The sequence below is a fragment of the Topomyia yanbarensis genome, chromosome 3 (genome assembly GCF_030247195.1).
Source record: "Topomyia yanbarensis strain Yona2022 chromosome 3, ASM3024719v1, whole genome shotgun sequence".
NCBI lineage: Eukaryota > Metazoa > Arthropoda > Insecta > Diptera > Culicidae > Topomyia > Topomyia yanbarensis.
Window position 1 is genome coordinate 24,977,651 of NC_080672.1, and position 263,246 is coordinate 25,240,896.

General features: G+C 39.3%; 7 protein-coding genes across 16 annotated transcripts; 4 read left to right on the forward strand and 3 right to left on the reverse strand.

Moving 5' to 3' along the window:
- The first annotated feature begins 716 nt into the window (after positions 1-716).
- Positions 717-32,050, forward strand: LOC131686910 (uncharacterized). Its single transcript, XM_058970921.1, has 9 exons — positions 717-1,568; positions 1,723-1,888; positions 1,950-2,093; positions 2,273-2,894; positions 15,681-16,075; positions 16,149-16,329; positions 16,391-16,739; positions 16,801-16,948; positions 17,007-32,050. The coding sequence occupies exons 1-9, from the start codon at positions 977-979 to the stop codon at positions 17,671-17,673; spliced, it is 3,264 nt and encodes a 1,087-aa protein (XP_058826904.1). The 5' UTR covers positions 717-976; the 3' UTR covers positions 17,674-32,050.
- Positions 32,051-46,697: 14,647 nt separating this feature from the next.
- LOC131693990 (peroxidase) lies at positions 46,698-158,210 on the reverse strand. 2 transcript variants are annotated; one of them, XM_058982309.1, is made up of 6 exons: positions 158,026-158,210; positions 49,523-49,695; positions 49,098-49,459; positions 48,288-49,038; positions 47,899-48,226; positions 46,698-47,830 (listed from the first exon to the last, which is right to left on the reverse strand). In XM_058982309.1, exons 2-6 carry the CDS (start codon positions 49,693-49,695, stop codon positions 47,411-47,413), a joined length of 2,034 nt encoding a protein of 677 aa, XP_058838292.1. In that variant the 5' UTR covers positions 158,026-158,210; the 3' UTR covers positions 46,698-47,410. The 2 variants fall into 2 exon arrangements, with proteins under 2 accessions (XP_058838292.1, XP_058838293.1); XM_058982310.1 differs by lacking the exon at positions 158,026-158,210 and adding an exon at positions 49,789-50,069.
- On the forward strand, positions 106,073-107,771 carry LOC131693997 (uncharacterized). Its single transcript, XM_058982323.1, has 2 exons — positions 106,073-107,123; positions 107,184-107,771. The coding sequence occupies exons 1-2, from the start codon at positions 106,185-106,187 to the stop codon at positions 107,697-107,699; spliced, it is 1,455 nt and encodes a 484-aa protein (XP_058838306.1). The 5' UTR covers positions 106,073-106,184; the 3' UTR covers positions 107,700-107,771.
- A 42,426-nt stretch (positions 158,211-200,636) lies between the features above and the next one.
- Positions 200,637-203,790, forward strand: LOC131693994 (vanin-like protein 1). Of its 2 annotated transcripts, XM_058982321.1 has the most exons (6): positions 200,637-201,029; positions 201,085-201,875; positions 201,935-202,181; positions 202,239-202,540; positions 202,604-202,729; positions 203,447-203,790. In XM_058982321.1, exons 1-6 carry the CDS (start codon positions 200,973-200,975, stop codon positions 203,469-203,471), a joined length of 1,548 nt encoding a protein of 515 aa, XP_058838304.1. In that variant the 5' UTR covers positions 200,637-200,972; the 3' UTR covers positions 203,472-203,790. The 2 variants fall into 2 exon arrangements, with proteins under 2 accessions (XP_058838304.1, XP_058838303.1); XM_058982320.1 differs by lacking the exon at positions 203,447-203,790 and having other exon boundaries at positions 202,604-202,948.
- A 5,329-nt stretch (positions 203,791-209,119) lies between these two features.
- Positions 209,120-226,158, reverse strand: LOC131693995 (vanin-like protein 1). The gene is made up of 5 exons (XM_058982322.1): positions 225,764-226,158; positions 210,201-210,991; positions 209,896-210,142; positions 209,537-209,838; positions 209,120-209,469 (listed from the first exon to the last, which is right to left on the reverse strand). Exons 1-5 carry the CDS (start codon positions 225,866-225,868, stop codon positions 209,448-209,450), a joined length of 1,467 nt encoding a protein of 488 aa, XP_058838305.1. The 5' UTR covers positions 225,869-226,158; the 3' UTR covers positions 209,120-209,447.
- Positions 226,159-230,179: 4,021 nt separating this feature from the next.
- Positions 230,180-255,205, forward strand: LOC131693992 (vanin-like protein 2). Of its 8 annotated transcripts, XM_058982312.1 has the most exons (8): positions 230,573-230,666; positions 230,768-230,846; positions 230,997-231,138; positions 252,379-252,910; positions 252,989-253,174; positions 253,239-253,885; positions 254,018-254,557; positions 254,625-255,205. In XM_058982312.1, exons 4-8 carry the CDS (start codon positions 252,842-252,844, stop codon positions 254,887-254,889), a joined length of 1,707 nt encoding a protein of 568 aa, XP_058838295.1. In that variant the 5' UTR covers positions 230,573-230,666; positions 230,768-230,846; positions 230,997-231,138; positions 252,379-252,841; the 3' UTR covers positions 254,890-255,205. The 8 variants fall into 8 exon arrangements, with proteins under 8 accessions (XP_058838296.1, XP_058838297.1, XP_058838294.1 ...); XM_058982316.1 differs by lacking the exon at positions 230,997-231,138 and having other exon boundaries at positions 230,575-230,666; positions 230,768-230,828; XM_058982313.1 differs by lacking the exons at positions 230,573-230,666; positions 230,768-230,846; positions 230,997-231,138 and adding an exon at positions 230,180-230,317.
- LOC131693993 (uncharacterized) lies at positions 241,430-243,761 on the reverse strand. Its single transcript, XM_058982319.1, has one exon. The coding sequence runs from the start codon at positions 243,683-243,685 to the stop codon at positions 242,102-242,104; it is 1,584 nt and encodes a 527-aa protein (XP_058838302.1). The 5' UTR covers positions 243,686-243,761; the 3' UTR covers positions 241,430-242,101.
- Positions 255,206-263,246: the final 8,041 nt, after the last annotated feature.

A 263,246-nucleotide genomic window follows, 5' to 3' on the forward strand; every position in this document is an offset into this window, starting at 1 on the left:
TTATACCAGGTAGGAATTGCCAAGATCTTTGCACAGTTTATGTCCGAGTTATGCCAGGGTTTTGCTCGGTTCCTATCAAAATTTGCAAGAAAACGCGAGCGAAACCGAGTTGAGTTCGCCCTAGCTCAACTAACCCGACAGGATACGCGTAGAAATCTGACAGGGCTGCCAAACCAAGACTTACAGAAATCTAGCAGAGCGGTCTCTGCCAGAAAATTTGCTCACTGGGAGGTAACTGATTTTGAAATTTCGTAGCGCTGCCGACGGCACGTGCAATTTTAATATTCTGCTCAACAGTTATGGCTAATGTTGTTTTTCACAGTTCAGACAAACGATAACAAAATTCTTGTCATGTTTGTGCTCTATTATTTTCGGCACAATTCAGTACCTCATCGGCAGAAATCTATGCCGCATCGGCACAACACTATCTTTGGCATTTGCTTGAAATAATTTAGCAAGCGGATTTTTCCCTGCAAAATAACGTCAATATCGGGAGAGAAAAAGAAGACCGTCTTGTCCCAGATTTTGACGCATGCTGGGACCTTGTTAACCTTGACTTTGCCTCTCGACAAATTATTAAAAATTCGCCTTCTACTAGTAGTTTCCTACTCGCCACCTGGGCAGCGCTGTTGTGACAAAAGGGTGCAATTTAGGGAAACCTACTTTTCGTTCAGTGCTTCAATAATTCGCCATGCGCGTTCTGACAGCTACGGGCTGACTCGTCGTGCTTAAACAGAAAACAATCATCGGAGTGAGCAGCAATTTTCAAGCGTTTTTTCGAATTGATTAGCTTGCTTTGTGTCCAAAACGTGCTATCGGGATCTTTTTTCCACCGAAAAGTTCTGGGTAAATCACGAAAACCATTATCAGGCAGTTTACAGTAATGAGAAGCTAGTATAAAACGAAAAATCGCATACACCTAGGATAGTGACTCACGACTCCGCCTTTTGGAAGGGTAGTGCGAACCGCATTCAAGATGGAGAATCTTAACTTCCCACCGGTAGAATTCAATCGGCCCGATTGTTCCGACAGCAGCAAAACCGTCTTCCAGGAGTTTGCGATCGTGCTCCACAATTTTCACCACTTCGAGTCTATACCGACGGACAAATGGCTGTCGTTGCTGCAGGAGAAGGCTCTCGTTAGGCGGAAGACCAACACCAGAGAGGCGGATCGACTCCACAACCTGTCGGTGCAGCTAGCCGAGAATGATGAGCTGGATAAGGCAATGGTTCACATAACCCAAGCGCTTTATCGCTGTCCGCCGGACAGCATCCTCGCGAAAGCTATCCTCTGCCAGAAGGGTGAACTGCTGCGTCGGAAAGAACGAATACAGGATGCGATACGGCACCTGGAGAACTGTCTGCAGATCGAGGGTGAACGGTTTTCCTTTGGGACGTATCTGTGCTTGCTGCGCTGCTATAAGGCGATGGGAAACGCAATGAAGGTACGAACGACGCTGGGCCGCTGTGCGACTTTCTTCAATCGGTGGAAGGACGAATTTCAGCGGTACGATTCGCAGCTGAAAAACGAACCGGATGTTCACATGGAGGAAATGAAGAAGGAGTTCGGTAAGAGCGAGCGTATGATTGATTGTTTTGTATTGAAGTAGCTTTTTTGCGAAGGGGAGGGGGAGCTGTGACTCATTTTTATCAGGGCTTCGATCAGTTTTGTTGCGATGCAGATAAGACGACACATTTTCTGATTGTTCTTTGTTTGTTTAAGATCTTCACGCGAACTGCATCCCCATCGAAATAATGAACGACAAAAGTTTCCGGAATGAACCGGCAGTACAGGACGATTACGAGGAAGATATCGACTTGGAACCGTTCATGGGATTCTCTGCCGATCGTAAAATCTGCGGTGCCTCCAGTGCGTGCAGTTTAGATCTGTAAGGCAAGATGATGTTAACTGTATGTCACGGATTATGGTTGTTTGTTTTTTACTCGTAGGACCGAAAGAGCACCCAAGCTGGTGGCTAATTCGTTCATACCGGAAGGATCTATCGTGCTGATTGAGCGACCCTTAGCGTCTCATTTGGAATTTTCCAAAGTTCAGTGCTACACTTGCCATGTCGTTCACCCGCATCTTATTCCGTAAGTTGTTATAATTATATCCGAGAAAATCGCTTCCGAGTGACTGCTATATGTTTTGGAATCGTGCTGCTTGTTGCTTGTTGGTCAATTATCAGCTCTTTCAAGTGATTTAATTTTGACGCGATGTTCTTTATGATATGTTAAACACATTTAACAGTAACAGACTATCTTTTTTCCAGCTGCTTCAACTGCCAAGGTGTGTTCTATTGTTCCTATGAGTGCCAACAGAAGGACGCCGGTTATCACAAATTCGAGTGCCGTGGTTACCAGCTGCTGTTTTTTCCTCTAGTCAATGGGAACTTGGAGCTGCGAATGCTTATACGCACTCTGAATACTCTCAAGCGAGTGTTGGCCGTAAAACCGGTATCGGTCCACAAAAACCCCAGAACAGCGGAGGAACTGTACAAACTGCTCCTGGAGGGACGCGAACCTTTCGCGGATCTTTTCAATGCTCTACTCGTCAAGCCGGACTATTCCCGCTTTCGAGCGGAGGACTTTGATGCGCTTATGATTAAGACGGAAAAATTGCTCAGCTATATTAAGCTAGATGGACAGCTCAAGCGGCTATACTTTGCTCAGTGGAAGCACTTTGACGACTTTCAGTTCGATATCTTCGTCAGTGGACTGTTGCTGCACTTCTGTACCTTAACCATGACCAAAGTGAGTCGACTATCGTTCGAGATTCCGGCTACGGAAGATTTTGTTGGTCGCATACCGGATTCTGCCACAGTTAGCGGTAATTACGAGCAGGAACCACTCAAGAAAACTGTACTGGATACGTTGGAGCTGTACGGAAAAGAGGTAAGAATGTGTCTAGGATGCAGGGCCGCCTTAATGCGCGGATACTCTGCACGATGGGCCAGAAATATTTACGCTCCAATATGTTGTTTTAGATTTATTGTGTCCTTGGTGAAGATTTTTCGTGTTTGTGGTGGATCTTTGTCAATTTTGTGTGTGTCAAAGAACATGTTCCCTTTTCGGAAGAACGGTTCTCAAAAAATGTAGACGTAGACGTGAAAGACGATAAACTTAAAATACTTAAAATTCGTACAAGGAAATAATCAGTTTTTGCTAAGTAGTTTTTTTGACTTTTAGTGTTGAATGTAAATTTATATGGAGCGAATTTCGAAAGACGGATGAAGTTAATTTTTCTTATTTAATTCGTTTATCTGACGCGGTCCAATGCGTTTGCTAAATGGACCCGTGGATCGCTTTATTTGGTTTCGTTTGATGTTGGAACGAATCAACGATTTTATCGAACTTCGAATTCTTGTCCTCATTCTCACCAAACGCAATTTGAAGTGGATTTTTATACCATGTGGAACAGCAATAAGCACACCGCCACCTGACGTCTTATCGCTGTGCATTGTGGTCGATGACGTAATCGCGAGCAAATAGCTGTTTACTGATGAATTTAGGCCATCCACGTTCTGATAGTAAACATCAATGCTGTGAGAGGACGGCTCAGGCCAGGCTGAATTGTCGTCGACTGTAGTAGTAACAAAGCGCATAACAATGCTGTCGCTTGGAGCGTGTGGGGCGGTCCTTCCCACGAACAAAGCTGGGATGGCTGACGATAGCTGCTTTGATTATGGCGCTGCTTTGTGCCCAAAAACATGTCGGTCGTTGTCGACCAGATAAAGGGTATTGCATCAGGTTGACATCTGTAAATTGGTAGGTACTGAAGCAGGTTGACATTTGCAAATTACGACTAACATCATTATCACATGTCACGAGTGTTTCCAACATAAATGAATTAGCCGAGAACTTCCTACCTTACCCCAACAATTTCCATCTCGGAACTAACCTCGTTCGGACAGCCTCCTTCTCTACCAGCTACTATGTACTTCTTTTAGAAGGCAATAATGCCTCTTCCACTACTCTGCAATCAACTCCAATATGTTGATGTCGTCCGCGAAGCCACGAAACATGATGAGATCTCTGTGCCTTCCTACATCTGATCTACGCATCTTCTACGAGCGGTAGGTTGAACAATAGATAAGAGAGTACATAAACCTGCTTCAATCCATCTAACATCACAAACGAGTCCAATCAACTTAATCCGTTTTGTCGGAAAACCACGTTCAAGCATTATCTGCCACAATTCGATTCGTTTTGCCGCCTCTAAGTCCACAAGTAGATGGTGAGCCCTCAAGCTGTATTCCCGGAAGTTATCCAACATTTGTGGTCCGTCGTTGATCTTCCTTCTCGAAAGCTGCTTTGATATTCCCGACAAGGTTTTCACCCAACGGGCGCAATCTGTGAAACAGAACCTTGCTGGCGGCATTGAGAATCGTTGTCCTTCGGTAGTTAGCACGTTTGCGGACCTTCTTAAAGATGGGGCTTATGAGGGCATCCTACCAATGTGAAGGCATTTCTTCCACTCAGATTATCCTGATCACGCAGCGCACTCCCGACTTTTAGATGTTCGGCCGGCATTTCGTCCTTCCCAACTACCCTTTGCCTCAGCGAGCAACATTACGTTGTGTCCAAGATTCTTACGCCGATGAAGTTTTTTGTCGTCCCTACCCTTAGCTTACTATATCGTTTCTTGTTCTGATGTGTAGCCGCTGCAAGCATTGGGCTTCTGGCCTAGTTTTTCTCGTCCGTCGCTCTTTGACACTTAGCTTCGAACCAGCCGTTCCGCTGGTTTACCCGTGTGGTACCCAACACTTCTGTGATCGTTATAGTAACCGCCTCATAGATCTATTGCTACGTTGCGTTCAGGTTATCTCTTGATTCGTTCATAGAGCTTTCGAGCATAATCCTCGACAACGACCTCAGCCGATAGTCGCTGTATGTCTATTCGACGAGCACGTCGTTTGGCATAAGTTCATTTGGCATAATTTGAAAAATATATTGCTCGATTGGCTCCGGCATGTGACATGTTCAATTGGCTCCGCCTAACTATGAATATAGTAACTATAGTTTATTCGCATGGCTCTTCCACGCCTGGATCCGGTTATACTGGACAGTCCTGCGCGAATTGTACACAGCGTCAAATAATGGTAAGAGTCAATGTTAGGGCCTCCTAAGGCCGTGCCTTCAATGACATCGGAGAAATTTCCATCGAAACATGGTGGATTTACGAGCAAGTTTGGCTATTCTGGTGTCTCCAGGTATGAATATTCTTCTGTCGTTGGTGGTAAGGTGGAAGCTTTCCATGTCAATAACTGGTCGAAAGTTCTTCCCTCCCGAGCTGTGCATTTGTGTTCTCGATGACGTCTTTGTCACGGAATGCGGATAAGCGGACTGCATATGAGAGATTGCAAAGAACTTGAACCGATAACCGGAGCCCGAAAACAGTTACACCGGAGGAGTTTGTAATAAACCGCAAGAACAAATAAAAACGACCGCGTTGAAAAAAACGTCAAAAACGGAGATAGCGCTTTAATCAGCGCACTGTTGACAATTCTTCGAAGGTTAGTTTCGCGTTTCCAACAACCGGACGAAGCAACCCCTTGCCGCTCTTAACGGTCGCTTCCCAGACACCCTGGTGAGGGCTAAACTGGGGAATGAACTTCCAAAGAATCCCTAAATTTTCCAAATATCGTTCTGCTTCTTTGCTGTGAGATTTATTGTTGAAAAAAGCTCCTGTATCTGTCGATCGGCACCAACCAGGTATCCTCGATGAACAACCATCCTTTTCAGTACTCCCAAAAACGTATCAATTGAAAGATCTCCGGCCACCTCCAAATGCACGGCCTTGCTCGAGAGGCAGACGAACACGACTATGTATCCCTTTATCGAGCGTTCACCTCGAGTGTTACTGCAGCGCACAAAGATTGGACCAGCATAGGCCACTCCAACGTGAGCAAACGGACGAGACGCTGTAACACGAGCCGCTGGGAGACTCTCTGCTTCGCTGTTTTAGCCCTTTGACGACAACATTTCACACAGCTGTTTCTCACTTGCTGGACGACGCCTTGGCATCCCTTGCTCCAGTAACGTCAGCTGCGACGACCCGGTATGTCAATTCTGCAGATGCAATTCTTCCACCAACAACCTTGTTAACCGGTGAGCCTTAGGCAGTATCAACGGGGGTTTGACTTCGAACGAATATGATGACTGTTCACCATCACCATCTAGAAACGGGCATAATTCGGCGATTTGCGACTTCGGGAAAACTTCGCTGTGCTGCAGCAAGTAGTCGATTTCCTTCTGGTAAAATGAATCGTTTGATATACGCCAACTGCCGACAAACTGCACGCAATACCGATCGCTGATCAAGTGTCTGCTTCTCTATCCCGTAGTTGGTGCATGTGCGACGAATCGAAACGTTAAGAGATTGAAACCGCTTACGAATCTCAAGTGTATTGTAGTCAAATGCTTCGTCCGGTACTTCTCGTTTCCATTTACCAGAATTGTCAGCCAACCAGGTGGGTCCGGACCACCACAGTGAGTGGTTGACAAGTTCCAATGGTGTTATTCCGCGAGATGCGCAATCTGCGCAGTTTTGCAGCGAGGGCACGTGACCCCATTGTCGTCGTGGTAAGATTTCCAAAATCGATTAGACTCGATTCGCTATGTAGGTGCTCCATTTACGAGGGTGGTTGCTGAGCCATTGCAAGACTATGGTCGAGTCTGTCCAGGCGTCTTTCTCGATCTGGAATCGACTGAGCGGTTCTGCTATCTGCTTCATAAGCTTCTCCAGAAGCTCACCTGCGTTGAGTTCAAGTTATGAGATGGAGGGAGATATGTCGCACTGGAGCGAACCTTGTTTTCGCTGCAACTAGCGTAACGTGCACACCATTGATGTCACTGACCGATCGAAGGTATACAACAGCTGCGTATGCTTCTTCAGATGTATCTGAGAGACCACACGGAGCTCAATAAGACCGTGATAGTTGGCTGTCCATATGGGAATTCTTATTTGTTCGAGTTGCGATAGATTTTGCTTCATCTCGACCCATAATTCTTCAACGCACAGCGGTAACGGGTCGTGCCAATTCAAGTCATACAGCCAACACTGCTGGTATAGGATTTTCAATCCGAACGGATAGAACAGTCTCGCCGAGTCTGACAGCATCTGATGTTTCGTATTTGGTGTGTCCTGTAGATTCACCTTGAAAATGAACACATCTTCATGCGGTAACCATCGAGTTCCTAGTGCATTGTTTGAATTTCGTTCGTCAGGAAACTGGATAGGAATAGCATCTTAATTGATATCTGTAAGTGAATTGAGAACTACTGCTGAGTTAGATCTTCACTTACGCAGCGTAAACCCAGCGCTATGTAGAATCTCGTTGATTGGCTGGGTCAGTTGTATGGCTTCCTCCTCCGACTCCGCTCCGGATGTCAGATCATCGACGTAGGTGTGATACTTGATCCGCTCCGTAGCAGCTGGATACTGCTGTTCTGCTGCTATCTTCAGCGCTGACATTGTGAGGAATCCAGAATTCTTCAAGCCGCAGGTCATCGTGAGTAAACGAAAGTGTTAAATCAATTTATCTGATGAATACGCTGATAATCTGTGCCCTCAGAAAGCACCAAAACTTGGCGGTACATTTTTTCACCATCCGTTGCAAATACCACTGGATATGACAACCTCATTAGTGTTTCGAATAGGTCTGCATGCAGTACTATGTCGTTGAGCGCTACTCCGGAAGTCGTGACACAAAAACCATCAAAAACCATCACAAAAACGACTCGGAGCTTGGTCGTAAGGTTATCCTCTTTCACGATCCCGTGATGTGGCAAGTAACAAGACTGGGTACAGTCAGTATCCGTTTCCGTTTCTGGTATTAATTCCATGTGACACATTCTTTCCTTGAAGTAATCTGACGATGAAGCGACTCTGCTTCGAACGTGTGACAGTCGAATTGAAATGTTCAATGACCCCTTTCTCTTTTTCTGTCCAATGCTTTGAATTTTGAAGTTCTTGATCTTCTCAGAATTTCCGCAGAGTGCGATCGATGTCAACATCCTGACGCAGATTGATGACCTTGTGGTGAGCGTGTGTACACTATTGCTTCGAAATTCTTCCTGCAACCATCCAACCAAAAAGAGAACGCTGTGCTACACGAATACCGTTGAGATCCTTGACCTGTCCCGCTTGCAGTATGGACAGGGAGACATCTGCTCCCAGTATGACGTCTACTGAGCTTGGTTTGTTGAATTGCGGATCAGCTAGTTTTAGACGCGCCAAATACGGCATGTTCGATGCGCTTAATTGTTGGCACGGTAGGGTTGCTGCCAACCTCCCCATAACGTACGCTTGAGTTGCGAGCTTTGCTTGATACCTGTGATTTCCACAGTAGCATTCATACGGTCAAGTCCAAGGCGCTTGATACAGGCCTCGGTGATAAGTGATGCTTGAGATTCGGAATCGATTAGAATTCTTACCTCATGCAACTTCCCATTATTTCCCTTTATATTTGCTACCACCGGGGGTAGCAGTGCGAAGACAAACGGTTCATTGTTGACAATCGACGGCGCTGCATTTGATGAAATCGGCGCGATTTTTGCTTCTTGGGTCTCTTGTTTACTTGTCTGGTTCTCGGGAGTGGGCTAATTTGCATAAAGTCATTGGGCGTAAAGTCATTTGGTATAATAGACATTTGGAATAATGGACATTTGGCATAATTCTGAGAATTGATCATACTGAAGGTCATTTGGCATAACGGTCATTTGGCATAATTTTGAGAATTGATAACACTGAAGGTCATTTGGCATAATGGTTATTTGGCAAAACGGTCATTTGGCATAATTTTGAAAATTGATCACATTGATTTGGCATAACAGACATTTGGCATAACGTTCATTTGGTATAACGGAAATTTGGCATAATGGACATTTGGCATAACAGACATGTGGCATAACGGACATTTGGCATAGTTTTGCTAAGTGATCTCACTGAAAGTCATTTGGCATAACATACGAATGTGTAGTTTATCAGGTGAATGACCCATAAGGTTAAAGCTGTACTAAGCAATAATTATAATAATGTGTTATCTATTACCTAATATTAATTATATTTAGAGTGACTTTTTAACATTTTATAACTGATTTTGCCTTCTTTTAAATATGACCAGTTCTTTTGAGTTTCATTTTTGAAATTTTTGTGCTTGTTCATTCTTGCAATTATGACATACGTTTTAGTAAAGTATAGTGTAGAACTGCGATGTTTGGCTATTATTATTATTATTATGATCACCAATGAGTTTTGGTTTTCCATACAATAATTAAAATTATCCTTATTATCTTTCTTTATATCATGAGCTGTTTTTTCGAATTATTTACTTTATCATTTAGGATTTCGTCATATTTTTCAAACGATGATTTATTGAATGAACTTACATATATTCAACAGTCGGTGGCGTAGCCACATTAGTCGTAAATGTTGTTTTATTAATTGCTAAAGAATAATAATCTAATTAATTTTGGTTCAAGTTCAATTTGTGCTATTGGTAAACCAGTTAAAGTCATTTGAATATTTAGGTAGTTGCCGTTTTGCTCAAACATGTGATCAATATGTCAGCTGCTTACAACTGCATAACTAACTTTCCGTCGAAGGATGAACGTTATTGTCAACATACAATCAAAATACATAATACATACAAGAATGGATATACTCAAAAAACATCCTGGTAATCAATAACATTATCACTACATATACCTATGCTAAACGACCGTAATGCTAAATTACTGTTTTCCTTAACATAAAAATATTTGTACGAAAAGACCTTCAGCAGTAGCACGGCTTAAAATTATGCCGAATTACCTGCCTTCTCGAACAGTTTTAAATTATGTGTTTCCCCCGTAGTTGAAAAAATGGCAAATGACCTCCAGTGTTATCACTTCTCAAAATTATGCCAAATGTCCGATATGCCAAATGTGCGTTATGCCAAATGACCTGCAGTGTGATCAATTCTCAAAATTATGCTAAATGACCATTATGCCAAATGGCCGTTATGTCAAATGTCCGTTACGCCAAATGATGTAATCAATTAATTCTCAAAATTATGCCAAATGACCATTATGCCAAGTAACCGTTATGCCAAATGTCCGTTTTGCCAAATGGCCTTATGACAAATGACTATGCCAATTGACCCAGACCCCTGGCTCTCGATAGGCTTCTTTTCCGGTTGCTTGCTATCCTTTCGATACAGCTTGGTGTGATGTTGTATTGTATTGTGTTGTCTTCGATTTAAAAAAGTTACATCGTACAGACTTAGACTAAACACTAACTTAAACCTATTTTTAGTTTAAACTATTCTTTACTAATATTAAAACCAAACAAATGATAGACATTGTTGAAGAGTTGACAGCAAACATCCAAAGGATTATTCTGGCCGTACTGCGTGCGATTTGTTGAGCGACGGAAAAAATCAATTCTCCGGAAAGTTCTTCCCGGAACGTTGAGATTGAGTTTTACTAGCAGCGCAGGAGAGTCTATGTTGTCTGTCAGAAGGTCGAACATGGAAAGTCGTTGCAGAAAAATCCGTCTGTTTCGCAGCGTAGGGAGATTGATGAGGATACAGCGATCTTCATATGGAGGAAGCTAGAAACGGTTTTACCAGGGTAACCGACGAAGTGCAAACCTGATAAAGTTCTTCTGTACCCGTTCGATACGATTAATGTGTATGGTGTGATACGGAGCCCAAATAGTAACGCCATATTCTAGAATACTGCGTACCAGTGTAATGTATAGTGTTTTTAGACAATACTCATCGTTGAAATCACAAGTGTTGCGTTTGATGAGTCCAAGTACAGCGTAGGCTTTAGCTATAACGGAAGAGTAATGTGCGGTAAAGCGTAGCTTACAGGCGAGAATGACATCAAGGTCCTTGACGGATACGACTCGTTCTACGGGAGCAGAACACATTGAGTATTCGAATTTAATTGGAGTATGTACTCGTGTAAAAGTGATTGTACTGCATTTTTGAATATTCACTCTCATTCCGTTTCTGTCACTCCAGTCAGTGATCCTATCGACGTCCATTTGCAATGCACTACAGTTGATAAATTTTCAGATCATCAGCATACATGACTAGAAGACGATAATTCACTACAGATGTCGTTCACAAAGAGCACAAATAGAAGAGGTCCGAGATGACTCCCTTGAGGAACGCCTGATGAAATGTGGAAAGGATCCGAAAGTGTAGTTCCAAGTCGCACCGAGGCGCTACGGTACGCAAGATAAGAGGAGATCCAATTAGTCAGCCAGTCCGGCAGTCCAGTTCGCCTTAGCTTTTCCACAGCAAGCTGATGGGGAACACGGTCAAAAGCTTTCGAGAAGTCGATGTACACCGTATCGATTTGTTGTCGTTTTTACAATTTATCAATTAGCGTCGACACGTAGCTCATCAGATTTGTAGTTGTCGAGCGCTTTTTTACAAAACCATGCTAGTCCAAAGTGATGATGTGTTTTAACGCGGGGTAGATAACATCTAACAACATACTCTCGAAGATTGACAGCTTAAGATTGAAATTCCTCTATAATTGGTGACATCATGTACGTTGCCTGTTTTGTGGATTGGAGTTATCAAAGCTTCCTTCCACTTCGTGGGGAAAACATTTTCAGCAAGAGAGCGATTGAATAATAGAGATGCTGGTAGTGCCAGAGATGAAGAGCAGTTCTTGATGAACGCTGGTTGTAGCCCGTCAGACCCCGGGCCCTTGGAACTGTCAATCCCCCGAAGATTAAGATGTACCTGATGTTCGGTGAATGATGTTGAAGTCAAATTCAGAGTGAACATTGGCAATCTACTCAAGTACGATTCAGACAAAGGTGGTGAGTTATTACTTAGCACGTTTTAAAAGAATGACGAGAATAGATTTGCTGACTCCGCTGGTGACGTTGATGTCCTGTCTCGATAGTTGACGCTTTCCGGGATTCCACCAGAGCACGTTTTGTTCCGCAGGTAAGACCAAAACTGCTTTGGGTTGTCCTTCATGCAGCATTCAATTCGGGAGACATATGAGCGAAAGTATGTTGCATTCAGGAGCTCGAATTGGGGTTCTAATTCCCGCACGGACATTTTGTCGGTTTCGCCTCTTGTTCTAAAAAATCGTTTTCGAGCCTTCCTGAGACGATTTCGAAGATTTCGTAACTCAGCATTCCACCAAGGTCGTTTGTTATCCGAGCGGCGCGTGCTTTTCCTCCTAAGCACAAGTTGTTGAAATATTGATTCAAGTTCGTGATTAAATCTATTCACAGATTCATCCAGAGTACCCAGCGTTAATATCTCAACCCAATTTATTCGTGAAATTTCAGTGTTTAATTCATCATAATCGCATTGATTGAAATCGTAGAATAAGTCAACATCGTCATTCATAGACACGGGAAACACAGCGTCAACTTTCAACACAAACGGATTGTGGTGACGATCAAATTTCATTAACGGTACAGGTGCCTCCAATACTTCGCATCCGCCAGTGTTACTAACAAACGCTAAATCAAGCAACCTGCCATTCTCGTTCGTCAAATAGTTCACTTGTTGTAGGCCAGAAGCAATCATGGTTTCGAGTAACAAAATTGCCCGTTCCGAGGAGGTATTTATTGGAATAAAACATCCAACTTCGTCATCGAAACTCCAACGGAGCTGAGGTAAATTATAGTCGCCTAAAACCACCACCCTATCGTTGGTACCAATTTGATCGTACAGTCGATTGACACAGGCAGCATGCTGTTCATACAAAGCGAGATCAGAATTCGGTGGTAGGTAAATCGCACATACAACGAGAGACACTGCCCCGTAATATATACGAACTGCTTGCTACTAGTTCTAGTCGGGCGGCTCCATCGACGGTCACAATATTTCTTCGATTTCCCTTTTTGATGCCTATCAATACACCACCACTACGAAGGGCACGGCTGGTAGATCAATTTCGACCGCATCTATATATTTCATACTCATCGTTAAGCCATGTTTCTGTTAATACTACTACGTCATAGTCAGAAACAGATAAGGCTCTAAAGATCTTCTGAGTCTTCGTACGTAATCCGCGGACATTCTGATAACAAATCGTGAGTGAGCGCTTAGTATAATTAATCACATTATCGGTAGTCGGGTCGGATTCGGAGCTCTGTGATTTCAATTGCGAGTGTACCGTCTGATTAGTGTTAGCGATTGGCGAGTGAGCGGGGTAGTGCTGATTGTTGTTGTTATTTCATATCTGCTGCTGTGATTGAAACCGAAACGTAGATCGCGTGTGAAAATCAAACTCACGGAAGATTATTCCCTTCTGCCAGGAGGATTTTAACAGGGAGACCGTTTTCAGCTGTAATCCAACTCCGACTTTGAACGACACCAAGGAAAGTTCTTCAAGATTTTTGCCCTTGGGAACTAACTTACGGACGTCAACAGTCTCGCTGGTGTTGAGGTTTTGCTGCACTAAATTTTGTATATCTTCCTCTGTAGCCTTCCAAAACCAGACAGGTAAAGCCAAATCAATTCTTCGCCTGATTTTTTTACTACCATGTTTCTGCTGACTGATTTCGACGTACATCGCTTCGCTGTATGAGACAATCGTAAACAGTTGAAACACAGTTTCGAAGCTACCACAAACTCACGACGTGCAGACAAATTCATCGCCTTAAAATCTTCACACTGGTACGTATAGGATGATCCTTGCAACACTTCGTACATGTTGAAGTTGGTGTTCCGGACTGAAATACATGAATCTTTTTCTCGTACTGAACGGACTTCACTTCCTTCTTCACAGTGTCGCTGATTTGTTTCTTCCCGAAAGCTGAACATGTTTTCAATGCATCACATCGTTTCTGCAGGAACTCCAAAAAATCTGTAAATTGTGGGTTTTAAATGTCGATTATTTTTTGTGCCCACAGTGAGCCCACTTTCTCCAGCAAGAAATGAATCAGACATGGATCCCGTGTCTAGTACTTCTTTCCCAGCGCTTTGAGCTGGTGAATGACGTCATCGGCAACAGCCACCAGTTTCTTCAACCCGGTTGCATTAGTGACCGATGGTTGATCAACAAATTCCCGAATGAGGGCAAAAACCGTGCATTTGTTTTTGTCGTAATAGCCAACGAATGCATCCCAGGTTTCACGGTAATTGACATCACTGATTGAGAAAGAATTTACCATCCAAATACGAGAACAAGTATTGCATTTTCACCGAATCTTTGAGATCCCGTCTGTTATGAATCATACTTTCGAATAGATTCTTGAAGGAGCGCCAACATTTCCTTTCTCCCCCAAATACTGGAATATTCAGCAACGGCAGCTTCACATTTAGTTGTGGCTTCTGCTGATCTGCTTGATCTAAGACTGCTGGCTTATTCTGTCGGCAAAGTACCGCTACTTGTGTTTCCAATAGTGCTCGAATTGCGACTCGCAGATCGTTATTCGGTGCATCCGATTTGCAGCTGGAAACCGATGCATTTTCCTGTTTGCTGTAAATACCCTTTATTTGGAAATACACCTCATCGAATTGGAGACGATAATTGAAAACCGACGCTATGTCTTCCAAATGTCCTGTGTGCTCCTCAATCGCAGTTTGAAATTTCCGGCAAGTTCTGTGAGCTTTTGTCGCCTTTCATGTACTTCCCCGACCGAAGGTTTTCGCATTTGCATATCACGCGCGACGAATAACTCCCATTCAACTTTTGCGAACATAACATAACATAACATCAAGTCAATCCGTCCAATAGTTTTTAGGTTATCGTAATTTGAAAAATGCGGTTTCGAGAAAAACGCTATTAAAAAAAACCGATAGAGTAAAATCTGCGTGTGTTACAGCAAATACGCGCGAGGAATGCATGACTGTTTAAAACAAGAAGTTCTGCGTGGCCACCGAGATGGCGGGAGACTTTTCTAGAGGTTTAATACTAACAATTAAGCGAATAAAAAAGAAATCGCCCCGTTTAATACAGATTCAAAAACGCTCGAATCAACCACTATGTTCGAATATACCGGGCAGACGAGAAGTTCACAAATTAACTTGCAAGATTTATTTGCATACAAATTCAAAGAACTGCTCATGTTTGAAAGAAGGAATCAACCACTATGTTTGAGTAAACCGGGCATACGCGAAAATCACAGGTTTGTTTACAAGGGGCTACCGTTTCCGACGAATTATTTTCAGCAGCTTTACATCATTTCAGTTCTTTAAATAATGCGCAAAGCTTTGCCTTTACCACATGATTTTACTTACTTTCATCTTAAAATCCGTCAACAAGTGCTACGAACAACACGGTTTCATTGTATTCTATCCCAGCAAGAGAAGGGTGGTCGGTTCCTTCTTCAACGATTGTTGCCAAATCAACTTCCCCGCTTTCAAACATATGCTGCTCTTCTATCCAAAGGGAAGCTTCTGAGACAAGATAATTGAATCAATTTTCAATGTCTATAAGTATTTCTCAGACATCTGCTACAAGATTTTTTGCGACTTTTTTTATCTTTTCGCTCCAAAATTATAATTACCTTCTCAATGTTTTTTTTTCTAATTAATGTATACTGAGCTACGGTAAACAAATGGTAAATGGGTTTTAGATTTCATAAGTAACTGAGAGTCTCCGCCACACCTGTGATTTGAGTTATTTTAAGCCAATAAATTACAAGATTTCTTTCCAGGCTAAGCCTAAAACTAAATCGAATATGCTTTGCTTTTTTGCCAGTACTCAAAACGAACCACAATCGACACGACTACGCTTCGGGAGGGCGTTTGGTGCCATCTCGAGATGCTTCGTTCGGAGTACGAAAACAGTAAAAAGTTGGAGGAATCGGATGCGAACTTGTGCCATCAGGTGTGGACACGGGCCAATGTGAAACGGCTGTGGCAGCGGTGCTTGGATGGTGCACAGCTAGACGCGGATCGCCGCCAGCAACGCCAGAAACCGTCCGACGAGGATATAGTCTCGAAAGCGCTGCTACGCTTCTTCGATGCGTACCATGACCACTTCGGCGAAATTCCGATGTGCAGCAGGACTCGAACCTTTCCGAATGTGATGCGGGCCTTTTACTCGACCGGGATGAAGCTGAAACATTCGTGTGGACCGAATCTGTTTTCTGCGTAAGTGAACTAAGTTTTTTATCCATACGATTACTTTAAAAAGACAATAACCTATTTATCTTAAATATTCTAGAATGATTTCCAATGGTCTCTTTGTGGTCCGGGCCCGGCGCGACATTAGTAAAGGTGAAGAACTTACACTGAACCATGGTCCACACTACAAGGAAGCGTCCCGCGATAAGCGGCGAAACTACCTGCGGAAAATCTACATAAATTGTGATTGCACTCAGTGCGGCGTGCTTGACGATCATTGGGTAATTTAGAAGTTTTTGTTTAGTTAAATAGTTGTATCATTTATCACTCGATTACCAACAGCTTCGTTACCAGCGTGTCAAGTGCGAATTGTGTCTGTTCAACCAGCATGCTTCCAGCAGTTGTTTCGACTGTAGACACGCCAAAGAGATGTCCAAGGAAATGGAAATTCTCATCCAGCAGCTGCAGGATCTGGAATTGAAGCTGTCGAAAAATCCGCTACCACAGTTGCTGCCGCTTACGGCGTTGGGACGTGCGGCCGGGGGCCTACAAACGGCAACCGCCTCCGGCAAGCGAAAAGTCGAACTACTCATGTTCTTCGAACGCGTCTGGAAGATGGTGTACGTCGATGAGCACAACATTCCGCTGTACAATAACTTGAAGGAGCAGTTGTCTTGTTTTGCGGAGGAAGGTAAAATCTAAATTATTGATTTTGTTTGGTGGTTAATGCTGATTTTGTTTGTCCACTTCAGTGATTCGCGACGCAATCGACGAAATTTATGTACTACTGAAGCGCTGTAAGGACGTGATCGATACGTTGTTCCCGTATATGAGTGTACAAGTGGCTAACGAGTACGAGCTGGTAGTTCGTCGAGCAGTCAAGTATATGCTGCCGGCAACGTAAGTATCTAGTATAGCAAGTATTGATCACTATTTATCGTATTCTTTTCTTATCCAGCTTTCTTGGCGTAGACCGTAGTCAGGTCTATCGTACCTTCGATCTGGCATACGCGATGATCAAGCATGCGTTCACTATTTTGGAGTCACGGTTTCTATACGACGACGAAAGCTATCGGAAGTTGACGGTGGTGGAATACTCGTTACGGTCATTTGAAGAGAATGTGCGCGTTACAGGCGCTAAGGAAGATGCCGAACTGTTCCTCGCTTTGCTAAAGCCGGTGAAAAAGAAGGAAACTTCAAGTCAGAAACAGCAGAGGCGTGAGCATAATAAAATGGTGAACAGCAAATCCTCCAAAGATGCGAAACAATCTGGTGACATTCTGGACGAAACCAATACCGCTCTCCTGAAGGATGGAAGGCTACCAAACGGTATTAGTACAAAAAGTAATAAAGGCGGTGCTAGCAGTTGTAATACAAGCAGTAGTAGTAGCTGCAGCAGTAGCAGCAGTAGTAGCAACAGCAGCAGCAGCAATAGCAGTGGCACTGGAGACAGTGTGAAAACGGTGCTGGTGATCAATGAAGACACAGAGACTTCGGACGGTGCGACGGCAGTTGTTGCAGCACAGGACCCTCCAAAGCAAAAGTCGGGGAAAATTTCAAAGCGTAAAGAGACAGGGGCGATTCCAAAACCATCCCGAACAACGAAACATCATCGTAAGGTTTGAAAGGAGAAGGCGGAGTCTTTCTGTCGGTAAGCTTCGATTGATAGTTTTGTTGTTGATTTGCCGAGACGAGTTCTTTTATGTTTGGCATAAGCCCCGAAGGATACGATTTTCTTCGATATCATTCCGTTTTAACTTCAAGTCGCACTCGTGTTTTAAAGTTTTTTTTTGTTTTTGTTTAAATTATTATTTAACTCGATAGAACAGTTTAAACATCTATCAATGAAAGAATTACCACTGTATCGTACAAATACTTATCAAACAAACAGTCGTAGTCACGCTTACATAGGTATAGTAAAATGAAAGAGGCCCAGCAATATCATACACGCTATAAATTCTCCTCAGCTAATAACTAAAATAATCCAGTCATCGTATGTTCGAACCCTTGTCATGAAATAGTTTTAGAATGATTTCGAACGTTGCACTAGTCTTGCAATTGTCCTGTACACTAAGAATGAATTCTTTTCGACCGTTAAAAACAGTAACAGTGCTGTTACTGAAACTCGAAGGTATACTGTACTTAATTCAAATCATACCTAGCAAACATCGATACGTTCTAAGATAGCACAATAAATGACAAACTGAAAGTATATCATGTAGCAGATTGATTATGAAATTATTTGTTTCAAATTATTGCTTGCACATAAGCAGCCACTACCTTCAGGAACGGAGCTAGGCGTCGACAAGTAGTGATGCATTTCATGAGAAGTTTTCGATCCGATAGATTTGTCTATCGCCTCTCCTGGTAGTAACTGGGTGGCCATTTTAGTTTCACATTTTCAATTGTCTTGAAATCACACGTCGGCTGTGCCGTATCGGTTTTGATGTCAAGATCTTGCGTTAAGTTTGATATTTAATCGACAGAAAAGGTACGACGCATCTGTGTGATTTTCCATCTGTCGGAGCATCAAGTCGTGCGGAGAATGCATAGAAAAGTAACAAAAATATGTAAACATGTGACTTTTATGAAAATCTTAACATATTTTTACTTGCTCATCTAATTGTTATTTTTCTCCAATCGAAATGAAAGCGTTCAACAGTTGTAATTAATGTCTTTTTGCTACGCAAAGCTTGCTTAAATAGTTTAAAAGCAACTTTTAATACACGTCAACAAAAATACTAGAACCTATAAATATTTATGATAGTTTTGCTCATGGCACTTACAGAAAGCACCTGTCTGATTCGTGTGACGTTTGGACTCATATAATTTGCGTGTGCTGCTTTCCTTCTGCTTTAAGTTTGCCAGAATTGAAAAGAAGCCTGTGCTTTCTGTTGATGGGGTGCGTGCGAAAGAGTGAAGAATCATCGTTACTACTGATTATTAGCAGAAAATTGCTATGCCATTTTGGTCATGAAAGAATCCAATCAGGCCAATATAGTTAATATTTTCGAGTCCATCAATTTGGCCATCGTGCAGCCCAGCCGCTCAATCATTTTCTATTCCTTTTCAAATTCATTAGCGATGTGAATAATGCTTCAGTGACTTAGTTTATGTTGCAAAAATACCCTAAATTAAGCATACTTCACAGTGGCTGCAGGAAATGGCATCAAGTGAAGCCTACCTCTCAAGGCATATATGAACTATGCGACTGCACAGCACTCGGTAGAATCAGAATAAGCTGAGCCATTTTTAGATAAGGATTCCTAGGTCCTGAGAAGATCAGAGAAAGCTTTTTAACGAAAGATATCAATGTTTCTTAGGAACCTTAACTGAATGGTTGATTAAACATTGTCCATCTAGGAGATTCATCTCGAGAACTACTACATTTTAGAAAATTTTTGTTTATAGTTAATTAATATCAACAGACACAGTGTGGTCCTAATGATAATTTCTTAATCTATTTAAAAAGTTAAATTGTAATCTGTTATGTGGAATGTGAAGATCGAACTCGGATGAAACTCTGTTGAAGGTCCGCTGCAAACCAATGATGGCACCGTTTACTCCATACTTAGTCCGGCGAAGAGGTAATCGGTGGAATAAATTATTGCGAAGGGCGCGAGGGCGAACGTTCATGTTTATCGCACTGAGAAGCTCGGGGCAGTCAATTCGATCTTGCAAAATATCCGAAATCGTCATAGCACGGAATAGATCCCGTCGCACTTGCAATGTATCGAGTCCAATAAGCAAACCCCGGCTTTCATAACTTGGCAGCTGGTCAGGGTTGCTCCAAGGCAATCGACGAAGGGCAAACTGAACAAATCTGCGCTGTACTGTCTCAATTCGATGGACACCGTTGAGATAATGAGGGTTCCACACAAATGAACAATATTCCAGAGTTGATCCAATGAGTGAGCAGTAGAGAGATTTCAAGCAGTAAATATCTGAAAAGTGCTTAGATATTCTCATTATGAACCCCAAACAGCGTGATGCCTTTGCGACAATATAGCTGATATGCTGTTTAAACGTCAGTTGTTCATCGAGAAAAACTCCGAGATCTTTGACGCAATTCGCTCTGTCAATTGTGGATTCAGCTAGACAGTAATCGAATCGAATTGGCGTTTTTTCCTCGAGAACGTAATGACCGTACATTTCTTGGGGTTTGGGGTCATTCGGTTGATCTCGCCCCTTTCCGCAAAGGTTTCCAGTTGGCGTTGAAGGAAAGCTGCATCATCAGTATTCCGGATTCTGTGGTATAACTTGAGGTCGTCGGCGAAAGACAACCGTGGTCCTTCTAAACAAAAGTTAACGTCGTTGAAATACAGAAGAAAAATCAATGGACCGAGATGGCTGCCTTGCGGAATACCAGATGAAGCAAAGAACTCTTCGGATACACAATCACCTATCTTGACTGCTAGACGACGATCACTGAGATACGATTCCATCCAACGGAGAATATTAGTACCAAAGCCAAGTCTATCCAACTTTGCCACTGCAATAGCGTGATTTATCTTGTCAAAAGCAGCTGAAAGGTCCGTGTAGATAACGTCAGTTTGAAGGCCGTCCGACATAGCATCTGTAACATATGTTGTGAACGACAGAAGATTCGTAGATGTTGAACGTTTCGGCATAAATCCATGCTGAGTCTCGGAGATATACTGTTTGCAGTGGCTGGAGATGGGTTCCAACACAGCCATTTCAAACAGTTTAGGAACTGCGCTTAGTGTTGTAATACCACGGTAGTTGTCAACTACCTTTTTATCACCTTTTTCGTGAACTGGAAACATGAAGGAGGATTTCCAGAGTTCGGGAAATACTCCGGTTGTTAGCGACAATTGAAACGGAACGAAGAGGTTCAATTAGACCGGCAGAGCATTTTTTTTAGAACAATAGTTGGTATACCATTTAGGCCTGCCGAGGTTGAAGCCTTCATTTTGCTAATCGCCAGTTGTACCATATTATTGTCGATATTGATAGAGTTCAAAGACTGGTATGATTGAGGTACGCGCGTGAAGCCTGGGTCGGTGTCAGTTTCTCGTTGGAGAAAACACTCGCGAACTTTTCAGAGAATAGTTGGCAGATCTCCTGTAAACTAGAGCTCATACGTCCTCCATAGCTCATCGTTGAAGGCAACCCGGATTACTTTCTTTGCTCGTTTACATGCTTCCAGAATGTTTTAGGTTCGGACTTCAACTTACGTTGCATGTTTCGCAAGTAATCGGCATGGCAACGCTTCGATGTCTTTTTATAGACTTGGTTAACATGAACGCAGTGTTGTCGCAGCATGTAGCCCCCACACTTGGAGTACTTCTTCAGAGCGGCTCTTTTAGTCGCTTTTAACCGTCTCAGCTCGGCAGTGTGCCACGCTGGGTGCTTAGATTGAAGGCCACTTCTTTTGGGTACATAGCGATCGATAGCATAGCTCATAACATTGGAGAAGGTCTGCACTGCAACGTTGACATCATCATTGTCGAGAATTTCAGTCCAGTGGATATTCGACAGGAAGTCAATAATGCTATTATAGTTGGCTTTTCTAAAATTATAGCTGACGGTGTCAGAAGCATTGCAGTTATGCTTCACTCGAATCGCTTCAAGCAATATATGCAGGGGAGGGTGGTGTCTAACAGACTTTACCAGGGGAAACGGTGCTGCGGTAACTTTTGGCGCGTAGTCAGATTTCCTCGAAAAACAGAGATCAAGAATTCTGTTGTTCTCGTTCACCACATTATTCGTTTGGCGCAGCAGATTTAGACTGTAGCAGTCAAGCAAACTGGTGATACCAGCATGAAAAGATGACAGTTCGGGATCAGCGAACATAAATCCGTCAGAAGCAGAGCGCCATTTTAATCCGGAGAAATTGAAATCACCAACAATCAGGATCTCATCAACCGGGCTTGCTTGAGCGGAAATCCGTTCCAGTGACTCAGTATGTGAATCAATCAATGTCGAATCGCGAGTGCAGTCCGGTGGTAGATAAACCACGCAAAGAAAAAGTGCGTAGCCAGCCAGTTTGATTCGCACCCACACCTGCTCGACACAGACCCCCAAAGTATCGTCAATCAGTTGCGCTTTCAATCGACGATGGATAGCCACAAGTATCCCGCCGCCGGTAGCCTTGAGACTGTTGCGTGAGCTGCGATCAGTTCGGAAAACATCGTAGTTGGCACCAAATGCTTGCACTGACAGAGTGCTATCGCTAAGCCACGTCTCTGTGAGGGCGATTATGTCGAAGCATTCATCCGAACTTGCTACCAAATAATCTTCGATTACTGAATTCATACCACTGGCATTCTGGTAATATATTTGCAGGTTTGAATGCCGCGATTGACTACCGTTGGTATCGATTTGAAAGACCCCTTCACCACTCCTGCACACAGGACCGGGACGGCTGGCTGCAATGGCTCGACTGTGGCAGGGGGATTAAGGGCTTCCATAGTGCTAGCTGCAGTGCGTCCCAGGGTGCGATGAGTCATACCAGCATAGCATAGAGTGCTTAGTCCTTCTGTGATCGTTGTAGAGCCGAATGTGCTTTGAAGAGACGAGCTCGTTACGATGGGATCCAAATTTTGTTTTTGACATTGAAGATTCACAGCGGCGGTAGAGTTGTGTTCATCAGCAGACTGTAAGTGAAATTTACATTGAGGGCGTGCAGTATCTTGTATTGTCGGAAGCACATATAGATAATAGATCTATTAAAAAACGATATGATTTTTTCATCCGATATAGATATCCGTCTGACATAGTAATTTTTCGGCGGGCAGACATTTGCTGATTTCGTTTTTAGATCATAGTCTCTCTAGGTTCGCTCGAAACTGACTTATTTCTATAGCTTTTGTAAGCATTGGATTGAATCCAGAGCCACTCTAAATCAAAACCGAAATAGGCAGTTGTGTGCAAGTGCTAGAAACTAATATTCGTTGTATCTACACCAAAAGACCTCTTCCTTGCAATGGTGGTTACTTAGACTTGTTTTATTATAGCCAAAAACTTAAATTTAACCGCATTTCTCGTCAAGTGGAAGTCAAATGCTGTGGTACATTTACTGAAAACTCACTGAATTCCGATAACAGCGCGGTTATGACCGTAATTGGTTCTCCTGAAAGGTAGTTGCAGAAGAGAGTTATTACGTAGTGTTCGAATGCGTGTTTGCAGTTCCAGGCGTTCTAGAATTGTGGAGCAATGCACTCTGGCCACCTCGCCACCAGAGATGTCGAAGAGCAAAGCGTATGAACCGCCATTGAACAGCCTCGATTCTGGCAAGCCCAGTCTGGTAGTACGAATTCCAAACAAAAGAACAATATGCTAGTGTTGACCGGAACCAACGCCAAATAGAGCGATTTTAGATAGTATACGTCTCTAAAGTTTTTCGCTATTCGGTTTAAACGTTACTGCAGAATCCAGGGTGACCCCAAGATCCTTGACTCCAGAGTGTCTTGGAATACTTGATTCGAGCAAACGGTAGTTGATCTGGATCGGATCACGTTTCCGCGCAAACGCGACGATTGAGCATTTGCTCGGGTTTAGAACAATCCTGTTCAGATCACACCACGTACTGAAGCTGTCCAGTTCACTTCGAAGAAATTCGGCATCGATTGAATCCCACATCTGTCGCAATTTTCGTTGCAGTCGGCGAAGGAGAGGCGGGATCTTTGTAGTTTAATATTGACGTCATTAAAATAGAGGAAAAATATTATTTGGCCGAGGTAGCTTCCTTGCGAGTTGTCGGAATCTTGCGAGTTGAGAAATCGTGAGTTGCCTTCCATCGAGATAGGAAGGAAACCAGTGACGCAGTTGACCGTGAATATCGAGTTCATCTAGCTTGGCTATTGCGATGTCATGGTTTATTTTATTGAAGGCCGTGGACAAATTCAAATAAATACCATCGGTTTGCAGTCCGTCAGTGTTGTGAATAAGAGTTGGTTGGTCATTGTCCATCGCTTAGACATAAAACCATGTCAGTCGATATAGTGCTTACAGTGATAGAAAATAGGGTCTAAAACAACCAGCTCGAATAGTTTGGATAGCGCATTTAAACACGAAATTCTTCGACAATTGTCGATGTTCGATTTGTTCCATGTTTATGCATCGAAAACATGTGGGCAGCTTTCCTACGGGTAGGGAATATTGCAGTAGCGAGAGGTAGCTCGTAGACTCGTCGGAGTGGTTTAAGAAGCCCACTGATACATTTTTTGACAAAAATCGAGGCTACGCTATCTGGACACGGGGAACTAGATGTCTTTAGCTTGAAGTTTCTACAAGAATAGTAGCATTATCAACGCGAATTCGGCTGATAGGTCTACCTAAAGAAGATGAGAGATTCGCGGCAGCGACGACTTGTAAGGTGCTCGTTGAAAAAAAAAGCACTTCAAAATTTGTCGGAGAACATTTGGCACATTTCCTTAGTGTCGTTGCCCAAAAACTCCGTTTCTGAAAAAACATGTGAAAAGGGCATATTGCAAATGAGAGCCTCTCTGTGTTTGCTTTCTCTTCCGTCAATAACTAGGCCGCTTTTACATTTTCTCCTTAACTCTGAGCATAATATGCTAGACAACATCTTAGTCTTTCGATGTTTTTTGAAACAATGTTGGAAAGTTTTTATAATGACGTCGTAATAATTGAAAGCCCTTTTCACATGTTTGTCCAGATTTATTGACATTCAAGATGGTAATCCGGATTCTTTTCACTACTCATTCACATACTTCCAGAACGACAGCTTTAGATTTCAGTTGACGCTCGTCGTTTCGCTTGTGTCGCTTGTGAAAAAGGCGCGCCTGCTTTGCTGTTTATATTCGTGGTTAGTTGAAAGTAGTGGTTTCGTAAGGCATGCTCCGAAAAAAAAATTTAAAAGCTGCTCGTTTGCCAATTTTTAGTCGTCTAAGGATAGCGTTGATTGGTGCTAATTGTGCCTTTTGGCGCATGACTCGATTTGGTAGTTAACCCTTAAATGCATACTGTTGCCATTTGGCAACCTACCGGATACCATGATATAAAGCCTTAACAAGAGGTATAGATTGTATCCAACCAGAAAGATGAGTACCAAGGAAAAATGAATTCCATGTATTTAAGGGTTAAGAATATTAGAAATCGTAATCGCTGCATAGTTCGCGCTTTCATTGTTAATATTCTCGTCCCAGTTTATATACTAAGCCTGCTAACGATGCTGTCATAGACAGCGTTTTTAAAATCGTAGACGATAAAGTCTGTGACGTCTTTAAAGTTCACTCCTAGTTTACTAGCGAGTACAAGATGTTGTGGGGATGATGAAGCACATGCTGGCCTAAAGGAGCTGGAGCAATGGAGTAATTAGGTTTGTTCCAGTACCAGGAGAAACTGGAAGTACTCCGGAGCAAACAGGGAGAAAATCGTTCCAGTACTATCTTCTTCTCTTATTTCTTCTTCTGGTGGCAAACCGGAGTGAAAAGGAGCAAGAATTTTTTGCTCCGGAGCAACAGGGAGTAACTTCCATGTACTGGAACAAACCTATTAAGAGCGCTTACAAAGCAGAGATTCAATGCATGTCCATTTTCTTTGATGGCATTATTTATTTGCCGAAGAGTGGCGCCACTATAGCTATCCAATATACTGGAGCTGACGATAAGCGCAGATTGGACACCATGTCAACCCAACAAACAATTTAGCTTAAACAGTTCTTGTTCAGTCTATTCTCTCGGATCAAAGGCTTGTTCAGCTTTCGTTATTTGTTGGGAAGTCAGGCAAATTGAAGTTGCCCAGAATAACGATATCATTATTCGGGACGGCAATCACTTACATACAACCACACTTGTTCGGAGCTCTTCGACTGGTCATCGTTGATCAATCACACTTTTATGCCATGACGAACAGCGATAAGCACACCACCGCCCGGCGTCTTATGGTTGTTGACGGCGTTGCGGTCACAGTGGTAGACATCAAATGCCGAACCACAATTTGGCGAGAAAGAGTACTGTTATCAAGCCAAGTCTCTGCGATGATGTCAGCTTAGGAATTTAGACCACCGACGTTCTGATAGTGAAACTCGATGATGTTGGAGGACGGATTCGGTTTGTCTCGAGTGGCACCGACTGTGCTTGTAGAAGAGAGCGCAGCAATGTTGCATTTTAGAGCGGGTTGGGAGGTTCTTATATCACTACTACAAACGGAATAGGAACGAACTGACGATCGCTGTCTCGACTGTGGCGGGCAAATCGAGGCATCCCATATCAGCGACGTTGTGTACCGACGGAGGTAGCTTGCGACGAGAACTAGAACGAGAACTATGATCTGAAATCGTGAAACGCATCAGCCGTTGTGAAGTTGCAATCTAAATAGGAATGCCAGGAATGTCGGCGTGAAAGCCCTTCTCCACTCAAGTGCTCAGGACCGGATCGACTGTCGAAAGCTCGACTGTGGCTTTACGCTCCTTCCCAACGGCGGTGTAGCTTGATATAGGGACATTGCTAATTTGGATGCGGAGTTTTCGACAGGGTCGTAAATGGACCGGATTGAATCAGTGGATTGCATGCTTCTGGAGGCGGAGAGAAATCGATCGGCGGGCACCATGGATTCTGGGTACGACTATCCTCGAATTCCAAGATGTTATCGGCAGCTAGAGGTTATCGGCATAGACGAAAACGTAGATTTCCCTCGGCAAGATCGTGAATAAAGAGTTCGTGGCCACCATGAGCAGTGTGATTGCAAGGACAGATCCCTGGGAGACCCCGTTGACCCTCGAAAGGCGTCGGACTGGCCACCCCGATTGCCACCCGAAAGGAACGATTGGTTAGGTAACCGCTCAGGAAGCGGTTGTCGAGTGATTTCTCAATTGGCCAGTTGTTGCAGTACTGCGTGACGCCTTACGGTATTATACGCCTTTGCCACGTCGAGTATAGTGATATCGGCATGCAGGCCGTAATACATAATCACTTGTTCAAAATTGGCGACTGGTAACTGGTATCGGTTCTTGCCCCACATTGGAATGCGTACTGTCGTTGGTCCAGGAGTTTCCGCGTTTCATGTTGGTCCCTCAGCGGGCTGTTTATCATTCACTTCATCGTTTTTTTTTTTTCATTTTATTCGTTTATTTGACACGGCTTAAGGCGTTAGCTTCACGGAGCCGTGGGTCTTTTATATATTTACAATATGTAAAATATAATCAAAAATATAATATAATCAAAAACTAATAATAATTTGAGTCTGTTCGATCCCTTACGCGCGGCTTACCATTCCGCGCGAAGATCTTTTTACGCGTCGGGGAAATGTTCGCATCCACGCCAACTGTATCGTGAGGGTAATTCATATCTTTCTTTCGTTCGCCATCAGATGTTCTCTTTTGAGTCGCAAGCGGGAACCCTTCGTCATTGATGCTAGCTTCCCCACTGAGATTGGGTGGTGGTATTTATTTCAGTAGACAAGCTTCCCTCAGTAGTTTCTGGGCAGAGTTATCCGTAATGTGCCATTTTTTCACAGAACTGGTACGTATTACTTTGTCCCTGATATGTACAAAGAGTTCGCTACGTAATGGAACTACCCCCTTCTATTTTGTACTGTAGGGTAAGGTAGGAGGGAATCAATTGATCTTTCCGCATACTCATCACAAAATACCATTTAAAATATCTGGAAACTAGTTCCTCCATGTGTCCTCCGTAATGAATTCCACTTCTCCGAAATAGGAAATGCATCTTAAAATTACCATTTTTCAAGTGAATGTTGCCAGATCATGTAATTTGACTTCGATGCTCCATATATACAGGGATCTTAATGTTTGCGTTGTCATAAACAAGAACGTGTTTAAAATTGTTCTGCGAAATGAACCTTTTCGACTGGGCCAATTTGTTGAACGTTATCTGCACCACGTGCCTGACATGCTCGAGCTGGATGTAGGTGACTTTCGAAAACCGAAGCTGCATTTTCACCTTCAGCGAATATTCCACATTACAAGTACTTGGTCTTATGCGAAAAGACCCGAAGTCAATGGCCACTGTGTTGGGCCGAATAATCACGCTTTGTTGATGAGACAAGAGAGGTAAGCAAGATCAGACCATCGAACCGTGGCTAGAGCGGAGAAGCTTCACGTTCGTCATTCACTTATTCTCTCACATTATAAAACTCACTGAAGGGGTAAGCACATGATTGCGACTTGGAGCGTGATTAGTTCTAGCCAGTTCGCACACAACGGCGTTTCGAGAAAGTTATCGCCACACGTAACGGACCATCGTTGGTCATTGCCATCCGGTTCGCAGATACGGCAATTAAAGAAAAGGTAGAAAATTGTCTTGTCCGCTTTGTAGATTTTTCGGCAGCCAAGTCACCCAAGGCAAGGTAAGCCAAACCACATCGCATTTATGCCGTACCAAATTCAACTTCGATAGCTTAGGGAAAGGTGCAGCCTAGAGCGTGGACGCTAGCGCCGCCATCTTGTAAGGAAGCCCGGCGCAGAGGAAAATTTCATCCCTCTCATAGGGCAACTAACCATAGCTGAACAGTGGCCACCAACCAAGTAAGGGCGCCGTGCGATTCAACAGACCGTAATATACATTTTTCGGAACAAATCTCGTGGCGGATTGCTTATACTAAGGAAAAAAGTTTACAGTATATTTTTATCGCTGCCAGTTTTTCGAAAATTGGAAAAAATGGCGTCACCCGAAAAGCAACGTCGCGAATTAATTTCGCGCATGCACCTGGAAAAATTTTAACTCTCATCGGAACATTGGAAAACAACTCGGAATCGTGCAGTCAACGGTAACAAACTCTGAGCATCGAACGGCAGGAGATATGCGGTCAGAATGGATGTTCTATTAGTTATCAGGTTCACAAGTGTGTAGTGACTCACTAGTGAGAACGTTTAAGCGGAATCCCAATGCTTCGGTCAAGGATGTGGTCAATAAGTTGAATCTGTCCAAGTCTTTCGTTCAGAGATCCAAAAATCGGGAGGAACTGCATACGTAGAAAGTACAGTAGGCTCCAAATTGTGACGAGCGGCAAAATACGGTGGGAAAGTCACGGGCCCGGAAATTGTAGATGCAGATGTTGAAGAAGCTTCATTGTATCATCATGGATGATGAGACTCACGTTAAGGCGAAACTCCGGCAGCTGCAGAGGCTACTGTTCTTCACTGTCCAGCACAAGTTTGATATTCCGGATGAAGTAAGGAAGAAGAAACTTTAAAAGTTTGCCAATAAATATATGATTTGGCAAGCGATCTACACATGTGGCAAACTGAGAGCGCCGTTCGTGACTACCGGGGCTGTAAACCAGGAGATCTATCTCAAGGAGTGTCTACAGAAGCGTCTGCTTCCTCGAGCTTCGTGCCACTATTCAAATGTTGTCCTGGAGTGGTACTTTTGTACCCAAGGACATGAGCCCGACAACGCACCGGAACTAAGGGTCGTCGAAAAATATTGGGCAATTATGAAGGCACTATGGAAGCATCCCAAGGTGGGTTTTTGTACAGAAGAAGCTGCAGCCAGATGAGCGGAACCTAATGAGTGGGGTATGGTGCCAGCGTACGGGTATGGTATTGAATCTGAATCTGAATTATTGTATGAAAGTTTGTAAAGGATCGGTCCACTACGTAATTTTCTACAGCGTTTTATCCGTGATGCAATTTCATGTTGGACTCCCGGATGCAGTTAGTCGTTATGTGCTTGTTTCCATGTGCTCTTTACTATCCTTCGTGCTGAAAAGTCACTGATACCACGCTTCTTTGCCATTTTCTTCAAGGAACACACATAATTAATCCAACTTTTCCGTTTGAGAGAGCTGAGCTTGAGACGATATCTGGATACATTCGCGAATGGCGATTTAAATGTTTTTTTTCACGTCATTTGAGCGTTGGATCAATAAGGCCGATGACAAGCTGAAGCGGAAAGCGAAGCGTTTGCGGACGCGTCATAGTGTTTTGCCGCGTTCGCCCCGCTTTTACTATGACAGTATTACGCGTTCTACATGCACACATCAAAGAGATAGGTCAAACGCATTCGCTTCGCTTACCGCTACCGCATCGCAAATCGCGTAAGCATGTCATCGGCCTAACGCATACGCTGCCATTTCGTCATGATGTAACTGTCGAACTAAAAAAATCAATTTCTTTTATTCACAATCTTCACAGTTATAATTATATGTGAAAAGTCAGTACCTTTTTCTCCTTACGGGTTGTAGAAAACATTCGATTACGGCAACGCTAGCTAAATTCGCAATTGGAAACTGGAATGTTACCGGCGTCTTGTTGTCGTAATCGTCAGTTCACTAATTTACTCTAATTATTTAGGTTGAATTGCCTTTTTTTGTCAAATTTTGAAATATTTCCGTTGAAATTTTTACTTTTTTTTGTTCTCTTCCGTTTGTCTCGGTGAAAAATTACACTGTACTCAATACATTCTTTTCAATGACGATGGTGATACTATCAGAGAGGGTATGACCCACTTGCAACGCAACAAATACCAAAGAAACTTTGTAAGGTGACCCATCGATCATCGACGTTGGATAATTAATAGTATTCATTTCGCCCCAAAACTGACTCCAACCTTGGAATGTCTCTTCAATAATTTGCCAAACACTAACGCTATTAAAACTATAACTTGTCTATTTAGCTTCGTATTTGTTGCATACTAGCAGATAAGAATCAACCATCGCGTAGCTTGAGTGATCGATCCTATGATTATTAAATTAAATCTGCGAAATAAATTTGGAAAAAATCCTTGTTAAATTTCTATCACCATACGTTGCCGAAAACAAACAATCCTCATAGTTGACTGAGTGCATCACTTTTATTATATTGTCATGTGATAAGATTTAAATTTTCACAGACCCGAACCAGGTTACTGGATTAAATTGCTCTTAACAAATTAGCGATCAAGTGCTCGAATCACTCTCACTGATTTAACGAATATGAAACTATTTATAAAAAACCATACATCTGCAGTATGTATAAAACATTGTCGAAAGTGGCATACGCGGATATGTATTTCATTCTAGATTCATACGATAAAAATCCTTTTCATTCTATAAGGCTACTTATATACTAAATAGGGCTTACGAAGGCAACCACCCAACCAAGCAACCAACCAAAAAAAACAATGACGGGCGTGAAAACTTTCATATCAAAGTTCACTGGCAGTGAACAGATACACACACACACACACCAGTATTATAGAACTCGATAGTCATGAAATCGGAGCAGTCCGGTACTGAAGGGAGTTTACATGTTCACCAAAATATTTATTTCCTTGCTAGATTAGCTAGATTACCCGCATGTATAATACACTGTTGATATGCATCATCCGTCAAGCTGAACAAAAAAAAACGAAATACCAATAGAACCGTTCCACACTTTCGCACCACTATTCTAATAAAGCGAACAATCGATGTCGCTGAATTGTCGCTTGGTCAGCCCGTCTCGGAAAGCTGACTAAGCGGAGTTATTCAGCTTCGGTTGCTGGAAGATGTGTTAAATCGTACGCACAGCCATAACCAACCATCAGTACACTATAAGTATAGATATAACAATAACGTTAACATAAAAGTGATTCTAATCATGCAATGTATAGAAAAAGACAATTTCCAACGTTACGACTAGAAATATTTAACTAAACACCAATATAAGGTGCGTATTTTGTCCCAACCCGTCAGACGTTCACCTCTTCTTTTTTCTTTGTAAAAGTTCCTTCGGTGAGCTAGAAGAATTTTTCGCCGAGTAAAATGCCTGACAGTTATCATTAGCGTGTTTCTTGTTGGGGATTTTTCTCTGCGGAATAATTCGCAGGAAGAGTAAATTTTTTGCACGGTTTTTCTAGCTTCAAAGTAGTTTATCGAACAAAATAGCACGTGTGGAGGAAGTGTACAATGTAATGGCTTTTACGGAACCAAACGCGATTTGTTTTGTATATATGTTAGCTAGGCATAATTTTCTGTTGGTTTTAATTGTAGGGTAAATAATTTATTTAAATAATTAATATAACGAAGTGAGAATGATGAGCTAGACGCGTTGCAAAGAAAAATATAAATAAAATAATGTTGGTACCGTGACTTGCGATCTATTTTACTGTATCATATCCGAAACGTTGTATCATGTTTACCCTGATAACTCAACTGAGCAATGGATAGTATTATTCTGGTTCAAAGAAAACAAAAAAGGAACATATTAAATGTTTCTCGGCATTTTACTCAGCTATCAAACAAGACCCCGCTGGTTGCGCGTTGTTATTTGTACCCTTAAGCATGCAAACGCAATTGCTTGCGATAGTCGTTTTACGAAAAAGATCAGTGTCTATATCCCGGCTCGTGAAGTGAAGATACATGTCGTAGTTCTCGAATGCGAGCTATTGCATTCAGCCGTTATAACGGACGACTAAAAGGACTACGTTAAGCTAGACTTGTTTCGCGTAACCTTCGCTATGTCATCTCTCTCTAGCCACGTCATGATTGGAATGCTTCGTCTAGTTATTTGCTTGTTTGTACCGCGTGTGATGAATTGGCTGCGAACAACTGCACCATACGGTCAGCAACTTTAGCAATAAATCAACGTGCGGCAAATTTGGAGACGAACGTGAGCATTATTCTTGCAGAAAAAATACTGAAAAGTAATAACTATGGGGAGAGTCTTCATGAAATCACATCATGTTACTTTGCATTGTGACGATGATTTTGGCGAATTGCACACTGACTTCATCATATTTCACTGCTGATTATCCAATAATAGGAGCTTAGGAAATGGTAAATAGGACCCATATTAAAATCCCAACAGTTTTATGGCTACCATTGCCAGCTACTTCCATCTGAATTGTTCACGGGGAAGGATAAACAATAGGGTAGGCGGGAAGTGTTGATGCTTCACCTACTTAAGGGTGACGACGATTTGTTTTTGAGTTTTTTTTTTAAATTCTGGGCAGTTGGCTACCGAGAGTAACCTACATTTTCTAAACAAACACAATTTGAGCTCCAAACGTGGGAAAATCGCCTAGAAAAGCTACTTAGATAGATATCTTTATTTCAACTTTACGATGTATTTATTGGGTGGGATGTACACCACGACAAATTGTTAGATTTAATGAATTCAATAAATCCTTTTAAAAATTGATAACGAATGCGCCTCACCCAATTTTTTCCCATGATACCTTTGATAGCGGGGATTTATATCTCCTATTTTACCTAGCGATGGGACAAGTCACACCCGATCGATATGTCCTGTTTCAGAGTAACGTATGCGGAATAAAATTTGAACAAAATTCAAAAGGCAATTTTTTTTGTAGAAAACCATTTATTCAATGTTCTCTCTGTATGAAAACATTTGTCAGCTTATTAACTTAATGTAGAAAAAAATTGAGCCCATTCGAGAAGCTTTACGATAGTTTACAGGAACTGCCATTTCGTTCACATGGTATCTCCTAGCGGGTCGAAATTAACACTGGATGTTTAAAATAAGTGTGCCTAGAGTATGACGTTTAGTATGATGCCTTGCAACCGGTTGCATTTTTGTTTTAATGCTGGATGCGTTGTCCAAATTTCATTCCGCATACGTTAATAAAGTTTTTTGCTATAAGTGATCCAGTGTGATATTTTCAAAAACCGCCGTAAATACACCGTCGCTACCAAATTCACATTCAGTTATGATAGCATGAAATGCTATAGATCCTTCATATCGGATGGTTAGTAGAGTAGAATGGGGTAAAATAGGTATGGGGGTACAACAGGTATAGGGCATTGCTATGTCATTGCAGAGGTCGCTCGTGTTGTGTGAATTAGATACACGGTAGAGAACATCGGTAAAGACTGACATTTTGGCTGTTACCGTGGATCGGCTGTAGTAGCTACGGCGTCGTTTAATTGTTCGCGTGTTGACGCTGAATACAAGTATTGTGTTGGTTTTTCGATATTTTTGTTTAAAAAAAATACGGGCTTCAACATAAAACATACGCTTGGGGCACGATAGGTCATCCGTTTAGGGGTACTGTAAGTCAAGCAATTAATTTCAATTGACTTTCAGCCATTTCCCAAAGTTCCACTGCGCAAACCATTGAATCGAGGTCGAAAGCGACGTAAAGTTGCACTTCTCACTGATTCAGTGATGCTGGAGTCTTTACGAGCTGAGCAAGTAGCTACAGCTAAAAAAACAATCGCCGGCGCTAGAAAAAAATGTCCGCTGAAAAAAAAAGAAAAAGTAGACGCAGCAAAACGGCCGAAACAAATGGAACAAGAACGAAAATTGATCAAAAAAGAGAAGAAAGAAGAATAAAAAAAACTTATGAAACGCATGATCGTCCTAAGCACGTGAGCCGGAATGCACAACTTCTATTCCACACTCTGGCGACGACGAGGACACCGAAGAAGTCATTAGCAAGTACAAACGCAACTATTGAAAATACACGTTGTTTTAATATTTCCCTACATGGTTTCATGATTTTTCACATCATATGCCACCTCCTCAATTTCTTACCTGATTTATTGATGTAATCAATAAATACCACTTATTATTTGTGTTATTAATTTTTAAAATATCTGCAGTATTCATACTTGTCAAATAAAAGTAGAAATGCTGATTTTCTAGGCTTGTACATCGTTTTTTTAACCTCGAATAAAGTGACCTATCGTATCGTAATCGATCTCTAATTTTAAAAACGGCGTAAAAAATACCTTCGTCTTAATACATGTAGCTTGAAAAATATTTAGCCAAATATAAAATCATTATTTCCAAAATGTTGCCAGATGTATAACCTTTCCAACATCGCGCGAGTTTGCCAAAGAAAACTGACCTACTTGACCCCACCTTTCTCTATATAAGATTATATGAGCGATAATACGGACCATCGAAGGGCATTTCAAGTTATCGATAATCTATTGCATTGCATTGCATGTTATCATTTACGGAACTTCAAATTAGATCAATTTTCGGTACGTATTGACTCGGTGAACATCGACACTAATCAGATTAAAGTCGTATTGGGACTGATTTCTGATAAACTGAAAATAAAACAAAAGGAACAACGGAAGCTTGTCATTTAAGCAGAGTGGCTAAGAAACGCTATGGGTAGCTGCTGAGAGACGGCCACGAACTCGCTGAAGCACTAGAGTTGACCAAAATCGCAATAGGGAAGGCACCAGCCAGGGAACAGCGTTCGACGGACACCAAGTCGCCGAAAAATAGTGGGTGCAGGAAGGAACCCACACTCCAAAAATTATCAAGGGGTAGGATCCTAGGCTGCCTCAAAAACGTAAAGACTCAACGAAATGGTAAAGTCGAACTCGATGGTCATCATTCCGGTTAGGTCGATGTTTCATGCATCAAAAACATAAATTGGGATCAAAAATACAAATTCGATTTTGAAATTTTCAGTTGCTGCTTCTATGGACTCAGAAATCGTCGTAGGTGGCCAATGTTGTCAAAGCGACTTTGGTTCGTATTTAGTGATCTAGACTGGTGAATCCAAGTAATGTTGCGTGCATCTTAAAAAGTTTTGCATTATTTTAATATCATAGTGGTACCAATATATGGAAAGTTACTGTGTGACCGTACTCTTAAACTCATAGCTGCGGAACAAGAATTCCGATCGACACAAAATTCAATAGCAGCCGATGGGAGCAGCGAAGAAAGCTCCCGGACCGGAGGATTGTACCTTTCATTTGAGACTAATGACGTTTTCGTTTTAACCCGGTGCTACACCGGTGTAGTGCAAAAAAGAGATTGCACCCAAGTTTGAATGAGTGTAGCACCGACTACACCGGTGTAGTGCACAGTCAAAAACGAAAACGCCATAAGTTTGTGCAAATCGGTCCATCGGTAGTGGTCTCTTGAAGATTCCCCCTCGAGTTTGAGCTTGAGCTTGTGCGACCGTTATCGATCTGGACTAGCTGAAGTTGCACAGGGAATCAATAGATAGTTATGCTTGGGAGTAGCGAAACATTTTTCAATGTGTAACTCCTGGTAATGCTAAAGTGTTTATTGATCAATACCGGCGCCGGCCAGGCCCTATCGTATATCGCGGAAGGAAAGGGAAGGAATGTTAGTACGATACTTGGTTTTGCTAGAGACCGTGTTTACTACTGCACCCTCCACAAGTATCACAGGAGGAGGATATTTGTTAGTAAGTACAGAAGCTGGATTCTACTTCTTCATGATCGACGCCAGAGAGGTGACTCCACTATCTGAACTAGATATCGATCTATCAACTAATGGACCGGGGACCAACGGCTTTACTTCCCTTCCGAAGAAAGACGTGACCACAGAAACCAAATCTCAACGACCTCGGCTGGGATTGAACCCAGGCCCAAGGATGCAAAATGCCTACCTTTTCTGCGGCTGTAATTTTTCTGCCTACATTCTCATTTCTCTCTCGATGCTGCTGTCAATCGCTAGTGCAGGACGCCCAGCGCTGTACGGCTGCCTGTGTGCAAAGCAGTAACATGACAAAAAACTACTGTCCCCGGTACAGCCACCAGACGCGAGCGGTACAGCTTCTCTTTCCTTATTTTACATTTTTAATATTTTCAATCTTTTTAATATTTTTATTCAAAAATTACGACAATGAATGCGGCTTATTTACGCCACGGCCGGCATCAACGCTTTCGTGTGCGGGACTCTCCCTTTGACTATGCAGAGAAAAATGTACAAAGCGAGAGAACAAACTTTACTACGCCACACTCTCACGGAGCAGTCGGAGTACAGCAGCAAAACAAAAATGTATTCTACTGCTGTACGGGAAAATGTACTCGGTTTGGCTACCGTTCTGACAAGAGCTGTAGTGATGTGTCGTTGTAGCGGGCTGTACGGCTTGTACAAATGTAAATATACCGAAAAAAATGTAGTTTATCGGTACCGTTGGCATCCCTGCCCAGGCCAACTGGAATGAGTAGCGATCACGCTTACCACTCAACCACCGTCGCCGTAAGAGCTCAAGCTACACAGGATCCAAGTTTACGAAGTACACATACAAACAAAGGTACCTCGAAATCACCTATGCAAACAAAGATACAGCCAATTGGCTGTAGGATGCCACAGCTACGGCCAAACCCCTGGGAAAGTTCTTCATTGGAAGCCTTTGAAGCGTCGCAGATTCCAAAACAGGTACTGCACATCGAGTAGTTTCCCGACCGCATCGATAACTCCGATGAAAAACCGATTTAATCCACCTAGCAGTGCGATGAGACATTTCTTACACATTTCACTATTGGATTAGGTTGCAGAACTCACGAGAAGTAGGCACCCAATTAGAGGTGGGATGAAAACAGTTTCTAGTCTTGCACGAATAAAATCTCGAATAAACTGAATAAATTATAGAAATCAACAAAACGACCGAAATAAAAAAGTAAAGCAAAAAATGGAACAATAGGTTTTTAAATTCATAAAATGAGTAGAAAAATTAATGGAAATCATTATAATTTTGATCCAAATACACGAATCAAATTAGATTAGGTTATTACATAAAAATTAAGATTATATTTAGAAATAGTTATAAGATTAATAGAATAAATTGACTCATACTAACAAATTGAATGAAATAAAACGAATGACTGAACATGAAATGCATAAAATTAAAGATATGAATAAAATGAATCAGATAAATCAGATAAATCAAATGAATCAAATGAATCAAATGAATCAAATGAATCAAATGAATCAAATGAATCAAATGAATCAAATGAACCAAATGAACCAAATGAATCAAATGAATCAAATGAATCAAATGAATCAAATGAATCAAATGAATCAAATGAATCAAATGAATCAAATGAATCAAATGAATCAAATGAATCAAATGAATCAAATGAATCAAATGAATCAAATGAATCAAATGAATCAAATGAATCAAATGAATCAAATGAATCAAATGAATTAAATCAATAAAAAGAATCAAATGAGTCAAATGATTCAATTGATTCAAATGAATCAAATGAATCAAATGAATCAAATGAATCAAATGAATCAAATGAATCAAATGAATCAAATGAATCAAATGAATCAAATGAATCAAATGAATCAAATGAATCAAATGAATCAAATGAATCAAATGAATCAAATGAATCAAATGAATCAAATGAATTAAATCAATAAAAAGAATCAAATGAGTCAAATGATTCAAATGATTCAAATGAATCAAATGAATCAAATGAATCAAATGAATCAAATGAATCAAATGAATCAAATGAATCAAATGAATCAAATGAATCAAATGAATCAAATGAATCAAATGAACCAAATGAATCAAATGAATCAAATGAATCAAATGAATCAAATGAATCAAATGAATCAAATGAATCAAATGAATCAAATGAATCAAATGAATCAAATGAATCAAATGAATCAAATGAATCAAATGAATCAAATGAATCGAATGAATCGAATGAATCAAATGAATCAAATGAATGAAATGGATCAAATGAATAAAAAGAATGGATGAACAAAATGACTAAAGTAAAAAATAAATGAAATGCATAAATAAAACAAACGAATCAAATAAACAAAATGAGCTGAAGTGATAAAATGAATAAAGAGAAGAAAATGAGCAGAATTAAATGCATTGATTAAAATGAAAAATTGAACAACAGTAAAAGGCTATAAAGGTTATATTAAATTATATTATATTAAATTATATTAAATAAAGAAATAAATTGAATCAAATAAATTATTTGGATGAAATGATTAAAACTGAAAAAGTAGTAAGATTATTAAAATGAAGTAACTGAACAAAATGAATAAACTGGGAAAAATTAATAAAATGCATACAATGAAAACAATGAATGATATGAGTAAAATGCACAAAAAGAATAAACTGATCAGAGTGAATCCAAAGAATGAAACGAATAAAATAAGTAAAATGAACGCAGATGAACAAAACTACTTAAAAGATGCGGAATGAAATAATTAATTAAAATGAAATGGTCATATATTTGAAGCCAAACACATTTTTGAATAAAGAAAATGAATAAACCGGATTGTACGAAGTTGAAAACCATTGCATCAGAAAGTTTTGAAATGTTTTTGAAAATCCCATCTTCTGAGAAAAGGCTAATAAATATGCAATGGACTTTCTAGGGCTTCCATCTTTTTTTGGTTTTATTCTTTTTGTTTTCATGCTTCTTTACTTGACGAATTCAAAGTTTACTTTTTGGTCACATATTCCCGAAAAAAAATTATGTGCAGAACAGAATTTACTGGTCCAGTATTTTAACGCGCAATTGAATATAGTAAAGTGAGATAAGGTCACATGTGCTTTCAAGCCCCTTGAACAGAGAACGACAGAGGGAGAATGCGATTCGTGAGTGAGACAGGTAGATATTTCAAAGTTTTTATTTGCATTGAAGTAAATAGTGTGAAATGTCTAGGCTATGTCGATTGCATAAAAGCCGTGTTTGTATTGTTTCGTTCGGAATTCTCGTGCAGGAAATATGGATAAATAAGTCCTATACAGACCAATATTGTGAAAAGGAAATGGTTCAAACTAGTCAGTATATCCAAATATGGACGACGATAAGTTAGAAGACATATTATAGTTGCATCCCCCATCGAGAGTGGGTACTTTGGGGACTTCTTTTCCTGGATCTAATTTGTGGATATTTTTGGTTTTTGATCCGTTATTTTTCATGAAAGTTCGTACCAATACAACGAATGTGCAGCTGATACAACTCATGGTTCATTCGCCTGCGCAACGTTCCGTCTTCCATCTGCACGCCACCATAGATGGTACGCAACACTTTTCGTTCGAAAACTACAAGGGCGCGTTGGTCCTCCACGAGCATAGTTCAGGTCTCGTGGCCGTAGAGGACCACCGATCTAATCAGCGTCTTGAAGATAATCAACTTCGTGCGGCGGCGAATTTTGTTCGACCGGAGCGTCCTCTGGAGTCCAAAGTAGGCACGATTTCCCGCTATGATCCGTCTCTGAATTTCTCAGCTGTTATCATTGTCGTCGGTTACCAGTGAGCCCAAATACATGAATTCGTCGACCATCTCGATGTCGTCACCGTCAATCCGAACTCGGGTGGGAGGTTCACATTGTCGTCTCTAGAACCTCTTCCTCTCATGTATTTTGTCTTCGAAATCCTGGCTTCAGCTTTCAGTCTTTGAGTATATATTTCATTCAAAATTCAATAGAGATACGAATAGTTTAAATATCGCACGTGGAATGTCTCTTTTAAAAATTTCCATCGTTAAACTTTCATATAACCCAGTTAAGCCAAATATTTTTCTGATATAGCCATGAATTTCCTTAATTATAGTGTAGATACAGGCATTGAATACAATTGAATTAAAGTTGAGTTGATGTAGCAGCAGACAAAAAATAGTTTTGTTTTCTCAAACCTTCGCAATTACAATTAATAAATATTTCAGATTGGCAGAAGATCTTATCACACAACTTAGAAATGGATACAGAAATAGCTAGATAGATGCGATAGAAGAGAGACAGAGAGAGAAAGAGAGAGAGAGAGAGAGAGAGAGAGATGAGGGGGGGGGCGTGTGAGGAATGGCAAATGATGGTTAATGCAGTGACATTATTTGTATAGGTATATTATTATGATATATTGATTCTTACATTCTTATCATAAATAATGTAAGTAGTACTTTTTGCGCCATAACCAGTATAACCTAAATCTTGCAAAAGAGCTAAATTTTCGCTAGATTTTTGGGTTTCAAACATACAGTTGCTTTCGGTGACGCCACAAGTATAATTATATTAGAAATCTTTTATCTCACTACTAGGTGAATTACTTGTTGATCTGTGTATTGATATACCATCCAACATTTACCTCATGATTGAACGCAATGCCTAATCCAAGGAATCAATACTAGAACTCACTGTTTCTTTATCAACGCATTATTTTGTCTTTAAAGTGAACTTATATATTGATTTTTGAGAAATAGTTCATTTATTATAAAGGTAATTCACAAAATGTTGTCAACATCGAATTCCTTGAATCACGTAGATGTGTTTTCATACCCAGATATTCAAAATCGGTTTAGTTTTGCCCCTAAAACACCAGTAAAGCAATACTCTGTATGAAACAATCTCATTTTTAGTTAGTGGAAATTGGTAAGCGAGGACTAAAAATACAAAATGTCTAATATCTCCGCCGCTCGTGTACGGATTTAGACAGTCTATAGCTTGTTAGAAAGGTATTTTTACAAGCTTTCTATTTATGTGCAGTTTGTGGGACAATATTGTATTGTTTGAAAGTTATTTGCAAAAAACCTGCTGTGTTTTGACAAAATCGCCCATATCTCAGAAAGTAAACAACATATCGAAAATCAAATAGTGTCAAATGGCAACGTTAGACCTTTCATTTGAAACTAATGTCATTAAGATCGGCTCAGCCATTGCTGAGATAATTACATGACATTTTGTACATACATACATACACACATACACACACACACACACACATACAGACATTGTCTCAATTTGTCGAGCTGAGTCGATTGGTATATGAGACTCGGCCCTCCGGGCCTCGGAAAAAGTTGTCAAAGTTTGAGCGAATCCTATACATTTCTTTTGTAAGAAATGTAAAAATGTTCCGACTAGTGCAGAATCAGAACGACAATTTCTGCACAGAACGCAGGAAAGTACTTGAAAAGAAGCATGGTCTTCGAAATGGTTGAGCTCCTGTTGGCGGTCGATGAGGCTTCAGTGAAACTGACAACTTTCCAACACAACCAACAACTCTGCCATCTCTGAGAAAAATGAGTGACATTTTTGACACTTACACATACATACCCCCTCCGCGAAGTATCACTCAACGGTGGTCCCGGGAGGAAGAGGATACGGAGATACAGGAGGTTGACGTTTGGTCGGTAAGCTTGCTGGAGAAAGTGCTGCAGTAAGAATCTGAGAGAACCTCGGTCAAGTTAAGAGCGGTCTCTTAAAGATTCCCTCTAGACAAACAAAATACATACACACATACAGACTTGGGGGTCGGCATGGACAGGAGTTCAGGAGTTTATCGACCCGGCCCCCCAGACCTACTGCGAGTTGGGAAGTCTTGCTAGGATGTGGTGGGGTAGTGGCAGCAATGGGCTCTGTCAAACCTCAAAAAAGACCATAATTCCGAATGCAGCTGCGACGAAGCAAGTCTGTGCTGCTTCTGCTAAGATCCTTAGAATTTATAAATCAAAGATCTTAGCACTAAAAGCACTCAAGCCCAACCGGACTGTCAACAGACGCCAGTGACATGCTGGTCATTCCTGGTTATTTCGAATGTCAACGGATAGGACACGGATCACGAATTAGACGGCGACTATGGCTGACATGCGTGCTGTTCTGCTTCCTGAGTAAGGAAGGATGACACCAATTTGGAATGGCTAGTGAGCTAACAGCACGTCCTGTTAAAACCCTGGTAGTTCTCCGTGTACGTTCCAAAGTCGTCATTATTTAGTTGGTGGTACTAGGTTTGCGTTGACCATTCCCGATTTTACGCCGATCTTACTTTGAACAATATTCAATGTCAACCCTAGCAGCCTCGTTGCTTGCATAGATATTTATGGAAAAACGAGAGGCGACTATGTATAACGAGTGGAGATAGCTGCCCGGAGATGGGACCCACCAGCATGGAGACATTCAAAAAAAAAACGAATGAGATTGGAGAGGCAAGCGGAGAAATGGAGGACGCCATTGCGTTTGCAAAGAGCGGTAAGTTGCAGAGATCAGCAGTTACGCCACCGGTAGCCACAGCGAATACCAGCAGCAGCTTGGCACCGAGTGAGCCACGAGGAAACTAATTAATCAAGCAGCGACACAACCCGGAATGATTCACATCTTGGGAAGTGGTACTGGACGGAGCTGAGGAAAGAGATCGACGAGTTCTTTGAGTTCGTGAAGGACAAACACAATGTGCACATCAAGGTGAAGCAGCTAGGGACGAGTAATTAATCGGCCGTAACGCGAGCAGAAGGCGCTCTTGATGAGTGCTGAATCAGCCGTAAAAACTTTGATGGAAACCGCAGAACATTTGACGGCAGAAACTGAGATGACACCGGGGAGTCATCATAATACTTGCCAGGTGAAAAGAGTGGGGAATACGCCGGGGGTCAAGCCGTGGCTGGTGCATCGTGCAGGTGAAGCAGAAGGAACGGAAACAAAAGGAAGAGAATAAAGAGAAACGCAAGCCTCCTCGAAAGAGGTACAAGGGTGATGCACTGATCATCAAAGCGATAGATAAGCCGTCCTACGGCGCGCCAATAAAGTGAAAGAGGACCCAGAGCTGAAGGAGTTGAAAAAGCATGTAGCTAAAACGAGGCGCACACAGAAACAGCTTCACCTAACGCGAGCTCGTTGCTAAATTCTTGGGCAGCGAGGCGGATGTGACATCCCTGTCGCAGGAAGCCGTAGTCGAGTGCAAGGTTCTAGACGAGATAACGACCGTAGAAGAACTGAGGGGTGCACTGATCGACCAGTGCAAGCTATATATACCGGCGACTCCGGATTTACAAATCGTATGGAGGCACTCCTAGCTAGAGACTGTACGAAGCAACCAAAGTGCACGATCTGCAAACTGGAGGACGGAAACGACCACAGGATGGGCGGCTTCAAATGCTCTGCATAAAAATTGCGAAGGGAAGCCAACAATGATGGAGATAACCCAGCTTAACCTCAATCATTCCGACATTGCACAACAACTGTTGTGGGAGCCAACAACATAAACGAAGTGCGACGTTGCAATTAGTGCAGAGCCGTATCGTGTTTCTCCCGATCGCGGGAACCGGGTGGTGGATGTTGCCGGCAGTCCAAGGGATAGCACATACGAAGGCTTCGTGATCGCCAGGATCAACGGCGTATTCGTCTACATCTGTTATGCCCCCTACGAGGGACACCAGAGCAGTACAATCGGATGTTCGACGCACTAACCGACTCGTTAGTCGGACGCCCGTTTGTTATAGGAGGAGACTGTGGAGTAGAGTGGGGTAGCAGGCTGACCAACGCAACGAACGTTTCGTTAGTACATTCCTTGAAGACGGTCTGGCATCCATCATCGAAATAACATGTTGCAGTCTTTCGCTGATGGATAACATGAATTGGCGTGCTAGTGAACAGTAACGGGTGTTCAATAAAAAATGAGAATGATTTCAATACCTTTCTGTAATAAAAAAGAGCGTACATTTTTTTTCTCCAAGAGAATTGCTCTCTAGACTCCCTATAAATGGGTGGCATATTGTCAGTTCAATCGAAGATAGCAAGCGCTCCGCGAGCGTGTTTTACGGTTTTACGAAACGCATGGTCATCGTGGAAAAAAGTTTACGGTAGAGCACTTTCGAGACGAAAACGTGCCCGTGAGTACAGTTTACTGGATCCTGGCATGCCTGAGCGTGGAGCGAAAGGCCGGTAGCAGCCGTCCGTTGAAGATAATGACGAAGAAAAACAAGGAAGCGTTGTTGTTCGACAACAAGGACGGAACGAATTTGCGTGATGCCGGCCGAAAATATCATTGCTCCCATACCTTGATTCACCGAACACTCAAGATGGAGGACATTATCTGTCGGAAGAAGACTCGGTCCCCCGAGTACATTGAGGAGCAGATAGCGATCGTAAAATCGCAGTGCCGGTACCGCGGGACGTCATTCGTGCTAGACGACCAAAGCTACTTTCCGCTCTCGAAGACCCACATTCAACGAAATGACAGCTACTATTCCAGCGGCCAGTCGGCCGCATCCCGAAGTAAAATATAAGTTTAAGCATAAATTTGGAAAAAAAAGTTATGCTGTACAGTGCCATATCGGACAGAGGGTTTTCAAAGCCGTGGGTCAAGCCGAGCGGTCTGACCATCAATCAACAAGTGTCTTAAAAACATTCTTCTACCATGCGGACATCATGCGGATGGGAAGTACGTCTTCTGGCCGGACAAGGCGTTTTTCCATTACGTCAAGAAGACGCTGGAGTATCTTGAGGAGAAAAAGACACCGTACGTGCCGAAAGAAAGGAACCCGACCAACTTGCCCCAGTGCCGTCCCATTGTGGATTTTTCGGCTCCCTCAGTACTCTAGCGTACAAAAATAATCGGCGGGCCAAGGATACGAAGCAGATGACCACCAGGATCCGAAACTGTATCCGGCTCTTGTGAGACCATCGCGACTAAGTTGCGTCGTACGGCTGACCAGGGCCCCTTCTCCAATATTTATTGACGTTTTTTTTCTGAAGAATAAACAATATGTTTTTAATAAAAAAAACTGAATTCGTTGAATTTTTTGTTTTGTTTTTTAACTACATGACTGAAAAATTCTCATTTTTTTGAACACCCGTTACACATATAGCGAACACCAAGCGATGGTCGGTGGAATTGTATTGTAACGAACTGGTGAGTGGAAGTGGAAAGCAAGGGCTTCCGCATCTTCTGCCTAAAAGCCAGAAGACGCGTTCAGAGTGCAAGATCTGAGGCAGTCAGAGAAGAGTGTAAGGCAACATTCAGGGCAGCCAGGGTGTGGGTGGGTTCAAACGCCATACAACGTCATAAAGATACCATGAATATGGTCCGCGCCAAATTTCACAACCATCAAAACGCTATAAAATGGTCTAGAAAAGCCATAAATACACCAGAATATGGTTTTTATACGGGAACTTTCGGACCATGGTGATGCAGTTTTCATGGGTTGAATCCATTTCAAACTTAAAAACACCAAACATTGGGGTGAATTAGGATCATGAGCATGGGGGAATTCTGGGATTTTCGTTTGCTCGGGTATACACCGTACGTCGATGCAGACGGTGGAAATGCTGGTGACCGCGATGGAGAAAGTATCGAAGCAGAAGAGAAGACGTTCAACAGTACTAGATGGGTACCAAGGTTCTGAAAAATTTCTTTCTGAACCGAATACTGGTCTACGAAACGAACATTGGACAGATGTCGATTAGAGTCACGGCAGCCTCAGGGCTTCATAGTTGTCCCAACGCTCTGGATCATAATGTACGACGAAGTGTTAATACACGGAAAAAAATTGTTTCCAAAAACGTGAATAAAGTGCCATTAATTCAGGAACAATCAGGCTTTTTCGTTACGAAAACAGGACCATGAACAAAACTCATGTATTTTAGAGATATGTTCCATTTTCATAATCAGTAACGCCTAAATAACGCTTTTATTTGTGAAGATATTTGTTTTTATTTTGTGAACTTCAGTCACGGTTTCCGTCATACCATCACTAAATCGATTTTCTGTACGTGAACTGAAACTCCTTTCAATCATCGTGAACTAGTTCATGATTGCAAATATAATAGTCACGATTCAATATCCGTGCTGAAATAGTTCACAAAATCACACAATGTTTTCATGTATACGTCAACTGATTCCTGATTTCTAGCGAATTTGTCACAACTGATCATTCATGATCATGAATTAGTTCATAAAACTATGAAATATTTTTTATATATTCGTGAAATAGTTCACGATTCCTAGTATAATAGTCACGACTTACCATTCGAGCTCGTGCAATAATTCACAAAATCGAAAAATACTATTCATTTATACGTGAACTGATTCATGATTCCTAGCGACTGACCTTTCGTGCTCTTGAAATATTTCACAATACCATGAAATCTTATTCATAGAAACGTGAACTGATTCAAAATTCCTAATACAATACTAGGCACACCTGGCCATGTGTGGCCGTGAACTAGTTCACAAAATCAAAAAATATCGTAAATGTGTTCGTGAAAGCCGCCGTGAAACCACAAATGGGTCACAAAAGAAAACAATCCCAATTTCTTAAATTACTCTTTATTCACAACAAAACATACGTTACATTTCAACATGTACACTTTTACTATATATAAAATAAATCTAAACAAAACATAGCTCTACTATTAACTAGTGTAAAGGTAAATGTTACTATGTATTATACAGGGGCTTTGTTGCTCATTTCGTTTTCGGTTGTTCGATCGAATTCCGCGCACCAATTCGTAACGATTGGGCGTTCTTCGCTCCGACTTTTGATGCATTTTGAAGGTAACTTTCAGTTTCCACTCAGAATGTTTTGTTTGATATTTTTTTCTTTACAATTGCACTCACAGCATTATGGCAAACGATAATCTAACGTGCGGGTAACTTTCTGTTCAGTAGATGTTTTTTGTTCGTTAAATTTTAGTGGTTTTTTGGAATAGTATACATGGTTGAGCTTGATATTTCGCAAAATATATTTCACACAGGGTTATTGAAAAAAATATGATAGCACAATTTCAAAAAGAGAGTACCGTCATGTAGGACTTTTTTTGAGAGGAAAATTGTATTTTTTGGAATGAAAAAATTCTACATTTATTCAGCCTCAAAAAAACAAGCATCCAAAAAAACCTTTCAAAGCGGCACGGAGATAATTTTGAAATAGGAGCAGACAATAATTATTAAAAAATCTGGCAGGAATAAACTAGATAAAGGCAGTTTTGAAGCTCACACACACACACGCTTTTCAGTACAAAGCTTATTTCTTAAAGTTGTGGAAGTAGTGGAACGAGTGCAAGCTGTTATCGTACGACAGGTCTTTCCACATGCTCAGATCGATCTCCGGGATCTGCGAGCATGACACGACCTGGTTGTGAGACGACGGTCTCAAGAAGGCTTTCGGTTGCATTGAAGTCACGTGATTAGCATTGTCACAGAACAGACGAGCGATGCTGGCCTTACGCAGTTCCGCCAACTGTTCCCGGGTGAAGGCGGCATCCTTGTCTCCACGCTCGAAGAAGTACCGATCGGCAACACGGGTACGGTAGAACTGTTCCGTTAGGATGCACAGGAAGGTCGGGCCAGCGAGTGCACCGTTTACGTGAGCTTCCAGCGAACCTCCCACGGTAAGGTCCACATCGTCAATGCTGGTGTACATAGACTGCAGTTTGGAGACGTCCTGTTTCGGGGGGAATAGAATATTTAGCTATTGATCACCGTTGATATGTGTTAAGAAGATCAGATTACCTGAGCAGAGATTAGATCTAGGAAATCTTCCCAAGAGTGAGCACGCTTGAAGCCGCAGAATTCGCGGTAATCGTTGTAACCGGCCAAACCGTGATCACGGTTACGCTGAATATCGAAGGCACGAAGATCGGATCCGAATGGACGACCGCGACGGAACAGGAAATGTTTGATTTCGGCATCGAAGTTGGCATCGGTTAGTTCCTCGGGCTGTGTAGCAAGACCACGGGTCAGGAAATCGTAGTTATCGCCGGCTTCGATGATCGATGGCCGGTTGAACCAGTCACTCAAACGAAGCGATCCCGTTGGCTTGCGAACTTCGGAAACGAGGCTAGAAAAGGATTTGTTTTGTTATTTTTTGATCTTTGAAAGCAGGCAATTTTTTTGCTTACTCAAGACGTCCTTCGATTTGGGTGTGGAAGTAACGGAAGGCGGCAGTAGCGTGAGAGTTCAGTACTGAAGGATCCTGCGATGGGTCGTAATCATTGATATAGTCTCCTCCCTTGACGTTGTAGATGAGACGGTTCTTGAGCATGTTTTCTCTGCCGAGGAAGATTGGAAGCCATTCGTAGTAGTTGATGTGCTGATACTGAGCAATGTTGATACGACGAGATTCCTGGAACAGCAGTTCGTCATCCCAGTGGGGATTGTACTTCTGAAGTTGGTCGGCGATACGGTTGTGTTCACGCAGTAACATGATCTGCAGAATAGTCAATCCTGGGTTCTGATTAACACGAGCATCACCGGCTAGATAGCAGACCTCATTACGAGAAGCCATGTCGCAATCGGTGGTTGCGTTCGGGGTGTTCGGAGGCCATTCATATCCGTCACGGACAACAGTGGCCATACGTCCTCCGGTGAAGGATCGAATACCTGCGTTCTGCTGGTCGGAGTTTCCGTACACGAGAGACAGATCCAACCAGGATGTGACCGTTGTGAGCTGTTCAGCTGGTTGCGAAGGATGAGACGGAGAGCATGGATCGTTGCGGTTGGTCAGCGTACGAACGAAGTTGATACATTCAGTTCCTGTTTGAGAGTGGGCTGGATCATGATCTGGGACGATGATCGGGTAGCATGTGGCTGGTGCCGTGGACTTTCCAATCAATTTACCATCATCGGTACAACATCTTGTGGCGTGTTTTTCTGGAGGACAAAACAGAGCAATTTAGTAACCGTAGATATTCTCGGGAATGAATACTTACTGGATTGGGTTCCACCAGCCTGCAAGCTCATGTCATGCGTCATGATCTGTCCCCATTGCATGTTGCCCAGGGTGAACTGTGGATCTGGGATATCTTGCTCACCGAATACGACCAACGAGACGAGACGAGAGTTGGGTAGTTCCTGACCGGTAACCGAGGTGGTTGGAGTTGAGATGCCATCACCGTACTTTGGAGTTAGCAGACGACCGTACGGGCGGTTTGGCGTACCCCAGGTTGGGTTTTGTAGATTATTGCAGCTACCATCCAGAGTGCGATAACGGGAGTGGGTGCAAACTGGAGGGGCTGGGCATTGGGTGGCCTGGTTGTATGCGCTCAGGAAAGGGATTTTTCCGATCAAAGGTCTGTGAAAATGTAAATCAGATTAGTACGGATGGGGGACGAAAATTGGTCAACTTGAAACCTACGCATAGTGTGCAGAGGAGTGTACGTATTGCGCCGAAGGAGCGTACAGGGAGGGTTTGGTTAGGACACGATCCTGTGGTTGCTCATGATGGATGACACTGTACGATGTGGCTACGTTGATGGCTTCTGTTTGGGTGAGCGCAAGCAGCGCCGATACTGCAACGAACAGCATCATCTGTAATGAGATGGTAAAGAAACGTGAAATTTGTAATAGCCGGTACGAACTTGAGGAAACATTGTTTACATAATAAGTGACATTGAAACGTACGGCATCTCGTTGTTATATATTTTTCATGCTGCTTGCTTCGCAGAAAATGTTGTTACTTCGGCACATGACGGCAAACCGAGTTAGGCAATGCACCCGGCGCGGGTCGGAATTGGTATTTTTTGTTGTTAATTGTTCACAGTATGACAGTGAAGCCAATATGTATTTTCAAATCGATGTTGTCAACGATTATTTGCAATGAGAAAAGCACCTCTGCAACCACAAGATCACCGTGGCGCGGCGAACAGTAAAACAATGTCTTATAACTAACAATGTGACTAAGCTGGGCACCTCTCGTGGCACCTTCTGAGCTGCTGATGAATTTAAATTGAAAAGTTGCAACTGCAACTGAAGCTGATTCTACTGCAATCTTATGAGATTGGAACTTGTGGAAGAGGGCGGGGGAAACGAGCGGAATGCACATTGTAGATCACCAAAGCCAAAGACGTCGGTGAGGTAATTGAGTAGGGGATTCCATGTATCATTAGTAACTGCACTACCCATAGCACCTACAGAATCGTTTTTTTTTGTCTGCGGCAAAGGCCGTTCGCGATCGTGGCGGTGCACGCGGCTGCACAGTCGGTGAGCGTCCACCGGTTGATCGCACGTTCTACTCTATGCACTTCGCAGATTCCAGTACCTTTTCAGTCTGATTTATGCACTTTCGGCGCTTTAACTTTTCGTTGTTTGTTGACTAATCATGAGGAAGGGGTGGGGGAGAGGGCTGGCCTGTGGGTTTTGTTTCTATTCATAATTCATTCTAAGCCGACACATATACTCGAGTGGTCTTAGCGCCTTCAACCGATTCTACGCGAGTTCATTGAGGTTGGCTGGTTTGGCGTAGAACTACATACAATTGAGTTTAGTACATCGGAGGAATCGTGTTACTTGCGATAAGTATGAATAGGATGCAATGTAAATAAAGGTTTATATCTATTGATAGGTTTTATATGGTTCAGAATCGTTAAAATTTCAGGTTAATGGGCCTTCGATTGTATGTTGAATTTGTTTAATTTGGATAGCTCTTAGCTCGGATTTCCATTCATGTGCCATTCAAAAGTTTGTGCCAAATAAACTTATCTGGCGCTCAATGTGTTTTATATTCAAAGCGTATTATTGTAAGGAAATTACGTGTAACATTTTAATATAGGGGTCACGTTTCATAATTTCCGACAGGACTGTTCCAGTCGAAAATTTTAGAATATTATACGCAATCTCCTTCGTAAAATAAGCATGAATAAATGTCCGAACTTTTGAGCGTGAATAACGGCAAAAGAATAGTATATGCGGAGCTGGAGGGACATTCAACGAAATATGGATATATGCACCAGATTCCATTCCAGCTGGAGCATCTGCCACGAAGAGTGCTTTCAAGAGATCACGCACCAATGCACAGTACAGGGATTTTAATCGATATTCGTCAGTGAAGGTTCTAGCTGTACGTGTGATGAGCCCCAGCATTTGTGATGCTTTACCGACGATAAACGAGACCAGGGCCGTCGAGAGCCGTGTCGGGCTCCCAGCCTGGTATTCCAGTTTGTTCCTCAAAGTATCGAAGACACGATAACAGATAGAAACACGCCGAACACAATATTTCCATCTATATCGAAGATAGTGCAATAGAAGTTCAAATGCATGACCTGTTCAACACAATGAAGTATTTCCGTAAGTCCGGAAGTCCGTAAATTCGATTCTTTTCAAATTTTCTGAAAATGAAGTACTATTGTATAATTATGTTTCGACAACTTTGCTTTATTGCTCCCCTAACCCATAATGCCTGCACCATTGCCTATTATAAGGTCTAGGGTAATGGTGGGGCCGACTCAAATAACCTTGAATTACATTTTTGGGTTTTCACAAATGTGCGTAAGCCCCAAAGATGTTATTGTCGCGATGGTCCAAAACCCCATGATAATGGTTTAATATTTACACATTTGAGACACAGTAGCTGGATGCCATTTTTTTTTTCAAAAACTGAGGCTTCACGAGTTATTAAATCATTTGTCAGTTGATGGTCTCAGGTACAATTAAGGATTGACTCAGAGACTAATTGACACCACCAACTCCCGAAGAAACTCTTAAAATTATTATTGTTATTATTTATCAAGGCTTTAACCTCGAGGGTCATTCGCCTTTTTGAAAATAATGTACATTTCTAAAAAAAATATTTTTAAAGCTCAAAAATCTATTCAAAATAGATAAAAAATATATAAACCATCAAATCTTATTTCTGCCGACTATCCTGGACGCACCGTTTTCCGCTTCTTGTGTTTATTTTCTTTTTTGGTGGTGAGCGATACTTGCTGATCATTCTGTCTGCCTTCCCCCTCGCTCGTATTTGTGTCCATATCGTCATCGCTAGATTGGCTCTGGTTGTCGTTGTTAGATTTTTGGTGCTTTTTGTGTTTTCGAGTTACTTTGATATAGCCGTCTTCGTTCTTGTTTATTTCTTCCCTGCGTACGTTAACTGATGGCTTTGAGATGCCGTGGAATATTGTTTGTCTGGCATTCATTTTTTGGCCGGCTGTCTGTTGTGTATCAGAAGATGTTGAAGGCTGTTTGGTAGTGGTGGTTGTAGATGAATGTTCTTCAGTTGTTTTGGCGCATGGCTTACCGTAGTGTGCCGTCTGATTACAGAACTGGCACGTGAGCGTCTGCCCAGGGTATGTGCATGTGGTTTTTTGTATGTAGGTAACATCTTGGGATGATCTGCCCTCGAAAGTCAAGTAAGACGGTATAGGTTGGTACAGCCGCATTCGCGCTACCCGAACACCGTTGAGTATTCCAGGGAAAAAGCTTCTCCAAGTATCGTTTGTGACGGATTCCACTTCTTCATACTTTGACATGAATCTTTTAATATAATTCGTACTAGTACGAGGAGCCAAATCATGGAGGCGTATTTCAGTTAGATCGAGGTCCATATACACGGGGATCTTGGTTTTGACATATTCAACGTCATGTTGCATATTGTTCTTTGCTACGAAGCTTTCTGCCTCGGCTAAGGAGTTGAACGTTATAAGAACTACTTGCCTCGTGTGGTGAAGTTGGACGTGTGAAACCTCTGTAAGATCAAGTTTCATTTTCACCTTGACCAACTGTTCCACCTCGCGCACTGAAGGTCTAAGACGAGTCTGCGACAAATCAATCGCGATTGTGTTCTCCCGTAATGGGCGAAATTTATTTCACTCACAATTAGATGCAACGGAACTTTCCTCTGTCTATATGCTACACGTACACGTTAGAGCGGCGCGGCGCGGTTAGTATTTTTGTTTGTATGCTGTTCGCAAGCGGTGCGCTTTTTTGGCTTCTGATCGTTACGAGATGAGGAAACAGACTGACTCAAAATATTATGGTAAGTTGCTTGAAACCACCGTGTTTCGAATGATGTCGCCACCATAGAACGCCGTCCACTAATTGCAATACTGTAAATTTCTATGCGAGAAAATAATTCCGTGACGTCTTTTACGACCTTGTTTTCTTTATTTACATTCGGAAGAGGTAATCATGATGATCATTTCAAAACAGCGTAATAATTTAATATAAATACAAACAAGTTAATTCGTCATTTTGGAGTTTCATAAAAGGATTACAAATTGTGCCGAATGTAAAAAGTAAAGTGCATGATTTGATTTGAGTGTGCTTCTAGTGTGAACGCATATGACAATTCTCGAAAATTTGTCGTTAATCCTTAAATACGTTTAGCTTTTTGATTATCATTTTTCACTTCGCATTTAACAAAGGCGAAATCGATTGTTTAATTCTGACAGCATAGCATCTAACTGATAGGTGCTGCGACATTTACGGTGCAAAAGTTTCCATGAAATTCAGAAGTGATGACCGCTCATTTTTTATCGGAGAGGGAGAAAAACAGTTTTTCACTGTGAACAAGTTTACGCTTTTTTAGAAATTGCTCTTGAATAAAGATTGATCCGCCATTTTATACCCACAGACCTAAAAAACGGTTTCAACGATTTTTATAGGAGCTGTCAAGTTGTTCCCTCTGGAGTGAACAGTCCCTTCAGTTCTGCCAATCTTGACAAACCAATTGCCTTTCTTTCGAGCTCGTAAAGTTGGTAATAGTTATGCGGAATGAAATTTGGACAACCCTTCCAGCATTGAAACAAAAATGCAACCCTGCGTAAGGCACTAAACGTCATGCTCTAGGCACATTCAGCTCAGTGTTGACTTCGACCCGCTAGGAGATATCATGTAAACAAAAGGCATACCTTTTATGCAAAAAGTTGATAACCCTCCAAATGTACCACAATTGCGTCCAAATGAGGATTTCGGGGCTAATTTGAAGCGGAAAGTATTTGCCAATAATTTTCGACCTAAAACTATCAAACATCTGATAATCAAAATTAAGAAAGAAGTCAATAAAATGCCAACATCAATTTTTTCGACTGCTTTGCAAAAAGTTCCTGCAAACTGTCGTAAAGTTTCTCGAATAGGCTCAGATTTTTTTCTACATTACGCTGACAAATGTTTCCATATAGAGAGAACATTGATTAAAGATTTTTCTACAAAAAAAATACCTTTTGATTTTTTTTCCAAATTATATTCCGCAATTCCGCATACGTTTCTGGGCTCGTAACTGCATGCTTTTGTTATTGTTTCGACATCTCTTGCAGTTTTCACCTAAGTACGGCTCCACCGTCTAGTAAAATGGTTCGAAGATGTGTGAAGTGAATTAGAATTTAGAATAGCCATTTCTGGTGGTTCTAAGAATTTTATTCTGAGTTATCTTTTGAGATGATAATATCTCAGAACACAAAAACGCATAAAACACATGCTAAGCAGTTGGTATGCACTATTTCAACCGAAACTATGAGTGCTTCATTCCCCATAAATTCCGATTTTCTTCAATTTTTTTCCAATTGATCGTAATTAATTTTTCTCGTACCTTAACAGTTCCTTTTTTGTTCATAAATTTTTGTTTTGCAGATGGAAATTTTTTCATGCAAGTTTTAGAGCTCAAAACAGCGATTTTTTAGGAAGAACGTTCTCGAATGCAGGAAAAAAATTATTCAGGAATTATTTATTCAAATAATCGTTAAGGTGCGAGTAATATCCATATACTAAAATTTTTTTAGAGCTTTACGACTTTATTGGCTTTAATCGTGATCACCGCAAACCTCTTAAATAAAAAACGGTTTCGTGGAAAAAGCCATAACTCCGCCAGTTATCAATTAATTTTTATAAACTTATGCTTGTATATTTTACTGAAAAATGTACTACCAAAATACTATAAGTTTGATGTAATGAAATCATTGTATTATGCCTTTACGTAAATTCAAACTTTCTTGGCATTTTTCGGTATGTAACTCCTTAACCAAGCACCGTCATTTGTTTCCGGAACAACATGCAACACACATCCTCGTGTATATACAGACAACGGCTGTAGAGAGGTGCGCTTACATGATTTATATCCGCGCGCATCATAACTGGATAGGGTTCGCAGTACCGGCCCATTTTGGCGAGAACCGGTACTGCGGTACTGAAACTCCCAGTACCGGTAAAGTACCGGTACTCGAATATTTTTTTAAAAGGTTCGAGAAACGCTTCAAAGTAAAATTGAATGCTCAAACTGATGTTTCATTGCAGCAGAAGGTATTTTTCGAATGCGGCACCTTCTTTTATTTCCAGATCTAGGCCACTTTGATTTCAATAACAGCTAAGCGGTGCGACTTTTGTCGACTGCAACATATGGTAAATGTAAGAAACCCTATTATCAACAGTAAATCGAAATGAGATTGTAAATCCGTGTACGTTCGTCGCATTTCCTCTCGGCATTATCGCTTTGCTGTAAATTGCTCCTGACTTTTATGCAAAATAAGGCTCCTAATTTCCTGCTAACTATGGATGTTATTTGCGTATCGCGATAACAAGAAAGACTGTAGAAATAATTTCCGAATCCGTAGCGACCTTTATTCGTGCGAAGTTTTGTCGCTTTAAAATCCTGCATGTTCATATAAATTTAGATATAATGCATGTTTAGGTTAGGTTATGTAAATTTAGATTCTTACGTTTAGTGCATATACGTGTCTTTCGCTCGTTCCGGCACTTGGTGAACTCTTCTTGTTCACTAAATCCTAATCACATAGTAACTTGCATGAAAATTATTATTATTTTAAGATAGAATAATTTCTCACCTTGTGTAGTCCAACCGTACTAATGAATGTTCACCCTTTCCGTACTTATAGGTTTAGATCGTGTACAAATAGTATCTAAACTGAATTCATGATTAATTTTAAGCAAACTAGTTTTAAGTTTTATATATACTACCTTAGATTTAAATGCTTGGAAATTCTATTAATCATACTAAATCCGTGAGAAATTTTAGAAATATATATATATATATATATATATATATATATATATATATATATATATATATATATATATATATATATATATATATATATATATATATATATATATATATATATATATATATATATATATATATATATATATATATATATATATATATATATATATATATATATATATATATATATATATATATATATATATATATATATATATATATATATATATATATATATATATATATATATATATATAAATTGTTAAGCACGTTTTTCTACTCGCCATCCAGCTTTAATTTCAACTCGCTATTGTAAGGTAAATGTATTGGTTGCCCCTTACTATGGTTCGCTGTCCTATATCGATCGACCGTTTATCGACTCAGAGTGTAGCTGTTAGTGAGATGCGATTGATGCCGAGGGGCTTCGACGACAATGGAGTTTTGCTGACTTTTCCGATCACCAAAAATTACGAATCGCAATATTCGAAGCAGTTCACCAACTCTCAAATTATTAGCTACTAAATCGCTGTTCGTTCTTTTATAGACAAATATTTCAGCGCAAACCAAATGCAGACATGACTTAGATCACAGTCTTATTACGCGTCACCCAGTGAATAATTGGAACCAATCAGAATGTCGCTAATAAAAAAATCAACACATCAAAAATCGAAACATCTCTTATATGAATACTTTGAAATTTAGTACAAGCAAGTTGAAGTTTTATTTCGACCAAATAGTGTAGAAATCTAAACATGTCGATCAGTACAACGGAAGTTAGTAATGTTTAACTTCTAGAATTATTATGATGATGGCCCCACCTCATTTCCACACAAAGGCGTAAGCTGAGCGATTTATATAGAAGATAATTCAATATAATTAAAAGCCACCTTGCAGACCGATATTTGGAAACGGGTCCACCAATAGGGTCTACATATATTTCATATAAAATTTTGCATGGTACCGAAAATACCGGTACTGGCTTTTGCTCAGTATCGGTATTACGGTACCAAAAATGGGTCGGTATTCCCGGGATTCATTCTGAAAATTTTGCACGATTGTCTTCGCATCAAAACCCAAGTAACTATGAGACAACATGAATATTATTATCATTAATTTAAAAATAACATCCTAACGGATGTTTAGTGAAAATCGGATTTTTGACTTCAAGTGAAAACTAAAAATCGAGAAAATAAGAAAAAAGACTCGAAGTTACCCGGGGAGCTATGTGAACAAATACGGTACAAGTGATTTAGAAAACCATCATGACAAATTTGTCTTTGTTAAGTCTCTGCGATGGATGTTTTGAGGTATTTAGAATTGAGATGTAGGTGTTGGTGGTGCATTTGCAGCGCTGCCAGCAAACATAATTTCTGCTATTAATTTCACCCTTCCATCTGAAAACAGTTAATATTTTTAGCAAAAAAAAACAAATTTAGAAAGTTACAGTATTCGAAAAAATTGTAATCCACTTTCTGGACAAACGTTTTATTGAATTTGGTTTTTAGCTTGAATGAAGCGATCTGAAGGTGTGGAGATGCAATCATGTAGTGACTAATTTCCATACAATCATTAAACGCAAAGCAGGAGGGAGCAATCAATGGGCCCCAAAATTCAAACGGTCATTTGGGACCACAGAGGAAAGTGCTGTGCTGGAAAACCCACTCTCGTGTTCATTCCAGTGAAGTATGACTGATAACAAAGTTTTATTATGTCGACAAGTGGATACCGGTACGAAAAATAAGATCATATATTTTTGCCACTTTGCCCGTAGTTTGTAATCATATTCGCGCTTACCAACCAGTGACTTGAGTAAAGCTTAACCATCTGGTAGATTAATCCTATCTCGCATTAATTGACACGATTGCATTTCGCATCCGGCGATGATGACGACTCACCTGAAAAATAGCTATTAACCGCCATTTAGTAAGTAGATAATTTATTAGGTTACGAAATGCCTTCATTTAGAGGGGTGCTCCAACTAAGCAACCAACCGACCGACCAAAAACCCATGCTTAGATTTCGCTAATGGTTATTAAGCTGAAGATAGAGGTACATTAATTGCAAACTGAAAGGTGCTAAACGAACCGCAAAGTGAACGCGTGCCGGGCATGTTTCAGCCAAGTCTGGATCACAGCGGCGCGTCGTCGCACCGATTGCGATCTATGTCACGCGGGACGAAAAACGAAAGGTATTTGGGACCATCAATCAGCCGTTTATACGGTCCTTCGACCGCAGGCTACCTACAAGTGTGCAACCTTAACACTTTAGATGTTGTTTGATGTTGCAATCGTGCACTCTTTGACCTCCGTGCCGAATCCGAAACACGACATCGATGTTTGATGACGAAGTGCAAGTTGCTAAACACTAAACTGTTCACTTGTAGATATTATGGTTAACTCATATCGAGCAATCAAGTTATTGAACTTCGAATTGATGGGCGAAAAGGGGATATTAAAACACGGCAGCAGAAAACTATTTCCAGCGGAAACCGGTCGAGTTTTCCGTATGAAAATAAATTAGTACAAAATAAGGCAACAAAACCAGCCCAACAACCAGCCGGCCTAGCGCCGGCTTGTGACTAGACATGCACTAGGTATGTTCAGGCAACGTTGCACATGTACTATATCTGCGCTTTGTGTGTGCCGATAAGCATATACATTCATCGAAAGGGCTACTCTGGTAACCGCAGCTGATTTGATGTTGTTTTATGTATATACATCACATTGATTGGTGGTATCAAGCACATATTTTCATGATTTTTTCGCATGCGCCGGCCCCGTAGCGCAATGTTTTGTGGATTGTGGTTGATATCGCGGTTTGGCGTGCGATTCAACTGATTGTGTGTTCTGATCGCGGGCGACCATAATGATATGCTTGGCAATAATCATTAGCGTTGCTGATAATTACCGGCACGAACCGATATCTGATTAGTTTTACTTGAAGACGTTTTGTTCTAACATAAACGGTTACTATACGAGCAGTTAATTGATGTTACTACCACAAAAGAAAATGCACAACCAGCAAATGTTGTACATTTCGCATTCGTCTTCATCAGTTTGAGCTTGGGACCAAAATGATTCCAATTTCAAATGTATGAATTTTGGAGTTGTAAAATACAGAGTAAAAGTAATGCTATAGTACATCGACGAATGATTGATTTCGAATTTGATTTTTATTATTAATTTTCAACTAGTGCTGATAGTGCTCGAAAATGCAAAGTATTCTGACTATACGTTTACAAGGTGTAGAAGGCGCTAAATTGGAAGGAGTAGAAAAATATTATCAAAAAACACGTCTCACGAACCTTTACACGCATTTGCTAATCAAATCGTGTTCCACCGTGATGGAGGACGAAACTTATGTCAAGGTTATCTTCCTCCATGGATAGGAACATATCATTGTGAAATTCAAGTTCACAATTACAGAGAATGTTCGTGGAATGTCGAAAATTGCTTTGAATATTCTGATCAGGCAGGCGATTTGTAGATGCGGACAAACTCAAATTTTCATGAAATTTATACTTTTTATATCATTGGACTTACGGATTAAAAATATCGCCGACTGATTTTTCTTGTTCAGAAGATGGCAAAAACCAGACCCGTAATATTCATTGACAAAATATAAAGCGTGTGAAAAAACTACTAATTTCTCTACAAAGCAAGAATAAGAACTATAGCTCTATCGACTTTCAGCAATTTTGCAAAACCGTCGGGATTTGATAAGATTGTCTAGATTAGCCAAATATTATAGTTGAGCTTATGAAAGTTATATAGGTTTTGTTTAGGAAATGGGTTTTTGGACAATGTAAAATATTTGTTTCAATGATTTAATCTACTAAAAATCAGTACAGAAATTGTTCATTAATCGAAGAAAATCTCTTTGCTCTGATTACTGATATCATCTAATTTACGTAAAAGTTATTGAATGTAACATTTATGTACTAAACTCTAAGGAGTCAGAATATATTGGCTCGATTGGCACGTTCGCCATGTTATTCGGAGATTTGTGCCTTGCCATGTGGTCTCATCATTGTCCTGATGGGAATGAAAAAAGTGAGGAAATGGATAATGACAACACAATACAATCACAACACAAAACAATAAAAAGCCTGGATTCTTAATTCCCGAAGAAATAATAAACGCTACTGCAAAAGCTCATATCTCTTTACCAAATTGAGTTAGGAACAATAGCATATCCTTGTGTTTTAGCTCTCTGTACATACGTTTATTTGTGTATGGAGAACCAACAATCCGGATGCGCAATTGCATTACTGCAGGGTAGTTACCTATCAAATGGCATGAGGATCCGTAATCGGATTCACAAAGATCACAAGAATAATACTCGCTGAATAGTATCCATGTGATTATTGAGTTTGCAATTTCCAGTCAGTGCCTTGACTAGAATACTACATTTGTGTTTGGAAAAATGCAACAAATTCTTTGGCATTTTCGGATTCGCATCCGGAAGAAAAGTTTTAGTTTGAACGTAAGTTTGCAGGCTACGCCAATGGTTGGCTCGCTCGGATGCAGCCCAAGAGCGAATTTCGTGCTTTCTCCAACTTATCGACAGCAATAGAACTGTTTCTGGACCAACGAAGCCAGTCACAGTACCCGCTCTAGCCAATTCGTCTACCCATTCGTTTCCAGTAATACTTAAATGACAGAGCACCCATAGAATGTAGATAGTTCTAAGCTCTTAAATTTGACTTCGATATGCGATTACTAATTTCAATCTAGAATCTATAGAACTAATTACCCCTAGAATATCCCAAAAAGCCCGTCTTCAAGTATGACTCAAAAAGCTTTCAAATGCGTATTCAGGTCACGTCGCTGAGTATGATGGATCAAGAGCTTCAGGAACGTATAAGCTAACAAAACTAGAGTATGACTACCCAATCTGGCAGCAGTTCTAAAGTGGGATCTATTAAGCATTCAGTATCACGATAAAGTGTTGTTATGGGTATTGTTGTGATGAGAATATAACACTCGTCTGACTAAGCGAACTCAAAAAATAGTTAATATCATAACTCACACAACGTTTTGTATATATCAAAGTCAGATTACAACGTGCCTGTATTATAAATAGATGGCACTCCTAGGAAATCCTTGCTCAGCTGCTTCTAAGATTTGTGCATTAACAACAATCGAAACTAACACACAGTTTCAACCGTCTGTTAAACAACCAAGGCACACTGAGTAAAACATTGGAAAAATGTATTAAAACACAGTAATTCCATTGCCCACTTAAGAAATTGAACCAACAATAGTGTTGCTAAATTGGCAAAAGTTAAATGTAATGAGAGCTGACTCATTTTGTGCACAATAGGGCTCATGGAAAATATAACTCTGTATAGTCATTCAGACAGGAAAATTTCTAGGGAATTCAAATTCGTTCAAATTAGGATGTTTCAAAATGTGTTTGAGAGCTCAATTGAAAGTCGAATAGTTGGAAAATTTAGAAAGGGGAATCAGTACGAAACCGATCAGGAGTTATTTTTTACAAACTAGTAGATTTTATAACTAAAATACTCCAAATTCACGACCTCTGTTCTGCTCAAGATTGTGCCCAGTACCACCCAGTACCAACAGCCAGCACCACCAGCTGAAAAGCATCCCAACAAACAAAGAAAGCTGAACAAGCCTTTATTGCGAGAAAATAAGCTGAACAATAACTGTTCTAGTCTTTTTACAAGTAAATTGTTTATTGAATACGACTAGGAAAGCGAAAGCATAATTATAAGCAGGGATACCAGGTACACAGATTAATCTGTGTTTCACAGATGCTCTGCACAGATTGTTAAAACTGCATAGATTTCTACAGTTTTCTGTTATTAGGCACAGACTAGCACAGGTTTCTCAATTTTTGACCTCAAGCAATTTTTTTTGCCTCAAGCAAAAATTAAAAAAAAGGTCGCCACTTCTGGTTTTGAGACGAATTTGTATGTTTTCCTTAGGAGCAAACAAAAACATTCGGCTAAGCTACAACGATGGTGACTCCCTGGGCTGCGCTACAACGATGACGATCCTCCAAGTTTTAATTATCAATGCGACAAATGAGTGCACGTAGATCAAATGAATCATAATGCAAAATGAAAAACCTCGCCCACCTAATACAACAAACACAATCTAATTTTCTTTCTGTTTTTTTTTCATTTTCGCAAATAGACCCACGACTCAGTTCAGCTAACGTATACAGCCGTTTAAGAAACCCATCCACAAGTAAATATATCAATATATGAAAGAGCATTTTTTCAATTGTCGTTTTATCATAGCACAATCCAGAAAGCACTTGTCTTGAGTGTAGAGAAAAGATAGAAGAGGTGCTCTTGAGTGGATTTCGATTGGTGGATTCTTTTTTTCTCTCTTTTCTCCGTGATTTCTGATCATCGCTCTCATTTTATTCCATGACGAACAAAAAAACAGAACGTGAGACTATCATATACAGATGACATGAAATCGAATCGGTAATCCCCAACTTATTGAGTCCACCAGCCACAATGTTTTAGTTGCCCTTCGTGATAGCTTATTGATGTCTGTATGTTGTATTGTGGTTTCATTTTCAGACTTACATGAGTAATAATTGTAAACCATAGAAAGCCACCAAAATTCTGCTGATTAAGTCCATCATGGGAAAATCAAGATGGCGGTTTCCTGGTACCACAAAACAGTGAAAACCATAATCAACATGGGTATTATTTGAAAGGGGGTGGTCGAGCCTATCTGATCCTCTCGTTCAGAACAGAAACTAAAGCAATCTGCTGTGATCAACAAGGCAAACAAAATTCCTACCCGTGTCTCGCTTTGTCTACTTTGCAAAGCAAAGAATCGGTCGATATCTACTGCGCAAACAATATAACAATATATTGTGATTGTGTTCAAAAAGATCAGCCAAGCTGAGTCATTCATTTCACAGAACAACATGCAGCACGCTGCCGAAGGCGGCAATGTTAAAAATAGAATCCCTGTATACCTTGAAAATGATACGATAGGAGTTCGCGTACATGATTTAGCTCCGCGTACTCCTGAGAGCGTGATTAAAAGATACATGCATCAGAGAAGTAGACTGTTACAAACGATATATGGAGGAACTTTTTCCCGGACATTCCTAACGGTGTTGTGTGGTGAGAATTCGTATGACCAAGCCAATTCCATCATACATAACCATCACACGATGATGATCCCATTAATAAGACAACACTGGTCACGCACCCAGGGCAAATTCCTACGTGCCAGTTCTGTACCAAAAAAACCATCATCAATATGAGTGTAATTTGAGCGGGGTGGTCAATAGAAGACAGAAATGGACCATTGATTCCATTTTGAAATCAAGATGGCGATTGCCGGTTAGTCATGTGCGCCGCAGCGCCTCGTCACCGCCGCCGATATTTTTTAACATTCGCCGATGATGAACGATAGGCTGACGGTATGAATTGATCCATGAACAACATTTCGAGTTTCGTGAAATCGTTCATGAGAAAACATAAAGATCGTTTGGGTTTTGTGACCTAATTTACGACCAAGATGCAATAAATCATGAGTCAGTTTCGTCGTATAGTTGAACCGTAAAAATGTATAGTCAAACTTTTGGTTTATGAATAATATTGATAAAGTTGTAGCGAAAAGCGATATGGTAATGACATAGCGGAAACCCTAAATAAAATTCACAGAAAAATCAATAATCTCATAAGGAAAAGCATTATACAATCGTTACGGAAAGAAACTGAACTCAATTATAAAGCAAATGATTTTTGTTCATGTTCTTGTTACGTAAATTTCACATTCACGAATTTGGAAACCATTTTTTTCCGTGCGGTGTGTGCAACATAAATACAACAGGAGAAAAGCAGGCAATCGGAAGCCGAGTGAACTTATATCCAAATTTTTTTTTTTTTTTTTTGTTAAAAGTAAGCATATTGGGAATATTCAAGTTCGTAAATAACCGGCATGGGAAAAAAGTTTCGGCGGCGGCATGACGCGGGGACGCACAGGTCTTATCGAAGTCGTTACCTTGGTTTTCAAAATGGGGCATCGATAGTCCACTTATGTCTTCTACTGACCACCCCCGCTTAAATAAGACCCATATTGATTGATCAATAACCAATTTTGGTCGAATACTGACCACTCCCTTTCAAATGATACCCATATTGATGATGATTTTCACGCCATCTTGGATTTCAAAATGGCGTCAATCACCAATTTCCGTCTTCTGTTAACCACTCGCTTTACAATGACACCATTATTGATGATGGTTTTCACTGTTTTGTGGTAACCGGAAGCCACCATCTTGGTTTTCAGGCAGCATCCAACAATCTACGAATGCAAGTGCATCATCCATCAACACCAACGCCAAAATCGAAGGTTGTTTTCAGAAGTATTTGGATTAACAGCCCGAAGTGTAGTCACGACATTCCGGATACGTCACAGACATTACCTACCCATATTTAAATTATATAATTAGTTTATTTGACTCGGTTGAATGCTTCAGCCAAACGGCGCTGTGGGTCTTTTATATAATTCCATTATATGAATAATGAAAATTATAAAAGGAGTGCAACGGGAAAAATTTTGGACGGGACCAAATTGTTTGTGCATAAGGGCACAAGACCTAACATGAAGTATGGTTTTTCGGATTCTCTTCGTCAGTAACTAACACCAACTTAATGCCAGTTAAATAAATTCAAACCAGTACCAAATTGGCGCCAGTTAGACCCTAAAATCCAAAAAGGCACACGTCTTGCTTGAATACTAAACAACTGGCTGGTACAGAGTGCATTCTCGATAGTAAGTACAGAAGTTCTGTTTCGCCGACGAGGAATATGAACTGAAACCGTCTTTTAGTATAAGAACCAAACGTTTGACGAGTTTTAATGGTTGTTCGGCAGATCTTGCGCAAGCGCCTAGCCATTGTACGTGGATACCAGTTTACGAGGCGGGGAAATATTGTTTGCTCACTAACGGATCGTTCATTTCTACCTCACTTCTGTACTTAATGATAGTACTGGCTGTAGATTCCGAGATACTTGACGCAGCTTTCGCCCTTGCCAATATTACCGTGAGCAGCTGCCACAAATTTGGCAATTGTTTATGTTCAGCGGTTTATGAACAGGGTAGACCGTAATGTGCCGTTTTTTCACAGAACTGGCACGTATAAGTATGTGTTTAAAATGTGCAAAGAATTCACTGTGTAATGGTACTTGTGCTGGGCCCCGAAGAACAGTAGCTCAGGAAGCTGCCGAAAGTCCGCCTTGACGTAAGTCTCATCAGCCATGATGGGACAACGAGGCTTCGTCAGCATCTGGGTGTACAGTTTCCTGGCCCGTGACTTTCCCACCGTATTTGGCCGTTCGTCACGATTTGGAGCCGTCTGCACTTTGTACGCATGGAGTCCCTCCCGGTTCTTGGCTCTCTGAACCAAAGACGTACAGATTCAACTTTTTGGCCACATCGCTGACAGAAACATTGGTATTCCGCTTAAACGCTTTCACTTCACGCTTGCGATCTTGATCACTAATAGAACATCCATTATATTTTAAACTACTTCTACTCAAATTTTCAAGTGAAAATACCCAATGGGTTATTTTCTAGAGCATTTTTTCGTAATGCAATTTGATCCTATAGGAAAATTTTGCGATTTAACGAAGAGCAAGAATCCATACTCCATCATTGGCAGTGAATTAATCTCTCCATGAAATCAGTTACCGGTCGAAAATAAATGAGTAAACAAATTCAACTACCAGAAAGCTCTTATTCTGATACCCAAACATAAACACAGTTAATAGTTGGTCCTGATCTGACCACAATCGATTTATTGTGTGCTGACCAGCTAACCTTTCAAAAGTCCTCCAGATAATCGGTTCAAATTTAGCACCTCTCGCATTGCTCAACCTTAGGTACAGCAATTCCTCAACACAATGCGAACCCATTGAATCAATGCAGGTCAGATCTGAATCACAGCCGAACGAGCAGAACGCTATCCGTAGGCATATCGGAACCCACTTCCTCAGAAGACCTTCGCGTGGACTTCTTGAGCGGCTCACTTAAATCCACAAATTACGCAACACAATCGATCAGCAAGAACCTTGCAATGCCAGAATCACCAACGATCCAGCAAATCGATGGAATTTTTGTTTACCCTCTGGGCTACCCGTGTATAGGTCACTCCACTGACAAACTGCAGAAAACGGACCACCAACCCAGCAAAATCTAAATCATGTAACATTTGGACCGTTTTTCCATCACGATTGAGATGGCTTCAGAACGATTTCAACAGGAAAACCCGGCAACATTGTTGGGTCCAGCTGACGAAACCAAACGAAATGAATCGCCCGAAGTGACGAAGACCTTGCGCTCTTTATTGCCTTGGCCATCGATTTGCTCCGTCAGTTGAGACTGCCCCGCCGGGCGGGTGCGGCACACTGTCTCGCTTGTCCCGAAATGGATATTGCAGCATTTTCTGATGGCAAGTCAAGGGAATGAAAGCGAACTTCACGCTCCGATAGCCGGTTTGGTCCTCCGTCGTGTATTTCGTTACAGTTTTATTTTGGTTTAATATTTAATTGGACAACCTCACTTTTACCACCGTTCAAGTCACTGGCGATGACGGCATAGGCGATGCAGAAAGTACAATTTTCCTGCAATGGAAAACCACACATGCGCGGTAGCAAACCTGTTCCGATACGAGCTTCGCTGTTGCTATCCGAGTGCGTTTGAAGGTTGCTGAAGGTTCGCATATCCACACGAGCGTATGCGGGAAGGCGTGATCCATTTACCGAAGGGGGTGTGATTTATGAATTCATCGTATCCTTACTGTTCTGATTCTGATACTATTGCGTTTACGGTCACGTGTGGTTAGTTCGTATGTGAACAGTTCAATGTTAATAGGTAATGAAGTGACCGGCTCAAGTGGCGCCACTGCCTGGCACAATGCTTTGATGGATTATGTTAATAACAGCTTCCGTGTCTTAGCGCCGAAAACGACTTTCAATTCATAGAACTATGTCGAGCCGAAAATTAGTCATAATCTGATCAGTAGCCGGACAGTCATATTGTTCGAAACAACTCCCACGAAAAAAATCCATATTGATCAATGCCGATCAATGGGCCCCACCTTGACTCCAATTATAGGTGGTTCACCACTATTTAAAGGCGCCTGACCAAATAGCACTCACTGCGTAGCTCGCATTAAAAAGCAATTTTCGATTAAAATCTTGATCATTTGAATCATTTTAGGTGGCACTAGACTGAGACAGTTCTTAATGGCCGCCCGACGATAGAGTAGTCCAACAGTAAGAATCAGTTCTGCGTATATTTTGCATTAATTGACCCTAATATGCTATCGGCTTAATTCGATCAACCGCGCCAACTTTTTGTGCTCAATTGCTCTCATTTTCACTGACTAATGAGGCTAAGGTTCGAGAACGGTAGCAATTGAAGATCAGATAAGCTTTACTTAGAAACAAATATTTCATCAGACAACCGGAGATTGGGTTTTGTTTTCTGATTGACAGCTGCAAATTGTCAGTTCGATTGATTTCTTGACATCCGTCAGGCTAAGAAATAGTCCGGTCACAATTCTCTTCCATACAATCTAGCGCATTTCAATGAGACAGTAGCAATGAATAAATAACCAACTGCTTTGCCTTTAACAGATGGTTCTATTCGTTTCAGTTTTGGCATTCCGAATTTCTGTTTGAGATCAAACACTCCTCGTATTATTGTTCTCCAATCACACCTTTAGAAGGCTCTGTTTTGCAATGAGCAGGTATACACTCAAGCTTCATTCGACTTCTTTGTTGGAATTTTACCCCGTTAAGGCTTTCGTGAACCTTGGCCAAATACCTACCTAGTCCCTGGTTAAGCTACAGCGACCATCTGTGGTGGTCATCAAAACAACCAAGCCTTTTTTGTCTGGACTAGTTCGAGCTTGAGATACTGTGCTCTCAAGACTGGTATTATAGGAACACCAATCGGAAATACAAGTCAATTTAATTTATTTAACGCAACACGGCTGGTAATGGCGGAATCTGCTACTGGAGAGCCGTGCTGAAATAATAGAAAGCATGGTTTTTTAGTGTTTCGGATTCTCGTAACTTAATGCTTGTTAGAACTAGCTAATCTAACAATAGTTGGATACTAAAATCCAAAAAATCAAGTGATGTTTCGATAGTAAGCACAGAGAACTGTCATTTGGTATAAGAACCGAACGCCTGGTACTATGCAAATTTCTCAAATGGGAAATATCACTCAACATAAACCAGTTGTTTAGTGTTCACGCAAGACGTGTGACTATTTGGATTTTAGTGTCTAACTAGCTCCAATTTGGTGCTGGTTTGTTGGTCTAACTAGCATTAAGTTGGCGTTAGTTTCCTATGAAGAGAATCCGAAACTTTATTTTAGGTCTTGTATCTTTATACACAAAAATTTGGTATCATCCAAAAATTTTCCCATTTGAGAAGTTTGCATGGAACGATAGGTCCTTGGTGTTGCTCATCGAGTGGGTGACCACATGTAATGCTCAGCTTCTTATACAATGGATTTTATGGTGAAGATTTCCGCATTATAGATGTGTGTGACTGTATTGATGAATTCGTTGACTGCTTTGACGTCCAATCTTCTGGCTTTGGAGTGTTTGAGACTGGGTTCAAGATGTCTCCAACATGATGTAAAAGTACCGGGCTGAATAACGTTTTGATTGCCATATTTTTGAAGCACTTTTTCATCTTATTGTATCGAAGAGTGTGCATCATGCTGGTACTTTCTGTTTCGTTGCGATTCACTGACATTTGGTAATCTCAATCGTTTAATGCTTCGACACGCTGAGATTACTGGATAAATACCCACGAATCATGTTTGATAGCACACAGCCTGTGAGAGCGGGGTTTGGTTTGATGTCGACGACTTCTTAGAGGTTATCTGCTGCACATTTTATTAGCTAATCTCTTTATCGGCATTCGGGCTACATGCCGCATATTATCAGGGATCCTCTAGGTTCATGTTCCTAAACATTATATTTTAGAACTACGATGTCTTCAGGACAAATAATCAGTATCGAATGTAGATGGTATTAGGGTGGCTCATATTGTTAGGGTATTTCGAAAATTATTTTCTGAATGTGAGGAGATAGAGTCTTCAGCAACATTGTAGAGGAACTTGTACTAAGCAACTTTGCCGTAGACGTCATAGTTGTACCTCTAAAGTTTTTATTTTATAGCTATTTTAATTGATCAATTTAGGGTGTTCCTAACAAAAACAGTTTTTTGCTGCAACTTTTTTATTTCTCATAAACGTTGTCTTCAGACAACTTCTAAAGCTCATCGAGACAAATTTATTTCATAACAGAAGAATTCCGATATCACTTTTAGAACCGAAGTTAGGTGCAATATTGAATAAAAAATAGATCCTTTTAAAATATTTATATCTAAAATTGAGGCAAACGAAAATAATTTCTTCTACTTGCATTTCAAAAAGAATACGTTTTGGCATGTTTAGAAAAAAAAATTGCGAAGGTAACATTTCTTAAAAAAAATTTTTTAATCGAGTTCAAAAATTGTGATTTTACTACTGAAAAATGCCTCATTTGGAGTCAAAATTTCTCAACTGGGCCACCCAAATTAGGTGCAATCGCAATTTCGATGGAAGATCAAATTCTTTGGTAGTATTTGGCATTGCAAAACCACTAAAACTGCTCTGAGCGCCAACAATATATAATAGAGTCACAAATCGAGTTCGTGAAACAGCTCACAAAACAAGTTGCTGCGAATCAGTTTATACTTTCATGATCCAGTTCGTATTGCCACGGTACTCCGAGGAAAAATTTGATATTAACCGAAAACTAACCTATGGCGATAAGACGAAGAGAAATTACGATTATCACGATAAAACATGCATGCAGTCACATTACTCCACGTGTCAAATTCGATAACAAATTCATAAATGGATAATTAATGAAAAGAAATTACGAAAATCTCGACTAAGCTCCTGAAATTATGAACATCGTTTAACTATCGAATCTTTATGTTGACATAGATTATACAATTCAGTGTTTACTCATATTATGAACAAGAGACTAAACATGTCCAGGGAACAACCATAATAATCCAACCAAACATTTTTTTTTGGCTACACAAGTAGTTTCACGAATACCAGGTTTATTATTCGCGATTTTCGAAAACCGTTCAGTTCACGAAATATAGATTTTTTTCAAGAATTTATTAACAAACTTTTTTCCCCTCCCCAAGGTTGAGGGGTTTGACGGTATTGCAAACATCATCAGGCATATTGCGTGCATCAGCGCTAAAGAACAACTGCTTTAAGATGGTTATTGCATTACGCCTCGATAGTGGTACATCGAGGAGACCGAGAGGGCTTATGCGCCTTTTTTATGTTCTACGTTTCTTCATACTCTACACCTGCGCATACAAACGCTCAACCACTGATCTGTGCGCGGTGATGTGGCCGACTGGCGGGTCGTCGTGCATTGACTTTTGCTGTGTGCCGTGTTTACAAATATTGTTCCACAATTTGATGGCGGTATTCGTGGACGGGGCTCACAGTGTGTGTCCATTTATCGGTCGAATTCGTCATCGTGCATATACTAATTAAATTAATTTAATAATTAAATTAATTTAATAAATACATAAGTAGAAACCTATTAGTTGTCGCTTTGTAATAATCGTAGTCTATCTAGGTATGTGTTCGTCTGAGTATTTATGACAGTTGGACCAGGGAATGGATGCAGAACTGGCGTATATGATAGAATAGTGAGTAATACTTCTGGTGACCATTTGTGCATTTGGTTCTATTCATTCGGGAAATTCGGATTGGATAAATTAGGGTACAATAAATTTACCGACGCACATGAGTCATCCATTCGCGGCCAGCATGGCATGATGAAAGTCTACCAGCATGCAATTGCGTTAATGGTAAATATACAACATTTGCTGCATTTAGACGAGTTTGATTGCATGTTACATGTGTTTTTCTATTCCACTTCATTAGTTTGTACTTTTGCACATCTATTAGTTTGCTTTTCCATTACTGATGTATACCAAAATACATACACTTCTAATCGAGCTCTTTGCATATTTTTTTCTTTATTCGGCATGTTATGATTCCTTTTATTGGTATATCTCTACTATACGCTATCTTTACTCATATAGGTACAAGCGCTCGTGGCGTTCTCGATAACACAAACCTGGCCACAAACGCGACCATGCAATTACAATAATTCACACATACTTACGCCCGCGATTTCGCCTACATGAAAAAATTCCGGTAGTTAACCTTCCGGCAGTCGCGCTAGTGCACGCTGCTCAGAAACTCTAGTCTGAGAGTAGCTGCGGGTGCTCGTTCAGTGAGTCATTTGCGACTTCCGGAGTGTTAAGTAAACGTAGCATCTTTAAACTTCCAAACGCGGTCTCAAACATTAACCCACCACTCGCGCGATCATGAAGCGGTCACGCCCGGAAGTGTTACCTCGGTCCTGGAATCAGGAATCAGAATATATTGGCTTAAATGTCACGTTCCCCGTATGTAGTCGGGGATTTGTGTCTCGGTCTTAGCAGTCTGGAATAATGTCTTAAGTTGAACCAATCGAAAAAGTGATGCTCATATTCACTAAACAACACGTTCCATGGTGACATGACCTAGAACTCTAGTGATATGGGAAACGGACTCTTCTACCATCTGTACCATACACTAAAAATTAAGCATCAGATCCACGGCTCGCGCGCGATCAGATAAGAATACACGCTACATCATTATAAAATAGAAATTATACACGCGAAGTCACATACACGTGTCGAACACGTTAATATACAACTGCTTGAGCCCTTCGCGACCATCCACGGCACCTGCACCCGCGATCTCGTAAACATGATAACATCCGGGTGATAAAGTGAATGTCTCAGCTCTTATAAATTTTCAAACGCGGTCTCAAGCGTGAACCTAAAAACTCCCGCGGACGCACGGTCATGAATCGGTCACTTCCGGATGTTTCTATCCTTGATATTAGCGGACTAGGTCCTTGCCTTCAATTGGATCAAAGCTCTCATATCCACTGGACACTACGTTACATGGCGACATGACCGAGGACTCTAGTGATATGGGGTAATTTACTCCCTGTCAGAATGTGAAACGTACACCGAAAACTATCAGAATGAAGGTCCGCGTGACCAACCGAGAACACACGCGTATATATGAATGGACACACGATTACAAAATCCAGTTTTGTACACGCGAAGTCACATGAACGCGAGCACACGTGACAAACGCGTTAACATACGAACGCTTAAGCTCTTCGCGATGAACAACGCACATCTACGTTCGCGATCGCGCAAACTTAATAACACCCCGGTAATAAGCCGAAGCAACACGTTATGTTGGTAAGCTGTTTTTACAACACCAATGTCAAACATTAATTTGTGAAAATATTACTGCAGCAAGCGTTATTCAACTGTTATGCAATTAAAAAAGCGCAAGATTTGGAGCTTATAGGCAACATGTTCATTTGTTCCGAATGATGTACCAAGAATCATAATAACAACAAAGATTGTTGCAATAATGCTAGCGATTGCTTTGAAAGCAACTTTGTGGAAATGAAATGAAACTTAATGTGTTTCATGAAATTGTTATGCAAACAAAGCATAAATATTATGTTCACATTCAAATATGACAATATCATTAATGTGGGTGAAAATTATAACCAATAAAACTGAATCGAGTAATTTTTGAAAATACTTTGTTATTTTTAAAGGGCCTTAAAACAACTTTGATATAAACTCAATAAATTTTATACTTATTTTGTGAACTATTTATCGTGCGCAAAGAACTGTGTTCAAATATGCTTTTTTCGATAGTAACTAATAACTAAGGTGTAACGTGCAGCAGCTGTGTTTCACACATGCAACAGTCACGTTTTTTTGCAATTCTGTTGTCATTGTAATGCAACATATATTTTGATGTTTTTCTAGAACATGTTGCAAGTGCTGCTTGGGAAGAGAACGTTTTAGCACTTATGAAGTTTCAAACGCTGTTTCAAACACGAACCTACAAACGTCCGTTTCCGCGCGCTCATGAATCATCACGTTCGGAAACCATTCAGTAGGACCAATAAAAAATAAAGCTCATGTCCAATAGATAACACGTTCTATGGCGACATCACCGGGAACTTTGTTGATATGGAAGATTCCATTTTCTTCTGAGCCGTACACCAAAAATAAAGTATTAGATTTACGGTCCGCGCACGATTATCCAAAGAACACACGCGAATATGCGAAAGGCACACGGTTATAAAATAGAATTTATACACGCGAAGTTACATTCACCTTAGCACACGCGACATACAAACGCACACGCGTTCGAACACGTTAACGTACAAATGCTCGAGCCCTTAGCGATGATACACGCGATCGCGAGTCCATCCGCCCACACATACCTGACCCGTACAATGATTATCACATTCAGAATCACGGCCCGCTACAATTGGCTTAAAGCAGTGTTTTAGTGGGCGCCATTGCCTGTCTCGTCTGCAAATTGTAGTATTTGATTCTGACGGAGAGCCCTACCGAGAACCTAGCTCTACAGCTCCAGTAGGACAACTCTCGAAAAAAAATATGAACAAACTTTTTTCCATGCAGCATTTAAAAGGAGCTAAAAAACCGCAAAATTTTAAATAAAAACCAATTTTAATTCGTGCAAAAAGACAAAGCAAAGAAACTTCTAAAGTTCCCAAAGATGAATGACATGACATTTTTGCTGCTTCAAAAATCTAGTGATTTGTAATATATTCAATGACGATTTTACCAAGTCCTTTCACATCGCGAACTGGAAATCACAAGCAGACTCCCACGTAGTTTGTTACAAAACAGAACATTCACAACTAGTTGAATATACAGCACTGTACAAAATAAAATCCTGTAAAGGAATTGGAGATAGATTCTAAACAAAAAGATATTGTTCGTTCCACAATACCCATTTCACCCTGATCTCCGAAGCGCGGCCTAGTACAATCACTTCTGTTACAAATTCGTTTTAGCATACCGCGATACACCGCATCAGTACAGTGTGCCACTGGCCAAATGGCCCGAAGGGGCGACCAATTTGTCTCGATATAATCTGGGGGTGCAAATCAGTATCTGCCATCACCGCATTGCCGGTGGTGGTGGTATTGGCGGCTCCTGGCGACGCTGATGGAGCAGTCGGAAATTGAATCACGCTTGATCGAAGTATTTGATCACATACAAATTTATGTCTGTGTGCCGGTGAACACAAAGCAATTTTTGATCGCTGTCAAGTCGTTCGCTATGGAAACAAAAAGAAACATGATAATCAGAAGAAAATGTGTTTGTCGCGTATCCATACTGATTTAATGACACACAGGTACCCTGACATAACCAAGCTCGTAATTTAGTGAGCTATGTAGCTCAAGCTCAGGCCTACTTTTCGAAAGTAGGAAGTAATTTACTAAAATGTATATCACTTCGTATCACGTCAGCTTTGGGTTGGTAATAGATCTGTAAGTTTGGAGTTAATCGTGGGAATTGAACCACCTCCCACTAAGCCGACGATGGGAAGCAGTTAGCTCACAGACCCTACCATATCTTGAAAATTGATTACGTACATGCACAAGAAAAACCTGCCAGGGCTTAGTCACGGTTTACGCTTTGTTTACATTGATAGCTTGAAAAACCTAACCTGAACACGCGTAGTTTTAGGTTTAACCTATAACGTTAGCTGGTCTGACACCGCTCTCGGCAGGTACCTAACCTATGTACCAAACAATCAAGTTCAAATTACTGGTTTTCATTTGTTTTATGTTTTAACACAAAACAAACACCTCCCTGCTAGATCTGATAAAGTGCGTTGCTGGTGGGGCTTATGCTTTCTCACCACAGCACAGCGAACAACAACGGTCGCATGCCTCGCTGCACTTTGGCTGCTGGAAGCTATTTATCAACAATGGATATACATAGTCTTGTTGCAATCTTCGAATCGCGCTTTTAAAGTCGTCCAACGGCAAGGGCTAGTAGTGCTTCATCGCGAGTTATGACACATGGTAATGGGTGGTTGGGCTGGCATTGTTGTTAAACGATCTGTGATATGTGGTGCATTTAATAATACTGTGAGGCCCATACCGGGCTGTTGGGTAGGTGATGGATAGAATTCACCGTGAATGAGTTTATATGTGAACAATTTGCACCACTTTTATAGCCCCTGCTGGCTGCATGCTGCAGCATCGTTCGGTGGCACGGAATTATTCTTGTGTATGTTTAATCAACAAGCGATTAATTGTGCGAGGCCGTTCCGGGTCAGAGCTTGATATTATTACTTAGTTGCCTTTGGGTGGTTTTTGCTGGCATTCCGAGTAGAGGAAATTAACTGCTTCGACGCAGGAAATGCGATGAAGTTATTTACTTCATCTTGATTTCGACTTCATTGTAGGTTTTTATTCGCGCATTGCATTATAAGATCCATTGTCACATTGGTTGAAATAATTTTTAACATCTATTTCAAAAAGCGAGGATAATTGATTCTCTTAAGAAACTTCCTACCATCGACACAATCCAGAAGTAACATGACTTAGCAGAGAAAATAATCACTAGTCTCAAGCATTAAATCACAATTCTTTCATCAACTATCAAAACATTATAAGCGGAGCAAAGAAACAAAGTGGATTCAAATAGCTTATTGACTATACATGACAGTATCAAGATCGAACGGTATTGATTAACAGCTTCCACGGTTCCATGGCTTGCAAAATCAGCAGCTGTCACTGCGCTTGTCTCTGGCTGGTAGACAACCGCAAACGCCTTGTTTAAGACTAATGACAATACAGCTGTTGGATGTGGGGGTACCAGGTACCCATAACCGAAGAAATCGCAACTTTCAGACATCTGTTGCAGGGTTCGAAGTTACAATCAAAGTGCGATCGTGATCTCATTCCGCAGAAACGACCATGTCATCCATCGAATCCCTGTACGTTCTCCCGTATTGGTCTAAACACTTGATAATGATATAGTTTGTTCTTGAAATTCCTAGGTATCTCATTGTTCAAACAAATCATAAAGCGGCAGTGACTGTGTATGGGTATCCACTCAAACTAGCCATTGTATCTATGTGTAGATCTCCGTTCCATCAGGTGCACGGCAACCGAGCGTACAATTTATGCCCTGTGAAGAGGTAAATTAATTTAAATATTAAAATAAGCATGCAATTGACCATTAATACCTAGCAGTTAAAACCGTTGCCGCATTTGAGTGGCGCAAATTTCGCGGAACCGTTCGAGAGGGTGAATGGGGCTCTGTACGTGTTATGTAGATTTATGGTCACGTAGTGGCCGGGGTTTGCGGTTCTCGTGATCCTCCAATAATAAAGCAATTTCTAGCCTAGAATATAATGGACTTCTTTTGTTTGTGCCTGCAGCGACTTATGGTGCTGTCTGTTACATAATTTCTTTGCTGACTACTAAAGGCGAAAAATATGCGATCGTGCCGTTGTTGGATCCATTCATGGAATACATAGTTCTTATGGTACATGGTCTGAAACAAACCGCAAGGGATTCCGGGAGTAGTCAGGCAGGAGCGATTTTCCTTTCCCTTCCACCAAGTAGTATGGGTTCGTGATTCTGCTGGTTTATATTTTTACAACCATACTGTAAACGAAACGTGTTCTGTCTGACTCGGTGCTATGGTTAGCATTCTTTAGCGACAGTAACGAACGAACGAGAAGGTTGAATATCCGTTCCAACTGGAGTCTCGAACCAATTTTTTTCAACGACATTCGATGACATGAGTGAGATAAATGTTGGTTTAGCGCAAATACGGCAGGCTTTTCTTATATTTGTGACCATTTATAATGCACTCCAATTTCTAAATGTCAGTGCTAAAAAGCCAAAGCAAAACAGTTCTTGAACACGTTTTATTCAATATCAATCAATTAGTACATATCCAAACCTTTATAGATACAGCAAAATCATTTTTCATGATTCTCATAAAAATCATAATATTCACCAACAGCTATAAATCCATTTAAACTGGTTTTCTGCTTAAATGAAAATAGCAGCAAGCTTCATATATCCAGCTTTATTATCGATGACCTTCACTATACGGTGGGTGGCGGAATCGAGAGCATGCTTTCGTGACTTGAAATTCTGTCGATGAGCCCTATGTGTTAGTAATTAAAATTTCATAGTGGGAAAACTGAAATGAGACAACCCACGAATAATCGGATGGAGTCTAAAAATAAAAATAAATTAATAGAAATAATTACAAGTGCCCGTCGAACTTCGAGCAGGCAACTTTCGATTGCGATGCTTTTGCGATAGGAAAATATTTGCTTAGTCGCCTACATCATTAGCGCTGGCTGTTGAAGTTGAGGTGCTGTCTTTACAATTGACGATATGGCCTGTTTTGAAGTGAATGAGTGGGCAATCGGTTGTGATGCATTCTCTTCACCATCTTCCGCACAAGATTTCCGACCCGCATCCGCAACACAACAACGCCGTTAGCTACACTCGGGAAGTTTCTCAAGTTTCTCCAGTATCATATTACGCGTCAGTCAGAAGGACCGTCACCAAACACCTAGTCTCTGGACAAGATTTATTAGTAAGGTTACACTGGAATTTCACATATAAACCGCTACAATTGTAATTCCTCAGAAGCTAAATTCTATTGCAATGATCACCAAATTACTTCGATTCGCAAGTCTGATTCCTTATCAAACATACTTTGAATATTGTCCTCTATCGACAATTCCGGAAGTCCTGGCTTCCAGGCATATCACACAATTAAAGCCACATCAGTTCTTCGGTGATCACTAAACCAATTTTCTCAAACCAAGTCTCAAATGAAAGGCATAAGATGCAGTTGGGTGTTGCATTGCCCCCTCCCCTTACTCTTACAGCTCCCCCCTTGATCACCCCTCCCTTGGACCACGCTCACACCCGCATTTCCATCATCCATCCTGCGTACCGAACACGGTGTCTCTGGTAGAAAATATTTAAACAAAAAAATCAGTATCGCTAAACTTCTCGCTAATCGAAAGCTTAGACGCTCCTCTTTCATTTAAGCATAACCTTGAAATGTTCTATCGGGGGGTCTAGAACTTTTTTTTACATTTGGACGATGATTTTTTTAGGTAATTTTTCAATTTGGATCTCAAAACAGATATCTCCCTTTTAGGAGATTTAATCAGTGAACGCACACTGTCAGAGGAACGGATTTGTAAAGTTAATGAAAACCTTCGAAGGCACCATTTAGCCAGTTTCGCGTTGATAATTAGATTTCTTGAAATTCGCAAAACAAACCTTCAATTTATTTATTTATTTTTTATATTGTAACGACATTTAGCAAGGGACTGGAAAGTGAAATATTTTTCATATATTAAGAGCCATAGTACTCAAGGAAAAGCAAGGATTTGAAGTAAGAAAGTTTAGAAAAGCGTGGAGTAGGGTTAATTAGCAACCTTAGAGTTTCCTGGCTACTTAACTCTTTGTCTTCTGCAACGCAGGAGTCAGGATCTTTTGGCATTAAATGCGAATCACCTGAGCTTCAATTTATTTTTCTTCGAAATATATTTTTGCTCGAGGTTCCTATGTAACTGATGTTACATTCAAAATTTTATCATTGTTCTATGGATTCTTCGAATAATTTTATCTCAATTAGATTTGTTTTCGTTTTTAGTTTCGTTGAAAATTACGAGTTTAATCACGATCGAAAGACTATCCTTTTAGAAACACATCAGATCAGTGGTCCACATATTAGTAAAAAATAATATTTTCCGCAAAATCATTTCATGTTCTGTTTTGTAGTCAGTAAGAAAATGTTTGGAAGCAGAAGGGTGTTATCTGTTTTTAGGAATTGTATATTTGTTCAAAGTTGCAATTCTATTATAGGAAATATGGGTAAGTTTGAAGTAGTACTTCGATATGATTAATCGACGAAACAAAGGATCTAAATACATCAAAGAATGGTATGAAAAATCCAAAAATGATATAATTTTGAATAAGAAAATGGTCGGAAAAAATCCCAGGCAAAAAAAAACTCTAATAATATAAAATATAAACAAAATAGTATTGTTTCGCGGATTTGAAGAATTTCTAAAAAGTTATGATAACAGGTTTATGACCCTAAGCTGGCCCAAAACTCATCTGTTCATGTTATTTCACAACTCGATAGATGCGAATAATTGTAACGTTTTTTATATAGTAGTATTTTCAAGGTAACATATAATAATATTTTAGTGTATTGATCGCAAATCCAAAGAGAAAGTATTCAAAATTTCAACCAATTTCGGAAGGTTAATTCACAAAGATAGATTTATGTCACTTACCATTGAAGTAGGAAGCAGATATTAGGAGGTAAGAAGTAGATACTAGGCCAATGTTCTTATAACATATGTAGTAACAAAAACTGTAATCATTCAAGTTGACATACATAAAAATGACTTCTCGATCAGAGGGATGGTCGTTTGTGAAAAAAGTTCTCTAAATTTAAATATCAAACAAAAAGTACGTAAACATAACTATGAAATTAAATTCAACGAACACAATACAAATACATCATAAACTGAAAATTTATTTTCTGATACCAATTATTCATTGTTAGTATTTTATATCGACGTACAAATGAGTAAAAGTATCCATATATGAACATAAGTATTTATTTTGCTAAAATAAAAAAGTTCTGGACCCTTTGGAAGAACGTTTCAAAATTTGTCTTTTTTTTAAAAAAAGAGTAAGTTTCCGGATAGTGAGAACATCAGTGATATTGATTTGTTTGTGGTAATATTTTTCTACCAGAGACAAAAAATATACCGGGTGAAAATATTATTCAAATTTAAAATGTGATTTCACGCGAAATTGGCTAAATGTCGGTCATTGGTGTCTTCAGAAGTATTTATTAACGTAAAAAGTGCCTCCTTCTAATACTGAATGTTTAAAGATTCATTGAAACGTTCATTGAAACGCAGTCTTCAAAAATAATCATCAAAGCATTAAAAAATTATTGTTCTAGACCCCCCGATAGAACATTTCAAATTTAGTCTCAGATGAAAGAGGAGCATCTAAGCTTTCGATTAGAGAGTACTTCAGCGATACTGATTTTTTTGTATAAATATTGTTCTACCAGAGACACCGTGCGAAATAAGATAAAAGATTTCTGACGCATCCTCCACTCTCACTCTATATTTGAAATACAATATCTTTTTAGAGTTTTACACTTAAAAGTTGGAGATTTCTTGGTGTTTTTTCGATGCTCAATAGAAATATTTTTTTGGACATATCGGAAGGGTTGTACATAAAATACAAAGGAGATGCTGGTGGGTCATACTGTTCTGAATTTCAAACCCGTGAAAAATCTTGTACCGGTAAAAATTCTATGGTGCACATATGGATAATATAAACCAAACGTCCCAACGCGGGAAAAAATTTCCATGACAATAGCGACAGATAGATAATTTTCCTTGAAAAACGCCACCAAAAACGGCCGAAACGTCGGGTAATCAAAAAATAAGTCGCTTCATATACACAAGACTGCGAAAGCCAATAACTAAACATAAATTTATCTATAACATTACAGATTATTAGAATTGAAATTTAGCTAACATGAGTCAATATTGTTAGTTGCATTATCTTTTCCCACTTAACACATTAAGGAACTCTATCGCTTTTCAATCGAACCGACACACGTATCTACTACAGGAGCGCCGCAAGCCCTCTGTACCGACAATCAATAATCAGGTATCAGGTATCAGAATATATTGGCTCAAATGGCACGTTCCCCGTATGTAGTCGGGGATTTGTGCCTTGCCGTGTCTTTTCATCATTACCTGAGCGGAAGGAAAGGAGAAGGAACAGGGAGGAAGTAGAATTGGAAGGGTGGGAAAAATAACAACACAAACATAAAAGAAAACAAACAGCAGGTAAGTTAAACTCACAAGTAGTTTAACTCGCCTGCGAGTAAGCCTAAAGCTCTTTACCACATTGGATAAGAAACTTTAGTATGTCTCTGAGTTTCAGTCGTCCAAACATGATATCTTCTATGTAAGGACGGCCGAAAACTCGAAATCGCAATTGCGCTACCGCTGGACAGTTGCATATCAGATGATATGAGGTTCCGTAGTCGGATTCACAAAGATCACATGAAAAGGACTCAGCGCGCTGAATAGTTGCCATGTGATAATTGAGTTTGCAGTGGCCGGTTAAAGCCCTGGTCAGCATGCCGCAGTGGAGCTTCGAAAAGTGTAGGAGATTTCTCGAAGTCACTGGGCACGGTTGTTCTAGAAATGCCTTTGTTTGGCGACACGTTTGTAGATTATTCCAATAATTGCGGTGCTCGGACGAAGCCCAGGACCGTATTTTTTCCCTTATCCAACTTGTCGAAATTGGCAGGGCGGGCTCAGGACCAACGAAGTCAATCGCTGAACCCGCCCTGGCCAATTCATCAGCCCATTCGTTTCCAGTTATACCGGAGTGTCCGGGCACCCAGACAAGGTAGATAGTGTTGACAATGCTTAGTTCTTCGATTTGGTTTCGGCACGCGATCACTAGCTTGGACCGTGAGTAGTTTGAGCTAAGGGCTTTGATTGCAGCTTGGCTATCGGAGCAGAAATTTATAACCTTACCGGACAATCCCTGTTGAAGGGCCGATTGTACCCCGCACATAATCGCGAAGATTTCAGCTTGGAATACAGTACAGTATCTACCTAGTGAGTGAGATTGTTGCAATCTCATTTCACGACAGTAGACACCAGCACCAGCACGTCCCTCCATCAGAGAACCGTCAGTGTAACAGGCCACTTGCGTTTGTTGTTGTCTCTCCAAATAGCCAGACAACCACTCCTCTCTGGAAGGAAACTTCACCTGGAATGTCCTAAAAGGAAAACTACATGTGAGTGTTATGTCGCTGGGAGCAAGAATGTTTTCACCCCATGCAACCATTTGTGACCACAGTCGTGTATGACTGGTAGAAAGATCAATATGGTTACTGTTCCAGAGCCCAGTAACCTGCAGCCTGTAAGCGCATGATAGTGCTTCTTGTTTAAGGTGTATGTGTAATGGTTTGATGTTTAGCAGGGCCTCAAGGGCAGCAGTTGGAGTAGTAGTGAAAGCACCGGTCAACGCCATGAGCGCCATTCTTTGCAGATGGTTTAGCTTCGGCTGGACCATCGCCACCTCTCCCTTCTGCCACCACACAAGACACCCGTATGACAGTATTGGACGTACAATTGTCGTGTAAATCCAAAAGATGTATTTAGGTTTGAGACCCCAGGTCTTTCCAAAAGTTCGTCTGCATTGCCCGAAGGCCATGCACGCTTTCTTGACTCTGAACTCAATGTGAGCTGACCAGTTCAATTTGGAATCCAATATAGCTCCAACGTACTTGACTTGATCCGCACACAGCAGCTCAGAGTCAAAAAACTGTAAGGGACGAACTCCGGTTGTTATTCGCTTCTTCGTGAAAAGAACCATTGAGGTTTTGTTTGGATTAACTGTTAATTTAACGTGTTGACACCACTGTTCGACAGCTCTTAATGCTTGTTGCATTAAGTCGAAGATTGTTCCGATGCTCAGTCCGGTAATTAATATGTGATAATCGTCAGCAAACCCGTAGGTTGGAAAACCAAGCTCATTGAGCTTTTTCAACAAGCCATCGGCAACTAGGTTCCATAGCAAGGGCGACAGAACGCCCCCCTGTGGACAGCCGCAAACACTCAACTTCCTTATCTCTGCCTGTCTCAGTGACGAGCAAAGGATGCGGTTGCTAAGCATTGCGTTTATCCAACCCGAGATACATGCGGATACCCCGTGGCCGCGCGTCGCTTCCAGAATAGTCTGGAAGGACACATTGTCAAAAGCACCCTCAATATCCAGGAATACACCCAAGCTGGATTGCTTGAGCGAGAAAGCTTTCTCAATGTTGTAAACAACATCATGAAGCAGTGTGATCGTAGATTTCCCACGCTGATATGCGTGTTGCATTTTATGCAGCGGATATTCCACCAAGCATTCATTTCTGATGTGATGATCGACTATCCGTTCCAAAGCTTTCAATAGAAAAGAGCTAAGATTGATAGGCCTAAAGCTCTTGGCCTCTTCGTAGCTCGAGCGCCCACCTTTGGGAATGAATTTAACGGTTATTTCTCGCCATGCTTTAGGGATATACCCGGTAGCAAGACTGGTAAGCATAATCTTTTTCAAGACAGATTTGAGGATATCAAACCCCTTTTGCAGCAGTACAGGGAAGATTCCATCTTTTCCAGGCGATTTGTATGGAGCAAAGCTGTCAATTGCCCACTTAACCGATTCGGTGGTAACCAGTGTGCGTGCTAGCGCCCACGAGTCCGAATCACCAGAATGGGATGCGTGTTCACTGTTCAGCTCCGGATCCATACAACCCGGGAAATGAGTGTTGAAAAGACAATCGAGGACATTTTTTTCGTTCGTCATATAAACACCATCACTGGTTTTTAAAGAGTCCATCTCAAAATCTTTCGATTTTGAGAGAATTTTATTTAATTTGCTTGCCTCACTCAGATTGGAGATATTTGTGCATAGGTTTCTCCAACCAGCCCGCTCAGCAGATCTAAGACATTTTTTATACGCTTTTCGAGCTAATTTGAAAGCTCTGGAATCATCCCGCTGGCGCCGATTCCAAGCTGTTCTCATATCCTTTTTCTTCTTATCCAGATCAGCCCTCCACCACGGGGTTCCCCTATAAGTTCTTACAGTACGCAGAGGACAAGCCTCCTCGTAGGATGTTACAATGAATGTGTTTGTTGTAATTACAGCTTCGTCTAGATCGTCGATTTGTTCTATTGTTGGGAGATAACCATGGAATTTTGTAGCTAGGTTCTCCGTGTATAGATCCCAGTTTGTAGATTTTGGGTTGCGATATGTCGCTATGTTTAAGGTGACATTCAGATGATCGAAAAAAATGAATTTATGGTCAGATAGAGAAGGTTCGGTTTCATTTAGAACCTGCCAGTTGCTTAGCTCGTGTAGAACTCTATCAGAGCAGAGTGTTATATCCAACACCTCTTCTCTTCCAGATTTTACAAAAGTTGGGCGGTTTCCTGTGTTGAGGATATGCAGATTTGAGCTGCTGATATATTCCATCAGCTCAGAGCCTCTCGGATTTATATCAGAGCTGCCCCAGATGATGTGATGGGCATTCGCATCACTGCCAATGATAAGTTGAAGACTATTATTTTCACAGTATGATACCACTTTCTTTAATTCATCCGTAGGAGATGGCTCATTGTGAGGCAAATATGCCGAGCAATAGACGTATTTCCTTACAATGGATTCCGTTGTCACTTTGACAACTATTGCACAAATGTCACGAGTTGTTAGTTCGGACAAAAGATGGGCCTCAATAGCATTATTTACCAGGATACATGCGCGTGGCATTTCCCGAGCATTATTCATTCCACTTTTGCTAAAAACCACAAAAGCGGGAGTTAATAAATTACCAACAAAAAAATTCCCTGTTTTGAAGTAAGGCTCCTGAGCCAAGGCTATGTGACCCTTGCCTTCCTGAAATAGACGAGAAAGGTTCAGTGTTGCTGTCCGTTTATGCTGAAGGTTTATCTGTGCCACCCTAAACATTTGTGAAGAGAGTTGATCACAGTGTAAACCTGCAGCAGAACGCGACACAGCAGCAAATTGAACCAGTCTGATTTTGGAAGAAACGTCTTTATTATCTGTGGAATGTGAATTGATTTACCCGCCCTACACAATTTCCTGTGAGAAAAGCAGAGTGGGGGAAGATGATATAAACTAACGATGAAACAAGAGTGGTTCAGGTATCGAGAACGTACACGGTATACTCCCCCTATGCCGCTCACCAGACCATCCGAGAGATCAATCAGCACTACTGAATCAGTAATCTGCATATGATCGATCTCAAAGAAAGACCAGCAACCGGCACGGAGAAAGAGTTCCACCCTCGTCCCCGACCACTGAACCGCCATCAATCCAGCAGAATTTAACTCACCTCTAAGGAAAACACGAGAGGGATTTTTCGGTCTCGGGGGCAATCGCAAAATTTTTGCGATGTGGTTTCTATAAACTTCGATTTTTAGAGCGGTGCGAGGTATAAACTATTGCATCCAAATGTGTGAAACACACGTTTTTATTCCGTATCTACTACAGGAGCGCCGCAAGCCCTCTGTACCGACAATCAATAATAGTATACCATTCAATGATCGTATATCACACGCCTACCTCCAATACGAAAGCGGAAAATCATAATTTGAGCAAGACACGTTCCAACGTATGTGCAATAACTCATGTTTGTTTGAATTGTGCATCGGGTAGTATGAATCTCAATTACGATAGCTAAATTATTAAATCCATTATTCAGGTCACTACCAAAATTCAGTGGTACATTTTGAAGCAACGTCTATAAACTATTAGGTCGCCTCGTTCGGTGATTGACTGACTGTTAATAATGCATGACTACTATAAACTCTCTATTAATCATGATAGAGGCTTGACAGTTTCCTCAGTATGATAAGTTTGCGATCGAGCGTGTTAAATCGCTGTTACATATATGTAAATAACGAAGTGAGACATTTTTTGAATACATTAACGATCTCACTTCCCACTACGATAAAATTGAACAACCTGTAACCTGCATCTCAAGAATCAAACAGAAACTGCCTCAATAGATTAGCTGCACTCTAACCGTAGCTAGGTTCTACCGACATAAATATTCTTACTATCCCTAGAACTGATCTATTCAGGAATTCAGATTACATATTGGTTGAAATTGGTTACCTGTTTCAACAAGCTTGCGGTTTAGTTTTGAAGGCAATCCACGATGCATTTGCATACAACTTTGAGTCTATGTCCTATTAGTTACCCCGCGGTATGGATAGAACTAAACGCAGGTCATCTGTTGACTGTTGCAAGGGGCGGGAGTGAATGAGGAATTGCTTGTTTGTGGTAACGTACAACGGTAAGAGTGATACGATTTACTGCATATGTATTGATTTTTTGAATTATTCAACAGATATTACTTGTTCTGGGCTGATCCTTGAGGGGTGGATGTAGGATGTGGTTTCAGAATATTTAGCAATTGTAGGTTGGTTTACATCACCATTTTTTCCAAACAGGCCCACCCTCTCCTTGTGAAGAATCAACGAACGAACGAACGATGGAATTTGCTGCTTCTAAATATATTAAGCTATCCTGCTCAGAACAAGAGTGAAACTGCTCGAGGCAAACTGCTCCTCGTTATTCTGTACGGGGACTAGCTCTCAGGCAATTACAGTAATGTACCCAAAAGGGGTTCACTAATCCACCATTTGGAGAACGCCGGGCACCAATATTAGCTATTACTAGCGACACCATGCACTCTAGGGCTAGAGTTCTGAACGGTTCGCAAAAGACCAAACCAAGTCCCTCAATTAATTTACGGTTTTCCGCGCGGGGTTATACGGTTGTGGTAAGCATTGCAAAGCGGAATCCAGTTAGTCTCAGATATTTTAACCGTTGCAAAAATTCTTTAATTATCCAGCATCATCGGAACGAGTCAATTCAACGATAACTTGAAACTGCATATTTGACAATATATTTCCAATTTAGAAGGTACACATTTTCGACGCCATGGTTGATGGAGCGAATATTATGCGAAGCTTATTTTGGCCGTTGGTAGAAGTAACCGTGGGATCGTTATTGGAAAGTGAAGCTAATTATGGCGTCGAATGTGGTTTTCTGCGGAGCTTGGTGGTTTTATTGTGTTAGCTTAGGGCTGAATTCTAACGCATGGAGCTAACTATGAAAACTTTCAACATTGTCGGTCCTTTTAATAGTGTTTCAATAGCATTCCTACCTACAGTGATAACACTTTTTCAGCAGCTGATCATATCTTTCGATGGTTGATTCATCAAACGTGGTCACGGATTTGATCACTGTTCTACAGTGGAATTGGCGAAGCATTATCCATCCCGACTCTTAAATTTTTTTCTAAATAATTTGATGCGTGATACATTTGCATTATGCGAAACATGGTTTGCTTCAGCAAACTTTCACGACTTTAATATTATTGGATTTAGAATCCTTTTTCGGAGGAATAATATTCTTTCGAATTAAATTCCCTGCTATACCAGACATTGAAGCTGTGGCTTGTTACGTCAGGATTAGAGGCCTACCATTGCATTATTTCCATGTACATCCCTTCTGGGGCCTCGATAGGGCCCTGAACTCTTCATGATACCTACTTGCCCCGTGGCTAGTGCTAGGAGACTTCAACTCTCACGGAATGGTATGGGGTTGTCTTCACTATGATAACCATTCCATCTTGCTATATGACTTATGACAACTTCAATATGACCATTGTGAACATGAGTGAAACAACGCGGATTCCTATTTTACAAGTGCGCCCAAGTGCCCTAGATTTGTCTCTGTGCTCAACTTAGATTGAACGTGGAGGGTAGTTCTTAATCCCTACGGTCATCATGTCTCTACCGTAATTTTAATTGCTAACGTTTCGGTTACACGAAATATTAGTTGGAAGAGCTACGCATCCACTATATCCGAAAACATCGTATCAAACCAATATATTTCGGAAGAAGAGTACAAGTTTTGGCCTGTTTGATTCCCGACACCGCGAATTAAGCTCAGACGAAATGAGGACCGGGTGCGGACATCCGTTAACGGTATTCCACAGCTAAAAAGTTATTTCATAAACGCGCGTTCCATCCGAAAGCCAAAAAACGCAGTCATTGGTACCGGTTCGTCAACAGATTAACGAGAGAAACATCGATGAGCACACTTTGGGGCACGGTCTAACGTATGTGCCACCGAAATAATGCTAACAAAATCGTGGAATATTGAAATCGCTAAATATTCGATTTTGGCAAGAAGGTTTGTCCAGATTTCGCCTCGGCACATAAGAGCTCACGATACCGCGAATGAAACACCGTTTGGGTCGAAACAAATGGCTTAGGGTCAGATAAACAATCCGCAAAGGCAACGTTTACCTGCGTTGCTCTCATCTTAAATTCCAATGGCATATGCTCGTAAAGAGCAAATGAGATGCGTTTTCTTGGACTTGGAGAACTTGTTCTCCAATCAATCAGTTTTTGTAAATGATCTTTAAAAAAAATTTCACCAGAGTTGTCTTTTACCAATTTTTAACTACTTTTTACAGAAAAACAGATGCATTTTTGGCAAGATGATTTTTAAACGATATGAAATAATTGCATGGGCTTTCTCCTGGGCTCATGTCCAAGCTCCTTCTACTCTACGTTTTTTACATGTCTTGTCAATTGTTGCACGCTAAGGAATCTTGCAAACGATGGCGTGTTATAGGATCCAAAGCTGTCGAGCTGCAAGGACCGGTACAAGCTACCTTGGGCAATTTGTTCTTTACTCTTCCTTAGTTTGTATTCTCTTCACATTGCTATATTCCGGGTGATGAGAACACTTTACCTAAGATGGACACATTAGAAGGTGATATTTATGATAGAACAATTTAACGATTTTTTGAATATTTTTCGCCAGAAGACGCTCGAAAGTAGACAAGTCGTATGAAGCAATTGACACATTCCAATATCTCAAAGATTTCGTCAATTTCTCGCCTCATGTCAAATCATTATACGTTGGATACATCTCCTCTTTGTGCTTGTGGTGACGGTTATCGCAACATGGAACATGTTGTCTGGTCGTGCAACGAGTATTATGGTTGAACCTTCAAGCTCGTAGAGGACCACCCAATGCAATGGTCCGGGATGTGCTGGCTCTTAAATTTAAAAAAAAACGATAAATATCGAAATATAGCTATCTTTTCTCCTTTTTTCTTCTTTTTGTTGATATCTTCCGAGCCCTTCTGCGAGATTGTAAATCAATGCCTACTGCTTTATTGCTTATTCACTACATAAACAGTATAGTAACGTTCTCGGCGGCGTAGTGAAATGAGAAAGGCAGTATTGCATTAAACACTGTTTGCGTCAAGATTCCCGTATATATGGATGAAGAACTCGAGGTACATTATTTGGTACATCCGGAGTTTTCAGTACCAGTACTACCGGTAGTGCAACAATAGGGAATATCCCAGAATTGAATTCACATTGCTTTTATCGGAGATTGTCTGACCGTGCATCCACATGCTTCTCATTTGACTAGCGAACGATGAATGAAGCACGAAGTACAAAAATATATGTGGGACTTACAAAACTTCCCAGTATTCGATTAGGTCGCTTGGGTCACTATATTGGCGGCTCCGCCTGAAATACATTATCAAATTTCGGATTTTACGTGACATTTTCAAAAGTTTTTGCGTTATTCATAGAAGTCTTACATACTTTGAAATTTAATACAAAATTGGTGAACAGTTTTCCAACTGATTATTGCAAATATAATGTAATTTCCTTTAGTTCCTTTAGAAAGTTATTAACGTTCAATAACCTTTCCTCTTGAAACTTCAGAAATTTTTAAAAGCAGCCTCTGTATTGAAAGGTTAGTAACCACGACATGAAAATATGAAAAACTTGGATTAGTGGCCAGAATCCAGGTCTGTAAACTGTTTGACCAGGAGCTGATGAAACTCGATGGATGTGTGTTGATTGCCGATAAAACCTCGGCGATAGCCGATTACAAACAAATTCTGTAGCTGAAAATTTTCGCGGATAAGTGGGCGAAAAAATCATGATTTGGCAAGTTATCTGTTCCTGTGGCAAGAAAACAAGTGTTTTTGTGACAGATAAGGAAGTACAAAAAGTTCCTCATTAAACAGATGTTACCCTTCATTAAGTCCCATGATGGTCCGTTACGTTACGCCAGCGGTCATTACAGCAAGAACGTGATACAATGATATGACAATGGAGTCCAGTACATCTCAAAAAAGCCGATTCCACTAAATTGTCCCCAATTCCATCCAATAGCGAAGTATTGGATGTTAATTAAGTGAAAAATGGAGAGCATAGTCTACAGCGAAATTGGTCTGATGAAGAATTGGTGGAATCAGTAGGACAAAACCGTCACTGTGACTCCGGCCACAGCTACAGATTCCCTGCCAGATCAATAACTTACTGGCAAAGTTATCCGCAAAAACAAATTTATATTTCTAGGGGAACTCTTCTTGGAAGCTGTTTAAAATTCAATTTGACACGTGTTGCATCGTCCATAAGGATGCATTCATTTGATTTGGTCAGCTTCTGATCATTCAATTTTTAAGTCCGCATTTTGGTCGTACTGTTTTGCTTTACGATCCGGCTCTAAACCCTTTCCGAATGTGTATATTTCGAACTGTACAGTACAGAGTTTGTTAAGCACAACCATATCCGATGCCTTGATTACACCTTCCGGGAAACAAACAAACGTCGTCCATGTGAACGGTGATCTTGGTTTCATTGTTGTCGTATTCGCCTCGAATAATCTATTAAACATTATCAGTACCACATTCCTTGTATGATGTAGCTGAATGCGGCACACCACATTCCTTGTATGGTGTAGTTGTATGAGGTATAATTCTGTTAATCATTTTCATATTTATGAACACCTCGCGCACCGTAGGTCGATTTGCGACTGTATTTTTCTTTCGTGGGAGCACTTCGTTTCATGATTCTCTCTCCTCGCCCACCGTAGGAGGGCAACGAGATTTTGCCGTTTCCAGCGTAACTAGGTAACCAAGCGACACAGGTAACTTTTATTCGTTTGCTTTGCTGTGAATAAACGGGTGTTTTTAGCTTTTGGTATGTGCGAGATCAGAGGGTGGACAGTAGTATTATTTGAGCTTTTGGTTGTTTGGAAAATTACTATAATTTCCGTTTTTCGTTGATCTTTCTTTCACAGTAATACAGATTTTCAACTACACCGTCCAGTGGCTCTCTTCGACGTTTCCATGCGTTCGTTTGTGCACTTCTGAAATTTCTTTGGTATATTCTCATAATAATAATCTAGCAATTTAAGTAATAAAACAGTTCGATTTTTTAATGTAGAATGCATAGCTTTCAATATAGGGGACCCGTTTCAAAATATCAGCTGCGGCAGCCGCGTCAGATTTTGAACGTTAATAACTTTCACTGTTCTTAACAGAATGATTTGACGTTTGGGCTATTTTGTTGAAAGTATGTTCAGCAATGTTATATTAAAATTTGGAGTACGTATAACATGTATTAATAACGAAAAAACTAAAAAATCTTTCGAAAACTACTCGGAAATGGTGAAAATTTTCAGCGCATCTTGGTCAAAGCCGTCAATATGGTGCACCAACCGGACACGAAAAAGATGAAGTTTTAAATGTAGGTCCGCTACAGATTTGTGTCTATTATTATTCATATTTGGCTGCTTGATACGAACAGAGTGTTCTATAATACCGAGAAGGAAATATTTGTAATCTGTACATGGCTGGTGGATGTATCAGTTTGGATCGTTACGTGCTACTTTCAGAGGCTATCATTTTCATTTCCGGTAAGTGGAAGATATCATACACACACGAACAAACCGATTTTAATTCATCTAACCGAAGCTCGTTCGTGATTGGTTCCCGCTAATTTCATGCACCGAGCAAATCTTGAACAGTTTTTGTTCGAAGCTCTTCCTTCTCGATGGAAGTGAACTAATTTCTTTCGATGGTCCAATTGTGATTTCAGTCGGTTTCAGTAAGTCTTGTCAGATGCCCGAAGACTGTATGTCAACACTAGCAGAGAAGGTTATTTTTTAAGATTCAGTCGGCTCCGTGAACTGACTGTAACAATTAGTTTATGCTAGTAATGAGGGCCAATTGGAACAAAAATCTCCCACCCAGAGAACCTTTTCATTAGAAAACTAATTAACTTTTACCAGCGCTATCAAACACTACACAAAGAATAAAATTTGAACATCATTTTCTACACCAACTATGATTTTTTTTTCCGACGGGTCGAAATTAGCATACACCTCCGGAAAACCCCGAATTTGAATCATCTGACTGAAGCCATTCCTTATTGGTTCCCGTTAATTACATGTACCGGGCAACAAATCTTGTTCAGTTTTTGTTCGAAGTTACTCCTCTTTCTCGATGCAAGTGAAATGAATCGATGGCCTGCCCATTTGGCTTCGAACTCAAACTGAAACGACCACAAACACTCTGTTGGTAAGGGATAGTGTGCGAGGGACGCAAGCGTTAATTTTCTTTCCATTCGCTAGCCACCCCCTTTGGCTTCGAACGTAAACTGAACCGAGTGAACGTAAACTGAACAAAACCGGGAGTCGTATGCGAGTGCAGCATCATTCGTGTGTTACACCCGTACTGGCAACATGCGCTCGTCTGGACGCGGTCGGTATAGGAGGAAAGGGAAGGAAAAGCACAAATTCCGCTTGGTTCGTGCCGGTCTCCAGTTTCCAGTGCATCGTTTGCTGAGAAAGGGTCACTACGCCGAGCGTGTCGGTGCCGGAGCACTCGTTTATCTGGCAGCAGTGAATATCTTGCCTTCGTATTGGAGCTAGCAGGAAATGTGAGTGTGAGAATGTACGATGTGTACAGATCAATGAGCGAAAAAATATCAGCCTTGTACGGGATTCACTCAGCCAAATTTGTGGCAGATAGACGCTTCCATACAAAGTGCTCATCGACTTTCCGAAATTCACGACACTTATGTATTCTTCATCTCATCGGTTATGTCGCAAACATTACCCACCCATACGAGCATATGGTTGAAATCTCTACAATAAAGAAAGCCCTGGGATTATTTTTGTAATTTTTGTGAATTATGCCAATCGTCCATTACGCCTAACGTATTTATGTCCACCTCTGAACGAGGCACTATTTTGCGAATGTAACATATTTTATTCGCTAGTTTTTAATTGCCTGATTTCTTCACACCGGCGAACATAAACGCGTAATATGCGTAAAGATCATATCCGTAGAGGACAGGAAACTCAAATCAGCACCATGAGCAGTTTTTGGCGTTATTTCACGTACTATAGTTCTAAAACCAACAGAAAACCTATAAAATAGTAAGTGTTTATTCAAGTGAAACCAGTACGATATGGAACAAAAAAACGCTTCCTTGATGCGGCACTTCTTGCCGTCAAACTGCGAATTATTGCCGAGCTCGTTCGAAATTGAAAGTGAAGGCAACATAACAGCCTCAGGGTTGGGAGGAAACCGATCATGTTTCTCACCCAGGTGACACCTAAATAGCTAGCCGTTGTCGTTAGCGATTATTATTAATTATAGACTAACAGGTGGCCTGGTGAGCGTGTTCACGACCCGGCCGGTTCAAGTGTCATGATGGCTGTTGTTAAAGTAAGCTGTTTTACAACTATTTATCGACTGACTAGCCTGATGGTAATTTGATCACTCAATAAGGGGCTGATTTGATCTACGAAATGGAATCTCAGCTCACAGTTAGAATCAGTACAAATTGCAATTGAAACTGGTGAAATACCATGTTCGCTCGATGGTCTACCATTCATCAGAATTTTCTGCCAATGTTTGGTGTTTCCTAATTATCTATATCTCCGGTATAGTATATCACGAATTGCACCTTTGCTCTTGAACCTGATGTACACAGTTTGATGGATTTCTCGATCGTCTTGTCTTGTTCTTAGACATTTTCGAGCAAACATTATACATTGCCATGCCTAACGAATGTTCTCTCGAGAATTTCTAAATAGTAACTGGCAAATTGACTATCTATGCCGAAAGCGCGGACCGGTAACGAGGCCGAGTCATCGGAATAGAGCATCGCCATCGATCCATAGTCATAATTATAGCGAGCGACTGAAGTCATTACTTATGTTGCAGCCCGAAAACGGATTTCATATTAGGGCTTGTTAGGTGAGGCACAGATAACAGATGTTCAACGAAAAGTTTTAAAGTGGGTGAGTAATGTAGAACTAATCGTTCTAAAATAATATTAGACAATAGCAATATTTTTGAAAAGACGGTAAGATCGGCTAAAAGATGGTCATTCGAACTTTGTTGAAAAAATGTCCTAATTTCGACGTCTATTATTTGTGGTTAAGGTAGGTTGGGTTGTAATTAGTTGAGACATTTTTACTATATCATTTGAGAGAAACTGGTTGCTCAAGCTGTATCATATACTTAGGAGTTGGATTTTAAGAACTTGTACAAATCAGTGTCAAACAACGTCAGCAATAATCTGGGCTATCGCAATATGTGAAACGACTACCATGTGACATTTTTGATGTCTAAATCACTTGACTCAATGGAGAATAGTCGTGTCGTGTTAAATTTGGGAGCAGTATTTCAGTAATGGGAAGATTCTTTAAGATGACATAATGCTCCAATAAGTCAACCAACGAAAATGTCATAATATAAATCTCTTCTGCTAGCAAAAGACACTAAGCATAATATTAGCATTCAACTGTAATTGCCGCTTTCCGCACCCGCCATTCACATGCCCGAGTAGTTGTCGATAATTGGAATGCGATTTTCTTTTGCTCGATTGTGCGCCACAGCGAACGTCTTTCGATACATAATTTCACCCGATTTCGAGAGCCCCCGATCAATTGGCCAACTACTGTCGATTGAGTTGCAAATCGCCGACGACGGCGACAGCGACGACGACAACAAGCTCGGGAAAATCTACCCAAAGGTTGAAACCACCCTCCCTCTTGAGGGGGCAAGCTCGCGAATAAATCAATTCAGTAACGCGTAAGTGGGTAACTATACTTTCATTCATTCATCATTCAGGTATCGACTTGGTACGAGCCACGAAGATCGAGAAATCTGGTCACAGAGAACAGACAGTAGAAAAAATATTTTTCTGGTAAAAATTGGAAGTATTTAAATAAAAATAACAAATTAAATTAAAATGAAAATACACATTCTTATGAAAATTCACATAATCTGTGTAATTATTTAAAAAATACTATCGCATGCAACTTTGCACGCAATTGCCTGAAAAGAGGTTACTGAGTTCAGCTAGTGACTGACCTTTCTTTTTTCAATCTGACGTATGCCTAACACACATCTAAAAACTGACTTGGAGGTACATTATCTGTGACCTGATTTATTGACGGTTGATCGACTAAGAGCTGGAATGATGCGAACTTTGTAATTGCTCTGCTTCTGCGTTTGCTGGAGGGGTCCACAATGAAGTAACTATAAGCTGTTGAAAAGCCTTGCGCAACCAACCGGTGATCGTCAACGGGGCATGATTTGAGAGCCCATCGAAATGCAATGAATTGGGTGATTGTCGGAAGGTCTAATTAAGGAATGAGTGCTTTCGTTTGGTTGATTTAAGTACCTATGCCCACCAATGGTTATACTGGTGTGGAGACGCGAGATCTCTTCAGGTGTTAAGGAGCTTCGAGACGTAGGTTTGAGTATCACCGGTAGTTAATCGTTTTATGATCGGGACGCACAAAAAATAACCTTGCTTTCAGTTGGAAAATAGCGTCACTGAAACATAAATGTCGTAAAAACAGTCTTGCCTGAATGATGTGCTAAAACAGTATGGGGAACTACAGAGCTAGGGCTGCTAGTACCGATCCTTTTTGGTGCAAACCCCCGGTACTCTGTCCCTCAGTTTCGGTTGCACCGGTAAAATACCGGTACTGACATGTTTTTGGCCATCAACAGAGCGACATAAAATGTTAAATCGTATATTTACTAATTTTGCCAAGAGCTGAAACAAAAAATACTCTGTTATAGTAATCAATAAACCAAGCAATCAATTTTTACTGTTTTGTTGTTTATCCACTGCACAAACAGTACAACATCGTTCCTCCAGCAGAGCAGTGAAACCAGAAAACCACAGATGCGAAACGTATCTCTACTACGAAAAATTACCCTTGACTTTAAACAAATTCGTATGAGACAAAATGTGCGTTCCTAAAGGTGATAACGGCGATAAATCTAACGAAAGTGGCTACATCGTAGACGTAATGCCAACGCTCATTATCATGAAGTTCATGCAACAAAATATCGAATGCAATAACGTTTGAGCCAAGGTTCCAGTGTATATGGATGGTGATGCATCGGATGGATTTGCACCGCGCACTAACTTGAAGTTTCTTAAAGGAATGATGATGATGATGATGATGATGGTCCCACCTCATACCCCCACAAAGGTGTGAGCTGAACGATTTATCTAAAAGATAATTAATATTTTGATCCATAACAAAACCAGTTAACAAAAAGAAACGGACTGGTTCAATTTGCAGACATAGCCTTTCCTTCAAAAGAACGTAACCAGATACATTTCGAATATTCCGCCAACAACCAGGGTCCATCAAGAAAATTTCCATTCCGGGAAGATACTTGATAGAATCGGGAATTGAACCCAATAGCTTCCATTTCCGATAATTCTCTGTAAGACTCCTCCCGCCTGACCAAGACATCCGTACTACCACCTGCTAAGGTGAGCAGTGACGAGCCTAGTGGCAGTGCAGAGTCCGGTCGAGTTATATCATCCACATCAGACCCCTTTATTGAAAGTTTCCTACCATTAACCCAAGGCAATTAAGGGATACTCCTATCCGAGAACATCCTTGATTGATCAGGAATTGAACCCGATATCTAGTAGTTATCAGAAGGAGTCATCAAGCCCCATACTCAACGAGCTAACTCCGTTATTACCACTATCGCAGCAATAACCGAAATTAACTCTATTGTCGAGCAAACAACTCCATCATCAAATCAGACCCTGATCACAACAAAAGTCTAAAAGCTGCGATTCAACCCGATGAGCTTTTAGTGCTGGTCACCATGTTCGATTTCAAGTTAGTCTCTATCTGCTTAGCGCGCGCGTGGCTCAGACTTTTGTAGACATCTCATTATTTTTTAATAACTTTAATAAACAAGTAACAAAAATCCATCATCATCATAGCGAATATAATAACTTAGTGTGACTAAATGCAAATAATAGAAGAGAAAAAAAATACAATCTTCGTGGTATTACATAGTTATTCAAATAACTCCAAAATATAAAAATTCAAAAAATCTGTCTACAAAGCAGATTTTACGTGTGAAATACATAGTGTTTTGAACTCCGCTAATGTTGCTGCACGTTTAATATGCCTAGGCATCGAATTGAAAAAACTTATTCCTTTGTACAACAAGGAGTTCTGTGATCTACTAAATAAAAAGTTTGGTGTTCTTGCATCCGACGCGTTTCTAGTGTTGTACCTATGCACATCACTTCCTCTTTCAATTCGATCACACAAATATCGAGGCAGCATTCCATTAATAATTTTAAAAATGAACACCATTGTTAAGTAATAAATTCTTTGCTTCACAGAGAGCCATTGTAATGCGCTTAGCATGAAACTAGAGGAAGTGTATCTGTTACATTTTAAAATTAATCGCATGATTCTATTTTGCAATCGCTGTAACCTCAATATTTGTGTTTGATTGGCAAGAAACAAAATGGATGGGCAGAAGTCAATATGTGGTGAAACAATAGATTTATATAATAAAATTTTACTACAAATTGTTAAATCATTTTTCAGACGACACAATATACCATACTTTTTAGCAATCTTTTTGATGACATTGTCGATGTGAGACTTAAAGGTTAACTTGTCATCAATGATTATTCCAAGATATTTTAATTCACTAACGCGATTAATAGTCTCACCATTTATTTCAATGTTAACGTCAGGCCTAGTATTAGCCGAAGAGATGATCATATATTTAGTTTTAGAAACATTTTACTTTAATTGTTTAAATTTTAACCAACGAGCAAGGGAATGCAAATCTTCGTTCAAATGCGCCACGGCTTCATCTATATCCTTAGCTGCAATGAACAGAACAGTGTCGTCAGCAAACAAATTTAAGTCACAAAATCGTAAAACTCGCCTCATGTCATTTATATACATAATAAATAAAATAGGACCTAAGACACTACCTTGCGGCACTCCAAGAGGATTGCCGAGAGGACTAGATACAAAATCGTTGAAACTAGTTTTCTGAGTTCTATCACATAAATAGTTTTCAAACCACTTATGCGCTATCCCTCCGATACCAAATCGCTCTAAAGTTTTCAAAAGTAATGGTCTCGAAATTGTCTCAAAAGCGCGTTTCAGATCCAAAAATACAGCAAAAATAGTCTCTTTAACCTCGATTTTCTCTTTCCATTTTGCTAACACTAGATTCAAAGCGGTTTCGCAAGAGTGTCCCTCTCGGTATCCCGATTGCTCCGGAATTAGCAAATTATTATTATTCAAATAACTCATCAGCTGGCCCTTAACAACAAGTTCTAAAATTTTCTCTAATGTGTGCAACATGTTAATGAGGCGGTACTCTTCGGCTTTATCCGTCCCAGTAACTTTGGGAATAGGAATTACAAGTGATTCCTTCCAAACTGTCGGCACGTGCCCCGTTTGTAGCGATTCATTTACAAGGTCCAGCAGATCGTGTCCGATGACATGAAAGCAATCCTGTATCACTTTTGCATTGACATTATCGATACCAGCCGATTTTCCCAAAGAAAAACAAATATCTTTCAATTGTTCAAAAGTGATTGGGTGAAATCCATCAAATCTACAGTTAATATTAATCGGCTGTGTTATTTCCGCAGGTTCACTGACCAGCTCAATACTTTGATTGATCAGTTGCACACTGTTAACGAAATAACTGTTCAATTTTTCAGCTATTATTTGCTCAGATTGTTCTTCTACCCCGTTAAAAGTTATGGACTGCGAGGAACTAGGTTTGGGTTTAATTAAATTCTTTAGGATTTTCCATAACTCTTTGCTGTTGTTTTGATGTTGATCGATCTTCCTTTGAATGTACTCACATTTGGTCTTTTTCAAAGCTCGTGAATAAATATTTCGCGCGTGTGTGTACCTATTCCAAAGACGTTCATTATTAGTTCTGCAAAATTTCTTGTACTTTTTATCCCTTTACCGTTTCAGGCGCAAAAGATCTAAAGAGTACCAGCTGTTCGAGTTATTTAAATTAACATACTTTTGAGAAACTAAACTATTTGTACACTCTTTTAACACATTAGTTAGAACAGCTGCCTTGTTATCCAAATTTCCATTCAATTCCGTAAAATCCAGGCTTCTCGAAACCAGTTGAGACATGGCTTGTTTCGAATATCTTTTCCAGCATTTAATTTTAACTTTATCCTCCTCACGGTTTGGTTCATTCTCCAGTAAAATTGAAATTGTCTCATGATCTGAAATTTTACTATCGGCCTCTACATACGAATAAACCCCATCAAAATTGGAATACACGTGATCTATCAATGTTCTACTGTGTCTGGAAATTCTTGTAAACTCACTAACCGTTTGCTTGAAATTGAAAAACTCAGCCAACTGCTTCAACTGATTCGAATTTTGATCGTTGAGCCAATCAATATTGAAATCGCCCGAAATTACATTAAGTTTGCTTAAATCAACGAAATTCTCCCACCAGTTTTCTAAAATTTCTAAAAATCGTCGATCGCTAGAACTAGGAGAATGGTATACTACTGCAAAGTTTCCCATCTGCATGCCTCTTTCAACTGATATACCCAAGAACCAATTATTATCAACTGCTTCGTTTAACCGAACGTTGAATTTAATCGATTCTTTGGCGTAAATAGCAACTCCACCGGTATGTCTGGAATGAGATAGGCAAAAAGCAACTTTATAACCCGGAATGCTATACTGATCAAATGCATCAGCATCAACAATATGTGTTTCTGATAGAAAAACCAACAATGGACGTTCTACGAATCATATCGAAGAATTGAAATCCATTAGTTAAAGAAACTTTTTCCTATATATTTCCAACAGTTTATGTTATGAAAATCCAGATAAAGAAACATATTTCTTGGATTTGGCTGCGAATCACATATCAAATATAATCAAACAACGTTGATAAACTCAGGTGAAATCCCTATGTCCTATTCGGTTCGAGGTTAGGTACTAAGTCGGCGTTCACTCTTCTATAGATTAATATTTAACAGCAAAATGTATGTAGGCATGACTTAGGCCCGAAGCTTATTAGTTCAGCATATTACGAATAATGGGAAACTACCCGAATGTTGCTAACGGGACATTCCAAAAAAAGCCAATCAATTGTTATTTCATTCGTGCTAGTTCAATATACACGAAAGATCGTTGTACTTTTTGTCGAATAAATAGTTAAAATATCCAGTTGCGTACAACGGGAGTTATGTTCGTCAATCTTTAAATGTCACCTTGCTGGCCGATGTTTGGAACAGGCTCCTATATGTGCTGAAATGTTAGGTACATTATATTGCTCATCAAAAGCTTTGCTTAGTACCGAAAATACCGGCACTTATTTTTATTCAGTACCGGAATTTTGGTACCAAAAACGGGTTGGTACTTCCGAGATTTTCAGTACTGGTAATACTTCCCCGGACATCACTCGGGAAAATTCAGTTGCTTTAGGCGTTCACATGAGTCGTGTGAACTGCTTGGGTTTTCCGTGTCTAACTAGTGCAAATGTGGATACTAATTTTGAAACATTGTCTAACTAGACTCCCAGTTGGTGCTAGTTACTGATGACATGAATTCGAAACACAAAAATCAAACTTAAACTTAAACTCAACTTAAATTAAAAGTCTAATGATTGCAACTCCATGGAATTAGGTCAGCTTCGGTCAGGCAAACGTCGATTTTTGACTGTTTCACCCAGCAGTGAGAGCCTTGGAAATAGGAATACGCCTAAAAGCGCTTTAGTTAAGAGCGAATGGTCGTCATTAGAGCGACTGTTAGAAAGCAGGAAATCCAAGGCAAGTTTGACTCAGTTTCGTTGGGCGTCAAAGAAGTATTTTACCGACCCAATGGAAAGGTAACGGTTTGATGTGACCCTCGTGAATCAGTTCTTAGATTGCTCAGTACAATGAAAGGAAATCTGTCTGAGAAATACAACACTGATGTTCAAGAAGCTCCTTAAACCCAGTATAAAGGTTGCTGGTTTTACTGACGACATCACTGCGGGTAACTTCGTGGAAAAAATAGTTCAGCTAAACATTTTTTCTGAGTCTGCCAACCCAACAGTGATACGGATTGTGCGAAACGAAAAACACAGATAATCCGATGTCTGTTATTATTGAAACTGATGCCGATGCGCTCGAAAAACTGACGCAACTACAATGTATCAACTTAAGTTGGATGCGATGCAAGATCTCTTAATGTGTAAACGTTCAACTGTCAGGAGGTAATATGCATGGACATCTTAATATCTACTATCAGAACGTTAGAGGACTACGCACAAAAATGAGCTGTTCGTCGCCGCTTCAGATGTCGATCATGATGTTATTGTTTTGACCAAAACGTGGCTGATCGATCGAATCAACTCATTCTAATTATTTGGCTCAAGGTACCAAATACCGAAACAATCGCGATCCTAACAGTACAGGGAAAAAAAACATGGTGGTGGTCATTGCAGTCTCTAATCGACTCTCATTAGAGCGCAACCTGGATTTCTTTGGAAAAGTACCCCCTCCGGGTATACTATTTCCGACCCTTCTGAATCATTCTTCACGAGGGTGAGTATTACCTTACCCGAGCAAATACTCATGGGTTCAAACACCACATAGCCCCATGAAAATACCTTAAACATGGTCCGTGCCAAAATTCACAACCATCAAGATACCATAAAATGGTCTCAATAACCCATAAATACACCAACATATGGTATTTTTGATGGGATCTACCGGACCATGGTGATTGTGTTTTCATGGGTTGAACCCATTTCAAACACCCATGTCAAACCCCGTGAGTTTTTCGTTTGCTCGGGTACCTACCTACGAGCTGCTTGTTTGTGACAAGATGGAGGATGTTGGAGAGTTCAATTTTTCAAGACTGACTTCTCTAGACTTCATAACTTATTACATAGGTAATCCACTGGAAGAATTTTTTAAATTTCACGATCGATGTGGCTGTTGCCGTTGAAAAACTTTCACCTGTGCTGAAACAGCTTTTCAGAATACATGTGCCTACACCCCGTTCACGATCGAAGCCGGCATGGTCCAACCGTCAACTATGCAAACTGAAAAGATTGCGAGCAGCTGCGCTTCGACATTACATCAGGCGACGAAAACTCCGTTACGGAAAGGAAAATCACTCTAGCTAATAACGGTTACAAAACACTCTTTCACTACTCAAGATATGTAGCACAAACCCAGTCCGGAAATCCTAAACAAATAATTCATTTTTTTGGAATTTGGCGTAAGTGCCAATACCTTATTTAAGACTAGTGAGTGAAACGAAAGCAATTATGTGAAAAAAAGAGGCAGGGATCGAACCTGCAACTCTTGGGACTTCGGCTCAAGGCACAAGGATAGCATAAGGGTTTGTGTATTGGGCTGGAGCCTCAAGCGTTGCAAGTTCGAGTCCTGCTTCTGGGGGATTTTTTTCACTTAATTGCTTTCGTTTTACTCACTATTTCGATCTGTTTCCCCATCGGATACCATCAAAAAAGCCTTAAATCCAAAACAGGTCTTTTGTAAACCGGAAAACGTCCAGAAAATGGTTTCCTTCCAATATATTTCTCAAAAATGAAACGTCTAACACTACCAGCGGCATCTGTAACATGTTCGCGAAACACTTCTCGAGTGTGAATGAGTGAAATCGAGTCGATGAATCGACTAACTGAACTCAGGTGGATTGTGGCCTCCAAGATGTCCCTCGTGATGTATTCAATTTTGGAACATTCAATTTACTGACGAAGACATTCTAGCTACCGTACGCAAGTTAAAGCTCTCTACACAGGACCGCCTTAACACCATTTGGGACCCCTGGGCAATATTCAACTAATGGGGTCCCTATAATTGAACAGGTGTAAAGTAGAGTTACTATCGATGAAGATGCCGACAAAATTAACATGTGGTAATTCAACCTTCATAGTTGCATGATGTTGTTTGAGTGTGAAGGGTGGCTTGACCAAGAATGAGGAATGATGAAGTAGGGTAAGTGGAAGTCCACTATTTGAACTTTTTCTAGACCGAAATTTATACCAGTTGAGGTCGTTGGGTTCTGAGGTGAAAAATCTCCGGTGGCGCTTTCCTTTTTAAGATAATTAAGCCGCTATTTAGGGTTCATGCACTCACTGTGGACAGAGACCGACGTACAATAAACATAAGCTAAAAAATCATTGGCCTTTTCACCTGTCGAAAGAAGTGTTCAATAGCTTCATTGATACACAAAGTGTTTCAACTTGCGTTCAAAGCGAAACATCATTTTTTCTCGAATCTATTTATATGAGCTGCAGCAGTCATTTTAGCACCAGTCAAGTAAGGCATGTGACATAGAATATACGCCAAGTCGAGCCGTGGTGCATAATTGATCTTTGCGTTCATCGTTTCTCTGTAAACAAACTTAGCATAGGTAACCTAAAATTTGAAATCCAATTGTTTTTGTTCAACGACACACTGCTTGTATTAGAGCAGACAGCCGTATTTTAAAAAAAAAATAATATGCAATGCAGGCCACCAGCAAATTACCTTAAGTACAGTTTTCCTCTATCTTTCTGGAAAAAGGTAGCTTTATGTGGTTAGGTTCTAGCTTCAGTAGTTTCGTTGATTCTCCTTTTCCAACTAAAACTCGCGAAACTTTGCTTGACTCCATTTATTAGATTTATGGTAGGATAAACTTGTTTAGAATCTGTTAATCACACTTCGCCAGATGCTTAATCTGGCAGTTGAAGGCCTTCGCGAGACCTCGCTTTGTAGGGCCCTTGCCTATGTTCCTGTTGATGGTCTCAGGTGTGATTAAGCTCTGAATCACTTTGCCCCATCCGCAAATCGCTTGCCAGACAGAGCTTCGTTGGCCGATTTTGACAGGATCAATATCATTATGCCCTTGCTGTGTTGCGTTTTTGCCGCTAGGATCATTCCACTTGGTTTTTGATGCTCTTTAAACGTCTAGAACACATGAGATACGAATCAATGTGCGATTCCGACACTGTATACAATGATCTTAACGCTGCTTTTAATCGTGTAGATCATACTCTTTTTCTAGCAATCCAACAATATTTTTAGGGTGGCTTAAATCATAGATCGTTCTCTATCTGTGAAATTATGAAGTAACGAATCATATTGCTTCATCAACCGGTCGGGTGTACCTCAAGGGAGCAATCTCGAACCGTTGCATTTTTCTTTATACTACAATGACGTTTGCTATGTTCTAGCTTTAGGGTGCAAACTTATATAAGCTGATTATCTCAAACTATTTTTCATTGGGCGGTCAATAGAGGACTGTATCGAACTTCAACGACATATAGATACTTTCTGTAACGGATGTAATCGCAACTTGTTGGCTCCCGGCTTGTCCACTTGTTCTATAATATCAGTTAACGGAGATCTTGCTGTACTCCTAGATTCGTAACCTACATTCAGAATTCATTGCTCTCACGTGATAGCACAGGCAAATAGAAATCATGGCTATATTTTTCATTTGTTCGGCTGTCTTGGAAGCTTCAGCAGTCATTTGGTGTCTTTATACGAACAGTTGGGCTAACAGAATTGAAGCAGTGTAAGCAAGATTGCACAACAATAGGTGTGGCTGTAGTCCACTAGAAGGTTAATAACAGTCTATTATCTTTCTCCGGATGAAACCAGCCTAAAGGTAGCTTGAATATCACTTTGAGAGGCAGCAAATTGATGGAATACTGAAGGAGTAAATATCTGCACATAGTTAATGTAGGAAATCGCTCAACATTTGCACTAGCTGGCAGAGAAGAGGTGTTAGATGTAACTCTCAGCTCTGACGGTATTACGCATGAGTTAGCAAACTGGCTCGAACCGTCATTATCTGATCATAACTACAACGTCTTTAATCATTTAAACGTCTCGCTAGATATCGTCACATATCGTAATCCCAAATCTACGAACTGGGACCTCTACGAAGCGGGCTTGGTGACTAGGTTTCCTGGGTATCTTCCGACGATTAAGTGTGGATAAAACAAACTCACTCACAGTAGCAGCATACCAAGAGGAATGCCCGCTTCTAGTCATGCGTGCTTATAGAGGAACACCTTGGTGGAATACTGAACTTGAAATGCCCTTCGATTCTCTGAGCGAAGTGGTTGGAAAAGTTATTAATGTTGATGTGAGATAATTGTAATCAGGTGAAAAACGTACAAAAAGATTACGGGTTTTACACGCATTCGAGATCTGCTTCTGAACTAAATTTTGAAATGGGGTTTTCACATCCAACAGCAACAGTAACATTTCATGTAGACCAACACGGGTCGGATGAAAAATGTGATTAAATAAACAATATTTGCTGTATCGATTTTGTTGGCTATTTTCGGCAAATTTGAGACTAAGAGAAACGAAAGCAATGAAATTGAAAGACGGATAGGTATTCTAGAGCGAATCAGTTATAAACTTAGAACGGAAAACTAGAACTAGGCAGGCTCATATGGGCATGATCGAAAGGAAATGTGAAGAATTTTTTGCCTTCTGCATAGTAGGAGTTGGGCGTTCCACCCAAGTCTACCGCATGGTCTATGGTAGAACATAACTCATCATCATGTTTTACCGCCGACGCCTTACTTGATAACATTGTTTGAGACGAAACCAAAGATTTTATGTACCTACAATGAAAAAAAAAACTTGTTTTAATATTGATATTGAAGAAATTATTAATAGAATTTGCGTTTTCACTTCCTCTCATCAGAACCCGACACTAACTTAGTGACAGGACTAAGTTAGCGCCGGATTGACCCTGACTCCAAAAACAAAAACGCTATTTGTGTTTTTGAGCATAATCCTAGTCCTGCCTGATGTCCCGCAAGAAAAAGAGCTAATGAGAATTAATGGAACCCAAACTTGGTTCCGACAATATACACTACGCTGTATTTCCCCTTAGTTGATACTGATGAGACCAAGTGGAAACATAAATTCTATAACTAACTTGGTGATAGATTTTTTGCTCTTCACGCGCAATGATTTTCTCCTTAATGGAGAAAAAATAATTTTTATTTAAAATTTTCTCCACTAAGTAGAAATATAGCATAGTTGATTGTATAAATGGTTTTTCTTTGGATATAGTAGGCTTGTGCGAAAATATCCATTTAGTACGGTCTTTCTGACAAAACCACAGTCCAAATTTCAATCTTCCCCAAATTTACTTTTCCAAAATTCTAAATCCTTAAATTTTCGGTCCTTCGCTCTTCCGTTTGGAAGAAACCCTTGCCCCCAAAATGTCCCCCAATCGCATCTTTCTGGTGGAAACGGTCGTCGAAGAACTGATTATATTCCCGCAAGATCCTGACCGTGATCCTTCGTCGGAAACGTTTGATTTAACCTCATCGGAAGTCCGTCACCTGGAGAAGGGAGACTGTGCGGTTTGTCCGATTCGCTGCGTTCGCTTCCAGCTGGGCAATTTGGCTCGATGTGAAGTTTGCGAAAATGATTTTGGCTCTCAGCTGGACATAGAACGCTCAAAGTTGGGCGAAAGCTGTATGTTCACACTGGACACAGCTCGCCAGATTGATGAATCGCTAAATTTCGTGATATCGGCTGTGGAAAAGTGGCCAAGTGGCCGCACAAATGTCCTTGGTAGATGGAAGCAGCCGGCGAACGAGATATTCGCGAATCTGGTCAGTAACTACGACAATATAAATGGGACGACCGGGTCGAGTACGTCGATCGGAACAGCTTTATCCGAGGGTTCGATTTCCAAGAAAAGCATTCCAGTATCGGAAACAATCAAGTCACTATATCCGCTGCACGGAAAGGCTGACATCGTTCGTGGTTACGTTATAATGACATTGCGAATTTCCTGTTTGGGCTCACGGATCATGCAGAAGGTTATGTTTGGAACAAAAACCAACGAATCAGGGTTTACCTGTTTCAAATCCGTTGACCAAGAGGACGAAGAACGATTTATGAAATGTGTGGCTTTCGATGAGGTAGCTCATCCGCATCCCGTTCTTTGCACGGATTGTGAAATCCCGAAAGAAAATCTACCGGGTCCTCCTCCGGGTTCAGTATCCAGTAAGGAGGAGATTTGTTCACCTTATGACGAGTACACGGCTGAAATGAACGGTAATGCAATTTCCATACGGGTGGAAAAAGACTGCCAACTCAAAGTAATGTTGCCGGATGAACCAGATGACAATTGTACCAAAGGCTGTTGGGTAAGTTCTTCTTTCCAGTATTGTATTAGTTGTTCTAACTCCAAAATCGCAAAAATGCAGACTTCACTAGCCCTACCGGAAGGCGTGTACGCCCTGGAGGAACGCTATGTTCAACGAGAGGAGAACGCATGTCGTCTGCCGGTGGTTCGAGGAAACCTCAAATATCCCGCCCGGCAGTGGTCCGGGGACTTTATGATGTGCAAGCAGAAACGACCGATCTGCGCCGAAGATTTCCGAGTGCGACCGGATCAAACCCGTTCCGTATGTATGCAAACACGTGATCCCGAGAAAACGGTGGAACCCTGCGGTATTGAGATATGCAGAAAGGGATGGAATGACCCGAACGTTGATGTGTTTGTGCTGAAGTTGGGCAAAAATAAAACCTCCCGGGGCGAGGCGGCTCATAATCAGGTTGAGGTGGAATTACGTACGCCGAAGGGGCCCATGGTGGAGAAGAAGGCAAAGGAAACGCGTGGTGTTCAGGTGATTGAGGAAGAATTCGAAGACTTCAAAAAGCCAGTTACGGAAGAGGCCAAAAAGTCAAAGAAAACTACTAAGAAGGGCAAAAAGAAATAGCACCGATTAAGTTAGAGAAATGTGAGAAAATATGCGTCCCGTATTGATTGTTATTACACTCGTTAAAAAATTATGTTGCAACAGCATCTGAACGATTTTGTTTTTAAAGCAGCTCACGATTTTCTCCATGGCGGCCTCTTTTGTTTTGGGGCGTCTTGTCTCATTGCATAATGGTACCTGCAGCCGATGCCGTGGCGATTATTGGCATTTAATTGGTGGCTTAATTGAGTGGGTTATTAAATGATTTGCAGCTGTTTTAATTTTTCTGTAGGGTACTGATTTTCTTTTATACTTTCGTACCGACTGGAGGGAAGCCCTCGATGGTTCAGTTTGAATTATACGCATCGAATCACGACGAATAATCGACCATTCACGAGCCCATTCAAAGTGACAATGTTTGAAAAGCAGCATTATCGCGCTTGTTTGAACGTTGCATTAGGTCCATTGTATCAGTTGTGAATTGTAAGATTGGGGGTTTAGCAAGGGGTTTAGTTAAAGCTAGCGAGGCGAGAAAAGTATGATTGGAGATGATTTTCTGTCTTCAAAATGTAAAACTGTTTTCGCAGCATTTCAAATGTCTTAAAAATGACGACATGCCTTCGCATCTGGCAGCCCTGGTGCTGTCCTCACTTTCTACGGTAAACGGCATGATATGGCAGGTGGCCTATACAACAAAGTGCAATGGGCCAAACTTAAAACGTTAAAATGCTAAAATATCATAGTCAACGCAATGAGTTATGTGAAGACACAACCTAGAGGAAATCGTTCGCGCGGCCCAGACAAGCATACAGTTTAAGCGTCTCTATTCCCGTTAAAAGAAAATGGTGCAATTGTCCACTGCAAAGACCGGTTGAGGTTAGTTATTTCATGAGGAAAAATTACCAAACTTCTTTGCATCTGAGGTTGTAAATAAGTTGTCTCAGAAGTCTTGATTTAGGCACTCCTTGAGTCATTTATGATCATCTGATTTTTTTGTTTATCTGTTCTGACATTTCTCGTTTAGGCTGGCACAAGCTTCGACAAACTCGTCTAATAGCCCCAACATCAAACAAATTGGGCCAACTAAAGACGTTATTTCCGTGCGCAAAGGGGCTAACAGCAAATACGGCGAAACAATTGGCTCTCAAACGTGAAACTTATCCGTTCGATGCGCCAGCTGGATTTCATTATTGGTACCAGTCAAATGATGACGAAAGTACAGTCGTGATTCGCTGGTTGGGCCACAGCCTTGTCCGACTAACGAATTTGATTCGCTAGTTGGACCGACTGACAAATGTCAAAACTCTCCAAAGGAGATGTTGGCAGTGTAAATTTATCTGTTCACATCTCTAAATATTGTCAGATTAATTGTCAAAGTAAATTTGACATGAGATTTTGACGTTCAGATGCTTTTTAGTTGGACAATGGTCCAACTAGCGGAGGTCCAACTAAAAAGCGGTTCAGTTAAAAAGTGTCCAACCAGCGAATCACGACTGTATTTTCTTGCATTGATAATGTAGAATGGTTTTCCAATTTTAATTATTTTTGGATAAACATTACATAGTTTTACAATAAATAATTACAGGTGATAAGAAAACACTCATTTTTTCGTTTGATAGCAAAACATCCAATCGAACTCGACATTTTATCACAGACTAACAGACAAAACACTATGAGGGAATTCCCTCAAAAACATCGATCCGACAATTTTCCCAGAACACTAGCTCCACCTTTTATTCACGGTCCCAAACACACATTTACTAGTGGGTTACCCCTCAGGTTTGGGAGCAATTTTTCACTAGTGGTCAATCCCCCGTGTGCTTGTTGATATGTCAGTGGCGCCATAATTTCAAATGTGGTCACAGTCCCAGCTACAAATATGTTTAAAATGACCGTTAAACCGGGCGAAGCTTTGTTTTTAAGTGTTATGTCTGTTAGTCTGTGATTTTATAGCGAATTAGCGAGATCCAGAATTATTTTTGCGTTTTTGAGGTTAGGTTGGTTGGTTTAGACACGGAAAATGTTTAACTAGAATTTGGATTTATCAGTGGATAACCTCGAATGTCAACACGTGTTCTCTTTAATTCAGTAATTTTCGGCCACTATCGTGTGTTCTATACAGATTTTAAACTCCCAATTCAATTTAAGTATAAAGTGAAGCTGAAAGAACGATTTCTTAGTGATGTAACAATAAATTTGCCATCTATTTAATTTTTCTGAGGTGGGAAACATATTTTCTTCATCAAAATTACTTCTCATTAGAAGAAATAATATTTAGTTATAATAGTGGTTGACTTTATAATATTCAAAACTTACTTTTCAATGCGTTGTGACGAATGAAAATAAAAAAAGTCATTGCGCTCTCGTGCCATCTGGCGGTCGACATCCAGCGTTAGATCGTGAATAGAGCAAAAAATTAGCTGTCAAACCCAACTTGTCGAACAAATGTGGAATGCCTAATTGGAACTTCGTTGACCGTAAAGACTGCGCGATTGGTAGACAAGTAGACAAAAACAAAACGATTTTAAGTTGTTGTTTTCTTATTTGACTTCAATACAGATGGGTCCTTCGCCTGGTTGGGAATTATTACCATTTATATGTATAATACAAAAAAAAACAAATGTAATGGCAATAACGATTTTTATCCACCTTATAGAAGACTAGGATTTTGAAGACATCTTTGTAGTTGATGCGGCACTTTTCAAAAGCGTATGTGTATTGGTTCTCTCTGTTCTTCTCATCTTGATGTTTTCGAGTACCATTTCATTATTTATATGTGAGCATGAACTAGCTGGAATAGCTCTTGTGTCCCTGGTCCGATTTAACAGAGTCTTCAAAACTGAAACTAGCCATCAGGCTTCTTCTGGTACCAATTTAACCCTAGAACGTTGCACTTGCGTTTTCCACCCTAGAACGTTGCACTGGGGTACAAATGTACCCCACGCGTTTGATCGCAATTTTCACAGGTAAAAATGCGAATAAAATGAATATGTAACACATCATTTTCTTCGTTTTTTAATGGCGAAAACAGCTGTGTAAGTGAAAGTACGGAATTTGTTGGATCAATGATACATAAATTGGTATGAACAAAATAAAAAGTGAAAAAATCGCGGTTTTGACTTTTTTCACAAAAAATACCATAACTTTGCAAATTTTCAACCGATTTGAAAAAAATCAAAAGATTCTAAAAGTTGAAAGAATGGTCTTGATATGGTATTAAATGGAATGTTGATATTTTTGAAAAAGTGCAATTATTTGGAAGAGTGAAAGTTTAAAAATCGGATTTTAGAAAATTTTACGAAATGGAATGGAAATTGAAATGAAAAAATATTTCTGCCAATAATACATTGGTAACACACAACGTTACTGTTACAGCAGTTATTGTGCGCAAATTATACTTGCGAGCCTTTGCTTTGAAAAACTATAAAAAATGAACAATAAAAATCAGCAAATATAAGAACGATTTTTAGTTCCGCTTCAAAATTAAATTAAATTAATTAAATAAATGATTTAAAACGGTTATATAATACTAATTATTACTTACGTAGTAAAACAACCAGTATTTAAACTGGTAATGTCACGAATCACATTTCCACTGACAGCACGATACCTGACGAAACACTAACGGCAACCGTACCCCACGCCAACTTTGACACCTGCTTCCACGAAGGTTATAAGCAAACTGACTATACCACCTTTTCTTACTCTTACTGGGAACTCTAAATTGAATTATGGTTAGGGTTCCAGGTCGGTAAATGCCGAGTTCTCGTTTTCACACGGCTCTAAAGAAGGTGTGGGGTACATTTGTACCCAGTTCAACGTTCTAGGGTTAAGCTAAAAGGGTGTTATGATCAAAAATTGGTCTACTTCAGCTTGACGCATTTTTCGTCATCGTGCATTTAAAAGACCTGTGCGCCTCTCATTTTAAGGATGTGTGTATGTAGCACCATGCCTTGATTTTAATATTTGCTTATTCAGTTATGAAAATGGCATCGAAGCAAGAGGAGCAAAGGAGTAAAATTTTGCATCGCAAAAATCCGAACTATTCGCATACTAAATTGGCGAAATTGTTGAATGTGGCCAAATCAGCTGTCCCCAATAAACATCTTATGATCTAAGAGCCTAACGACCTGTTCAGGGTATAATCCAAACAATATGTGGAATCGTTGGATTATATAAAAGTGTTCGGAAAACGTTCGTCTACAGCCAGGACGACTGGATCGGGGGAGCTCAAAAGCCGGAGGCCTACTCCTACTCGTTCAGTTTTAGCTGCTGCTTCTGTGTATACTCTCTCTCTCGCCCCTTGTTTGCATCCTTTCAATTTTATGTTAATATTTCCCTCCTTCTCTATCTCAGCTCCTACAGTGCAGAGCTGCCAGTTGATTTTGTTGAAAATCTGTATACTAGTTATAAAAAAATCTGGGTTTGTCTGTTTATTGAAGAAAAAGAATTTTGATAATTGATGCATATTTAAAAGTTTTAAGTATTGTCTACTATAAATTCAAACATTGAAAAGGCGTTTAAAATGAGTACTTTGAAGTAATATGTACATTTCCCGCTCACGAGTTTTTGATTTTTTTGAATACAAAAATGGTTATGGTTCAGTTGACAATAAATTGTTGAAGAATTGGCAACTCTTAATGAAAACGGTTGTAGGAAGTGTCCGCCAACGTTGTCAATTGAAATTTCCAAAACCTGTATTGTGTACTGAAAATCTGTATTAAATATGTATTCTGTATCAGGTCTGTATCTGCGCTTAAAAATCTGTATAATACAGATAAATCTGAATAAATTTGGTACCTCCAAATCGTGACGACAAGCACTGTGGCCACATTTGCTTGAGGCCAGATCCGTAGGCTAATTAACCTAATTTGCCTTTCTGAAAATAATATACATTTCAATTCATTTCACAATTCAAATTAGATAGGAAAAATAAACAAACGTATATCATTGCTGTCATCTATCCTAGTTTCCACTTCTTCTGTTAATTTTCTTTCTTGGTAGTGAACAATGGTCAAGTTTACCCTCTGTCGTTTGCTGATCATTGCCTCTACCTGCACATTCGGTCGTGTTTGCGTCCATGTCGTCGTCGCTAGTGTAGCTTTGATTTTAGCTGTTAGATGTTTGTTGTTTATTGTGTTTTCGAGTGACTCTGATTTAGTTGTTTTTCTTGTTCATTTCTTCCCTATGTTAATTAGTGGCTTGAGGATACCGTGGAATATTATTTTTTCCGGCGGTTCTACTTTTTTGGACGGCTGTCTGTGATCTATCAGCAGATGTCAAAGGCTATTTATTGGTGTTGGTTGTAGTAGATGAATTTTCTTTAGTTGTTTTAGCCCATTGCTTTCGGTAGTGTGCCGTCTGGTTACAGAACTGGCACACGGGCATCTGCCCAAAATATGTACATAAGGTTCTTTGTATGTAGTCAACACCTTGAGATGATCTGCCCTCGAAAGTCAAGTAAGAAGGTATAGTTTGGACCAGCCGCATTCGCGGTGACGAATCGTGTAGGCGAATTTCCTTCAGATCAATGTCCATATACACGGGGATCTTGGTTTGGACGTTTTCATATTCGACGTCGTGTTGCGTGTTCTTCGCTACGATGCTTTTTGCTTCAGTTAAGTAGTAGTATTAGTAATACTTGTCTCGTATGATGTAGTTGTATGCTTCTATAAGCACAAATTCCAGTTTCACCTTGATCAACTGTTCCTTCTCACGCACTGTGGGTAAAGGACGGGTCGGCAAAAAGTCAAACGCGATAGTGTCCTCCCATAGTGGGCGAAATTTATTTTGTGGTTTACTCATTTCACTCGCAGTTGGGGCCAACAGAGCTTTGTTGTTCTATAGTTCACACGTACACACATAGCGGGGCAGTATTGCAGGTGCGAGTAGTATTTTTTTATTTGCGTTCATTTCACAAGCGGCGCGTTTTTTGATTTCTGCTCTGTACGGGATGAGGTAAGACTGATATTCGATTGGTTTTGAAATAATTTGTACCGCCTATATATCTAGATTCGAGCCATTTTAATGTTTTGGTTTGAAAGCAATTTTAAATAAATTTTATCTAGCAAAGAAGGCATTCCATATGTTTTCTTTGGTAAAAATGACAAATAGTTGAGAATGGAATGCTATTTTTACTTTTTTTTTTTTTTTAAATGTGTATAGCTCAGTTCGTTTTATACATTTACGTATTTACATGTATTTATTTATTCACAGCAGGCTGCCTTAAACAATTGCACAAAACGACAAAAGCGGCAGGATTACAAAGAAGCGTTCTTACAGCAGGATCGAAAATAAATAAATCTTTAGGAGATCAACAGAACATCGACTTCCAGGATCGCAAAATTCGGTCATTTTTGAAGCCAATTGGAATAACCAAAAAAGAGAAAGTCGTTTTTTCCTGGAGCTCGAAATCAACTAATCATGAATAGAAAAAAGCGTGTAAATAGGACGGTTTTTGGTTTTAAGAGAAGATAGCTCCATTAACTGAATAACACTTGGTAAAAATGGATAACAAAGAATTGTTCCCAAATTTTGTCCGCATTGTATCTATCAAACAGTGCTTCAATGACAGGCTCTTAAAGTAACAATGTTCTCCCTTCTGTCAACGAGGTTTGGCATCTACAGACATAAAATAAGCCCAGAGTGAAGGAGTGCAGATGAAGATCGTGCTGCTTGAAATTTTTGAGAAATCTTGCATGAAATGATTTTGCAATGGAAAGTGACATATGGATATCAAATTGCGTATGTACTTAAAAGAAAGGCACGCAAAAATATTTCTAGCTTTATAACGTGACACTGTAGCATATTTTTCGAGTTTTATTCTACACATATTTACAACTGTTCTATTATCCTCAGTTAAACGGTGACCAGGGCCCTGAGCGGTCCTAAGACTGGGGTAGCGCCGGATCCAGAAAAAATTTCGGATGAGGTCTGGAATTTAGATTTTGGAATGAACATCGTACAATTGTAATTCGTAATAACCGCAAATAATAAAAATCAGTGAAAAATTTGGTGCGACATGATTTTAATTTTGGAACTTTTAAAATTGAAACTAATTTAAAATGTCCCGATAAGTTGAAAATTTTCGGGATGGGGGGTCAGGACTCCTAAGACCCTTCCGCTGAATTCGCCTCTGCGCCGGGCGGGAGCAGTTGTGGTGACCTGGAAAAGAGACTGGGAGATGGAAATGCGAAGAAGGGACATTGAATCGTCAGACTGGGTATAGCAGGAGGACGTATATTTTGTGGATTGAGGAGGTTAGAAAATAATACATTTAAGTAGTACTAAGTATTGAGGATTATTAGATTTGAGTTGTTTTGATTGGGACAAATAATGTGAATTACATCTTAAAGAACTAAAATAAAATTCTATCGAAAGAAAAAAGTTTACACTACTAGGAAGCCTAAAAAACGACTTGTTTCTTTATTGTATTTCGGAATTTCCCGGATATTTTTTTTGTTATTTTCTAAATCTCGGGAAGCTGACCATTATTGGGGCATGCTAACTCAGAATGTTTAACCCTTTCATGTCCAACTTTTTTTAGTGCATGCAGGGTTTCGAAACTATTTTGTCTTGAAAACGGTAGGGTCAAGAAACACGAAAATAATGTTTTCATAAAGATAGGTGCTTCCTTCGCAGTGCTAGAAACTGCTCAGTTTTTACCTTCCAATGCTCAATACAATTCTTCTAGAATATTCACAATAGTCCACTTGCTCGGAAAACGTAGTGAAAGGTACTCTAACTTGAAAAGTTTTATCAGTGTTCAATAATATTGCAACATAACGTTTTCCGTTGTCAACATAAACTGTCCCTGGTAGCACTGCTCCATCGGAATCCTATCAGACTAATTGCAATAACTTCAGTTCCATAGCTGATTATTGTAAATGTTAATACTCCGATGAAAGGCAATAGTCACATTTATAAGCCTTACTTATTTTTGTGAGCCAATCCTGCCTCAATCAAAAGTTATAGATGTTTAACCTTCCGGCAGTCGCGCTAGTGCACTGAGTGCACGCTGCTTTGAAAATCTAGCGAAATCGTCTGATGGCACCAGCGGGTGTTCGTTCGGTGAACCATTTGCACGACTTCCGGAGGATTAAAGACGTTTGTGTCCACAAACAACATGGGCATGAAGGTGTTAAAAAACAAAACAAGACGCTACACCCAAAACAAAAATCTTGCATTAATTGAAAGATACAATCGCTTGCAATTAATGTTATCATCTCTTGTATGTAGTTACTCGAGCCAACGCTCCTTCTAATTTTGCAGTTACTTAAAATTAGTTAATCTCTTGCTATGCATATGTTTTTCTTAAACAAAAATGGCAAAGTATTGCAATTACATTAACGTGCACATGCTGGTTTTAATAGCAAAGCACGGCGAGTCATTATTTCCGTCTGCTTTTTACTCATTCTTCACCAAGATTATTAAACGCAATATTGTGACTCATTCATTATACACGTCACTTTACCGAATGGAGAAGTGATCTTTACATTAATGCATATTATTCATGCCGGTTGGACATGTAGTATGAATGTCGGAAGAGATAATAATTCGTTGTGCTACATATAATACATGAATCGGCACTGATTTGCCCAATGAAAACGTCTCTTTACCAACGTATCCATAGCGACAAATAGTTGCTGAATCGAAAAATGCAACACCATAAACTTCGCATAAGTGCAATAGCTAACGAAGCTACTACAAGCTCACCGAATTATGGTGCATGTATGTGTATAATGTAATTAGCATCGCGTTCAACATGGTTGTAATCCGTGAAATGTTTTTTAACATAATTAATTTCTTGCATGTTTGGTTTGGTAGGTAGTATTTAATACATGAATTAATTTAAAACTGTCTGAATAATGATCCCTTTGAGCCCCTTTTGACTCCCGAAGGCAAATGCCACTAAGGGGCTTGTCTATTTGCAAGCACAATTACACCATTACAGTTACCAATTAGTCCAAACAAGCACTTTCCTTGCTGTAATTTATTATTTCACATCAAAAACCATCGCATCGATTGATCACCAGTAATGATCAGAATTACACAATAAGACCAACCTTCCAACAACTGAACAGTTCGCGGTCACGGCTGGGAGGAACGTTCCGAAGTGGATGAATCCTCTCTATTAGCGGCTGCTGGTGCGTTTCATTCAACTGTTGCAGACCTTTCGAAATTGTTTCGATACCTCAGAAGCTTACGTTTGGGGCGTAAAGTTTTCAATTGGAAGATGTTTATTCAACTAATTGACTAAAAGGTAATCCGCCGCCGCGTGAAAATTAAAATTGCTGGCTCGTGTATATAAATAGCTTCATTTCCTTGAAACGTTCCGCTTGCGAAATATTCAATTTCCGTGTGGAATGTATTCTGGTGTAAAGAATGATCAGCAATTCCAACGACCACTCGCTCACACCCTCCTAGAGGCGATTCTTTGCTTGATTCGCGCAGCAGTAGAACGGTTCTCACGAGTTGTTCCACAACTGTAAATGAACCTTCCAGTCCGTCCAACAATCACGCTATCAGTAACTGGTACCGCAAAACCTTACCGTATCGTGTTTAATCACTGCACCTTAGCTACTATCTATCGTTCATTGATAATCGGCGAGTTTTAGTGGAAACAGAACCTATGAGGAAAAAATTCCAGCAAAACCTTGTGTATGACCCCAGGCCGGCACAGCTAAACAAACAACCACACGTACCCTGAACTGCCGCGCCAGACGACGTCGGCGGCATCGAGAGGTACATGCTCTTGAGAAAAATGTAAAACGAAACGACCGCTGCTGCAGCCTACATCTGCAACAACGACCCTATAAGCTTTAATTACACCTACTTCTAGTTTTGCTACCGCTTTTGAGCCGCTGATCTTCGAAAGCGATTCGCGGCACTAGCGTCAGCGTCTGATTTGAAATGGTAGCAAAACCAAACGAAATGATGGGCTTCATCACGTCGCAGGTGAAGAAATCCGTGTGGGAAAAATTGCCTTCCTTCCCTTCGAACGAGAGCATGTGCCCTGCAGGTTGTGGTGCGTGACCAGCATCATACTTCCCCAACATGATGTCGATGGTGCGGCGCGCGGTGTGTGCTGCAATGCCGGAGGCAAATTACATACCTACCTGTAGCTCTTTTGCTATGCACTTTCGTTCAGCGGGGGTTACATAATTTCACTGGCGAACAAATGTTGTGGTAAATCACGAATAACTTCGAGTGCCGCTCGTTAATCATTTTTTCGCGCGAAAGATGGATGTTTGCCGTTTTATTGTGTTTTATTTGACAGTTTTTTCATTCGCGACCGATTTTTGCGCTTCAGGTGCGTAGCCAGAGGTGATGGTCTTAAAGATCATTTGGACTTTATTAGTGCAAAAAGGACTTTAGGCTAATCACTGGTTGTTATCGATCATTAATTGTTTTCCCTTGGGGGAAAACTTGATACGTTGATTCCACAAAAATCGAAACATGCTCTAAAACAATACTAAGCAAAATCTATATTCCGTTGCGGGACGTTCTGTTTCGACAAACCTGTTGGTTCTTAACGTACAGAGAAATTGCAGAAATTACTATAATCCTACTGATCACTAGAAATTTTTCCTGGTTGGAATTCGTGGATACGACAAGTGGTTTATAAGCCCAACGCCTTACCTTCTGAACCGTCAATAATTTGCTTATTATACTTGCTCTTTATAGTATGTATGTTAAGCGCTTTTACACGTTCATAATGTGTCTGTAAAATCAACTTATATTACACTAATCCTCCTGAGTCCATTAAACTAACCCATAAACATGTCGTTAACCTCATTATCGTCTCGTTAATTTTTAATATATCAAAAGCGCAGCATAATGATTCATGAGTCCTGTGATAAAAGCAAAGAACCGCCGCACAGTAGTGCAGAGATGTGGAAAGCTGGTCAAAACTCAAAAGTAATTATTTCACGAATACTTTCATTTCAGCTATTTACATTCTACCTGACGAAACTTTCGATTACTATATGATGCAACTGCACTTAACATGTATAGAACGAGTTTCTTCTCAGGGCAAACGCAAATAATTTGGTTAAAGTCCTTGGTGACTTTAACCAAGCCAACCAGGCTAAGATGGGTAGCCTCAAGGTACGGATACGCTTATCCTTGACAACTAACCCCGCCAGCCGTATGCTGCTAGACGGTTTCGCTTGTCACAGACTGATTTAGTAATCATAGCTTCCAACCCCCAGTCTCGTTTGATCTCGTCTTCGTGAATGAGATTGCTCTGTCTGTTGAAGATACTTCCAGTTTGGTCGTTCTTCTAAATAACTATAACCTCACTACAATATGAAAAGACCCTCGCTGTGGATCGTCTTAATTTTCGTAAAACTGTGTGGACGTTATAAGGGACGTACTACCGTTGACCTTTATAACCGATTACTGCCGAATTGTTTCAAGACATCCGTCCAAAATGGCAACCTTCTAATGAGCCTCCCTGGTCTACCACCACTCTTCGGAATCTAAAACGAGCCGAATTCCTGCGTGTATATACAAATCGACGATGTTCTCGTTTCAAGCGCTTCTTCCTAATAACCAGCAGTGTGTGCCGCAACCTCAATAAGCTTTTGTACAAACGGTTTGTTAACCGCATTCAACAAACCAGGAATCAGCAGCGACTGGCTCAAATGGCCAGGGTCGTGTTAAGACAACATTAACATGTGATAATCTGACCTTCATAGTTGCCTAACGTTGTTTGAGAATGAAGAGTGCTTTAGCCAAGGGGGAATGCTGAAGTATTGCGAGTTTACCGTCCACCATTTGCGCTTTGGCTTGACCAGTAAAAAAATCTTTGTATTCCGTGATGAGTTTAGGTGGGTTTCATAAACAAAGGATGAAATTTCCCATTTATTGGGTATTTTTAATAGTACGGTTTTCACATATTCAATCTGCACATTTTAACATCGAGACTATAGTTGCCAAACGTCGTACATCGCCTCTAAAATCCCGGCGCCCCTGACCCATGCCCAGTAGGCCCATGCGGAAAGACGGTACTGCAAATGGCACGTTCCCATGTTGATCGGACATTTGTGCTTTGCCAAGTTTGACTTTTCATTATTTCCCTGATGGGAGAGATTGGGGAAGTGGTAAGGTTAGGAGTAAGGAAAATAACGACACAGAAGAATTAAAACAGAGCATTCTGCACCCCTAGAAGGATGCTGAACGATCTGCAGGTGCTACAATAGCAGGAATAGAACTTCCAACCCCCGGAGGGATTTAGAATTTTTATTTAAACAGTGAGAGGATATATCAACACCACCGAAGAAATATTGTTATTCAAATACGACTTGATCTATAGCTCTTCACCACACTGGATTAGGAACAATAGCATATCCTTGACTTTCAGCTCTCTGTACGTAGGATAATCTATGTACGAAGAAGCAAACATTCGGATACGCAATAGTATTACTACAGGGCAGTTACATATCAAATGATATGGTGTTCTGTAATCGAATTCACAAAGATCACATGAATAATACTCAACATGCTGAATAGTAGCCATGTGATAAGTGAGTTTGCATTGTTCAATCAGTGCCCTAACTAGAATACTGCAATTGTGCTTGGAAAAATACAGAAATTTTTTTGACATTTTCGGACTCACATCCGGCAGAAAAGTCTTTGTTTGGGATGCAGCCCAAGAGCGAATTTTGTGCTTTATCCAACTTCTCGACAGTGGTAAAACTGATTCTGCATCAACAAAGTCAGTCGCCGTGCCAATTCTAACCCAATCCACCAATTCATTTCCAGTAATACCGTAATGACCAGTTACCCATAGAAGCGTCGTTTGATTAGATTTAGCATTTGAAATGCTATACTCATCCCTAATAATCATTTGGGACCACAGTCTTGTGTGCCTTGTTCTACGATCTATTGTGTTACTGTTTCAAAGCCCAGTAACTTTGAGACGGTATGTACAAGAAAATGCTTCTTGTTTCGGAAAAAACATGTAGTGGTTTTGTGTTCAAGAGTGCCTCTAGAGCTGCAGTACGTGTTATCGAGAACGTACCAGTCATCGCCATCAAGACCATCCTCCGAAGATGGTTTAACTTTGATTGAATTATCCCTTCTGCTACCAAACAAGGCCCCCGTACGTCAGTATTGGTCTAACGATTGTTGTGTAGATCCACTGAACGTATTTGGGTTTGAGTGCCCAAGATTTGCCGAAAGCCCGTCTACATTGGCCGAAAGACATGCACGCTTTCTTGATTCTGAAATCGATGTGAGCTGTCCAATAAAGTTTTGAGTCAAGAATTACCCCAACGTACTTAACTTGATCTGCGATAATAATTTCAGAGTCAAAGAAGTGCAATGGACACACTATTGCTGTTTTATTTGGATTAACTGATAGTCCAGCATGAAGACCACAAGGTTCAATAGAAGTGGTGACAGCACACCACCTTGAGGACATTCGCAGATACTCAGTTTCCTTATCTCTACTTGTCTTAACGATGGGCACAGATGTCGGTTGCTAAGCATTGCGTGTATCCAGTTTGTGATATATGAAGGTACTCCATGACCTCGTGCTGCTTCCAAAATGGATTCGAAAGACACACACCTAGAAAAAACAGTGTAAATTTACGTCTCCTGACCCTGACATATACGAGCATCAAAAATGACTTAGTTTTACGTTTGATTTTAATTTTGCATGACGTTTAATTTCGTAAATCATGTAATTTTATGTTATTGCGCATGTAAAGTATATGTTTCATGTAAAATTAAACGGAACACGGTAATGTTCCGTCATTTCGTAAAATACGGTTTGTTGAATTGTGTCATGTTTGCAATTACGTCAACGATAAAATTCAGATTTTTTTGGTGTGCAGGTTTTCAAAAGCACCTTCAATATCGAGAAAAACCCCTTAATTTGATTGCATTTGTGAAAAAGCTATTTCAATATTGTAGACAACGTTGTGTAACAGGGTGGTACTAGCCTTCCCCCGCTGATATGCATGTTGCATTGCATGCAGCGGATGCTTGCTCAAGCTAACACCCCGAATGTATTGGTTGACTAAACGTTCTAGAGATTTGAGAAGGATGGAGGTCAGACTGATCGGTGTAAAGCTCTTTGCCTCTTCATAAGTGAGTCTAGGGTTGTGGTACCGGTAATACCGGTACCGAAAATCCCGGGAATACCGACCCATTTTTGGTACCGTAATACCGGTACTGAACAAAAGCCAGTACCGGTATTTTCGGTACTATACAATTTTTTATGACAAATATGTTAACTCTGCAGGGGGATCTGTTTTAAAATATCGGTCTGCAAGATAACGTTTATTTATATTAATTTTTCATCTAGATAAATCGTTGAGATAACACCTTTGTGTGGGAATGATGTGGGGCCATCATCATAATAATTCTAGAAGTTAAAGTTTTATTAGCGACATTCTGATTGGTTTCCATTATTCACTGGGTGGCGCTTAATAAGACTATGGTCTAAGTCATGTCTGTATTTGGTCTGCCCTTAAACCTTTATATATAAAAGAACGAACAGCGATTTAGTAGCTAACAGTTTTAGACTTGGTGAACTGCTTCAAATGGGGCGATTTGTAATTATTGGTGATCGGAAAATTCAGCAAAACTCCATAGTTTACAGGAAAGCAAAGAGCCTGGATATGCGTTAGAGAATAGTAGGCAAACGACATAAAGGTCGAAACCAATTTTCAGAAAAGCAAGAGAGGAAATGCGATTAACCTGCTCGGATTTACTGCCATTCTCGCTTTGATTTACTGTTGTTAATAGGGTTTCATACATTTACCATCTGTTCAAGTCGACGAAAGTCTCAGTACTTAGCAGTTATTGATTTCAAAGTGGCCTAGATTTCGAAATAAAAGAAGGTGCCCCATACGAAAAATATCTGCTGTGAAATGAGTCTTGGCATTCCGAAGCAATTAAAAACAATAAACATGTTTTTGATCAGCAAAAATCAATCATCTGAGAATAAGATCATCAGTTTGAGCATTCAATTTCAGTTTGAAGCTCTTTCCGATTTTTTTAAAAAATATTCGTGTACCGGTACTTTACCGGTACTACCGGTACTGAGGGCTTCAGTACCGTAGTACCGGTTCTCGCCAAAAAGGGTCGGTACTGCGAACCCTATAAGTGACGCGGCCACTTCTGGGAATGAATTTCACAGTTATTTTCCGCCACGCTAGTGGAATGTACCCTATTGCAAGACTACAAGTAAGGACCTTTTTCAAAATATGCTTGAAGAGTTCATATTCTCTTTGTAGTAGAACTGGAATAAATCCATGTTTTTTCCGTATCATCGATTAGATTGTCAAAATTCTACGCGCGCAGGAATCACAACTGCCTGAAAAAAACCCAAGGGCAGTCGACAGTGATGGCTCCGTACAGCCAGTGTGTGTTAAAAAGACAGTTGTGTATTACATCTTTGTTAGATGAGTATTCACCATAAGCAGTTCTAATCGAACTAACATGAAAATCTTTCGATTTCGAAACCAACTTATTAATCTACTGGTCTCGTTGAGACTTGAGACAATTCTGCAGAAGCTTTTCAACTACTTCGCTCAGAGAATCGAAGGGCATTGCTGTATGCTTTGTGAGCTTCCAACTCGTCTCTGCGTCTGCGACTCCAAGCTCTTCTACATTACTTTTGAGTCGAACAAATTCGGTATTACACCAAGGTGTTCCTCTAGAAGTACGCATAACTCAAAGCGGACAAGCCTCTTGGTATGCTGGTACTACGAGTGAGTTTGTTTTATCCACGACGTCATCCAAGTCACTTGGAGATTCAATTGTCGGAAGATACCTATGAAAGCTAGTCGCCAAGCCCTCTTCGTAGAGGTCCCAGTTTGTAGTTTTGGGAATACGATATTTGACGATATTTTATAGTTAGCGAACCTATGCATAATACTGTCAGAGCAGAGAGTTACATCTAACAATCTTTCTCTGCCCGCTCGTGCTAATGTTGGGCGATTTCCTACATTAAGTATGTGCAGATTTGTACTACTTAAGTATTCCATCAATTCGGTACCTCTCAAATATAACACGAATCTAGAAATATGAGCGGCACAACCTCTTTCGACACCAGTCCTGTATGATAGAAGGAATAACAGACATACACGTCGTGTGGGTGTTGCCGAAGCTCATCTTTTGTGATTGTATGTTTAATGAGGTTTTGAAATGAACAAAAATTTCAAAGATTTTTTTTAGCAGTACAACAATGTTTTCCTTGTGTTTGGCGTGTTTTAAATGTGAATTCTTCATTAAACTTTTTAATGAAGAAGAAATTTAGTGGTCATGAAAATATTTCGTATTCATAATTATGGATCTTCTTTTTTGTAGTTTTCATGGTGCAGACAGTGAAACAGCCAAAATAATGTTATATTTATTCCAAGTGTGGGGCTCCCACAATCACTAGGCCCGTGACGCTAGCCCAGTGTTCCCATGCGTTTTTCGTGGAAAAAATCCACAATAAGTTTTTATTTTATGACTACTTGTTTGAAATTTTTCTCAAAATCGTTCAAATATTTCCGTGCAGCATGCACGGCACAGTGCATTTGTGGCAAAAACAGTAAAGGGTACAACAATGATGTGTTCTGGAAGGTTTTACGTTGAATTTTGGTGATATAATTAAAGTGACCTTGAAGTGAGATATTTGGTACACGTTTTTTAAGGTACGAAAAACAAGTTGAAGTTTTCGAAATATTCAAGTTCTAGTTTTTGCGAACATGTTTACTGGAGATCAAAAATCTTTATTTATAGTACACTTGAAGTTATAAACCGTTGTTTGTGAATGACACTTAAAAATCTTTTTTAGCATAGCTTTTTAAATTTCGTAGGGAGAGCTTCAGTATGTGCTAGTTGTTTGTCTTGTCAAAATACATATCTTTATAAGAGAGAACATTGACTTTTTTAACATGAAAGTAATTGGGTAATATTTGATAACATTAGCGAAAGTTTGCATAGTTATAGGGTAATAGGGTAGACGAGCCCTTATTCACCTCATTAGTGAAGTTGTCACACTATTTCGTTGATAACTCGGCTAACTGTCACTGGATTGCGCTTAAGTAGGTTTGAAAACGCTCATCTAGAAAGATTAATCACTAAAATCATAACAGCAAATAACAGACCTTGACGTTTATGATAAATATTTCGAAGATATTACTGTAGTGAACTCAGCCGTTTTAAAGAAAACAACCAAACACTATTTCAATCACTATTGTCTTCAAAAGTTGGGGAATAACTTCTAAATTGCACGTCAATGTTGTAATATTGATAGTTGAAAAAAAACAATCCTTTATGCGAAACATCGCGAACTTGTAAGGATGATATATAAAAGGGTATATTAAAGAATTGGCTTTTAAGGCACCAGCCACAAACAATAATGTTGACGGTATTAAATCATAAAAACTTTGTGCCTTCAGAGAAGTTGTAGGCAAAAGCATAATCTACAACTTTGCCGAAGACAGAAACCATATGAAAAGGCTTATAATGTCTAGAAATTCGTTCAAAGTCGTCATTGACCCAAATTTGAAGATTTAGGCATAATTAATGAATCGAAAGATTGCTAAAAAATCACTGTGCACAGATACTACTTGACTCGCTCGATTATAAGTTTTGGCAGTTAATTAAGATTTACTGTAGGTTAGTTTAGATTAGGTTATATAGTATATCTAACAGTTAGGACCAAACGGTCGACAACGTATAAACTTTGTATTGAATATAGTTATTTTAAATGCACTATTATATGTATATAATTGCACCTGAACTTTTTTGAATCGTTTTTAAATATTTTCTAAAATTGAAGCTATACCTTATGAAAATTTAAAGTAGAGGAAATACCGCTTGATAACATTTTAAAATTTCCGAAATTACATTTAATACACATAGTTTTTTGACAAGAGAAAGTTCTGTTTTGAAGACACCTACGCACGAAACATTTATGACCACCTTATTCCCAACTTGAGCTCACTGTGCGTCGCCTACCCTTTTATCCACATGTTCCTGATATATTTACTCCCATTGAAACGACTACTTGCAATTTCGTAACTCGCCTACTTGCGAATGGCAGTTGCCCTACTGAAAGTGAAACTGATGCAGTTAGCCAGAATAATCAACTTTTACCGATCGTTAACTGTTAATGATAGAGTTTTGTTTCTCGGACCGCCCCTTCGATTTTAACACCATCATCGCCAATTATGGGGCACCACTGGCTAATGCGTTTATTTTTTATGGCTTCTCTCCCTCTAGGTGGCAGGCCCCTTTCTGATTGCAATCTCATCATCTGTCAATCAATCACATTCAACAGGTGTCTAATCGGTGGGCACAGGCAATATTGAACTGCGGTCACAACAGCGGTCAATGAACTGAATTTGACGGCTAATTTATAGTGTAGCTAGTGGGTAGCGACAGGATGGTGATAAGACTCGTTCAATGGCGCGCCCCAGTCTCTGTCAAATCAGTGTCATGTCAAAAAATCATATTTATTTATAGAAAAGCTGTACTTAATTTTGATGTGTTGGTTAGGTTTGTTACTATTGTAAGTTTCAAGCAGTTGAAAAGGAAAGATCATGATTACTAAAAGGAAATGCATATTAACTTAAATAGGCAAATAGCACAGCAACAATGATTTTTTTCCACCGTGATGTTATCAGTTCAGGACCATTCGTAGTAGTAAATGTTGCATATGACCCCATTCAAAACATTAAATGTGGCATACAAAAATATCGATTGGGCACTAGAACATTCTACAGAGCGTATTAGTTTCTGGATTAAGTGAAGTCAGTCTGTAGTGGGATAAAAAGTGCTCAGCCCAAGCAACCAGAAGCTTGGATAATACTTAAAAAGCACACTTTGATGTTGAAAGCAAACTTTTAAGCTGCTTAAACTATACTGGAACTTGAATTCTGCTTAAGTCGCTATTAGGACATATAATGTATGTCAAAATTACTTAAAACGAGAAGCTTATACAGCAACTTTTGATTTATATGGGTAAAATACATCTGTATACAAGATTTTTCTGAAGGATGGAACACCCACTTCATGAAATAAGTGACATTAAAAAAGATAGCATATCGAATAAACAACGTCGTTATTGGATAGGCAATAATTTTAACCTTTTTAATGGAACACTGCTGATTCAAATAGTGATTGGTTCTACGAACCATTTGCAAAAAATATACATAGCTTAATACTCTCACAAGAGTTTAAAGCTTTCTTAGGATCAATTGGCAGTCCTCGGCAGTGTTGATCCTTACACCCTGCACGGATGTTTGAGAAACTTTCTTTATATGAGTGTTTGCTTAATTATTAAACTTTTGTCAATAAATCGTATATTAATTGCGAGTAATGAAAAGATTGTTTAGAAAATAATAACAAATTATTATCTTTTCACTTTTCAAATTGTTGTAGAATATTTGTATGTAAGTGTGATTTATTGCAAACATTGTTAATTGCTTTAATTGTATTTACCCCAGATTTTGAATGATAGATCGAACACTCCAATGTTTACTTCAGTTACCTGTAAAGATAAAGAAAAGGTTTTCCGTTAGTTTTTATCCTTCAAAAGTCAGATATTAATATTATAACTATGGTTGGGTATTGTGAGAACTGCTGACGAATTTTTATAATTTACTTAGTTAAACCAACTAATTGAGTTTCCTCATCAAGCCATCGGCAACCAGGTTCCATAACAAAGGTGACAGAACGCCACCCTGAGGACAACCGCAAATATTCAACTTGCATATGTCTGTCTGTCTGTCTGTCTGTCTCAGTGACGAGCAAATAATGCGGTTACTAAGCATTGCGTTAATCCAACCCGTGATACACGCAGATACCCTATGACCGTGCGTCGCTTCCAGAATAAATTGGAAGGACACATAATCAAAATCACCTTCCATATCTACGAATACATCCAAGCTAGATTGCTTGAGCTTCTCGTTTACAACATCGTGAAGCAAAGTGATCGTGGATTTTCCACACTGATATGCATGTTGCATTTTGTGCAGTGGACATTCAACTACACACCTAGAAAAAATCGTGTAAATTTACGTCTCCTAACCCTGACATATACGAACATCAAAAATGACTTAATTTTACGTTTCATTTTAATTTTACATAAAGTTGAATTTCGCAAATCATGGAATTTTACGCCAAATATGGCGTTTGTTCTAAATGGCAGTGCGTGTAATTTTATGTCATTGCGCATGTAAAGCATATCTTTCATGTAAAATTTAACGGAGCGCGGTTATTTTTCGTCATTTCGTGAATTACGGTTTACTAAATTATGTCATGCTTGCAATTACGTCAACGATAAAATTCATATTTTTTTGGTGTGTATACTAACGATCCTGATGTGATGAGCGATTATCCGTTCCAAGAAAAGAACTTAAGCTGATAGACCTAAAACTCTTGGATTCTTCATAGCTTGAGTACCTCCCTTTAGGAATAAATCTAACAGCTATTTCTTGCCATGCTCGGGATATAGCTTGGCGAGAAGTAACAAGACGGAAAGCATAATCTTTTTCAAGACATGTTTGAGAATATCAAATCTCTTTTACAGCAGCACTGGAAATATTCCATCTTTACCAGGCGATTTGTATGGAGCAAAGCTGTCAACTGCCCACTTGACCGATTGAGTGGTAACCAATGTGCGAGTGCGCCCACGAGTCTGAATCATCAGAATGAGACCTGTGAACATTGTTCAGCTCCGGATCGATTCAACATGGAAAGTTTGCGCCGAAGAGATAATCAAGAATATTTTTTTTTCTTCCATCACATATCTCTGGTTTTTCAAGGAGTTCATCTGAAAATCTTTCGATTTTGAGAGGATTTTATTTAACCTGCTAACCTCGTTCAGACTGGAGAGCTCGGTGTATAAGTTTTGCCAGCCAGCCCACTCTGCAGATCTAAAACATTTCTTATATACACTACGAGCTGATCTGAAAGATCATGCTGACGCCGGTTTCATATCCTCATATCCTTCTTCATTCTTTCAAGTTCAACGCTCCACCAAGGGACAAGCTTCTTCGTAAGATGCTACTATGAACGCGTATGTCGTAGCCACGACGTCATCCAAATCGTCTAGTTGACTAATTAAAGGAAAATATCATTGAAATTTAGTTGCCAACTTTTCAAAAAAGAGGTCCAAGTTTGTAGATTTGATATTACGATATGTTATCGCATTGGGGGTGACATCAAGATAATCGAAAAATATAAATTTAAGATCGTATAGAGACGGTTCAGTTTCATTTGGAACCTGCCAGCTCATGCGAAACTCTTTCAGAACACGGTGTTATGTGTAACACCTCCTCTCTCCCAGACCGCGCAAAAGTTTCCTACATTCAGAATATGTACATTTGTACTACTTATACACTCCATCAGTTCAGAGCCGCTCAGACTGATATCTGAGCAGCCCCAAATGATATGATGAGCATCCTGGGTATCACTACTCACAATAAACGGAAGCCCATTTCAGCTACAATATGATACAACGCTTTTGAAATTTTCAGATGGAGATAACTGGTTAGGCGACAGATTTGCCGAACAATATGTATAAATTTTGTCTATGTTACCGACAGTTATAGTAACTGTGACTGCGTAGATATTGCCAGTTCTGAGTTTCGATATGAGACACGCGTCAATGGCCTTATTTGCAAGAATGCAAGCACGAGGCATTTTATGTGGGTTAGTCGTGGGTTGCCTGTCTTGTTGTAAGCAATGAAGGCAGTGTTAAGTAACTTTCCAATATGGAAGTTTCCTTTATGAAAGTACGGTTCTTGAACCAATGGTATGGAAGCTTCACCTTCCTGCATAAGTTGAGGTAGATTCATAGTTGCTGTACATTTATACTGGAGATTGATTTGTGATCTCGAGCTTAGGGTGCTCATCTTGCCCCGTCCTACCCTAAATTACTCAACATGTATACAATATAAATGGCAAGTCACCACTCAGTCACCACCACTTTAATAAGGAGGAAAAGTTATCGCTAGATATAAATCGTATGCCTAACTAATTAGTTGGCTTGACTAAAAAATCCATAAAAAATTGTCAATAATTGTGTTACAGCCAGATCAAACAAAGCTAGACTCCATAAACGAACAACGACGCTAATCAAATGTTCGTCTTTACTTGTATTAGTCCACGTACTAATTTGTTGGTCTGTTAGAAATATGTAAATGCACCAGATATACACAGACGATATATAATAAACGTAATGCGCTATATGCTCTAAGATAGTAATCAACCATTCACCTACTTGAATGCAGAGCTTTCAATCAAGCTAGTGATTGTTGTAGCTAAAAAGCTCATGAATGGAATAAGTACCAAGCAATATCCTCCTCATTCTGCCGTGGGTTGGAGTAGTCGTCATCACTATTCCGTTAAAATATAGTATTCTAAATGCTTTTTATGTTAGGGGAAACGTTGCCACTGCGACTATTATTCAGGTTATCTTTTGGGGCTTAAATAAGAGCCTTCAGTTGATTCAAACCAAAGTCAGTCGAAAGGCTTTTTCCGCGTTTCCATCACTCTCATAGAAACCGATAGAATGACAGGTGTGACTTAGCCATGTCGCACAGATGGGGTTTATATGGTTTGCCATAAAATACAACCTACCTAGCACCGACATTTTTGTTCGAATAATTGAAATGTTTCGGTTGATTAACGGGCCATTTGATCGCCAACCGAAGCAGAAAGTCTTAAGAAATTGACAGAGCCTAACCGATTTCCAAAGTTTAATGGAAATGTGATCGGCTGACGTGTGCTATGGTATGTGCGGGAAATAACCTGCGTGTGAGCTTCGGGTGTATGTTTCAATACCTGATTTGGAAGTGTGGTACAAGTTTTGGAACGACGCGTGTTAGTGGCTTTGATAACGATCTAAAATCACGATCCGTGTCAAAAAACACATTAGAAAGATTACGTGTCAACAGGTACTAAAGAGATTTCATTGTATCGAACAAAACTTTAACACCTTGGGTTGGTAAATGCTCGTGAAAAGATTGTGAGAACAATTCCACATTGTAACATATTGTCAGGTGGGTGTATGCATGTTAATTGCACATTAATGAAACGTTGTTTTTGATGGATGTAGTCTGTGTTACACCCAGTCAAACTTCGGTGTAATAAACCTATCTCTTTTTTCACATTACACCAGTGTTGCACCAGGTGAAAATGAAAATGTTATAAGACTTTCAATCAATCGCCTTTAAAATTTCAAAGTGTTCCACTCTACAGTTCATCGTTTCTCACTTTTATCGTGCACAAACTCCAAATCATCTCGACTCACGATATTGGCATTAAAAACCATAACATCCTATGCTAAATACCTTGTCTGATCAAAACATTCTCCCGTACCAGAGAATCGTTATTAGTCAAAAGGTTTCCCCCCAGGTACACTCCAAACACTCAGCATACTTTGTTGATGTTTTTCAATTAGCGCATGTACCACACCGTAGCGTCGCGTCGTCGGCATCGCCAAAGTAGGCACTTCCACGATAGATAGGTGCGTTACCGGCTTGCAGTGGCTTGTGTTGTGAATGGCAGCGCTCGGCTCGCAGGTGCTGCTGCTGTTGCTGCAGTGGCGCTATGATTAGGGGCCATTGATGACGGACACGGGTTGAGGCCATCAATCACTTCGACTGCTGGCTGGCGGGAATGAAGAGGCGCACGCGAGAGCTATTATAGACGATGTTGATCCATTTGAAAGTGAAACATTTTGCTGTTAAATATTGTGCTGTGGCTTCACTGAACTTGAGCAAGGCTGGCAATGTTTCGCCGTTTTGTTTTTTTTTCTCTCTCTCTGTTCAAAGAGTGTGCAAACCAAGGCCAATAGGAAGTGGCTATGGGGCTTGATGCAAGTGAGTGTTGGAAATCTCGACAAGTGAGCGTAATTGGCCACCGACTTCACCACTTTAGTGCATCTTGAATCTTGGCGAGATGGAAGATAGTAACGAATGAGCTAGTTCCAGAACGGTAAGATTTCCGCGATGATGATGACACAGCGGTGAACCGGTTGGGAATGGGTTTGCCGCGAGAAAGTGTTTCCTGATGCATTTGAGTTGACCGGTTCTTTATATGATTTGGGAAATCCGACTATCTTGGGGAAGCTCCAGTCAGTGTGTATTATGCACAATCTGCAGATAAGGTATAGACATTTTTTCTGGAATTTGTTGCGTGTCTGCTGTTGGTAGTGTGTTTAAGACATGTCAAACTTAATTGGGAAAACCCGGTAGCAGGTGGCATTCAAACAGAGCGGAGAACCCAGAAAGCTATTCAAATATATTAAATCCCTAAATGTAACTGTGATGATGATTATGTGACTCGCTCGTCATTTTATAAAGGAGAGTCTCTGTTGTAATTAGAATATAGATCTTATCTAATTTCGCATTTAAATAACTTTTCATGATCAAAATTCAATTTTTCCCAAATTAGAAACTTGCTCGCAGCACAGGGACCTTTTAGCGGAAAATCTAACATAATTTTAATTAACGACGATGTCATTTTTCGCCCAATTCCCATTTTTATTGTTTCACAAAAAAATAGATCTTTCCAACCGTATGCCAGGTTCTGTTCCTTTGATAAACATACAATGCGAGTTTGAAACAATATGCAAATAACGACTATTTTGCAATTTTTTCACGAAAAATATGCAAAATTGCTCAACATTTGTGTACTGAAGTGTCTTCGTTTCAACTAAAAATCAGACAGAAAATTTAATTCCGCATCTAACGACCTGCCTATCATCAAAATTGGTTGAAAAGTGGCAAAGTTATCATTTTTTTTTCGAAATTGGAAACTTGCTTGCACGAACTTTTAAAGGGTATCATATAAAATTTTCAACATATCGATTTTTTGCCCGATTACAAATACAATGTATATAAAATTTTAAGATGAAATTGGGAAAAATAACGGAAGCAATAATTATAGAATTTCGGCAATGCTTCTCTTACTCCTTAATATATAACAACAACAACATTCGATACGTTGAAATCAAACAACTGTGATTTAAGTTTGTTTCTTCTAGCGGATTGGGTAAATAAAACAATTCTTCTCCCCACGCAGTAAGCGGGAGTAAAACCAGTCATTTGGATATGGGTGCAAGCCTAAAAAGAGTCCCATATCGATTTTTGTCGAAAATTGTATTCTGTATCATTACTGAACCACAATGCATAAATAAGGTTTGTTCAGAAAATATCGAAAAAAATTTCAAAACATGATTGTCCCATCCATAAGGCCCAATGAAAATGTAAAACTTCAACAGCTTTTTTCTCGGCTTACTGTTTTTCAATATAGGACTCTTATTTTTTTATGAGCAGTAGAACTCTAGCATCTACCAGGAAGTTTTTTTTTTCTAAAATATGATTTTCTATAATTTTTTGAAAGATTTTTTCTCGCGTCATATTAAAACAATTGAGCTGTGAGGTCACCCTATCTACTACTTAAATAAATCAAAAAACTTGCGAGGTGCAATTTTTTTCGTCAAAATGAACCTTTATCTTCAATATTGTCCATCGTAAAAGTGATTTAAACTTATTTCTATGGTGCAATTTAAGAAAAAAAAATTTGCATCTTTTATTTTGTGTTAACATATTCTTTAGATGACTTTAGATTTTTTAAGGACGAACATTTTTTCGCTAAGACAGCAACACTCTATCTTTTATTATTGAAAAGATAAAAGTTTTACTTTTAATTTCAAAAATTGATATTTTGGAATCAATAGCCCGAGAATAGGATGAACCACGTTCCAGGATAACGAAGGAAGAAGTAGCGTGTTTCAATCTAATTTTTACCACTCAAAACCTGTACATAATGCCTGGAAAACTCCTGGAAATGCCTGCATCTATCATTCTTAACGGAGGAAGCTTCTCCATATTACGATATGAATTTGCGGATGGTGGCATCGGGTATATCCGAAAACAGATCGTGTAGTCCTGCCTCGAAAATATATTTAATATACACCGGAGCCTTGGCTCTAACATTTTCGCACTGTACATGAGGTGTAAAAGTTATTAAAAGGGAGAATGAAGGTTAATCCCAAGAAAGTAGTCTTAGCTTAAACCCGAGAAAGTAACTTACACTATGTGTGAAACTGTGTATTGATAACATTTAAAAATTTGGTCCAGACAGTAAACTTCCCTGCGGACAACAACATGGAACCCGGCGTTGGATATGACAAAGTAAAAAGCAAGATGCCTGTGTCTATGGATGACAATAAAATTGAAGCACACGACTTAGTACCACGCACTAGACCAGAACCAGACCTCAGAAAAATTGACATCTTCCGTTGAGCTTGAAAGAGAAACTAAATTCAATGCATACCGCGGAATGCTTCAGTTGTTTTCCTCATCCTTCATGCATTCGGTGCAGCTTATTCATTCAGTTATTTTCTTCGTGCACGGATTCTTGAACCGATGTGATGTAGAGTGTTGCAAATTGCCGCCTAGCGCTGTCATGGAGTAGTGCGAATGAATTGTTTTAGCTCGAAAGTGTAGCTGAGGTTTCAAACTAACAATTAGGACCTTTGACGAATAAATTCTTTCACACCAACCCACCTAAAAAGGCAATTTTCTTAGGTAGGTCCGAATACCCCCGAGTTCCCCCTACACGCGAAGCTACATGCACGCTAGCACACGCGACATACGAACGCTCATGCGATCGAACACGCTAACGCACTAACGCTCGAGCACCTCGCGCTGACGCACGCGATCGTAAAGTCCTTACGCCCGCACATATTTGAACGAATCGTACAATGAATATCAGTCTCAGAATCATAGCCCACTGCAATTGGCCTTAAGCAGTGCTTTAACGTATGCGGAATAACATTTGGACAAAATTCAAAAGGCAATTTTTTGTAGAAAACTCTCTGTATGAAAACATTTGTCAGCTGTTCCAGAAATCCTCATTTGGGCGAAATTTTGGTACATTTGGAGGTTTATCAGCCTTTGGTACAAAAAGTATGTCGTAATCCTCCAATGCGCCAAAACTTTTTTTGGCATAATAGCTAGGTGCCAGATTGGGCATTCGCTGCCATTTCGTTCACATGGTATCTCCTAGCGGGTCGAAATTAACACTGGATGTTTAAAATAAGTGTGCCTAGAGTATGACGTTTAGTATGATGCCTTGCAACCGGTTGCATTTTTGTTTTAATGCTGGAAGCGTTGTCCAAATTTCATTTCGCATGCGTTAGTGGGTGACATTTCCCGTCTCGTCTGCAATTGTGTTGAGTGATTCCGACAGGGAGTTCGAGATCCTAGCTGTACAACTCCAATAGGACAACTCTTGGAAAAACAGACTTCCCAGTTTTGTATAATAAGTGATCATGGGAAGTGATCTTATAGCTCTCTTTATGACAACGGTAAAAAGAAAATATATCATTTGCTTCAACTCTTAATTGGACTCCAAAACGTAATTTGTTGCCTCCAATTGAATATATGTACTAAGAAGAATCACAATCATTTCAAAAACATCCATTAGACATAATAAATTGTGATATTTTGTGTTGTGATCATTATATCCCAAACATGTCCGTCTTATCCCCACCATATGTCCGTTTCACCCGAAGTCTGAACAAAGTGCAGAAATTTATTGATTTTCCATTTCTTAAAACAAGATGCTTAATGTTTTTTATAATTTAATTCAGCTGGACACTCAAAGTCCAATATATGGAGTATTACATGTCGATAATAACATGACTTTTCCGTATCATATTTGATTATATCTATAATGTGTCCGTCTTAACCTCAGTTCCCGATATAATTTACGATATATTTTACGAAGATTAACATTTTGGGCTTGATTGATTTGACACATTTTTGTCTCTCATATAGAAAGATTTTGCCACCACTCTGAAAATCGTCAACCTAATCCAGGCCAGGTATACTGGATTTTAACGGGGGTGTTTGGCGGGGGATGTTCCCCCCATAAACCCCCCTCAGATCCCTTCTATCACACTCCCCTCAGAATACCACCCCATCCCACCTCTTACATAACTCTCTTATTTCCATCGTTTTCACGTTCGTACGTTAGGTATAAAGGATGTTTAGCATAATATATGTTAGGCATAATGGACGTTTGGCATACTGGACGCTATGCATAAATTATCACTTATTTTTACGGTGAATGTTTGAACTTTTTTTGATGTTGTAGAATTAATCTAGAAGCTGATCAAAATCGATCAACATTTTATGCTGCTGTATTTAAAGAAATCTTTGCTCAAATAAAAGAAGCAGACCGAATGCTTGGCATGCGGAAACTCAGCTTGTGTTAATTTCTTGATGTATAACTGATATATTGCACATAACTAAAATAGTTTCAATACTCTTGTATAATCTGTTAGTAAAAAAGACGAGGTGGTATTATTCCTGCTGGGGAGAGAGTTTGAATGAAATCTAGCTTCAAGGGGCTCTATCCTGCTCAAAAAAAAAACAAATCATTACAACAAAACAATAAAATCAATTTTCTTGCGGAACATCACATAGGACTAGAGGTTCGCTCAGAAACACAAATCGTGTTTCACATTTTTTTTGGAGCTAGCGTCAACTCGGCGCTAGCTCACTGCAAGTTTCCATAGACTCCAAAACTTGATGTTTGTTCATTATTGGGCTTACTTTTTCAATACTTAGATATAATTGTGTTGGTAATACATCCAATAGTCTTGAAATGTGCTTGAATCAAAACTTTTCACTCGCTCAGCTCATCCACGGAAAAATAGAAAAAAATCTACTTTTGTAAGGAATAAATACCTCGCTTGTTGTTTTTCATTTTTCAGTCTCTTGTTAAAGTTATATGAAGGCAATTGTATACAGCAATGCGTAGTTTTTTTTCTAACCGGGCAAACGAGCGTATCGTTCTAATCTCAACAACCAAAAAAACCTTGCGATTACTTGTATATTTTTGCGAATTATGTCTATCGTTCATTATACCTATTGTACTTATGTCAAACGTATTTGTGCCTAACGTTGTGTACCCAAAATAATTTTTTTTAATTTCGATTATAGAGGTTTTAACGTTAAGGTCATTCGCCTCTTCGGGTTAGAAAAATCTCTTATGAAAAATTTCTAACCCTGTGTGCGGGATTGGGACTCGAATCCAGGTGCACTGCGAACAAGGCAATCGATTTACCAACTACGCTACGCTCACCCCACTGCTGTGGTTTGTGAGTTTTTGATGACCTGCACACACCCACTGCCGCAGGATAAAATAAGTTAGCAAGAAGACACCATTGAATTAATGCCGATTAAGCTAATTAAGAATGATATTTTTTTGTTTCAAGGATGTGCTTCAATTGCTTCAATCAATTTCGTGGAAGGCGAGCCATTGTATATAAATGAAAGTTGTTCTAAGAATATGGTAGACATCTCTGCAATTATATTGAGCATAACAAGCCATTGAATCATAGTTTGGAGAAACGAGAAATGGCTCAATTGCATCACTAGGTGGATTAAAACAGGTTTTTTAATAAAGTATGCATGGAAGAATATCATAAGCAATTAAGTGATTGTAAAAACCTATTATTAAAAATGATGCATTTTTAACATGAGCATGAGCAAAAGCATGATGAGTAGATGTTACCCCACTATTGATCAGACCAAGCGAAATTGCTCAGCGAATCGGGAGTAGCAATCCATTCTCAATGTGCACGTTTCCAGAGTTCCATTCTTTGAAATACCAATATCGACGAAGGCCACGTCCTTACGGTAATCGGGGAAGGAAAGCAATGTTAGTGCAACGAACGTTAATATGGATACCTTAAAAATGGTCCATTTTGAAGATTAAGTAGAATGCTGACAGTTACTCTATTCTTTACAGAAATAGGAAAACATTCGATGCAGTCGGATTGCTTTAGTCCTATTTTTTGTGCAACTCGAGTCTCTTCTAAGACTGCAGAGCTGTGCGAGTGTGAAACAATCGGTAATTTTCTAGAAAAACAAAAATTGGTCGAAGAAAACCAAACCATATGCAAAACGTCACGTGCTTGGATCTTTCAATTATCCCAGCGTGAAACGAAATTCAGTCAAGTTTCGTTGTCGCCTATGCAAGTATTATGCGTGCTTTGAGGGCCTTACTAACTCAGGAATAGTAAAACGGCTAGTGCACTTTGCCGAATTCCCAAATTGATTAGAATACTCTGGCCTCTGTTTTTTTTTCATATAATAGTTCGTTCTTTATATTTCAATCTCTTAGACCTCGCCAAAAATTTCAATAGTTCTCGACAAACATGTCAAATGGTCCTAAGTGTAAATGAGAGCCTCTCTTTGTTTACTTTCTCTTTCGATTATTACATCGTCAGCATAAAACTTTTCAATATTGTTTCAGGATATATCGAAAAACACTGATTTCGACTAGCATATTATGCTAAGAGTTAATGAACAAACGTATAAACGGACGAATTATTAGCGAAAGAGAAAGTAAACAAAGAGAAACTGTCATTTTCACTTAGGACCATTTGACATGTTTGGCTAGAGTTGCCTATTTGGTTGTTGTCAAAATTAGTGTTTAGCTATTCACAATCTCTGGTTGCTTCCTTTTACTTTTCATTCAACCGGGGTGTTACATCATACACGATTGTCGCTAAAATTGCTTTCGGCTGAACGCGGTTTACACACAAAGACTTGTTCGATCGTGACTTCAATCAACCTGTCTCTATGGCATGTGGAAACTATCTCAACAGAGGAAATTACGATTCATATTATTATGACCGGATTTTCATCCGCTTTGTGTTGGTCACTTCCACACATTCTCATAATACGAGCTTCGAAGCCCTGTCACTTCTTAAAGCAATGAATATCGTTAATAATTACAATTATAATAATAATACAATTATTTGTTCCAATGCAATTATTATATAAGATCATCTGAACCTCTTTTATCATCATACCTATCATTAGCTATAAATATTTTTACCAGTTACACCTGCTATTATTAAAATGGTGTAATACTACCGCTGATGTAACATTCAGATAGAAGAGTCGATCAGTCCGATGTTAGAATCATTCAACCCGATTTGCATCTCGCAACTGCAAAGGCGACCAACTGGATAAATACAATTGCAATCGCCATCTACCCACATTCGCTGAAGGAAATGTAACGTGCAATTAATAAAAATAACAAGAAATCAACATTGCGAATGTAATCGGGGCAGAATTATCGCAAACCGGTGACGACCGACGCGTCAAGTGCGAAACCGGTGGTTGGTCCATGCCGCCACCGCCGCGGCCACGGTTTTCAATGGAGGCGCACTTCACAACCTGTCACGGGTGAAGATATGTATGCCCGGTCGATTTAACAGATATCAGGTGAAGGAGAAAAAAACGTGCAAATATTCGCTCTCTACTTCAACACACACTCGCGTAACTTATGAGTCAATAAATCATAAGAAATTAATTTGTGCAATTGCTCCATTTGATATGTGTAGGGCGCTGCTGATGAAAAGCTCTGAGGTCTGATCAGGGAGTGGACAGCATCACGAACTGGCCGCTGGTTGGTTAAAACAATCTTGTCTGGCAGGATCTCACCTCTAGGTTGAGTGGTTAACATGTCAATCGGTGCCTGATTGTAGTTTCCCTTATATAACCGATAATGAATCCAGAAGGGCACCCTCAGGCGGTTGGTGGTGGGTCTGAGGTTCCACAATGTTGGCTTTTCTCACCACAAACCGTTTGGAACGTCTCGAGTGTTTATATGTGGTACACGTGTTCGAATGTTGCTTTGATTGAAGTTAAGTGTATCTACTACCAAATAGGTACTCGGTCATTGGCTGGAAAACAATCTCATTTGTCGTGTCAATCTAGATCGACCGTGCGTCGTCGGCTGTAAGAGTGCTGAACTAGAGACACTTTCACGCATATCAATTTGGAACTGAATGGTCAAAAAATTCGCGCTTGTTAGGTTTTTTCTCTCTTCTATGAACAACTACGGCGTCACAGTTACGAAACTAGGACGTGGTTCAGTGCATTAGTAGTTCCACAGTACCGTCTGTTAAAATATTGCAAGCTTATTGCGTTCCACGAGACTAATCAAAATGTTATTTTTGTCATTCTTGTTTCTCAGGTGAAAGGCCTTGGTCTAACATTGCGTCACGGCGCTTGACCTGTTATTTCGACATGCTACCAATTTTCGTAAAGGTTAAATATCTGCATCCTTCTTTAAAGGAAGTTCCTAATAATTTTTTAAGTTTCACATCTTGCATCACTACCACTAGATGAAAGCAATATAATAGTGAAAAATATTTGCTCATTTTTTGACAGTTTTGTTATTCTGAAGAAGCAAAGAAAGCCATGGTGATATTTTCGCAATTCAGCAAATTTCATGAGCTAATATCTCGGATGATTTCAAATAGCCCAATTCAAGCCTAATAAATATATCAGATTCCAAACAAAACAAAACAAAATCACCCCTATACATCTATACGGGCTGCCTCTGCCCGGAAAAGTACAATTTATCACAGTGCATTAGCATAAGTCTCGGCTGAGCCGAGCAACAACATATCATTCATACACCTCAATAAACTTGTCGGCGAAATGCCAAATCAAAAGATAAAACCAGATAATCTAAGCGGCTACCGTCAGCTACCTACAGCCGATTATTATGTTACGATCTGTAGGATCTGACAATGGTGCAGTAACTTGATCGTTTGTATACCGTGCACCTTCAACATTTTGTTGGAGTAATTGATATGAGTGTGTGTCCGTATCTGACTATGAGGAGTGGTACTGTGACTAGCTGTGAAACGGACGGATAGCTGTGTGATCGCAGAAAGAAAACGCACTTCAACTATCTGCCAACGCAGGTTTGTGATCACCAATGCAAATTAACTTTTCTGAGATCGGTAGTAAACTATGCTAAATTGATTGCCTACTTATTGCAATTAGCTTGCACTGCCCATCTTGCACGGAAAGAGGTATCTCGTTAAAGACACTTCAGTGACTTAAAAGCGTGAAATGACAAACAACAGGTTATACTGGACGTAATAAATCACTTTCTGTTGCATTCGTGAACGAGAATAGATTTTCACATATAAAGCAGAATATTCAAAGAATGTTTTAATCTTGATGAAATTGAAGCTCATTAAAGCGATTCAACCACTCGCTATTATCCCTGTAATATCAAGGAGTTATTATTTTTAAGCCTAAAGACCTTGATTTCACATAGTGCTGTGACTACAGAGATTCAGTAAAAAACAGATACGACAAAAACAGATACACAGGCGTATGTCAGTTCGACCGAAAATGTTTCTCACTTTCACAAACTCCTCTAGAACCCTCGCTCAATTGTCCAAGCACTTAGTGTCAACACCGCCAGAGCGATAAATTGAAACAATAGCTATAAAAAATGTATATTTTGTAGAGACTCGAAGTCGAGACCTTGATGGAAACGATTTCGCGTATTCACTAATGATCCTCGGCAGCGACATCGTGTATCGTGCGAACCAGCGAGCGCGTGTGAGCCAAAATACCCAAAAGCTTCCTAGATGTCGGTTGGACAACGACCGGCACAAGTGTACCTATAGTACATTGCACCACCGTCAAGGACGAATCGCGGAGCTTTCACCCAGACTGCAGTAGGGTTGAAACCGATGGGAAAGGTGTTCTTTGCGCGTTTCGTACAGATTGGTTGCGAGATTTTGATGGATCTCTAGGCGCATTGGCAGTGATTTGTCGACTCATGCTGTAGAATTGTGCAAGGTTATGTTGTTTGTTTTATGGGCTATTGGAGTTGAAGAACTAAAAAAGCTACTCATGTGACACATTCTGTGATATAGATCGAAAACAGGTTTTTCATGAACATAAAATATGAACTATCAACTTTCGAAACATTTTGTTAATTTGGCCGAAAGGTTTATTCGAAGGTGAGTGTAAGTTACGACTGTACAACAAATTAACTGTCGGAATAATACCCCTTCTCTTTTCTTCCGTGGAAGGCATTTGTTTCTGGCAGGAGCTAGCAATGATCAATGCACTTTGTGTTTAATTAAATTATCTTTCTCTAATTTAATTTTATGCTTACAATGTCATCTAGCAATGAAAAAGCATGATGGTCGGTTTTCTCCATGTAAATTGTCGAAAAACCCCGTACAAACTTCAGGCACGCTGGTCCGGTAACTAGACTTGGTTGTCGTTCATATACCACGTGGGCAGGAATATTTTTTTTTCAAGAAGAGAATCAAACAGTATAAAGTTAAACGTCTCGAATTGAGCAAGTTCTGATGCCATTACTTGGTGTCGGTGGATCCAGAAGTACAGCGAAATGCATATATTACAACCCCAGAAGACAACTCTGAGCGCTCGTTCATGCACGATTCACGACATTAGCTTGCATCTATCAACTCAAGCAACACCTAGGAATCGAAGCACATTCCGGATGGAGATGTCATTGTCATTCAGCCTAACATACATCATGATAGGATGAACATTAGACTGGTTCAATTTTTGACTTTTAGCTCCACCAGTCTTTATTGATTCCTTTTATGACCCCTAGTAATTGTGAAAAATTTGGTACCGATCGGCTGTGTCTACGGACCCTCCAAAAATTTCAAAGTTTATATGGAAATTAGTATGAAAAATCGGTTAAAATTGAAAATAAATTCTTAAAAAATCACCTCATCAATCAGTTCATGAGAACACTATATATTTCTAAAGGTATTCTTCAACTGAACATATTCGTGGAACATTTTAAGTTTGTTATTATTCGCTGAGAAAAGTTATTAACTAAAGAAGCAGCATGACTTCAAAACAAGTGGATTTTATTATTAAACATAGCAACCCTTTTCGTTAAATTTATTACTCACAATATTACGATTCTATTAGAACGTCTATTATAGAAGACATTGTGAATTTTTAACACGTTTCAAAATATCAACATGAACATTTTTGTGATTTTTAAAAATCAGTTTCCTCAAAAAGTTTTGGCAAACAATGATCAACGTTTCTTAGTCTAATATATATGTGTTACCAAATGCAGAAATACACCGGATACATATTTTGATATATTTGTGATATCTTGTTTTGAAGTTCTGACGATTAGCCGCCCGGCAGCCGTATTAAATCCCCAACCGAGCACCCGCTGATGCTCAAAGACTCAGCGAATTCGCACGACTGTCGGAAGGTTAAACATCTAATCGCACACCGCGTGACACAGGTACAAGCTAATGCTGACTTCGTTTTTGGATCGGTTTTTGGATTGGATTTGGATATGGCTGTAATAAATATTAGAACGGACCTCGGGCGACTCGGACCAAAGGAGTGACATTAACCTTCTTAGCAAAGTCACTTCCAATGTTTTATTCTAACCCCATATAAACGGAAGGTACGGTTGTCCTCTTTTCTTCCTCATTCAAGTTTCAAAACGATTCGTTGGTTGAATTGTTCATTAAATGAATAATTAAATTGCCTATAATATTGAAACATAATAAAAATTGTAACGATGCAACGGTTGAACCGATTCACGCTTCTAGCTCATCGTACGAATCTCGCCGCAAGCTGCTACCACCCCGTTCCTGCTCTCCGCATTCCGCCATCGGGTTCCAACGCATACTGGGACGCACCGCAGTTGGCACTATGGAAGCCCTCGATCCCCCCGCCACAGTCGAGCACTTGCAGCCAGCGATCATCAGTCGTCCCGGTCCTGTGTGTGGGATGAGTGAAAGGGTCTTCCAACCTGCCGCTAATGGCAAGTATACATCTGTTCCGAACACTTCAAGCGCTGATGTATTCTTCGCTTCCAGTTTTTTGCCTTTTGCTCCGACATCTTGTTATCAGATGCCAACCATTTCTCTCGACGACGACGATAGTCGTATTTTGGGGCACGACGCAGTTGATTCGGGATGCCTCGAATCCCTCACCACAGTCGACCAGGCCACCGTGAACCGTTCCGATACTGTTCGTGAGATTGACGAAAGGATCTTCCTACACGGCAACATGGCTTCGCTCTCTGCTGTACCTGATCCGTCCTCCAACAACATCGAGGTTTACTACCAGAATGTTGGTGGCCTAAATTCATCAACGGACAGCTATTTGCTCGCGACCACGGGTTGCTGTTACGACGTTATCGCCTTGACCGAGACGTGGCTCGACAACCGTACTCTGTCTCGCCAGGTCTTTGGTTCAACATTCGATGTCTACCGCTGTGACCGTAATGCCCTCAACATCCACAAGACATCAGACGGTGGTGTGCTTATCGCCGTTCGGCGTGGTATAAAAGCCCGAGTGATCAACGATGACCGGTGGGCGAGCTCCGAGCAAGTGTGGATATCAGTGAAACTTGCCGATCGCAATCTGTTCCTGTGTGTTGTGTATTTTCCACCTGACAGAATTCGTGATTCCAGCCTGATCGATGTACATCTTTCCTCCGTTTCTTTTATCGCCTCGATCGCCGCCCCGTCTGATGATATAGTTATACTGGGCGACTTCAACTTACCTGGCTTGACGTGGTGCCAAGCAAGTAATGGTTTTCTACGATTGGATATCGAAAAATCTGCGCTTATTAACAATGCCAGTTGTATTTTAGACAACTACAGCAGCGCAACTCTTCGGCAAATTAATAATGTCACCAACGAGAATGGACGTACATTGGACCTCTGCTTTGTAAGTGCCCGGGACTGCGCTCCGTACTGCTGCACTGCACCGACTCCTTTAGTCAAGCAGGTGCGTTTATATGGATCTATCTGCGGCCTTCGACAAAATCAACCATGATATCGCAATAGCGAAGCTGGACAAACTCGGCATTCATGGACAACTTCTGCGCTGGTTTCGTTCCTACCTCGATGGAAGGCAACTCCAAATCAGCATTAAGGACTGTCTATCTACACCATTCTTCGCTACATCCGGCATACCACAAGGAAGCCATCTCGGTCCAGTAATATTCCTCCTCTACTTTAATGACGTCAATTTCACATTACAAGGACCCCGCCTTTCTTTCGCCGACGACATGAAAATTTTTCAACAAATACGGGATAAAACCGATGCCGAGCTTCTTCAGAGGGATCTGGACAGCTTTAGCACGTGGTGTGATCAAAACAGAATGGTTTTAAACCCGAGCAAATGCTCAATCGTTACGTTCACGCGGAAACGCCAACCGACTCAGTTTAACTACCATTTCTTCGGCTCGAGCATTCCAAGACACTCTCACATCAAAGATCTCGGAGTCATCATGGATTCGGCATTAACATTTAAACCACATACGTCATACATCGTGGATAAGGCATCACGACAGCTTGGGTTCATCTTCCGAATAGCGAAAAACTTCAGGGACGTATATTGTCTTAAATCGCTTTACTGCGCGTTGGTCCGCTCAACGTTAGAATATTGTTCAGCTGTTTGGAATCCGTACTACCAGAACGGGATTGACAGAATCGAGGCTGTCCAACGCAGGTTCATACGCTTCGCCCTTCGTCATCTCCCATGGCGAAACAGATTTCAGCTGCCGAGCTATGAAAACCGTTGCCAGCTTATACACCTCGATACACTCAGCATTCGGAGGGACTGCTCTCGAGCCCTGTTCGTCTCGGACTTACTCTCTGCCAGAGTGGATTGCCCTACAATCCTCGGACGTCTGGATCTTCAAGCCCGCGTTCGAGCTCTACGTAATAACTCCCTTCTGCGAGTTCCGTTCAGGAGAACCAACTATGGTTGCCAGAGCGCTGTAACCGGACTCCAACGAATTTTTAACAGTGTGGCGACGGCCTTCGACTTCAACCGGACGCGGAATGCTATAAAAGCGAAAATGTTGTCAATTTTAAAATGTAATTAGTTTAAGCAACCACCATTGGGGCCAAGGGGCTTGTTGGTGAAGGTAATAAACATAAACATCATATCTTCAAACCCAACTCTGCACAGTAGGCGTGGCCGTTTTAATATTCGCGACATATTATAATATGCTTCAAATATTAATGTTGATAAGATACTAAAGAATAACTGCAGTGTTTTCCAGGATGCTTTTCAATACTGGCTGTGTAAGAGTTAGAATAGAATAGAATAGAATAGAATATACCACGCGGGCAGGAATACTTTGATTTTGACCCCCTACTCCTCCTCTACGGACAAGCGTAGGCAAGTTCTGTACCCCTATCCCCCTACCGGTTATGGCCACCTGGCCATGAGTTTTGTCCGCTAATTACATAAAAGAGCTTTAAATTTAACAAAAAAATATGATTTTTTTAATGTATTGGACTGCTTTGATGTTGATTGTAATCCTAAAAAACATATATTTCGTTTACATTTTGTCCGCAGAAACTTAATTTTTTAATGACTTTTGTAAAAATATCTCATTTTTGAACAAAATCAGTTCACAAAAAGTTTTTAAAAAATTTATGTCTAAAAGACACATTTTTGCATTCATCATAATAACGCAAAATGGAAGTCACATATGAATTCTTGAATTGGGTCGTGTAACAACTTATCAAATCCAAAAAATAATGGAAATTAATGAAATAACAGAAGCTTTTACCAAATATTTCTGAGAATAAAACTATGTGAGATCAGTTACAGAACTGTATGTACGATTTAAGTGTTTCTTACTGTTGGGAATAAAATTGGAGGGACAAAGCAAGCAATTATGCCGTTGATGGTACAAATTTGTTCAACATTCTAATAAAGGTAGAAATAATTAGGAGTCCACGTGAAAAGTTCTTATAACCCCCTCCTTCTTCCATGGTCATTTGTCCCAATTTTTGAACGTGAATATATGCTGTTGTACTGAATGCAACAATTGATTATTGCGCTATATGATTGAAAATATGTACAACAATTTTGTAACTAATTCCATGGATTGTACAATTACTGAAAATAACCAAAACAATGGGTTTCGTGAAAGCAGTTATTATCTGCACCTTTCTTACGTAATATCATAAAGCAAGTTTAAAAAATTAAATTCACAAGGAAAATATTCTTTTCAATAGGAAAAGGGAACTGTTTTCATTTGTGCCATATAATCCTTGTGTATCAAACAATATGAGTAATTTTTTGGCTCTTGGTTGTACATTGTTCTGTTCGGGAACTGAAGTCACAATATGCCTTACAAGTTAAGAAGTGTTGATACCTTTCGTGTTGTTAGACCGAATTTGTTCTTTTCAAACCTCAAGGTATCTGGAAAATGTTCCAACATGCGATTGTCAAAGATCTTGAGTGTCGAATATTTTCAGAGTTTGAACTGTATTTTAATTCAAGAAAATTCGAAGATGGTTATGCGTACGATAAGCGTCACAGCTGGAACTCAGAATAAATTCATGCCAGAAGAGGTTATAAACTCTTTTAAATTCTACATCACAAGAAAATAGATTCAAAAGAAGTGGAATATAGCAAAGCAGATCATGGGACCAAATTGGAGTTACTGAATATCTGACAACAGTTATTCTTTCTACTGGGCGAGATTGCCATGCAATTAAAATTCTGCAGATGATTACAGTTAAATTTTGTCATGAGTTTTTTTGTAATAATTCTATGCATATCGTTTTCGCTATCTTATTAACAATATGATTTTTTAATTACGATAATCATGATAAGATCTTATGTAGGGAGAGGAGGAGTTCACCAAAATCTTACGAACTCTTATCTGGGGGGGGGGGGAAGGGGGAGGTTGAAAAGCTCTAAAAAGCCTTACGTAATTAGTGTGCGGCCCCTTAGCTGAGAAAGCGTCACTACGCCGAGCATATCAGTGCCTATCTGGCAGAAATGAAAAAAAATCTTGCCGCCAAAGTATTGGAGCTGGCTGTAAACGTTGCCCATGATAACAAGTAGACCAGAATCATCCCCCGCCATCGCGAGCTGGCCATTTGAAATAACGAAGAGCTGAACAAATTGCTCTCCGGTGTGACTATTTCCCAGAGTGCTGTGATGCCAGATATCCAGGCCATTCTGCTGCCAAAGAAGACCGAAGGAATCGGGTACCACCGGAGAGAAGAAGAAAAGCGCTAGTGGTGGTGATGAGAAGGCCAAAAGCCGAAGGCTGCCGCCAAGGAACCGGCTGAGAAGTAGTCCAAAGTTGCCCCTACAAAGCGGGTAGTAGCTGCCACTAAACAAAAGGCCACCAAACTATCGAAGCTTGCAGCGGACAAGCCAAAGAAAGCCCGCCGCACCTGCCAAGAAAGCTTCCCCGAAGAAAATCAACGCCGGCAAGAAGTAAATTCACGCGTCTCCAATGCACAGTGGGGCAGGAACGAAAATTAGCAAGACAAAATCTCTAGCGCTTTGGGAATGCATTGTTTTTATTTGCTATGTTCAGCGAAGTATATTAGTTTTAACTGCACCTTATTTTGATAATGTTACTATGGTTTAATTGCCGCAAGGTTCTACTGTATCGATTTTGTTGGCTATTTTCGGCAAATTTGAGACTAAGAGAAACGAAAGCAATGAAATTGAAAGACGGATAGGTATTCTAGAGCGAATCACTTATAAACTTAGAACGGAAAACTAGAACTAGGCAGGCTCATATGGGCATGATCGAAAGGAAATGTGAAGAATTCTTTACCTTCTGCAGAGTAGGAGTTGGGCGTTGCACCCAAGTCTACCGCATTGTCTATGGTAGAACATAACTCATCATCATGTTTTACCGCCGACGCCGGCAAAAAATTCTTCACAAATCCTCGCCTAGAACGACCATGCGATCATTCTTCTCCCTTTCTGCTAGCATCAAGCCGTGACGTATGCATTCAATCGACACCGATAGCTTGGTGTCGATTGAATGCATACGTCACGGCTTGATGCTAGCAGAAAGGGAGAAGAATGATCGCATGGTCGTTCTAGGCGAGGATTTGTGAAGAATTTTTTGCCGGTGTCGCACAGTGGTCCCCCCATAGGCCAATAATACAAAAAAAATATTTCGTCAAAGGCGAGTTATTATCTTGCTATTACATCGTTCTGGATGTATATTTTATAGTTTCATGATGAATTTTGTCAAAAATAAACTGGTTTTCTCAGTATATAGAAGAATGCATAAGGTGGATCGTTATTTACCGATAATGTAAATAATATCGATAATCGATTCCTCGGAAGAAAAATGTTTTTGTCGATCTGTAATTTTTAATATTCATATTTTTTTCAAACAACACTACTATTAGCTGTGTATTGAATGATAAAATTCAGTTTTTGGAGTATAAGGAGAGCAGAAAAATGGGTTTATTTGTATATGTAACAGAAAAATTAACCTAAAAATTTCAATACGACTTTAACTAACTTTGTCCCTCGATATCCTTCCCGAACTTCTTTTCAAAATGGTCATTGGGCTGTCCAGTTTCACTTAAACTAGGATTCAGCTGCGCATCTCTGCGCCCAGACTGCCTAGAGAATCTAAGATTTTGTATATGTTCAACGGGATAATGCAAGACAAAAAACTTTATATCACATTGTCAAATTATATTACGTTAATAATTACTACTGATATGGAAACTATATAGCTTAATTATTATTTTGCTAAAATTTCTTATCGACCGAATCATTAGAACTTGAGTTATATTAATTTTTTTGACACTTCTCGTTGAAACACATGTCGCTACGGAATATTCAATGTACGAGGTTAATGTCTCACTCCACTTCGTATTACAACTACGTTCTCAAGTGCGTTAAAAAGCCCAATGTGATTAATATTTACGAATAAACTTGAAATCATAAACTATTTCTCGTTTCTCCATTTTAAAATAGCTGGTACGCTCAAGGAAGCAAAGTGCCTACCTTTTCTGTGGCTGTAAATTTTATGCCTACATTCTCATTTCTCTTTCGACGCTGCTGTTGTTCGCTAGTGCAGGACGCCCAGCGCTGTAAGGCAGTCTGTAAGCAAAGCAGTAACATGACAAAAAATACTGCCCCCTGTATAGCCACCAGACGCGAGCGTTACAGCATCTCTTTCCTTATTTTACACTTTTTAATATTTTTAGTCTATTCAATATTTTTAATCACAAACGACGACAATGAATGCGGTTCGTTAATGCCACGACCGGCATCAACGCTTTCGTGTGCGGGCCTCTCCCTTTGACTATGCAGAGCAAAGTGTACAAAGCGAGAGAACAAACTTTACTATGCCACACTCTCACCAAGCAGTCGGAGTACAACAGCAAAACAAAAATGTATTCTACTGCTGTACAGGAAAATGTACTCGGTTTAGCTACCGTTCTGGCAAGAGCTGTAGTGATGCGTCGCTGTAGCGGGCTGTACGGCTTGTGCAAATGTAAATATACCAAAAAATGTAGTTTATCGGTACCGTTGGCATCCCTGGGTACGCTAACGGAGGTTTTTTTTATCATGGGATAATTTTTATTGTAGGAAAACAAATTGCGAATTTTAGTGAAGTTTTGAGTAAAATTTTAGCAACTTTTGAGAAGAATTCAGAAGAATGGTTCGGGTAGGTTTGAAATAGCTCTTTAAACCGCATTCTACACTCCAGGGATGTTCTACAAACTGTATGGGAAATTTGCGAACTACAAGAAACTGTTTTAATCTTTCACGAAACATGATCCCGGAATTCTTTTTGATGCTACATAGAGATTAATTGAGATCCTGTAAAATGGTATTTATAATACTAATTGTGAAATATTTTTTCAAGTGATTTCATAAAAAAATGAAAATGACATTAATATTGGCACAATAAAAAAATATTAAAGACATAAAAAAATCCTATGTATGTTGCTGGAGAACTGTGAAATTTTCAAGACGACCTAAAAATATTTGCTTAAGTCACTTTTTCATCCAGTTCAAAAAAAGGTTTGAGCAAGACGTGTTTAAACTTTTGTGTACGCTCGTGGTTCATCTAAAACACGTTGCGGAAGTATTGAATTTTTTAGGTCAATAAACAAAGTTAGATTCTGCCGTGATGTTATCTTTTACGGAAGATGAAATTTTTAAGAAAGCAATCTTCATGGAAGTTTTTCTAACTTCGAGGAAATTCTGCAATGTTTTCTGTGACATGCTGTAAACTTAACTAAGGTGTCTGAAAAACCATGGGTATTTTAGAGTTGCTCCGCTAACTATAGGAAAGTTGGGTGAACTAGAAAAAAGTTTTACAAATTACATGAAAGTTCTGTTAACTTGAGAAAATTGCTAAGAACTTTAGAAAACTTCTACAAGCTTCAGCAGTGTCTAAGGAAATTTCTGCGAGCTTCAAGAAAGTTTTGTGAACTTCAAGGAAATTGTAGTAATTTTAGGGAAGTTTTTCGGGCGAACAACAATTTCGGCTAAGTTTAAGGAACATCATACCCAAACTTTGCTTAGCTTCTCTATCATTCGCAAAACATTCCTGCAAATCGCAGAACAATTATTTTTTTAGTAGATACGTACTTCACTGAGGTTTGCTGAACTTACTCAACATTTGCATGATTTTACTATAATTTGCGGAAGTTTAATTTCCTCAAGATCGCAGAAGTCCCTTTAAGACTGAAGAACTTCACTGAGGTTTGTGAAACACTCTAAAAGTTCACTGAAATTTCCCCAATATTGTCCTTGAAGATCAGGTCACCGAACATGTTTATAGTGTTAAGAATATCATAGAGCTTCACTAAAACTTATAGAAATTTCCAGCACTACTTCCCTAAAGTTTTTGGAGCTTCCCATATATTCGTAAGCAAACAATAAATATCCAAATGTAAAACATATGCTCACAATTTGTTCATTGTTAATTTCTGGATTGCGTTATTATTGGAGTATTACGATTTATTCTCACAATATTCCAATAATTACGCAAACCACGGTTCCTGAGTTATATCCTATTCATTGTAAAACTACTAAAGTTTGACCATGATTATATCCGTGCGTGAAACACCAAAAAAGATTTAAGAAAACGAGATATTTCATCGCCACAACAACCATTAACCTTAACAGCTGAATAACACCAATAATTAGGTAAATGAAACAAATTTCATAACAATCGTAAACCGCAGACAGCAAGATAAAATTGTTACTGATTGGCGTTTGCTAAGCAATAATATACGCATCTGATCGCCAAAGCCGAAGCGAAAGGAAACAAATAGGTGGTTGGAGACGGAATGCAATGTGCAATCAGCGAGACCCTGAAGCATCGAAGGGTGTCAGCTGCGATCGAAAACAATGACAAAGAAACCCCAATTTGAATCGTGCATTGTGGGTGAGAAGTGTACCAACAAAATTTCAAACTAAAAATATCCACTATTCGAATAATTATATAATCTCTTCGCTCATTAGTGCTGAATCTAACGAGCAAATAAGATCGACTCAAGTACTGTTTATTTTCTTTTATTGAGAGTTTTGTTATTTTTAAATCGGACACGAACCATTGGTTTCATTAGAAGATAACCTAAACACTTCACCTAATGACGGTGATTTTTCGGTGGGACGATGGGAACCACGCAGAAGCAGCATGGTATTTCCATCTGATCGCACCGAACTTGACACTTTCAGCCAGTACAGCTGAGTCATAGACGACATTGGTGGTAACTTGTTTGTCCCAAAGCGTGATATGTGATGATTTTGGGAATCGGGCGTATAATAAACTATTCCGGTGGAAATTTTTTTTGGGATGTTTCCGTCCAAGCGGATAATATATTTAAAGTGCTACTCGTTTGGAAATTTCCCAACATTAGCGTTATGGATGCAATTTAAATATCTTCTCTGCAAGAGCAAAATCCGGATTTTAGGCGGTGCATTAATGATGCAGCGTGTATCGAAAGAGAGAACGCAAAACCGAGTGGTGTCCCCTGCACTCAGAAGGTAGGTTTTGAAAGACAATGTTTCTAGTTTTAATTAAAAACTTCATTATACCACGGAAAGTTCTTGTTCTTGAATGTTTGGTTTTCAGTATTTCGGGTTTCCTCATTAGTTACTGACACCAACTTTGAGCCCGTCTCTACCACACACAACGTGTGACTGTTTGGATTTAGTGTCTATCTAGCGCCAATTTGGTGCTGGTTTGAACTTATCTAACGCGCTCCGAAGTTACTGACGAGGAGAATCCAAAATACTTGAAAACCATACTTTCACGAACATGAACTTTCCGTGGCATAATGAAGTTTTTAATTAGCAATAGGTACATTGTCTTTCAAAATCCACTTTCGTTAAACTGGTTATTTGGAGGAAGGTTATCGCCTTTCGAATCCGGATTTTGCTCTTGGTGGAAAGATACCAAAATTGCATCCAAAACCAGTATCACGCTTAAGTTAGGAAATTGTTCATCAAATTGGGAATGAACGATAAATCATTGTTCCGATCTCTCAATTTCCTCTAATTCGAATAAGAGCATGATGAACTGTTTCTGATGCTAGCTTTTCTTCAATATTTTCGGTTACGCAGAAACGTTACCAACCTAGATATCAAATAATAAGCAGCGTGTTTTTTTTTCAAAATAATTAATCTGCTCTCAAAATTTTGGGCTTATTTTCCTACGTTCCAAAGTTTGTGGGATTTCACACTCGACAGGATACGAGTGGTTTTCACGAATATCGTTTCATATTTTCTGCAATAATAATGTTTTACTCGACTATATGGTGCTGGGGCTGAAAAATATGTAAATCTGTTAAAAAAAATTAGCAAAACAAATACAATTTTCGTTAGCTTTAGGAAGACTTTCCCTGGACCTCATCTAAGCACTCATAAATTTCATCGTTTGATACAAAAGGAATGCTTCTGGCCGAATTCTTTCATTGCCATGCCTGATCTGTTGGCAGAACGAGTAAGATTATTGCTGCTACTGTTGCTGATGGTACGATTTCGCAGCGATGAATGCACAAAACAGTGAGATGCCGAATTGCTGTTCCATCTTTCATTCGAAGTAAGCTGCCGATAGGGCAACGTTCGTCGATGCGTACTGTTCGCCGCAGGCAGGGCCAAGCGTTGCTTGCACAACAGATTGCGAGATGCCGAATTGCTGGTTTGTACCGTGCGTATGAACCGTACCGGCAAGGTTCTATTCGTTTCATAGGATACTTGACTCGAATCACAAGACATGTTCTCATTATTATTGTAAAACTAATCGAGTGGATTTCACTTGTCTCTCGTTGTCTTTAGTAGAGTTATAGATGCTTTGAAAAAACTATTATTTAAAAAAAATCCAGCCTCTTCGAAAATACTCGTGGTAGGAAACATAATTCGTTACTGAACATTGTATATTTTGACGATTGAGTTCATAAAATATATGAAACTCGTAGGAATGAGAATTTAAAAGATAACAAATTTTTTTAAGTCATCCAAATATAACAAGCTATTACTTCTAAGGCATTTGTAGAAGATACTTAGTGTGTTCAGAAAAGATATTCGCGAAAACAATCTTAACAAGTTTGCCAAAGACGTCAGATGATTTCTTTTACCAAAAATTTGAATTGAATGAAAAATCTCACTTTTAGTAGGATTAATCATTAAAATCATAGTAGCAAATGACAGACCTTGCTATTTTTGATAAGTACCCCGAGAGCACAGTTGATGTTAACTCAACTGTTTCAACGTAAACAACCAAAAAAAATTCAAAAATTACAAAAATTACCGCATTACTTCGAAAATACACGAAATTAGCAAATGTTGTAATATAGAAAGTTGTCCATTTTGATAATTTAAACCCTTTTACGGAATATAGCCAACTTGTCAGGATCATATTAAAAAAAAGTCATTTGAATGAATTAGCTTCGAAAGGGTCATCCACAAACAGCAAGCAATATGTTGAAGATATTAGAGAAAAATACTTTGTGAGTTCAGCAAAGTGGCTGGCAAAAGCTTACTTTACAACTTTGTGGAAGACATAATCTTCATATATGCACTTGCGAGAAAGTTAATAAATATGTTTCACTTTTAGGGAGAATAATCATTAAAATAACATATGAAAAGGCTTATAATGTAATTTATGGACTTTCGATTGGATTATTGTTATCTAGAATTTTAAACGGCTTTTTACAGTCCTTAGTGGATTAAAACAACTTGTTTGTTTCCAAATCCCAACGTTTCGACGCCTTGTTTGCGCCTTCTTCAGGGTAATCGGGCAGACGAATTTAACATTTAACAATTACAATTACATATTACAAGAACTTACAAAAATCTGATTATCGTGCCTCGTTAATATCACTGGTATGTAAGTGGATTTTGCTTCTGGTACAAACGCTACAAATAATACATAATAAATTTGACAAGCTAATTAAACTGAAACTGAACTTACTGCAATAACGGTCAAATTACACATTTGGTTAAATATTCTTTGGCTATGATAGATTCGTTTAGAGCAGACGTACAAAATGGGTGAAATATAACTATATTGTGTAGAAGGTGAAATATTTCAGTGTTGGTGTGAAAATGTTGCAAATAGAGCTTTTGTTGGAGTGGACCTTTTGCGGGCGAAATAATTCTTTGCGGTGTGCAATATAGCGACGTGTATGACGCTAAGATTGTCTGCTCTATTACTCCGCAATATAATCGCCCCTGAAGAAGGCGCAAACAAGGCGTCGAAACGTTGGGATTTAAAAACAATCAAGTCGTTTCAATCCACTAAGTACTGTAAAAAGCCGCTAAAATTCCAATTAAAGGCTTAAAATTTCCACAAATTCCTCCGAAGAAGCAATTGATCAAAATTTAACGATTTAGGCGTAATTGATCGATCGCTCGATTTTGGCAAAAAAAAAACACTGGGCAAAGGGCAGCAAAAAAACACTGGGCAAAGGTCTAGCTACCGAACCAACGTGCCTGATGTTTATCTGGGATTTTTCGACAATTTACATGTAGAAAATCCATTATCTCGTATTTTTGCCGCTAGGTGGCACTCTATGCATCGTATTATCACTGCATGTTAAAATAAGAAAGATAATTTAATTGTCTACAACTTTACCAAAGTTGGCTACTCAATCCGGCTTTGTTGAAAGAAGTTATTAAACTTTTAGCGAAGTGATGTCTGAGTCAGTTTTGCATGGAGTCTAGCAGTGCATGGTTGTGTATTAGTACTCGATTCCCACAAACTATGCATTTTTTAAAGTAATGGTTAGATTTAGGTCAATAGTGTGTTCTGAAGAGTTATAGTACATATTACGAGTTATGTTTTGGTTAGAAAATATTAGTTCAACCTGTGACTGTGTAGAAGGCGCCAATACTAAGTTTTCATAGAACTCTGTGGAAGACACCTAATTTCTATCTCTCTCCGTCAAAAAGTTAGTGTTGGCGCCCTCTATGCGGCAACATGTGGAGCTAAAATATTCTAACCAAAACATGACTCGTATTATTTACTATAATTCTTCTGAACATACTATTGAGCTGAACCTAACCATTATTTCACAAAAATGTTTAGTTCATGTGAATCGAGCACTAATACACAACCATGCAACGGCTAGGCCCCATGCAAAACTGACTCAGACATCACTTCGCTAAAAGTTTAATAACTTCTTTTAGCAAAGCCGAATTGACTAGCAGTCTTCGACAAAGTTGTAGACAATTAAAATATCTTTCTTATTTTTACTTGCAGTGATAATACATGTACACACCATAATACGCATTATCACCTAGCGGTGACAATGCGAGGTAGTGGGTTTTCTCCATGTAAATTATCGAAAAATCCAATATAAACTTCAGGCACGTTGGTCCGGTAGCTAGACTTGTCCGATTTGCTTCAAATTTGGTGCAAGTATTCCTGGTGTGACTAGAAATCGACTGATTGGAGGGCCGATAGGGGTCATTTTTTCTTGTCACTCTATTCATCATAGCCCAGGGGTAGCCTAAAGGTTAGTTCATTGGGCCGGAGTCCCTAGGGTTGCAGGTTCGAATCCCGCCTCTGAAGTCAATTTTTTCACATAATTGCTTCCGTTTATCTTACCACTTCGATATCACCACAAAAGGTTAAAATAAGGCATTGACATTTATATCAAAAATAATTGTTTAATCAAGCTCTTCTGATGTAATGGATTGCCTGTAGTGATGAATCACCGGATTTCGAGAATCGTTATGTTTTATCCTGCAGCAAGAAACGCAAGGCTCGAAAATAAATTATCCGGATTCTAAATCATCTGAAGTGGACTTGCCAAGACAATATTGATTGATTTCAAATCTCTTTGATAGCAAAGTAACATGCTTATTGAAAAACCAAATGTGGCTTTTCTGATGTCAAAGTGTGTCCAGGTTTATCACATCAGGAACGTGGTATTGCTCACGTGCAATATGTTTAGATAAATCCTTTTGTATGCTCCGTAGCTTAAACATAAAGATCATCGTAACTATTACTAAAACTTGTATTTTTTGGCATATTGTTACTTGGTTTTCGTAGATTTTTATAGTTTTCTGTAACGACTAGTGACAATGCGTGATAAAATGGAACAGACAAACGAACCCTCGCCACATACAATTAAATTAGCTTAGTCCGAATTAACACGCATCAAACTGAGCGGGATTAGTGGAGTTTATATCACAAATACTTCTAGTATATTAGATATTTATTAGTTTTCGTTACTAATGGTTGTCCACAAAATTATTGCACTACGTATAAATCACGGTCAAAATGAGTGTGGAGTTTCAGTTTCTGATATGTAATATTTAAAAATATTTTTAGAATGGCAGCTTTTACACAGTAGTATCTGCAACTTCTTTCCCAGCTTTCTTCTACTGTCATTGCATTTTTATTTTATTTTGGCAACATCAGATTGTTTAGCTGTTGGTTCGTAATCACCCCGTATCTTTCAATTTACTGAAGTTCCGGGTCGTTTGGCGTATTGCAGTTTGGGCACAAAATTTATCTTGCTGACTCTATAAAATTCTAGAACCGATGTTGCATAACGGCACGATGTAAAATCAGACCAAAAAACCGAAGAACCACCGAAACCGAAACGCTAAAAGTCTTGTCAACCTTTTTGAAGACACTCTTTGTGGTAAATTTTCTGCCCTAGTTCAAGTTCCTGTTTGTTACATAAATCTGACTTAGCTTGCCGAAACTGCAGATTGCTCGCCAGACAAAAAAAGTCCTCGTCAATTTTGAATTAGTGTTTGGTGGTATTTTTCGTGCACAAACCATCTTTGCAATATTGCCCCGGTTGAAAAACTCACTAAAACAAACGATGCTCGATTTACCGACATTGTTCTAAACTTATTTGAATTACAACGTCCCAATAAACATATTCAAGCAGTCTTCTTTAACGTTCCACAGTATTACACAATTCATTTCAAAAATAGCACCAAATGTGACTTCAATAAATTTTCAAAACCAAAGTAATATTTTTTTGATTTTTTCGAAGACATTTATTTTCTTAACTTTACTTTTCAAAAACACGGCAATGTCTCAAATTCGAAAGGTTTAACAGCTTTGTTAATCTCCTTTTGTACACACACTTTAATCCGCAAGCACCTGTAGATTATATGTGAATTTGTTGCGATTCCCCGCAGTAATTTTCCAGTATTTTTTCACTAACTTCATACCAAAAAGTCCTCGCAATACAAACTAAACACAATATTCCGCTCACCTTGATTGAAACTCTGCTGAACTCGGAAACTGCTTCTAATCCACAATGTCCACTTCAATCTAACCGCTTCACTAGGTCACGCACTAACCGCAAAACTATATACGACGGCACTACTAGAAGGAAACAAATTGGAAACTTGACCGAAAATTCGGAAAACTCCTCGTCTCAGGCGCCCAGTTGAGCTGCCCAGAATAAACTGTGAACGAGAGCACTTAGTTCAATCTGTTTTATACGCGGCACGATTAAAGTTTTGGGCAGCAGCACCTCGGAGCTTTTTCTCACAGGTAGCGCTTTTCCTTATTAATGGGAGGGCCCTCCAATCTCCGCTCTGCAGCAACACGTGGGTACCCCCGGAGCGGAATAACAACGACCCACCAGCACGACGCGAACGGCGACCGCACAGACGAAAATGCAGACAAAACATAAACAATTGATGCATAATGCATTTACCCGCGGGAGAAACGGTTCGCGCCGTCGCTCTCACTCGTACCGACGACGGCGCGACGCCACCGACGAGTTGCTATAAAACGTATACTCTCTGAGTTTCGCGGTTGCCATAATCAACCACGAGGTTTCACGAGCCTCGCTATCGTAGAGATATACCTAATTGAGAGAGTGAAGCGAAAAAACCGACATGTTCGTAAACTACTCTCGGAGAACAAAATTGGTTTGAATGGCAAAGCTTTCTGGTCGAAGTTGGCGAAGTGTACTCGTATTATTCAATTATAGATCAATTATATTAATTGAAATGGTGAGCATGTTATCAATCAGGTATGTTTAAAAATACATTGTTGTTACTACTTCACCAATGAAAGGTTGGACAGCACGTCCAATTCCAGGTGCAATAATAGGGACACAGAGATATGTAGTTTGGCCGTTTCACAAAACAGCGGTATTCTCGACTTGATCATTTTCGTAATCTGTCATGACACACGTACTTTTTCTCGTGACCCAAAAACCACTTGCGTATCTATAAAAAAGAAGTGATCAGTAAACGCGTAGATGTGATCGTTTCGTTGATTCAGGACTTTCCCTCGCATATTTTCACAAAAGTTTGCCGTTGCATGGTACACCCTGAGGTACCTGTCAGCAGAGCTACATTTTTTTCGGTTTTTCAGTACAAAAGTCTCCTTTCGACATGTCACCCATTAGAAGGCAAGGCAGCCAGCTGTTGTTGATGGTTATAATTAAATTGATTTACTTTTTGTCGTTTTTGCATTCCGTCGATAGCACCGGCACGGTCGGTGTTGCACCGGAGTATAAGTCATATTGTGTGACAAAAGCAGCCTTTCGTTTGAAGCTTGCACTTTTGCAGTTATTTTAAAGCATTTTTCCTGTTTGGTGACTGCAACGCATATTTATAAGTCAAATTGTTTATTATATCACCGCTTATTTGCCCGTAGTAGCGTGTTAATCACGGGTGAGTGAGATTCAATTTATCTCGGCTCGCTGGTATGAATGGAATTGCAAGTTTGAACTCGCCGATGTGGGACATGAAGCAGGAAACCGGGGCATGGTGACACACAAGGATTTTCAGTGGTATAGTAGGAGCCGGGGAACTGGTTCCAATTGAACTCTACTATGCGGGCGTACGTAGGATTTAATCGAACCGGTTTTGTAATATTTTGCGTCTATTCATAGTATTCTGTAAACCGTTAACAATTACATGTCGACGGTCAACTGCAACCGGTTGTAAAAAGGTATCACAAGGATCACTAAACAATTATTTCGATCAAAATAATTGTTACGGTTGTATTCGACCTTGCCTGATGGTATCGATATGTCATACTGCCTCCACAAGCCTAAATGCTCAGAGTCGGTTTTGATTTGTCATAAATGACCTAATGAATCTGGGTCGATGATTTGGCAAGGCAGTTGTAATTGTGGTATACTTTAATATAGTTGTCACACATTCATAGCATTATGATACATTTGAGCACATAAATAACAGGTAAGGAATTTTAGAGAAATGTATGGAGTTTTTACATGCACTTGTATTTATGTGAAATTTTGTACGGTATTTTCGACTTCAACAGAAGAAAGAGTAGTCCAGTGTTGCCACATTCACAGATTTTTCTGTAATGTCACAGATTTATTCAACAATTTCCGTTCACAGGGTCTTTTTTACAAATGACAGACTTTTGAAAATATTTTTATTTTTTATAGTTTTTTAAGAATGTGGCATCTCTGAAGAGTATTCCCAGATATTATGGATAACTGGTATTAGTAGAGTTTGTAGTACTAATATATGCTTTTCATGTGATGATCATAACTTCAGCTGTATCTTGTACCTATCAAACCTATTTCGTCTCTCATATATTGTCTTTTATTTCTTCGAATCCTATACTGCCATTCTACACCCGCCTTCAGCTGGGTCAGCAAAGATGGTAATAGTGAACGTCTTAACACTCACACATTCTCAAACGCGGTGCCAAGCGGGAACCTACAAAAAAGCCCTCGCGCACGCGATTACGAATTGGTCACGTCCGGAAGTCTGTCCTTGATCCTAGAAGCCTGGGTCCATGCCTTCAGCTGGACCAATTAAGAAAATACGCTCATACCTATTAGACAACACGTCTCATGGTGACATGACCGGTAACCCTATCGATATAAGGGATCCCAATCTCTGTCAGAGTTTTAACCGTACACCGAAAATTTGATATCAGACTCACGGTTCGCGCGACCATTCAGGAACACACAAATCTGTTGCAAAATCACGTCAGCGTACAAACGTTAGAGCCCCTCGCGATTTTCCAAGCAACCTACGCCCAGGAACTCGCAAACATGATTACACCCCGGTGATAAGGTGAACGTCTCAGCACTCATAAACTTACCAACGCGATCTCAAGCGTCAACCTACAAACTCTCGCGCTCGCGCCATCATGAGTCCGGATCGTCCGGAAGTCTCTATCTTCGGTACCAACAGTCTAGGTCCACATTATTCATTAAAAAAAATAAAATTTAAAAATTAAGAAAAAATAACTCCCATATCCACTAGAAAAAACGTTCCATGGCGACATGACCGGGAACTCTAGTGATATAGGGTAACTCACTCCCTGTCAGAATGTGATCCGTACACCGAAAACTAAATGAATGACGGTCCGCGAATAAGTGAATGGCCGCAGGGTTTCAAAATCGAATTTATACAAGCGATATCACATACACACGAGCACACGCGACAAACACGTCGACATACGAACGCTTAAGCCCTTCGCGATTATCTACGCACACCTATGCCCGCGATCGCGCATACTTGATAACACTCCTGTAACTATGTGAACGTTTTAGTGCATACGAAGTTACAACCGCGGTCTGAAAAGTGAACCTGCAAACGCGCAAGATCATGAATCGATCACGTCCTGAAATCTTTACTCTTCATTCTAGCAACATAGGTCCATACATCCAGTTGGAACAATAAAAAAAATAAAGCTCATATCCACTAGACCACACGTTCTACTGCGACATGACTGGGAACTCTAGTGATATAGAAGAACCCACTTTCTTCTAGAATCTGAACCGTACACGAAAAAATAAGTATCAGATTCACGGTCCGCGCGCGATCATTGTAGAACACACGCGAATATGCGAAAGGCATACGGTTATAAAATAGAATTTATACACACGAAGTTACATACACGTTAGCACACGTGACATATAAACGCACACGCGATCGAACACGTTAACGTACAAATGCTCGTGCCCTTCGCGATAACACACGCTATCGCCAGTCCCTACGCCCGCACATACCTGATCCGTACAATGAATATCACATTCAGAATCACGGCCCGCTACAATTGGCCTGAAGCAGTGTTTTAGTGGGCGCCACTCGCCTACTAAGAATAACGGAAGTGCAAAGAGGCAATTTTTTGACACACGTGGCCATTTCAACATCAGTTCCGTACCTAACTGTGAATTAGTCCTCCGATACCGGACATCGGGACTCCAAAAGTAATATTGAAATATCCATATGTGTCGCGTATTTGCTCTTCCCGTAGTCTCATCTCGACGAGAAAGTGTGATTTGATATGTCGCATGATGAGAATGGCCTCTAAATCTGAACTGGACCGGGACCGAAAGCTGAAAGCTCTTTTCACGCGCTATCGAAAAATTTAATCATTCGGGAAATAGATTGAAAATCACCCTAAATAACGCGAAGTATTTAAAATTTAGAAAATTTACTTGGTATGCTCGAAAACACAATATCACCCACAACTTCCGCCAAACAAATCGTTTTGCAACAAAAACACATTGGATAATGGGTTTCACATAACTTGAGCTACACAAGAAGAGGCAGCGCTATATGTCTAATAGAAACAGAGAAAAAGGGATTCCGCCAACTTACCCCAACCGCCAACTAGCCCCGGGCTCCCCTATTTCCAAAAATAGCATAAAACATCAACATCTAATGTCAAAACTGCAAAAACTGCAAACAACATGCTTGAAATTTTTTTAGTTCTAAGGGCTTTTTTTGGGGACATATTTTTTGTAAAAAAGTGTTCATTGGATTTGGAAAAACTTTTGGCCATCGAATTTTCCTAAAGAACTGGGCGTGGATTAGAACAAATTCAAGTTATGGCAGAGGTTTATGGTCTAACTAAATCATTGTGAAGAAATTTTTTGACGAAAATGGACAGAAGCTTCACAATTTAATACCAAAATTTTATGAAATTTAAAAAATATCATCTTCCAGGTGAACATCTTTATAAAATTATATTTATACTATTTAATTTATAGGTTCGGTCAGTCTGAAGTCGATTTCTGGAACACTCTTAGGAGTGTGATACCATGTAGCGGACTTTTTCAGGATTCTAGTAAAATTTATCTCTCTATTTCGACGTTATGCTACTCAGAGAACTGGAGAAATACTTTTCATGATTCTAATATAATCTTTCTAAGTATTTTGAAAGTTTCCTTCACAGGATTTTGATTGAAACGTTTCCAGTATCCATTTCACGTTATAGCTACACTACATCATACGCTCAGAACGCTTCTGTTGGCATTTCCTTCAGGATACTGATGAATCCCACTCAGGATTCTGTGTGGGGGGTGAGGATTCCTCTCAGTGGTCTGTTGGAATCCTTGTCATGAGAAAATATCGGTTGTTTCCGAGTCTTCGAACAGAGCAGATCGATTTGTTGTGTTCGGTATTCCCATTTCAGTGAGTGAAGATCAGCCTTTGTTTGTTTGTTTGTTTGCCGCCGTTCTGCTGAACGGTATTGCTCCCTGCATAAAACAATACCCACTAGATTCCGTTGGGCCATGGTTGGTGTATTTTCGGACCTGACTACTCAGTACCCGGCTGTAACTCAGATCACACGTGTTAGGACAAGCAAGATACGGGTTATAATGAATGACCTAGACTACATCAATTGCTGTGTGCGCACGCACCAGCAATGGTCGTAGACATTAAGGGGGTTGTATCCGAGCCGGGCCTGAAGTGCGATGACCTGTTGGAGCACGGAGCTGGCTGCTCCTCCTGTCACTTATTGTGGCAATAGGAAGCGGTGCGGCAAAGGCAGCGGAGAGTATGAGGAGGGCTCTTTCAGCAACGGTACTGAAAAGTATATTTATTGCAGGGGCCCTTCGTATATTCTCCAATCATGTCCGGCGTACAAGCAGCGTGGGGATAAAATTTGGGGTTTCCTTAAGAAACACTTGAAGCGCTCTTATTCGGAAATACTATAGAATGCTTTGCCATTCTTTCCGAAAATTCCTACGCTCTATTGGATCGCGTGGAGCATGAATCTAACCATCCACAATAGTGAACATCTTTTGTTACCCAGGAGAAGACTAGGAAGAGTAGAAATCTTGACTCCCCTAGACTACCTCGTAAATGTCCTCCCCTGAGAGTGTGTCAACAACATCTAATAAATCCAACGAAGTGCTGCCATCAACTTGAAGCAATCTGCTCCCGGACTTAGAAATTTTAATTCAAGGAGTACCCACCACTTCCCGGGACAACAAAACTCCCCAATGTCCCGTTTTTTCAAACAGACACTTAGTTCAGTAATGAACTAATATTTTTTTTTGAAATCATGGACTTAATTTTCACAGCTTTCAATATTACTGGTCCTTCTTAAAAGCTTCTGATTACTTTTTTCCGTATAGCGTAAACATGTTTGAAGCAGTTGACTGCTAAATAGCCCCTCCTTGCAGGTCACGGATTTGATCTGTTCTACAGTGGAATTGCAAAAGTATCTTCCCGAAAATGGGTCCTTGCAATTTTTTAATGCGCAGTTTGAAATATTTTGGGTTCGTATTATGTGAAATTCCAATGTGGATCTCAGCTTCTACGACTTTAATATAATTCGTCTGGATTGAGAAAATTCCTATGGAAGAATACTTGCGGGGACTAACCAGGCATACCAGGCATTGACGTTTTCGCTTTTCTAGTTGCAGTTCTAGTTCTAGTCCATCCCTTCCTAGAGCCTCTGTTAAACACCGAACGCTTTGTAATATCATGGAATCCTTACCGGTATAGCGGATGGCCTAGGAAATTGTAATCCACGTGGCATTAATTCGAGATCTTTACGACACTTTCAACATGACCACCGTAAACACGGGAATTGGATTTATCGCTATGCTCGATATAACTACACTAAGATTGCACGTGGAATATCGATTCAAGACCATCAAAAACAATCAATGTCTCGTATGGCCTCACACAGAACATTGATTGGAAGAGTTTCACAATCGTGATATTCGATAAAATCGAATCCACTCAAGAGCCAGTACCCGGCGCGAACACCCACGGACGGTATCTCATCCCGTGGTGTGGTCCCGAGGGCTCAGAACTGTATGTGGAGAACGGGTTACCCGCTAACTATCGACAATTCGCATAGTTACAAACGTGAATGAAGAGTCTAATGAAAGCCAAAAACGCAGATATTGGTGATGGTTCGTTGACAGGTTAACGAGAGAAATAGCAATGAACACTCTTTGGGGTACGGCTCGACGTATGCGTAATCGAAACAGTACCAACGAATATTCAAACCGCTAGATATTCGCTTTCGCCATGTCCGGAAAACGAACCGCGCCATGTACAGAAAACGAACCGCGCTGCGTCTTCTCACGATACCGCGACGAAACAGCATTTTCGATTGTAAAATTCTCACTTATTCTTTTACAATGCAACAATAACGCTTCGGGCGTAGATAGAATCAAATTCAACTTGTTGAGGAATCTTCCAGACTCTACCAAGAGACGCTTGTTGAACTTATCGCCATCCATCCATCATCGCCATCCAAAAACCAGTAAAACCAGCCTCCGACCATAATTCGTATTGACCGATCGCAATGCTGTCCTGTATTCGGAAGTTGTTTGAGAAAATAATCCTATCTCGCCTCGACAATTGGGTCGAAGCAAATGGCTTACTGTTAGATGCACAATTTGGCTTTCGCAAAGGCAACGGGACGAACGATTGTCTTGCGTTGCTCTCAACCGAATATTAAATGGCCTATGCTAGCAAAGAGCAGATGGCATCAGTGTTCTTAGATATTAAGGGGGTTTTTGATTCAGTATTTGCAATCAAAAGTTCACCACTTCCTACAAACTCAGTGACTCTGCTTCAGTTTACGCCGCAGAACTAGCTGCTATTCAGAATACTTCATCATCTCGAAAAGCCTCAATTCCATTGACGCTATTCGTTCGATGAAACATGGAAAACACTCCTCGTATTTTTTAAGGAAAATGCGGGAGCTACTGAGAGCTTTATCTGACAAATATTTCGAGATTACCTTGGTTTGGGTCCCTTCTCATTACTCCATTCCGGGAAATGAGAAAGCGGACTCTTTGGCTAGTTAGGGTGGTTGCATTAGAAGGTGACATTTATTAAAGACCAATTTGCTTCTACGAATTTTTCATTTCTCATCAGAGAACTCTCGAAAGTTGGCAAACATCATGGAGCAATGGGGAACTTGGAAAGTGGCAACATTCGATGATCCCTAGGGTATTGATGAAGCCTTGGTTCAAGAGGATTGATGTGAGTCGTGGCTTCATTCTTGTGTTGTCCCGACTCATGGCAAACCATTACACACTGGATGCACATATCCGGCGTATTGGGCTCGTGGATAGCGGTATCTACGCTGGTGGCGACGGCTATCACGATATCGAGTACGTTGTCTGGGCGTGCACCGAGTACAGTTTCACTATGCAAGCCGCGATATCATTTGTATGTCCCTCATCTAGCTGTTCCTAAAATCAACCAATATAAGAATTTACCGCTTCTCTTTCTTTTTTCTCGTTCTCAGAAGTTTCCTGTACTGCTTTGTAGTGCCGACCCACATTAGAGCGCCACTACGTAATATTCTTCCTCTCGGTCCGACGAGGACCACCCGACATCCCGCTGCACGTCTTGGCAGTACAGGCGGGCAGGTCGTAGCTTCGACAACCTGCCATAAACTACATGTCTTTTCTCTGTCATCGTTGTCAACCCTCTCTTCCCTTTATATTGCTGTTACTACGATGCTGAAATCATATCCCCATGAAAATTTCTCTCTCAAGTAAGTAGTTAGAAAAAGTGAATTTGATTCGGTTTCCCCTTATTGCCCTCAAATAATTTTCAATTACATTCTCATCGCCTATAAAAATAAAACTAAGGTGTATTTATGGTATTATATTTAGTTATATTTATATTTATGTTCGATAGCCTCTGATATGGTGCACTTTGATACAGCTTCTTCATTGGCAAAAACAAAAGTCAAGATGTGGTTTGTGCTGTTTTTAACGTCATTAATTTGTTTTGAATTCGCTGTAGGCGTACCATCGATGAGACTGGAGCTTGCTGTAGAAAATCTGGATTCCAATGGATCACGATAGACAAAATCGGCTCGAGAGGTCACATAAACAAGAATTGGTTGATTGTAGTCTCGTAGAAGAAGATGAGTGTCGCATGGTCTTAATGACTCCGTAACATCAAATGCAGACTCAACATGCCTTTCTATAATATCTGCATGGATTGTCTGCTCCGGTGCCAAGTAAACTACTCCCACAGCAATAGTACTTGCTGAGTCAAACACATTAATCTATAAGTGTTCTATAGCAACGCTAACTCGACTCCCGATTTTTGCGGAACTGTGCTTATTGGAGCCGGCAATAAGTACGCCCCCTCCTCTCCTTTTTTAGAAGAAATAGGGTCACGATCGTTCGGTGAACTGTGTAGACATTATCAAACAGTTTCATTATTCAGCCAAATTTTGGTCAGAACGATGACATCATATTTTTCATCTGATACAGCCAAGAAGAACTCATCAATTTTAGGGCGGAGTGCTCGTACATTTTGATAGTACACCGTAATATGATCGTTAGTGTATGTCATTGATTTCCACTCGTATAATGACGATTGACATCCTTGTCGGGAGACCGGTTCCCTCGCTCTTCGTAAACGAAGGACCACAAGCTTTTTGGATTTCGTCGTATGTTTCTTTGGGTGAGGTCCACATATCGTTTGTACAGAAGACTATTGTGACTGCAGTATTCATTGCTAGTTATTACAAAGAAACGTTTGAAAATAGGTCATCGTTGAATTCTATACACACGCAGGCTATGGCACGAGTACGTTTTAGAATCCGAACAGTGACGGTCGACCAGGGAGGCTTCCTAGAAGGTTGGCACTTTGACACGGATGTTCCAGTACAGTTCATCAGTAATCGGTTATAACGGTCAACGGCAGTATCTACGTCCACTTGGTCATGTAATGCACTCCAATGAACCAGCAACAGAGAATAAATCTTATATCAAACAATTCGGAATTCTTCTCGATGGCATGCAGTGGATACTTTCGCTAGATTCGAAAAGCACATGTTTTAATGAATTCTGGTGAGATAAGTAACAGTGGCTGATCGAATTACGGTGATCATCTTTTAATCCGTTTTTAAACTAAATAAGTCCACTGCCCAATGCCTGCTGAAGCAACTCTGGTTGATCATGATCACGATGTTATACCACTTTCATACGGTGTTATGCGATCAATTGTAAGGTGAGCGGAGCCATAAATCGTTCTCCCGGTTGTCAACCGTCTTACATTAGATAGGTACGTGCATATACATAGAGGGGGATAGAGACGACTGACACGAGTGTGACAAAATCGATTACGCGGAAAAATGGCACATTTCAACGGTAGCGCGATAAATCTCGCAATGAAATACACTGCATATTTGCGATGTTTCGCGGTTCACTTTTTTTTACGAGCATATTTCGTGCTGTCCTAAAATGATACACTTTTTTGTTCAATATTCAAACAGTCCGTTGACGTAAGGCTAGAGTGGTTCTCTAGATCATTATGTAAATTATCCATTCAAAGGAAAGTGTGACCCTGGACAGACTGGGCTGATTTCGAACCGGTTAGAGTTTTGACTATCACCTGCTGCACCATGGCATGACACTGCATTTAGATAGTGTCAATACACATCGTCATATAAAGCAACGTAAGGATACTCTGAACAAGTATTTGGGGATATTCATTTGTGTGTGTGTTTGTATGTGGCTGGAAGTTTCCCAATAGTTGAACATTTTACACGTTACAATCTTTACCCAAGGTTAGGGTAAATGAAGCATCGCCACTTCCTGACTGCGATGGTACTTCTTTACGAGTTGAAGTAGTTACGATTTCGTTTTCTAAAAATCTTATTTTAAAGAAACATCCTTCCTCCTACCTCAAAGTAAAAGCTATTTCCTCTTTATAATGTGAGTTAGGTGGGTTCAGGCCGTATAGTGCCGTGATCTCCCGCATCTTTAAGTGGGCGAGAGTTCAAAGTCATCGATGCGTTCCATTGGTCACTAAATATACAACAGTCGGAGTAGGCCGAAGATTCATGTAACTTGGTGCGAATGTGTGTGCCCACCGTCTGCAGAGACTTTTTGAACTATATTTTTTTCGCAAGTTCGGCATTGTGTAACAAGTGTTTCCAAGCGTTTCTAATAATCATAGTTCCAGACAGAAAGGTGATGAAACTGAAAACAAACTGCTGTAAAATGTAATTACTGACATGATTTTATGGGTCGTCTTTTTATCTCGTTTATTAGTTTCTCAGTCAGTCATAAAATTTATAAATGCGAGTAAAATTTGCGAAGATTTCTGTTGGTTACCAATTGAAGCCGATGAAAGCTGTATTCAATGGAGCATGTCAGCTAAGTGATCGTGAAAGGAAGCTTTTTGTCCCCAATCAAAACAAGAGCCGTGAACACAGAACAGGGACCGCTCAGCTTGAAGAGGTTTCCAACGATTGACAAATCAAAAACTTGACCAGACAGATTATTGGTGAGGTTACATGTAGGCTCTTATAAGCTCATGCTTTAAAATAAAGCATGAACTTTCTCTGTTGCAAAGGCTTTTCGCTCTTCGCTTTGCACGATTTGCTGATATTCTGCAGGGGGTAATCGAGGTAAGATGGACTAGAAAAAGTGTTAAGAGTCAAATGAGTACAATGTGATGTGAGTGAAAAGTGCAAAGTAAAGAATGGCTGAGTAATGAAAAGTATAAAAAAGTAAAGTGCAACTGAGCAATGACCAATTTATAAGTTACAGTACTTAGTTAACCCCGGCGTCCTCTCCGACAAAGTAAACTGCATACCAGACTCCAAAGCGGAACGTAATGTTATTTACTTTTGACCATCTAAATCATCCAACCAACATGTTATGTGTCACTTAACGTATCACCTGTTTTATGACCAAACGAGGGGATAATCTATTCACTGAGCAGACAACAACAGCAGAGCCTGCTGAGACGTTACACACGTTACCGCTTGCAGGCAGCAATAATTTGGAAAGGATTTGTTGCTAAGTCCATCAAGTGTCTGTTTTATCAGCTGTGCCGCTTAGGTATGTACGCTGAACCGAAACTAAGCCTGGTAATCATTTCACTTTTTCTTTTGTCAACAGTCAGACATTTAAAATTCTACCGACCCACGCAGTAATTTGACCGGAAAATCATCAAGCCAACTGACATGGTAGCTCGGGAGCTCAACAATGCGGAAAGTTTGTTTTTATTATTACATTGCGGCTGTACATAAGCAGCTGATACAGGCTCATGTCAGTTTGCAGGAGTGAAAATCGCCAACGTACGTCGTCCATGATAAATAAGTTGGTATGTTATTGGAATTGATGAGGATCATATGTGAAGTGAATGTCATTAATTGGCGTTATTTATTTATAATTTTCGATCGTGACTTGAGACCCCCATGTCGGATGCACTCTGAAGTTTCGGAGCTTTCAGGGATAATGCCGAACTATCATAACTCTGGAAGCCCAAGGGTGCATATACCTATAGTTTGTCGAGTACCTATGAAAAATGCCAGTTGGTGTTGGGCTGACGATCCTCGGCTACCATAGTCGACTATCTATTGTCGATTACAAGCCGAAGGAGTTGGCGCAAACACGAAGGTAGAGTGTTTAAGCAATGATTAGATTCTAGACTGAAGAACTCATATCATCCGCGATGTCTTAGCATTTCTAGATTTCATAACACATTATGAGGAATAGTAAAGTGGTGGCTTTGATTTACTACACGCTTAGTTGATATAATCCATGTTTAAGCAGACTTTTAACACGCCTTTCAAGAAAAAGTTCTAAAATATTTGTTACCGCCACTCAGTTTCACACCTATAAGTTGTCAATTTGTCGAAAATAATCAATAAAAAGCAATAAAGTCGAATTATGTTGACTGAGCACTCATCTAAAAAAACTGGTCAGGAACCAGTAACAGTGAAGTAAATATTTTCCCATGTCGGTTCGATAGAGAAAAAAACACAAATTTTAGCCTTTCTACTCGTTTAGAAACCCGGATTTGAAAGTCGTTTCTTTGTACCAGCAAGAATCTACTAGAAACACTACCCAGCGGCTTAAACGAAAAAAAGTCTGGGCGAGTCTATTGCCAGTCACTATTCGTTGGCAATTCATGTTGAAACCGTGCGGAAGCTGATTGAACACTGTTAACCAACTTCCTCCGCGGGGCAGATAAGAACGACATTGGTATTTTAGCATAAGCAAACAATTTGACAAATTGTTATGGTTCGGCAATCAAATGGTTTAACGAATCACTCGAAAATTGCTACCATTCAAGTTTGATCAATGAAACCTACCGGTGGCGCTCTTGACATGGTCTAAGAGTGGCCGCAGGGTGCTGGTAGGTACTACATCAAGTGAATGGATTGTGGGTCGCTTACTGTTACGAACACAAAAAACCTTTTTAATAATTTCATGTTGCACACGCCTAAGCGAGGAACTCCGCATGGCCATAGCACAGTATCACAGGTGCGTAAATATGAACAAGTTCTTTCCATCTACGATGCACCGTGATCCGAATTTGCATTCAACCGATCACGGTACGGTCCAACGAGGATACCGAACAGCAAGACAAGGTCAATGGCGCCCTTGTACGCAATGTTGTTCATGTTTCAATTATTTTATTGGTTGCATTGTGGGGTATTCGAACAAATCGGTTCGCGCGAGCGAGTGAATGCTATCAATATCAGTCCGAAAAGAGCCGATTGACTAACGCATGTTCACACGTGTTTACAAATGATTGTATCGATCGGCTTCTCGATGCTAAATGATGATGGACACCTATCAACACGCTCGGGGCATACTCTTGAGCTTCCTTGTGCTTTTGCTGGATCTTGAGTTTGGTAAGTTAAAACTGTTGTAAAGTACTTACTAGCACTAGTTCAGTTTTGATTTGAAATGAACAACATTGTTATTATGTAGCAATTTGACATTGAAACTATCGTCCGGTATTGTTTAAATCCAGTGGAGTAAGAATACGATTTACGTCGGCCGCGACTTGTCTGTTGTCCAGCGTTGATAATGCGTTGATTTCAAACATCATCTTTTCGACGCAAGTCTGTTGAATCGTCAATCATTACGTTGAATTTAATGGGTGTAATGGCAAGAGTGATCACTGCTCTGGTCAGAATCATGCCGAACAATTCGACCGGAAGTAGTAGCGTCAAGTTTCCGGTATAGTAGTCCAGCGTGGGTTTCAGCAAAAAAGACGAGAAGAAATAATTCGTGTTTGAACATAAATTCAGATTGTTGAGCTTGAATGTGCCAGACTATATGGTTGGAAGCCGTCTGCGTCATTGCCAGAATTATTCCCATTATATTGCTACTGGAACTGGATCAGGAGTGCTATAGGAACAGTGACACTAGAGTAGTCCAACGAAGAACGTAGATCGACACCATAAGGAAGTGGCAAGAGGAATGGGACAACGCATGGATGATAAACACACCGATCAATCCCGAATGTGTCCACGTGAATAATCAGGAAGCATGTAGACGTTAACCTCCATTTCACGCAATTCCTCTCAGACCATGGCTGCTATATGAATTACCTGTACCGAAACGGAAACGGGTCGTCAAGGCGTTAGTGTGGTGAAAGCCACACTCTACCCGAAGTCCCCAGCCGACTTCGTCCCCCCACCGGGAAACCCACGAGCAGACTAGGTTCACCGCCAGAGACTAGATCGAGTAGGTCGCGTGTAGCGCCAGCAGTCTATCGTTGGGGCGCCAACGAACCTCCAATCGAAATCATCGGACCGACCTCGACACGTGCTGGTTGGCCGAGTGAGTCTGATAGGTCTTGAGTCGATCACGGTAAAGCTAGGAGTTAATTGGGTCATGGAAACAGTCGAATCCGAGCAGATGTTCGGAGCAAAATTGCTGTAATGTATGCAGAGACTGGTGGAGTAGAACAAGAAAATTCGGGAGCTAATTGACATAAACGATAAATTTAATGGATCTAGTGGTGATCTGAGTTAATGGCGAAAAATTCCTGAATGTTTTCCAAAACTCAAATCTAAAATGTTATCCTGTGTCAAACTTTATGCGCAAAGTGTCTCGGTCCGTGTGCCGTCTCGAAGAAACGAAAACGTCCCAAGCAATCAAAAGTGTGTATACAATCTAAAAATTACACATATAGGAATCAGGAATCAGAATATATTAACTCGATAGGCACGTTTCCCCAGCTAGCTGGAGATTTGTGCTTTACCATGTTGTGTCGTAACTTTTCTGATGGGAAGGGAAGAGGAGATTAATAAGGTAGGAAAATGGAAAATGATAGCACAATCAAATCATAGGATAAAACAGTAAAGAGCCTTAATTATTCACTCCTGAAATAATAATGAACCGTACTTATAAAGCCTATAGCTCTATACCATACTGGGCTAACGATAATTCTTGAGTTTTATCTCCCTGTAAATAGATTCATCTACCTATGAAGAACCAAAAATCCGGATACTGCAGGCAGTTACATACCAAATGATTTGAGGTTCCGTAATCGGATTTACAGAGATTACACGAATAGTACACAGCACGCTGAATAGTAGCCATGTGATAATAGAGTATGCAATGTCCAGTTAGTGCCCTGACTAGAATACTGTAATTTTGATTGGAAATATACAATAAATTCTTTCGTATTTTCGGACTCTCATCAGGCAGAAAAGTTTTAGTTTCGTTGCAAGTCTACACGTTATACTAATGTTTGGCATGTTCTGATGCAACCTTAGAACCCAATCTTGTCCATATTTCCCGTAGCCTTATAGGGTGCAAAATGAACCTTTATGTGTCCCACACACAAGAAACATGATAAGCATATGTGCAAAAAGCGGGAAGTCTAGAGAGAGTCTAGAATTGTCCAAATGATGTGAAATTTGGCATCTGAGCTTACTTTGATAGTTGTCACAATATATAAGGGGGGAGGCTTTGTGAATTCGAAAAAAGAGAAAAAAAATGCAATGCCCCAATTTTTATATTTAGTAATCAATTTCTTCTTGTGCAAAGAAGCAGCTTTTTGGCTATAATGCTGTGCATTCAGTGTACTGCGCGGCTTCAGGAGCGTTTATAAGATTATGGCATAATAGAAATTGTATTATATATCAGGCTCGTTTGCATCAACGGGAGACACAGGTTTGATAATCTTCTGATCAAGAAACCGTCCAGATTTACTGCTGTAAATATTGTACTATTTCAGTTATTGGGATGATTTTATTTTACGTGACTGCCTCTTTTGCCATGGCTTCTGGAAAATTACTAGACAACACATTCCATGGCGACATAACCGGGAATTCTAGTGATATGGGAGAACTCACTCTCTTCTAGGATCTGAACTATACATTGCAAATTAAGTATCAGATTCAGGGTCCGCGCGCCATCATTCAGAAATACATTTAAATATACGAAGAGCCGTATAACATACAAACGCTTACCACTTATAAATTTACAAACGCGTTCTCAATAGTGACCCTATAAACGCTCGTATTCGCGCAATCATGAATTGATTATATCGGGAAGCTCTTCCTCTCGGCCCTAGCGGTCTAGGTCTATGCCTTGAGGTGGACCAATCAGAAAATATGAGGCTCATATAGGGGAACATGGGTAGACTTGACCAAGCGCAAAATTCTATTGTTGACTATGGTGTCTTCTATCCGATTCTTAATTTTTTTTCAAAAATATAAAAGTTTTGAATGAAAAATCCTTCCCTTACAGAAAATATTACGTGATTTATTAATTTGCATTAAATGATGTAATTTTTTATCAAACTTTGTATGGACATATCTACTCGACTACTAATTACTATTAATTTACTAATATACCACCTTAATCCTTGTGAAGCGGTGAAATGATTTTACATTAATTGGAGCATTGGAATAGTTATTACTAGAATTTGAATGACATTGAACGCAATAACTAATGTTGGGGAGACTTGAACAAGATTTTATGGGAAGACTTGACCAAGTGGCAATTAGCTGAAGAAAGATACAAAATTCTTGATATTTATTATGCTTTGGTATCTACTGTTTATGTTAATCACGCCATAAAAAAATCCCACCTCAAACATAAGTCTTTATATTTTAGCATTAGTAAACAAAGCTAGCAATAGTAGGACTGATTAATTACAGTATGTTTTATGTCATTATTTTTTGTTACGGTTTTTTAAAATTCTCTTGGTCAAGTCTCCCCACGCCTTGGTCAAGTCTCCCTGCAGTGGGAAGACTTGACCAAAAAAACGATCTCAGAAAAACTTTTGTAACTTTTCTAAAATTAAATTAATAATTCTGCAATAAATCATGAACACGCACAATACCTTTGCACATTATATCTCAATGACTTTTGAGCGATTGAAGGCCTTTTTAGAGATTTGGGTAAAGTCTCCCCATGTTCCCCTACACTAGATAACACGTTCGTTGGCGACATGACCGGGAACTCAAGTGATAAAGTGATAGAGAACTCACTCTCTTCTAGCATATGAACCATACACATTTAAAATTAAGTATTAGATTCACGGTCCGAGCGATCATCCAAGAACACACGCGAATATGCGAATGGACAACAGGTTTTAAAATCGAATTTATATATGCGAAGCGACACGATAGCACACGTGACATACAAACGTCCCCGCGACAAACAAACGCCAACGCTATCGAACACGATAACATACAAACGCCCGACCCGGTCTCAAGCGCACACAAATAAACGCTCATTCCCACGCGATCGTAAATTCCAGACGCCCGCACAGCTGAACCGTAAACTCGATACCACAATCAGAATCATGGCCCGATGCAATTGGACTTAAGCAGTGTTTTGGTGGGTGACTTTTCCCGTCTCGTCTGCAATCGTAATAAGTGATTCTAATGGGGAGCCCTTTCGTGAACCCAGCTCTACAGCTCCAGTAGGACAACTCTCGAAAAAGAAAGAATGAAAACTAAATTTAAAATATCTGTGAGAAGCGTATTTTGTAATAAAAGTATGTTTTTGTGTGCCAGTTAGTATGAAATTTAAAAACCCCATTTAATATGTTTCCATTATCTTCAGACTTTCGTTGCCAAGAAATAAAAGTTTTTATAAAATGAGTTTTTATTGTAGTTTTAGTTTTTAATTTTTTGAAAAATTCACAACTTTTTATTCAGCGTCTGTTTATTAGCGAAGAAGAGATTATTCCCTGCAACTTTTTTTCCAAGTGTTTTGCTGTACAAAATACAAATCTCGATCAACATTTTTTTTTGAAAACGATTCCTGTTAAAACTCTTAGGCCTTTTTAAAGTATTGCTTTAGCATCAAAATACTTTGCTTTGCCGTGCAAAATGCTCAGAACCCATGCTAGTAAACCGTCTAATGTTTCATGTGTATCGAAGATGGTCGTTCGCGATTTTAAAGATTTTTGAATGAATCTTGGAGGAATTACTGTAGTGCAGAATCTATCGGGAAGTGCCGGTTTGTAACAACAGTCGCTGTATCCAGTATATTTTCTATTCAGTTCGAATCAACGAAACGAACGAAAAAGTTATCTTATATCCGGCTTGCATTGTCTGAAAAACAAAGAAAACTGTAACTTCAATTCTTGCCAAAGTGATCGTCTAGTGTGTGAATATGAAGAACAAAAGTGGAACTCTGGTCCAAGAACGTGACATCGAGTCTTTTCTTATTAGCACGAGTTTTTGGAATATTTACATACAGGTTTCATAGCTTAGGCTTGGTAAAGTCACCTTTATCTAATGCCATCATATCAGGCATTCAATGATGATAAATTGCGCCAGGCAAATAAAATCATTTTGCAGAACAATCTACAACATGTCGCTTATCGTGACGCATTAAAATCAAATTCATTATCCTTGTGTTTATGGATAATGATAAAATCGAGATTCGACTATACGATATGGCACCTCGAACTTGCGATACGATCTTTAAAACTGTTGTTGTACAAAAAGTGGAATCGTTATAAAGGATACATGGGAAAAACTAATTATTCCTAGATATTTCAATCGTGATTATGCGGTAAGATTGCGTCCTTCTTACCTAATCCGACAATACAAAACACAAGATACTAGCTAGCATTCTACAAACAACGCTTTGAAGTTATCAATGACAGATTTCTACCTCCCCATTCTATGATGAAACGGATCACTATCATTCGTTAAGAAAAACTAATCTTTGACAACACTAGTATACAATTTTTTTTTTTATTTCAATTATAGAGGTTTTAACCTTAAGGTCATTCGCCTCTTCGGGTTAGAAAAATCTCTTAGGAAAAATTTCTAACCCTATGTGCGGGGTCGTGACCCGAACCCAGGTGCGCTGCGTACAAGGCAATCGATTTACCAATACGCTACGCCCACTCCCCTACTAGTATACAAAGTAAAAATAATGTATTCCAATTATCATTGACTTATAACTTCACTAAGCTTGAAATTATTGTTATCAGAAGTCTTGAATCATTTAGATAAACGAGGTCGTAAATCACCCCAGATTAAATTATCTCAAAATTCTTCATTTCGTTTGTTTACCAGAGTTCTACCAGAAAATCCTTCATATATTATGAAACAAGCCCTAGAAAAAAATAAGATCAAGACGGTTCAATAAGTTGACACAGAGAAACTCAAAAAATCCTATACTACAAAAAAATGTATTTCACAATTTTCATCCGATTTATTTAAGTGTTTATTATCATTGGTTATTAGCAGGCTTTAAGTTCACCTTAAGTAATTTTTGAAATTGCTCCTTCTTGCCCAAAATCTTGACCAGACGCTTATTTTTCTTTAAAAAATGAGAAAAACATTAAGGAAAAGTTCAACAAATTCGTAAATAACGTCAGAACCATTAGTCACACTAAAACTAAATGTTCAGACGACCGAAAGTATTGTAAAAATTGTAATTGACTCCATACTAATTGTGCCGCATCTTGGATCCTTGGTAGGTTCTTTTGTTTTTTTGTATAAGTGGAATCTAATACTATCAATAACTGTCAGTTGTGGTTGCAGATGTTGGACACTTGTCACACTGACTGAAATTTACCAATATTTATCAACCCCATTTTTTGAAGATTGTGCAGCTTTTCCCAGCTTTTTCTAGTATGTTAAAAACCAACAACATTAAATGAGTTAATTATTTCGAGCTGACAGTAGCGATTAGGACAATAGATGGATCAACTGTCAGCAATAATAGGCGAATAAAACCCGCGGACCGAACTTCATCCGAGAGGTTGGAGGTTAGTACAGCAATTAAAGAATGGCCAAGGTCATTGCGTTCGCTTCTAATCGATGCCGGATCTGCTGGTAGAGGCGCTTCGAGTCGAACATAATATTTAGCACAAAAAAAAAACACTTCGTCCGATTCCTTTGCCGCCGTGGATGATTTGCCGAACTCATTGGCAGCAACGACAGGTGAGTGGGTGAGTCTTTGATCCGTTTCGCGATGGTAACACCGAGATAATTTCGGCTGATTTTGGGTGTGTTTTCCAGCGTCGCAGGGCGGTCGCTGCGAACGTTGGTGGTGAGGTACGATCTATAAACTTGAACCTCAATCAACTGAAAGTGATCTTTCGGCTCTGCGGTTGGCTGAGAATGGAATGCACGATGGGGTTGATGGTGGATGGTGGGTGCACAGTGGTTACGATGTTACCATAAAAAGTGAACTTTCGAGCGTGAACAGAACTCAACAAGCCAAACTGTAACGGAGAGCTTCTTTGGTGCAGTTGACCCTGGCAGAAGTGCGTGCCATTAAAACGTGCAATAGTTGCATAACGATTTGTTTGGACTTTGAGGTTACCATATAAATTGCAGTTTGGACATACCGTCGGAACAAACAACAACGCTGAGCTTGATGCAATGCGATGTAATATTACTATGGTTGATGAATTTCATCATTTTGTTGAAGCATTGTGAACAGTCGATGTTATTGGAGAAGTATTGTATATATGATCCGAATCCGTATCTCGCACACCGAAGCCCTTAATGCTCAATTTTAAAGATATCTAGCGTGTCTGAACATATATCTCAAAAAAGCGCGATGCAAAATAAGCTGGTTCATGGTGAAAAGGCACAGAACGTGTTATTTTCGACATTTTTGTCAGTAGCGTGTTCATGTTCAGATCATGGTATATGGCTGTGGTTCGCTAGCAGCCAGCAGGAGATCTCATTCTCCGTTAGCTACTGCATAAGAAATTGGCTAGCTAAACCTGTCGCGGTTATTTTACTGGGATTGGCCTAATTACTATATTTTGGGGCGAAGAGCGAATGGTTTGCACTAATTTCATTAGTTTGCTTTGTTTGGTCGATCCTCTGTTCCGCCCGCAGAGGAAATACCTAATGCAGCATCAAGGTGACAGGAAATTGGGGGCCCAGTGCAAGTTTTAGTAAATATTTGGATAATGTAGAGGAGATTGCTTGAAAAGAAGATATAAATGTTTCCTGTCCGACACTACAATCACGATTAATAGCCACTAACTGAATGGGATTGCTACTACCGTCGACTCTGTTCACTAAATCTATAATTGTATTGCAGGCCTGCGGTTTGGGTCAAATGTTGCTCGAAATTGCATAACTGAGATCCGATGGTCCGTATCACAATAATCCGGTATCTGAACAGCTACGTTAGAATTGTGCCATTTCTACGTTAGAGTTTTGTGGAAAACTATACATTTACCCAGCAAACAAACCACTTTGGTGATTAACGGGAGGGTGGTGCTATAAAATGCGATCTCTTAGTGTGTGTATTTGAAACGTCTCAATAACACCTAGTAATATTATTGCGGCCGTTCAGATTTTGAACTCAATTACGAAAGTTTACGCAGCAATGCCTTCACACAGGGTAAGCATCCTGCGGCCAACCATCCGTGGTACCTACATATATTTCAATAACATGTAGATTTACACGAGCTGCGAACGAAGTAACAGTTGTCACCAGTTGTCAATCAGCGAAATTGCGTCTGCCCATCAACCCTCATCAACGGAATACGTATCCTCCATTGCATTCACCATAGTCGGCCGGTGCCTGCAATAGCGGAACGAATGACAAGTTTTGACAACAGTTCCATGATATTTACATCGTTTACCTCTTGTACTGACTCTCTCTACTTGAAGTGATGACGCCTTTTGAAGTGGCGATGAAATCACTTCATTAAATTGGGAGACGAAGTTAATCGGTCGACCGTAGAAAATGGTTGTAACATTCAGCAAAGTCACCCCGTTATCTGCAAGTTATCCAGCCCGGCTTAGATCTGAGCCATGGGCAGCCGATTTCGTCGCTGTTATGGTATCTTATGACAAGTGCCATTTAACACTTTTAGAGAAAAACGATTTTTAAAGTTTGAAATTGAACATCTTGCAATTTATAAATGTTAGAAGCTTTTAGGATAAGGCAATTGATGCTTCTATGTTTTCTGTAGTAATCTCTTGATTTATGCGAAGATTGGTTGACTATGTTGACAGTGAAAATGTACACCAAAGTCGCTCGCATACGTGTCATAAGTGTGTGTTGATGATAAAATATGCATGAATCATAAATGATTCGTAAAACTTTGCGTTATAGATCACTATGCCTTTTCCACGCGGTAGCAGCAATATCAGATTACAAAATGATGGTTGCGTTGAATCAGAAGGTTATGGTTCATAATGCGCCAAATATGCAAAACAATAGGCGTGTTGACGTCATATTGACTGTGTTATCACAAATATTGCGAGTTGTGAGATCAGATATAAGACATGCGTCAATAACACTATTTGATGGTATACATGCTCGAGGCATTTCACGTGGATTTGTGAAGCCATTTTTGTTAAAGCTTTGCTTTTGTACGGAGAAATAGACTGTTATAAACCTCCTAGTTGACCACAGCCACATCTGTTGTTAGTCGCCTCTTAAGATATGAGCCCAGTGGGCCAAATCTTTCCAGAACAATACCGCACACAAACAGACGTATAACCAGATAATTTTTCATAACCCATAGGAAAAACGGTCGAATAAATTATAAAAAATGCGCCATGTCACCGAGCGAGGCGCTAATGACGCGATTTTAGCACAGCCAAAAATCGTGGAATTATTATGATTTTTTTTGTTATTTTTCACAATTTTTATGATAATGACGCATCATTCTATTGACGGGGCTATTTTTAGCATAGGGTAAACAGGTCTAATACGCCCCCCTTAAGCAAAAATAGCTATATTTCACCATTCGACACTATGATCTTCTCACTAACTACTCTAAATTATTGTTATATTAGTTAGAAATTAGCACCTGTTTTATTTTTTATTAAAAACATTTTAATACAAGTACTATTAAACATTTTTCAAAGATGCCTAAATTCTAATTTTTTCTTTCACCCAGGGCAAAATGCCCCCTGTGAAAGTGTAATATGCCCCACAACAAGAGGACGGTATGCCCCACAGCAATCGGTGAGTATGCCCCACAACAACAAATTTTTAATACGTGTATAATTGTAAGTTTTAACCCTACACATGTAACATTTAATATTTTTAATTCTATATTTTAATTATGTATAATTTCTTTTATTTCAATTGTTTTGCCTCGACAGTAACAAATAAATTACGAAATCTTAGTTGACGGCTAGGTACATAAATTTTTCTTTGCGAAAGTAATGATGCGGATTGTACACGTTGGGAAATAATATCGTTGATAAATCAAAGCATGGAAAATTCGCAGCGTTCTTTGAGTGTTTGTATATTAATGAGCATGCAACGTGCTTTATACGATGGGAGTGGAAATGTCGCCCAGTTTAGTTTTGCGAAGTGCGTACAAAAGAAATTGTTTTTGGGCTGATTCGATACTTTCTTCGTACAGAATAGTGTATGGGTTCCATATTACGCAGTAATATTCCAAACTTGGTCTGACGTATGCATTATACAATGATTTTATTGCGTAAGGATCTTCAAAATTATAGCTGAAGCGTTTAATAAAGCATACTACTATTTGATTTATTTATTATTGTATTGTAATGTTCCGCAAATGTAAGCTTAGAATCTAAGATTACGCCTAGATCTCGTACAATTTTGCATTCTACAAACAAGTGATTTTCCTAACTGTATGTCTATGGGGATATTAAGTTTTTCTACCGAAGGTTATTGTGTTACATTTCTTTACGTTAAATTGGAGTAGACTTTTTCTACACTATGTGTGATTTCGTTTTGGAATACTTCAACGCCTTTGGTATTTCTTATTTCCATGAAAAGTTTCATGTCGTCTGCCTATTCAAGTACTTTGAAATGTTTTAGTATAAAAGTGATGTCATTTACGTACAAAATAAAAAGAAGAGGACCCAAGTGGTACCCCTGGGATACGCCAGAGGTGACACAAATTGTTTCAGAAAGTATAGTCTGAAAGCAAACTGTTTGTTCGCATTTCGTTAGGTATGATTCGAGCCATTTCAAGAGTTTATTTTCTATGCCTTATTATTGCAGTTTGAATAGTAATATAGGGATGACAATACGATGAAATGCTTTACTGAAGTCTGTGTAGAGTGTTTCCACATGGTTGCCATTGTCCATTGCATTTACTGTCAATGTTACAAATTCTAAAAGGTTTGATGTTCTCAAGCGGCCCTTATAAAAGCCATGCAGCTTGCTTGTTATTTGATTTTTAATTTGCTGGAATATTTTTTTCATTTACTATTTTTTCGAATAATTTTGGAATGCATGGGACAATGACAATCCCATGATGGTTTCAGATGTCCGATTTAATGCCTGATTTAAAAATTGGCACTAAAAAGGATATTTCTGGGAATGTTTCATTTTTCAGTGTCATGTTGAAAATACGTAGTAATGGTAGAGCGAATTCTTCTGCTAGATTTTTTTTAAAATACGGATGCTCTAGTCCGTTCGATGAGTCTAAGTTTTTTAGTGCAGTGGTAATGTCGTGCCTTTTGTTTGCTATTTTTTTAAGTTTTTCAGGTGCTGGTTGAACCACACAGGCTGTTGACTGTCATAAGTTCTTTTTCTTCTTTTTACTGGCACTGTTTCAGAGACTAAATTCATTACAATTAAATAGAATCTAGCCACTACTTCGTTGACTTCTCCTTCTATACCCAATACATTTTGTCAATTTATTTTATATAGCCCACGATTGATTTCTTCAAAATCGGTTTTATGGTATTCCGGCACTTTCTCATACTCCAAGTCGTTCGGGGAAGAGTTTTGATGAATAAAAATTGAATATTCGATTGCTGTGTGAAATGCTTCTTTTTCAATAATGGAGTCAAGGATGCATTAACACAGAAGTCACTGCTCTTTGGTGGTTAATGCAAGTCATTTGGAAAAATATTAATACCATTTTTGGTCGTTCAAAGTCGGATGTTCCCATCAGCCTAATTTGCAATGATATCAGAGTCACTGAGACTAAAGAAGTATGTAATGTTTTCAACGAATATTTCTCTAGTATTGGCAAAAATTTGTCTGACAATATTCCCACGAGTCCCAACTCAAATCCTATTACAAATATATAACACGTCCAAGAAACAATCTTCTTGCGTCCTGCAACCATAAACGAAGTGATTCTTTTGATTAAAGACCTCGAAAAAAATAACAGTTGTGGTCCTGATAAGATCCCCGCTATTGTTCTTAAGAGTAACTGTACCACTTTTGCAAATATCCTAACCAAAGCTTTTAATTTAATAATTCAAACCGGCAGGTACCCAGACTGTTTAAAAATAGCCCGAGTAATTCCAATTTTCAAAGCTGGTGATCCAAACCAACCTTCCAACTATAGACCAATTTCAACATTGTGCGTTTTCAATAAAATTCTTGAGAAATTGCTCATCACTCGACTACTCGAGTTTTTGAACAAACACAACATAATTTACAACTACCAGTATGGGTTCAGACAGGGCTGCAGCACTTTAATTGCAATGACCGAACTAATTGACTCCATCATTAGTCAAATTGATAGCAAAAAAATTTTTGGTTCCCTTTTTCTGGACCTAAAAGAAGCATTCGATACTCTGGATCACTCAATCCTGCTTAAGAAGTTAGAATGCTATGGTATCAGGGGATTAGCAAATCATATTATTCGTAGCTATCTGTCGCATAGGAACCAATTCGTATCTATTGGAGACTCGTGTAGCTCTTATAGACCAATAGAAATAGGAGTGCCCCAAGGCAGTAATATTGGGCCACTGTTATTTTTATTGTATATCAATGACCTAGGTAGACTCGGGTTAAAAGTGACTCCTCGTCTTTTCGCGGATGACACCGCGTTGTTCTACCCGAACAACAACTACCTGGATATTGTACGCGACATTGAATCGGATTTAAAAACACTAACGACGTATTTCAACGAAAACCTTCTTTCCTTGAACCTATCAAAAACGAAATATATGCTGTTTCGTTCATCTAGAAGAGCTATAGGCGTGCATCCAGACCCAAGAATGGGACAGTCTGTAATTCAGGAAACTAACTGCTTCAAATATTTAGGACTTCACTTAGACCCCACACTCTCCTGGATTGAGCATATAACATCTATAGAGAGAAAAGTTGCATCGTTATGTGGGGCTATGCGTAAAGTATGCTCTTTTGTTCCCCAGCATGTACTTCTAAAATTTTATTATGCGCACATCCACTCATTGCTGAACTACCTTGTATCTGTGTGGGGCCGTGCCAGTATTTCGAATCTGAAAAAGCTACAAACGCTTGAAAACAGATGTCTTAAAATTATTTATAAAAAAACCATTTATGTACCCTACTATTTTGTTATACAATAATAATGCCCATAACATTTTACCTTTGCTTGGGTTGACTAACTACCAAACAATAATGTACATCCACAATGCTTTGCATAATACTATTGCTCATAATAATCTAGAATTTACGATAGGAATTCGAGCTCACAGCACCAGACAAACCAATCATTTATTATACTCCAGAGTATTTACGAACCTTGGTCAAAGACGCATTTCTTTCATCGGATCTAAGTTATTCAACCAGCTTCCTACTGATTTAAAGCAAATAACATGTCGCACTCGTTTTCAAGCAAAATTGAAACTAATTTTAAAAAATAAAATAGGAGAATTTTTAATATAAACTTCGTTCACCACCAATCGAGCTTATTCCTTTAGCTATAATTGGTTAACATTTTTTTAACTAAAAACAATTGATAAATGCATTTTTATAGCAATAAGTAATAAATAAATTTAAATTATTATGAGCTTCCTGCAAAGTTACGATGGGACCCTTAAAAGGATTCTTTTTCGCTGGGTACTCGCCGTAGCTTCTTGTCAAATTTTGTGTTTTGTCGGTCTCGTATTGTTTTTTTTTTGTTCTCAGCGTTTCCGCGATTCGTAACTTTGTTTTGTTGTGCTGACCTTTTTTTTGTACGCTGAGAACTGATGTGTCCACTACCAGGGGGCTCCGTTTGTGAGCTTTTTGGTGTGGGGGTAAGAGGCGGGCTATTAATAAAAAAATTAAAGGGTTGTGTACAGGACACGACCACGGTGACATTAAAAATATAGCTTTTTTATCTATCACACATATCGACACACGTTCTTGTTCACTCGCCTGTTTTCATACGTTACAATTTGCTATATACCCTCCCCATTAAAAAATAATTTATTGAAGGTCTTTTAACGGTAATCTATTAATTAATCAAGTATCTTACTAGGTGATTGGCATTATTTGGCTGATCCATCTAGTAAAAATAGGCTGGTCTGTCCAGAAAATATATTCAAAAGAAAAGTTCCATATTGAGAGCTGTGATGAGGAAACCCACGCCCGCCAACGGAAATATACAGATTCTCCATAAAATATGAAATTTCATTTTCCATTTAAATTTTCAATAATGTGCTAATGAACTTAAGTAAACAATCTTAAGTGTAAGTATTTCTTGATCGATTAGTGGTGGAAAAATGAAATTATTTGATAAATTACATTGTTATGCAACGTTCGCACTACCAGTTAAAACGGGTTTTTATGCTATCTTGGTGACATTTTTCTTGTTGCTAATTATTAAAACGTGTTATAACTCTGTAGTGTAAACATTGTATTATTAAACCAATTCTGCAGCGTTTTATGTTATATAGGTGTTTTATGTGGTAATAGGACTGACATAATTATATCTTCAGTACAGCGGTTTGTTTCATAATTTAAAACAGATTTATTTTAAAATTTAAATTAGTATACCCAACCGTATTTGTTGTATACCTTAAAACGCAATTAGAACTGTGTTTTAAATACATAGGGTAGGACAGATATTCTGACTGGTTAAACTGGGTAAACAATTTTAAGTCCAGTAACGCTTAAGACATGGCTTGAATTTGAATCGAAAAAGAACACCCGCTTCAACTGCTGCTGGGACGGTAAGTTCTGTTTTAAAATTTTCCGTTGTGTGCAGTACGAAACAAAAGTGTTTGAAATTAGAAAACAAAAAGTTCGGCTAGGAATGTGATTGTTTCCGATGCAATTACACTCAGATTTTTCACGCAGGGGATACAGACCGTGTAAATGAAAACCGCGTAAATTTCAAAATCCGCGTAAAAAACCTGAGTGTACTCTCCTATATAAAATACTACGCTGCTGAACAGTGCAATAACTACAGAAGCACGTTGTCAGATGCCTTACTGATAAAAAACATATAACCGAAATATGAAACATGAAAACCAATTGGCTCTTTACCCTACGCAGCTACAAAGCGCCGTAAACATGGATTAACAAGTTACAACGCACACGCATGCATAAAAATAAATATATTTTTTTCAAACGCAACACTCTTGCAGCACACACCGTATTGAATTAAATCCAAACCACCCCGCCCACCCACTTTGCAAATCATTCTGTGACACCATGCTGGTACCCGACAAATCCGCACACGGCCACCGCTGCCGAAAATGCATAGCGTCTACCGCTTATTGTAGTGCCCAGACGCTGCAGCCATGATCTTACCCGTTCGACATAAGAACAAAAACTGATTCAAACGGGTACGCGTCACCTCTATTTATAAACTAACCGTATATGGTTTAGTCACTTAGGTGCGAGTGTGTGCAAATGCCAACGTTACCGAAAATCGATAGCGCTTATTGCATCGCCCGGAGACGACGTTGCTCGTGTGGGATAAGAGCAACAACTGATTTAAACGGACATGCGTTGCTTCTATTTATGACTTTTCGTGTTTCATTGAGCAACTAAGCTGCCCTCTTTTGACGGCTGTGTCTGAGAAATCTGCCTCACGAATGGTATTTTTCCCGTTTTTTGTGAACTTTTTAATTTTACCAATTTCCAAAAGTCTACTTTTATTGGGGAGATATTAAATTATTACCAATATTTAAGTTAGATGTTTCTGAATCGGTTGGTGTATGAATGATTAAAATCCATCTAGTAATATCGGAGTTATAAGCGTGCAAACCTTACATAGTTTCGTTACATGGGAGATAGTTTAGATTTTAGAATGACACCTAGCCCCAGATAGTGGAGTAAGACATTTTTAATGTCAAAAAAGTCTTCGGTGCAGTTCGTGAATAGGAGGTCTAAATATGAGTTTTGTCTATTTTTGACATGGTTTATTTGGTGCAGGCGTTTATGAAGTTTAAGTGGAGCGTTTCGCTTTCGCCTCCGACTGGGGTAAGATACATTAGGTTTCAGTGTCTATAATAAAGTTGGTGTTACGTTGATTAAAGTCGCCATAAATATGCAGCTTTACTTCAGGTTCCATGTTTGACATGATGGATTCTACTGTTGGAAAAAATTGTTCAAATGATTTTTGTGAGCATTTTCAGGTAGAAAATACACAGAGGAAACAATGTGCACTTCTCCTGATATTACTGCTTTTGCCCATACATGTTCAAATTCATTATGTTTCGTGGCGTCTATTTGTTCTGAAGGAAAGTCTGCGTTTATGGCTATGAGGACTCCACCTCCAGACTTTTTCTGACAAAGAAACAAATTACGATTGTGCCGGAATATACTAAATTGATTTCCAAAAATTTCTTCGCTTCTTACGCTTTTATCCCAGCTAGTTTCTGCTCCAAGAATTATATTAAAAGAAGATGAAATTATTTTTTGATGGATTTCTTTCATTTTCGCTGAGTTTTTCATTCGATTAAAATTTTGGCAATAGACTAAAATTTCAATCGAATTCTGTTGGGGATGCGAAGAAGTTTTTCGAATATTTAAACTATTTACATTTATATTTTCTTCATCTATAAAGGGCGTCGTTACTTCCGAATGATTATAATTACATATTTAGGTTGCGTCACAATGCAGCTCCATCAGATACCATATATTCCTTGTTTGGACGACTCACCTTTTTTCAAGGTTTTTCGGGACCTGTCCAATGGAAAATAGACAGAAAGAATGAACTGGAAACGGTGACAAATTCACCATTTTTTGGACACACTGGGAAAAGATATGTCGTCAAGCAGGACTCGAACCTGCGATCTCTTAGTCTCTAGTTGGGTGCGTTAACCACTCCGCCATCGAGGAACTGTGATGACGCATCACAGGTTCCCAACAGTGTTGATGATGACCAAAGCTACAGGAAAGCGGCTGATTCTGCCATTAGCATCTGTCGATGGGCTTTGAGGGCAGACTTCAGCACGCTGTGCAATGTGTCACAGATGTCACTGGTACACCGTCATCGATGATTTTTTTAAATTTTCTTCTGTCTGTGACGTTGCCTTTGAGTACAACTTCTATTGTGAATAAATCTTAATGGGACTTCCATGATGATGTATGATTTTTTTTAGTGTTTCTGATTCTCCTAGTCAGTAACTGGCACCAACTGGGAGTCTAATTAGAAGATGTATCTAAACAAGTACCCAAGCTAGCACTAGCTAGACACTAAAATCCAAAAAATACACCCATAAACAGAACTTCTGCTCGAACGGGACATCACGTTTGATCAGTCGATCGATTGAAACACAAAGTGTGTTTTAGTTTTAAGGGATTTGCGTCAAGCCGGCTCTAATCTATTCCGACAATAAATTAGTGTCGGTTTCTGATGAGGCGAAGCCGAAACGCAACTGAGTATGAAATAAGGATTTGTGCCCTCAAGTGCAAAGACTGGTTTTACCAACAAATTTTCACCCTAGTGAGAAATTTTGGTTTTTACCAAATTTTCCTCCTTAGGGTGAAATATAGCATAGTGCAAAAAATACACGTCTTGCGTGAACACCAAACAACTGGTTCATATCAAGTGATTGGTTTTGTCCAAAATTTTTCCCACTTGGGAATTTTGCATAGAACCAGGTGTTTGGTTGTTATACCAAAAGACAGTTTCTATTCGCATTCCTCGTTGGTAAACAGAACCTCTGTGCATACTATCGAAACTTCACTCGATAGCAAGCCAGTTTTTTTTAAACAATATAAACAGTACAACTTAAACATATACTAATAAGGCTAAATCGGCAAATTAAATCACCATAACGAAGCTGGATGTTCTAGCGTGTGGAGTTGCTCAATAGTTAAAGAATTATGGTTAAGGAAAGAAAGGGATAGAGAGAATTTGTAGTTCTTCATAAATATGTGTCATTTCTGTTGATCTGTAGTTTCTCTGTTCCTCGATTCAAGTGGCTGCAATGTATGTGTTTCGAGTTCCTGTAAAGATACACAACAAAAGGGGGCACGTATCAATTTTTTTTAGGTATGGTGAGCAGGAAGATAGCAAGTCAGTTGTTTAGTGCTTATGCAATACGTGTGACTTTTTTGGATTTTAGTGTCTAACTGATACTAATTTAGGTACTAGTTTAGATACATCGTCCAACTACACACCTAGTTGGTGCTAGTTACTGACGAGGAGAAGCCGAAACAATAAATACAAAAATACTAATTCAAATCTTGACTTATTTGATTACTTATCCTCACTTATTTCATTATTCAGATCAAGATTTCAGACCCCCCCCCCCCCCCTAAGGTTGGTGCCCTTGGCGGGAGCCAACCTAGCCAACTGCACGCCATGGGCCTGAGACTGATACAGGAATTATTCTACTATTTTGACAGAGTCGCAGTCAATTCTTAATTTTATCGACTGGAGGAACCAGTGTTGAACGTGTGGCTGTGGCCGTTAAGTGCCAAGACCAAGGCTTTGCAACGTTAATTGAATTTCAACACAGATATATAGTTTAAAAGTTTGATTTATTGTCCGACCTTTTGTGCTCCAATGGTTTCGACTAGCTTCAGCAAGTGAAAGTAAGCCTACTCGAGCTAGATGTCTATATTTGAAAATATCGCACTCAATGATCCGGTAGAAATTAATTATGACTAAATTTGTGCTATAAGTTCACCTATACTATTCGCGAGTAACATATGTTAAATACTGGGCGATATTTTTTGAAAGCGAAGCAACCTAATTTTTCACCAACATCATTAGTCACTGCAAAAGCCAATCAAATGAATTCAAGCTCCCATTTTCATTAGAGTGCAACCCACCGCCGTTCATTCAGGGATCTATCATTATGTCAATCATTTCGCCGTTTTAATTCGTCTTTTCATCGCATGTGTCCTCATTTTTATCGCTGCACAGCGAAACGATTTCGACAGCCTTTCGTTCGTTCGTATATACCACGCATTTAACCCCTTCATTTAACCAACTGGCTCGGTAGAGTATGGCAGTACCTCTCAAATTCGTCATGTTCCAACGATCACCGGCCAACTCGGTTTAGATTGGAATGGGTACCTAGTCATATCTTCCAATCCACGTGCACTGTTTGCTCGTTATAGCTACAAGTTGCAGCAAAACTGTTCATTTGTGCGATGACTGCGACAGTTGAACAAGAAACGAACCTAAGAATGACCGGAAATTGACCGAAACAATGGTTTTCATGGTGTGTGGCATGGGCCATTGTGCTACAGCTCCTTGACAAACAGTTCTAAAATGCACACTGAACGGTAATGACAAAAGCATTTTATAGTGATTGCAATCGCAAATGTTTTTTTATTCGTGTTGGGTCAGAACCCTTCGTAAGCTGTAGTCTAACGTTGATCCTTTCCCGGATACCGGTTGCGAACGGCTAGTAGTTGAAGGTGGAAAAATGCGATCATTGTTTATAACAAAGCGTAAATAATTGTAGGTTGCAATTGCTTCTAGACGACATTGTTTGGTTTCAACTGTGATCTGTTATAATTTGCAAGCAAGTGATTAAGATCCTGCTTCGGAATGATTTAGGTTCGAGGTATTGATTAACGACCGGTTACAAATATATTGTACATATACCAGACGATGTAAAACTTATCAGATCATAAACTATTTATGATAGAATATAACGGGTGAATGCTTCAGAATGACAGGAATGTGTTAGCAAGGTCATTATATTTCCACTTATCAATAATAGAAAATTTCTAATATACTACAAATATGAAACTTTAAACTCTCCTCGCTACGTAAAACGAAATGTGACTGTATAACCTCCATAGCCAATGCGAACAAATCGATCCCAAATTGACCATTCATGACACGACACACGACCTACCTATCGTGGCACCATGAACTCCAATTAGCCGGTCAAAAATCGATCACCGCAACAACAACGATTAACGGAGGTCTTTCCTTCTTGGCTGGTCCACCGTTTGCGTAACTCTTGCAGACCACTTGTTCGATCTATTGGTATGCAAATTTCGCAGCGGTCACCCTTTATGTTGAACTGATGCTTTTTTTCTTCTCAGAAGCTAAACATAAGTAGTAGGCTATTGCTTAAGCCCCACCAGATGAGAATTGCTGCCCCGAAAGCTTAGGTGGTCACTATGGTTACCTGCTGGTCAATGTCTGATTTCGGTTCGCAGGGAATTACCAAACAACGAAAAAAGCAAATTATCGGATATGTTGTTGGTTAGACAAAGTTAGCTCAACCGCATGAGTTACTTACTACGTTAAAATGATCGCACAAAGTTTGCTATTTCGAAAATGACGCATTTTGTGTAATTAGGATTGTCATTAACCTGCCACTAGTTGTTTCAGTGTGAGAAATGTGTTAATCTTGTACCTAATTTCGTTGGCGCTGGTGCGTGTGACCAGAAGAACTACGAATGGCGAGCCGGTAAACATGCGAGGGAAATGAACAAAACAAACTTTCTAACATATTTTCAATTAGGTTCTTTACTGGCACAGTCAACCTCACTTTTCTTGACAGTTCGCTTGTTTACATGGACTTAGAAACTGTGTGTGAACTGTCAAGAAATGTGAGCTTAGCTGTGTCAGTAAAGAACCTAATAGTTAACTAGCTTATGTGATGGAATTAGATAAGGACGCCATCCGTAAGCCTAGGCTCCGTTTCACCTTCAAAAAATGTTTACTGTCATAAAGACTCAATCGTATTCTTATAGCACCATTAAAATTTTCGTTAAAAAAATCGTTTTAAATATATTTTTATTTGAACAATATTTTCCTCAATTTTCAATGCCAGATATGGAAAAATTGATAAATGAGAGTAAATCTAAGGAAGCTCTTAGAAAAATTCGGTGTACATCATAACTCAAAACCGTGTGGACAATTTTCAAACCAGAAGAAAGTAATTAAAAACCCGTAATATTCGTGATGTTGCAACATGTTTTTCGGTTTTCCCGTTACAAAAGCAATCTACAAGAGCAAATAGGCAGCAGTGGGTTAAATATTTAGCGAACGATGTGGGAAAAACTACTTCATTCATTTCCAAACATGTACGGTTTCCATAACTTTATGTTTTGCCGATCAAGGTTCCATAACCCTGGTGGATTAGAATAAAACCTCATTATCTAGCCAGGAATTTGCAGCTGCGCACTCAGTGATCTGTTAGTTATTGAGCCAAAATTTCTCAAACTGGTCACCCAAATTAGATAAAATTACAATTTTAATGAATGATTATTCGTTCGGTAGTATTTGTCATTGCAAAATCAAATCTAGATGGATATTGCAAAAAAAACGACAAAAATATTACTATTTATATTCTTTAGCCCATTTGACTTCTAAAATGTTTTGACCTATTTTAATGATTTTGCCGATTAAATCGTCAAAAAATACAGATTCATCGAACCGAAAAGTTTTATTTTCGAATTGTTCATAACAACAAGGAAAAATAATGATTCCAGGCAGCGACGTGCACGAATCACGAAGACGTAAATAGTTTCCATTGCCGCGAACCCGCATGGGATAAAACGGTAGTCGCAGCTTTTGACGCATTTGCAAACCACAATGGATGGAAGCGCGGCATGCAAGCGTGACAAACTTTTATTCAGCCACGATGGCATGTACATTTTTATATATCAATGTATTGAAATTATGAATATCACATGAATACGACCAAGCTCCCACAGTATGGTGCTATATTTCACACGCTTGATAAGCTAGGAACTGATACACGGGAAGTTTAATTTGCAGAGAAAATACGAATTTCTCGGTCTGAGTAGGATACTGGCTGACGTTTCTTTGTATCAACCAATTAGTGACCTCTTATTAACTAGGGCTTTCAAAGCACAATTTTTTTTGAAATAGGCCGAGCTCGTGCTTGGCCTTTGGCCTTCGACTGGCATGATATATTTTCGATTGTACGGATGTCTTCATGACTGATTAGTCGATGTATGATTCAGTTTATAAGTAAATTGATTACAATTAGTTGAGTAGCATGCTAATTGTTTTGCTCGAACAAGTCACTTCCCAAGTAACAATTTAAGTTTTATAGCACACTACAAGTGCAATCTAAGTTTTAAGAGGGACTTCAAGAGTGTCATAAAACCTTAATTGTTGCTTGGGTTTAGTGTTTAGAAAGATGAGTCACTTTCTCATCGGTGTAGGGGCTACTGAAATTGAGGCATTTTGAAATCGTTGGATTTTTAATTTTGAAAGTTTAGACAGATTCTGTTTCTACTCAGAAAATCATTCGCAATGCTCCCACAACTAACGCCTTTATCGATTTTCCCTTGTATACGATAAAAGTGGAATTCTCAATGTCTGATAATCCTCTGGTTTGAAACAGAACTAAATTCAATTTGTTGAATAATTTTCCTACCCTTGCAAAAAAAGTTTTAAAGGTCACCCCCCCCCCCCCCCTTCCAGTTCGCGATTGAAGGCATGTGAGTACTTGAAAATAAAACCTTCAAGACAAGAACATGCTTCGCAAAACCAGTTTCAAATTTATTAGAATGTAAAAATCAGATATAAGCTTCAAGCTGGGGGTTGAGATTCTTTGGCATTAGAATCACGTCAAAGGTTATCACCCGAAAAAGTCGGTAAAGAAGAATCTTCTCTTCGATCACAACTCCTACCGGCCGATTCAAATGAAATCCTCCATCAGGAAGTTGTTGGTGAAATTATACTCGGAAGCCTCGACCCTTTTTTTTCCTTGACACTTGGAATTGTGGAATCCAATTTTATGGTCAATTTTAGTGCATTGACAATAATGTGTATAGTACTATTTTAAACAACTTTGTAGAAGCTAAGTTTTATTAAAAAAAAACAGATTGAAAAGATTGGTTTTAAAAGATCGTTTGAAAATATCCTGTAATATGTGATACCCTAACCACACACAGAATTAACGTCTTCAGTTGCATCGCAAACAATTTTACCGAGGACAGCGAGTTTTTTACAAAATTTGTTGGAAGAGTAAATAGTTTATAATTATTTCCAAAACCAAAAATGTACTTACTATAAATTGCAATTTACTTGATTTATTTTTCTATATATCCAGCTCTTGCGTCATATAACAACTTCAAAAACTCTAATGAAACATTTTCTAAGCATCATCGGCTGTGAGTTCTGGAGGAATATGCAAGTTGCTATTTTAATGCTCATAAAATCCGACCCTGACGTGATATGTGCAAAGCGTACTTTGTGTAATCGAAGATCCTGATGTTTTGTATTGCAGGGGCAGGTGCGATGGAATATGTGAGACTGATCGCATTCTTAAAATACATAAAAACCCTTTAGGAATTCCTGGGAAGAAATTGCTCTTCCCAACAGATTCCACTGCTCCATATAGTGACATGATTTTTAGCCATTTCGTAGGTACGCGGGTACACGATCGTATAATCGTTCATCAATTTTCTCATTGTCCACATACACGGGGATACACGGGGATCTTGATTATTACATTACACGGTGCTACAGTGATTTTGAACTTTTCACGAGAGCTAGTACAGGTTGTAGGGCGCATCAAATGCAATAATAAAATTGTTTGAGAAATCTTGGATACCCTTAAAATTTATAGCAAAAAATCCACTTTTTGGGATTTCCTGCACTAAAAAAATAGCTGCGTTGTCATTTTTCAGCCTATTTGCGATTTAATACATTTTTAGAAAAATAGACCTTTCCAACGGTATGATATGATACCGTTATGTCAGAGATAATGTGCGATTTATGGACAACAAATGAAAATTGCCAATTTTTCGAGATTTTTTAATGAAAAACATTCAAATGATTCGACATTTTCCAAAGGCACGTCCTAGTTCTAATGATACTTTGAAATAAGATTTAATTTTAAAATTTTAAAAAAACTTTCAACGATATTTTGATCATCCAAATCGGTCAAGAAATAGCGGAGTTATTCGATTTTGCATAAATTACGAATTGTCTCCTTTGACTCTTTTGGATTGCTAAGCCGAACCCAGTTTTGATTTCATTACTTCTCATCAGCTTAATTAGAGTCTTTTGCTTGCGGGACATCACGACATTCTTCAGAAACACAAACAGTATTTTCATTTTTTTTCAGCGCTAACTTAGTCCTGTAATTAAGCTAGTATCGGATTCTGATAAAACGAAGTCGTAACGCAAATTCCATAAATATTTTTTGGTTATAGGTTTTGTGCCCTTCACGCGCCAATGTGCTTTTAAACAATCCTCTCCTTAATGGATAAAAATCGTTCTTACCTAAATTTTTCTTCCTGAGGAGAAATATAGCATCATGCACTCTCAACTTGTTTGGGATCTCTCAGATGGAGAGGTCAAAGTTCCACTTAAATTCACTGACCATTCCTGTTGTCATCGCTGTCGTTTTCGGCTTTCAATTATCGCCCCATCAACACTTCCTTGTCAACAAACATTTTCCGAATACTGTATGATGGTTTTAAGTGGAATTCGAAATTCTCCTCGTCAGTAACTGGTACCAACTTGGAGACTGTTAGATATGTCCAAACCAGCACCAAAACGGCGCCAAATGTACACTAAATCCTAAAACTTTTATACACAAAATATTAACCTAAATGATAAAACATCTGTGTATATACATGATCATAACCTTTAAAAAATCAGCGAATCTGGCAACCGTACCACTTCTGCTGTCTTTCATCTGCAGCGAAAAGTTGATGAAAGAGACCATCTTGTTTCGAAAAATTCGCGCAGGGTGTTCGTTAATCATGCTGTATTTTCAATCTAACTCTAGTCATGTCTTGTACACAACCCTTTAATTTTTTATGATCTTTACGTATGAGATAATAATAAATACCGCGGTATGTTTGAGAGGCGTTAGCAACAGTTATAAGCGCATATAAGAGTTTTATGGCAAAACAATTAAAAAATATTAAGCTTTCCTGCAAAAACAAATTTTATATTTAAAACAAATTAAATAATACATAATCACACCGAATTGGACTATCACGTCGAAATTTACGTTTACATCGATTCACCTGAGAGTCTTCGGTGTGCTTATTAAGTAATTTTGCAATCAGTAATCACACAATCTACGGTTTGTTACGCATAGCAGTTGTACTAACTGCAGGAGGAATTCCTGTCAGAACCCAACTATATAGCATGTGCACGCTGGGGTCACACATTACAGGTAAAGTCTAGAATTGAAGTTCCAGACACTTCCAACAACACATAACCTCGTGCGCTAGTTCACTTAACAAACGAGTGGTAGATACCACAAAATATTCAAAATGGAATTGGAAATAAATGGCATGGTAGAAGAGAGGTAGCAAACTGCGCCAGACAATTTCGATAAGCATAGATCACCAATACAAAATCACTCCTTTCCCAGTTAGGCCAATTGTCCATGCACAAATGGCGTAAGGTAGCTCATGGTAGGTCAATTTTCAGTTGAAATCTACCAATAAAAATTAGAAGGGTTGTAGTACATCATGTTAGGTGGTATAATCTATTGCGTTTGTTCTGGGGACAATGATTACAGTTTTCCAGATTTAATTGAATGTTGACATCATGCAGCATTGAATAAATAACAGAAATAAAAAAATAAATAAATCAAAGATAGAACAATTCATAACGCAATAAGTGCACATTCCCTCAACAGCTGTAATATGTGATTGTATGATAACCCACTTTAAACATTTTGGAAACAAGCACGGAAAGAGGTTTTTTGAAATCCGAACTTTGAAAGTGGTTGTTTTTTCTAAATTCAGAGTCCATTAAACACGAATGAGCTCAGTAGGTATTTATTTAAACAGCTTGTACTGATTGTACCGGTGTGACGTGAGGGGCTGTTTACCCAATTATATCCCAGTTGTTATTCCGGAATTTTTAAAATTCCAAAAACACCACGAAGAGTAGAAGAAGTGTTGTTATTTTCGATACCAACTGATTGAAATCTTAATAGCCATATGTGTCGGACACTAACCCTGTTTCGCTCGTGGTCATTTTTCCGAATAAGTAAAAGGATTAACAAAATAGTTGTTGTTTGTGGGCTTTCAGTTTCAGGCAACGGGAGATCAACGGCATCGATTACAGGCTCGGACGACCTTCATTAGGTAGCATCAGCAGGATCGCCCGGCAATTCTCCTCTAGCCGGAAGGAGTTCCATCAACCTATTTCGACACGGCTCAGATGTGGATCAACAACACTTTGAGTAGCGCGTGTGATATTTGTGCTGTAGGTCCCGTGTTTATCAACTCATACGACAAAGATGTTTCGTGTCATCTTGAAGCGTGCGGTACAGACGGAGGAAGGCACTTCTGAGGACGATAAGAAAAAATAAAAGGGGCAATTAAATCTGAATATTGATGATTTTTAGGATGGTGTGTACGAGGGAATTATAGTGGAAATCGTAGCTTGCCAGTACATCCCGAACAGGCACATTGGGTGATATTGCTCGGGCTCGAAGGGAATCCAATAGTTGAGATCTGGCAGAACAATTATTGGTGTATGCCCAGACAATATGTTCGTTATCGTGATAACTGTCGCCACAAGCACAGATATAATGTTTAATGATTGGACAATAGCCGAGACATACACGAATGAAATCCCGATCCACATCCATTCCTCTGTACCAAGGTTTCGTTGACATCTGCCGGATAATAGAATGTAGCTACCGTCCTAACTCTCCATGGAGAAATGAGAAGGAACCCAAACTAAGGTAATCATGTACGATTTTACAGAAAAGGCACGCAAGAGATTTCATATTTTCCCCAAGAAATACGGAATGTACTTTCTAGGTTTTGCTGAACGGAAAGCCTCTATTGAGCTGAGGCTGTCCGATGCTATAAAATAATTATCGGTGGGCAAAGTATCTGTAATCTCAAGGGTGTACTGAATAGCAGCAAGAGATCGACATGGTTTGGATAATATGAAGAAGAATTGATGTTTTGTGCCATGAAATTGAAGTACAAGGACATAAATCGGACATGGGAGTTCATCTCGACAAGCCTCTCGAAATTTTCAATTACCAACGGGTTCAAGATATCGTATTGTATAAGCAATCGATATGAGAGATCCCAAAATCGATTTTTCAGCCGAAGGACACCCGCCAGTACTTCTAGACTCATCGTATGAGTCCAGTGTATGCAACCCAAAGCAATACGCAAACAAATATACTGGTCGGATGAAGTGTATGTTCGCATCGAAGCGTCTGTATGTTCCATCACAGGCAATATCATTGTTTGGTATAGCCTGATCAGGTCTCCTAGCATATTCCGGTTATTGTACGGAGAAAGTTAATCCTTTGTTGGCACTTCTGTTTCAGATACCATCCCCAGGTACCTTTAGAGTCGAACCATACACCGAGATATTTGTATGTTAAAACCTGAGCAATAGTTTGACCCATTAATTGACGCTGTCGTTGCGCTGGTTCACGTTCCGTAGAGAAGTATTAGTAGTAGCAGTAGGCAGAATAGGATCATATTATCGAATAACTTTCGGGTACAGGACAGCATTGCAATCGGTCGATACGAGTTGTGGTCGGAGGCTGGTTTCCTGGTTTTTGGATGGCGATGACCTTCACTTGCCTCCAGTCATAAGGAACAATGATACCCTCAAGAAACTGTTAAATAGAATCAACAAGCGTCTCTTGGCAGAATCTAGCAGACGACCCCACAGATTTCAACCCGATTAGCTGATACATATGCTCACAAGATGAGGCACACTATCACTGCTCTGCTGATCGAATAACGGTTACCGCATAATTTTTTTTAAACTTCGAATTAGTGGAGAACGTTCAAAATAAAATTGAAATCGTATTAGCTAGATTTGATTTACTGCGCTACACTGCACGGACTGTAAAAAAACGTCTGCACGCTCTGAGAGTCACTGTGCGAATGAGTAATTTAGCGTTATCAAACAAGTTGTACACTAAATTTCTAGTGAGACCTAGAGTGCCTGCTCCAAATTTGAGGCAAACATGACATGTATTATGTAGTAAAATTCTTCTAAACATACCGTTCACCTAAACTTGGTCATTATTTCACAAAAATGTATAGTTCATGGGAATCGAATACTGATACACAACCATGCGCTGTTAAAAGTTTAGTAACTTTTTCTAACTTAGTCGAATTGACTTGCGGTCTTCTACTAAGTTATAGACAATTATTTGTGTTAATTTCTGCTAGTGCTAGTGGCTTCTCGCTATGTAAATTGACGAAAAATCCCAAACAAATCACAGACACGTTGGTCCGCTAGCTTGACTTGTCCGATTTGCTCCAAATTTAAAGCAAGCACTCCTGTTGGGACTAGGAATCGATTCAGGGGTGGGCCGAAAAAAAATCAGAACTTCATTATTTTTCTAGGAAGTCTATTTATTGAACACCTTCAAATTTTCTGAAATTAGTCTGGAACTAAGCAATTTAGGAATTATTCAAACCGGGATTCCAGCGATACCAATACTTTATTATATTGACTTGTTCCAAAATTGAATGGAACCCTAAAAAACTATAGTAAATAGTGCATTATATAGTATTAGTATTAAACCAGCACAAAAATTTCGGAACACCACTCAATCGAATGGTAATTGGATCCAGAAGCCCCATTCCAAATACAAACTTGTTCGGATGCTTCTGATTTACTCACAAGAATTATTAAGTTTGTGTGTATCAATATACGAAATATCGGCAATGGAAACAATAAATTCAGTAAAACATGCTAGCATCATCTTCTATATCCTAAAAACCTCAGATTGTAGAAAACTGGAAATTGATCCGACTTTATGGTAAACATGATTAGAATAAGAAATTTTCCAAAATTCTTTTGATCTTCGAAGTTAAATAACTTTGTCCGGTAACCTCCAATCATTATGCAATTTTCAACAAAGTTGCTCATTATTAAAAAAGCTACACTACCTGAAATTTTCATATATGCAGAGTAACTGTGGGAGTTTTTATTGAATTTTAATTTTTTTATTTCTGAAATTCCATATATTTCACCATAGAAACATAAACTCTTGCGAGTGAGCTAGAGCAATAGGAAAAAGCTTATATTTGGCATAGGGTCTGTAGAGCTAATTAGCAATTGATTTGAGAGTTTTCCGAAAAAAGCTCAAAACAGTTGCCGGTGTTGTATATAATAAAAATTCTGGAACACTTTACTTGCTAAATTACATTAAATGAAAGTCGAAAAAGTTTTTCTGAACAAAACGACTACCACACAAAACGAAAACATTTTTTTTATCATCGAACGGCTTTCCGTACACAAAAATAAAGCCGGTTTTTGCGTGTCATTGTCTGATAGTCACGACTGATTGTATTGCGAACCACACTATATTGTATATTAAGGAATTGTACCAACACTATTCGCCGTTCTTCAGTGATTAAAAAGGCTATCAGCTGATTGTTGGCGCAATATGAGCGACAGTTTGCTATCACGTGAGCAAGCGCTTTGTCTCGAAAATTAAAATCATTCACAATCAATTACTTAGGGTTGCAATAAGAAGTGATAAGATCATGGTTTAAATAGCGTTAAGAGCAATATGAAAAGATCATTTTTTTCGTTTGCACGAATACAAAAGTCACTAAAGCCGGAATGCGATAATGATATGCGAATTGTTGGCCGAGTCTAGTTCAGTTACCCATCAGTTGCACTCGAGTAAGGACTTGGTACCTTGCTCGATTGCTAACGCACAGCAAACATGAAGATAAGAACAGTGATAATTTCCATCGCTTTTTGCGTGGTACTCAGTGAGCAGGTAAGTCTGGTTTTGTTAAATTTTATTATTGACTCATTCATGCTTAAGATTGTAGAAATCTTCTCCCTCCGATGATCACTATTGGGCGGGAGTCGTGGAGTTTAGCTACAAAGAGAAAGAAACTGAAGCCCCCGATGTCAACACAGCTAAAAATCTCGAACGATATATTGAACTTATCAATTCGACGGAAGCAGATACTGTAGACATTATGGTCTTCCCGGAGTACGGATTAAACGCAATTGAAACGGCCTCGTTCGTTCCTGCCCCTTCCGAACGCATCGCTCCCTGCAACAACTATGAGTACGAGTCTATCGTTCGTGATCTATCCTGCATGGCTAAAGTTCGTCAGAAGTATTTGGTTGTCAATCTCGTAGAAAAAGCACTCTGTCCCGAAAATGACGATTGGAGGGTATGTGCACCTGATGGACTGTATCGCTTCAATACGAACGTAGTGTTCGACCGAAACGGGTTTGTCATCGCACGCTACCGGAAGTACAATCTTTTCGGTGAACGCGGTATAAATACTACCCTTTCGGCTGAATCGGTTCGGTTTGAAACGGATTTTGGAGTTACATTCGGTACGTTTATCTGTTTCGATTTGATGTTCGAAAACCCAGCCTTACAGCTGATCCGCGATGGGGTAACCGATATCATATTTACAACTATGTGGTTTTCGGAGTTGCCCTTCCTGAGCGGTGTTCAGATTCAGCAAGCATGGGCGTACCAGAACAATGTTAACTTCTTGGCATCGGGGGCTAGCCATCCAGCAATAGGAAGCACAGGGACGGGAGTGTTTGCTGGAAAGCATGGACGTATCGTAGCCGTTATGAACTACCAAGCAGATGTGTGAGTAGTTAACGATTATTTTCTGTATTTTCAAAAAACCAAAATTTAATATCTTACAGCAAGTTGTACGTAGCTCAGGTACCGAAGATAGACAAACCACAAGCTACAATAGCACGACAACCCATCATAAAGTATAACCCGTCCGAAATGAGTAGCCTGAAACTGAAACGTGACCAAATCGATGCCTACGAAACAGTCAATCTACGTCTGGAAAGCAACAGCGATTACAAACTAACATTGTGTCAAAATCAACTTTGTTGTAATTTCACTCTCAACTATACCTTTACTCTGCCGACATCTAATCAGGTGAGTCCAATATTCGCCGATTGTCTAAAGAACCGTCTAACCGTCAATATTGAGCAGCAATTCTATCGCTACCGGTTGGCTGTGCACAACGGGATTCGCACGTTTGATGGATTTGCAGACGGTACTATCACAACTTGTGCCATCTTCGCCTGTGCAGGAGACAGGCTGGAGTCCTGTGCGACACGTTTCGATAATCCAGCTGCTACGGCTGACGCCTTTCAATTTCACTCAATCGACCTGCATGGAGTGTTTCCTAGTAGTGAGGATGTGTTCCTGTTGCCGAACAGTGTCGATATGAGTATTATGCCCCTAGAGGTGGACGAATTCGTGTATAGTGAGCGGCAGTTCGTTCAAGATTCGTATGTTGTGTTTGAGGTGCTATATTGATCGGAGTTTACTAACTTTTCGTTTTACCTTTTTAGCGTGACTTATAAAGAAATTCGTCACACATTGATTAGTCCTCGATCGGATCTCTTCTCGTTCGCCATTTGGGGCCGAAAGTTTGTTAATAAGGACAACGGAGCCGATGCTGCCGTGGTCAGTGCCGTGTTAGTATTATTTGCTTTTATTTGTTCTTTTGTAGTTATGTGATTGTCAACACTACACAGCGGATCACTTCTTCAAATCCTTGGCCAAAAAGTGATTAGTTCTAGTTTTAGACCATTTCTGAAAATTTTACAAATTTCCCAACAGGATTGAAACGTTAATTTTAAATAAGCCAAATTAACAGTTTCAGCTTCGCAAATAAACGAAAATAATATAGACGACTATCACTGAGTAATTTTTAACGCTTATTTATCATCTTTGCAGTTTTTTTTTCTTATACGAATAACCTTTTTAATATTTTCAAAAAAGATTGCCTTATTCTATTTATATTTTAATAAATTGTCCTAAATTTTTAAATGCCTGCAGAAAACGTAATGGATTTTATTGGAATTTGTTATAGAAAGCTAACAAATAACATAGAGAATCGTGTCACACAGAACTTCCTTTTAGCTCAAAATTATTTTTAAAATATAAAGTTTTGTACTCCCCATAACAAAAAAATCATGAAAATGACTCTTCTGATCTCAGAATGATTAGGTAAAATAAAAACAGAAATATTCTCAAACGTTATTCTCAATTAATACTCTAGAAATGAACCACCTGACAATAAGTCTATATTTTGTGGTCCTGGTCTGGATTTAAATCGAGTTGCTCTTCTGTGTACTGTTGCATTTTATTGAGTCGTATATTATACATATTGTTGTATTTTATTGTTCTAGGAAAACATCACACGAAGAATTATAACTGCAGTCCTTTAGATGAAAATGAAATCGAATAAATGCTATCAAAGATCTGATGTAACCAACATCGTTACAAAAGAGATATTTTACGCAATGCTCGAACGCTTATAAAGACTTCACATCCGATTCTTGGCGCAATTACAGGGCTTATTCTACTACTACTACTGCTACTGGTGCTAAAAATCCTGAGCTGATTGACTGCTGCAAAAAGAGACTAGTTCTCAATAGGTTTAAGAGCTTTTCTTAGTTTATATATGTTAGTATAAGTACGAGGTCCTGTATCCAACAGTCGCTTCAATAACTTATTTTACTGCAATTTTCTCTTGGTTGATTATTATAACAAATATAAAAACCTGTTTCAATCAACCATGTGGTGCAATTTTGTCTTTCTCATTCATCAAAGCTATGATTTGATAGCTGGTTACGTACAATATAACATTGTGGAAAAGTCTTCTACATTCTTAATACACTTGGTCAGGCATTGCATTTATCGCTCAAATGAGTAAATGCGCCCGGATAGTTTACTACTGCGACAATAAAAACTCACATTTTCACACGAAAAGTTATTGGCACTCACACAACTTCTCCGGATAAATACAACGTGTTATTTCTCCGGATAAATAAAACAGCCGGAGAATGAGTGAATGAGTTTATCACGGTATCCTTTTTGCGTTCCCTGCTTTGCTGTCGTTATTCCAAAACACGATAAAACAAGTCTATCATACTTCTTCGCCGCTTTTCTTTGTAATTAAGTGTATTTTTTGAAGTTTTTATTGATTTCCACGAAATTAAAATCTTGTCACCTTCTCCGGCGAGGAGGAAAAAATCAAATAAATTTTATCCGGAAAATCATTCTCACGCTATTTGTGGAGACGGAGAATTTTGCGACTCATCTTATCTCGGAAAAGTTAGGCATCGGATAAGCTACTTCTCGCGTGAGTGAGAGAGAATTACAATCCCTGCACTTGGTAAGTAAATATATAAGTGCACGACTGCCACGAACCTAATTAGCAACATGTCAGCTCTGACACACTTGAAAAAAAATATAATACTTAATTAGCTTAATCAGCGTGAGTTTAATATTGTCTTTATGTTAACATATTTTCAAATTCGTGGTTGGGAATGGGGGGGATGATTAGTGGAAGGGTAGGGGATACTTCGGGAACTGCCTAACATATTTTGGTACACTGGGTGGATGTAGAGAATGCGGGCTTGAGGTTGGTCTGAGAGAGGGGGAGTTAGGCGGTGAGAGGGTGACAGGAAGATGGGGGAAGGGGAGATGGGAGGCTGCAACATCCAACTACACAATATACCTTCCATTTGATATTAGGTTAGTGAAAATTGCTTCAGTTATTGCCGAGTTGCTTTAATTCTGCAATATGCCCTGATCCCGGTACTTCCAGAATTATCGATAGTGAAAAATATATTCCAACCATCTCTGACTCGCCATCAGTGGCCTAGGCCTGCAAATCGAAGTAATTTAATGTTCATTTCAATAGATTTTTAACATATAAGGTATTATGATTGTACCGGTTTATATGAGAAAATCCTATGCGACCGCAATAACCAAATTGTATCTCTGGAACCAGAATTCAGAACAATGAAATTCAATAGAAGCCAATGGTAATATTAAATCTATCATTTGGAATCAAGTTTGTAAAAATCGTTAAAGAGTTAGCTGGAATATATGTGTGACATATCTTAGGAATTTGGAAAAATCCCCGGGGACATCAAGAACCGCTATAGGCGGCCAATGTGGTCAAAGCTACAATCAATAGTGATCTAGTCACGCAAATCCAAGAAATGTTGTATTACATATGTATTGCATTATTCGGACACCATGGAGTTACCAGTTTATATGGGAATTTGCTATGTGACCGTACACTTCAATGCGTATCTCCGGAATCGACTCCCTTGTTCGTTTAATACCACTTCCTCGTTGAGCTCCCGACTTGAATGCCAACTACTCGGTCTAGTCCCCGACGATGGACCTGGCCTACTCAAACGGAAAGTTGTCCGGCGAGAGACGTTCTCCCGAAACCGAACCAATCAGCTAGGTGCTGAGGTTAGTTCGGCGATTTCGGTGGAACAGGGCGTCCGGTTCGCTGGTGCCCGACGACCCGCGACTGATGGCGTCTCGTCGCGGTCTACTTAGTTTAGTTCCCGACCGTGAATCTAGCTTACGCCGACGGAGAGTTCCCTGCGGAAAAAGTGCACCCGATACCGATTCTTCGTTGGTTTTCGCAATATTTCTATAGGGCCAACCGGTAGAGTGCCGTGGTCGATCCGGCGATTCCGGATGGAGCGTGGCATCCGATTCGAAGAACCATACTCGTCGCAGTCTACTTGACTAATGCTCGGCAGTTTTCCAGCGGTGATTGCTCCCCCGAAAGCGTTGCTCGCTGTTCATTACTTCATCACGCCATTTCCGCTGTAAGGCAGTCATGATCTGTACGACCGCGTTCCACATGTTTATGTCGCTTGTCATTCTGTAGGCGACATTATCCGGGTTGATGTCTGGTCCTCCTGTTTCAAGTAGCTCTCTGCACGTCGCTTCGAGCCTCGGACATTCGAAGACGACATGCTCCGGTGTTTCCTCGACGTTCTCACACTCCGGGCACAATGGTGACGTTGCATGCCCGAACCGATGAATATACTTCCTGAAACAGCCATGGCCCGAGAGGAGCTGTGTCATGTGGAAGTTCACCTCTCCGTGCGTTTAATTGACCCACGTCGTGTTCACCTTTCAGCGGTTTCGCTTGGTTTTCAGCGCCCTACTCCAGGCAGGAACCCCACATCGCAGTATCGATGACTGACTGCTTCGGGACCATTCATAAATTACGTAACGCTTTTAGGGGAGGGGGGGAGGGGGTTCGAGAAGTTGTTACATATTGTGACATAGGGGGGAGGGGGAGTAAGCTAGATCGCTACGTAACATGTTTTCATTGAAGAAAAAAAAAATTTTCAAGGAATTTGTTACGTAATAGGGGAGGGGGGATAACTAAATTTGTGACAATTTGTTACATGGGGGGAGGAGGGAGTCAATTTTGGGCAACTTTCGCGTTACGTAATTTATGAATGGTCCCTTCTCGGGCCGCCGACGTTTGGCATGATGGTCGCTATTGCGTTCGTTGCCCTCGCCGACTCTTCGCGGGCGTAGTCGACGTAATTGTTGAAGTTCTACCGGTCGTCGATTATCACTCCCTACTGCTTCAGTGAACGCTTCAATACAATGCTGCACTCGTGCCCTCCAACGTCAATCTGCATCCAATAAACCGCTTTGCAGTTGCTGACCAACAACACCTCCGTCTTACAATGAGCTATCTGAAGCTTGATCCCGTTCATCCAGTTCTCAATGGGGTCTATTGTCTTCGTCAGCGACACCTTCCTTCATCTAGTGTCATACCCATCATCGTTAGTGACACGTCGTCCACGAAACCTTAAATATCTTGGACAGCCACAGTGTCAAGACCTCATCGTACATCCCGTTCCGAAGAATTGGACCGAGCATGGAGCTCTTAGGAACGCCGGTTGTGACTCGCATTGACTACTGCCCTTCGCTCGTCCCGTACAGCAGCACTGTGTTCTGGAAGTAGCTCTTCAAGCATGGTTCAGCGCTCGGCTGGCGGTGTTAAATGCATTATTCACATCTATCGTCGCTACAACGCAGTATCGATCTCCTCTTGGCTTCTGTTTAGATGCCTTCTCAGCACTCCCGATCATTGTCCGAATTACCTCCAATGTCGATACTTCTTTGCAAAATCCAAACTGCATCTTGGACAGTCCGTGCTCACCAGCCGTGCGTTTCGTCTGTCTGAATAATTCTTTCCAGGTCGTTCAGTTGAGCTGCCTCTAGGTGATCACAAAGTTGTTTCACGGTAATTCCGAAACGAATAAACATTTCCAAATGGTCGCTTCTGAGTGACGCAGCATTGCGCACTTTCATCAACAACGTTTTCAGCAGCTTTTCGGGCTTTCCGAAAAGATTTCGCAGATCTCTAATAACGTCTGGTACCGAGTCTGGAAGTACTAATCTGCCTCTGGCGGCTTCAAGGGCGTCCCCCTGCAAACTGTCTTGAAAACGTTTAAGATTATCGATGTTCGAAAATCCACAAGCTTCGGTGGTGTATTTGAAGCTGCTGATGAACAGCGGCCACACTTCTGGTTCACCTCTGAACGTTGGAAGGTGTTTCGAAATAGCCTGCCGGGCAGCCAGTTGCTCTTTCGTCACTCTGACTATTCGCTGCGTCAGCCCGTTATGCCCTACATTTCTCGACGTGACCACGGTTGCTTCTGGGTCCGCTGCCTTGTTTTTCTCCAAATTTTGCTGAGTAGAATTGCATTCCTCATCCCCGCATTCCTCATCCGCTCTTCCCTCATCCGCGCTTTCCTCATCCGCGCATTCCTCATCCGATCCCTCTTGATCATCGTGGGACTCAAGTGAAACATTATCGTCCTGTTCTTCGTGAGTCGATTTCGTTCCTTACGGGTACGCTCCCCGAAAATCTCCCGTAGGCTTGACCTCCTTCTGCTCCTGCTTTGAGAGCCAACTCTGAACCTTCTTTGTGCTAATTGTTGGCGAGTCCGTCATGTCCGTCTCCCGCTCCATCTTGAGTTCCCGTTCGCGCATATCAATTTCCATCTGTAATTGCTTTTCCATCCAACATTTGTTCATCTTTATACGTTTCGCTCGAAGTGCTATCTGCATTGAGAATTCCTTCTCCCTCGCTGCTTGTTCCATTTTCAGCTGTTCCACATGCTGGCCAACAGTAGAACCTGCACCTCGAACCGAGTCCGTTTTTCTTTTCGAAGAGCCTTTCTTAGAACCTTTCTTGTCCTCGGAAAACGCAAGTGTGCTTCTCTGGATTTGGTACACGTTGGGCAAAACCAATCCACGTCTCTCACTTCGTCCGTGACTCCCGCACACTTAAAATGAGCCCCATAATGTACAATCGTTGCAGCTTACCATGTGGTAATCCTCTTCTTCCGGACCTCCACATATCACGCATGTAGCTAGAACCTCTACTACCTTTTCCGTCAAAGCATTGGAAGCCATCTTTTGAGGTTTAATCCGGTCCGATAATCTTTTGATTTCGTTCGGATTCCTTCCAGAGAAACTTTTTGTATCTGGCCTTTGTACAACAACAGCAGCGGCAGAACAAAACTGCAATAGTGTACTTAAGACGTTTCAAATTTTAAATAAATTCACAATCCAAAACTTACGGTTAGTTCCTTCTCGATTCCTCCTGCAGATAGCTTTTATCCCTTTTCCTAATTCACGTCCAACTATTTTCCTTCCTCCAACTATCTCCTCTCACAACTTTCGAAATTTCCTTTTGCTGTCTAGAAAGCTTCTTCAGCGTGTTTGCCCAATCCGAAAATCTAACGGTATTGATATATGAATCTAACGGTATCTATATGATGACAATTGTAATTATTTTTGGCTCGTTCGACAGCACGTTGACATTTCTAACGTCATTCTTTTATTTCGTTCGACGACAGTGGTGCCAGAGGTGTTATCCCGAACACAATGTTTCCGAAAATGATTTCACTCAGAGTTTCACAAATATGCGTCTATTTTTCTGGGATTTTTTGTTAAGAACAAAAACACATTTATTCAATAATGATTTATTGTTGAAATATACTCTTAATTTAAAACGGTCAAGGCAATCAATTTAACACAATAGAGCAAAGACCAGCTAATAATAATAATATAACACTGACCACCGTGACACTGGTTGCGCTGCCGACATAGACGAATTTGCGACCCCAAATGGCAAACGTAAACAGATCCGATCGAGGACTAATCAGTGTGTGACGAATTTCTACATAACCCGATCAGAAGCACATAACAGAAATATTTCAAAACTATATCTCGCATTGTTACTTGTTATAAATTTCTGTTATTTTAACTACTAACGAGACCTAATTTACAACACAACATGTTACAAAAAATGTGTTCTGTTATAATCTTGTTATTTCATTCTGATCGGGAAGGCTCACTAAAACATATACGGGAAGTTAGTAAATACAAAACACTCTACGAATGACACTTCAATCGCAACTTACGAATCTTGAACAAACTGCCGCTCACTGTACTCGAACTCGTCCACTTCCAGGGGCATAATACTCATGTCAACACTGTTCGGCAACAGGAGCACGCCTTCGCCGCTTGGAAAGACTCCATGCAAATCGATTGAATTAAATTGCATAGCCTCAACTGTAGCAGAAGGATTATCGAAACGCGTCGCACAGGACTCCAGCTTGTCTCCCGTGCAGGCGAAGATGGCACAAGTAGTAATGTTACCGTCCGCAAAACCACCAAACGTACGCATTCCATCGTTCACTGCCAACCGGTAGCGATAGAATTGCTGTATAATACCGATGGTTAGTTGCATCTCTAAACAATTGACGGATATTGGACTCACCTGATTAGACGTCGGTAAAGTGACAGTATAGTTGAGAGTGAAATTACAACAAAGTAGATTTTGACACAACGTTAGTTTGTAATCGTTGTTGCTCTCCAAAGGAAGATTGACGGTTTCGTAAACATCGATAAAGTCACGTTTCAAATCTAGGGTTTTCATTGCGGACGGGTCATACTTCACGATGGGTTGTTTTACTATGGTAGCTTCCGGTCTGTCTATCTTCGGTACCTGAGCTACGTACAACTTCCTGCAAGATATAAAATTTGGTTTATCGAAAAAACAGAAAATAGTGGTCAGTTACTCACACATCTGCTTGGTAGTTCATAACGGCTACGATTCGTCCACGTTTTCCAGCAAACACTCCGGTTCCGGTGCTTCCAATTTCCGGATAGCTGGTACCCGATGCCAAAAAGTTAACATTGTTCTGGTACGCCCATGCTTGCTGAATCTGCGCAGCGGTTAGGAAAGGTAACTCCGAAAACCACATAGTTGGGAAAATTATATCGGTTACTCCATCACGGATTAGGCTCAGAGCTGGTTGTTCGAACATTAAATCGAAACAGGTAAACGTGCCAAATGTGACTCCGAAATCCGTTTCAAAGCGTACCGCTTCCGCCCAAGCGGTCGTATTTATACCGGGTTCATCGAAAAGATTGTACTTCCGGTAACGTGCGATGACAAACCCGTTTCGGTCAAACACTACGTTCGTATTGAAGCGATACAGTCCATCGGCTGCGCATACCCTCCAATCGCTATCTTCAGGACAAAGCGCCTTCTCTACTAGATTGACAACCAAATACTTTTTACGCATTCTGGCAACACAGGACAAATCACGAACAATAGCCTCATACTCATAGTTATTGCAGGGAGCGATGCGTTCAGAAGGAGCGGGAACAAACGACGCTGTTTCAATTGCGTTTAATCCGTACTCCGGAAAGACCATGATATCTACCGGATCCGCTTCCGTGGAATTGATAAGCTGAATGTATCGGTCGAGATTTTTTGCGGTATTGACATCGGGGGCTTCGGTTTCTTTTTCTTTGTAGCTGAACTCCACAACTCCCGCCCAGTAATGGTCATCGGAGGGAGCAGATAACTGCAATCATATGAATAAATGATTAGATTTGTCTGACTGAAAGGGAAATTGAGCCATTAATAATCTCAGTCCCTATTATTGCTCAATCGTAATTAAATGCTCTATGTAGTGAAAATTACTGATCAGTTCTGGAGTTGTTTGATGTACATAAAATTACAAATATGTGCCAGGTGCTGCTCATTGGGATGAATGTTGGATTAATAGCCCTTTCATGTTTCCTTCTTCTCCTTACTCCTCTTCTTCGTTGTCTTCTTTTTCTTATTCTTCTTATTTTCCATCGGCCTATTTCCGCTACGAGGCCAAACACCAACGCCAGAAAGGTGACTCCATTATCTAGACTATATTTCGACCAATCAACTTTTTTCACCTCAGAAAAATTTCAACGACCTCGGCTAGGATTGAACCAAAACCAACTAGGGTAAGTCACGCTTACCACTCACCCACCGGCGCCGCCTTCCATATTTCCTGTTTGACAGTCTAAAAAACCTGTTTTAATCCACCTAGCGGTGCAATTGTGCCTTTCTCATTTCTCTAAACTATGGCACGGAGGCTTTTTATGTTCAACATAATCGTGGAAATGTCCATTACATTCTTAGTACACTTTGCACTTATACACAATGGCATGCCAGCCACGAACTTGATGAGCTACGTGTCGACGGTGAAACACTTGAAACAAAAAAATATCATACTCCATTAGCCTAATCAGCATTAGATCAATGTTATCTGCTTGCTAACTCATTTTGTCATGCGGGGCTGGGTATGTGAAGAGGGCGAAAGTCCCATGAACGAACGACTCCCCAGCTTAAATTGGTATGCTTTGTGATATAGTGGTGGTTTAAAGATGATGGGGTTGAAAGGGAGGAGTATGAGGGCTGGATGGGGTGGTGGTCTGAGGGGTGATTTAAGGAGATTTTTAAAGGAGGGGCGCGAACAGTAGATGGGGGGTGTAACCCCTCTCCGAAAAACCATCAACTACGCCCCTGTTAAAATCCAGAAACCCTAAACGAGTCGAAAAAAAAATTTAGGCCGGGATTAGGTTGACGTTTTTCAGAGTGATTGCATAACCTTTCTATATGAGAAAGGCAAAAATGTGCCAAAATCCAAAAAAGTGAATCGTAGTCAAATTTTTTTTCGAGTTTGCATCAAATCTCGACGTTTCATGCACCTTGAACACATTTAGCATCAAAAATAAAAATTCTATTTTTAATTTTTCCTATAGTTTATATGAGAAATTTCTGTGTGACCGCACTCTGAAACCCGTAATTCCGGAACCAGAATTCCGATCGATCCAAAATTCAATAGCAGCCGATGGGAAGGTTGCACCTTTCATTTGAGACTAAGTTTGGGCAAATCGGTCCAGCCATCTCTGAGAAAAATGAGTGACATTATTTGACACATACGCACATACATACACACACACACACATACACACACATACACACACACATACACACACACATACACACACACATACATACATACACACACACATACAGACTTTTTCCGATCTCGACGAACTGAGTCGAATGGGATATGACACTCGGCCCTCCGGGCCGGGATTAGGTTGACGTTTTTCAGAGTGATTGCATAACCTTTCTATATGAGAAAGGCAAAAATGTGCCAAAATCCAAAAAAGTGAATCGCAGTCAAATTTTTTTTTCGAGTTTGCATCAAATCTCGACGTTTCATGCACCTTGAACACATTTAGCATCAAAAATAAAAATTCTATTTTTAATTTTTCCTATAGTTTATATGAGAAATTTCTGTGTGACCGCACTCTGAAACCCGTAATTCCGGAACCAGAATTCCGATCGATCCAAAATTCAATAGCAGCCGATGGGAAGGTTGCACCTTTCATTTGAGACTAAGTTTGGGCAAATCGGTCCAGCCATCTCTGAGAAAAATGAGTGACATTATTTGACACATACGCACATACATACATACACACACACATACACACACATACACACACACATACACACACACATACACACACATACACACACACATACACACACACATACATACATACACACACACATACAGACTTTTTCCGATCTCGACGAACTGAGTCGAATGGGATATGACACTCGGCCCTCCGGGCCGGGATTAGGTTGGCGTTTTTCAGAGTGATTGCATAACCTTTCTATATGAGAAAGGCAAAAATAAATTCCATACAAAGCCATCCATACCTGCTGACTGACCGCTACATAATAAGCAATACAAAATATGACAGCTCTTATCTTCATTTTTGTGGAGCTTCAGCGACCAAACAAGCAATCAGGTCCTTAGCCGGGTGCAAATGATAGACAACTGAGCTAGGTTCGGCAAATCAGCTAACAATATGCATCTTTTATCAAATCCCAGAGTTTTTGCTTTTCGTTCATGTGTACGCGAAAAACATTGCATCCTTGTTTATTATCGCACTATCAAGCTTCATAACTGATCTTATCGTTCCGGATTGTAGTCGTAATCAGGGTGTTTTCTTACTCGAGCATCACATCTTTTTACTTCTAAAAGAAATGTATAGAATTGATTCAAACATTGAAAACGATTTTCGAGGCCCATGTAATTGTCTCAGCAATGGCTGAACGAGACTAGTTTCCGTTTTAGGCTATGTTATTTAGTTTCTGAGACATGGATAATTTTGTCAATCTTGTTTTTGACATATATCTTTTAAACTAAACAATTTCGTCACGCTACATGCATATGAATATTAATCTTACAAAAATGCCTTTCCTACAAACGTTTGATTGTAAAAATCCGTTCACGAGCTGCGGAGATATTAAACTCTTGATATTTTTGTTTTTCACTTACCCTATTACAATAGCTAAAAATGAAACCGTTTAATTAAGAGAATTACTTTGCTGGCCTTTTAAGTGCAAATCTAAACCGATTTTGAATATCGTGGTATGAAAACATCTACGTGTCAGTGTGTCAGTTCACTTTAAAGATTTATGCATTTTTTCCAAAATAAGGTATCTGCTCCATGGATTAAGCGTTGCGTTCAACCGTGAGTTGGATGTGTGGTGGTGTATGAATACACAGGTCTTTAAGTAATCCGCTTAGTATTAAGAGAATAGCTTTCTCATATGGTTCACATTCATATTATACTAGCGGCATCATCTAAAGTAACTAAAGTTTTTGAATCACAAACTTCTAGCGAAAATTTGATTTCTTTTGCGAGATTTAGGAGAATTTTAATTACACGGTGCTACAGTGGTTTTGTACTTTTCAAGTGACCTAGTATAGGTTGAAAACCTCGTAAAATGCAACACAAAACAATGTTTGAAAAATGTTGTACACCCTCAAAATCTTGATTTTGGCAAAAAAAAACTAATTTTCGGGACTTTCGGCATTAAAGAATTTCTATGCGGTCATTTTTCAACTGAATTCAATTTTTTAAGTGTTCTGAAAAGAAGAAAAAAATACCTTTTCAACAGTATGCTACTTTACGGTTTTGGGACAACAATATGAAAATATCCTTAATTTTATGATTTTTTCATTAAAATTATGAAAATTGCTGAACATTCTCCCTAAGAAGCGTCTCTGTTTTAATAAAAAATTAGAAACAACATTCAATTTCGCATCCAACGAACTATTTATGATCAAAATCGGTTGAAAAATGGCAAAGTTATTAATTTTTTTCCAAATTAGAAACTTGCTCGCATGAACTCTTAAGGGGTTAGTGAGGTATTGTCTCGCATTATAAGATGCCATAATTATATCTTCCGTTACGTAACGTATACACTCAAAAGTATGTGTGTGAATTTTTAAAGTGGGAATTAGAATAATAACGGAATATATAATTATGGCATCTTATAGTGCAAGACACTCACTAACCGCTTAAGAGTTCATGCGAGCAAATTTCAAATTTGGAAAAAAAATATAACTGCCATTTTTCAACCGATTTTGCTCATAAATAGGTTGTTGGATACGGAATTAAATGTTCTCGCCAAATTTCTATCTGAACAAAGACGCTTCTTAATAAAAATGTAAAGAAATTTTGATATTTTTAATGAAAAAATCGCAAAATAACAGGTACTTTTATATTGTTATCCAAAAACCGCATAGTACTCTTAACCCTTTCATGCCCAACTTTTTTCTAGTGCATGTAGCGTTTCAAAACTATTTTTCTTGAAAACGGTGGGGTCAAGAAACTCGAAAAAACTTTTTTTCATAAAGGTAGGTGCTTCTCTTGCAGTGCTAGAAGCTGCGAAATTTTTACCTTCCAATGCTCACTACAATTCTCCTAGAATATTCACAATAGTACAATGGCTTGGAAAACGTAGCCAAAAATAGTCTAAATTGATAAGTTTTATCATTTTTCACTAATATTGCATCATAACGAAGTTATGTGAAAAATTCATTTTTCGTCATCAACGTAAAGTGTTCCTGGCAGCACTGCTCCATCGGAATTCAATCAGACTAATTGCAATAACTTCAGTTCTAGAGCTGATCCTTGTAGGTGTTAATACTGAAATGAAAGCCAATAGTCTCATTTATTAGCCTTAATTGTTTTGGTGAGCAAATCTCACCTCAATCAAAAGTTATAGCTGTTTAAAAACGTTGTTGTCCACAAACAACATGGGCATGAATGGGTTAACAAAAGACCATAACATGCAATCATTAGAAAGGTCATTTCTTCTTCTTTCCAAAACACTTAGAGAATTTAAAATCGGTGGAAAAATGACCGCACGGAAAATAAAATCCTGCAAAATAGTTTGTTTTTGCCATAAATCAAGATTTTGAGGGTATATTCAACTAATAAAACGTGGTTTTGTGTCGTATTTGACGAGATCTACAACCTTTAACAGACCACTTTAAGTACATTCATTTTTTATTTTGTAGCACCACGTTAATGATTTAGATGCTACAACCATCTGATATGCTCCTTTTAAGACATGTGTTGTGCTCATCGACATAAACACATTTTTTAAACATTATTTTTGACTTCCAAGCATGTCCCAAAATAAGACATAATTAAAGCTTGTGGGTAAAGTTAACATGTGGTGATGGTAAAATGAACATCTTCTGCTGACAATGTTTTTTTATACAAAATGTTATGTATGAATGCAATGCATAGCACTGAATTGCATTTTTCGAGCAATGCTGATGTCTCAGTGTAACATAAGCATTGCATACACACAGGAAATATTGTGTGTCAAAAAAAATTGTCACGGTAAAATTGAATTTTCATATCGTAACATTACGATTTTCAATCTTGTGACATCTAAACACGGGCCCTATTCTCACAGTCACGTCACCTAGTGACTAGAACAAAATTTCCCTCTAGTCACTAGGTGACGTGACTGTGAGAATAGGGCCCCACATATACAAACTTGAGGTCATCCATGGGTATTAACATTTTTATGATTTGTTGAAGAACAGTGACGGTATAGCAGCTTGAAGTTTGCATTCCCACTATTTTCGAGGTTCTTGGAGTGCCAAGATGATCCATATTGCCCCCACTACCACCTGTTCACTTTATCCCCTAAGACATGTCATGATGCCTACTTATCTCAAGGTTCCGCTCTTCATATTGCGACAAGCGTCAAAGTATGCTCGGATGCCATAGATCTTAGACAATTTTAGACCCCCGCCCACTTTGTTTGAAGCTTTGGAAAATGGCACTTTGGGAAAATATGAGGAAAAAAATATGTTAAAACTTAAAACTTATGCAGTAGCACTCGGAAAATTACAATTTATACCTTTTTACAAAAAAAAACTTTCTTAGCATTTAATGGATATAATAAAGTTTCTCGAAAAATAAGTGGAGTTTTGGGACATTTCGTACAAAAAATATTTTTATCTACGATAAAATCAGATTCTATCACAATTGCACATTATTAAGGTCACTAAGCCGCACATTTTTTCTACAGAAAGTTATTTTCTATCATGAACGGTTTTCGCTTCATTGTCATTTTGATACGTCTGTCACGTTACACAATTGTCGCAGTGAGTTTGGAGATTGCCCGATCAAATTGAAAAAGTCTGTTCCGTTGACCCCAAATTTGCATGAACACAGTTTTATGTTGAAGCTTGGAAAACAGAGAAGGCTTTGAAATATAGTTTTCCTGAAGAAATTTTTTTTTTCGATTTTATGGAGTGTTCTCAATGATCTGTCACGTTACAACCAGAATCTGTCACGTTACAGTTCTGTATTTTTATTGAAGCAAGCATATCGAGATAGTCATACACAGATCATCCTTGATTTGGGAACTGAGTAGTAACGGAAAATTTCACGTTTATTTTGAAAAACATATTGGTTTTGATGAACAAACGTGAATAACTTATGAAAAGGTCGTAATTTCGCGCAATAATACATTATGTCGAAAGAAAATCTAAAATTACTTAAAAACATCTGCATTTTTAAGGACAATTTTTCTTGAGTATTTTGAATTGGAAAAATATTTTGAAGAACTTTCTTTAACTAAATTATTTACAGAAAAAAATATAATAAAAATTAAAAATTAAAAGATTTTTGAAATATGTTTCATGTTTTTATTATAAAATATTTATTGTTAGTTTCTCCACAATGCAATTATATTTTAAACCTTTTTTATTTGATTAAATTTGAAACGCGTTATGTTTTTTAGCGTTTAATATTTGTGAGTAACTTATTAAAAGGGCGTACTTTCACTATGGATATTTAAAAAAAAATAATGATTCGGAAAATTTTTCTTAAGAGCATTTTGTTTCGAAATGATATTTTATTTTATTTTATATTAATATTGTATAAGAAAATTATATTCATGACTGGAAAATATTATGAAATTTAGAAGCATGCTTAAAGTCGTTGTGAAAAATGCTTTCTTACCAATAATTTCTTAATAATGCAATTTTTGTTTCTTCTATTTTTAGGCTTGCGTTAGCAAAAAAATCATTGTTTTTTGAAATTATGCCTTTTCAACTTTTTTTGTCTTTTCTTTTTGAAAAATTTCACCAAAAAATATTCACACAGAAAAATTAATTCCCTAGAACTCGCAATCATATAGTTTGGCTGTACAAATGGCGATTTTCGAACAATAAATTTTGAAAGTAGCGCGTTCAGGATCTCATACGACCTTTTTAAATATTACTCTTGAATAAAAATTGTTTGTTTAGCAATTCGAAATACTTCGTCTCCAATAGAGATGAAATGTAAAAAGTTTCATCAGAATCGAAGATGGTCACCATTTTTGTCGTAATTGAATCAAACTTGATGCAATTGCTTTATAGCAGAAAACATCTGTCACGTTACATGAGATCAACTGTGTTTTCTCAAAAATGAATAAAACTTTCAGGTTTTCACTATACAGTTTCAAAAAGTAGACTCAAAGTAGTAAGAAAAAATGTAGGTTAGACATTGTATGCAAGCTGTTGGTGTGGTCCACAAAACTTTTCCGATTTTTTTATGTCACGTTACAAATTATTTATTTTCCATTACTTCACAATTGAAAATAAGCATTAATTCATATTCATTTCAAATTTTCAAACAATATCATCAAATTTAAATTAGACTACGATGGAAAAATGTGGATTCAGCCAAAAAGTTGAAAATATGGATTATGTTTACCTTTTTATCTCCTTGCAGTCTTTTAGTCATTTTCAGGTTTGCAAGAAGCATCAACAAACTTTTATAAATGACAGACATGAAATTTTTGTCTAGGCTCATAATTCATTTTGTTTAACATTAGAGGTTATATACATACGGAAAAACAGTTTGACGCAAAATATGATAAAAAAATTTCACCTGTGGTTGCCATTTGCGGAGCCTTGACCATATGAGAAAATCTCAGAACTGGAAAGGACCTGTACGACCTTTACCAGAATATGAAAAGTTGGGGTTCCAAAGCATTTTGTCGTCTATAAAACAATTTATATATATATATATATATATATATATATATATATATATATATATATATATATATATATATATATATATATATATATATATATATATATATATATATATATATATATATATATATATATATATATATATATATATATATATATATATATATATATATATATATATATATATATATATATATATATATATATATATATATATATATATATATATATATATATATATATATATATATATATATATATATATATATATATATATATATATATATATATATATATATATATATATATATATATATATATATATATATATATATATATATATATATATATATATATATATATATATATATATATATATATATATATATATATATATTAAATTTTATCAAATTCTAATGCATATATCTCAAATTTTCTTTAATCAAATATTATTAAATGTACCTTGTTGAACGTGGAGAATCCTAGCAAAATAAAAGTAAATTTGCTAACTCTATTAAACAATAAGTGATCATGAATTTTGGACATTTGATGAAAAATGTGGTTTCTGGACTAAATGTCAAAAAGTCTGATGTATCTAAATTTTTTCGACCACGAATCTATCTCTACTTTGTTCCTGAGAATTATAAACGTTCAAAAAGGTACATATAATAAAAATGATTAAAGGATAATAGTGGGGATAAATACAGAAGATTTTTTGGACAAAATGTTCCAAGGCTTCAACTTTCCTTATTTAAGTTGGACATTCCAGTTTCCTGATACTTATTTTAAGGTCCTTCAATAAGGTCAAGAAAGAAAGAAAACGAAAAGATGGAAACAGAATAGAATGAAAATACTATGTAGAAAATTCATTGTATATTATTTAGCCACTTCTTCAAAAACTGGTAAACCAACCTACAAATAGTGGGATTTTTACAAACATTTCAGGACTTTCCGAAACTAAAATTCTAAAAATTCGTCCAATTTGTTTTATTCATATACTTTATTTTTTGAATATTATTTATCATGTAGATATTTCCGAATTTTGTAGAGTTTCTGATTGTAGTTTCAATAGGTTTGGTGAGATGACAAAGCATAACTCAGCTCTGATAACAGAAAAAATAAATTTGAAGAAAAATAAATTTCAATCCCGCCTTTTCACATATTTGATCTATTTATCCGCATAATCTAATTCGATCAAAGTTTCTGGGAAATAGATAATTCCCACGTTTCTCAAGTGCAATGGATCAGTTTCATTCATTCATTCGGGCGGTACAAACATCAACAAATATTTCCATAGATAATCACACATCAGTCCAATGCTCCACGTACCCGCCAATATATAAGTGCCTGACTTGCGATTAAGAACTACATTCCATTCCATAATTGAAATATGTATACATATCTTTACCAGCCACTTGCTACTTCCTACGTGAATTACTATGAAAGCTTCCGAGAACGCGGTATAACCATTACCTATTATCAACCACCAGAACGAAAACCTCTCGGCGGACCAACCAAAGAGTAATCAGTAATTATTTATTTACTTTTCATTTCGTTCATTTCAACGTCGAAACTTCTTCGTTCTCCTAGACAGGTAGACCGTGGGCAAGAACCCCACCTACATATGGTATGCCACAGTAAACGAAAGGTTTACCGTCATTTTCCGTTTTCTTGGGGGTGGTTCGCGCAATTACATAATAAAAAATATATTTTTGGCTGTATAGCACATAAAGTACTCGACATAAACCAACGCCAAAGGACGGTACAGAAATTAAAAACGAAAGCTAGAAAATCCCTGATAGCGCGAAAAAAAATCAACATTCCAGCTGAGTGATTCGTATTTTCTCGCATTTCGTTGCAGAAAGTCCATTGGCAAACTGGAAGTCATAATAGGTCAATGGAAGAAAGAGCCTACGTACGCAGAGTACAAATTAACGAACCATTGGAAGTGAGCTTGAAGGTGAATAATTCACCTATAAAATTATTATACGTGGACGTATAAAAATACTTCGGGGTTAACTTTTGCAACTCGGTTGAGTTCTAATGCTGAATTGATCCTCTTGATTGTTGTGGCATCCGTATTAATCGGTGGCTATCAAAACTTATATATAATGAATCAGAAATAGAAAGCTCATATTTTCTGAACCATTAAGTGGAGAAGCACTCTCCAAATATTTTCTTCCTTTCAAACATTCGCCAGTTCCCTAGTGCACTGAAACTCAGATCACTTGAGCTTCAAAAATGACATGATCTCAAGATTATTTTTTGAAATTCATAAACCAGTAATTTTAGTCCAGAATGACCATCAAATTAAATCTTTACAAGTGTAATTACATATCGTTGCAAACCGAAACAAACGCGCTTATTGTATTTTCGTGTAATATAAATGAATCGAGGTAATATTTCCATCATTTCATCATTTCGTGATGTAAATTTTGTTACTTTGCCTCGTGCTTTAAATTATTTGTTAGAACTCAGGAAACTGCATTAATTTCCCTACCATTCTATATCTGAAAACAAAAATAAAAGTGCAGTCCCGATCTTCCCCCGCACTTATTTTTATCGTCTCATGCAATCGCGTACGATGTTTACCCCACAGAAAGCGAATTGACTCACTGACTTAGCTGACTGTCGGAAATAAAAATAAAAGTCCGACCGTCGCATCGCGCACCCAACGACTTCACCATATAGGGTGATGTGCCTATTATGGCAGTAGAGCCTATTGTGACCCTATTTCGTACCCCTTGGTTTCGAACCAAGCATATGAGATAATGACAATATGGATTTGGCTAAAATAGGTGTGCAAAAAAAGCTCAAGTTATATTCTTTATTTGTTGTGCACATACGTATTCAGAACTATCCACTAAATCCAACTTTTAATTAAAACAAAATCACCTTATTGAAATATCTGCTGATCCGCCTCACTCGCGTAGTGAACCGAAACAGGACGCAACGGCGCTTAGCAAAATAAACACTTTCGAGCCAGCATTTACCGCCTCATATCTCGTTATTCCAGCACAAATATACTAAACATTGCACTGATACATACCTTTATTTTAGCTGGAGAACCTTTTTACGATTATTTCACTTTAAAAGCACTCGTCAAACACTAGAATAGGCCTAGTGTTATAATAGGATAAAACTAAATACGGGGGTTCCTATTGTAGGCATGTTTTGCTGATACACTACCACAATCAAAACCAACTTTTTGCATCCATCATACAGAAAAGAATCACCAGTGCGGCCAAACCAAAACATGAATTTGAAAACATAATGTTATGGAATTTCAGGTATAAGTAATCAATTATTTCAAGTTATTCAACTAATTGTTGATCGCAGATATTTTATTTTCATCTGCACATACAATCTGGATCGGGAGGAAGTAATGTGTGATGTGAACTTTATATTCCAGTTGTTAACTTTCGCATGGTTATTTCCTGCATGCGCAGTTCTGGGTGCTCTTCTATTAACAGCTGATGAGTTTCTTTCGTGTGCGTGATGTTTACGTTTGTTTTGATCGGCTGAAAAAAGCAGAATGATTCATTTTACAAATCACGCGTTGGCGTCCATGATCTGGATACCTAGTTAGAATCGACGCAAATGAAATATGAGGCATTGCGTTTCAACTAGATTGTTTTTCGATGAGGTGGAAATCGGCACACCCATGAGGCGATAATTGGAACGTTCAGGTGGGAATAGATGCACAGAATAGAACATTTATTTTCATTTATGCTGAAAATTGAGACAATTCTGCCAAATAAGCATTATACAGATGTTTAAGAAACAGTACACTGATACTTTATTCTGAAAAAGGTTATAGGTAATATGGCTTCTTTTTAAGTTGTTCAAAAAATAGTGCGACCCTCTCCATAATGGTGCCAAAATAGGCTCATCACCCTACATACCAATAACCCATACATCATGCTGTCTAGCAGCCAAGCAAAAACCAATCTCGAAATCGCATGTGATTTGAAAAACCTGCACGACAATTTGCCAAACAACGGCTGGGACCAAACCGAGTCGTGCTACCCATACATATATGTACATGTATGCATATATACCTAATCACACAGCAGTAGACTCAGATGAAGCGTAGGAGTTACGCAGTCGGAATCGGCAATTGAAGAAGAGCATCCAATTGTCGCGGTTGTCCGGGGGTTCGGCCCAAGCCAAGCGGAAGCGCCACTAACCCGGAATGGCACACGACATGAAAAATTGGATTTAGATGAGCTCAGAAAGATAAATTTTGTTAGAGTGGCTCAGCGATGGTCAGGGAAACGATTATAAATTCCTAAGTAAAACCATACAGAGCTGAACAAAGTTTGTCAACTGAATCCAAACGGTAATCAAATTAATTAATCAAAATATGTGCTTCTCTCGCAGTGCAAGAAGCTGCTCAATTATCATCTTTCAATGACCAATACAATTCTCCTAGAATATTTAAAATAGTGCAATTGCATGAAAAGGCTAGCCGATGAAAGTCTAAATTGATAGGTTTAATCAATTTTTAATAACATTTCAAGAAAACGAAGATAAAATTAAATTTTCACAGCAAACTATAACTGTTCCTAGCAGCACTGCTCCAGCGAAATCCATTCAGACTAATTTCAAAAACTTCTAGTTCTACTGATAATACTGATAACATTTAAATGATTCACAGTCCCAAAGATCCGCTACAGATTCATTTTGATTATCATTCGTATAGAGCTGTTTGAAGCGAACGTAGCGTCTCCTCAAAGGGGTGTGCAATACCGAGGAGGAAATATTTGTGAGCTGCGCACGGCTGGTTGATTAATCAGTCTTTGTCGTTATGTACTACTAGCAGAGGCAATTATTTTGTGGATGGTCAAAAAATTTAAACCAGATTTTAAAACACTCGACTAGAACTCGTTGGTGATTGGTTGACGCTAATTTCATGCACCGAGCCTCAAATCTTGAACAGAAAAAGTTGTGATTTTTGTCGGTTTCTACTACCTCGCCAGAATGATAACAGAATATAACAGAATGCAATTTTCGTAGTAAGTTGTATTATAAAACTGGTCTCGTTTCTCGTTAGTAGTTAAAATAACAGAAAATTATAATAAGTAACAGTGCAAGATATGGTTTCGAAATGCCTTTGTTATGTGGGGGCAGGCTCCGTGAACTGACTGTAATAGTTACTTTGTTCAGCTCCGTGCTAGTAACAGGGGCCAATTGAAACAAAAAACCCTCACCCGGAGAATATTTTCTTTGGAAAACAGATTAACCCTCATCAGCGCTATCAAATCATCAACCAAGAACTAAATTTGATTAACTTTCCCTTCGCCAACTATTATTTTTAGAAACACACAGAAAAAAACTGACTAAAGTCCGTTTGTTATTGGTTCCCGCTAATTAAATGCACTGAGCCGCAAATCTGTCAGATATCGATGTGCTTAGAATCCGTCGATTATCCAATGCGCTTAAAAAATTGTGAAATCCAATTGTTCTATATTCGAAAATGGTCTTATGGAACTTATTCGACTTATGGAATTTGTTCTTTGGTTAATCGTTTCTCTAAATTTATTTTTATATGAATAAAATAAATAAAACAAAAAATTAATAATGATAATAAAATAAATAAATTGTATCAATTAAACAAACTAAATAGAATTGGTAAAATGAATCAAAAAATACACAAAACAAAATGAATTCGTCGTTCCAAATGAAAATATTGCTACAAAATTGAAAGAATGAATTGATATGTATCAAATTTTTAATTAGGATGAAATAAACAAAATGAATCTCCGAAAATATTAGTCAGATTAATAAAATGAAATAAAATGAATAAAAAGTATTATCTGAAAAAATGAATAAAATAGAAACAGTACATAAAACAAGTTAAATTAATGATAATAATAAAATGCACGAACTGAATCATAATGAATTCAAAGAATGAAACGAATTAATCAGATAATAGGAACTCAAATGAACACAATTAATAAAAATATTACTGAGTGAACTAAACGATTTAAATCAAATGATCATAAAATTAAAATTAGTCATATATTCAAAATGAATAAAATGAACAGAACGAATAAAATTCATGAAATGAATAAACTGAAAAAATTGGTATATAGAATGAAATAAAAAAAATTAAATAAAGTAAATGAATAAAACGATGTGTACGAACTTGAGAATGATTGTTTCAGAAAGTTCTGAAATGTTTGGAAAATCCCCATTATTTAAAGAATGGCTAATTAATATACGATGCCCTTTTAAGTATTTCAATTCTTTTCTGTTTCTTCTTTTCTTGACGGTGTCGTTTAAGATTATCTGTTATTTTTATTATATTTATGGACTCTAATTAGTTGGAACGCTCAATTTGTTTTGGAATTCAAAGTTATCTTTTAGGTCACGGCATTCTGGAAAAAAATATTTATTTCGCCGCAAATGACCACGCACTATAGAAGGTTCAATACAAACGGGTGACTAAAACATTTTGTCTCAAATTCATGTCTAAAAAGTTTGCTTTAATTAATAATAATGAACGACACTAATAGAGGGAGATTTAAGCATGACAGAATTAACAAACAATTATGTGGAGGGCTTTTGTGCAGAATGGAATTTTCAGGTCCAGTATTTTAACGCATGATTAGAAATTAGAAATAATAAACTAAGATGAGGTCACTCTTAAAAAGAGAGCAAAAAAATTAAAAAGAGAATACTATTCGTGAATGAGACAGGTAAATATTTCAAAGTATTAATTTGCATTGAAGTAAAGAGAAGGAAGTGTGCAGTGTCCAGGCTATGTTGGCGATTATATTTATTGTCGATAGGACAAAAGCCATGAATTTAGTCGATTATAAAAGAGTTGTAAAATTAAAGTTGACTTTACCCAAATCGTTTCCCAAAATTGCCCCAAAACACAAATGGTTCTTAGAAGGAGGTAAAAAGAGGTGCACTCACCTTAATGATGTTGGCCGTCGTCATCATGTGACCCCGGGAATTGCTTGAGAGCTGCCTATTCCAGAACACCGTCACTAGTTTATTTATCCTAAGCGAATTAGTCATTCCTCACAAATACACAGCGCTCTTCCGCGACTAGATGGTTCGCCGACACAACATATTCGATCCGAGAAATTTCACAATAACCGCTCCGTTGCCGCAAATGAATCTGCTGCTTTGCCGTTGCATTGGTAGTGGCGGTTGTTTTCCCACCGTTTTCCACCCGCGCTGTGGTTGCTTTCCCGGGCAGTCTGAACAATTGAGGTCTGTAATACTGTCTTCTTTGCAGATCCGGATCCGCTGTACAGGTTTCGATCGCCTTGTTCGGAAACTTGATCACGTACTCGGTGGACCAAACCGGTTCTCCTCAGGATTTGGCCAGCCGCACCGGATTCTGGCTGTTGCGATCGAACCGAAATGTCGTGGTGATTGTTGCTACTACGAGTGTTGCCGACCTGGGAAGAGCCGGACTGCACGGACTTTTCTCTCAGGACCGGGCCGACGTCGCCGAGGGATGATTATTGGATGCTCCCGAATAGTTGTTGCCGTTTTTATCTTGATTTTACTGGCGAACTCGTTGGAACATAGCATCCGCACGGCAGCGTGGTTTGCTCTTATATTCACTGCCGGCGTTGACCCTTGCTGCACTATTTTATACTCACGCCTCGTGACGATGGGGATGTTTTTTATATCTCCTGCCTATGATGGTACGGATGCGAGAGTGGTGTCTTCTGTGTTAACGGTATCGTAGGTGTTCCCGGCGACTACTGACAACTCTACGGGCCTCCTTTTAAACCGTCCGTAGGATCAGCCCCAGTTTGCTCGCCCTCGCACTCTTTTCTTGAACGCTCACCTCTCTACTGACTTTTTTTCCACGTTTTTTCCTTTTTTCTACCTTTTTGACGTTTTAGCCTACGTCCGGTTTTTGTTGCCAGACAAATTTGTTTTTGTCAAGCGAGTGTTTTACTTGCACACCTTCTTCTGTCGGGTATGCCGTGCACGCTTATCATAATTACCTCAATGAACCATAATTTAATTTTATAATTTAATTCAATATGCACATTATCTTAACCATTATGTGCAAACATAACACAGTCTCCTTCCAGCCATCCCCATAGCTTGCGAATCGTTTTGTTCGGAATTCTTGTTCCGGAGATATGGATTAATAAGTTCTATATAAACCAATACCATGAAAAAGGCTACCAATTGGGACTGTCATTGACTACAATTGAAGCGTTCTCAGCATACCAAATATGGGAAACTGAAACCATCGATATAAGTTAGAAAAATCACGACACTTGCATCCCCCATCGAGAGTTCAGCAGGTCTTCGATAGGCTTTTTCCTCGGATCTAATTTGTGGATATTTTTGGACATTTTCATAAAAGGTCATACCAATATAATGAATATGCATATCTAAGTTTTCTAATGACATATTTGAACGTTGTTTCATTCAAAATTCAAAAGAGATACGAAAAGTTTAAAAAACATAGTGGAATACGCCTGTTTTCAAAATTTTCATCTTGAAACATACAAATTATCCAGTTAAGTCGAATATTTTTCTGAAATACCCAAAGATTTCCGTAATTATAGGGTATATAAACACTCTGTATAGAATTGAATTAAATTGGAGCTGGTGTAGTTTTCGATTCTTTGGTCACATGGTTGCAAATTTTGCAAAAGAACTCAAATTTTCCCTAGTTTTAGAATTCAAAAATACTGTTGCTCTCGGTGATGTAACAGTAAACATGTAAAGTATAACATGAATATGAATCATATGAGAAATCTATTATTCTATCTTACTAATAGGATGATTACTTGGTGATCTGTGTATTCATATACCATCGAATATTTACTTGATGACTGAACGCAATGCTTAATCCAAGGGTCAACTCTGGAAAAAATCGAGTAAATTGATGGCTTTGAAGTGAACTTATATATATTAATTTTTAAGAAATAATCCCTTAATTATAGGGTAAATTCGCAAATTGTTTTCAGAATGTAAAAAGTAGAGGATTTTAAGAGGAAAATGACCCCGTACCCCACATTTCCGTATTTTTCGAGAGGCGGAAATATCTCCATTCAAATACCAATGTTATTTTTTTAAAAAGTGGTATGAATTGTAATTTTTTGAGTGCTACTTCAAAAGTTATCACAGTTTATATATTTTTCCTCCATATCTTCCCATAGTACCAATTTCAAAAACTTTAAGCGAAGTGGCTGGGGGTCTAAAATTGTCCAAGTGATGTGAAATTTGGCATCTGAGCTTACTTTGACATTTGTAACAATGTGAAAGGGGGGACCTCACCAACCTACCCCCTAATGTTTGAAGGCGAATTTATTACCACGACACTGTACAATTTAATTCACTACTGTCTGTAAGTTATTTTAAAAAATGAAACAAACTTTCATAGAGGCAATACACTATTTTATATCTCAACGGCAATTGGACATCTAATGGCTACCGTACGAACTGAACTTCCTGAAGAAATTGTCAAATTCAGTCGAAACGACGTACCTCCATTTATATCGCATGTTCAGCACCCATTGTCTTTATTCACTTGCTGTGTAAGCCGAAGCAACAAATGAATCGATCAACAAGAACAAACCACCATTATTTGTCCAAATTGGTGTTCGACCACGCCACTCCAACCGCATGCCCATGACCACCAACGAGAGGCGCTATTTGTGTATCCACTTTTTAATTGATGTGTGTTTCTGCAATCGAAATTTCACTCGGACAGCGAACGACACATGCTTACCAACAATATGTATAGGTACATGTAGAAGCAACTCGCGTGTACGCTGACCAATGACTTCATACTGGTTGTAAAATTTGTGCCGCTTAGCACAGTGGACGTATTCTCGATCGCTGGTGATAACTTATTTCGGGCTATGATAATGAGAATACGAAATTGTTACACTTTTTTCGCGCTCGTTTTATATTATTACACGTTTTAAAACTATTAGGAATGAACGAATCACACAAGATTTTTTTTAAGAAGTTCGCTTTTTTAATAGGTAGAATCACACAAGATTATAACAACCATCTTAACGTTTAGAGTATATGAGCCCCTATTCACATTACTTAGTCCATAGTTACCGAATAGCACTTCAATTTGTATCAATGTACACTCAAGTTTTTTTTTACGCGGTTTTTTTTTGCGCGGTATTTTTTTACGCGGTTTTTTTTTACGCGGATTTTGAAATTTACGCGGTTTTCATTTACGCGGATTTTGAAATTTACGCGGTTTTCATTTACGCGGTTTTTGAAATTTACGCGGTTTTCATTTACGCGGTTTTTGAAATTTACGCGGTTTTCATTTACGCGGATTTTGAAATTTACGCGGTATCGATCAATGAGGTTCCCTTTATCGCGGATTCTTAAATTTAAGTGGTCTTCATTTACGCGGATTTTGAAATTTACGCGGTTTTCATTTACGCGGATTTTGAAATTTACGCGGTTTTCATTTACGCGGATTTTGAAATTTACGCGGTTTTCATTTACGCGGATTTTGAAATTTACGCGGTTTTCATTTACGCGGATTTTGAAATTTACGCGGTATCGATCAATGAGGTTCCCTTTATCGCGGATTCTTAAATTTAAGTGGTCTTCATTTACGCGGATTTTGAAATTTACGCGGTTTTCATTTACGCGGATTTTGAAATTTACGCGGTTTTCATTTACGCGGATTTTGAAATTTACGCGGTTTTCATTTACGCGGATTTTGAAATTTACGCGGTTTTCATTTACGCGGATTTTGAAATTTACGCGGTATCGATCAATGAGGTTCCCTTTATCGCGGATTCTTAAATTTAAGTGGTCTTCATTTACGCGGATTTTGAAATTTACGCGGTTTTCATTTACGCGGATTTTGAAATTTACGCGGTTTTCATTTACGCGGATTTTGAAATTTACGCGGTTTTCATTTACGCGGATTTTGAAATTTACGCGGTTTTCATTTACGCGGATTTTGAAATTTACGCGGTTTTCATTTACGCGGTTTTCATTTACGCGGCTCGTATCCCCCGCGTAAAAAAAAACCTGAGTGTATCTATATTACATCAATATAACAGTATGTAAACAAAACTGGTTTAAAAAGGTATATGAAATACTCATAATTGAGTAAAGCGAAAAATTGAAACGAGCAATGCGTTGAATAAAAATAGCAGCATCTACTCTAAACGATCTCTCCAAATCATAGAAGCATTATGCCCACCACGAGTAAGTTCATCAGAAATTTTGAGACTGATTGACTACGCTCACGATACCTTCGAATAGCACTCCGTGGTCGAACAGTACGCGAAAAATAGCAAAACATGATATCCGATCCTCGGTCGTCAGTAGCCAGTGTCCTCTGCATGCATTGTGGCTTAAGAAGCAAAGCACGGTGGCGGTTGCGAGAACTGATTAGGTACCAGCTCCACTATCGATGATACCTAATAGGAAGGACGGTCGGTACGACCTGTGCTCCTGAAGAACCTGGAACCGAACAGAAACGTAGAATAATGGACGGTGAGAGTTGATCGTCCGTCGGGTATTCAGTGCAGCCTGGTTCAGGTTTAGACACCAGTTAAACTGGGTGGATTTGTTGTGTACCGATCCAATTATACTACTGTAGACTAATGTTGTAACTACCGTGTTTACATGTGTGTTCAAAGCACTTTTGGTGAAACTGATAATGGTCAAACAATGGTATAGAATGCATGTCTTGGAAAGAGGGAGAGAGAGAGTGCAAGAATCACAGTCGAAGTTAGTACAGGTACTTGGACATTTCAGTTAGTGAACTGACAGTGCGATTGATGGTTGACCTGTTGTTGTTCAGTGGTGTTAGATAGTGTTGTGTGCTATTCTTATCAGTAAGGTAGTTTGTGAACCCATCCAGAATTTTTTATCATTCTATTCGTCGTCCAAATATTTAAACAAGGATTTCGGTTCGGTGAACAATCTTTATTCATCATATAGGTTATGTTATAAAAAATCAACCGCAAATGACAACCGCAATCTGCTAACCGGTGTAGTGTAGGTACATAAACAGTAGGCAGTGAGTATTTCGCAACCTTCAAGTATAGGCAAAAAATTCGCCGATTTGATTTTTTTACTTCGTTTCCTTCGAAATATTTTGTTCGCTTGTGAACTGGAATCGCGGGTCCGGTCTTTCTACATACCTCTTTCTGCCTACGTTCCTACATAGAACAGCGAAAATAAAACGCCAACACACATCAAGCCGTGCTGTGGCGCGCCATTCCTCGGAAGCTACTTTATGACGATGCGCTATATCTCCATAACGACCGGTGCCGCTCGTTGCTTTGCTCCTACCTCTCGACAAGAAGTAGGTAGGTACGCACGGACGTACGGACAGCCAATACACCACAAAAACGCATTTCACAATGGGCTCAAATGGTTTACTTATTCACTAGCGCGGTACATAGATACTTTTGAGGACGAGGGGGGGGGGGGGGTTAGAAGGGCAAATATCAAAATCCAGAACCGGGTCTCTTTTTGAGTTTCATCAGTTCAATTGGGGAACTATATTTTCACGCTCACGATAAAAAAAATCACATGAGATTTCCGATGAGAAAATCCAAAATCGCCCTTCAACCCCTTAAAATAAATCGATATATATATATTTTTATGGAAAATTTACCAAGAAAACAAACCCTCGAAATCGTAATAAAATTTGTTAATAAAGGGTTACGTCTGTTATAAATTTCAAGTTGCTACGATATATACTGCCCATAAAAGCATAAGAGTCTTGTTGGATTGTATTCTGTATCACCACTGAATCACAATGTACAAATAAGATTACATGATTTGTTATGAAAATACCGAAAAAAATACCAAAACATGGTTGTCCCATCCATAAGGCTCAATGAGAATGTAAATCTTCAATAGTGTTTTTCTCGGCTTGCTGTTTTTCAATATGGGACTCTTATGCTTTTATGGGCAGTATAGGGTAGACGCAGTATTTCGCGAGTTTCAAGACACCCCAAAAAGATATTACCACAAGTTTATTGTCCTAAGTTTACTCTAAAATTTATCCATACAAACCTACCCTCAATTAGATGGTTGCAAAGAGCTATAATGTTTTCAAAAATATCATTTTTGCAAGGTAAAATATGAATGCTTTTCAATGTATCGATTACAAATCAAAAACGTATATCCTATTTTCAAACCCTCCCAAAACCCTTTCAGAAAAACTAAACAGAATTAGATTTCATCAAGTTAAACCAGAGTTAGAGAGATTTTTAAATTTCGACCTATTTCTTCGGACCCATTTTCAATGCCCGTTTAACCCCACTTCCCCTCAAAGCAAAATTCTTATATTTGACCGAAGTCCATCCCACATTAGTAGAAACAAACGCTGGAACTTTCATCAAATGCGGAGCACAGCAGTATGACCTCTCGAACAAAGGGTGCCACCTTTGTAAAAACTGACACTTAGGGGGGTAAGGATTTCTACGTAATAAAAACACTTTCCGATTTTTTTTTCAATTTGGGTGAAGCGAATTGATCAAAACTTTTATACATTATAATGTATCATTTCAATAATATTCTGTAGTTTTTCTATACAAAAATATTGACAAGCGACTCGATGACGAAGCTTTTTGTAGAACGTCTGGAAAAACACGATTTGCGATGTTAACTGCCATTCAAAAACTACATAACCATTTTATTTCAAACTTTGCAAACACATTCAGTGTATAAAATATCTAACCCCTACGTTGAGTTGAATATATTACACGTTATCAATTGCTACGTGAAAGTATTTGTGCGGAGCTTATTATACATGAAGGCGATCACAGAATGATCGGGCATTCTTGAAGTGGGTCGTTGGATGTATAATAGAGCCATCACCTTTCATCTCCAGGGTTAAAAATGTTTGCATCTTTAGATAAAACAAATGTCTTTGAAATTTTATTCCATAAAAGAAGTGCTGGTCAGTGGGAGGTAGATTGTATGCACACATACACATATCGATGGATATTGATGTAAAATTCATGTTTTATGCAAAATAATGAGTATTTTAGCTCAGCTCTCGTGGCTGGGGTCCACTAGAACGTTGATAACAGTCTTTTATCTTTCTGCGGACAAAACCAGCCTAGAAGCCGTGTGGTATCCGGCTTGCTGAAGTATCTAAGCCAAGAATTGATCCACTGGGTTCCTGTTTCCATGTCGTAAGATGCGACTGAAAACAGGAGTCCTCAAGTCAATGTGTTTCTCGGTGCCCAGGACTAAATGGCTGGCAGGACAAATGATAATGATGTCCCTAATACCGATTTCAGGGTTCGCTATAGGCGATTAAAAGCCAACGTGTTTGGTATCTTCTAGTTGCTGTACATCAAATGCTGATGATAAAACGTGTAGTGCTGTTATCGAGTATGGTTAGAATACCACAAATTAATCTTCAGCATAAACGTACTGCAACAATGAATCTATCTCGCCTTGCTTCAACAGCTTTGGTTTAAGAACCGTAGCATATAGCATAGCGGGCATAACGTAGTTGGTAAATCGATTGCCTGGTACGCAGCTCACTAGGGTTCGATTCCCGACCCCACATATAGGGTTAAAAAAATTCTAAAGAGATTTTTCTAACCCGAAAGAGAGGCGAATGACCATAAGGTTAAAACCTCTATAATCACAATAAAAAAGAACCGTATTTCCGTAAAGGCAACTTCTCGGTTGGAAAGCTACTCAATTCCGTCTACGTAACTTTCAACAAAAAATTGCATGATAAATCCACGTGAAATGCCTCCTACTTACGAATAGTGCTATTAATGCATGTCTTTTATCCGAACTCACAACTCGCGTTATTTGTGATGTCGCGTTCAACATGACTGTTGAAAGCATAAATAGAAAATACGTCTAACCGAGCAGAAGAAAATAACTACAAAATACTAAATTTATGTATTCCATACCAACGATTTTATGCCACAATATGGTGTTAATAGGCTCTACATAAGAGGTAACATACCAAAAATAATAACACAGACCTGTTTTGACGCCATCTTCGATTGAACTGACAGCACCCGAGTGAAAAGAAACATGCTATCCATTTCTAGGGAGTCCAGAGAGCAATTCTCTTCGAGAGAAAAAAATTACGCTCTTTCCTTTAATTATAGAAAGGTATTGAAATCATTCTCATTTTAATTGAACACCCGTTAAACGGATGATGCGCCATACGAGTCCGTGGCACTATTTTCCATTCAAGAAATCTTGAGAGCAAAGTATGCTCGATGTGCTGTGTGCAACATAAATATGCATTTATTATCATTCATGCTAATTCCACGACTTGACGTTCTACCTCATGGTGGGTTGTTCAATAATTATATCTGATTGAACTATTTGTGATCTAAATTCCCCCATCAGTTCCAGGACCGACAAATTCTAATCCATTGCTTACATCCAGTTAGATCCTAAAATGTATCTACTCACCGATCGGAATTGTGCGGCAAACTATGAAATGATTTCGAACAACTCCAATCTTGGACACATCAACAGAAATACATGTCACGTTTCTGGCGTATTTTGATTGAGAAAACAAGGGTCCCTTATTGTTCGAATCGGAAGATCTGAGATGAAACTCGGCTTTTGCTCTCTTCCATCGTGCACCAAAGAAGCAGGATGCTCGCCAGCGAAGGAACTTTTATCGAGCCAAACAAACCCAATAAAGTTCAGCCGGTAATGAACTGGAATTCTGGCTGGTTCCCGATCAGAAACACATAACAGAAATATTTCAAAACTATATCTCGCTTTGTTACTTGTTATAAATTTCTGTTATTTTAACTACTAACGAGACCTAATTTATAACACAATATGTTACAAAAATTGTGTTCTGTTAAAATATTGTTATTTCATTCTGATCGGGTTCCAGCTCGTATTCCGGCTCCAGTGACACAACCTATTCTAACTAGAATCGGTCGTGTCACTGGAGCCGGGATACGGACTGGAACCAGCCAGAATTCCGGTTCATTTCCGGCTGAGCTTAACTGGAAACTGTTAAAATCCGGAGCCAAACGAGCATGACGTCATACAATGCAAAAAAGCAGAACAAATATTGCGGTTTGATTTTAAAAAAAAGTATTTTGTTTTTCGCAGAAGTCTTCACTTTTCAAATTCGTATTAATATTTTACAATGTTATTTAGAAATATATTTATTGTGTATATTTATTTTACTTATGCTCTTTATGTTTTTGAAGCAATTGGATATTTTGTTTTGCTTTTCTTAATCTTGTTGCTCAGTATCAAACGTATAACTTCTCTTTTGATTCGTATATTGAACTACTTGAAAAATTATTTTGATAAAAACAAATTATCGAATACAGTCGAGAACATTCGAGCTTGCACATTTTTGGGTGATGCTAGTTTAACCTAAGACATGACATGACAATAGAGGGGGTCGTTTTTGTTCCAATTATACGTCAGAATGTTCCAGCTCCTGATTGGTTGATTCTAACTTTTTGCACCGTACGCAAGGTTACTGCAGGGATAGCTAAATGATGTTTGTCAGTGTTGCTATATTTATAGAAAAATAATGTAATTGCTTTTGACAAATAATATTAATATCGTTAAAAGAGTAAAAATGAATAAATGAATCTAAAATTTGTCAGAAAATGGTTTCATCAAACCTTACTAAACACCCATGGCATTGAAAAACAGTGCCCTTTATTAATATAATGGATTCAAGATACAAAATATTGCAGGCATAAAATAAATTAATAAGAATCCATTTTCATTTTAAAAATAGCAACACTGTTCGGAAGATTTCGGCAGGGTGGAAATCTGCGAAAAGAAGAATGTCGAATGAAAAACAAGAAGCCGATTGTCACGTCTTGTCTTAGAGTTTAACATACTTGTTTTTCTAGTTGCCAGTTTTGCGGTATTTACATCCGCGTGTCTATTACTATGAGTGTCTATACTCGCCCCCCGGACGCCATGTTTTATTTTACAAGTATAAAACTAATCCTCAAAAGTGACACATGTTCCCACCTTTCTTTCTCTTCATCTTGGTTGTCGGGTGCATGTGGAAACGAAGTATTTGGCTATGTGTCAAAATCGCTTCACTAACGCCACGCTCGGTGATATTGCGGACTTTTCATAATTTAAATTGACCTTTTTTCCATGGACGATGAAAATTCATCTTGTGTTACGACTGTTTGTCTGTGGTTATGGGATTCATTATTTCTTCGGGAATTAAGAATCCAGGCAGTTCGTTGTTCTATGTTGTAATTGTATTGCGTTGGCATTTTCCATTCCTCCACCTTTTCTCTTTCGCCTCCTTTTTCCATCCGATCAGAAACGTGATGACTTGATGAGATGTCATGGTAAGGCATCTCCAAATAAAACGGGGACCGTATTCTGATTTCTGATCTGATGTAGATTTGCGGGTATCGACCGTATATGCGTCTTCTTTGCCATTTGCTGTTTCGTTGGCGGTAATGGCTGTTACTTCGAAGATAGTAAGCTCAGCACAATGATCGAAAACAATGTGTAGGTTTGTAAGCAGCAGCTACGATTATTTGGGATTCAGTTGTTGCAGATGAAGGCTTGTTGGTAGTTAGCATTTTTTTTCCTTAGTGACTTTTGTAGTAGGGGTTCAGTCGTGTGACGTGTTATTACAGAACTGGAACTCAACAGTCTGTCCTTCATATGCGCACAGCGCGGTTTGCGAATGGATAACACCTACTATTTGATGTTGTAAGGTAAGGTAAGAAGGAATGGGTTTGGTCACCCGCATGTTCACAACACGAACGGCTTCCACCTTTTCATATTTCGACGTAATTGGTGGAATAAATTTACCAAAGTACACGCAAATAAATTGTTTATAGTTACTCGATTTATAAACAAGGATCTTGATTCTAGCATTGTTATGCTCAACGAAGTATTGCATAATAATGCATTCCGCCATGGTTAAGATATGGGACCATCCATAAATGACGTAGAATTTTTTTAATTGATTTTAAACACCCCCTCCCCCATCGTAGCATTTTGTCACAAACCTCTAAATACCCCCTGGTAATTACGTAGAATGACAGTAACTCTCCCCCCCCTTGTCAGCGTATTTTTTTTAAATAAAACGATGTTAGTTATTCCCCTTTAAAAAAGCTACGTAGCATGACATGACCCCCTACCCCCTGTCGTCACACATCATCACAAAATACAAAACTCCCCCCTCCCCCATATAATGCTACGTCATTTATGGATGGTCCCATTGAACGTTATTAGTTTAGCTTTACGTATATGATGGAATTGGATGAAGAAGACTTTCGTAACACTAAGCCGCAATTGCATCTTCAATCATTGTTCCGCTTCGCGAACATTGGAACTAATTTGGCAATACGTAACTATCACTGTATTGTACCGTAGTGTGTTCACACTGTGCTGGTAAACCTCACTCATCGTGTTCACACTGACTGGGGGCAACTATTGTTTGTCGATTACTTTGTAAGTTAAAATCTAGTGTAAAGCACAAATATGCCATGCTTGAGATCGGTTCCACGCCTACTTTCAACAAAAAGTAAATAGTAAAGATAAATGGTCGGTGTTAAGTCAGACCGGACTAAGTGACAAAATATTGATTTCGAGAAAAACGAGTTTAAAGTTTGAATCGTAGCATCCTTTACATTATAATTGAAAATTAATTTTTGTCATAATTCTTGATTATTGTTACATATTCCAAATCTGGCAAAAGTCGAATATAGCTGACGAAATTTCCTATCCAGTGACATCATTATCTCATTTTTTTATGTTTTGCGACTTAGTCCGGTCTAACTTAACACCGACCAAATGATACAGTAACCGACCGCGAATAACAAACCAAAAGCATCGACCACGAGAGATGAGAATGCGAATCGACCCCGAGCCATTTGCAGGTAGAGATCCAAGGATTTCTGTGATCAGATCTTGTAAAATTCATGTTCCTAACCGCATTAAATAACAAAAATCCTCGAAACCGATATCAACACATAATTACATTTTTGGGCCCACTGTGTGCTGTTGAAGAAGTTCTTTTGCAAGATATATTAAAATCTGTATCCCAAATTTGTATAGTTTCATGAACCTTTGTATAGTTTGAATGTTAGGTTTTATGCAAAAATGGTGTAAAACATTAAGACATCTATATTTGTGCTGACAAAGCTTTTTCCAATTAGCAATTCTGTACTTATTTGTTTTATTTCATTAAATTGTTTCAGATGACTCTGAAAAATACGAAATATTCTTCATAGTTCCGTCCATCAAAACCTAATTTGAACCACTCCATGACACACCGCCAAACATACGATACAATACATATATCTACACGTACCGTAAAATGAAGTGATTCGAACACTTGCGGACCAAAATATTCATCGAAAGCAAACCACTTTTCAATGTCAACACTGCTATCAACCTAGCAAAGCTACAATTTTTGATTTTGCAAGTTTCAAGAAAAAAAAATCGTTCACCTATTTGACGCCGAATGAATCAATGTGAATCCGCCTCGCCGGCACACCCCTCGTTACGGTATCTCAAAATCACCAGAAGCAAGAACACACAGGAGAAACGAAAATAACATTCCAATATGTTTAATCACTTATCAATAGGCCGCGAAGCAAGTATACAAAGTAAAGTGAACCGAGTTGGGTAGTTGAGGAGGAGGTAGCCGAGCGGAGCTTAATGATATGCGGTAAATATCCACAAAAAAAATCGGAACAAGCTATCCAAACGGAACTGGGAAGAACGCCAGTGATAATTGAAACGCGGTAAATGGAGGTCGAAGAAATATGATCCATTCGGGAAGTACGGGTTGTTTTCAAAGTTTCTCACAGTAGTAAGCGATGCACCACGGAGTGATCTAGCTCTAGATAGTTTGGTAATCTTAAGCTTGTGTGATCAGCTACCAGATAATCTGTTTGTGAAAGCTAGACCAACCTAGACGTTGGTGCGTGTCGCGGGTTTGTGTGTGTGGTTATATGTAGTAACATCACCTTTAGAAGGACGGTGGGCGACGAATCAACGACAAAGTCGTGTAACATGGGTACCTATCAAAACCAAGTGATCGTCGGTAATTATTTTTCATTTTTCGCGACCTTGCTACGAAAGAAGTGCGACCGTTAGCGGTGGGCACCGTCTGCTGCGTTTTGTTGTCTACGTACCTACCTATATAGCAGAGTCGGTCGGATCGATTGCATATTTATTCACTCTGCTGCGCGGATGACGAAAACGGCGCGGCGTTGGCGGCCACGGCGAACCGATATGACGATGAAGATGATGGGTGAAGTGAAACATGAAAGTTGCAATGTCGTATAACTGATCGTAAGTCAGGACATTAAGGAATAGGTGGTCGGAAAGCGTGGAAGCGTAAAGTCGTTGGTTATTTATAAGATAGCGATCGCATGGGTGCGTGATGATCAGATCATAATAGCATGTGAAAAGTACTTTTGGTTGTAAAATGGATACGGCACATGGCAGCAATTTATAGATGTTTTCGTCAATCGAATCGGATAGATCGAAGAGTTTCACTTAGCCAAGGGGAGACTTTAATTTGAACAGAATTCGCTGTCGGTTATTGGCGTGAAGATTTACTGAAGGGAACTATAGGTATCCTTGCAACGCAATGACATAATCGTTCAGAGTACGAATTAGTTTCGAAAATCAATTCGTATAATGGTCATTATTTTTATTGTCAAATTACTAGTAAGTTTGGTGAACTACTATTTTATTGCTTTTTCTCTGTCTACCTAGCAGTATAAAATAACTTTAGGGGAGACTGAGGAAACTTGATACCCTTTTTTATTTATCAGTCCAACTCCGTGGAATGATAAAAAACTATGTATTTTTTTGTAGTTTTATATTGTTTCTAGGGATGACTAATAATCATAAAAAAATTACATGGAAATATTATACTGGACATGAGCTATGAGCATTTCTGGAAAATAACAAAAAAATGGAAAATTCATAGATCAGTGGAGACTCGATCCCTAATTTGGGGACACTTGATTCCTTTATGAAAACGTGTTTAAAAGAGCATGTAGGGTAATAAGCCTATTTTTGCCCTGTTTCTACTATCATCCTACCCATCTGAAGCCTTTGGTTAGAGCAGCGTCTGCCATCTTTGCTCAACGCATTGACTCAAATGGTATTGCGATAATGGGGGTACTCGACTAGAGATTTTGCTGCGCTCGAACAGAAGATTTTCACCATTCTCAAGACAATTTTGTTATTATATTGGCTCTTAATAAGAGGCGAATGACCTTAACGTTAAAACCTCTATAATCGAAATAAAAAAATGGACCTTAATAACAAATCAAAGAAGCTGAAATAATAAAATTATTGTAGTAATAATAGGGCAAAAACGGGTACATTACCCCATTCAATTTTATAAATGGATTGTAGTATTGATTAAATTGTTATGATTAGATTTTGTTACTACTTATTACGCATCTCTCACCTGATTTTTTAAAAATTCCCCAAATCTCCGTTCAATTATTTGAAAGCTGTCTTTATTATGGTTGAGGAACGTCAAATGTGGGATGAATGGTTGCTACGTATACTGTAGTAAACAATTACAGTTATGTTTCTTTACGATGAAGCGTTCATTTTTGACATTTTTTTTATGACAACAATGACTTCAATTGTTCTGGTGTCAATTTGGTTATTTTCAGTGGTGTGTATGAAGTATGGCGAAGGGGATCAAATCTCCACGAATTTGAAGGGATCAAGTGAACACATAGCATCTATTTCAGCAAATTTTAGTAAAAATATAGTTGAACAAAAGAATCAGCTCAATCATAACGTATTCATATAATTGACATTCTCCTGTAATTCTGTATGCAAAAGTAGAGTATGTAGTGGGTGATTTTATTAATTTTATAAAAGTTTGAAAATTTGAAAAATAAATCTTCTTCAGTTCTTCTGAGACTTTTTTTTAAATCGGTGAAAATTCGGTTACACAAAAGTCCAATTTCTTTTTTCTGTGTTAATGAAATTTATGTTTAGATAAAACTACGCAACTTTATAGTATGTTCGATTAATGTATTCTGATCCGCCTTTGAGTTACAATGATGGGATCAAGTCTCCCCGGGGATCAAGTCTCCTCAGTCTCCCCTAGTACAGCACGTTAAGGAGATCTATTCCCAATTATTGAATTTCTAATGGGATTTTGACGAAACCTGAATAAGAGATGAAATATTAAAAATATAAACACAGGCCTTTACTATGAATACCAATATGATAATGAAGCCAGTGTGAACAGTAAGAGCGTGATTGCGATTATTCACAGTCGTTAAACTCGATATGCTGCATAAAAAGAGCTCTCGTGTCTTCAACAAAGTTGTTTTTTTAATATTCGCTATAGCTTTACTGAAGACACAGTGTCTCTAAAGAATGTGTTTGTAGTTATTACTTCATAATTACTTTTAGGGAGTTCAATTACCATTTTTTTTTAAAGATGCACTGTATTATGCTACGAAACTTGTCCGAAGACACTAAACCTCTAACTTTTAGTTTCGAAATTATGTGATTTTGATCGTAAGAACTGGTTTCCAACATCTATTTCAGAATTTTTGTCTAAGTTTCTTTGTGTCGGCATTTCTAGCTAGGTGTTTGAAGACGATGAACGGAGTAGGAGACATCAAGACCGTCGAACATCATTAGATTACCAAGCATGGGAAAAATCGCATCGTGAACCGATCATTCGCGCTTCGCAAGCAAGCTTTCTTCAGTTGTGATGCATTCTGTTAGCTTCGAAAATGATACCTAGCAACCTGTCGTTACGGACACATGCGATTCAAAGCTAAAACAACCAACGAAGAAGCACATCAGTTGTGTTTTAATTCTTTCCTTCCCCAACGCGGATGGCTTCGTTCGCGAAGCTCTTCTCGAGCGGTTCGCGGTTTGCATAGGATTTTCATTTTACAGTTTTATTTCATTTTCATATTCGCACAATATAATTAATACTTGGAAAACCATATACCATTTTAAAACTAGCTGATAATCAATGGTTTTAAAAATTTGCAACAATGCACTGCTAACAAATAGGCCGCAAGGAACTTCAGTAGATCAAATTGCTAGTAGTGTATCACAAAACTACCCATAACGCGATCTGTCAGCAAAAAATCCAGTGCAAAAATAGGTACTATGTTTTAATCATGCATGAAGAAACCTTTGTGAGCTTCGCGAAGCTACGTGACAAACATTCACGAGCGAAGAATTGACGCTACTTTTAAATATTTTAAGCTTCACTTGTGATTCGCAGTTTGCCCATCTAGTGACCTGCTCTGAAGTTATTAGACTTCTCCTTTCGTGCATTGATTATGGTTAATTAGTGAGCACAAAATTTTGACTACTTTGTGATCCACAGTTAGCAACAGTCGCGCGAGTGAACGAATTTTCCCATGCCTGATCCTCCGCGATTCCACACTTGGAAATGTCTGTCTCGATCAATACATTGTAGTTCGTCCATCGTTTCCCCAAAGCTGTCGTCCCACTTGCAGCACCAATTTCAAAACTATCCTCCCGTCCTACATTCCCGGTTCCGTAATCCAAACTGGAGTCCTTTTCCAAGCTAGACGACTTTGTACTGATATTTAAACTTTTCTTCGTATTGTCTGCGCCAAGCGAATCTTGACTTTCTAAGCTCTTTCCTTTCGGTAGATCCCCATTTGATCCTTCACCTTCCACAGTATCACTATCACTACGCTCGATCGAGTCTTTCTTGATCGATTCTTGATCCGAAGAAAGTTGCCTAAACTTTAGCAAAACGGGTGTTCCCGATTGTCCTGATTCCTGCCACGGCTCGTAGTCAGAAATCGAAACTAGATCTTCCTGAATGATATCCTTGTTATCATCCGACGAGAAGATCAATTCTATGTCATCCACTTCCTCTTGATTCTCGGAGTCACTTTTCTTCACCGAAGTTCGAGTCGTTTTTATGTAGCCAACGGCACCCTCCGGATCCAGCTCGACTGGAGTAGTGACATCCTCTGTAAAGACTGAATTGTCTCCCTCGGAGATCGAAGGGTTACTTTGCCGATCCACGTCGACGTGCAGATTTTCCGATGACCTCTGCTTAATGTTGATTCCTTCAGTAGACCTTGTAACGCTTAGATTTTCCTCATTGGTTAGGTTTATCTTCAGATTGGATGCATCACCTTTGACAAATTCCTCCCGAACTGTCACATTTTCCGCCGGGTCCTCCGACTCTTCGCCAATGGTTTTATCCTCATCCTCTGGTGTTTCGAATGTTTTCGTTTCGTGTTCAACTCCCGCTTCATCTTTGGTAGCTTCCGAAGAGTCCGCTTCGGAGCTGCTACCTTCAACGTTGATGTTCGAAGAAACCTTAATTTTAACATCTATTCTGGAAGCCATTGTCGAGTGACCGGAGGCAGGATGTGACAAGATCTGAATGTCCGGCACTACAGACACCTTCTGGTGGGTGCCATCTTTTAGGAAGTGCTTCTTACGAGGCGATTCTTGTTTGGTTTCTAACTCAGGAGACGAGTCTTGCTCGTGCTGCGCTGACCCTGTATCTTCCGCTGTTTCGTCCGCAGGTACTTTACTCTTTTTCTTCTTCAGTTTTTTCGATTTCTTCGACTCAGGTACGTTTGTCAAATTTATTTCTTCCGTGCCTTTTAAATTTCTGGGAATACTACTCTCAGGTTGAAGCGTTTGATTTCTCAGAAAACTCCGCCCCTCTTCCACGGTGTCCCTCACGCTGATTTGTTTGCGCAGCCGATCGTTATCCTGTCGGCTTTCTTCGAGTGCTGTCCGCAGCGATACGATCGTTTCGTGCAGTGCTCTTATTGTGTCGAATGGACGCACATAGGATTGAGCGGACGAGCTGGTATCGGTGCTGTACGGGCAGGATGACCCACCGGTGACGTACGAACCGAGCCGGTCCATCGGGCAGCTCGACGGTGGGGAAGACGATGGGTGGTGGTGATCGATGCGTTACTCATTGCTACGTGCGGGATGACGTTTTGATCTAAGTGTATGGAGAAAGATAGAGAGAATAGATTACAGAGGTTAGAACAGAGTTGCAACATATCTAAACTACATTTATCATTTTTCACATATATGTGTATTGTGTAAACTAGATAACACGTTAATCAAAAGCACCTAACGTGCTCAGGATCCAAAGTTAAGAATACAGAGTCCAGAGTTCAGCGTGCAGAGAACAGAGTCGAGAATCCTGGGTCAAGAGTTCGGAGCCCAGAGACCTCACCCCAAATGACTGTGGCCAGAGCCCAGAGCTCTGAGACCAGAATCCAGAGCCCAAAGTACTTAACCCAAAATACTGTGGCAAAAGTTCAGACTCCAGAGCACAGAGGCCAGAATCCAGAGTTCAGATTCGATAATCCAGAGTTTATATTCCATAGCCCAGCGACCAGAACCCAGAGTCCTGAGGAAAGAGCTCAGAGTCCGGAGTCCAGAATCCACAGTCCTGAGTGTAGAGTACATAGTCCAAAGTTTAGATTCCAGAGTCCAAAGTCCAGAATCAAGACCCGGAGCCTATAGCTCAGACACCACAGTCTACAGTCCAGAGTTCATAGCACAGAATCTCGAGGCGAGAGCTCAGAATACAGACTTAAGAATGTGGAGTCCAGAGTTCACAGTCCGGAGCCCAGAGTCCTTAACCCAAATTACTGTGGCCAGAGTCCAGAGCTGTGAGACTAGAATCCAACCCAAAATACTGAGGCAAGCGTTCAGTATCCAGAGCACAGAGGCCAGAACCCAGAGGCCAGAAGCCAGAGTCCATAACACAGAAGCTCGAGGCGAGAGTCCAGAGTCCAGAACCCAACGTGAAGAGTGCAGCATCCAGAGTTCAAAGTCCAGAATCTAGAGCTCAAAGTCCAAAGACGAGAGTCCTGTGACCAGAGTTCAGAGTCCAAAGACCAGAGTCCTCAACCCAAAATACTGAGCCCAGTGTCCCGTGTTCAGAGTCCAGAGATCAGAGTCCAGAGCAGGCCCGTGCGGGTTCAAACCCCCCCCCCCCCATGAAGGTTTTGAATTACTTAAAAATTTATTAACTTCCTGTTCAGGAAAAAATATACTGCAAACCGTTTTGACCAATAAAATGTCATGTGACTTCAGTCACTCTAGAAACCAAGGACGAAACTTTGCGAGGGTGGCTGGAAAGGGATGTATGCCAAGTTGGATGGCTTCTCTGAAGGATCGGTACACGTTTCGTCAAGCAACAGCAGCTAAGGAGGAAAAAACACGAAGTTGGAGAAAATCGGGATATCGTTGTTTAGAGAAATTTTCCCACCGATGATTATTCCGTAGAAATGGCAGCGAAATGGATCGCGAATATGGGCATCGGTATAGGGTGAAATACCGCCGCCGAGAAGTTCTCAACACCAGCTAGCAGATAAATAGGAGCTTTTGGCCGACACCTCCGGATCGATTCATGTCTCAACAGGTTGACGATATTGCAGCAGACCTGAGCAGGTCAGATGTATCGCGAAGGTTGGACAGCAAGTAAGGAAAAGTAGCTATGGATAAAAACATGACGACACAAAACAAAATAAGTAAGAACACAAAGCGGTTTCCCCGGGTGGATGAGGTTTGCGAGATACAAGAGATTTAGGTTTAGTCGGTTGGCTTAACAATTACTACAAACCAATCCAAATCCATCACGAGCCAGCAGACAGCGCACAGTGGTCGGAAATACCAAAAACGTTCACTAGAGGCCAAACTATCGAATATATTCACAGGGTGTCTTTGTAGGAATTGTTTGTATGAATATTCCCTACAACCGGAGAAAAATTAAATTGAGGCATGGCTTACTATGATTGAAATAGAAAAATTAACTTTTTATACTGACGAGGTAGAAAGTTGGTGTCTTCGACAAAGTTTTAGAAATGCTCATATTGAAGAATTTTATTGAACAACTTGAGCTTGTAGGACTTAATGTTATCGATTTATAAAGCGTTTTCTAAGGCCCTCCACTTTTGTTTGCACGAAAAGATTAAGATTACAATTAAAAGCTATAAGCAGTACTCATGCATATTTTTACAGAAACCAATAAAAGAATATAAATTAGTTGCAATTTCATTTTTAGAATTTATTTTTGACATTTTTATAGTTTGCACTTATTCTTAAAGTTTTTTTTCTGACTTTTTACGTATTCGTAAATAACTTTTGGAGCAAGAGGATTTGATTATCTGTAGAACATACAAAGTATACCGTACTAATTTCATCGTGAAAAAAATGCATCTGAATCGAAGATGGCACGGTATGATTTTAATTTTTTTTAACTCATTCTTGCTGGAATTGCTCACATGCAACAACACCACGCGCGATAACGTACCAGACGTACTTGCTCGACAAATGATGTGTAGAGTGACGGCTCGGCAATACGTGCTTGGGCTAAGTGCTAATAAGAAAACAAATGAAACGTTAAAAATAGGGTATTTTCACTAAGATTACCGACGAATTTATCAATATGCATGCCATGGTGAATCAGTTAAATAGCAATCAGCGAGTGGGGAAGATGCAATTTTGTCTTTTATATAATTTTAGTTTGCTTTGCTTTTTGAGAATTACAAAAGGCTAAACATGAACTGTTACGCTACATCATTTTGGATGCAGCTTTCAAAGTTTCTTTACATTATAGAAAAAGTCTGCTGATCTAGGGAATTATTTTCAACTAATAGAACATATTTTCGAAGCTTTGATCATGAAAATCGTGCATTTGAGTTTTCATATGTACAAATCAGTGTCATTTATTGCTTCATAGTAGTGTGTAGGGCAAAAATGTAGGTAGATCAACTATCTGTTCAATGCATAAACTCTGATTGTGATCCTCCCTTATTTAGAATGTAGAATACGGAACACTCCTCGTTTACTGAATTCTCCACCGTCTCTCTATTAATTGTGACTGCCTATCAAACTTCAATTCAAGCATTCTCAGCACAGAGCAAATATAGCAAACTAAAACCTTCACTATAAGTTAGAAGAATCATTACACTTGCATCCCCCATCGAAATTTGGGCTTTTGGTGACTATTTCCCGGATTTTATTCTATGGATGTTTTTAGACTTTCATCCGTTATTTTTCATAGAAATTCATACTAATACAATGAATATGCATTTTCAACAATATCGTCACAAATGACATATTTGAACACATGTTTCTTTCAAAATGCAATTGAGATACGAAGAGTTTTGAAAAACATTCGTGGAATGTCTCTTTTCAAAACATTCAAATGTTAAGTCAAATATTTTTCTGGAATACCCAATGACTTCCTTAATCATAGTGTATATAAACGCTTAGTATAGCATTAAATATACTGAATTAAATTGGAGTTGATGTAGTTTTCGATTTTCGGTCATATGCCTCCCCATAGTGCAACGTTTCGAAAGCAAATCGCTTCATCTTCAGGGAAAGTAGGGTTTGAACACAAATTAGTTATAGTTTGTTTTCATAAAATAAACATTTTGCAAATTTTCTCAGAACTATAAATATTAGCTTTACTAAGTAGGATGTAATATTAAATTTATTTCCGTGATTGGCTCTGCTCTACACTAAAAATCAAAAACGATTTATAGGAAAATAGCAGACAAAAGATAGTGGTGTGTTAGAAAAGCTTGGACATTAACAAATATTTTAGTTTAGTAGAACGACACAACTTAGAGAATAAGAATCAGCAAGAAATACCACGAGCACAAAGAGAAAGAGTGAAAGAAAGAAACAGAGAAATAAAAAAAAGAAAAAGGAGAGTGAGAAAGGATGGAGGACGTTTGAGAAATGGTAAATGATGGTTAAAGCCGTGGCTTTATTTTTAAATATTATGCAATATTTTGATTCCTTACATCTCTATTATAAATATAGAATTGGTAACGTTTACGCCATGACCAGTATAACCTAAATCTTGTAGAAGAAGTCATAATTTCATTAGAAGTTTGGGATTTCAAAATACATTTACTCTCGGAAAGACCTTAAGTATAAAATGAATATGAAGTAAATTAGAAATCTATTATCTCACTAATAGGTGGATTACTTGGTGGTCTGTGTGTTTATATATCACCCCATCTACCTCATGCTTAATCCAATGCATAAATATATCAACTCTGGACAAAATTCCACTTTGAAGGGGGTGTGGTTTTGTAAGGGTTTCAGCTAGTAAAAAAATCACTTTTAGCGATTTTTTTTTACAACTTTGGATAAAGCGAATTGAACCAAAACTTTTGTGTGTTATAATGTATCATTTGAATAACATTCTGCAATTTTTTCATGCGAAAATATCCACAAGCGACTCGGTGATGAAGCTTTTTGTAGAACGTCTCTGAAAAAAACACGATTTGCGGTGTTACCTGCCATTCAAAAACTACTTAACCGATTTATTTCAAATTTTGCATACACATTCTATGTGAAAAATACCTAACCCCTACGTTGATTTTTCCGTTGTGTCAGCGTGTTATTCATCAGATTCGTAGTTGTCATCGATGTTTCTAAATTTTCGCACATGCAGGCACACTCATACATTATGCTGTTATAGCCACTTTGACTATTTCAAAATATCGAAAAAAAAGTTTAAGCTTACCCAATTACGATACAAATTTGGTTCAATATCAAAGAGAAGACAAAAATAAAATAAAAAATCCACATGTACATTTCACATACACCACCCTCTCCCCATGAACAAGCGTGGACTTTGTCGTGATCTCTACCCATCCCTAAATTGTCCACGTGGTATATGGATGGCCCCTTATATATACTTACCAAGTGTAACTAGAATGTAATAGACATTTCCACAAGGTCCACTCACTCCCCGTGAATGGCCCAGGTAATCCAACAAAAAATAATTTCATCTTCTTTTAATATAATTCTTGGAACAGAAAGTAGCTGGGATGAAAGCGTGGGAAGCGAAGATTTTGTTGGAAATCAAATTAATGTATTTCGCCATGACCGTAATTTGTCTCTTTGTCAGAAAAGTCTAGAGGAGTCATTATAGCCATAAACGCAGACTTTCCTTCAGAAGAAATAGAAACCACGAAACATATAGTATTTGAACATATATGGGCAAAAGCAGTACAGTAGTGATTCGCTGGTTGGACACTTTTTAACTGGACCGCTTTTTAGTTGGACCTCCGCTAGTTGGACCATTGTCCAACTAAAAGCATCTGAATGTAAAAATCTTATGTCAAATTTACTTTGACAATCAATCTGACAATTATGAGAGATGTGAACATATGCAATTGCACTACTAACGTCTCCTTTGGAGAGTTTTTGACATCTGTCAGTTGGTCCAACTAACAAATCAAATTCGTTAGTTGGACATAGGTGTGGCCTAACCAGCGAATCACGACTGTGATATAAGGAGAAGTGTACGTATTCTCCTCTTTGTATTTTCCACATGAAAATGCTCACAAAAAATCATTTGAACTATTTTTTCAAACTGTAGAATCTATCATGTCAAGCATGGAGACTGAAGTCAAACTGCATATTTATGGCAAAGATTTTCGAGCTTCTTTTCATTATAGTAACAAGTTAGGAGTCACACAAGGAAGCATTATGGGCACATTACTGTACCCAGTGTTCTTCAAGGATGTAGAATTTATATTTAGCGTTGGGGCAGAAAAATTACCATATGTCATCAAACAGAATTTTTATTTGTGCAATCAGTATAGTGAATTGCAAATTCATTGAGATTTAAAAAAAAAATTCTTAAATAAACAAATAAGCGCAGTAAAATGGGAACAAACTTTGGTTTCTTATTAATCATTCATAACCTGATCTTAAATTAACATTTGAATTTGAAGTTTATTTACAATAGTGCCAGCACCTTAAGCTGAGACTACTGAAAATGCTTTCTGAGTTTGTATCGTTAACAGACTATTCGCCAATCTCAAATACGAAACGTGTTAAAAAATAAGTTTGCAAAATTCGTGTACCCTCCTTTGCCAACCGGCTGGATCCGCCAATGTTTCCCAGTGCTTCCCAATCGCGTCCAATAGAAAGTTTGCGAGCAGAATAATTTACTCGAAAAACTTTGTGACGATTAACGTAGAACAACTTGCAACTGAGATCTCAGCTAACTGTTATAATGCGACCAGAATAGGCATGGACGAACTTTTGTAAGCTAGAAAGTAAATGTTTTGACGTAGGACTACGTCTTTGTTTTGGATATGGGGGTGCACTTTGCAAATTCTACAAAAATGGTATGTACCGAAAAGTGGTCCAATTTTAAACGCATATAATTCAGCCATCTCACGATAAATTTTCAAATTTTTTGCGCAAATCGCCGCAAATACTTCTAAGAATAGATAAACCCAAAGATTTTTGATATCATGGCATTAAAAATTTCAAAATATCGCGAATTTACACACAGAAGATAGCGCTTCCTAAGCCCGGTACGACAGATTTGTGTACCTACGCTTCTATGAATGACGTCATCATCGACTATTTAAAGAACGGATTTGGCCGGACAAGCTCAGTTGCCTGTTGAACGGAAGGCGGAGCAGATCACTGCGCTGTGTGTTTTCACTGCCAGTGTAGCTGAATGAAAAGTCCGTTACACTGTCTTTGGAGGTACGCTATCCAGTGCTATGCTTTCTTTTGTGTTGTGCTCGTTTCCAGCACACTTTTATGTACAATCTCGAACACAGTTATTCCTACACAAAAACGCTTGTACATTCGAGCTCCATTTGCAAACACGGTTAACATAGCGTCGTGGTACTAGTTGTCTCTTTCGCTCTACCCATCATCATCAGCGTTGACTCATTTTGCTTTGTTCGCTGAGGTTCAATGTTTGAGGCGAATGTAGATATATCTAATTTGTTGGCAGGGTTACTATATTCACAGATTTTTCTGTAATGTCAGAGATTTTTTTTCACAATTTTTTATCACAAATTGTTTTTTACAGATGATATATTTTTGGTATTTTGATGAAAATTTGATAGATTTTTGGAAATATTGTGATTTTCTACAGATTTTTCGGAAATTTGTCACAGACATTTTTTCCTGTTTCAGTTATCACAGATGGTAAAATGATATTTTAGACCGAAACACAGATTGCAATGTGGCATCCCTGTTTGTCAACGGATGCATGCGTAACCTGCATGATAGCAGTCTGTCTTTCATTGCGCAAAGACGAAAACTTTATTAGCAACAAATTTACGTGGATCGATGGAAAGCCCAGATATATGATTAAGACCACTGCATTCGCTACATTTGTATACGTACTTTAGGAAAGTTAAAATGATAGCAAAATAAAACTAGAAAGCTTGGTCTATACATGAAATATGATTATATTATCTAAAATTTGATTTTTTCTTCACCGGTCCGGGTTTTTACCACACACAAACGAAAAGTTTTTACAATTTTTGAAAGCTTGTCTTGTGCTATAAAGATTTAGTTTCAGGTATTAGTTTGGTCACGGTTTTCTGTCTTCTTTCTTCAGATCTTCTCAAATAAGTTTAATTGGATTCGATCGCCTACTACAAATGAAATAACTTGATAACCAAGAAGGTTTGGTTCAATATGTAACATTCGATGTTGATTGGTGGTGCTTAAACTATTCGTAAGAATTATATTTGAATTATTATTACTCTAAATGTACTAAGAAAATAAATATTTTACATTAAGTAGTATAGTCCTCCCGAGCAGAGTCTGACAACAAATTGAAAACTAAACTTGATGTTGTGATGTTCGGCAAATGATTGCTCATGTTGCTGTCGTTTTGGTCGTTTTAACGGTTAAAAGATCAAAATTGAGAGCAGCAAAATTGTCCTATGACATCGAACAGAAAACTAATTCTGCTATCAGTGAGAGTAAATTGAAAGCTCATTGAGATGTTGAAATTTTTTTTGATAAAATATGTATGTTTTGCAACAGAAATATAAACATAGAAAATTCTTCAAACAAACAATGATAGCAAATTAAGATCAAATTTTGATGTCATATTTAAAAAATCTAAAACTGATAGCACAATAAGATTGCAATTTGATGCTATTATCAAAATATGAATTCTCCTTGTTGTAATTTTGATGTTCGACTTTGCTCGGCCTACGCCTGCAGTTCGTGCAACCCCATAGGGCTGCCCCTTGTAGTTTTTTTGAAAGCAAAAAGAACTTCGCAGAGGATCGAAAGACTTAGATCCACCGGCGATCTTCTTTTTAGGCGTACTAAAACGCAATCAATTTGGTAGACTTTTAACGAAAACGAGTTGAAATGAAATACATAATACTTCTCAATACATTCTCGGCGTACAGAGCGATTACAGAGCTAGTGCCACGATCATAGTGACGCTTTAAATCATATCTGATCGGGGTTAGATCATACGTCAGTAACTTCCCAATAAAACCAGCACCTTACATCCTGTACCACCGATTAGTAGACGTTAGATCTTACCGCTATTACTTACCCTACGGTGCCCCATATACTACACCAAGGGCCACAATACATGGAAACCCCAAATTAGAACTAATTTACATGCAACTGTTTCAATCTGAGCCACATCCCTATCGCGCATTGTCGATCGATGCTTGACGACACTAATTTGTTCAAACCACACACAGAACAGCGCGTTGAGTCATTGGCCATCTTACGCTAACTAGCTCACATCCTCCATGTCCGTTTCTCATTCACAGACTGTTAACGAGCAAATCGGGCGGGTTCGGCAAGTAAACTGTAACATCCCCGGTACGGGCGGCAGTACGCGGCTGCATCAGACACGTCGAGAGCGGATAGAAGCGAGGAAGTAAGTTAGTGTATTGCCTCGGGAAGTGTGTAAAGATAAGAATGAGTGAATGAAGAAAAAAACGCTGAATAAAATGATAACGAGACTGAGGCAAGCGAAAATAACAATTATAATTCATACATGGAAATGAAAATTTTGAACGACCATCGGCCGACCGACCAGTAAGCACTTGCCATCAGTCGGTGTAATATGTGCAGTTTTGTTGGCCACAACCGCCAAACGATTTTGCGGATATTGTCGATTCCAAGAAGAGGAAGTACCGATATCTAGGTTCGTCAAGTTTTGCCTCCGATGAGTACCGGCCTGGGGCCACTGTTAGCAACAACCTCCACTCCGTTACGATTCGAGAGATAATGAATGGGATCGCCTATCTGTATGGAGCATTACTGTTTCTACTGAGTCAGACTGAGCTGTCGCGACAGGTGAGATGCACGTGCGATTGCGTCAGCGATGTTTTCTGATTAACTAATACGTTTTTTTTTTCTTTTCGTTGTGTACAGTTTTACAATAGTAATTTCGTTGAGGATACTTCCGAGAAAGATGGTTCCTCTTCCGGTCCACAGGATGATAGTTACGTCGTAGGGGTTGTGGAATTTCGACCTGAACTGTTGAACATGGATATTCGCCAAAGAACAGAACTGCATTTGGATGCCTATGAACAACTGATTCGATCCGATGAGGCGAAGGTGAGTGATAAGTGTAGCGTCATTTCCAATTAACAAGTTAACGTATTATTTCACTACTTAACAGCTAGCTGACCTAATTGTGTTTCCCGAGCTGACTCTTAACACACTCTCGGATCCGGTCTACGTCCCAGACTCACATGACAACCTTATACCATGTCGAACAGACTCGCCGGAGTTATTATCCCGAATGTCCTGTCTAGCTGCTGAAGTAGGCAAATACATTGTGATAAATCTGTCCGAGATCTTCGACTGTGAACCGGAGGAAGATCCTCGACCATGTGGTCCCCATGGTTTCCATAGGTACAACACAGACGTCGTGTTCGACCGCAACGGAGCTGTGATAGCGCGATACCGCAAGTTTAATTTGTTCCGGGAAGCGGGTACCAACACGACCCATCTGCCAGAGATTGTAACGTTCGAGACTGACTTTGGAGTGACGTTCGGGGTGTTTACCTGTTTTGATCTGTTGTTTGCACAACCGGCACTTGAACTGATCAAGCGGGACGTAAAAGACTTTATTTTCCCGGCAATGTGGACTTCGGAGCCACCGTTCCTAACAGCTACGCAGATCTTCGAGAGCTGGGCACACACAAACAATGTCAACCTGATTGCGTCCGGTACAAATTACGATCCGGCCGGCAGTACGGGAACAGGTGTGTTCAACGGTCGCAATGGAGCAGTATTTTCGTTCATGACTGGTGCACCCACCAGGTTAGTTTTCCCACTCGATTCATATCACTTAGTTCTTCATTCAACTTAAAACATTATTTGGAATTTAAATTCTACTATCTGAATCCGAACAGAAAACAAAACTGTGGTATACAACTAAATTATATTTTCCAGGACACTTTTCCCCGTCCGTGTACCGAAAATCCACAGCAACCTTGGGCCGAATCTCATTCCGAAGGTAGATTCTGGAACAGTATCCGGACGACTGCACGGGAAACTTCTCGAAAACATTCGCATGGGCCGAGACTTCCTGGAGGCATTTACCACAATGCAGATCAATCCGGAGCAGTACCATGACCAGATCGGACAAATAATATGCAACGGAGAGTTCTGTTGCGATTTCAGCGTGACGCTAACGGTGATTCCGGACCGGGACATAACCCACTACTATCGGTTTGCCGTGTACGACGGGGTACGAACATTTCAAGGGTACGCTGATGCACACGTTTCCACCTGTGGAATTATCACGTGTCGCAACACTTCACTGGACAGCTGTGGACTGCCAATGAACGAAAATTCCAACTATTTGGAATTTAATGAAATTTTCATTTCGGGAAAGTTCATCGCCAACGGGACGCTTGTGATGCCAAACTCGCTTGACGATATGTTCCATTCGCTGGACGCCGATCGGTATCAGTTCTATTCGAGTGTCAAGTGAGTGATTAAATGTTTATTTATTACCGATACAGTGCATCCCATAATGCAATCTTACCGATTTCAGCTATTCAACCAATACTCAGAACGTTCAGCTCACGCTATCAAGCACCGTAGCCAATCTGCAGACATTTGCTATCTACGCGTTCAATCATAAAAACTTTGAGTTTTTCGCCCCGGTCGAACCACCTCCTGTGGAAAATACGACGGATAGCCCAATCACTGATACCGATACTTCGGGTGAAGATGATGAAGGCGGTAGTAGTTTAACCGCACCGCTATCCAATACTCTTATTCTACTGCTGCTGGTCAGCTCCGTAGTTTTACTTTAAGATCGTCGGTTCCAGCGACTCCGGTCAGCTCAGTATTTCAGTAGGAAACGCTCAAAGTGTTTATTGTAAATATTGTAGAAATTAGAAAAAGTATGAGTATAAACCAATTACATGCCAAAATATTCTAGATTTAGTTTTTCGACTGGAGGCTGGTTACGATTATTATATCTCTATATAATACTGATTAGAAAAACTTTAAAATAAATACGAGGTGTAAGTTACCATTTGTATAGATGTTATAAGCATGTTGGTATTTTATATGTAACTAGTATCCGGGCTTAAAATAAACTATAAAGCGAGAAAAGTCAGAAATATAGTCAATGTTTTATTAAATAGGTTGTATATATTTGGTACTAGACTACTTATCAAACTCCCAAGATGCAATCTTACTTTACCATTGAGTTTCAAGTAGTTGCATAAATAAGTCGTCTTTAGACAGTACATTTCGTAGTTGTTGGTCGCCAACAACTAACTTTTCAATATAGGGGCTTCTTTTCGAAATTTCGAAAGAAACAGGAGTGATAGTTTTAAATATTGATGAACATATTTACATAATGTTTGCAGCGATCTGTTGGAAAAATGTTCACCAATTCATATCAAATTTCGAAGTAGGTATCATTTCAATGAAAAAGAAAAAGCTGATTTTCAAAAAAAATGCGGAAAAACTGATACTTTCCAGCCTATTTCGAACAAAGCCATCAATATGGCACACGAACACTAAAATTTGAAGTTGTAAATATATGTGCGGCACACATTAACTGGTTTCATCATTCGATGCTGACTGTTTGAATGCGGAGGAGGTACGACGTATAGCCATGCGTGGAGACTGGTCGAAAACACATGAATCTGCCAGAAAGTTTGCTGCGAGCAGGAGACTTGTAGATTTTGAGCCTCGGAATTTACTTGAAATCGGCTTTCGTACATGATTATACCATCAAAACAATCTCAACGAGTTTCGTGAGAACCTGATCGTACAGCTTACGGGCCTGAGTTGTGACCACTGTTTGTTGTTTGTTGCTCGACGATGGACCTAGCTTACTCCGATGGAGAATTCCCCGGCGAGCGAAGTTCTCCCGAAACTGAGACAACCAGCCAGGTTCCTAAATCGGTCCGGCGATTCCAGTGGAGCAAGGCGTTCGGTACGCTGGTGCCCCGACGACCAAAAACTGGTGGCGCGATCTACACAGTCTAGTCCTCGACGGTGAATCTTGCTTACGCCGACGAAGAGTTCTCCGGCGGAAGAAGTTCTCCCGGCACCGATTCTTCTTCTATTTTTGCTATATTTGAGAGGTGCCGTGATCAGTCCAGGACAGGAACCCCATATCACAGTATCGATGACGAAATACCAGCTAGAAGACGTGCTGTTTCTTGGACCGCCAACGTTTGGCATGATCCTCGCTATTCCGTTCGTTGCCTTCGCCGACCGATCGTCGATAAGTTCTCCGAGTTATATGAATGTATGCAGCAGACATATAGGCCTGTACGAGGCGGGATCACCCGGTAACTTTCCTGGCTTTAGCAGGATCACAAGCTTCTGTACGTTTCACATTTCAAAGAAGTGGCCTTCATCTAAAACAAAACTATCCAAGAATAAGTTAAAGGGAATAAAAAGATCTGCGTAAACAAATATGCAATAAAAAAGATGACAGACAAAACTGTAATTTTATTATTGAGTATGATTCTAAATATTATTTCAAATCAAACAACTTTTCACTCAAATCTTCCGCTTTCAAAACATTTTAAATTTGGTTTCAACGAAAACAATTATTTTGTTTTGTCGTATTACGACCTTTTCATAAGTTATTTTCGTTCCTCCAACGAAATACACATATTATTGTGACTTTTTTTTGACAACCAGGTGACATTGGAAACGATTTAAAAGCTACAAGAAACAATAGATCTGTTCCAGTACCAGGAGAAACTGGAAGTACTCCGGAGAAAATCGTTCCTGTACTCTCTTCTTCTCTTTTTTCTTCTTCTGGTAGCAAACCGGAGTAAAAAGGAGCAAGAATTTTTTGCTCCTGTTTACTCCGGAGTGACTTCCGTGTACTGAAACAAACCTAATGAACATATGATTAGACTGTATGGTCTGATAATTCAACTTAACGAAACGAAAAAATGGGTATTTTTAAATATATTTTTTAACATCAATTTTTTTTTTTCGTAATAGGTCAAAATACATTTCAGCTTTTATAATTTTTCGCGCTGAGCTATTTCCTCTTTAACTTATTATTGGATTGTTTTGCTGTACAAAATATGGTAATCGAACAAGATAAATTTGAAAATAATACATGCACAAACTTCTACGGTCTTTTCAAAAATCACTGTTGTGTCAAAATGTTATAATTGCTAGAGGAAAACATGGAGATTCAAAAACCGAACATAACTGCAAAGTTTCTTTCGAATCGGCGATGGTCAAGTTTTATAATCGACCGTTTTCTTACGGAATCCCTCTATCACTGAAGTATAACACTTTTTGATACATTAAATGCGGACAACCTAGAGGAACAATTCATAGTCAAAAATTTGAAATTATCCCATCGCAAACTTAAAAGCGATTCGGGGCAGTGATCGTCACGGTTTTGAGAATGTCTGATATTTACCGCCAGAAATAAATTGAATATCGCCGAAAAATGCAAACAAACAAGAATTCGAAATAGGCCAAATTTTTTTGTTTGGCAAGCAATCTGCAGTTGTTGCGGAAAATTAATTCAGATTTATGTCACCACCCGGATTATGAACCAGGATAGGGAACTTACCACAAAGAGTGCCTTCAAAAACGTCGCTTACCGACTTCGGTGCAACTGCAATGTCCCCAACTACACAGAACTTCAAGATACTGGACAAATACGAAGCAGGATGAAAAATAATCAGATGTTGTTAAAAATAAAATAGAACTGTGATGAAAATAGAAAAAAAAACTAAGTGAGAACTAACAGATACTACAGTCTAAATGTTTTTTGTTCATTATTGAGGTTTAATTAAACCTTTGGGTCATTCGATCTTTTTTTTGGGTTAGAAAAATCTCTTTGGACAAATTTCTACCCTATGTTCGGGGTTGGGAATAATGCAATCGACTTACCAACTACGCTATGCTCGCTCATGAGTCAAAGTTTATGAGTAGCATTCAATACTGTTTTCATAAATTATATCTCACAAACTGCATCGTTGGCTTAATTTAAATAACGGACTGATATTTGGCCACAGTTGCTATGCAGTGCTAAAATTTTGTAGAAAACCTTTAGTTCTAAAGCTAACAAATATCTAATGTACTAGAAACACACATGAATTGCGTTCCGTTTGAATTTCACTTCGACTGATCCAATTCAAGTTAGAAGAGCATTTGCCGGGGGTTCGTTTGTCAGTTCCATTTGACCATATGCAGTATAATAGAGCTGACAAAGCACTATGACAAACTACGAAAACCAAGTAACAATATGCCAATAAAATTATTCTACATAAGCATGTCTTTAAAGGAATGTGTTTAAAAAATGATGTTTATTTTTAAACTACCGAGCGTACAAAATGCTATTCTTAGCATATTGAACGTGAACTGTGCCACGTTCCTCATGTGATGAAATTGGACACAATGTGGCTTCTAATATCTCCTCTCCGACAAATACTCCCGAACCAGCGCACAGAGCAAGAGACCGTGGATACTGTGATCTACGAGTCCACTTGTTACTGGGTAGTCGGAGGGGCTTCGCGGAACAAAGTCGTGCACAAAATTACTGTCTTTCTAGGATGTTTTATGGTTCAAAGTGAAAAGGCTAATTTACAAACGCAGTTTTGTGGCTTATTCATTACACACGAGATAACATCAAATTGCGAGATTTAACGGTCTCTCAACATGTGGAAAGATAGAACAGCGCCTATAGTCAGTGCTACGATGCGCAAGGACGTGAGTTCAAATCTGGGTGCGTCCTTTACTTTTTTCATTAATCGTGAAATCATCCAAGTGTTTATATACGATTTTTATCCACTCATAATTATCTGATACCATGGTTGGATGGATTAAGTGTTGGTTAGTGACCTCCCTGTGCAGGGCTCATTTTTCAATGCCAGCTGACTGTTTTTTCTAACACATACGACACTAATACACATACATCTCTAATACATAGGCAAAATTCGTTTTTTCTGTTTATTGCATTACATGCAAGGAAGCTTCTTGCAATTTTCGCACATTACCAGAGCGCTTGCAATTTCCGCTCGTATTTATTGCATTAATGTAAGCGATTCTTACAGGGTCTGTTTTGGGTGTATTTAAATAAAAATGAGTAAACTAGGTGTAGGCGTGTACTGTGGTTTATTAGGTGGGTTCAATCTGGGTAGTGTTCTGTTGCGGTACGTACCGATGCTGCTGCGTTGCACGTGGTGTTCGATGCTGGCGAGCGCTCGCTGACGATTTTGGACGATGCTCGCTGTTCATTGGGTTCACTGTTGGGGCTGGTGATACTGCTATTGCGTCCCAGTGCGCATGGGGCGCGATGACGCCAGCCGATTGTAATGGCGGATGAGTTGCGTGGTGGGAATGGAACGGTACGGCGTCTTCCTTCTTTGGCTCGAACGATGGGCCACGGATGATACCGTTACTTAGAGCACGATGCCCGAGGGTTCACAGGGCTCTGCGCACCTGTACGCTGTACCCTAACTCCTTGTCAGTTAGACATGAGCAGATTCCTCTACCTAGGCCGAAACGTATGCAGTGAGGAGTTCAATCGGTTATGAAAAGCTCCTAAATGAACAGCACGGTGTAACCCGTCAGGGTAACAATTTAGCACTGGGTGGAAATATACCCTTTTTTGTGTATACACTCCGTAGAGTGTATTGTTTACGTAAAATTATGCTCACCGCTGTTCGGTACCGTTCACATTTAGTTGTAAATTTTTGTTCATTTTCGCGTTTGTGAACGGTTTTATTCGTACAGATAGGTTAGATAATTTTTGTTTTATGTTTGTGAATTAGTAACATAGGGCTTAGGTAGGCTACCGCTCTCCTCTTGCAAACATTTGTGTGTACTGGTTATGCTGCTCATCGTTGACAGCTGTGCGACAAGGCGGTTGGCGGTTTGTGATAGTCGAGTGCGGAAGGCGGCCATCGAGTTAGAAAGTGACAGACCACGGTGAAATTCAGACGTCCCCGTTACACCAGTTCGGGACAGTTTCCAGCCACAATAGCCGTAGTGCGAAGTGCGCGTGTGTGACGGAAAGTTATCCGTCGTAAAGTGCCGGCCCGTGGTTTGTGCGCTTGTTTATTTTGTGGTGCTGGATCGCCGTCGGGGGAAGCTAATCATCAAGGAATTTTCGCTTCCCCGGCTAACCGCAAAGGATCCAGACGCACCAATCCGCCCTCGCTGGGAAGGATAAGCCGAACGAGCTTTGCTCTCCTTCCCAGCTAATAGCCAAGGAGGGTGAAGCAGGGTGGACAAAGGCTCCCCCTGGGAAGAACACTGCGGTGTCTTCCGGGATTCTTTGCGGCGAGCAAAGAATCCGGTGATTCATCACCACCGTCGCTAGGGAGGTTCCAACAAAGGAGCCAAGCTCACCTCCCTAGCTAAAAGACAAGGACCGCTGCCGGAGCAGCCAACGTAATCAAGGAGAACTCGGCCGTTGCTGTCCCGGCCGGTCGGACGAGACCGCCCACCTTTCCGCCCAGCAGTAGCAGCTCAACGGCAACAGCAGCAGTGGAGAGTATTAGGAGGAAATAAAAGTCGGTAAATTTGTTAATTTATTTGTTTAGTTTACCTTTTTTTTGTTGTGACGAAAATCCGAAATTCTGTAGAAGCACCTAGGCCGCCCTGAAACGAAGGGTACGCCGGGCAAATAAGAACCCGAGTAGTGGGCAAACCCCTACTTACAACGGTAGGAATCTCCAAGATGTCCGCTAATTATTATCTCACTACATATAATACTTTTTACTTACTTCCGATGCACACAAACGCCGCGGTACTAATCACCGATGGCGGATTTTTCATGGTCCTCTTCCCTTACTAACCCACCATTGCTATTTCCAATTCAGGTGTAACCTATCACCACCCCTTTCAGGGGTGTATTTGTTTGTAATATTACAGTTTCGACCCATTCCAGCCCAATGTTTTTGTTTATTTTACATTTATATTTATTAATTAATTAATTTTATTCATAACCCTACCAACATTACAACAGTTTAAAAAATATAAAAAAAAGCGCACAAAAATCTTGAGGACTTGTAACGACGGTTGCACTTCGGAAAAGTCACATCTTGATTGAAAAAAATCCACTTCGCTAAGAGAAGGCTTTGAAATCATACAATATTGTGTTGGCTTCAGATGATTTAGAATCAGGATGATTCATTTTGGAGCCTCGCTTTCTTGCTGCAGGATAAGGAATAACGTTTCATTGGTTGGTCGAGTGTCTGTCGCCGTGACTCATAAGACGGTGCTATAAAATTAAAAAAATTGAATGTACTTTTAAAGTGCTCTGTTAAAGGGGTTAAAGGTTACACTAGTTTACAGCGTTTCTGAACTAAATAAGCTAGTGGTCATTTTCAATGTAAAATCGTGTGCTGAATCCGAAAATGAGGTTTACAGTAGAACAGTTTTCGAGTTACAGTGAAAAAATGAATTTTACCTTTAAAATTAAAAGTACGTTCAGTAAAATCCAAATATCTTTGGTTGTAGTGCATCGATATGAAGTACTATTGTGTTGAATTAAAGGTAACTGAATGCACTTTCGATTGTTAGAACATTTTGTTTCAGTGCGGCTACTGGTACTGACGTTATTTACGAATCTATTGAACTTAATTTTTCGTCGTTTTTTGAACAAAAATGAGCATGTGGTCAATATTTTCGGCAAGATAAAGCAATCCCAAAAATTATATTTTTATGAGAAATTAAAGCCTGCTAATAACCAATTTTTTGTAAAATGGCAATTTTTGTGTTTCTCTGGGTCAACTTATTGAACCGTTTCAATTCCAATTTTTTCTAGGGCTTGTTTAATAATATATGAAGGACTCTCTGTCAGAATTCTGTTAAACAAGTAAATGGAAGAATTTTGAATGAATTTAATGAGGAGTAATATTCGAACTCGTTTATCCAAAAGATTAAGGAATTCTGATAACAATAATTTCAGCCTCAGTGGAGTAATGTCATCAAAAAATTCGGCGTCAAAAAAACGCATAATATTTACATGTACAGAATCGTATATGTTCAAAACATATTGTAAACTGCACGCTCCACAATGCCTTAATACACACATCGTAAGCTTATGACTGTGCAAAATGCTAAATTCGGGCACTAGCTTCACGAATGATGACTTATCCACCTATTTCGTAACCACTAACAATTTATTTTACGTTTTTAAAACGCCTAGAAGTTTATAATTTGAAATTATATTGGATTCATATTGGCTTCTATGATGTACCGATTGTACTGTATTGGGTCACAAAACATCAACATACTACAATATATTGCGTAAAACATCTAAGTGCAATTACAAAATATTCTACGTTCTTCAAATCATTGTTAAGTTCAGATTTTGAGATTTTAAACCTAAAATAAGCCTTGTTCGATGTCCTACACAGTTTAAAAACACGAACTGCTAGATATTCTAGGAAGGAACACAAATTAAAAGTTTTACAAATTATTAATTTTATAATACTTGACGTATGTAGTATCACATATTTCTACGGATTCGTATAGTTTGTATTAACATTGTACAAAACTCAATTGAGCAGCTAGCGTTTCAAAATACGAATTTTATAACGAGGGCGGGTTTATTTATAATGAATTTTGTATCATAAGAGTGTTATTTTATGTAATACACTTGTAAATATTACACGCAGTATTGCATACCAATCATTCGATGACTGATGAGCCTGAAATTATTGTTATCAGAAGTCTTTAATCATTTGGATAAACGAGCTCGAATATTACTCCACATTAAATTCTTTTAAAATTCTTCCATTTACTTGTTTAATAGAATTCTGACAGAAAGTCCCTTATATATTATTAAACAAGCCCTAGAGGAAATTGGAATCGAAACGGTTCAATAAGTTGACCCAGGGAAACACAAAATTGTCATTTTACAAAAAATTGAATGACTTTCGCAATTTTCATCGGATTCAAACTAACAAGTGCTTATTTTCATTGGTTATTAGCAGGCTTTAATATCCCAAATAACAATGTAATTTTTGGGATTGTTTTATCTTGCCGAAAATATTGACCACACGCTCATTTTTGTTGAAAAGGCGACGAAAAATTATGAAAAAGTTCAATATATTCGTAAATTACGTCAGAACCAGTAGTCGCTTTAAAACAAAATGTTCTAACGATCGAACGTGCATTCAATTACCTTTATTTCAGCATAATAATATTTCAT

Excerpts from the sequence above, each read along its gene's own strand:
- LOC131686910 (XM_058970921.1), top strand. The coding sequence starts at position 977 with ATGGAGAATCTTAACTTCCCACCGGTAGAATTCAATCGGCCCGATTGT. Across the intron at positions 1,889-1,949 it reads AGTGCGTGCAGTTTAGATCT|GACCGAAAGAGCACCCAAGC; the intron begins GTAAGGCAAGAT and ends TTTTACTCGTAG. Across the intron at positions 2,094-2,272 it reads GTTCACCCGCATCTTATTCC|CTGCTTCAACTGCCAAGGTG; the intron begins GTAAGTTGTTAT and ends TCTTTTTTCCAG.
- LOC131693990 (XM_058982309.1), bottom strand. The coding sequence starts at position 49,695 with ATGATGCTGTTCGTTGCAGTATCGGCGCTGCTTGCGCTCACCCAAACA. Across the intron at positions 49,460-49,522 it reads CACTCCTCTGCACACTATGC|ACCTTTGATCGGAAAAATCC; the intron begins GTAGGTTTCAAG and ends ACATTTTCACAG. Across the intron at positions 47,831-47,898 it reads TAGATCTAATCTCTGCTCAG|GACGTCTCCAAACTGCAGTC; the intron begins GTAATCTGATCT and ends CCCCCGAAACAG.
- LOC131693997 (XM_058982323.1), top strand. The coding sequence starts at position 106,185 with ATGTCCCCCAATCGCATCTTTCTGGTGGAAACGGTCGTCGAAGAACTG. Across the intron at positions 107,124-107,183 it reads ATTGTACCAAAGGCTGTTGG|ACTTCACTAGCCCTACCGGA; the intron begins GTAAGTTCTTCT and ends GCAAAAATGCAG.
- LOC131693994 (XM_058982320.1), top strand. The coding sequence starts at position 200,973 with ATGAAGATAAGAACAGTGATAATTTCCATCGCTTTTTGCGTGGTACTC. Across the intron at positions 202,182-202,238 it reads CTCTGCCGACATCTAATCAG|CAATTCTATCGCTACCGGTT; the intron begins GTGAGTCCAATA and ends AATATTGAGCAG. Across the intron at positions 202,541-202,603 it reads CGGCAGTTCGTTCAAGATTC|CGTGACTTATAAAGAAATTC; the intron begins GTATGTTGTGTT and ends TTACCTTTTTAG.
- LOC131693995 (XM_058982322.1), bottom strand. The coding sequence starts at position 225,868 with ATGACTAATTCGCTTAGGATAAATAAACTAGTGACGGTGTTCTGGAAT. Across the intron at positions 210,143-210,200 it reads ATGAACTACCAAGCAGATGT|GAAGTTGTACGTAGCTCAGG; the intron begins GTGAGTAACTGA and ends TATATCTTGCAG. Across the intron at positions 209,470-209,536 it reads CGGCAGTTTGTTCAAGATTC|TGAGCCTTCCCGATCAGAAT; the intron begins GTAAGTTGCGAT and ends TATATGTTTTAG.
- LOC131693993 (XM_058982319.1), bottom strand. The coding sequence starts at position 243,685 with ATGGACCGGCTCGGTTCGTACGTCACCGGTGGGTCATCCTGCCCGTAC.
- LOC131693992 (XM_058982313.1), top strand. The coding sequence starts at position 252,842 with ATGAATGGGATCGCCTATCTGTATGGAGCATTACTGTTTCTACTGAGT. Across the intron at positions 252,911-252,988 it reads AGACTGAGCTGTCGCGACAG|TTTTACAATAGTAATTTCGT; the intron begins GTGAGATGCACG and ends CGTTGTGTACAG. Across the intron at positions 254,558-254,624 it reads CAGTTCTATTCGAGTGTCAA|CTATTCAACCAATACTCAGA; the intron begins GTGAGTGATTAA and ends TACCGATTTCAG.